Here is a 256491-nt window from a genome sequence, read left to right on the forward strand (position 1 = left end):
TTGCTAATAACAGTTTAAAAATCGGGTTCAAGGATGTAAAACATTTAGTTCAAACATCGCTTTATGATGTAGAAAGCGGCTGCAGTTTGCTCAAAAGCAAAATATGTCAATAAAAATTTAGCCACAAATTTACGGAAAACCTAAACTTCCGGTTACCAAAAACTTTGGATTAGTTGTAAAAACAAATAACTGTCACAGGAACTATTGGTTACTTTGAGCGTAGGTTGATAATAAGAATTAACATCTCAATTTTTGAAATGGCCATCATATGAAAACATAATATATATCCCTCATGAAAGATGGCTTTCGTCTTTAAAGCAATAATAAAGAAAGACAGATTCCATGCGTGGTGTTTACATTTACGCTGGTGTCCACTAATCAATTGTTATATTTCTGACAGTGACTTGCAACACCAAATTATCGGCTCTTAATTATTCCATATCGAGAGTTATTTGTCCTCCCAACTGTCCAACGGTCGGTTCATCAACTTTATGTGGAAGTTCACATTATTCCAAAGGTCCAATATGTCTCGCTGCAATGCATGATTTGTGGATAGATGGTAAGATAATTATATGATCCACAACAAGGCGCCTACAGTTTTGAAGAGAAATTCCTAAACAACCTCTTTTTGAAGTATAGCTTATGTGCGTCTACTTAAAAAAAAGAAATTTGCGGGCGTCTTTCGTAAAATTTGTACATTTGCGTGAGCTAAGAGTTTTTTCAACATGCGCAACATTGGCAACTCGGTAACAATCTTTCCTGTTGGAAACAATGTTTAGTGCAAGCGCGATTCGGTTTTCTGGTCGACTTTAACGAAAGGTTTTCACTTGGATTTTGAATAAAAATGACAGTGGAGTTTATTTAGCTGTTAAAACAGACAAAAATATTTCACAAAAAGGAAAGTAGAAAAAATCACGACATACAGCTTGATCCAAGTCATAATGTACACGAGAATTCCTTAATTTAATTTACCCTACCCTGAAGAAAAAGTAATAACAATTAAAATATTTTGAATCATTTGGTTATAGCAAGTGGGGGACCAGTCGATATTTACCGCGGATTTGGTCAAATGAGTTATGTTGGTGAATCAAGAAACGGAGTGACAAGCATATCTTGCCCAGCAGCAAATTACACTTATACATTTTCTGGTAAGTGTTTCAGTGCAGAAAGAAATGGTGAAATATATTAAGTAATTTAATACTGTAATATTGCATGCAATAGCATGATAGGCAGGATCACCCCACTGCGCAGATCCTTGCTTGGCGATCACAGCTAACGTATCGCGATCATGAGGTTTTCGGGTTTGGCAGCCCAGGCTGCCTTACATGGGCTGCCAAGCCCAAAACTCTCATAATTTAATGCTAATAATATGTTAAGTGATTTGTTCGACGAATGGAAATAGTGAGAATGATGTCACCCAAGTCGATTGTCCACCTGGTTGTCGTGGCAATACCTACTCATGCGGAACAGGCATATATGCCGTCAATAGTTCGGTTTGTGCTGCAGCAGTACAAGAAGGAATTATACAAGGTAATATAGTTTGTTGTGTCCTTGTCATGCAAAACTTTTATATTATCTTTGTTAATATCCTAGAAAAAGTCGGGGGTTTGGTAACTTTCTACAAATATTTAAGTGGAGTCAACTTTGAAAGCAATCAAACGTCTTGCAAGGGACCTAAGTTCACGTTTAGATCCGGTAAAATCATACAATTAACGTAATTTATTAATTGTCAAATAACACAAATGAAATATTAGATATCAACGACTGCTTTCCCAATCCGTGTCAAAACAATGCTACCTGTGTTGATCTTTTAAATGGATATCGATGTGTTTGTGATCTGTGGTATGGAGGTAGTAACTGTGAAAAAGGTGCGTTTGTTTAGTTTGCAGAAACTTTAGTACAATGTATTTAATATTTGGTGAATTTACAGATTGCAGTCTTGGTGTAAGAAACCGTACGATAATACCAGATAGTTCGATGACAGCTAGCTCATACTTTGATTTTGGATTAAATACAATTTATGCATCTTGGTTTGGAAGACTTGATGAGCCCTTTATACCGGGAGTATCTATTGGAGGATGGGCTTCAAATCAAAGTAATCAACTTAATTTTCTGATGAAACTGAATTGATATAAAAACTCTTTGTACAGCCAATGTTGGTGAATACATTGAAGTCGCACTGCAGAATCCCACAAAAATCACAGGTGTAATAACACAGGGAAGAGCCTACGACAATCATCAACAATGGGTTCAGACCTACAAGATATTATACCTGCCACCTAATTCGTCGGTTTGGAAATACGTAGCGAACTGCAATAACCCCAGTGATGTAGGTTTGCAATTTTGCATTAGGTTGAAAAAATATGCACATAAAAAAACGTAGATTCCCGCACTGTAGAGTTAAAATGTAAATCCTGAATGTGGACAAAAATATTTGTCGAATCAATGCGATATTGTCTAAATTAATATAACAGATGATTAACATGGTTCGAGGGCTAACAAACTCATTAGTACCAAATTACGAACAAGCACAACACTATATTCGCAATTCTTAGAATTGTCTTCAATAACAAATGATATTTATCAGGTTTTTATTGGGAATACAGACAGAACAACAAGAGTTACAAGAAGATTTCTTCAACCAGTGATTGCCATCAAGCTGCGACTTTATCCACAAACTTACAACAACCATATGACTATTCGTCATGAGTATCTTGTTTGTTAACACGTTTTAAATAACAGGGGAAAATAATGCAAGACAGAAAAGTAGAAAGTTTTCATGCATGCCGAATTATCTTCACAAAGAATCTATATCCGGAATAAATAAAAATATCTGTTCAGTTTGTGCGCAATTTTAAACTTCTCGACCATATCCGGTTAAAATGTGTTCACGTTATTTGGCACAGTTGCACGTGTTGGAACGTTGTTTGCAAAATTACTGCTAAAGTAAGCTTAACATCGCCAAAATGTAATAAATTATTGTACATTTCTCAATGAGTTTTGTTCAGTGGATGTTCTGGTTAAATTCGGTCGTACCTGTGAAAATGAAGTCTGGAGAGTTGCAACTTTGTTTCGTCAATCAACAATTAAATTAAACTAACTAAATGAACAGTTACTTTATGAACCCAAGAGAATGTTTACATTTTTCGATGAAATCTTCAACGATTTTCCTATTCACATGTAGTTGTAAGTGTTTTTGCCGTACATGCTGGTGGCAAAAGTGGTTCGAAGACGTTGGTGCCAGTATAAATGGTTTAATTTCAAACCGCAAAAAATTATTTGGGAAGAAATTTGCATTTCATATCACTATTAAACAACAGCATTCAACTGAACGGTTACGTCGTGTTCTACGCCGGGATCCCCACCCAACATAAATTTATATGTTTAGATGTCTAAATAAACGCAACCGCAATAAGTATTTGGGCAAAATCCATGCAAAAACCAGCCAATACTAACTTTGACGTTCAGCGAATAAGCGCATAAAACTAACCATTGTTTCCAAACATGAAGCATTGTTATCAATCATGTTGCATTGTACGAAACAAGTGCCTTTTCTGGTTCAATCGCACCTTAAAAGTGACATAGCAGCCTACAACATGCAAGGTTTTTAATTGTTTTGTCGTTATTTCAATGTATTCTAAACTTATGTAAGTACAATTATCCTGTAATCGAAATAAGCCTGGTGTAACGTAATTTTGAGCTACTTATCAATACTTAGGTTGCATGGCCAGTTTGTCATTGCAACCGTTTGTGTTGTCAAGTGATTTATTGGTTAGTTTGAAAGTGTTTGGTTTGGTCGCTTAAGAGACGTTAAGGGTCGTCCTTAAGTAGGCGTCCTTTCTTTGATCTTCGCTGACTAATTACTTTTCTTGATCTCCGATGACTAATTACTTTTCTTGATCTCCGATGATTGATTAGTTTTTTTGATCTCCGCTTACTGTTAGTTTGTATTGTTCTCTGTTGTATATAATGAGTGTAGCTAGCTGTGTACAGGTAGAAGTAGTAGTAGTCCTTTGGCTTCGTGATTCGGTTCTGTTCAACTCTGTCTTACAACTTTACGATTTGTAGAAGACTTCCACATTCAGTGATGATTTTCTAGGGCCTTTTCGTTGTAAAGGAAATGAACTGTTTTGTACCTCAACAGTTATTTGCCTCAGATTAAGTTAATTCGTTACACACACGTTAACAAAATGGCGGCAAAGCAGCAAACAAGGTAGTGCACGTATTGGACGAAACCCAACTTTCGACCGGGTTGTGTAGGTTGTAACTGCATACTACAAGCGGAACTAATTTATTCCGAGGAGGAAGTCAATAATTCGAAAATTTTAGAAGAATTCGACGAAAATTCTTTTGAATGAGCTAAGTGTACCAAAATCGTAAGCTATAAGCGTTGTTATTCAAAGTGTGCGTATTAAATCTTAAAACCATTTACATGCATTTCTTCGAAGGCAGACCTCAGTAAATGTTGAAGATCTGTGATAAGCTTTTGCAGTTCCTGCAAACTTTGCACCCCCTCAAGAATGTATTCACCAAACTATTGACATTTTTTAAAGCTCCATTGTATATTTACAATTTATGTGTTCTTATTAGGTTTTGGAACCGCGACAGGACAACAAAAGTTACAAATAGATTTTATCAACCCGTAATTGCATGACTCTTCAGCTCACAATAACGTACAATCACGTGTTGGAGAAGGCACAGAAGTCGCACTATAACAGTTGTTTTCTACGTAGTATGATAATGTCTAACCAGTTCTTGCACGTGGTATAAACAGCTCGTCTACATTATTCTGCTGTAAAGTTCATGTGCCCAGTTGTCCTTTTCATCGCCCGTAACTATACGCTGACAACTTCCTGGATAATCTGAAAAGATGAATCAATTCTTGGAAATATCTCAATAATTTGTTGTTGTTGTTGTGATAGTAAGGGGTCTTTTATAGGCACTATGGTGTCAGCGGAAATTATACTTTGAAAGATGATAGTTTACCACAGCTCGCATGGTCTATATATACCACGTGGCATCGCGCATTTAGTTCATTGTTTATGCATGCTACGATTGAAAACAGCAGGTTTTTATTACTTAAATTTTATTACTGACGTCAAAAGTTTTGACGTGCAACGCTAAACTATCGGCTCTTAATTATTCCATATCGAGAGTTATTTGTCCTCCCAACTGTCCAACGGTCGGTTCATCAACTTTATGTGGAAGTTCACATTATTCCGTAGGTCCAATATGTCTCGCTGCAATGCATGATTTGTGGATAGATGGTAAGATAATTACATGATCCACAACAAGGAGCCTACAGTTTTGAAGAGAAATTTCAAAACAACCTAATTTTGAAATATGACTTCTGTGCGTCTACTTTGTGAAAGAGAATTTTAGAGGCGACTGTCGTAAAATTTGCACATTTGTGTGTGCTAACGTTTTTTTCAACATGCGCAATTTTGGCAACGTGTTCATCAACTAAACTAATTGACTTTCCACTCAAGAAAACCAAGAAAATAAACAAGAAAAAATACATTTCATCCTTACATTGACGGTAAATGACACTTGTTTCGTAATAATGCAACATGTTTGGTAACAATCTTTCCTGTTGGAAACAATGTCTAGTGCAAGCGCGATGCGGTTTTCAGGTCCGCTATTTGTTCGTAAATGAACTAATGGAGCATGGGTTCCAATTTAAGGTAATTAACTTAATTTTTTAATAAAACTGAATTGATATAAAAACTCTTTGTACAGCCAATGTTGGTGAATACATTGAAGTCGCACTGCAGAATCCCACAAAAATCACAGGTGTAATAACACAGGGAAGATCCAATGGCAATCATCAACAATGGGTTAAGACCTACAAGATATCATACCTGCCACCTAATTCGTCGGTTTGGAAATACGTAGCGAACTGTAATAACCCCAATGATGTAGGTTTGCAGTTTGGCATTAGGTTGAAAAAACTTTTCATTGCATACATAAAAATAATTGTTGATTCGAAAGCAAGCAACTTGTAACTAAGTTCACGAAGTTAATTTTTGATTTGTCTGCAATAATTCAATGCATTTATCAGGTTTTTATTGGGAATACAGACAGGACAACGAATGTTACTAATCGATTTCTCCAACCGGTGATTGCCATCAAGCTGCGACTTTATCCGCAAACTTACAAAAAGCATATGGCTCTTCGTCTTGAGTATCTTGTTTGTTAATCTGGACTACTGAATTTCACATTTAGGACACAACGTGGAAATGTAATGCAAGATAGATCACAACACAATCTAAATTAATACAAGTATTTGGAACGTTTTTGGCTCAAATTAAGTGTATTTACAATGTGTAATATTCCATGTTTATTTGAAATCTTCAAAAATGTAACAAATTATTTGTACAAACAAAACTTCATCGCAACTTTTAGGTGATTTTTTTTCCTCAACAAGATTGATATTCAATATGGTCTAGACATTTGGAGTATTTATCGTGTTTATACAAACATTTTATATTGTATGTGTGCATTAAACTTAAAAGTAAAACCGTGATATTTAGTCATTGTAACATGCGACACGAGCCGGAACGTAAAGAAATTTGTGCCATCCTGGTAGAATAAGCGTATAACTAAACTGCAACAATTACCTAACTATAATTTTAGTTGAATTCAAGTATCCCGCGTTACAAATCCAATCCACGTTTTGTGAGAGAGAATAAACGTTGGTTGGTGGACAGCAGCCGGTCGCACTGGAAGGTGATGGTAGCGACAAGTCGCATCAGACGTTAGATGGTCATCGGACCTAGCTGACCAAAGCAAACCATTTGAAACGAAAATGCTAAATTTGTTCAAAAACAGTTTCCTTTATTCCATTTCGGTACATTTAAAGTGTCCAAAGGACTATGCAAAAACGATGAAGATGGTCGAAATCGGCTGGTGAAAACGCGGTTTTTGAACCATCGCATCGCTAGTGGTGGCAGTTGTTAAGCGCCCTAGGTCTGCAACGATAAATGGATTCTACGGCAGTAAATTTCTGATTTAAGCGTTGAGTTGTTAAAAAAAACTATAATTTTAGTTGAATTCAAGTATCCCGCGTTACAAATCCAATCCACGTATTGTGAGAGAGAATAAACGTTGGTTGGTGGACAGCAGCCGGTCGCACTGGAAGGTGATGGGTAGCGACAACTCGCATCAGATGTTAGATGGTCATCCGGCCCAGCTGACCAAAGCAAACCAATTTTAAACAAAAATGCTAAATTGGTTCAAAAAACGCAGAAGTAATACCATGATTTCGCTGCGATGTCTGATTACGGTGGTGAATATCCTCTACGAATGTAAAGGCCGCCTGTCAAGTTGTGCGCTTGCGCACCAGCGTACCTTGGCCACAATATAGCCCGTGAAACCACTGAGCTCCTGTAGGTCAGTTGGTAGAGCGTTGGGCCTGGTTAGCCCAGAGTCGTTATTTCAAATCTCCCCGGGAGCTTGAATTTCAGATCTCGCTCCGACTTGTCGGGAAAAGTGGCTGATACAGCTAGGCTGCATTGCCTTGGCTTCGAAGCTTGTGAACCTTGGTTTAAAAAACGTTTCGTTTAGTCCAATTCGGTACACTTGAAGTGTTCAAAGGACTGTGCAAAAACGATGAAGATGGTCGAGATCGGCTGGTGAAGACGCGCTTTTTGATCCATCGCATCGCTACTGGTGACAGTTGTTAAGCGCCCTTATGTCTACAACGATAAACGGATTCTACGGCAGTAAATTTCAGATTTATTAAAAAAAACGAATTGAATTTGAGAAAAAAAACAAGAAAAAAATCCAATGCGACACACGAAATAAGTAAAAAAAGGAAATGCAACTTCGATGAGATGTAAAGAAAAGGCTAATACTTAGACCCAATAAAATCAACAACATTATTTTTAAAGGATTGGCGCGAAATTGACCTGCTGAAACGTTTTATTTCTTCCCAAAATATTGGCCCCTGTTATTTAATCACCTCAAGGACAAAGGCGATGTCAACGCGGTAATGTAAAGCATTGTTTACCTGAGTGTTTATTGAAAAGTGATGGACTTGCGTTACTTTTTCCTTGATTGTTAATCTACGGGGATCTGGTAGTGGCACGATTTCAGGTAGAGGTGATCCGGGAGTTTCATCCATCATCAATCCACGTTTATATTACGAATATAGTGTTGATGGTTGTTCGTTATTTGTTGCTAATGAGTTTGTTTGCTCTCGAACCATGTTAATCAACAGTTTATCTAATTTAAGCAATATCGCATTGCCTCGGCTACCATTTTTGCCCACTGTCACGATTTTCATTTTAACTCTACAGTGCGCAATTATACGTTTTTTGCGTGCATATTTTTTCAACCTACTGCAAAACTGCAAAACTGCAAACCTACATCATTGGGGTTATTGTAGTTGACAACGTATTTCCAAACCGACGCATTAGGTGGTAGATATGATATCTTGTTGGTCTTAAAATTTCGACGTACATGTTTGTGAAATGTGTGAGTGTCCTGCTTTTGCGGCCGATCTTTCACTTCAATCCTATTTCATTTTGAAACACGGGCGAGACGCTTCACGCCCCCGAGACTTCCTGGTTGAAGGGACAATGATATTCCTCAGAAAGTTTACTAATTTAACCAATGCTTTGCAAATCGTCTATTCTGCACCGGTGGCTGTTTAGACCCAACTGGGCGCTGACCTGGCGCGGGTCTTGTATTTCTATACCAAGCAAGGTGTATTTTCCTTTTCCAATGCTGACTGGAAATCAGTCCATCCGATCGGCGTCGACGTTGATCCGCGGCGTCGCACAGCATTGTGAATCAAATCCTCAATGTTGCTTCCTTTGACAACTTCCCCTTTAATCGAAAGCTTTCCTGTCGATTTGAAATCAATTTCTGGACTTTCCTTGATAATATCGATGACTCGCTTTGCTTTGTACTTCTTCGGCATATATTCAATTACACGACTTTAAACAACATTTTTTTTGTTTCCTTAACTTATCCAGGTACAGTTTTTCCTCGGGCTTCTTCGATAACCATACATTTAAGTGGTTTATTCACAAGGGTATCGTTATAAAGTTAAAGTTTTACTTTATCTTACATCGTCCCAGGCTCGTTTATGATGTCCTTCATTTTCTTGTCCAATGCGGTTAATTCATTTTCAACTGGCGTCGTTTGTGAAGGTTTGTTTCCCTTTCAAAGGAAACTTTTTACACACTTTCCATTTTACTTCCCATCAGATAGAAGACTAGTGACGGCGGGTATTATGCTACCAATCAACGGAGCTAACAACGCTCCTCCACGTTGGATAATCTGACGTTTTCTTTTTGCAGGAGTTGACTTTTTTCCAATTTCACGGATGCCGTTTTTGTATCTACAAAGAACATTGTATGCACACTCGCAAATGCCCGAAAGGATTAATTCACGATCAGCGACTTTTATAATCGCGCAAGCTTGGGTTTTGCTTTATCCAGTGTCGTAAGAACTGGGGCTTGGTCATGTAGTCGCCTTGACATGCTACAGAGATTTTGGTGAGTACACAATCTGGGTTTCACCGCGAAAAGCATTGGTTCTTAAACGAAATTTTTCTGCTGTGCTCTGCTTGAAGTCAAAAAGCAAATAATCGTGAGGACGAGAGGTCGCGTCACTATATGATTCCTGGACGGCACGCGTCCGAATTAGTTGTTTCATTTTGTGTTTCATCCCGTAGGCATGCTTCTTCCCAATTCGGACCGCACACATCTTTTCCTTTACCACTAATTCCGGCAACGAATTGCCCACCTTTGATTTTGAGAAGAAACTCACATCCTGGAGCAGGTTTGGCGTGTTCTTCCCAAACAACGTCGTTCAGTTCCCAGTTAAAGAGGCAACATCCACAATAACAACATTTCACATTATCGTGAATACCAATAAAGTAAAATCCAGCTTCGGCTAAATCCGCCGGTGTTGATCGGGTATGATAAGGCCAAAATCCATATTTAAACGAATCGATACGTTTTCTCCCTTCAGCCATATTTCCATTTGTAGGGTCCAAACAGACAAAAAGTGGTACTATGACAGACTTGCATTACCAGCTAAGTTGGTCGGTTTTTCTCGGCGGTCTTTGACAACCTCAAAATTCAATTATCCTTATTTTTTGCCATGAGTTTTCAAACATCGTGACCTGATGCAGTAGATTTGTCTCTGTGGGGTTTAAAAAAGTTCATGCATCATGTTAACGATCATAAATGATGTAAGCCCGCCAATGAAGTTTCCAGAATTACACCCGGATCATTTATATTTACAGCGGAAAACAGAAACCAATAACAAGAACAGGTTCGCGAACTGGTGTGAACCGGCTAAATCCCACCACTACCTGTAAGCGACCATTAGTCCTTGTATTCAATCAAAAACATAATGAACAACAACTGCTGTGAGAACTTTTGAGGGAGATCACAAAAATGAGGCTTTATTTGAATACAGTGATAGTTTTGCCCTTATCTTTCATAGCTCAGTTAGCAGTATAACATAAGACATAATGTAATATCTTGATACAACATCAATATAACGACAATGATCTCAAAAAGGTACATTTTCTACTCGAGATAAACAGAAAGCGTATTAACTGGATTTTAAACGATTAAAGCACTGTGCTCTTCGGCTTCTCGCAAAGGCCGAAGAAAAACAAAGCACTCGGTGAGAGACTCTAGACCAATAGAAATCATACGACAAAGTTTACAAATGGGGAGCGGTAATACAACATAAAAAGAAAATTATACACAGAGTTTCAGAAACAACCAACGTCGCTTCACTATGAACGTGTTGGAACTCTGCGATTTAAATGATATTTAGTATTGTTACTTGGTACACGAGTCGCCGCTATTATGATATTGTAGCAATTTTAAACAAGTGTCTACGTCATGGTAAGGAATCATTGTGTTGTTTTTCACAGTATTATGATCACGTAATTGACTTCCTGGCAACCTCCGGGTTTAATTTACGTCGGACAATAATTCCGCTGAAATAAACTCATGTTACGTAACGTCCTGTATGAGAGCAGGAATTTATCATCAATATATTGCGCAATGAATTTAAACGCACTGGAAGCTTTCTATTGCTTGTATCTTGGTTTCAGATACGTGAAGGACCGTTTGTGTGGAGTAAGTTACTTGAAAGGTCTCTGCAATTGTTTTAATTTGGTGGTAATTTTCCCACGTTTAGTTGAAACAGAATCGTTTTTTTGTAGATTTAATGGACTACTAAACAAGTGTGTTCCATAATTTACCATTTGTGTAAACACAGTTTGTGCTCAACTGTGTTGGTGTGTAAGGCCTTTAGGCAACAAAATCACACAGCTCAGCAACTTGTTTAGATTTACACACATTTTACACCAATATGCATTTATCATTTTTGGTGTTTATTTTTTGCATGAAGAATTTATCCGCCCTAACTGGTAAGTGCATTTCATTTATTTTACAAAAGGATTCGGTGTAAGTAAAGAAATATTGTAGTCCTAGGTCACATTTATGGCCACGAATTAATAATTAAAAAAATTCATGAATAAAAAAAAGTTTTTAGTTTTAAAAATCGCGACCTGATGCAGTAATCTACTGCAGTGTGCGTAGTACGAAGTACGTAAAAGCAAATTTAGCCACAGATATACGAAAAACCCAAACCTGGGTCTTACAATGGCAATGAATACATAGTGGTGAAATATTTGATACCACAACAAGAAACAACTTGTAATGTAAAGGAAGTATTAAGACCTAGGTTAAAAGAAAACATGACAGGCGACACAAGGTTCATTGCTGCTTAAGAAGAGCATTGTTTTAAAGCATAAAATTAATTAGTGCAAAGCAATTTTTTGAATTTAATACGTCAGTCCACAGAGGCTTAACATATTTTTTCATTTCCACAATCTGTAAAATATTGTATAGGTAAATGATCTGTAGAAAAACAATTTTGGTTACCATGTGAATTCTGAAAACAATGCCAGGTAGTGTTAAGTTAAACAAATGTTGGTCGCGAGCATGCTTTACCATATTGATTAATCATTTATGTTATCATATGACCACATGTAATTATTGTGGGTAGATAATAAGCACACCATTTTCTCTTATGTTTACCTGATCAACAAAATATAGATCCTTCACCAAAATTTGGCGGATATTTGCCATAAACCACGTTTTTTTCGACAAAAGTAACAGGTGGAACTTATACTGACTGCAGCTTATTGTTATAATTAAGCTGATGCCGTTGTATTATGACTTATTGTAAACATTTTTTAGCTAATTTCGTTCTGACAGCGACTTGCAACACCAAACTATCGGCTCTTAATTATTCCATATCGAGAGTTATTTGTCCTCCCAACTGTCCAACGGTCGGTTCATCAACTTTATGTGGAAGTTCACATTATTCCAAAGGTCCAATATGTCTCGCTGCAATGCATGATTTGTGGATAGATGGTAAGATAATTACATAATGCGTACCAAGGCTTCCCAAATCCTTTTCTTCCGCGCCTATCGTTTTGACGAGAAATTTCTGAACAACCTTATTTTGAAATATTGCTTGTGTGCCTCTACTTTATAAAAATAATTTTAAGGAAATGTTACTGTCGTAAAATTTGCACAATTGCGTGCTCCCTTATTTGGAAACAATGTCCAGTGCAAGCGCGATGTGGTTTTTAGGTTAAGTTTAAAGAAAGTTTCCCTCGGACAACCTCCGTGGATGCGCCTATGGGTCGACCCATAATAAACAACAAACAAGCAAAATAAGGAATTGCCCTACAACAGCAAACTGTTCTGCGACCCCACAATTAGATTTGTTGACCTCAAATAGAAAAAATCACGACACACAGCTTGATCCAAATCATGATTTATACGAGAAATTCTTAATTTATTTGACCATGAACAAAATTAATTGCAATATTTTGAATCATTTTGTTATGCAGCAAGTGGAGGACCAGTCGATATTTACCGCGGATTTGGTCAAATGAGTTATGTTGGTGAATCAAGAAACGGAGTAACAAGCATATCTTGCCCAGCAGCAAATTATACTTATACATTTTCCAGTAAGTGATTCAGTGCAGAAAGAAATGGTGAAATCCATCAAATAATTTAATGCTAATAATATTTTAAGTGATTTGTTCGACAACTGGAAATAGTGAGAATGATGTCACCCAAGTCGATTGTCCACCTGGTTGTCGTGGCAATACCTACTCATGCGGAACAGGTATATATACCGTCAATAGTTCGGTTTGTGCTGCAGCAGTACAAGAAGGAATTATACAAGGTAATATAGTTTGTTGTGTTCTTAACATGTTCAAATTTTATGTTATGATTATTAATATCTTAGAAAAAGACGGGGGTTTGGTAACTTTCTACAAATATTTGAGTGGAGTCAACTTTGAAAGCAATCAAACGTCTTGCAAGGGATCTAAGTTCACATTTAGATCAGGTAAATCATAAAATTAACGTAATTTATTAATTGTCAAACAACACAAATGAAATATTAGATGTCAACGACTGCTTTCCCAATCCTTGTCAAAACAATGCTGCCTGTGTTGATCTTTTAAATGGATATCGATGTGTTTGTGATCTGTGGTATGGAGGTAGTAACTGTGAAAAAGGTGCGTTTGTTTAATTTAAAGAAACTTTAGATCAAGATATTTAATATTTGATGAATTTACAGATTGCAGTCTTGGAGTAAGAAACCGTACGATAATACCAGATAGTTCGATGACAGCAAGCTCATACTTTGATTTTGGATTAAATACATATCATGCATCGTGGTTTGGAAGACTTGATGAGGCCCATGTTCATGGATTAACTTTTGGAGGATGGGCTCCAAATCAAAGTAATCAACTTAATTTTCTGATGAAACTGAATTGATATAAAAACTCTTTGTACAGCCAATGTTGGTGAATACATTGAAGTCGCACTGCAGAATCCCACAAAAATCACAGGTGTAATAACACAGGGAAGAGCCAATGGCAATCATCAACAATGGGTTAAGACCTACAAGATAGCATATCTACCACCTAATTCGTCGGCTTGGAAATACGTAGCGAACTGTAATAACCCCAGTGATGTAGGTTTGCTGTTTTGCGTTAGTTTGAAAAAATATGCATGCAAAAAAACGTAGATTCCGGCACGTAGCGTTAAAATGCACCAAATTACGAACAACCACAACACTAAATTCGCAATTCTTAGAATTCCTTAATAATAAATAATATTAATTAGGTTTTTATTGGGAATACTGACAGAACAACAAGAGTTACAAGAAGATTTCCTCAACCAGTGATTGCCATCAAGCTGCGACTTTATCCACAAACATACAACAACCAAATGACTCTCCGTCATGAGTATCTTGTTTGTTAACACGTTTCAAATAACAGGGGAATCAATGCAAGACAGAAAAGTAGAAAGTTTTCATGCATGCCGAAATATCTCCACAAAGAATCTATATCCGGAATAATTAAAAATATCTGTGTAATTTGTGCGCAATTTAAACTTCTCGACCATATCCGGTTAAACTGTGTTCACGTTATTTGGCACAGTTGCACGTGTTTGAACGTTGTTTGCAAAATTACTGCCAACGTCAGCTTGACATCGCTAAAAATGTAAATAAATTATTGTACATTTCTCAATGAGTTTTGTTCAGTGGATGTTCTGGTTAAATTCGGTCGTACGCGTGAAAATGAAGTCTGGAGAGTTGCAACTTGGTGTCGACAATCAACAATTAAATAAAACTAAAGAATAGATGTTTAGATTTTTAATGAAATCTTAACGTTTGTGCATATTACGTGAATATAACTAAGAGTCAGGTTTATTTGTGATAATACTAGTCACGAAGAATTCTAATAATCTAGTAAAAAACATGCGAACCGTAAAAGTATGTTGAGTTGTGTCGAAAATCAACAATTAAATAAAACAAACGACCAGAACAGTTTTCTTATTACGTGGATTGGTGATGGATGAAACTCCCGGATCACCTCTACCTGAAATCGTGCCACTGCCAGATCCCCGTAGATCAACAATCAAGAAAAAAGTAACGCAAGTCCATCACTTCTCAATAAACACCTTAGTTAAGCACTGCTTTACATTACCGCGTTGACATCGCCTTCGTCCATTAGGGTGATTAAATACAAGGGGAAAATATTTTGGGAAAATATATAAAACCTTTCAGCAGGTCACTTTCGCGCCATTCCTTTAAAAATAATGTTGTTGATTTTATTAGATCCAAGTATTAGCCGTTTCTTAACATCTCATCGATTTTTGCGTTTCCTTTTTTTTTTACTTATTTCATGTGTCTCATTTAAGGATTTTTTTTCTTGTTTTTATTCTCGATTTCATTTCGTTTTTTTCTTTTGATAAACTCAACGCCTAAATCAGAAATTTATTGCCGTAGAATCCGTTTATCGATGCAGGCTTAGGGCGCTTAACAACTGCCACCACTAGCGATGCGATGTTTCAAAAAGCGCGTTTTTACCAGCCGATCTCGACCATCTTCATCGTTTTTACACAGTCCTTTGGACACTTTAAGTGTACCGAATAGGACTAAAGGAAACGTTTTATGAACCAATTTAGCATTTTCGTTTCAAATGGTTGGCTTTGGTCAGCTGGGCCGGATGACCAACTAACGTCTGATGCGACTTGTCGCTACCATCACCTTCCAGTGCGACCGGCTGCTGTCCACCAACCGACGTTTATTCTCTCTCACAAAACGTGGATTTGTAACGAGGGATACTTGAATTCAAGTAAAATTTTGGTTATGTAAATGTTGCAGTTTAATTATTCGTTTCCACCACCCTGCAAATATTATAAAAGAGATGAAAGTGTGGTATGTTACAATGACTTTTGAAAGCGCGAATAACTGTGAGATGAGATGGACCGATCAAATAATACAATATCACTGTTATACATTGAGTTTATTGCACACATATAATATTGAATTTTGTATGAACACGATAAATACTTTCACTTTTAAAAATTTACAATGAAGCTTGTTTCAAAACTTATGTATATGGCAAAACGTGAGGCGAATTTCACTTGCACTCAAAATTATTCAGATATTTTTATTTATTTGTATTGTATTGTGGAAATAACTAAGCATTAATGAAAAGTTTCTATGCATTCTATCTTGCATTATTTTTCCACGTTGTGTCTTAAATATGAAATTCAGTATAGTCTAGATTAACAAACAAGATACTCAAGACGAACAGCCATATAGTTATTGTAAGTTTGTGGATAAAGTCGCAGCTTGATGGCAATCACCGGTTGGAGAAATCGATTAGTAACCTTCGTTGTCCTGTCTATATTCCCAATAAAAACCTGGTAAATGCATTAAAACCCTGATAAATGCATTGAATTATTGCAGACAAATCTCAAATCAACTTTGTGAAGATAGTTACAAGTTATTTGCTTTCGAATCAATATTTTTTCAAAATTCTGCATTATTTTTGTTGATGTGAGAAACATTTTCGCCCACTTTTATGTATCCAATGGACGTTTTTGCGTGCATATTTTTTCAACATATTACAAAACTGCAAACCTACATCATTGGGGTTATTACAGTTCGCTACGTATTTCCAAACCGACGAATTAGGTGGCAGGTATGATATCTTGTAAGTCTTAACCCATTGTTGATGATTGTCATAATAGGCTCTTCCCTGTGTTATTACACCTGTGATTTTTGTGGGATTCTGCAGTGCGATTTCAATGTATTCACCAACACTTTCTGCAGATAGAGTTTTTGTATCAATTCAGTTTTATCAAAAAATTAAGTTAATTACGTTGAATTGGAACCCATCCTCCAATAGTTAATCCATGAACATAGAGCTGATCAAGTCTTCCAAACCAAGGTGCATAATATGTGTTGATTTCGTCACTATAGTATGAGCTAGCTGTCATCGCACTATCTGGTATTATCGTACGGTTTCTTACTCCAAGACTGCAATCTACAATTTTGCAAAATAAACGTCTAGCATTAAACACAGCTTTCCTAAACAACGTAGTCGTACCTTTTTCACAGCTACTGCCTCCATACCAGAGATCACAAACACATCGATATCCAACCAAAAGATCAACACAGGTAGCATTGTTTTGACAAGGATTTGAATTCAAACAATAGTTCATACCTAATATTCAAGTTGTGATTTTACAACTGGTTGAAATTCATTAATATTCAAATTTACCTGATCTAAACGTGAACTTAGATCCATTGCAAGATGTTCGATGGATTTTTTTTCCTAAGTTGGTTCTATGTGAATATTTGTAGAAAGTTACCAAACCCCCGACTTTTTCTAAGATATTATTATTGATGATATAAAGTTTTAGCTTTTGAAAGACGCACCAATATGCAAAACCTTGTATAATTCCTTCTTGCACTGCTGCAGCACAAATCGAACTATTGACGGTATATATGCCTGTTCCGCATGAGTAGGTATTGCCACGACAACCAGGTGGACAATCGACTTGGGTGACATCATTCTCACTATTTCCAGTTGTCGAACAAGTAACTTGAAATATTATTAGCGTTAAATTATTTGATAGGTTTCACCATTTCTTTCAGCACTGAAACACTTACCAGAAAATGTGTAAGTGTAATTTGCTGCTGGGCAAGATATGCTTTTTACTCCGTTTCTTGATTCACCAACATAACTCATTTGACCAAATCCGCGGTAAATATCGACTGGTCCTCCACTTGCTACATAACGTAATGATTTAAAACAATATTTTATTGGGTAGAGGTCATAGTCGTAGCAATGCAATATTTTATTGGGTAGGGGTCATAGTCGTAGCAATGCAATATTTGTTACGGACATCAATTGTTTGGTAGGTTTCATCCCAATCATTAATTTTAAAATAGAGACGCAAAGAAAGTTATTTTCTCGAAAGAGGATTTTTTGACAAATTTATTTTGCATTGAAAAATATCATTGCACAAATAGATCTGGAAACCCTTGTTGTGCATCAAGTGATTATCTTACCATCTATCCACAAATCATGCATTGCAGCGAGACATATTGGACCTTTGGAATAATGTGAACTTCCACATAAAGTTGATGAACCGACCGTTGGACAGTTGGGAGGACAAATAACTCTCGATATGGAATAATTAAGAGCCGATAGTTTGGTGTTGCAAGTCACTGTCAGAAATATAACAATTGATTAGTGGACACCAGCGTAAATGTAAACACCACACCAGGTATCTGCATGTATTGAGGCCAGCTTAGGAACTAATTTGCGTTGATAGTATGTTTGTGACTAAATTTTTATTTGCATATTTTGCCTGTAGCCGCTATCATACATTGTAAAGCGATGTTTACAACTAATAATTTTTGGTTGTTTGAACCAGAATGTTTTATTATTGATACCAACTTTTTGCAATTAATTTGACCGGCTGATTCATTATCCCGTAACTTTTAGCTAATCCCTTAGTTTAATCGATCGATAAATACTAAATTAAATGCACTTACCTGTTAGAGCGGATATATTCTTCATCCAAAGAATTAAGACCAAAAATTTCAAATGCATGTCGGTATAAAATGTCTATATATATTCAATTAAAAACATATGGTGCGTGATTTTGTGTCTTATAATGTGTTTAAAAATACGAGATGATGACTAGCGGTGTTGTGGATGTTGTCAACCATTCGCCTAAGTGATAACATTTGTTTGTTTATCATCTCGTTCAAGTTAACTATCACTTGTTACGTCTTTTAAGGGTTTTGGTTTATAATTGTTGAAACATTGTTGCTTTTTAAATCCACGAGACCATTGTCGTTGCATTGATGTTATATATTAAAATATTATTTATTTCCTAAGTTATACTGCTGACTGAGCTATGAAATGGTAAAACACTGTATTCAAAATAAGCCTCACTTTTGTGACCTGCCTCATAAATTCCTAAACTTGTTGACATTTCCTGATTTGTTGCGCATTACAGTTGCCTTTGATTCTATTTCTAATTGAACTGAATTCTCTGTTTTAGTATAAAAGCTATTACATCAGTAATAAGTTTCTTTTTCCAATCAAGCCACAGTTCTATCCTAAAACTATATCTACACCATACAGTTATAGCTACCCACAAATTATCAGTTAAACTTTAGATGCTGTGTGGTAAACCAAAACCATCAACAATAAACTTCCGCTGACTCTGTATAGTTCCTAAAAGACATCCTAACATAACTATGAAATGACAAATGATAACTTACAGGGTTTTAAAGGAAGTCTAACACAGCAACACGCTTTGCTTCATGAGTTAGTTACAGGACATTAAAGACTTCGGCGCATACGCTTTACCACTGCGTGATGCACCTTTTGGTTGTTATAGGTTTTATCCGTTTTCACTTGTAAATATGACTGATCCGTGTTTTGAACACTTCATTCTCGGGTTTAGGGTGGTACAACACCAATGTGTTGACAAAAATGACTTGGTGTACTAAAAGACACAGCTAACATAATAGCGGCGGAAATATTGTGGGCACGTCTCATACAACACCGTAAAGAACCGTATCGTCAGAGCCTCAAAGTTTATGTTTGCCATTTAACTCCACGAATACACTGATGACGTCTGCATTCAATCATCTCGAGCTTTTCTCAAGTCAGTCAGTTTATTTCCGCGAATTGAAATACAATAAATTAATGTACATATTTTGTGTACAGCGGGTGATGCTGACTATAGGACACAAAAATCCTTTATCAACCGCCAGCACCACTGGTTTCTAGGAAGCAGATATTACGCTAGTTTCAAGAAGAAAAAAACACAATAATTTCAAAATGAGGAACAGAAAAAAAGCACAAGAAATAAATGCTAAAGTAATTTAGAAAAATCAAACAAAGCTGCAATAATTGCATTGGCGAATCGTTGTGAAAACTCATATACTTGATCGTATGCATGACAAATCAATTCCTTAAAACAGCTTTTAATTTAGAAACCTTTTGATAAATTATCAGAATCACCAAACAGTGTCAGAATCACCAAAAAGTCCTATTGGTAAAGTATTAGAATCAAGTGCCAACATGGAGACACAAGACAGGCAACGTTAACTTCAATCCTTTTCACACAAGCAGTTTAGCTGGCACTGAACAGTTCACATGGGAAGCAGGATTTGCTTGACACACACGTGCATTGAACTTTTTGCGCCACTCAGCGGTTGCCTTTGTGGTGATGACATAGCTATGTACCAGCTTGGTAATTATGAATAACTGCCCGGCGAAGTATAAGTTTAAGTAAACGCAATTAATAACACGAAAAACACGCACATGTATTTCTGGCATGATTGAAAAACAACACAAAATGATGCACATAAGGAAATACAAGCACAAGAATGCAGAAAGTCATACCTGTGGTAATTTTAAAGATTTCAAGTCAATCATGCCAGAAATCTATGTGCGTCTTTTTCGGGTCATTTATTGTGTTTTCTTGACCTATACGCATAAAAGTTCCTTGCATACAATTGCTTGCAAAATGAATACATATTGAAATAGAAACAAACAATCATTACACTCTGCAGTAAAAAACGCAGCTTGAGAAGAAAATTCTGACCCACGTATTCTTTGCTTGTAATTGCTTCGGAAACTATCTGTAATATACAGATTAGTGAAATTCTTTTGTGAGATTTATAAAGGTGAAATGCAAGAGTTTGAAACGTGAGAATATTTATAGCAAACTGTAATACTTACCATGTTCCGTTTAACAGATTCAACAGATTTTAAACATTTAAACCTCCCGTGGTCGCCATGTATTTTATAATATTTTAATTTATTTGTTGTACACAGTGCATTCATTTGTTTTTTCCCCTTGCTTTTATAATTACCGCAGGCAACTCGCTGTTCGGCTTCTAATCTCAACAATTGCGCTTCTTCTACTCACCCACTCTTTAATTATTGTTACTTCACTGTACAATTTTGCCGGCTCGTCTGCATTTTACACTGAAAATGATTGTGATACAAGAATTAAAACGTCTGTAGCATGAAATTCTCGACTATTGAATTGTCTATTTCTTTCCCAAGCACCAGACTAAAACACGTGACTTGAGAGGTCCAATCGAATGACGAGATTTTCTGGGGTCAGGAGATGGAGTGGGAATGGAAAGTCCTGAAGGTTTCTTCGCCATAGTTTGTGTTGCCGAACAACATACTTAGAAAAACCACATTTGTTTATTGGCAGCGATTCTTTGCTGCCACTTGTCACGCATTAGTGACGTATATCAGGATCCTATTTGACAACGGCGACTGTATGAAAGTCCAACAGCGGCCACTCCTCGCACTTGCAATCGATGTAATCCAAATGTCTGCCAAAAAAAAATATGAGCTCAAACTTCACATCTGGTTTGTCTTCAGCCCAAGTAATACAACTGTGTCAATTAACATCCTGGCAGCCCGTGCTGGTAACAATATCGTTACGGGGCAGCAAACATTCCCCTTTTCTCTGACCAATCATTTCTCCATTCTATCAAACAATATTACAATCACCGCGTTTTGGAATTCCCTATTATTCCGCAACTTTCCATCATAGAATCTGTAAGCTCTTCAACATTCGTACTAGAAAAAACCTCCCACACGCAACAACACCTTCTCCCCACTATCAATACATTTTCGACTTTCATAACTCGAAAACTAAAACCTCTTCACCACCCAATTATTGATGAATCCACTACTCCCCATAATTTCAAAATTCCTTATCCCACTTTCCCGAACTATCTCAAAATTTTTGTTACGAATTTTCTTTCCTTCACGTCACCTTTCACTTTTGTTAGTTATTGTATGTATTTCATTGTTTTCACCTTTCTTGCTGGCACCTTGTAATTTCACTGTTTACTTTCGTTGTTACCACTTATTTATTATATTGTTTTGCGCACGTATATCGCTTTTAAGTCTCTCACTTCACTTTCACCACACTATTTTATTACTTTCGTCTCCCCTCTCCTATTATTTTACGCTCCGCTTATGCCCCGGATGTGCCGCGTGTCGAGAAGGCGCATCCTGATTGGTTGGTGATTGTGGTGTAGCGAAGGATTTCCCTAAATCTAGCGAGTCTTCTTCTGGGCGTCGTGTAGTGAGCATCTCTTTTACGGTGTTGTGGATTATTGAGATCTTGGCCAGTGGCATTTTGTACTGTTTTTATTCGTTTTATAGTTGAACACGACGTCCAATAAGTTAAATCAGCCTGGGTTACTTTGGCTTTGTGGTGAGCCGTTATTGCAGGGTTCTGGGCAGTATCAGAATTAGGGAGGTAGTTTTGTGCAAAGTACCGAATTAGGTAGAAGGGTTAATTGGGGAATAACATCGCCACCCAAAAACATCTAACCGCTTAATTGCAAAGCTGCCGAAATAATTCCGTAACAACTTGGCGAGCACGCCAGGACCCTGTCACCACACCCGGCTTTTAATGTTTTAATGCAACATCCGCCTTTACGGCCAGGAGCTGACCTAGGACAGTATTTTAATGTATTTGAGTCATATTGTACGAGCGTCGAGGCCTCAGAAGAAATGAAACGACACCTGTTCCTGGCAAGCATTGACAACGACTTGAAATGGACAATACAAGAAAAAGACGCAAACTTGTTCGAGGTTTCCTACAAGGACCTCAAAGAACGCGCATTGCGCCAAAGGGCTACTGGTCAACAAGCAGACCGTCAACGCGCCGAGCTGATAAGGCGCGTACAATTACCTGGCGAATCAGCACGTGAATTTGTTTACGCCCTACAGACACTGGGCGATGGTGCCTACAGCAACTCCGCTGACGCGGCCCTTAAAAATGAGGTTCTGTACATTACCTTACTGCAATCATTCAGAGCCGCAGCTCAAGTCGTTGTCAACACACAAACACCGAGCTTAGTCCAAGTCGCTGCGGTAAACACAAAAGCATCAGAGATGGGATTAGTGCTAAAAAAGTTAGAAGACATGGAGAAACGTTCCAAGGAAAAGAACGCACAATTCGAGGACACCTTATCGAAGTTACAAGCTCAAGTGGATGCCATAAAGCGCGAACGACCACAATACAACAACGTGCGAGAACGGACTTGCTATGGTTGCGGTGGACTTGACCATATGCGGCGCGACTGCCCGCGCACGGGTATGCGCACAAGGGACGTCAACACGAGACGTCAAAACATACCACGTACACCTTCGTTTTCCAGATCGATTCGTCGCGCACCGGAGATAAAATGTCACTTCGACCAAAAACGTATAGCTCGAGATGCACCCAAATGTTTGGCGCCAAAGTCGGTGCAAAAACCCACTACACCCGCAGCGCCGGTGCGGTTTGTCAACTTACTGGTCGGCCGGACGAGAATGTGTGCATTGTTGGACACCGGCTCCAGTGTCTGCTTGATTAATACCCTAAGGTGGCATTCCTTAAGCGCCGAGCAGCACGACCAGGTAAACAGGTGCTCAAAGAAGAACTTAGTCGGGGCCGGCGGACAGCAATTGGCGGTAAAAGGCTGCGTCGAGCTTCCCCTCCGAGTGGGAGGATTGATGACTCACGCGAGTTTTTACATTGTAGACAATCTTACGCACGACCTTATTCTAGGATTAGATTTCCTCCAGTCAAACAAATGCCAGATCTGCTACGAAGCCAACGTGCTAACAGCAGGGGATGCAAGCGTGCCACTCTCGCATTCTCCGGTGCCGTTGCCACAACCTTCCGAGGTGTACGTCGTCGACGATGTCACCATCCCCGCGTTTACCGAGGTATGTGTAACAGCAAACTTTTGCCAAAAGCCGCACACCGGGGAAACCCCTTTTCTAACTGAGAAGATAGACGGGTTTGTGGAAAAATATGGGTTGTTGACGGCTACGAGTATAACGATGGCGCAGAGTAACACTGTTGGGGTCTATGTCGCGAATTTGGGGGACGAAGCGGTAGAAATACCAAGCGGGTCAAGGATCGCCCAGGCATCGCCTGTTTATGCCTTTGGCAATGTCGAATGTCCAATGTCTGGCGCATGTGTGGTAGTCGATGGATCGTCGGCGAAATGTAAACACCCGGATTGTTTTGGCGGCTGCGCAGAAATTTGTTCGGTGTCACCACACGAAACAGCGGATAACCGTGACCCGTTTAAGTGCATTATAGAGCAAGCTCAGATCGGAAACCACCTAACTGAAGAACAAAGAGGAGAGCTGTTTGCCCTTCTTCGCGCCAACCAGGACGCCTTCTCAACATCTGACGTTGACCTTGGACGCACGGACGTGGTGCGTCACGTGATCGACACAGGAAATAACGCTCCAGTGCGACAGCCACCCCGCCGCATGCCCCACCACAACAAGGCGAAAGTGGAAGAGATTTTGGCAGAAATGGACAAACAAGGACTGATTCGGCCGTCTAAATCGCCGTGGAGCAGTCCGATCGTGTTGGTTTGGAAGAAATCCGGTGAGACTCGTTTTTGTGTCGATTATCGCAAGCTAAACGAGCTAACTAAAAAGAACAGTTACCCGATCCCCCGGATAGACGACAGCCTTGACCAAATGTCGAACGCGGCGTATTTTTCTACGCTAGACCTGAAATCTGGCTATTGGCAGGTCGCTATGGATGCCTCTTCGCAAGAGAAAACTGCGTTTACCAGTCACGTCGGCCTGTTTGAATTTAAAGTAATGCCTATGGGTCTATGCAATTCGGCAGCGACCTTTCAACGCTTAATGCGCATGGTATTAAGCGGGATCGAATGGCGCGGTGCCTTAGCGTATCTGGATGACATTATTGTTTACTCCAATACTTTCGAGCAACACTTAAATCGACTAGCTGACGTCCTAGAGAGAGTTCAAACCGCGGGGCTGACGTTAAAGCCGTCTAAGTGTTCGCTTTTCAAAGAGGAGGTGGCTTTTTTAGGTCACGTGTTGTCGAAGGACGGAATACGATGCGACCCCAACAAAGTACAGTCGGTTTCCGAATGGCCAACACCGCGTAATGTGAAAGAGATCCGGCAGTTTTTAGGCCTAACATCTTACTATCGCAAATTTATTCGTGACTATGCGAAGATCGCAGGTCCCCTCCACAGGCAGACAGAAAAAGGAAAGCGGTTCCAGTGGGACGACCAATGCCAGGAGGCCTTCGTTCAGTTGAAACGGTACCTTACGACCCACTCCTATCCTTTGTTACCCTAACTTCAATAAATCATTCATACTTGACACGGACGCATCCGATACTGCCGTGGGATGCGTCCTTTCCCAGGAAGTTGACGGTAAGGAGTGTGTTGTGGCTTATGGCAGCCGTACCCTAAATAGGTCAGAGCGCAACTACTCGACCACGCGAAAAGAGCTGCTCGCCGTAATATTTGCGACCAAGCTTTACCGTTGCTATCTCCTTGGTCAAAAATTTATGTTACGTACTGACCATTCCTCGTTGAGGTGGCTGTGGAAGTCAAAAGAATTATACGGGCAATGCGCGCGCTGGGTCGAACATCTCTCCGCCTATGATTTTGATATACATCACAGGGAGGGAAGCAAACACCGTAACGCGGACGCACTTTCCCGTCTAGACTCCCTGGAGGATGATCCAGAATGTCCATACAAGATAGCGGATAAAGGCCGAGGGATTGAACAGGTTAACGCCGTGGACTTGAAAGCAACCATCGGATATGAACAGAACGAGCTGTTGGAGCGGCAGAGTAACGACCCGCAGCTAGCTGCCGTAAGAGAATGGGTCAAGAGAGGTATACGCCCGAAATTTAAAGCGGTCAAGCGAGAATCCGCCGCGATTCGCCACTACTGGTCCCGTTATAGTGGCTTGTTACTGAAGGCGGACATTCTTTGTTGCCGCGGAAACTCCTCTTGTGAGGATGATTTAAAAATCATTTTGCCGACAAGCCTGGTCTGGGAAGCGACGTCCAGCTTACATGATGATGTACATGGAGGGGGACATTTGGGCATTGCCAAAACGTTAGCAAAAGTTTCCGAGCGGTTTTATTGGCATAAATGGCGCGAATCTGTCGAGACGTTTTGTCGCAACTGTATAACGTGCCAAAACAACAAAAAACCAACGCAACATTTTCAAGCGCCGCTTATATCTTCGCATGAGGATAAACCCATGCAAAGGATTGAAGTAGATGTTATTGGGCCACTACCACTTACCCGTTCGGGTTACCAATTCATACTGGTAGCCTTTTCACGAAATACGTTAGAGCGTGGCCGATGCGACACCAAACCGCAAATAAGACCGCTAGCTTGCTTTACCGCAATTGGTTTACGGTGCACGGCGTCCCGGAAACGGTCCATTCCGATAGAGGGACACATTTTGAAAGTCACCTGTTTTCCGAGCTGTTGCGCCTGATGGGCTGTAAGAAAAGCCGTACTACGTCATATCACGCGCCCGGAAATGGCGGTGTCGAACGCAATAATAAGACCATAATAACAATGATAAGAAATTACATGCAGAAAGACGAACGACGATGGGACGAGGCGTTGCCAGGAGTAGTCGCGGCTTACAACGCAAGCGCCCATGAAGCAACGGGAGAAGCTCCGCACACCCTTCTGACCGGCCGACCGTTGCGCCTTCCGGCAGATTTATTGGGATCCCTCCGAGAAGATTCAAGACGATCTTACGGAGTGGAGATCGACCAGTTACGCGACGGCCTAGAGCTGACCGAAGAAATTGTCAGGGAAAGTCTTATGACACAGCGCAAGCGTATGGAAGACCGCTACAACTTGCGACAACGGGGAAAGCCATACTCGATGGGAGACTATGTGCTGTTAACGAACCCGGTCGTTCCCGTAGGTCGGTGCAAGAAATTGCAGTATCCCTACAAAGGTCCGTACCGAGTGGTCGAAGTACGCGGGCCTGTGAACTATGTCATTGAAGATGGGACTGGTAAACAACAGACTGTCCATTTCAATCGACTTAAACCGACCACAGATACATTCCCAATGCCCGCTGAGCAAACGGCGGAACCTCCGCAGGCGGAGGATCAACAACCTACGTTGGTGTATGTATTTAGGCCAAATACAACCCGAGTGGACAATGGAGAGGTATCGAGTTCACCGGATAATTCGGGCGGATGCAGAAGGTCTACACGGACCCGACGCCGGCCAGTTCGATTCTCGTCGGAGACACACGTGTAGACCAATGTCCAACAGGAGTAGGACAATTCTTGGGTTGGGGGGAGTTACGAATTTTCTTTCCTTCACGTCACCTTTCACTTTGGTTAGTTATTGTATGTATTTCATTGTTTTCACCTTTCTTGCTGGCACCTTGTAATTTCACTGTTTTCTTTTGTTGTTACCACTTATTTATTATATTGTTTTACCCACGTATATCGCTTTTAAGTCTCTCACTTCACTTTCACCACACTATTTTGTTACTTTCGTCTCCCCTCTCCTATTATTTTACGCTCCGCTTATGCCCCGGATGTGCCGCGTGTCGAGAAGGCGCATCCTGATTGGTTGGTGATTGTGGTGTAGCGAAGGATTTCCCTAAATCCAGCGAGTCTTCTTCTGGGCGTCGTGTAGTGAGCATCTCTTTTACGGTGTTGTGGATTATTGAGATCTTGGCCTGTGGCATTTTGTACTGTTTTTATTCGTTTTATAGTTGAACACGACGTCCAATAAGTTAAATCAGCCTGGGTTACTTTGGCTTTGTGGTGAGCCGTTATTGCAGGGTTCTGGGCAGTATCAGAATTATGGAGGCAGTTTTGTGCAAAGTACCGAATTAGGTAGAAGGGTTAATTGGGGGATAACATCGCCACCCAAAAACATCTAACCGCTTAATTGCAAAGCTGCCGAAATAATTCCGTAACATTTTTAATTACCGCCTTTATCCTAAAAAATCTCGCATTGAAATGTCAACAAACCTATCTTGCCCTAAATTAATAACTGCTACCTTTGAAACTTTTTCTCACCTCTTTCACAACTGTCGCTTCATGCAACCCCTTCTCAACCTCATTCGAAATATTTAGCTAACTCAAACTCTTCTCTATTTGATAAACCTTTACACATCGCCTTTCCACAGTTGCCTACCAACACAACACCATAAACAAAAACACTAGCAGCATTGATTAACACCTCACTTACACACACTATTTACAAAACACGAAACAGAAATAAACACCTTAACTACGACCCATCAACCACATTTCCCGGCGTATGGTTTTCTTCCTTAAAACCTCTGTACACTTTAAGTTAGCGATCCATCGGTAAAAACCTCGCCATAGCGCCCACCTGTGGACCTCACTGTAAGAGTCATTGGACCACGTTGTGTCGCCTTATATTTGATAAAAAGTGCCGGTTTAAAACTTATTTCTATGGGTTCAAATCGCGGTGTGGTAAAAAAAAGACTGTTTGTGTGGGCGCGTGATTGGCAGCATTGACCAGGCGCCCGAACTGAATACCAAGCAAAAAAAACTGATCGGGATTCGTGCCCGGGATATCCTGGGTTTAAATCCCGGTGTGGTGGAAAAAATTTTCTTTTCCTAGCAGAAATGTCGGCCTTGTTTTCGCTTTTGTGACGCATACGTCAGTCATTTTGATAGCAACTGTCCAATCTGATGGATTAATGCTTTTATTTACATAGATTATCAACATAAAGCATGGAAACGGTCGATGCGATATTACAACAACAACACGATACCGATATACAAGGGATGACGCGGGTGATTGGCAGCATTGACCAAGCGCCCGACCCGTGTACCAAGAAGAAAACCTGATCGGGATTCGTGACCAGGATATCCCGGGTTCAAATCCCGGTGTGGTAAAATGGTGATATGTTGTGGTTTATTTAGTATGTAATTTTATTATGACCACAGTTAAGCACCCAAGGCAATTTCTTTTAGCTGATCGTCGTACAGCATGTGGCATCCTCTAATGAAGGCCATCACTTTACTCTTTTCTACGGACCGGTTAAAAATGCCTCACGGACTCCAACCGGTTCGTGGCCCGGGGGTTCGAAACCCTGTATTTGAATATTGTAAAAACGTCAAACTTACAACAATCAATTCCATCTCCAGCGTAGTTTGCGTTGCAAGAACATTGAAAACTGCCGACGGTATTCATGCAAGTTGCATGTTGATGACAGTTGTGCATTACATTCGCGCATTCGTTTATATCTAAATATGATAATTACGATCAATTTCAGTGGATTGTCACATGCTGAGTGATATTTAGCTTCGAAGTAAACGCGGACATAAATTTCATTAAGAACAGCATCTTAAACAAGAGTAAACTTTCGTAAGGCCGAAAATTCAGAACTATCAATTATTTTACCACATAACAGAATATTTAATATGCGCCAGAATTACTGTGAGATGTAGCACAATTCAAGCGGAGTTTTCCTTCTTTTGTTGGTGATTAATTGGTTGCTCAGTACCAAAAACAGGTTTTTCCAGCTTTCAGGGCAATTTCTTACCTATTTTACAGTCTGACCCGATCAACCCGGGGTTGCAAGAACAATGTTGGTCATTAACTCCAGACATACATTCACCGTTGTTAGAACAAGTTCTCAAACAATCTTCATCTGAAATATTGGTTGGTGAGCAAGTGTTATTGTGTTGATCATTTATTTTCACTATCTGTTAGATGGCTTTTTGTTAACTTATGAGTGAACGAAAAGTATTGACTTGATGAACCACACGATTTGCTGGTTACACCACCCTTCTTCGAACCCAGAAATGGGCGGGTTCCGTTTCTTGAATAAAGCGTCACGAAACCCCCACTTCCTAAAATATTTACGGGTTGGTTCAAACCAGCCACAAAATGTTAACTACACCAACTTACGCGACAAGATACCAGCGTGAATGGCAGAGGCACAAACCGAGGAATTCTTGTTGTACAAATTTGTTTCACAGACGTAGTTGGACAAACAACCAGGTGGACAAAATACATCAGTTACAGAAAACTCACTGTTTCCTGTCGTGCTGCATTTTACTATTTTTACATAAATAGTAATTATTTATTCTAACCAAAACGCTACCCGGAGCAGAGCTTACTTTCAAATGTGTAAGACCATCTTGCAAACGAACAAGATTTGCTTCTCACTCCGTTCCTGTCCAATCCTTGATATTCATGTATTGGGTCACTTTTGTATACTTCAAAGTAGCCTCCATTGCCTAAAATATTTGTTTTGATATAAAGAAAGTCCGTAAAACCTATTAAATTACTTTTATGATGCTGGTATGTTAAATTATTATCAATGGAACTTACTATCCATCAGTCCTGCATGCATTGCAGCCAGACAAAGGGGACCAGTGGCATAATCATCACTTCCACACAAATCCGAATATTGTCTCAAGCAGTTGGGTGGGCAGATTACTTTCGAAATTGAGTGATTTAAATCTGATAACTTTGTGTCACACGTTGCTGCATCAAAGTAATAGATTTAATTCCTGTAAATTTATCCAATTTATATTTTTAGAAAAATAAATAAAAACACAGCTTACCTATCAACGAATTGCATTGCTTTGGATTTTGGACAAAGAACATCAGAATCGGAAAAACTTGGAAAAAACTTAAGTAATAATTTGACATAGTTTCTAAATATCTTAAAATTGACTGAATATATTGCTTAGAAAATGGATCCCTCCTCTATACGATTATTGCAAAGTAAATAAACATATGACCTCAAAAACTAATAATATGGTTTTTAGAATTTCATCCAACCAGTCATTTGGAATACAGAAAAGCCGCAAAGTGACCGAAGCTTAATATCCTAAATTTCAAGCTTGCTCCCACTGACTTATGTTTCCTTTGTGAAAATTTAGCTTTCAACTGGACGCTGTATTTACCATGAATGAGAATGCGAAACTAACAAGGCGCGTGCTTCAGTCCAACCTGTATTGCAAATTTTTTTTCTGTTTGGACACTGCAACATTGCTACGTGTAAGCAACACCTCACGTCATACAGCAGTTCCGTTGATTTTAACGCAAATATTTTGAATCCCATCTCTAATCCGGTTGTTGATATTAAAATCCGGTGTTGATATTAAAATCCGGTGTTGATATTTGAATTCAGTGGTGATATTTGGGTTCGTTCCGGAAAATCCCTATTAAATATGAATCTTAAATTAAGTGTAGTTGCCGCCAAGCAAGGGCTTTGACATGGTTAATACCCGATAAAAATATTTGGAACGCGAAATAGCAAAAATTCATTTATCACAATGCGCTAACTAAAAACCTGTTAATTGAAGGAAATTGTATTCGGGAAAGCTATATTGCAGCGCTCAAATTTTATGCCAGGGTCGTAACCCGTGTGCTTTTGTATCCTTCACAATGTGTTTCAACCTTTACTGAATTTTTGGGCACCGCAACATTGCAACGTGTCAGAGACGATTCACGTCACACAGCAGTTCCGTTGATTTTAACGTAAAATATTTTGCATCCCACTCGGCGACGCTAAATATACGGAAATTAAGATGTTAGAAATTAAAATAGGAAACAGTTGCGTTGTTTTCAACGAAAAATGTGTCCCCTCCCAGAACGATAACACAAGAAATGGACATTTCATCGAAAAAGGAGTGGTTTCTAATCAAAATAGAAACACAATTGACGTACAACCGATTCGATGCTGGACAACAAAACGTCATCACACCCACCAAACTGTTCACTTATGCCTGGATCGGGCACTCTTCACTAATTTCGAGATCGGGCACTCTTCATTAATGTGGGGATCGGGCACTATTCAATTATTTTGAAATCGGGCACTCTCCACTTATGTGGGATCGGTCACATCTTAAGATGTATGAAGAATGACTTAGAGTGGTTTAGTTGGTGAATGAGTTGGTCGAGTAAGGATGTATTACTTTAAACCCAAGTGAAAAGTTTTTTAATGAGCATTTGTCAGCAGATGGTATAAAAGAGTTGTGCTTGTGAAGGCTTTCGGTTTGTTCACTTGCTTTCTAAATTGGAACAGGGCACAGTAGTAATAGATAACAGTTGCAGTGGGGTTGAAGGTCTTTAGAGTGGTTTAAAGTTAGAAATTGTATTGTACAGTAAGAAAGTAATGTTTATTAAAGTTTGAAGCTAAAGATATTATAGTTTTAAGATTCAGGTGTGATCGAAACTGATTCTGTTGGAAATTTTTTTGCTTAAGGTTTTTGTTAAGAAATGCATAAACCACCTGGAAGAAAAAGGCCGTTTGGAAGTAACAAATATTTTTTGTACTTTCATTTTTTGCTTCTAATTGTGTTTTATTGTTGTTGTTAGTTTCGTAACGAGGTCGAGTCTACAAACGCATTTTAGAAATAATTGCCCGAAAATCGGTTCAACAAAAAAGTGAGTTTGCATGAATTTTTCTTACATTTCTGTAATCTAATTTATGTTTCTGAAGTAATACGACAAGCAATACATTGCACACCGACAATTATGATAACGGAGCAGAAGTACAGAAAAAGCCAAGTTTAATGGAATTGTTGATAAAAATTAAAATGTGTGCTTTTGACAGTTTGTCATGAGCAGAACAGTTTGTTGGTCCCGGAAGTGACTCAAATCATTTACAATTCATGACAATACAAAATTCAATCCCCAATATGAAACTAAAGCAAAGCAAATACCTCTCATACACTTAGGTATCGTAGGTAACGATAATGCTGTACAACCACCGTCATCACTAAGCTCACCAGTTTAAATGCATGGTTTTTTTATTTAGTGATAACGTTTGTGAGACATTACTCTTTAACAGGCGCCAAGCAGCACAAACAAATGCTTTGCTTTATCGGCGAAACATTTGTTTCGTCTCACCGGTGTTTTATAGCGCAGGTGTTGCAATGTGTCAATCACCCATTGGGCCGTGAAGCTTTACAGTGTATTAAAGCAATATCTTTCCAATTTCATCTTTAATGGGCAGAAAGTTTGCCTCTATCATCACTGTAGGAGTAAATCTTGTTCACTTCATGTCAACCCCACTATTATGATCACAAATTAAAAACAGTCAAAAGCAGAAAGCGAAAACTAAATAAATATTTGTGATAATTTTAGCAAGGTTTTGTGGTGAATGTTTAACTAACACCGTCATCAAATACACAAAGATAGGTTTATGTGCCTTCGCATAGAATTGAGCACTGTTGATATTGACCAAGTTCGTTTACGGATACAACGTGAATATAACCATAGGTTCAGTTTGCATTAATATGCGTTGACATCGCCTTCGTCCATAGTTTGATTATATACAAGGGGCCAATATTTTGGGAAGAAATAATACCTCTCATAAGTTCACTTCAGCTCCTTTACTTCAGAAAGAATGTTACAGATTTTATTGGGTTCAAGTATTAGCCTTTACCTCACATTTCATCGAGTTTGCGTTTCCATTTTTTACGTATTTCGTGAGTCGCATTTAAGGATTTTTTTCTTGTTTTTTTTCTCAATTTCATTTCTTTTTTTTATTTTCAAAACAAAATTCAACGCCTAAATTAGAAATTTACTGCCGTAGAATCCGTTTATCGTTGTAGACTTAAGGGCGAGATGGATCAAAGAGTTCGTTTTCATCAGCCGATCCCGACCACATTTGTATCTTTTTACACTTTAAGTGGACCCGACCGGCTGCTGTCCACCAACCGCCGTTTATTCTCTCACACAAAACGAGGATTGGATTTGTAACGAGGAATACTTGAATTCAAGTAAAATTTTGGTAAGGTAATTGTTGCAGTTTAATTATACGCTTCCACGATGGCACAAATTTATTTATGTTCGGGCTCAAATTACTTGTTGTATAAATTTCATTCTATTTGTGTAATCCCCGCTCCTTACCTGCTAATATTACAAAAGAGATGAAAGTGTGGTATGTTACAATGAATTAATTTTTTAAAAGCGCAAATAATTGTGAGATGTGTTGAACAAATAATGCAATATCACTGGAGTTGATTGCACACATATAATATTGAGTTTTTGTATGAACATGATAAATACTTTTATTTTAAAAATGTCTCTGCTGTAGCGGCCTCTCTCACTACGTTTGCCGTTCCCTTTCGCCCAATGTGTGTTATCCTATCTTGATGTACCTCGAATAAACACCTCGCTACAATACCATATAAAAATATATTTTTTGAAAAATGAATAAACTGTTTAGGATAAAAATTCACCTCAAATTTAGAATGAAGCTTGTTTCAAAACTTATGTTTCTGACAAAACGTGAGCAATATACAAATAATTCATAAATTTTTAAAAATAAACTTGAAAAAACTTGTTACATATTGCAAATACACTTAATTTAACCAAAAAACATCCGACGAATTTCACTTGCACACAAAACTATTCAGATATTTTTATTTATTTCGAATGTATGCGGCAATAACTAAGCATTGATGAAACATTTTCATTTTTTATATGTTGCATTACGTTTCGAGGGTTTTGTCTTAAATTTGAAATTCAGTTGTCTAGATTAACAAACAAGATACTCATGACAAACAGTCATATCGTTGTTGTAAGTTTGTGGATAAAGTCGCAGCTTGATGGCAATCACCGGTTGGAGAAATCGATTAGTAACCTTCGTTGTCCTGTCTGTATTCCCAATAAAAACCTGATAAATGCATTGAATTATTGCGGAGAAATCTCTAATAAACTTCGTGAAGTTAGTTACAAGTTGTTTGCTTTTGAATCAATGTTTTTAACATTTTGCATAATTTTGGTTGATAAGACCAACATTTTCGCCCACTTTTAAATTTTCAACCTAATGCAAAACTGCAAACCTACATCATTGGGGTTATTACAGTTCGCTACGTATTTCCAAACCGACGAATTAGGTGGCAGGTATGATATCTTGTAGGTCTTAACCCATTGTTGACGATTGTCATAGGCCCTTCCCTGTGTTATTACACCTGTGATTTTTGTGGGATTCTGCAGTGCGACTTCAATGTATTCACCAACGTTTTCTGCAGAGAGAGTTTTTGTATCAATTCAATTTTATTAGAAAATGAGTTTATTACGTTGAATTGGAACCCATCCGCCAATAGTTAATCCTTGAACAAAGATCTCATCAAGCCTTCCAAACCAAGGTGCATGATATGTATTGATTCCTTTACTAAAGTATGAGCTAGCTGTCATCGCACTATCTGGTATTATCGTGCGGTTTCTCACTCCAAGACTGCAATCTGCAATTTTGCAAAATAAACGTTTTGCATTAAACAAAGCTTTCCTAAACAACGTAGTCGTACCTTTTTCACAGTTACTACCTCCATACCACAGATCACAAACACATCGGGATTCACCCAAAAGATCAACACAGGTAGAATTGTTTTGACAAGGATTTGAATTCAAACAATAGTTCATATCTAATATTTTAGTTGTGATTTTGCAACTGGTTAATATTCAATATTTTTTTAATTTACCTGATCTAAACGTGAACCACGATCCATTGCAAGATGTTTGATGGATTTTTTTTACAATGTTGATTCTATGTGATGATTTGTACAAATTTACCAAACCCCCGACTTTTTCTAAGATATTATTATTGATGATATAATGTTTTAAGCTTTTGAAACACACATCAACTTGCAAAACCTTGTATAATTCCTTCTTGTACTGCTGCAGCACAAACCGAACTATTGACGGTATATATGCCTGTTCCACATGAGTAGGTATTGCCACGACAACCAGATGGACAATCGACTTGGGTGACATCATTCTCACTATTTCCATTCGTTAAACAAGTCACTTAAAATATTATTAGCGTTAAATTATTTGATGGATTTCACCATTTCTTTCAGCACTGAAACACCTACTGGAAAATGTATAAGTGTAATTTGCTGCTGGGCAAGATATGCTTGTCACTCCGTTTCTTGATTCACCAACATAACTCATTTGACCAATTCCGCGGTAAATATCGACTGGTCCTCCACTTGCTACACAACGTAATGATTTAAAACTGGGACTTGGGGCAATACATGGGACTCTATTGTGGGAAGCCAAGTGCAATTTTGGAGTCTCCAAACATATTGGCATTAGTCGCAGCATTGCAATATTTTATTGGGTAGAGGTCATCCCAGTTATTTTTATGGTAATAGAGAAAAACGTTATTTTCTTGAAATATTGTTGTTTGGAAATTTTTCTTCTTCACTGCAAAAATAGATCTGGAAACCTTTGTTGTGGATCATGTAATTATCTTACCATCTATCCACAAATCATGCATTGCAGCGAGACATATTGGACCTTTGGAATAACGTGAACTTCCACATAAAGTTGATGAACCGATCGTTGGACAGTTGGGAGGACAAATAACTCTCGATATGGAATAATTAAGAGCCGATAGTTTGGTGTTGCAATTCACTGTTAGAAATATAACAACTGATTTGTGGACACCAGCTTAAATGTAAACACCACACCAGTTATCTGCAGGTATACTAAGAAACTAATCTGCAAGGCCAACTAAGAAACTAATTTGCGTTGATAGTAGAAGGAGCTGACTCCAAATATCCCTCCCAATTTGAAATTGTTTCTGTGGGTTTACTATTAAGGGATGCCCGTTTTAAGAATAGTAATTTTTGTGTCTTATTGCCTCCCCACGTTGTTAATAAACTCTTTTATGTCCCTTGAGCTACCGATGAAGTCTCTTTTTGCATAGTTATTTGTCATCAATATTTTAAACAATAATGCATTATTGTTAGTTATATAACCAATCATCTAACAACATAAGCAATTAAAGATTAAGGTATAACTAGAAGATATATCGCTACTGGAATTTCTTTTTGTTGGATAAAGTATTTCGCTTACTTATGTTCATGACACCGATAAATTGTATTTTTCCATTTGTTAAGGACTAAATTTTTCTTTGCATATTTTGCCTTTTATGCACACAGTAGGCCTTTTCTTTGTTAAAAACCAATGTTTGAAACTTTTGGTTGTTAGAACCCGAATATTTTATTATTGATACCAACTCTTTTCAAATAAGTTTGACCGGCTATTTAATTATCCCGTAACTTACCAGTTAAAGCAGATATATTCTTCATCCACAGAACGAAGGCCCAAAATTTCAAATGCATGTCGGTATAAAATGTCTGTATGAAATAAAAAGAGTATGGTGCGTTATTTTGTTTTATAATATGAAAATATGAGGTGATGCAGGGAAGCACTCAAGATAGGTATGACTAGCGGTGTTTGTTTATAATCTCGTTCAAGTTAACTATCCCTTGTTACGTCTTTTAAGGGTTTTCATTTACATTTGTTGAAACATTGTTGCTTTTTAAATCCACGAGACCATTGTCGTCATATTGATGTTGTATTAAAATATTAATTTTATTACTATGTTCTACTGCTTACTGGGCTACGAAAGATTATAGTAAAACTATCACTAAATTCAAAAGAAGCCTTACTTTTATGACCTGCCTCATAAATTCTTAAACTTTTTGAGATTTCCTGCGTTGTTGTGCACTACAGTTGCTGTTGATTATATTTCTAATTGAACTGCATTCTGTGTTTTAGTATAAAAGCTATTACATTAGTTAGCCACAGTACTATCCTAAAAGTGTATCTACACCATGCAGTTATAGCTACCCACAAATTATCAGTTAAACTTTAGATACTGTGTGGTAAACCAAAACCATCAACAACAACTTCCGCTGACTCTGTATAGTTCCTAAAAGACATCCTTACATAACTATTAAAGGACTAATGATAACTTACAGGGTATTAAAGGAAGTCTAACAGAGTAACACGCTTTGCTTTTTGGTGTAATTAAAGGATATTACAGAATTTATTTACAGGATTCGATCTGTTATCTGTTGTTGCAGAGCATTATTGTTCTACTTTCAAATAACAATTTATACTCCCATTATCGGTTTGTATTGATTTTACCACTATCGTTTATTGCTCAGTGGGTTGCAAAACAAAGAACAAAAATAACATGAAATTATGACATAAATTTATACAACGAATCATAACGACAATGTTGTCATAGATTCCAAAAGTTCAAATACATAAACGAGTGAAATTCAAAACACTAAAATCTTGGATCAGTATTTCGATTATCGCACTTTGATTTAATGTAGCGTTTTTACAAAGCGTCACAACAAACCGGTTTAAACTTTTGGTTTTTTTATCTTGATTCGTCATGAAAGTTAGTAAATTCAAATGTTTAGCAACACACAAGGACGAGGAAAAAGCTAACCCGTCGCTCTCACATATGAACACGATCGTTCGATTAATCGTCGCACGTCATATCCTGTATGAGAGCAGGAATAGAGGTCCATCAACAATACCGACTACTCTCTGCTTTTGTTTCATTGTGAGCTTCTGCTGTGTTTGGATGTAGTTGCTTTTGCTCGACGAGCATGAGGGGTTGTAAACAGCATTTTACATGAGATTTGTTTAATAGCTTTTAAGTGGTTGTTGATTTTACTAAATTCATGATATTTAACAATAGTTGTGGAGCACTGTTTTGAAAGATACTTGAATAAAACTCCTGTGAAGACAAAAATTGTTTGAAATACGTAAAAGCTTGGAGTAAGGAGTCAGATCTGAAGGAAAGTAAACCCAGCAACCAAACAGTCGTGAGTTTAATCATACCTGGTATTGTTTTGTGGATTGTTTTACCATGGTAATCAAATAATTGATCTTAAGAATGAAATTGTAAAGATTTCATACACTGAAGTTTTCGTCAACTGTAACATTAGAAATTAAAGGATTGGAATTTCACTGACGTTTGTTGATCCCGGATGTGTCTCAAATCCCTTACAATCCATGATAATAACAAAATTCAATTCACAACATGAAACTAAAGCAAAGCAAATACTTCTCATAGGTAACTGTAATGCTATGTACAACCACCGTCATCACTAAGCTCACCAGTTTAAATGCCTGGTTTGTTTATATAATGATAACGTTTGTGACATTACTCGTTAACAGGCACCAAGCAGCACAGTCAACCTGTAGCACAAACATTTCCTATGCTTAATTGGAGAAACATTTGTTTCGTCTCACAGGTGTTTTATAGCGCAGGTGTTGCAATTTGTCAATTACCCATTGGACCGTGAAGCTTTACAGTGTATTAAAGCAATATATTTACAATTTCATCTTTAATTGGCAGGAAATTCGCCTTTATAACCACTAAAGGAGTAAATCTCGTTCACTTCTGGCTACCATGTCAACCCCACTATTATGATCACAAATACAAACCAATCCAAAGCAGAAAGCGAAAACTAAATAAATATTTGTGATGTAATTTTGTTAAGGTTGTGTGGTGAATGTTTCACTAACACCGTCACCAAATACACAAAAATAGGTTTATATGCCCACGCATGGAATTGAGCACTGTTGGTATTGGCCAAGTTCGTTTGTGGATACAACGTCAGATAACGGATATATGTGTTAACAATAGGTTCAGTTTGCATTAATAACGTTCACATTGTTTGGGAAATCTACATCAAGCGTAACTTTTTAGATTTTCAAACTTATTCTAGTTTATACGACAAAAACTTATATAAGTTTAACTTACTTACTTTATTTAGGGCAACTTAAATGATGATTTTCTGATTATTTTTTATGACACAGGGATACAGGTGCAAAAACACAACGATATCATAAATTTTGTTTAAATTTTTTTGACTTTATTTACAAGATAGTGAAATTCTTCAACCATTTGGTACTTCACGGGGCGAAGTCAGAACAGCATCAGCTCAATGAAATGGCGCAACTTGTACGACAAACTTTCAGCTTAATTTACTAATACAAATGTTTATTTATCATAAATTTGATACTGAAGGGAAAGATTTTCAACGACCCTGTTCATGGAACTATGGTGTTTCAACCCAAACTGGTTGAAGTTATTGATACTCCACAATTTCAACGTTTGAGGAACATCAAACAACTTGGTACAGTTTATCATGTTTATCCAGGAGCATCGCACAATAGATTTGAACACAGCTTGGGGTTCGTTATGTTTGTTTTTTTATTGAATCACAAATGTTCACAGTTTGAGCTTGCTTTGTAAAATGCTTCAAAAGATGCTGATAAAAAAATATTCAGGGCCTACAATTGTCGTAAATTAGTCTGATTGTTTCGAAGCCCTTTCCGTCCTAGGTGATATAGTTGCTGTTTTGAATTGTAGGCAGGTAAGTTTATTCGAATGCTTCAGGCCAATACGGAACAAGACTTGTTAGTACTTTAGCATTAACCCCTAAAACTTTTGAAAAAAGTAATTTAAAATGCACAAATCAAAGAGATTTCGTTCATTTCAGGACCGCACATCTCGCAGGTAAGTTTATTCGAATGCTTCAGGCCAATCAGACAGATTTGTTGATCACAAATGATGACGTTTTGTGTGTGGAGATGGCAGGACTTTGTCACGACCTTGGCAAGTAGACAAAAGTTCAATAATTTATGCTGGTGGGCTGTTTTTCAGGAAAAATAGAAATAATGTCTTAAAATACACCGAGGTAACGCACAAAAGTCTGAACCACAAGAACAAATTTTGCAGGACACGGTCCATACTCCCACATGTACGACCAATTGTTTCTACCTACAATAAATGCAGATAGAGCCATAAAAGCATCAACAGATAGATGGCAGGTAACACTTAATGTGAATATGCTTTGAAATTAAAACAAAATCAGCCAAGGCATGTTTTAATATTTACATTAATAAACTTTGTTTGCAATGATCGTTTACAATCTTCTGTGTCCCATTTTTTCCCAAAGCACGAGCAAGGTTCTTGTGATATGTTTGAATATCTACTGAAAGAAAACGATATAAAACTTTCTGACGATGCCCAAAAGCACAAAGACTTGGTAAAGAAAATAAAGGACATGATCAAGCCCCCGGAGGTGAATAGAATATTGAACCATTGCTTATTTTACGTTGAAAACAACTCATTTCCTTTTTAGGACCTGACTAATATCCCCAAAGGAGAAAGATATTTGTATGAGGTAAATATTTCGTCATGGACGAGTAAGCTGTACTATATATTTTTTGGCCACAAATTGGGTTTAATAGAAAACACAGATATTTTCTTTACATGTAAATATTGTAACTGCAAATATTGTCATTATTTATTTAGTTCATCTCCAACGAACGAAACAAAGTGGATGTCGATAAATGGGATTACTTTGCTCGCGACTGCCACCATCTGGGCATTCGTAACTGCTTCGATCATGAAAGATTTATGAAATTGTGCAGGGTTATTCCATTAGAAGATGAAGATGAAATCACAACCATCTGCGCACAGAAAAAGGTTGTTTGACTATAGAAATAGACAAAGACATTCTATTCAAAATATTACAATGTTTTTTTTGTTAAAGGAATGCAAGAATCTGTACGAGATGTTTCACGTTAGAGCAGCTTTACACAAGCGAGCATACCAGCATCGTGTCAGTGTGGCTGTAAACCTGATGTAAGTCTAATCTTCTTTTGTTTCAAATATTAATGCCAAATATAATTTACACACAATGGAAATACCAAAATACTTTTAACTCTCGGTTGGAATATTTTATTTATGCTTCTTTGCTTATCAACCATTCAAGTGGATTTTTCGGCAACAAAATATTCAAACTAGGTTATGTGACGTCATGATTAAGGCAAACGACCACGTAAAAATTGGCAAATCTGCATCAAAAATGTCAGACGTGATGAAAAATATGGAGGATTTCACCGACTTCGACGATAACGTAAAGTTTAACAAAGTGCAAATTATTTGACGCAAACCGATAATGCGAATATAACGTTATACATTGCTTTTTGAGCGTATAACAATAATGTTTGCTACAACAGATAACAGATCGAATCCTGCACACTCCCGAAGCTCCCGAATGTTGTAAAGAAATTCTTATGAGAATAAAACAACGAAGGTTTTATCATTGCATTGGTTCATATTTGTTCTCTATTGATGCATGCAAGAAACTAAAGGAACAATATGCAGACTTTCCCAAGGTATGTTAAAAGCTTTTTCCTTTATGTTTTTGCAATAGTATCAGTTGTAAGTGGTAAAATACTTTCTTAGTTCGTCACCTTTTATCAATGTTATGTAGTGTTTAAAGGTTTATATCCTTCTTTTAAAATTTAACCGCAATGTTTGAAACTTTACGTACTGAATGATACTATAACACACCTTCAAACAGTGTAGGCTGTGTAGTACAGCCTGTGATCATAGACTTTCTGATAATTAATATTCAGACCAACATTACTAAACTTGCATTTTGTACATTTTTGTAATTACCACGAGAAAGGCGTTGGCTGTTTAAAAATATTGGTAAATAGACAGCATTGGAAGAAATATTCAACCTTATGTCCGGAAAACCCAAGGAAAGTAAAGCGGCGGATGTAGTTGGTGTGAACGTGAGTTTCTCAAAATATTCACATTGCCAGATTCTAATTTACACAATTTTTCGAAGTTGGCAAAGTTTGATTATGGAATGAAGCAGGAAAATCCTTGCGAACAGTTTTATTTTTATGACAAAAATAAACCAAATGTGGCCGTAAAAGTGGAGAAAAACGATGTTTCTGAGATGCTCCCACGCGTATTTGGAGTAAGTATCACCTTGCGTTTCTCGGTTCAAAATACTGTTTATGCATTTTACCGTGAGGAAATTAACTAACTCTCGGCACACTACATGATAACCACGAGTAAATTATTTAGAAAAACAATTCAGTTCGAACATTAAAATAAATGAATTATCCAGTTATCATCCCCAAGACAAATATTTCCAGACATTTTATGATATAACATTCACAGAAAATATGGCGCATAACTGCGTTGAAAAATAGTATGAACTTAACGTTACCGGTTTGTCACCAATAACAAATCATACCGCTTTTATGTGAAATATAAGGATGACCAGTCGTACAAATTACAGTGTATGTCCAATTTGGAAAGACATGCTTTTTAACCTTTTTTATCTCTCTGGTAATCTGCGGGGCTACTTAAAGCGCGTGGCCCGTTTCGATGAATACGAGAAACGGTCCTGAGAACAACGAGACTTTTTGTTTTGTCAGGAATATGAGATTCAGGTTTTCTGCAAAAAAGAGAACCAAGAAATTCGGAAGGATGCCGAAGAAGCTTTTGGGAAATGGATGGAGAAAATCAAACAACTCATTCCAGGACAGTCTGTTGGCCAGGAGTAGCTTAAATGGCCTCTTTAAAAATCTGGGATTATATCTATTGTCCTCTCATCCTGTATATACATTTAAAGTCAATCTTATGATTCTTGTGGATTATATTCGAATAGTTTGATTCGCAACATTTATATAAACATGTCGGTATTATTATTATTGTGACTGATTTGACAAATAATGCTTTAAAAATACACATGGCTATTAACCATAAATTATGTTATTTTTTTTCGTTTGCTAAATGTCTGCTGATAGTCTAAATGACAAGATGCTTTGTAAGATACAGATAAAACCAAAGAGATAACGAAAACGATTAATCACATGCGTTACATCGAAAATAACGAAGCGTAGTACTGCATCAAACCGTGCGTAATTGAATTGAAACACAATTTTAGGGAATAAAAACAAAAAAAATAACATTTATGATGTCATCAACGAAACATCACCAAATTTATAAAATACCATGTGTAGAAATTTCTTGGTAGTCGCAGGTCAAGTTAAAAATGTTATATTTGAAAAATGAATCCGCCACTAATTCCCAATGTATATATCGATGTAAAGTTGTTCTTAGGCCAAGAGGATGGGAATTATCTGCTTCCTCAAACTACGTCGTATTTACCAGGCATGCTCCCCAATGTGTTATGAATTAGAATTCAAATATTTAACAAATATTAACAAACACCTTGTGTAGTTAGTGACAATACCACATTTCATTTAATCGCCAAATTTCAACACGTTTGTAGTGAAACGATAAATTTTGTTGTATTGCCGAATAATATTGGAGACTAGACAGAAGTTGGGACAACAGAATTCGCCAAAATTTTCGGGACAATTTTGTGGAATAATGAATCACAAACTTGTCATCCTATTTGACTTTTTCTGTTGTCCCAACTTCTGTCTACTCTTTAGGTTAAATTCATTTGCTGGAGAGTTGCTTTTAGCTGTGCTCTGCTGGGCATTTTTACTATAAAGGCAACAAAAAATGTTGATCATAATAAATGAATCAAAAAAAGTACACGCATTTCCAATTAAATGTAGGCCTCTGCCCTTCAGTATACAATAGCAATAAACTTACTGTTGGAGAGCTCCTTTGATGGTTAAGTATTCTGGGAACCCTTTAAAAAATTCTAACTCTCCATACTGTCTGCTACGATCATTTTTTTTGTATTTGAGCAACAGTAGTTCATCTTCATGAGTCACAAACTCCAGCAATTGTTTTTGGCAAGACCAGATGGATTGTTGGAAAGCGGCAGACTCAATCAGGAAAAAAACAACCATAAAAATAAATTTAAATATTTATCTTTTGGTGCACTTGTACCCGATACCAGCGTTTCCATGTGACACTGCAAACGTAGTGTGATGGCGATTTCGTTTTGTGAGTACTGGATAAAACCCATGCAAACTTGGGCTTTATATATATATTAAATATATCGCATTCTCTATCGCATTCCTTTTAAGCATTTTATCCCTTATTTAGTAGTGGATATTAAACATTATTTTGTTTGTACCAAGACAAAGATCCCAGCCCTTCGTAAACATTTTTTGTTCGCGACTTTGTTTTAGGAATCGACAGTCAGCAATATTATTATTTTAACTAGGTCAAGTACCAATTTATAACAGGCGATAACGAAGTAAATTATAGTAAGAATGAAATTTTGTTCGCTCCAATTTCAAAATTACATGTTATGATACCACATAGTGACCAAATCATCTGTATAATTTAACATGTTATACGTAAAAAACAAAAAACACGACTTAGACATGAACAACGCTTCAACCCAAACAAATTCCTCCTAATTTGTCATCATAGGACGTATCGTACAAAGCAAAAGACGTTTTTTGAATAAGTAAGCATCACACATGAGTTACTATAGCTATACAGCAATTTATTTCGAGTCTATCAATCAGCAGTGAATATTCAGTTTTCAAGTTTTCGTCTTAGTTTTCTGATTTATGATCTGTGGTGACAGATTGATTGAGGCCACTGAGCAAAGCCAGCCCAGCCCTTGTAAGGGCTGCTTTTGTTTTGAGAGGAGAGGTGAGCTGCCAGTGGCCAGCCCGTGCGTTATTTGCGGAGACGCACAAAAACCAGTTATGTTGAACTACGCTCAAGCAGTAGTTTCCCGGCCTGTTGTCTCGGCCGGAAATGTGCAAGTGGTTGAGCCCTTTGCAACCGTCCCCAATCTCGACGTTGAAGCCCGCTTAACCCTGGGCTTAAGAAGCCAGAGCTGTACAAACTTTCAAAACAGCAAAAAGTCTGTATTCGGGCTTTGGAGGGCGTTGTCCCTTACCCGAATGGAAAGGTGCTCTTTAACTGCTCTTCCGCTGACAAAGCCAAAGAGCTCGCTGCCGCAATTAGAGCTAGTGGCAAGGCAGTCTACGCCAACGCCCACTGCGACGACGAAATACGGGTGTTTTTGTCGAAGGTGCACCCACGTATTAAAATGTCGGCATTGTTAGAATACATGTCGAAGTTCGCCCCAGTCAAAAAGGGGTAAAAAGTCTATGACGACGAAAGCGTCTATTGTGGCAAGCGCGTCATCATTATGAAGAGCTCTGTGTTGGCCCAAAACCATATACCTGAGCGCCTGCGTCTGGGCAAGAAAGTTATCGAAGTAACTTACGAAGTACAGCCCAAGAAGTGTGATTTCTGTCACGAAATGGGCCATGTTAAACGCGAGTGCCCAAGTTTCGCAAAACATGCAGAAGAGCGAAAAGCGGCTGCAGCTGCAGCCGAAGACGCAGATGCGCAAAACAAGCAAGGAGAAGATAAGAGCAGCTGTTGCCACTGAAGATGTGCCGCCAACCGCGACAGCTGACGTCACGGGAAGCGGCGCGAAGTCTACAGAGGCGCTCACACCCTCTAGCGCCGCAACGCGTAATTTGGGGTTTAACAAGAAGACACCAGAGGCGGTACGTCGCAGTATCCTGCAGCCCGTGTTGGCTGACACCGCTACAACACAAATGGTTTCCAGTGACGCTCCCGTCCCAGTGACGCAACCAATGGCGTCATCAACCCCTAAACCAATGAAGCGGGACGACGAAGGGTTCAACACAGTGAGATCCCGCAAACGCAAGAACAGTGCAACACCTTCGCCCAAGAAGAAGACGTCATGCTGCCACACAGCATATGCAGGCGAGCACATTAAATGTTTATGCAACACAGCACATTTAAAATGACGCTGTGGAAATTGGGCTGCGGAAGAAGCCTACCTTAGCCCGTCTCGTTGTACCAATAAACGGTGCCAACACCTACTTATTAGCTGCACTTGCGGTGTATGTTATAACCTTTTGCCCGGGGAGAAGGTTGTGTGCAGTTGCAAAGCCACAATTCCCGACGATTTTAATGCAACGTTTTTGTAAAACCACCATTATCACCCACCACCTGCTTGTTTATTTTTTACATATACAATGGCGTCGTACTTGCTAATAGGTACTCTTAATGTTAACGGCCTTGGCCAGGCACCCAAGAGGAGGGCCTTGTTTCAATACCTTTCCTCTTTGAACTTTGACCTTTACTGCTTACAAGAAACTCACTCTACTCCCCAAACCGAATCCCTCTGGAAGTCTGAATGGACTTCCGGCCCCATCCTCTTAAACTCGGCACCTCTGAAGGGCTATGCCCGAGGAGGTGTCGCAGTTCTTCTAAACTCTTCCACACTTCAAATTCTCAATTCCGTTTCTGATTCTGCCGGTAGCATTATTGCTGCCGACATCTCAACCCTAACCCACACCTTTCACCTGGTAAATATTTACGCCCCCTCCGGCAAGAAAAACCATAGCAATAACTTCTTCGATTCCCTGTACCCGTACTTAGCCTCCACCCACCCTTTAATTCTTGCCGGTGATTTTAATTGTGTCCTAAACCCAGGCCTTGATAAATACCCTCCCGTCCAAACACGAAGACCTAGCCCCCCTTTAGTTAAATTATTATCCACCTTTGACCTTAAAGATTCCTTCCGTACCCTCCATCCATCCCTTTGCCAATATTCTCGACGCGCCTCCGGCACCCAATCCCGCATAGATAGAATTTACATTGCCCCCCCATTGATCCCTAAACAACATCTCTTCACTCCTTGCCCCTTCTCTGACCACGACCTCGTCACTTTAACCCTTAACCTTATTTCTTCTCCCCCAAGAGACAAAGGCTCCTGGAAAAATAATACCGCCACGTTTACTGACCCCCTTTTCCAACAAGATTTATCACTAAATTATCCCCTCTGGCAAACTCTGGCTCCCTTTCACCCCAACCCCATGGAATACTGGCTTACCCTCAAATATAAATTCAAGACCCTGCTACAATCCCACTCCAAACGCCTTGTCCAACAGTACCGCCACGAATCCTAACACCTCCAGCAACAATTTGAAAACTCCAGAAAAATAGTCAACGACAATCCCACCCCACAAAACCTAGCTAATTTCCAGTCCCTTAAGAAGTCCCTTAACAACACTTACCTCTCCAAATCCCGCTCTTCCCTCATCAAATCTCTCTCCTCCGACCCCCATTATAAAAATATAGCCGACAAATCCCTTTACACACAACTCCTCCCTACACGCAAACAGCCCCCAATTCTTGAATTACAGGACCCCCATGGACTCCCCCTCTCAACTCGCAAGGAACTTCTATCCCACACCAGAAAATATTTTGCCTCCCTCTGTTCCGATCAACATTTACCTCCTCCGCACCCTAATAACGAATTTCTTAAGTATCCTTTAAAAACCATCCCCGACCAACTCCGCGACACACTTTCAAACCCAATAACCCAACAAGAAGTCAAAAACACTTTCTCCCTCATCCCCTCCGGCAGAACCCCCGGTCCCGACGGTCTCAGCATCGAGTTCTACTCGCTCTGCTGGGAACTCGTCCGGGCCGACCTGACCCAAGCACTTAAATACTCCTACCTTAATGCATATGCCCCCCTGGAATTTAACATTGGACACCTCACCCTTATCCACAAAAAGAACGACCCGACCCTCTTAAACAACTACCGGCCAATTTCCCTCCTCAAAACAGACCTCAAAATACTACATAAGATCCTCAACCTCCGCATCAAACCCTTCATCGCCTCAATTCTTTCCCCCAATCAATTCGCTACACCCGGTAATTCAACATCTGACGCCACTTCCCTCCTTCGCGATCTTTACCATCACGCCTCTTCAATAAATTCGGACACTTTCTTTATTTCTCTTGATTTCCAAAAAGCTTTCGACTCCATTTCCTTCCCATGGCTTCTTCTACAACTCAATCTTAGATACTTTCCCCCTCTCTTTTCTAACTACCTCTTGCTCTTCATTCTTCCGCCAATTCCCGGGCCTACGTCAATGGTTTTGCTACGAAGGAGTTTCCGGTCAGGAGAGGCGTCAGACAAGGTGATCCCCTTAGTCTGACCCTCTTCCTGATCGCTTTAGACCCACTTCTCGTTGCCATCCAAAACACCCACGCTATCATGTCTACCCCTGTGCCATGCCGAAATACACCCAAGGCAATTGCTTACGCCGATGACGTCACCCTAGTGGTGGCGCATCTTTTCCACAACTGCCCCACAATTCAACCCCTTTTGAACCTTGTTAAAAAAAAACCTCAACTCCTTGCTCAAAACCACCATTCCTTACTTTGACACCCCTTCACATCTGAACTTCCCGAAACTACCCCAACACGATACCCCCTACGCGTCGACCCTATCCGCATTACTGAACACCTCACTAACCCACATAATTTGGAAGACAAGAAACCGCATCAAACACGACCCCCGCCCTTTGAACAACATCCCCAATCACCTCATCCGATCATTTAAATCCTCTATTGCTTTAAGACTCGCTATACAACGTCACAGGGAAAACCCCTCTCTCGAAGGCGTCCTGGCCGACGTCAAGAATTATATAACCCAATTTTACAACTAGTATTCCCTTTATGAGTGTGTGTATGTGACCCCTTTTTTTGTATTTATTTATACACTCTATTTGCGTTTTTATTTGTAATCGTAAATCCCGCTTTTTTCACACTTTTTCCTTGCTCTCCTCCATTTCCCTCTTTTCCTATTTGTGCAGTACTTGTCGTCCGCAAATTTTTTTTCTTTTGTACCTATATTTTTCGTCTCTTCTTTTCCTCCATTTTAGTGTGATATTCGTGGTAGCCTTGTGCTCATCCGAATAAAAATAAATAAAAAAAAAAAAGCAAAAGACGTTTTTTTTGTTGCAATTCGTCGTACAGGGTGGTTTTGGGTTCGCTTGGTAAGCAGATAAAACAAATTAAATTAATCTTTTTTTTTATTGCTGTCGTCACCACATGAATTATTTGTTATTTTTTCCACGTACGTAAGTCAACAATATTATTCTAATCTAAACAGACACTTGTCGTTAAAACATTCAAAAAGATTGTGAAAGTTTGAGGTATGCTAATGACGCAACCAATAAGGCTATTTAAATGTGGTTGATGTACTATTTAATGTTTTGTGTGTAATAAAAACTCACCCGTGTTAAGATTTTCGGTGCAAAACCGACTATGATCTGCTTTATTATGATTGTACATAACTAATAAAATAATCCAATAATGATTACTAATCAGTGAGTTGCAGACTGTGTTTCGACCTTTGAGGTCTCATCAGTACAGCGGTGTTAAACTGACTAAATAGACGAAATCTGACTCCACAACTAACGTACTGTTAAGGCCGTATCTCTCAATTAAATCCTAAAAAATATTTTTGGAGGTGATCTGCATTTATGCATGTGGCGGCGGTTCTCTTGCTTGCTACAGACACAGTTGCTGGGGGTTTGTCACTTATGAAAATGGACTACTGTTGCTCAATGAAAAAAATGATTGCAGCTGCATTAAGATAGTGTACAGTTAGTTTGTAAAGGTTTCGCGGAAAACTTAAAATATCTATGCAGCTCTCCAACAACTAAGATTGTTGCCATAGTGATTTAGAGAAAGATTGAAGTCCTCACAGAATAGAAAATTAATGAAATTTTTGTGATTCAGTTTTTCACAAAACAAACCTACACTTTTGCTGCTTTTTCGGCCGAAATAATGTCCAAAGGGTGATATAAATGCTTTGTAGTACAAATACCCCGCAGGGTGCAGCTGAAACCAACTCTCCAGAAAATGAATTTGACTTAAATACGTAGATAGAGGGCTGCATTAAAGTGCAAATGACACGGCCATGGCAACTTTACGTAGAACTAAAGGTAAATCTACAACAAACATATACCCAAAGTTTTTCGGTTCTACGTCAACTAAAAAATGTAGAAAACTGGACGAAAAGTAGCGGCGACCAAACATCGTAAACCTTTTGCGCTGTGGAGAAAATGACATCACACAAGGCGCTCACGTCGAAAAAAATGCATTGTTTACATAGAAGAAGGCGCATTATATTGCAGATTTCGGATAGTTTCAAACATAGGAGAACCCACAGATTACGTTACCTCAAAGGTCAGGACAAGATCGGTCACGGTTGAACGAACGTGTAGATCGGTCACGGTTGAATGAACGTGTATAACAATACTGTTTTGTCGTAAGTTAGATGGCAAGAAAGCACGCAAAATTAGTATAAACACTTGTTTATGATTGTTTTTGGTATTAGTAAAGGAATATGTCGCACTGTTGTGTTCCGGGATGTTCCTACAGCAGAAACAAAAAAGAGAAAAGATCACTTTTCGTGATAAAGAACCCAAAATTCGCCAGAAATCCTGAAGAAAAATTGGAGACAAAATAAAAGAATTATTATGCAAAGAATCGTAAGTCTAATTTAGATACAAGCTTTAAAGACATAACAAGTAATAGTTATATTTGTATAAGAGCTGCCATATGTAAACATCATTTTAAAGAGGAATGCATTGTTACTCAACCCACAAGAAAAACATTGGTGTTTGGTGCAATACCAACCGAAAGTATTTGCTATTTGTAGACATGCAGCACGAAAATATACTTCATACATTCCTTGGGTTTACCAGGCTACTAGTATTGACTAAAAATAAAAACCAGGAGCAGAATAAGAAGGAACCTTTAATTAGACATTCATTGCCAGACAGTGTCAAAAATGGAAAAATTAAAAATATTATTCAATCTTTAAAAAAAGCTCCAAAAACGACTTGCAGGTGAGTTAATAATGGAAAGATTAACTAGACCAAGTATCTGTAAGTACATATATTGTGAATATTGCAGATATTTAGATCAGTTTACTTCAAGACTTGTTGATGATATAGTTAAATAGTATATCTAATAAAATATTTTAATATACATACTAGTGTGGTAGTGTAGTAATACCTTGCCATATTAGAAAAATGGATGGATGCTTAGTGTTGGAACTTTATTAAAAATCCACCAACAACAGCCCATGCATAGGGCAAAACAGTTGTATTAGAAATTAAACACGAAAAAATGGAAACACCACGTATGGTAGGTCCAATCCATGGAATGCAGTGTGCGAAGAGCCACTTGAAACAAAGTAAAATGAACTGCTGTAAATGTAGCCTACAACTTTTGTGATCAATGGTTTTGAGTTTATTTTTGATAAAAGTGTGGACGCCTGTCTGCAGCTCTCAATGAGTCTACACCGTGTAATATTGAAACGATTCCAGGCAGTAGAAGATATGAATGTAAATTGGACACAACATAAAGAAATAAAAACAAAGTTATTTTTGTGTCACATGCTTGAGGGAAGTACGTAAACTAGGCTTGTTTGTTTGATCGAGGCAAATATTTATGAAGCAAAATTACGAGAAAGCAACTTTATGAAAAGATACATAATGTAATTTAGAACCTCTTTACCATGTGTCATATCAGTATCTGACTTATCACAAATAGTTTCCAAAAAATGTTGGTAATACACATCTATTTCCAGATTCTTATAAATATTCATAAAATTAACTGACGTAACATCCTTTGAAATTTCTCTGTTATGCAAAATAAACACATGGACGATTAGATCTAAAAAATTAGAAGATGGATAAAATAGAGCCTTTTTATCTTCTCCATGGCCTTGACAAATTCTCCACTTGGTTGATCAGAGCAGAGTGTTGATATTATGGAATCAGCTTTAAACTTGGCAGCTGCTTTGTGCAATAAGTAGCCAGCTATATATTCCAAAATTTATGTAATTTCCAAACAAAAAATTGAGCTGCAACGAAGGCAAATAAGAAAGATAAATCCAACTATTTTACCGGTATTTCTAATTGGTTTAGGTCAGTTATTTTATGCAAGCTTCGCCAAAATATCCATAATATCTGTTTTTCATGTTATTGTAAATATTTACCTTTTTCACGTATGTCCCCTGCATAAATTGAAGCAGGGGTAAACGATGGCCTCTTTTGAAGAGAGTTTATACTTTCAAAATTGTATCAAAAGTTTTTATAAGAAGCTGGGCAGCCTGACGTTTTGGAAGCTGAAACGTGGTGTCACAGGTTGCTGAGAGAGCAGGATAATTAATATACAAATTTTCCGGATTATAATCTTTTTTGAAATCTTTGATCAGTTGTTTTGACAAAAGCACTTTTTTTTCGCCATTTTTATTGCTTCCTTTGCATACTTGACACACATCGTCGTCAGTTACTATTGCATTAGGCTTTAAATTACTTTGTTGACCATCATGGACCATCACGAAGTCCTGTATTTCAACTAAAATTGCTTCTACTTCGTTCATAGAAGCTTCATCCAATTCTTCCCACATATTTGTCAGATGCAATAAGCTCAAATCCAACAATAACAGCAAAAGTTTAACAAACTGACTGAGAATAAAGTAGATGACAACTGTGAGCGGGAACACGACGGACGGAAAGTTACACGTTCATCGAACCGTGACGCATCTGCGCCAAAACAATTATTATCTATGGCGAGTGCAGTCCAGTATTAAGTTGTTTATGGGAAGACCAAAGGATATGGTAGATACTAAAGAACCACCCCACAGCTAGGTCGGCAATTGTGATCATAGAAATCGTGCAAATATGTGGCACATCGGTTTCGGTAAAGAGTAAACAAACACCGGAGTAAACAAAAAGGATATAGTAGCAACGACATTACTCTGTACTTCGACAAGACAGGGATGGTGCGTTTCTTTGCTCAGTGACATTACATGACGTCATTTTGGGTGTGATGTCATAACTTTAACCTCACCTTTGTGTTGACTTTAATTTGATGATTCTGCAGCGAAACTTTGTGATTAAACGTCATTTTTGTGTTATTTTGTGCAATTTGATTACTTTGCGTATAAGTGCACAACTGTTAGATTTTGCGTTAATCACTTCGCTCCCTTCGCCAAATGGGTTAATCTCGCACATATGTGCTAATCGGGTTTTATAATTTCTCATCGACATTCTTTAATAATCCGTCCATATTCGCATTTTTCTCATTTTCGATAATAATATAAATACCGTCACACGGCCTTAAAGTGCATATGACACGGCCATGACAACTTTAAGTAAAACTAAAGGTACATCTACAACAAACATATATCCAAAGTTTTACGGTTCTACGTCAACTAAAAAATGTAGAAAACTGCACGAAAAGTAACGGCGACCAAAAATCCTAAACCTTTTGCGCTGAGGAGAAAAGGACATCACATAAGGCGCTTGCTTCGAAAAAATGCATTGTTTACATAGGAGAAGGCGCCTGTTTTTTGCAGATATCGAATAGTTTCAAACATAGGAGAATCCACAGATTACGTTACCTTAAAGGTCAGGACAGGGTTTTGCATCACACAAAAATTTGGCATTGTGACGTCACGAATCGAAGGCTTATTTGTCCCTAATTAACGGAAGACCATAGGGTATAGCAGAAACGACATAACTGTGAGTGGACAAAACGACAATGCTAAACTAATGGTTTGTCTCTGTCGTGTTTTCAAAAGTTCATGTATCACGTTAGCGATCATAAATGCTGTAACAACAAGAACATCCTGTCCCAGTAACTGTTTTATTATTACACAACTAAATAAGACATAATAGGTCGAACAGCGGCCATCTGTCTTCAGCTTAAATTAACATCAAAATCAGTTAATTGCACTTGTTCACTTTTTGTCCCCTGTTTAATGCAATATTATGCTTAAATCAGTTTTACAATGTTTTCCATTCCTACGCATAAGGCTTGCTGCCAGCACTCGCGCTCGACCGAAGCACCTTCTATGACGTCACGCAACAATATCTCGCTTTCGCACGATTTCGTTCGCAGCGGCAAAAGTGCGACTTTGATCAGCTGTATCTCAGAAACCAGTCGTCGTATCAAGCTACATTTTTCGCCAGAAATGTTCTAAAGTTATGAACATTTCTTAGTTTGATTATTAACATGTTTGATTTTTACGTGTCATATGCACTTTAAGCTAATAGGGAAACCGGAGAGGAAGCGAGAAAACGGGCTAAGCGAGACAAAAAGCAATTGAAGTATAGCTCTCGTCGCTGCATTTAACGTTGTTTGTTTTGAACCAAGGTATGTTCGTTTAGCGCTTTATGTTTTAATTAAAAAGTCGCAAAGGTAGTTTCTTTGGTAGATGTTCGTTATAGACTTAGGAGTCAGATAAACACGGAGTGTTTCGTTCTGCAAACCACGGTCCCTGCAATTCCAACATTTCTAGTTTGAACTACATTGCGAAAAATACGTTAGTGGTTGATTGTGGCGAATTAAATAAATCATTTATGACGCGAACTAGAAGGCAACACTACTGCCAGGCAAAAAGTAGTACAATGACAGAATAACAGTGTTGTGTTGCATAATCAGCTAATTTGGTCGGCCTTTCTCGGCGGTCTTTGCCAGCATCAGAATTCAATTAACCTACTTCTATCTTTTGCTGTGAGTGGACAAAACAACAATGCTAAACTGACGGTTTGTCTCTGTCGTGTTTTCACAAGTTCAAGTATCATGTTAGCCATCATAAATGCTGTAACAACAACAACACCCTGTCCCAGTAACTGTTTTATTATTACACAACTAAATAAGACATAATAGGTCGAAACAGCGGCCATCTGTCTGCAGCTCAAATTAACATCAAAATCCGTTTGTTGCACTTGTTCACTTGTTCACTTGTTCACTTGTTCACTTGTTCACTTGTTCACTTGTTCACTTGTTCACTTGTTCACTTGTTCACTTGTTCACTTGTTCACTTGTTCACTTGTTGTCCCCTGTTTAATGCAAAACTATACCAAACCAGTTTTGCAATGTTTTCCATTCCTACGCATTAAGGCTTGCTGCCAGCATTCGCACGACCAAAGCGCCTTCTATGACGTCACGTAACAATAGTCTCGCTTTCTCACGATTTCGTTCACAGCGATAATAATGCGACTTTGATCAGCTGTATCTCAGAAACCAGTCGCCATATCAAGCTACTTTTTTCGCAAAAAATGTTTTAAAGTTATGAACATCTCTTAGTTTAATTATTAACATGTTTTATTTTCCGTGTAACATGCACTTGAAGATAGTGTACAGTTAGTTTGTAAACGCTTCGCGTAAAACTTTACTTTTGAAACAGCCATCCAACAACTAAGATTGTTGCCATGTTGAAGTAAAGAAACCCTGGAAATGTCTATAAACCCTCAAAATACGTAATGCATTCCATTGTTACACATAATTCTACATAATGTATTTTCCAGCGAGGAAATTTTCGTCCATATCAGTACAGAGACGCGGTCTTCTAAAACTTTGTACACTTGTGTTTTGTACACCATGTATATTTATTTATTACAGATCGACATCATCCATTAATTGATTTGGAGAAAGCGTTTCTTGACATTCGCATTCATCCAAAAAATCTATTGTATGCATGAATAAAAACTAGTTCAAAGGCAACAGTGACAATTAGATTATATCTTAATATATATAAAGTTTATATGTGCAGTTTTATGTACAGTAACAGTTGATTATTAATCACTTCTCATGATTAAGGGTGCCAGAAATTCATTCTTCCATCTGCCAAATGCTTCTTTAACAACACTCAGCCATTCACGACCCTCCACTTTCGAGAAAATCCTGATCTCGAATTCCTGCAAAAAGTACAGCATTATTTTATGTGGAGGAGAAATATATTTACGTGTAAAGGTTTCAACGCAATGGCAGCAGTGAAATAAACATAGCATTGAATCGTTTCACAACTATATCAGAATTCTCTTAACCTGAAACACTTGTGGAAGCATCTCAGAAATATCTTCTCTACTAACTCTGATGGCTGCATCTGGATTTTCCTTTTTGTAAAAGTAAAAGAAATCGCAAGGATTGTCTTTCTTCATCCCATAATCATACGCAGCCACCTAAATATAATCAGTAAAATAATTTCATATAAAACATTAAATTTTCACATAACATACGTTTACAACAATTGTGTCATCTGCTGTGCTATCGTCAGGGACTTTAGACATGAGATGAAATATTTCCTCTGCAATTGCCTATCAGATCAAATACAAAGTATCGTTACTTTAGCCGTGATACATGGTAATTCTTGACCATTGTGTTCTCAGCAAGAAATATGATGCAAAGAATTTTTTTCTCACCAAGTTCAAGTTCACGCCGTGTTTGTTTTTGAGTAGTTCGTATTTTTCAGGCGACAATATTTTTGAACCAGCAAGTTTATAGAACTTGTGTCGTTTTACTCGTCTCAAGATTCCCTTAGACTTTTCCAATTCACTGGGAGTAGATTGCATAATTCGATCAATTATCTGATAAATAAAAACACTTGGGAAATGTAATTCTAATTCATGCTAAATAATAAATATTACGTTATCGTCCAAGTCTATGAAATCCTCCATGCATCGTACGGAGTCAGACATTTTTGAATCTCCAACTTGAATGTAGTCGTTTGCTGCAACCATGGCGTCACACAACCTACAATTGTTGATTTTAGTTTTATATGTATTTTAGCATTCATTTCTAAACATTGAATCTCAGCTAATTTTCATCATATGTTGGTTTTACATTAATTCAGCAGCCTTGGTAACATGGTGTTGATATGCTCTCTTGTGCAAACTCGCTCTTAGGTGGAACATTTCGTACAAGTTCTTGCATTCCTAAAATGTTTAAGAGTATTTTCAACCAAATGGAATCGTCATGTATCATTCACCACCTTTATATGAGCCGAAATAGTTGTCACTCCGTCATCCAGTTTGTTTACTCGGCACAGTTTCATAAATCTTTCATGGTCGAAGCTGTTACGAATGCCCAGATGGTGGCAGTCGCGAGCAAAGTAATCCCATTTATCGACATCCACTTTGTTTCGAGGGTTTGAGATCAACTAAATAAAAGCTCAATGATTAAAATAGATTTTTCCTGCTTCTTACATTGCGTTATATGTTTGTACATTATAATAACAAATTTTTGATATTAGTCCGACTGTAAAATGTTTTTTGCCCAGTACTCACCTCATACTTAAACCTTTCTTCCGGTCTAATTCCTCTCAGGTTCTGTAAATCGAAAAAAGTTTGATAACCCATGATGTAAACTTCCACGGCATTACAGCCGAGATGGATCAGCCAATTTTTATCCCAACAAGCCAGAGCGAGATCCGGAATATCAAGCTTCCGGTCGACAATTAATAAATTTCAAATTATAATAAATTGGGAGTGCTTTTTTTCAACCTATGCCACTTTAAAACCAATACTTTCCTGACTGTTGCAGTAAAAGAATGGATTATCGATTCCTGAACTAAAGTAAACATAAATTCGTTTCAAATGATTAGACAGGTGATTGGGATCTCATCAGTGAGTTTACAACTATCAGAGAACAAACTAACTCGTTACAATTATATTTGTTACATTTTCTTCAGTCGGATTGATCATATTTTTAATTTTTTCCTCCAGTTCTTTATGTCTGTCATCGTCAAGTGATAACGTAATCTTGTTTTCATTCAACAAATGTGAAAACATGTCACACGATCCTTGTTCATGCTAAGAAACATGAAATACATTATATGCCTTGTTTTTTTTTGTTACCGCAAAAGCCCAACACCACGGATTGCATGTATTTAGTTTGTGGCGAGGAATCCCTTTCAATGTCAAGGTTTGTAATGGTTGTATTTGTTAAAGGAACATGTATTTAGTGAAAACTAAATAACTTATCATAATATCATTTCTCGTCTCGTGAATTCATTGGCAAAATATTATGACATCGGTACAAACATATTAACTTTTCGCTGTTCCCCTCAATTATTATTGCTTGGGTAACTCTTTTGAGCGCCCTTAATAGGTATATGTGAATCTATAGTGGTCGGTGTTTCTTTTTTATTTTTAATATAAAGATGACGAAACATCGCCTTTAAATAAGATTACGCTGGTGACTGTTTATTCGCACGTTATAATACAAACTGAATACAAGACCTGCTTAACAACGTCGATTACCTTCCAATCACTAATTCCAACTGCAGGTAGAAACATTTGATCAAACATGTGAGAAAACGGTCCATGACCTGTAAAATGTTGGTCTATGGTAAAATATTGTCTTCCTATTAAAGTTTCCGTCATTGTATATATTGTATGACGCCGGAATTTGAACGTTCAGAGTTATGGTTGCATAAAATGTGCTGCAACAGCTTATACTGGTGTACATGCGCACAGAAACACCTGACATAGGAAACTTATTCTCGAGACTGAACAGATTCGTATGTTTGATGGCAATCATTAATTTCTGCATTTGTCAATATCTTTATGTAAAAGTTTGACTTCACCTAAGTTAGTTGTGCCAGGGTACGACAAACATGTGGATAACTATTATCTCCAGTGCAGACCTACATTGGGTTTACAACTAAAGTTATATTGATCACAATGTTACAATAACATTTATTTTCTACTTGCCAAGGTCGTGACAAAGTCCCGCCATTTCCACACACAAAACGTCATCATCAGTGATTAAATCTGGCTGATTGGCCTGAAGCATTCGAATAAACTTACCTGCGAGATGTGCGGTCCTGAAATGAACGCAATCTTTTTGATTTGAGCATTTTAAATTACTTTTTTCAAAAGTTTTGTTAACTCACTAACAAAATGACTACTTAAAAAGCTGCTATTTTTCACAATATGCGAAAAATAATTAGGCTATATTTAAGTGATAACAACGTAATTTCCTGGCGCACCATTCTATTGTAAATATGCGAATGCTTGATTTGCGAGCTTTTCAAGTATATTTGCGAGATATGCATATGCAAACCTTGCCTGTCCCCAAAGGAACATGTTTATTTTTCCTGCTGTAACGCTTAAGATTGGAAATCGATTCGGTAGAGAACATGCCCAGAATCATCATAATCGTGTTTAGATCTTAATAGTTCTATGATATTTCTTAACTTTTTCCGTAATATTAAGGATTGTAGTGTTAATGAAACGATTGCACCATTAAGCATACGTCTGGACCTACATGTTGTAAAAAATTAATTATTCAACAAAACGAACCCCAAACTATGTTCAAATCTATTGTGAGATGCTCCTGGATAAACATGATAACATGCACCAAGTTGTTTGATGTTTCTCAAACGTTGAAATTGTGGAGTATCAATAACTTCAACCAGTTTGGGTTGAAACACCATAGTTCCATGAACAGGATCGTTGAAAATCTTTCCCTTCAGCATCAAATTTATAATAATTAAACTTTTGTATTGGTAAATTAAGCTAAAAAAATTGTCATACAAGTTGCGCCATTTCTTTTAGCTGATGCTGTTATGACTTCGTCCCGTGAAGCACCAAAGAATTTCACTATTTTGTAAATAAACTAAAATAATAAAAAATTCAACAAAATTAATAATAGCGTTACGTTTTTGCACCTGTATCCCCGTAAAATAAAAATGAACAGAAAATCACCATATGAGGTGCCCTAAATAAAGTAAGAAGTTAAAGTTATATAACTTTTTGTCGTATAACCTAGAATAAGGTTGAAATCCTTTAAAGTTACGCTTTATGCAGATTTCCCAAACAATGTGAACGTTGTTAATGCAAGCCTAGCCTATTGCTAACACACATGCTTTACCTCACATTCTATCCATAAACGAAAATGGATCAATACCATAATTTAAATCCATGCGAGGGCATATAAACCTATTTTCGTGTATTTGATGACGGTCTTAGTTAAACACTCACCACACAACCTTCACAAAATTACATCACAAATATTTATTTAGTTTTAGCTTTCTGCATTTGACTGTGATCATAATAGTGGGGTTGACATGAAGTGAACGAGTTTAACTCCTACAGTGATTATAAAGGCGAACTTCCTGCCAATTGAAGATGAAATTGTAAAGATATTGTTTTAATATACCGTAAAGCTTCACGGTCCAATGGGTGATTGACACATTGCAACACCTGCACTTTAACACACCTGTGAGACGAAACAAATGTTTCGCCAATTAAGCAAAGCAAATGTTTGTGCTACAGGTTGACTGTGCTGCTTGGTGTCTGTTAAAAAGTAATTAACCTCGTTAACAATCACCAAGCAGCACAGCCAACCTGTAGCACAAACATTTGCTTTGCTTTATTGGCAAAACATTTGTTTGGCGAAACATTTGTTTCGCCTCACCGGTGTTCCATGGAACAGGAGTTGTGTCAATTACACGTTGGACGGTGAAGGTTTACTGCAGGCTCCATCCAACCCACGATTCTTGGCCTTTTTCGTTGTGCCATTTGTTTATTTTATAGACCTATTATTCAAAAACTCATGCCAAGCTCTATTCCATTTTTCTAGATTTGGTGTAAATAATTGATTGTTACGTCATAATTAAATGATCTTATGTCACAATTGTCACACAGTGATTTTTTCACAATAGCACAACTGCAAAATGAAACCTAAATAATGTGGAAGGAACAACGTTTTTAATAACCAGTATTTGATTTTGGTAAAAAATTTTGTGGCCACAAAAACTTTCTTCATATAAAAATGACCTGCAGCACTGATAAGGTTGGACATGTCTGCAGTGCAGGTAAGCAAATATTTTTCCCTGAAACGAAATTTCATTTTCAAATTGACAGCAGGAAGTTCGACTTTATAATTAGGGCAGGAGTAAATTTCGTTCTTTCTAGCTTTACCGTGTCAACGCCATGATAACAAACACAAATCAGTGCAAAACAGAAAGCAAAAACTGAGCAAATATTTGTGGTGTTACCTTGATAAGAAAGGTTGCGTGATGAATGTTTAACTAACAACGTCATCAAATACACAAAAATTGGTTGATATGCCCTCGCATAGAATTGAGCACTGTTGATATTTAAGTTCGTTTATGGATACTTGAGCTAAAGGATATAGATGTTAACAGTATGTTTGCATTAATAACGTTAAAGTTTGTTCGGTAAATAAAGAAAATCTACACCGTAACTTTTTAACTTTTCAACCTCGTTCTAGTTTTGCACCTTAAACGCAATTTAACATGAACATAAATAAAAAGTTATACAGTTCAAAAAAATGGGTTTCACTACGAAGGTTACATAAACTGTTTGTCTCACTGCGCATTTCAGAATCTGATACTCGATCTATGTTAGGCACGTAATGAATACTCCATACGTCACCAAATTTAATCATCAACTCACTTCAAGGCATTTGGCAGTCCTAAAACTCGCATTTGATTGAAACTTTAATTTGAGGACAAAGGCCTTTATTGTAACATCATTAGAAGTTCTTTTTTATTTTTCTCATTTACCGCATTATATTTTTTCGTGTATGATTTTAAGTCCTATTACAACATTCGGATGATGCCCACCAAATGTTGTTCGGATTTTTTGTACAGTGCTGCAAGAATGCAATCTTATGTCACAACAAATCAAAAAAAAGAAACTTTTTTTTTATTTTATCAAGTTTTTGTTTCTTGTTAACACCAAAAACATAAACTTTATTTGCGTTTAATGGAAAAAAATATGATTCTTGAACTCATTTCCGTTATTAGTATCAGTGTCCTAACTGGAAATTTACACTGCGGCAAATAATCCACTAATTACGTAAATCTATTCGAATTTAAATCACCAGTGTTGTATTCTAGTGACCTGCATCCTAACTGAAAAGTTCAACAAATATATTACTTTAGATTGTGTCGCTTGGAATGTTGCACATCAAACTCTTTTGGAGCGTTGTTCTACATTGATGACTTTTAAATGATAAACAATGGTACGTCTGTAAACATTTCTAAAGTTTCAAAATTCTGTGATTGGGACATTGATTACTCCAAGCCAGTGTTTCTCAAACTTTCATTCTGTACCGCCCCCCAAACACCTTAGTCATTTAACAACGCCCAACAGAACAGACAAAAACACAACGAATTTATTTGTTGCTTGTCAATTAATGCGATGGGTGAGGTTAGAGCAATGACACCAATTTCTCAACATCAGGTTTCATGTCGGACAAAAACAATCGTAAGTCTACTCAATTGTCGATATCAAGACGATTTCTTTTTCCATCTGAAAGAGTGGTAAAAATGCGCTGAACGCACGTTCCACCAAGTAAGAGCTAAGATAATTACAGAAAAGTGCTCGCGAACCACCCTGAATGCGGTCGAATACCGCTAGTGGTAAACGTACCACCGGTTTGGAAACACTGACTTACGCTATAAGAGAAAATTTGCTATGCCACCAAGCGCCCCCCAATCGCCCATTCAGTCTCCAGCGCCCCCTGTCCAAATGCAAACGCCCAAAGGGGGCGCTGGCGCCCACTTTGGGAACCACTGCTCTAAGCGGATGTTCTTTTTGCAACAAAATGAATTTCATATTCCTGAACAAAAGAAAATCAACCTTTTTGACAATATTATTAAAAACAATCAATATTTTTCCAAGAGTATTGCTTGGCCATAGTGTTTCCACCTTGTTTTCTCCGTAAGGTTGCAGCACCCAGTTTAATGCCCAACCTATGACGGTGATTGTATAGTCACCACAAAGTGGAAGTCTTTGCTTGGCCGTTTGGTCAGCAAAGTTGTCTGATGAGAGTCACACCAGCTGCACTGATGAGACCTTATAGGTTGAAACAGTGGTCATATGTATGTAGCTTACACAATTCATATTATTGGCTCCACTTTGCTCATCAAAATTTTTTAAAAATTCAAAAAATCTTCGTCACGTTCGAAACATTCATGAAAATAAAATTTTAATATTTATGTTTTGGTGTACTTGGATGTACGCGATACAATCGTTTCCATGTGACACTGCAAACGTAGTGTGATGGAGATTTCGTTTTGTGAGTACTGGATGAAACCGATACTAACTTGGGCTTTGCAGTATTTCAGAAACAAGGTTTATAACTGGTTCTCTGTGTGTACTTTCTATATTGCATTCCTTAATTAACAAAGCACTTTATCCCCTTTATTTGGCAGTGGATGTTTATTATTTTGTTTGTACCAAGGCAAAGATCTCAGCCCTGTGTAAACATTTATTTTATGCGACTTTTAGGAACCAGACCATTTGCAATACGATTATTTTAAATAGCTCAGTACTAAATCGCTTAATTCCGATCATGCAATTTTTTATGTAGGAAGCTAGAGCCCGTTGCACGACTCTGGCACATTCCCATAACGCGCCCTTACCTACACAAACTTGGCGCTTGTTAGGTATGGGTGAGTCTACAGATAGAGATATAATGCACTGAAACCTTTCATCCAATTTCAACCTTTATTTGCATTCCAGCAAAACAGCACATGTTTTTTTATCTACACCCGAATTAGAAAAAAACCACAAGGCAATAATAACTATCACAAAGCAGATCTACAGCTTGTCGGAAATGAGACGAGGGTGGTGATGTCAGTAGTTACGAGGTTGTGGCGTCTCATGGGTTGTCCCACATAGCTTTGTTATATTTACACAATGTAGATTAGATGTACTGTTGGGAGTGCTCAATCAAGGAAGAAGTTGAAAGTCTTATTTAGTGAGGTTAGTGCTGCTTTCTTCTGAAAGAGCAACCTGTCAACAAAATAATATATTAACCTTATTATATTGTCTAACAAAAAAAAAATTCCCAAAAGAATAAAAAAATGGAAGCTGGTGTGTAGCACAGTTTAACAATCATTGTTTTAGATTTAAACCATCGGTGTGGGTTTGGCAATGCTTTTTATACAAAAGAATACATTGTACATGGGCAATGCTTTTTATACAAAAGAATACATTGCACATGATTTAACCATGTGTAAAATGCCACAATCAACTTTGCACACTTGGTCAGTTGAAACTTTGTTTGGAGCTGTATTAATCTTACATGGCCAAACAATGCTCTAGTTTTGCCCAAGCTATTAATAAAAACACTCAAACTCAATGAATCTGAACAACAAATCACAATACTTTGTTCCTCTTTTTTTGGACCATGTTACGAAGCATTTCTTGCTAAGAGGAAATAACACCTATGTGTGAGTGAATGTCTTGCCAGGCATAACTTATGCCGCATAAGCATAGCGATAATAATCAGTATTCGATAAATAACGATAATAGTCAGTATCAGATCTTGGTAAGTAAAAACCATTCAGGGCTTTAATTTAGAAGATTTTTAACAACTTTAAAATAAATTTTCAAAACTATTTGAGCTGGAGATTTTGAAGTTTGCTAGGTTTTCTGGCATAATGCAGCTCCAAATATTCTTGAAATATATCTTAACAATGGGTTTATTTGTAAGTGTATACAAAGAAACAGCAGCACCTTGACCATTAAATGGTGTAAAACAAAGTTCTTTGTATTCAATGCAATGACAACATTTTTAAGTATGACAACTCATAACCACTTGGCAAAAAGGAGCAGTTTCCTTTTAATATGCGTGCAAATCCAAATAATATATGTACTCAATTTATATGTGCGAATATGTATGCAGGCTGACCAAGTCATTGTGTAACACCATGCTTTACATATAAATATATTTGGGTTTGTGCAAATATCTCTTTGTATATATAGCAACAACGAATTGTTGCAGAGAATATTGACATTCACGAAAAGCTAATAAGCTATTATAGGTGCCAAAATCATTGCAAAACACAAAATTCTAAAAAGGTTTAAACTCGAAAAACTTTGGCAACCCATTTAAACTATTTCAAATCTTTGATCACTTCAATGAAAGAAAAAAAAATCATAATGCAAGAAAACCTGAACATTGTGCAACAATTTCTGACATTTACTTTTATTTTGCAACTGATAAGATTGCCTGCAATGATTCCACTTCTATTTAACAAAAACGCATGGTGAAGAGCCAGACATGACAACCACTCTTTTCAAACAAACTAACCTTCTGTAAGCCTTGCCCTTCCTCCGGTTGGTTGGCACAGAACAGTAGAACATCCAACACACAAAACAACAGTTTGTGCGTGACTAAAGACGGTTGTGATCTTATAGCAACCTGGAAAATAATATTAAGGTAATCAAAACAAAAAACATAGCCTATTCATCATCAAAACTTATTTGTTACCTGGACACTTTACATCCATGAAGTAGGAGTTTGGTGATTGAACCAATCTCTTTTTCTTGTGTTTCCTTCGTTCCTCCTCAGGGGAGGGGTGCAACAAATCTTTTGCCAACTAAACACAAACATGATGCCTTTCACAAAATTCAGGAAAAAAGTTAAACGGATTGTTATCACATCAATCCTATGAAGCATTTTACAAAGCATAAAATTACGAACTATTTTTATTTGTACAAACTAACGCCTTTTGCTACAAGAGGTTTAAATAGCATTCAACACATTGTCAACTTAAACCTTCAAAAGCAGCTTATAAGTAGATTTTATGAAATACAAATCTACAACAAAATCATCCCGAATAAATTTAAAACAAATGCTGGCAATAAAATAACAGTAAAAATCATGGAACAAAAAGTTTAATAGAGAACTCACCGGCATGGCTTCACTCGTCAACAGCAAACTTGGAAAAGGCTGAGTAAGGCCACTTCGCAAAGAAATACATGCGCTGGGTGTCCCGGATGTTAAATTGCAATAATTTGATGTAATGTATGAATACATAAAAAAAACTTTTTGCCAATTTATTCTTAACGAAACTTAAACACTTAACTTTTTTTTTTCTTATAAAGTGGGTGTTTACAATGGCAACATAAGCCCCGTTTATGTATGGAATGAGTTAAATGCAGATTGCTGAGTCATAAATGTTGTGTGGCGGGCAAAACGCATTGTGTGAGAGCTGAGAGATCGTTTGCGTTTCATCACGAAATAAGTTCGGAAGTTAAAAAAGTTGTTCAACAAACGTAAAACAATTTAAAAAACTGTAACGTGACCGGCTGTCTTGTCAGTTTCCAATAAAATTCGTTTGATTGTCTTGGTTGGGGCAAGTCTTGACTAAATGCAAGAAAATGCCGCGACGACCACATCAAAAGGATAGCGATAATGATGAAACTTCTGCAAGTTTCACAAAGCGAAGAAAGACCTCAGAAACCACTGAGGAAATTGAAAAACGTCTGGAGTCGTTGATTTGTCGAGTAGGAGAGAAAAGTTCATCGTCTTTGGAAAGCAATCTTGAAGGACTTGCTGCTGTCTTGGAGGCAGATTTGCCAAACTTTAAGCCACAAATTCTGCAAATTTTATTGTGCTGTTCATACCAGTTGCCTGAAAAATGTTCCATTTACACAACGCTTGTTGGTTTGTTAAATGTTCGCAATTACAACTGTGGCGGAGAGTTTGTGGAAATGCTTCTGCTGAAGCTAAAAAGGCTCTTATCAATTAATGAGTTCAAAAGTGCACGTTTTTTGATTCAGTTCATTGGTGATTTGCTCAACTGCAATGTGATTGGCCCATCTTCCATTATGTCTTTGTTAGATGGCTTTGTTGATGTGACAAAACAAGAGGGTATTCCACAAAGTAGAAAGGACTGGTATGTGTATGTAGTCATGGCAACACTTCCTTGGTGTGGTGCCCTCCTCACTGAAAAAAAGGTTGATGAAATGGACACCTTGTTCACAAAAATACAAAGATACATAGGTACCCGACAAAAGCCACATCATGAGTTTTTGCGAGTGTGGGCAAGTGATGAGCCTCATCCACAGGAGGAGCATTTGGATTGTCTGTTTGCACAGGTCTGCAAGCTCCGGGAAGACAACTGGGTGGAAGACATCATCCCAAGACCTTACAAGGCATTTGAGCCAGTCCTTGAAAATGCTCTTCAGCACACTTTTCAAGAATTCATTATTCCGCCACACATAGAAGGCACTTCAACTTACCCTGTGCCAAAAGTGATCTTTTGCATTTTTGACTATACTGACTGCCCAGAAGGTCCTCTTTTACCTGGCAACCATGCTATTGAGAGGTGGTTGATTGAGGAAAGTATGAGAAACATAATTGATACTAACAAACTTGACAAAAAGGAATGTGCCACACGCTTACTAAATCTTCCCGGAAAGGAAAAAATACCATTGAATCACATGATAATTGAGTGTCTTCTGGGAGATATGTTTAGGCTGCCAGTTCCACCACTAACACAAATATTTTACACATCAATATTTATTGAGTTGTGTAAATTGCAACCTAGTATGATTCCTCAAGTCCTTGCTGTTGCTTGTGACATGCTTTTTGAACGATTAGATACTATGAACATCACTTGCATCGACCGTTTTGTCAATTGGTTCTCCCACCATCTGAGCAACTTTCAATTCAGATGGACTTGGGATGAGTGGGGAGAATGTTTGAATGAAGACCTAGCTGCCCCAAAGCCTAAATTTGTTCGTGAGGTTCTTGAGAAATGCATGCGCCTCTCATATCATGGCCGTGCTTGTGAGATTGTTCCACTAGATTTTGAAGCTCTTATGCCAAAAAACCCTCAGATATGTTTTAAATATGAAGTTTCTCTTGGTGGCAATGCTACTGAGGAAGATCACAAGCTAATCACATTGTCACAGAAGATCATAGCTGCCATTAAAAACAAAAGTCAGGAAGATGAGCTAATTGTAATGCTGGAAGAAATGTTTCCCCAGCAGCAAGGAGTTGAGCAAGTTTATGATCCAAAACGACTTGAGCTTTTTTTGCAATCACTTTTGTTCATGGCTCAAAAATCATTTAGCCATTCTTTTAGTGCTCTGTATAAATTTCATAAAGTTCTTAAGTGGTCTGCTAGTGGGGAAGAGGGAAAAGTGGATGTGTTGAGAATTACCAAAGATATTTGGAGGAACCACCCCCAGATGCTAATTGTGCTTGTAGATAAAATGCTCCGAATGGAGATTGTGGATTGCTCATCAGTTGCCAAGTGGCTCTTCTCCCCTGACATGGCTTCTGACTTTACCCGCATGTATGCTTGGGAAATCATGCACATGACAATTCGAAAGATGAACAAGCATGTGGCAAGGCTAGATGCAAGTCTTGCTGACATGCAGGAACGAGCAATTGTGGATGAAAAGAAAATGGATGATGATGATGAAACTGATATGAGGAGATCCTATTCTGTTTTTGCCCCCAATGAAGAAGACATTCAGAAAATGAAAGATCAAGTAGAAACGGCCTGTGCTGAACAAAAGAAGCTTTTTCTTATCATTTTCCAGAGGTTTATAATGATATTATCTGATCACCTTACAAGGTCTGCTAGCCTGCATAAGAGTTACAACACTACTTGGTACAAAAACACCATCCAAAGGTTGAAGGAAGTCTTTCTACTGCACAAGGACATGGTAAAAAAATACATGTCGACCATGGAAAACTTACTCTTTACTGTTGACCTGGATCCTCATATTTTAACTGTTTTTAAACAGTTTGCCAGCATTGCTAAATAAAAACACTTGTTGTCTATGGATTTCCAAATTTATTTGGTATTCAAATATTGTACAAAGTTTATCATTGAAATTGAACTCATTTCGTGTATATTTAGTTTTGTTTGGACTGCATTGCATGTATTGCTGTTAGTCACTGAATTGTCATTTCATTTTGCCTTTAGTTCAAATGTCAATAAGTGATTAAATGTTGTTTGACTTTAAATGAAACTTACATTTGCAGTTGTAGGTTTGCTTATTTCTAGGACAACCTGTGTGATCTGTATCAACAATAAAATTAATTTGTTATACAGCATTTTCTCTGACATGTTAAAAAGTTGTATGGTTTTTGTGGGAAGTAGACTCCATTCACAATTCTCCAAAAACTGCCGGATACCTGAGAGAAACGTGAATATTATGACTTGTCTTGATTCCTCAACAAACATAGTATGGGTTGATTTAGAGGTAAAGAATTTTACAAGTTGGTTTCTTTCTGCCCTCCATAGGTCCATAAACCATCGATATAGTGCCAAAGAGGGGAAGGCTGGAAAAGCATCTGATTTAATTTATGATAAATTTTGTAGGAGGTTTATGATATTTTAAAAACAAATCATATTTGTAAAATAAGTAAATGATAGCACAGCTAAAAAATGTGTGGAAATGAGGATCTTGTTTCAATTATTTTTCTTATTTTCGGACTTAAATATCACCTTCGATTAGTATCAATCAATAAACAAGACACGCTTTTGTTAATTTTGTGGCATAAAACTTTTTACTGTTATTTAGATGACGGGCTTGGACATTGAAAATGATCACATACTTGAAATGGCATGTCTAATAACTGATGCAGATTTAAACATAATAGCAGAGGTTGGTAGCAATAGACTGTATGAAAAACTACTTGGAAATGTTGTTAAATAGAGAAGAGGGCATGTGTTTAACAAACACTTTTATATTTTTTTCCTTGTACGTTGCAATAGAGTCGAGACTTGGTCATTCATCAGTCAAGATCTGTAATGGAAAACATGAATGACTGGTGTAAAGAGCAACATGGAAAGGTAATTGCCCAATTGGTTGTCAAAATCCTCAAACTTGATAAAATGTACTAATGGTTTCAGACCGGGTTAACTAATGCTGTTCTGCAAAGCAAGACTTCAATTGGTGATGCAGAAAAGGAAATGCTTGAATTTGTTCAAAAGGTATATGGCCGAGGTCAGCTACCTTCAGAATGCAAAGAGTCTGTAACAATCTTTATGTGTTGAAGTAACCCATACTTAGAGCAACAAAACCTAAATTGACAGGGACTAATTTAGACTTTCGAATCACAAGAAACAAAATAATTGGTATATGCTATACATTTTCAGTAAACTTGCAAAACTTTTTGAAACAGCCTTGGTTTTGATTTTTTCATGTACAAAGTTAGATATATTGGTTGAACATTCTCCAGGAAGTACTCTACCACTTTTGATATTTTTCTTCGGTTATTGTTTGTAGTATTGTCCAGTTGCAAACACCAATCCCTTGGCAGGAAACTCAATCCATGTTGACAAAATGTTTCTTAAAAAGTACATGCCCAGTTTTGTGAACCACCTGCATTACAGAATTATTGATGTTAGCACAATTAAAGAACTAAGCAAGTAAGCAGAACAGTAGCCCACAAATAATTTTGACATTTTTCATGTAAGATTTGTAAACAGAATAAACTCTGCAAGTTTGGCTAAAATGTTCTTGTATGAGGTTTAATTGATCAAATGTTATTTAAAGTATTTTTTTCCAGGCGATGGTTTCCACAAGTACTGCCACCATTAAAATGTGGAAATCATAGAGCCATGAGTGATATTCATGAAAGTATCAAGGAATTGATGTTTTACCGAAAAACTATTTTTAAATCCCCAGAAACCATCAGCAAAATATAAAAAAAAATTGCAAAGCCTTTAATGCGTTATACATTTGTATGAACAAAAAGTCTCAACAGTACAACTTTTTTTAGCAGCATCGCAATTTCGACTTTTATACTCGTATTATTACTCTCCTATCTGTTTGTAGTGCTACAAATTGGCATATCAAGTTCATGCTACTATCATATTGTCAAATTCACTGTGCAAAGGTATTTAAGGCTCAATATTATGTTGGTTATTATTGTATATTTGTCAGGAAACTTGCTTGAACCTTCTAAATTATATTAAAGACCCACTAAGCTGCCTGGTCGTATCACCTCTATTTCACTGGTGCCAGTTGCAAACCACATTGTGTTTTTACATACTCATTTATTGCTGCAATTTCAGTCCTACTAATGTCAACAAACTGCCGTTACCTGATAAATCTTTTCAATATTCTGTGCCTCATTTATTTTTGCATACAACCACTAAACTTCAGTAGTTTGCTGTATTGTGCGTACCGTATGAAAAAGCAGAAAGTGCATGATCTTCACATAATACTGAAATTCATTATGCAAATGAAACGGAGGGAAAAGTATGAATTTAAACTGAGGTTATGTAACTGCACCAGTCGGAAACATGCAACTGTTGTTACAAACACTCAACAGTGGATGTTTGAAAAGAAAAACAAAACACTCCCAACTTATTTATAACAAAAGTGCTGAATTGCCTGAACAGGATTTGCAATCCTGGTGGAATTTGATATTTTTTCAAATTTACTACAAAACAACTTGCTCTTCACCTCAAAGATTTGACCAAACCAATTGCCCCTAAAAATGCCAAAAATCAACAAAGCTTGGTCTGCACAAGCTTACAAAATGACAGTGACAACCTTAGCATTGAACTTCAAGTTCCAAACACAATAAGTTCAACATGAAAGGGTGTGATGAAAAAAATAAAAAATCCTCAAAAAGGCCCAGCCATTTAACTATAGGTGATACTAATGAGTTTTGCAACCAAAGCAGATATTGGTCATGCAAATTGCGTTGTAATATCAGTGGCAGTTTGCAAACAGGAAACATTCAACTTATCAAGCTTTTAAACTGCCACATTTACCAAAAACATACCTTTAATGTGCAAAATTATCTATGTAGGTTTTTAAGTTATTCCAGGGCAATTTCTTTCGAAGGAAAACTGGCCATAATCAGCAGTGCAATTATGCTACAACATGATGAAAGTGAATAAAAATACAACAGTATGACAAAAGAACACAAAAAACTACAGAAGAACAATCTCTCCACCAGGCTTTCTTCTTGTTTCGCAGCCTTGCTTGTATCCACAACCTCTTGTAAACAGTGAGATTGTGTATTTGATCAACTTGCTCCATCAACTTCAACAGATGTTCTTTCTTCTATGGGTGACCGACACAGTGGACAACTGTCAAGAATTTCAGCACAGTTGCTACAAATTCCCCTGAAGACCAAACCAATAAATGATTTAATATATTTTTAAAAAATCATACTTCACACAACACCAGGTTTCATGATTTTAGATTTCAGATAAATTTCCAAGTTAATTTATATGTTTCCACTTTTGACCATACTTCAAAGAATTGGGCACCACAAACGCTAGTTGTTTTTTAGATAGAAAATGTGCCAGCTACATTTAATCATGGGGCAATGATGATCTGTTTTGTCGGAAAAACATGAAGAGAATTATGCAATATCCTCTAAGAAGTTCTGAGCTCCAAGCACTTGGTCAGTGTTGAACAAAATACAACAAATCATTTACCCGTGGCCGCAGGGTTGCAAAATTATGTCAGCTTGAAGGTCACAACACAAATCACAGGAGTTTTCTTTCACACTAGACTGTCGGATCATTTGCAACTTTTTGTGCCTGCAACAAACCAAGAACTGTTACAATGGGCAAGTGCTTTACTTATTCAATGACAAGTTTTTTACCAACTAATAATTATGAAAAAAAGAAACTACAACTTATTACAGGAAAAGGTTGATTGCAGAAAGTGATCAATTATTAGACAAGGAAATTATTGATAAAACTTTCTTCTGTAACAAAGTATCCTGTGAAATCCCCTCATTAGTAAATATATTTTTGTAACAGGCTATCAAATTATCAACATTTGCATCTTGCAAGTAAACCCACCCTTGTTGATTACAAACCCCACAAATAAACTTTTTTTTAATATTGTGAAGAGTTAAACACGATACAAGTAAAAACATGACTTGCTTTGGTAATACAAGTTTTTCCTCATCTGTAAGCGTGGCATGGTCATTGAAATTAGAAAAACTTCGTTCAGAAGGGGGGTATTTGAAAGGACGGGCACCAAAGTTGAACTCGCACTGCTGATGAGACATGAAGCTGGCAGCAGCAAAGAACCCACTCCTAAAAAAAAGATCAAACATTACAACTAATTCCCAATCATTATTCTCATTGTTATTCACAGTCTCATATGCCAAGACTGACTGATTTTAGCCTGAAAAAGGAAATACGCGTTTCTTTGATTGGGTTATTCACAATGTACACAAATATAGTGGTATTTTCAGAAGACATGTATATTCTGTATTATTCGAACATCTTTGTTGTGGCAAATTGTCGGTGCTGTAATAGTTTATTAAACAAAACTTTAGACTAGGATATTGCCAAAAATGCTGTATGGTACAGACAATCATCATTGCCATTTGCAACAGGGAGAACATGACAAAAAAATATTCATTTCATGGAATGGGTTGTGCAACATTCTGATCAACCGCCGATAGGATGCATTTCTCCAAAATAACCTGAGCAAGTCATTTTCAGATATTATGTCCAAAAATTTTCAGACAAAAAGTTCATTCAATGACAGACAACTGACACAGAAAAGTCCAGGTTCAACCTACTTTGCACAATTAAAAAGAGCTTTTTCTGGTGGCAAAGCATCGCCATTGAGGTAGAATATAACTTCAGAATTTTCCATATCAAGGAGCAACCCAAGGGTGTCCCCCTCCTTCCACGCCGGGTGCCGATGCCGATGACTCTGAGCTTGATACCAGTACAACTGTCTGCAGCCATCATATGCACAACTAAACTCATCATCCCCAATTCCATATCCATCCTTAAGTAACAACTTTATTTAGTTTGTACGCAGAAAATTGTGTGTGCCAAGGGATTAGTAAGTGATATTCTAAAATATGTTACATTGGATATTAAAATTGATCACAACAATGGGCATAATTTATAACATTTTGTTTTGCAAATATTTAATAAACATAAAGATGGCCAACAATTGTAACCAAATTCACCAATAAACCAATCACGAATTTGAACTTTTTTTTAACCATGGATGGGCAAACAGTTTGACTCACAGACCAGAAATGAACAAACATTTGTTAGGTAGGCCAATATGTACAAGTACAAGCGAACAAAGAATGTTCAAAACATAATAATATTTCAAAATTGCATCCATAAGCAAAAAATTTATATTTACAAAAACTTCACAAAACTGCAGAATGAACAGTTTTGTTTTGTGTCACTAACTCATTCAAACCCCCAAGCAGGCCAATTAAAGGATCCAACGGACCAAAATTGGCCCGTGGACCAGAGATTAACCATGTCTGTAAACCAATCCAGTTGTAGCAGTTACACTTATTCAAAAAAAACATGTCTAAAGCATGAGGAATACTTACATGGTTAAAAAACTTGCTTCGCTTGGTTGCCCAACCAATCTGCATCACGCCAGGTGTTATGATTGTAACCTCATAATACCAAACACCTGAATCAACTGAAAAGGTGCAACGAACAGATTCAAATGAGGCTGCGTCTGAGCGTGCCTGAACAAAATATGTTGTTTATCGATTGTGATAAAACCTATATATAAAACAGTTTGTTTATTCTGTACAAAACATTTGAAAAAATGCAGTTAAAATCAAAATATGTAATATGTAGGTATTTATATAAACGTTTCAACAAATTATGACGTGAGTTGTGCACAAAGTACTACAAACCTATTACTTGATCTTAACACAAAAAAGTGGCAGTTCGACACTTGTTATTGCAACAACGTCCAGCTGAGTTTATTAAATTGGCAAAATTTATTATATAACAGTTCCCATAACTGACAAGCTACAAAAACACACAGATTCATTTAATATTCAAACCAAATAGTGACTGGGACAAACAACACTTACCAAGAGGAACGTTAATTACATAGATATTGATCAGATGTCTAACAAAATGTTACAAAAATTCAGCTATTTGTAACGCATTTACTTTTTGATATGTTATTGCCCATAGTTCTCTATACCATAAACATGCTTAACCAATGTTGTTCCATTTGACATTATGTAAATATTTGTCACATAATAATGGGTAAATTAGTAGATTTATTTATAAATATAAAAATTTATAATCCCAATTGAAGAAACTTACTTCCAAACCATCAGGTGATATTTTAAGATATTCACTGACATCATTGCAGTTTAACATGGCATTTATGTTGTCCAGAGACACTTTTTCATATGTGAAAACTCGACCAGGAACCACAACTGCACAAATAAACAACATGGTGACAAAAATACTATATTCAATTCTTAAAACTATATTGACAACAATAATATTTCTGTCTGAAATACAAACTTGACAAACTTACAGATGTTGTCAAGGAGCCATTGAGCAGAGAATCCAACTTGTCTTTTCTTGAAATCATTAGAGTGACACCATTTTTCAAGAATAGTCAGCTTTTCCACAAAGTTTGTCTTTGAAATTTTTTGCTTGTTTTCACCTGTGAAATATAATTACAATCCTTATTTGCTGGAAACACAGGTTACCAAATTGTACAACAAAAGAATTGGTATCAAAAACAGTTATTACATTTTTGAAACAACTGCAAAGAAACAAACTTACCAGTTTGCGCAAATTTTTCTAGTGCTATGAGGGAGTAAAGTATATCAACAACAGGAACTTGCGTCCCATTAATTGTTTTACTGAGACCGCCAACAAAATATTCCAACACATTCTCAGTCAGCATTGCAAGACTCAGCGGTCCTGCAAGGCTTTCTGCAAGGTGGCCAAGAACTGCACAAATATTTCTGCAAAAAAAACAATAAAATGCTTTGGAAAAAAAATTATGTTATTTCAAAATATACTGGTCGGGACACCATTGTTTCTGCCTGTACCTAGTGCCTGTCACATTTATTTTACATCAGACACTTAACACAGCCGGAATTAATTCAGTTTATGTTTATATAAACTGAAAAACATATCTTTTTAAAATAATTAAATTTAGAAACCTAGGTATGGTAAATGACATATTACAATACAACAACTTTTCATTCAGTTATAAACACAATAACAAAGGAAGACATGGTGTTATTGTCATCACATGATGAAAGTTGATTCTTAGGTTACACCCAAATGTGACATTCAACACTGTGCATTTGGGTTCTAGACCCAGCACAACAACACAGCCAAACTAATAGTGCCCATGACAATCATATTACAGTTAATTAACAAAACACAAAATTCTAGACAAATTGTACCATACTTTAATAAACTGTTTGAGCATTAAATATTTTCTTCACCAAAAACATGTACAGGCAATGCAACGAAAACTTTGTCTTAAATAAATTTATTGCCATAGCACAACAAGAAATGTATCAAATTAATTATTAAATCAAAGCACAAAATTGGTAATTGCTGAACACTAGCTTTGCACAAAGATGTAATGGTACCTGTGTCTGGCAGACTTGTTTTGACTTTTGCTTTGAAAAATATCCTCTTCCACTTTGGACTGCGACAAGCTCAGACTTGAAATAAATTTCATGACAGCTTGCTGCACAGAAATGCATAATTTAATTTCTAACGATTATAGCAGAAATGCCCGACTGTGTTTGCAACTGTTAAATTTATTTTTTGTCAAACAACATTTGCTAAATATATGCAAAAACTTTGCAACTGCAACTTTCCAACATTTGCTAACATGTACACATAAACATGAGAACATAAGGTTGATTTACTTTTAACTGGGGTATTTAGATATTTCAGGAAATCTATCTATACCTTTGTAGGTAAAGGGCAATGATCAATAAATAAAGTGATAGCTGAAGGGCCAAGAACATCCTCAAGTGGAATAGCTCTCACAAGTGAAGATAGAACCATGTTCCATCCAGTTTCTAGGCAAATTAAACAATTTACAACAGTGTGTTTTTTAAGTTTTTTTATGTACATATGAAACTTTTAACTTTACTAGGTAATGGGTAATGCGTGTTTTTCCAAACAGCAACACAAACTCACCTCCATTTGCCCAACATCTAAACATTCTCATTCGAAGAATTAAAGTTGTATCACTAAACAGAAAATATTAAAGACAAATGTCCAACCCAAACAGATGTTAACCACCATTTAAATTTAGAAACACTAACATGTCAAAGTTTTGAACCGTATGGGCCAGCCTCTTTATTCTCAGAATTATGAATTAAATGTTTATAAAACTATTATTTTACTGAATACAATTTTCTTACTTTTCTGCCGACTTCTGTAGTATGTGAAGAGTTTCGAGTACATGTTTATCCAACTCATCTTCAGTAAGTTTGCAAAATGACCAAGTAGGCTGATCACCATTCTGATTTCGAGAATTGCGTTGCCTTGGCCTCCACCAACCTAGAGAACAAATGGCACACATGTGTTACACAGGGATTCCTAAATTGGGGTCCAAAACGACTGCATAGGGGTTTAAGACAATATGGCAGAAAAATCAAACTGATTTATGGTAAATAATAAGCTAAGTGTTATATAAAATTTCTGCAGTGACTCCTAAGCTTTTCGCAATCTTAAATGGATGTTGCGCTATTTTAATTGTTGTCTTATTCTGCATGTTTATGCTTCTAATCAAACCTAATTATTCATGTTTACAAGAACAATTATGAAGTTTCCATGTATGAAACATGTTTTTTTTAACCTGTGTTTTTGCTTTTACAACTATTTTACACAAATTAAACTAAATTTTAAGGCTTTTATTGTTAGGTATATACCTGTTGATTGAGTAGAAGTATTTGCTGTGGCTCCAGAGTTTGTGTTGTTATTCATTATCAAAACATAAGGCATGTCATCTTGGTCTTCGGGTGTTCTATGGTCTGATATGTTCTGAACACTTCTCTTCGGCTTTTTGTAACAATTTCCCATAACGCTTTTTTGTAACAATTCCCCCGTTATATACCAAATAGGCTATCTACTTTTAGTATAAGTTATCATTTAATAAATTCAAGCTGAAAATGTCGTCAACAACAAAGTATTAACTGTCTGATGATATTATAGTAAACAGGCAGTACATGAACTTCAAGGAACTTACAGTTGAAGACAAGGAACACACAACATGCATCCCATACAATCACTAACCACCTCCGACAAGACTTCAACTTCATTGAACAAAAGGCGAAATGAACCCATTATCATGACGTAAGGGTCGGTATCTCGGTAATCAATCAACCATATCTTTCGCATATTGCATTAAATTGTGTTCATTTTATGTCACTTCTTGAAGTAAAAAGGTTCAAGAAATGTAAAAAAATGTAAAAACTCCTAATTTGGGATTAAATCTCAATGTCCGAAACTAAATATTCCCCTTCAGCATCAAGTTGGGATTCAAGTTAAATTGAAATAAGCGGTCTTCTGTTTTTTTTCACTTAGATTAGAATTAGTTCATGGAAAATTGAAGTTTGGATGTTTTACGTCGTTATTAAAGATATTGAAGTTGCAGTTGGTACCATATCGACAATAAGTGTGTTTTGTTATGCTTCTTGAATTAAGCTTTGCTAAAACAGTCAGCACTTTTCTCCATAATTTCAAAACAAAATAGACTGCTGCCAACACTATAATTTACCTACCCACATTTTTGCATTTAAATGCGTTGAAAAGCCGGTTCAAAAATATGTCTTTAATAAAAGTCAAGTATCAAGAAGGCAATAATTACTTTACCCTTCAAGCGGAGCCAGGAAAAAATACCAAATTAGTTGTGACGAAAACTGACACCAATAAATTTTAACAAAATAAAATTGAGAAATGAATAATTTATAAAGAAAATTTTTCCAAACCTGTGAAAATGCAATAAATATTATAACGAGCAAAATTTTAAAAAATACTAACAAGAAATTTCAAACAATGCACATACAAAAATCAAACAAAAACAAAGGCAAAGAACTAACTGCATTTGTAAAAGGTAGGTAAAACAATAAAGTGTAGTCAAAATACAAGATCATAATTCATTTTTTGTAGGTTTTGGTGCATCTCCTGTGGATTTTGAATCCTGTTTGGCGGACTGTGGCATCGCATCTCTTGCATACTCCTTCCCGCCACCTAGCGATTGAACCTCTTTGCCGCTTACCGCCTTCATCATTTCGTCAGCCATGTTACTCTCGTTTTGTGGTTTGTCTTTTGTTTCAGACTGATCTTGTTCTTCATCATCAGGTACACGAAATGAAACTTTGGGACAGCCTTTAACATTTAAGCAAACCAGCTTCTGCAATGAAAAATAAATAGTTTTAAGACATTTTGGTAATTTCTTGGTTTAGACAAACAAAGACATAATTTAACAACTACTACTATCCATTTAGTAGTGAACCCACATACATATTTAATCAATATCCGCATGCTATACCGGACGAGTCGATCGTTTAGCTGCAAAACATCCACGTTTGTTAAACAATGTTCGTTGCAAATTAGAGGACGTCGCAAAATTAACAATCTGTAATTAAACGAACCTCGCGCTAAACAGAAAAATATGCATTTCGGAACCTTTGCTACATTATATAAAGTACTGTAACGCAAGTATGCCTGGCAATTTTACACAAAATTTTGACTTACTTGTAAGCTTGCTGTTTTGATGATATTGAATCCCCTCTCGCCTCCGAATGTACTTGGTTTCCACCACCCTGGCGACGCGATCGGATTCCCGTACAATCCTGAAGTAAAAACGGAAAAAACACGTACATTTTTCCATGAGTTATTTTTTAAATTAAAACAAAGCGTAAATATTCGCACATACGAAGTTACCTTCTCAGTGAATATTAAATATGTTTACTGAAAAGTAAATTATTCCAACAGATAGGAACACCTTATTTGGGTGAAAACAATCATATTGCAATTCTCTTATAAATATGTATGTGTGTTACATGCAAACTTCGTTTATTATGAATCGTTTTTTATAAAAGATGTTGTTACCCTTAAGTGAATATGGAGCTCCAGTCTCTGCCATTGTTTCACCAAACATGGCATGATTTTTCCTTTTTTGTAAATAAACCCCAACGGCAAATTCTAGAGCATCGATGTCACCGTACATTTCTTCCAATTCCTTTGAAATTTCTTTTTCACCTGCAAGGAAAGTGATGCCGATAAACCATTGTTTTGTGGTGAGGTTTAGTTGTCAGTTTATTGATTGCATACAAAACGACCACATGAGTTTACAATGCTGCCGATTCCCTGTTTGTTGCAATGTGCGCGAGCGCTGTTTTGTGCTGTTCAAGGATATATTCGATTTTGTGCGCCAAGCAACAGCACACGTCGCCACACACCGCTACGATAATGTACGGGAACTTTGTGGAAGATACTGGAATGTCGGGCACAATAATGAATTGCGCAAATAACGATAAAAAAAAGTTGATGTTCAGCAAAGCGTAAGGGGGCATTTCTTCTTATAACTACTAGTACTTTTTTCATTTGCTGTCAATTCTTCTACGTTTATTTTGACCAGAAATTTGATTCTAATAAACTGGTTTGTAGCTATAAATATTCAAGTAGCGCAAACACTGCGTGTGCCCAAAGGCGCTCCTATGTAAACGGTCCTATAAGAGTGGAATACGTGGCATTCAATTTAGTGTGAAACATTTAAAGAGAAACGGCATACTACTGTTTCTATTCTGGTTTCATTTGACCTTCCAACACCAAACACGTCAATAACAGCCGAAAAAAGATTTGTTCAGACAAACAATTGATCACTAAGGGCGTTTATCCAAAGGTGAATTGTTTCCAGTTCAAAACATTATCGCCCATTTCGCTTGGGTTCGCAAAGTCAACACAAAATACGTCAAGCAAAGAATTTGTTTCAAAACACACCCGGTGTTGCGAACGTCATCCAGACCCGACAAATTTCTAGGCGTCGAAACATTGTCGAAACGCAAAGTTATCCCTCTGCACCTGTTCATTATATGATAACGGGACAGTGTGTACACACATTTAGCTATGTACGTATGACAAATGGTTTCCGCAAAACTGATTTTAAAACTTATTAATTAGCCTTCAAAACGTTACATAATAATTTAGCATCCAAACAACACCATACGATATCCATTCGAAACACTCGCCCCCAAAAAATATATGACCCTGCCTGTCGCTAAAATCACTTTTTTGCGGCAAAGGCATTCGTGTCGTATTAATGTGTGCAGAGATGTTGTTTATAATGTCACAAAAACTGCGACAAGTTTGCAGAATAGAATTTCTTCAAATTTTCTATGTGCTTTATACGCGCATTATTCAGTTTCATCATCATTTATTCAGTCAAATGGGTATTGTGCTATTTTTGTCATAAAATATGAACAAGCACGCTTATAGGAACATACCTGTTAACTCTGCAAAACTCTTGACACGTGACATGCCAAACTTGATTCTGTACTGATTAAACGACTGAATTCGAAGCTTTCTTCCATTTTTAATGTTTTGAATGAGAACTGCAATCGTGTCTCTACCTTGGTTTTTGCCGCCTTGCACCTTAACAACAACTTTGCAGTTCAGACAACAGAGACACACATAGCAAATTTTAAAACTTACCAATCCAGCAGTTTGTTTCGCAAAGTTACTCATTAAAGTTTCCATCCCTTTTTCAACAAACACGGAGTGATTATAGAATAAACTTCTGACACCAATATCCTCGCCATCAATACGAAAGTAGTCAGGTACCAGCGAATGCCATTTGTAGAGTAAGTGAAACTCGGTGTGTACTTGGTTGTGATAGGAAAATACCATGCCGTGAAGAAGGTCAGGTTCAAAGAGAAGTTTGAAGTTAAAACCGCTCATGTGCTGTACATATTCTTCGACTACGATTTTAATGGTTTCGCCTGCATGGAGTTGGTAACATAGATGGGTGTTATTTTATGCTGTTACGTCTATTACGTTTCTACCTATGGTTTCAAAGTTAATTGCGATAAACAGGACTAAAACTGCGCAACTGTTTACATTCACGTCTATTCACCCATAGCAACCATGGACCGTCACACAGTTTGGTTACCTGTTAAAATAAGTCGAGCGGTTTGAAACATTCTCTCATCATCCCAGGTTGGATGCATTTCCATTAATTCATCACAAATCCGGTTATGTTCCCTGTAAACAGTGAATAGTTAAGAGAATAGAAATCAGTTTTACACAGCTGATTGCTGTTTAACGCAAAACAGAAAAAATCGGCCACAAAATCATGACAATCTCAAGAACATATGTTTTCCATAAACCGACCAATCGACGGAAAGTTGTTGCAAAGCACGCAGCAAGTCTTTTTTACTATAATTAGGTCAGGAAACCGAAATCTGAGCTTCGTACAACTAACAAGTGGTTAAAAGGCGCTCTGAAGGACCTGGACACAAGACCAAAATATATTTGTTCGCTGCATGAATGCTTTGAACCTGGTGGTAAAATTTGTGGTATTTTCCAAAGCGTCACATTTTGTGGCCATCAGTTAATTTTACCCCATAGAAGAACCCTGAGCAAACGACAAAACAGCTGCTTACCTCAAAAACAGAGTTGAGAATATCAGAAAGGTTGGAGACACCAAAAATCCTGAATGTCCAAAAGCAAACCGATATTCTGGGGAAACTTTTTCGGATCCAAACATTGAAACATTTGCATCCTTCATTAGAGGGGGGAACATCTCACCCCTGATGATACTGTATTTCATTTTTCCATCTTTCAGTAATCTTAACTCACGCTGTCGTTCATCGGTATCCCCGTATATATGGCTGAGATCGATCTGAAATAAAAACACATGAACAAATTTTTATCGTTTTGTCTGTTACAATTTCGCCAAAAATAGCACCTATTATGGTGGGTATTTATAATGTTATATAACTGTGCTGGCATACTTTGACATTATATAACTGTGCTGGCATAGAAACTTTTTCGACTTAGTTTGATCCTTACATAAACGTGATATTTTTTTTTTTTTTAACCGAACTGGAAAACGCTGTTGACGCAGTTCGTGGTCTTAGCAAGTGCTGGTTGTGAAAGTTTAGGAGATGGGAGCGCATTGCACTCAGGTCACGATCACTTCGGGCCAGACAACTTTACACGAACCCACGCAGCATGGGCGCAAAATTCGGTTGTGTTTCATAATTCAACAGCCACAACACCACAAATTATGTACTATTTTGGCAAGAAAGCCTTTAAAGGGCGAATTAATACGTAAATTTTCTTGAACTGAATTAAACCAGTAGACAGTTAACCGCACTGTTTCGACCTATCATGATACCTGCAGGTCCCATCAGTGATATTTCGAAACAGTCCGCAGCTCACTGACCCTTTGGTCATTACTTGTACATTAATCTAACCATTGCACTGAGGCTTTCGTTTGACCAGATTTGTGTTAAAAACGTTTGTAAGTTGAAAATGAGGGAAGCAAAATGTTTTTTTGGGGATGGCTATTGTTCTTAACCAAAAGAATTGTACAAAAGTTAATTGAAGTTGACAACATATGGGTGAATGAAATGGTCACAGATTTGAAAATAGGGTGAAAACGTTAAGAAGCATTGATTTGGATCAAGGCAGACGATAATAAATAAGTGTTCTAAAATCCGCAATTACCCCATGTTCCCCCGTCTGATGGGGAACCCCCTCTGGGCTCTTGGTCTTGAAGAACTGGTGAGTGAAATGTTGAGCGAACAAAGGAAAGATGACGCTTGTATGTTCTGGACATGGGATGAACTTCCGCCTCACAAACAGCTTTCTGGCCATCGTTTGAGCGTCCGGTAATACTTTCGGGCCTATGAACGAGGTTTTACAATGTTTAAATCGTATTCAAAACAAGTTATTACGTAACAATGAAAATGTTTTGTCCTTTTTGTTAATTTTGTTTTAGAACGGAAGATGTTTGTGAAAGGGAAACATGTTTTCCTAAAATAAAAACGTTTTGACACAAGGTTTTTGATATTTTGAAATTGAAGTTAATATTTAGGCACAATTAAAAAGGTGGGGTTTCTGTATTGCTACACAATTAAGAGCAATATAAATGAAAAAAATTAACGTTGCCACCCCAACCAACCAAACAACAAATGTATTGTGAATGATGTTATTTATCTACCTTTAACCCCCATAGGTGTGGGGCAGTTTTCTGGAATAGGTGGTAACGTCCTCGCATAGACACTTTTGTTAGTGTATGTGTTCCATGTAGGGTAACTGTCCGTTCCTATGTAGGGAGATGGCTCAGCAATGGGGCCAATTTTTACTGCAAAAGTTCGAGTAGTAAATCACTTTTAGGTACAAGAAGTGCAAAGTTTACGAATCCTAACAGTGTGCAAAATACGGCTATGAGGAAATAGGGTTCAGTCACTGCCCCGGCAGTTATGTGATGTGGTTTCCTTTCGTCTACAGCGTAATACGATAGTTTGCATCGAAGCTTGCGTGTTCTTGTCAGACAAGTTTTAGCCCGTATAAATGGTCAGTACTACTATATTTGTGCTAAGCGGAGGACAATTACAGGTTATGATTACGTGTCATAGGCAGTTCATATAATTGTAATTGATTATACCAGAAATTCGTTTATAATTTTACGCATCACAAAACACTTTTTTACAAAACAACAAGTTACCGATGAGGCCGTTGGGGTACAAAGAGATTAATTTTTACGCGAATCTATAGCTCCACTCCCGAAAATAGATTCGCATTGTAACGAATCAATCAATTAGGCGTATACATATATATAGTTTATAATGTCCAGATCAACAATGTTCATCTGGTAACCTGATTTTAAATTATTTTCTTTTGGCATTTTGCCAGTTTGTATGAAAATAAATACCGATTGTGGTTTTATTAGTTGCCTTTAAATTTATCATCCATATTGTTACGCATGTACTTACAGATTAAAACAGTTTTCATCAGAAACCTTCGCACCGGCATGAGGCTGTTTATAATGTCCCATAACCATTGATAATGGGTTAATAAGTAGGAAATGGATTCCTTGGAGGGCTTCAGGGATCTCTTTATCCGCGTCGAGATGAAGGCTGCATAAACGTTTTTCAAAAATTCTTGTGATTTAGGAAAGGGAAACAAGTGTCTTTTTTTGTGAATAACATTTGTTATTTTTTTACCCTTTTACAACGCTTGTAAATAGTTGCATGCACTCAATCATCTTGGTCTAAATATCATTGCTACATAAATTGAACCAACACCATCACTCACGGGTCTGGCACTGATCGCCGTAATAACCTGTCCCGGTACAATCGCATTCATAGTTGTTTCCCGAGGACAAACAAACTCCCACATTTTGACAGGGAAACGAACAGCATGGATCGTCTGTGGAAAAGAATGTTGTTTTGCAACTTTTGTCAAGACACGTTTGAAAAACATGATGCAACTAGTTTTGACGACGTGACACACGCACATGTTTTCATTAGTTTGTACACGATTGAATGTATCACCAATACTTACAACTATCTGCCAATGACTTGGAAACTAGAGCAGCGGAAATCACAACAATAAGTGTAGCATGAATCAGCATTGTTAGGTGGTCATAAACACTCTGCAGCGCTATAAATTCTTTAAACTAAATGAAAAAACTGAAAACAAAATGAACTGGAACTTGGGCCAAAGCCGAATACGTGTAGTTCAGCATCAGGAACAATGTCATTAAACCGGTTTAACCATAATAAATGTCACACCTAATGTGCATACATCAATCGGTTTATACATTGCACGTTATTTCACCGTGAGTATCAACCAGTCTCCGTCGGTCAGGCCATATCTTATAAAAATAGAAACAGAGGAAGTCACAAAAAAACGCACGTGCCCGCCTACTGTCATTCCACCAATACATATTGTAAATACGAAGCCCTCGAGGCATTCACTGCAGTTGTTTATCATGCCAACCGATAGTTGATTAATGAAACAAACCCCACTTCAGTGGGTTTCACTTCCTGCATAAACTTTTACTTCTGATCTAATTCAACTTACTTAGAGGGAACATTTATATCCAGCAACTGCTGCTATGGGTCTGTCAAAATAATACATACTACATTTCATGTTTCGAGCTGCTGTTTAAACAAGGACAATATCCTGTGTGCTTGCTTGTTGCCGGTGGTGCGTCCGTTCTGTTCAACCAATACATTAAATGTCAACAGTGCCCAGTGATACTGTTTTGTTTGTGCCAATTGGTTGAGACAGGACATTGCTAATGCCTAAAACCTCATTTCTGAAGATTATAATCCCCGAACCGCTTTGCCCGGTAAAACGTGTGGCCAGTCAACCCTAAATTGACAGAAAAAGGGTATAATAAAACCTTTGATTTGTTTGCTATTCTTTATAACTGTACCCGATTTCCGAGTATAGCTGCCGTTTTACATTGTGATCTGCGAGTTTATCACAAATTTTACTACCACCTGCACTACTTAGCAAACGGCAACCGAGCAACGTTCGCTTGTTGTTTTCCGTTTTTATCGTACCTCTGTTTGCGTTTAGGCCCTTTTTTCTACGTCGTCACGGTCCACTAAACGTTGCTGTATTACGTTAATACGACGCGTTTCACGTTTTCGTGTCGTCACTGAAATACTTCAGGCTTGAGAAGCACAACATTTTATCACCGCCTTTCAACAAAGTTGCCTTACAAACTTTCAATAAAACTTTTTTATGCTATGAATGAATCCAAAAACAACAACACATAGGATATGTTATAAATTGGTAACTGTTTTCCTAATATGAGAGCAGTATACGTTACCTATGTGCAGGTCTATATGAGTCCATTGTTAAGTAGGAAGCTGGGAAACCTGAGTACCAAAGCAGCAAGTCGTCATTTGCTCTATTCAGTTATATTGACGAACAATGAACCCCGACTGCTACAACTAGATGTTTTAATCCTTTTATTTTATTAATATTTCACGTACGTATAACCATGGTGTGGACTTGCCAACGGTTTACTAAGATCGTTGTGAACAAACATATATGTTTTGATGCCATTTTCATAGCACTGGTATGAGTTTATCCGCGCTAACTGAATTCTTGGCAAACCTAATTACTAACGTTTGTTCTTCTCAAATATTATGTTGCTGTTTAAGTCGCTTGAAACTTTTTTTCGAACAAATCCGATCAATGCTGATATTATGTAAATCTGGTTCCAAATCGCTTGAAGTCAACTGAGGTCCTTGTACGACAGACAGAAGTACCGTGGTTACCCAGAAGCAATTTTTAGTAAGCGGTATACTTTGCGTTTTCGTGGCAACATTTCACGATTTCCAAGAACTATCAATCAAGCATTCGACCCGAAACATGTTTTTGTTTATAACACGGAATCTAAAACGTTATTTTAAATAGTAAGGTTCACAGTTTTTGAATATTGAATACGTTTTACACATCACGTGGTCAGAGACCCGCCTACTCGGTCACCGCTACATGCCCGTTTTTACGTCCTTATATGCACGAAACATTCCTACAGCAAACGTTAGTTTTGCATTTCGTGTTGTCACAATCACACCGAACGTCATAATAGCCCAGGTTTGTCGCTTTGTGCCATCAAAACCTTTTTATGCACCTAAAAACAATACCATACCCTTTGGAAATATTCGGAACATGCCATAGCATCAGGCATTAAACAAAGCCGGAATCAGGGTTTGATAAATGAATTACTGCCGTGCATGGCATCACCATGGTGATTCGCAGAACATATTAATCTAGGTCAGCCGATTCAACAAGCCGAGGCAAAACGTTTTTTGATAATCACTACACAAAAAAGCAATTCAACAATTCAATTTTTATGTAAAGCTTTGTCACATTACTTAACCCAGCTTGGGCATATGCACCTGTTGGTTTGTAGCTTGGACCACCCACAGTCACACAAACGTAACGCACCTGATCGCACTTAACGCAATCGTGCACTTGTAATTGTGGTGTGTTTGTTTGTATTTACGAAATCAAATTATCCTAAATTCGTTTACGAACGAAGAACAACAACCAAATCATTGAAACATAAGGGACAAGGCAGAAATACAAAGAAACAAATACACCTTGTTTCTTTAAATTTATTCGTAGTGATGTATTTTTGTTTTTCTGCGTTGCCCCTTACGTTTGTTTTTCGTACATTATTCAATGTTTTTCAAGAACCATGAATACTTACAACTAACCATCTATACATTTATCTAAAGATGTGAAGCAAAACCATCTTGAAGGCACACAGCTTTCCACTTATTCAATTGTTTAATTTGCATGCCATTATTGGCTTGCCGCAACCACCACAACGCCACAAACCTTTCTTCGGTTGAACAAGTCCCAGCCAATTCTTTGCTTGCGGTTAACAGAAAATGCGTGTTTCAGCATTTTCCAAATTGTCACGGCTTGTTTTGTCACGAAATCGATAAGGGTTCAATCTCCTAGTTGAGTCCAACGTTCGCAATTGTTTCTATATTTCAACCTGTGTTTTTGTGGATCCTTATTGGGTCAGATGACAGCCGTTTCTCCCTTCTGATAGGAGGTGGTTATACCTCACCTGCAAAGAATTTTGTGCTTGATGGTTTTAGTTCGTACGATTTTAAGACTTGCGCAACGTCCTTTGACGGGGAATAAGGACAAACAACTCATGCGTGTAATTCAAGGTAACATTTACGCTGCATAATTCCATCATGTGACCAACAAACACCAAGCAAGTGACCTGGAAATGTCTAATGGTTTGAGATACTTCTGTGTTTTAATATATCTTTTACGATTTTGAACATGAGGTTGGAATTAGTGTGTATTAATATTAATTTCTATTTGATGTTACTTTGTAATTTATGTACCTTTGTTGTTAGGCTAGGTTTGGAAATTTGTGATGCACAGTAAACATCAAATCAATGTCATGCTTCTTGTTACCATAGCGTAAACTTCACTTCGCATTCCTTTTCGACTTAAAACCAAAAATGCACCATGTTCCGAAGGTAATATAAAAACAATAAACACTTTGTCAGGTTATTATTAATTGTAGATCAACAATTAATTGATTACAAAACAACGTAACGATGACTTTACTTCATAAACGCACCAGCAAAGGAGTCAAGTAGTTATTTTTCTTATTCTGAAACTTATTTGACGAAAGAATGAAAATGATGACAGATAGAAATGTCATAAGCAAACAACAGATGGTAAACTGCACGGAGGCGGAAAGTCTGAAGTACGTTAAGCTTCGCCGAAGGCATCAAATATCAGTTCTGTACCGGAAAACTGGTTCATTGACTGTTTTGTGTAAATTTACCTAAACGATCAGACTGTCAAATTAGGATTTCAACTTACATGCTGTCAATTCAGACTCAAGTCAATGCATATATTTAGTATTTTTTGATTATGCATGATAATTAGCGAGAGTATACCATTCATATGTACAAGGAATTAAACTTATAACAACACATAAAGTTCGAAAACCTTCATTACAAAAGTATAAGTCGTAAGTCCTGCACACAAACACAATCCACGCTAAACAAAAAAAAATAAAACGACACTGCAGCCAATTATTACAATGGTTCATAACATTTCTAATTGAACAACAGAATGCATTCACTTTTATTTTGTACTGTTTTTAAACTGCATGTACAATACCAGTCACCTAACACAAAATACATGATCATAATTCAGTTTTGGTTTTTACGGGTGCATTCCCTGTTGGTTTTGATTCCTGTTTGGCGGACTGTGGCATCACGTCGTTTGTAAACTCTTTTCCGCCACCTACCGATTGATAATCTTTCCCGCTTACCGCCTTCATAATTTCATCAGCCATGTTACTCTCGTTTTGTGGTTTGTCTTTTGTTTCAGACTGATCTTGCTCTTCACCATCAGGTACACGAAATGAAACTTTGGGACAGCCTTTAACATTTAAGCAAACCAACTTCTGTAAAGAAAAATAATGTTTACATATTTTGTTCATTTCGTTGGTTGCTTAAAAAAAAGGTTAAGGCAAAAGGGTATCGCCAAAAGCTCGTGTTTTTTAAAAAAATAACTATTTTTAAGCAGTGCTAAACTAGAAAACCTCACTTGAAATTTTTATGTCAATGCTGATTTATGTAGGGTAGATGTTTAGAAACATACCCGGCATTGTAGGCTGAGGCCAGTAATAAATCGTAACAAGCACGGTTATATTAAAACGACCAAACCTCAGAAACAAACATGTGGCAAACAGAACCGACATGTGCCGCTATCGCTGGTAAGGTTCGACACCAAAAAAACGTGTGCCAGGTTAAACTGAAGAAACTTGTTAAAGCCAGAGCTGTATTTTTGATTGGGGCTTTTGCTATATTGCACAATTGATAGAATTTCAAACACAAAATTTTGACTTACTTGTAAGCTTGCTGTTTTGATAATATTGAATCCCCTCTCGCCTCCGAATGTACTTGGTTTCCACCACGCTGGCGACCCGATCGGATTCCCGTACAAACCTGAAGTAAATCAATGAAGAAACATGAACATTTTATTCAAAGCGAAAAACTCAGCTTTTTTAAAGTTACTTTCACAAGAAAAATATCATTATTGGAAAGCAAATTGGTCAACCACAACAATCACAACCTGTGTTTTTGTGTAAGTAGGCCACACTCTGTTTAGATTTAAACGGAAATGATATCTTGTACATCTTCTCTTAAAAATATGCGCGCGCAATACTCGCACGTGTGCGCGCTTCATTGTAGCCTATATGCAAGTTGTTACCTCTAAGGGAATATGGAGGTCCAGCTTCTGCTATAGTTTCTCCAAACATGCCATGAGATAACCGTTTCTGTAAATAAAGTCCAACAACATATTCTACAGCATCAATATCACCAGCATGCATTTCTTTCTTCGTCATCTGCAAATAAGACGAAACGCAATCGTTTTTGAGCTAAAACTATTGTGTCAACGTCAAGCCATCTGGACAGTAAAAAAGATGTGCGTATTGAGTTTTGGTATTTGGGCAATTTGATTTTTCACATGGTAAGGTTGGCCAGAATAAAAAATTATTCAAGTTCAAAAAGTTACAACATTTCGCTTGGATTCGAAAAGTAAACACGAAAGCCACGACACATTCTCATGGCAAAGAACTTGTTTCAAAACATATCCGGTGTTTCGCACGTGACCCCAGACCCTTTGAATAAAAATTTTGGAAGTTATTTCATTGTTGAAGCGTTGTGTTATCACCGTGCAAAGGCCTGGTTATTGTATGGAATTTTTTAGTAGCGTTAAGAGTAAAGTTATTTTTCGAAATTACGACATTTTGTCAGGCAACAAATTATGTCACCACTTGTATTTTATGTTGTTTCCTTGCGTGGAGTGGTGTTGTATAGTTTATATTGCTACGAAAGCATCTTTGATACAATGCATTTTTCTAATTTTTTATATATGGTCACCATTAGTACGCCATTGGTGCTTGGAGTGGGAGATCGGTCTAGTTAATTAAAACACTAAACACTTTTTATAATGACATGCTCAAGCGATAAACCTTCAGCTCGTTTCATTCTCAAACCACATTCGATTTACACACGCTAAAATAGAGGGTTCCACAAATATGGGAGGACATATATCCTTCCATTAGTTCATTCTCTCTGCCATTATTTTAAAGATAATTCCACGTAAATTTCTCGTCGCAACATTAACATCGACACTCAGCTTAATTGAATTCCCCTTGTTTTAGCCATTGTACGTTTGCATTTGTTTTTTTTCGATTTGCTGTAGCTTGCATGATTTGTTGCTGTTTTTTCTTTTTTATTTTCATATTTATATGCACCAAACCAACAATTTATTGTCGTCGGATTTGTCATTGTGTCAGAATTTGCAGTGTTGCTCTCTCCGTGTACTACATCAACACGTTTGATTTATCGTCAACAAGTTCTACGATACGATACGATACCATCACTTTTGTACGTTCCTCAGGACAACTAAGTTTGCCAATTATAGGTTCAAAGGACGTTCTTTAAACAAAATCTGCGTTTGCATTTTGGTGGACTTTCCTTTGGCCAGCGCGGCAGGGTGGTCAACCAACGTTAGAACAGCTTCACTTGGCGCCTGAATATCCATTATGGTTTTATCGGTGCCAATACTAATATAAATAACACGTTTGTTGTTGTACGTAGCACCTTTACGTCCGATAAGTTGATTTGATTTGTCACAAATCACGCTTATAGGAACATACCTGTTAACTCTGCAAAACTCTTGACACGTGACATGCCAAACTTGATCCTGTACTGATTAAATGACTGAATTCGAAGCTTTCTTCCATCTTTGATGCTTTGAATTAGAACTGCAATCGTGTCTCTGCCTTGGTTTTTGCCGCCTTGCACCTTAACAACAATTTTGCAGTTCAGACAACAGAGTCACACATAGCAATTTTTAAAAACTTACCAATCCAGCAGTTTGTTTCGCGAAGTTACTCATTAAAGTTTCCATCCCTTTTTCAACAAACATGGAGTGATTCAAGTACAAACTTCTAAGACCGATATCCTCGCCGTCAATACGAAAGTAGTCAGGTACCAGGGAATGCCATTTGTAGAGTAAGTGGTACTCGGAATGTACTTGGTTATGATAGGAAAATGTCATGCCATGAAGAATGTCAGGTGCATAGAGGAGCTTGAATTTATAGCCGCTCATGTGCTGGAGGTAATCTTCAATGGTGATTTTAATGGTAACGCCTAAAAGGTTTGCGGCATAGATGTAGTTATATTTGCGTAAGAACAAATTGCTTTTTTCTTGTAATAAGGCTACAGATTTGTGAATTGGAGGTTGATTACCAGTGCTCATTTAAGACTCTTCTTTTTTATAATAAACTTTAAGCTTCAAGCTGTCTGTTGCTAAAAACCTTAGGTCGCTAGGCCAATTACAACGGGAGATATAATTTTAGGGAATATTCCCCCTTTTTGGGCAGAGCTTAGGTCAACACAGTTGTTTAGTTTGCCGGGATGTTTGGCCGGGTCAAAGGAAATTGCTTTGTGTGCCTAATAGTTAACAGCAATAATAAGTTGCATTCACGTTTACTCACCCATAGCAACCATGGACCGTCACACAGTTTAGTTACCTGTTAAAATAAGTCGAGCGGTTTGAAACACTCTCTCATCATCCCAGGTTGGATGCATTTCCTTTAATTCATCACAAATCCGGTTATGTTCCCTAAATACAGTGAATAGTTAAGAATAAACAAATCAGTTTTATTGGAATCTTGGTATGTTGAAATTGCAACCAAATCTAAGTATGTTGAAATTGCAACCTTAAAAAATTCCACCATAAAACATGGCAGTCTACAAACCACATGTTTTTCGTGAACCGGAAGATAGACAGGAAGTTGCTTCATCATGCGTGCAGTTAGTTTTTTATGTTATTATTTTGTAAGACCTGAACCCAAAACATGTTTCAAAGAAACAACATCACCAGTTTAAATGCGTATCAAGATGTTTTGCTGTTTTGCACAGTGTTGAATCTAAATAATGCAGGGACGCAACTTTCGATCTAACATAGTTTTTTGCCCATGAATTCAGCATTTATTCCTTGCTAATCTAAAGCAACGATTTAACAACCACTTTTAATCGATGTATGTATTGGAGACAGCATTTATTTTACAACAATACCAGGTAAAGTAAAAACAGCTATTCACTAAAGGAATGTTCTGAACTTTGTTAAATGGGAGCTATGTTAACAAAAACAGCTGCTTACCTCAAAAACAGAGTTGAGAATATCAGAAAAGTTGGAGACACCAAAAATCCTGAATGTCCAAAAGCAAACCGATATTCTGGGGAAACTTTTTCGGATCCAAACATTGAAACATTTGCATCCTTCATTAGAGGGGGGAACATCTCACCCCTGATGATACTGTATTTCATTTTTCCATCTTTCAGTAATCTTAACTCACGCTCTCGTTCATCGGTATCCCCGTATATATGGCTGAGGTCGATCTGAAATATATATATAAATGTCCGTAGTTATAATTAAACTTTAAAATGCTTTTACATGTTTACATGTTGATAGCTGGTATTGCACGTTTTATATTAATGCCTTGTCAAAATTGTCAAAAATATTTAGCTTATGTTGTACCTTTTTCATTTTTCATAGTTTGTTAAACAGATCTGGTCAAATATTCATAATATGAGTGTTAGAACGAAAACCTTCAAAGGGTGAATTTTTAAGCAGATTTTCTTTTCCGATAGCTTTATTGTAAATTTGCCAAGTAAACAAATGGCCGTGCAGGAAACGAACTAATAATGATCAATGAGCTGAACACAGTTGTGCACACGATTCCGACTTAACAGGTCTCACCAATGCAGCTTGTGACTGTCGACGGTTTTGCCGGCTACAAAATTCCCAAGCAGTTGCTTGGCCATGGTGTATCCTACTGTGGTTCGTCACCGGTAATTCTTACCTGGTTTCGTACCTCACGGATCAACGTCAACCTCGACAAGACGTTACAAGTTGCAGTGATGAGACCTGATAGGTTGAAACAGTTTGCACAACAACTCACCTCTGTTGACATCTTACAAACCACGTCTATTTTTGTATAAAGCCCTATTTGTTCTCGTTTATTTCGATGAACAGTTGCTTAAAAGGAAAAAAAACAAATTCTGAATCGACAATTTTGAAAATCCATGCTTGTACTATTGCTATGTATGAATAGATGTTTTATTTCAAACAGACATATTCAATGAATCAAAATTAGTTTTTATAAAATCAACAATTACCGCGTGTCCCCCCAACTGATGGGGAACCCCCTCTGGGCTTTTGGTATTAAAGAACTGGTGAGTGAAATGTTGAGCGTACAAAGGAAAGATGACGCTTGTATGTTCTGGACATGGGATGAACTTCCGCCTCACAAACAGCTTTCTGGCCATCGTTTGAGCGTCTGGTAATACTTTTGGACCTGCGATGATATTGTCAAGTTTAGCTGTGATAAACAGCAGTATAACACCACTAACCAACATTTACAATGAAACGGCCAATGCTAAAATTGCTGGTGTTATCAACGTGTTTTAAACAAGCGAAAATATAGAAACAATTACAAGATTTGTCAGTACATGTTGGTAGAAATGAATACTTTGTCACATAACTAAGCACATCATATATGCGAAAAGATCCATACTAATCATTAAAAACACACTGACTTGTAAGGTCTCGGTAGAACTATCGGATAGCCAAGCAGTCGTTTTGCAATAGTGCGATAGTTCCACAAAGTGGATATCTGTGTGCCTTCTAGTGTGAAAGTTAACGCAGTGCCACAGTCAACAGGTGCGACCTCACTGGACGAACCAGTGTGTAAACCCTGTATACGAAAGATCTTCTCGAAATGTAATTTTAGGGTCGCGGAACAAATTGGCTTTTGTAGGAGCGATTCCGTATTTCACGCTATTGTTAACTACGGGTCGCACCGAAAAAAATTGCAAAATATGTTTAACTGCAGTTTTTGTCACAAATTGAACAAAAAAGTTGGAGAATGTCTGCCCTATGTCACCTTTAACTCCCATAGGTGTGGGGCAGTTTTCTGGGACAGGTGGTAACGTCCTCGCATAGACACTTTTGTTGGTGTATGTGTTCCATGTAGGGTAACTGTCCGTTCCAATGTAAGGAGATGGCTCAGGAAGGAAACTGAGTTTTGCTGCAAATGCAGATTCAAATAAGGTAATACTATTTAAAGGAAGCGAATGCTAAATTACCGCAGTTAAAGTTTTACTCTGACAAATATCGAGTAAGGTTTTCGTATTATTTAATTGTTTTTGTTGAAAGATGCGCAATACAATCAGAAAGCGAACATGTTTTTTTATGAGCTGAGGATAGCCATAAACTGTATTGGCTATAATTAACAATAACAACCCAGTATACCTACATGATTCACTCTACATAACAAATTCTGAAACTTTATTGATTATGCCAGTTTGCATTAAAATAAAATATATTTTTTGTTTCCGAGAATATGCAAGTTTAACTTTACTTTATTATACGCATACAATGTTACGCATGTACTTACAGAGTAAAACAGTTTTCATCAGAAACCTTCGCACCGGCATGAGACTGTTTACAATGTCCCAAAACCATTGATAATGTGTTTTAAAGTAGAAAATGGATTCCTTGGAGGGCTTCAGGGAGTTTATAACCCGTGTGGAGATGAAAGCTGCATAAAAGATTATCAAAAACTTCTTGCGAATTACAATAGTTTAAAAAAAAACGAGTTTACTTCTGGGAAACATGTAGTTATTTTGTGAGTAACTCTCGTTGTGTTTATTTTGTAGTTATATATTTATCTGTTAAACCTATTAACAATGCTGGTGTATAGTTGCACACACACAAATCATCTTGATCTAAAACTAATTTCTACATAAATTGAACCACGTACGGGTCTGGCACTGATCGCCGTAATAACCTGTCCCGGTACAATCGCATTCATAGTTGTTTCCCGAGGACAAACAAACTCCCACATTTTGACAGGGAAACGAACAGCATGGATCGTCTGTGGAAAAGAATGTTGTTTTGCAACTTTTGTCAAGACACGTTTGAAAAAAATGATGCAACTAGTTTTGACGACGTGACACACGCACATGTTTTCATTAGTTTGTACACGATTGAATGTATCACCAATACTTACAACTCTCTGCTATTGAATTGGAAACTAGAGCAGCGGAAAACACAACAATAAGTGTAGCATGTTGAATCAGCATTGTTAGGTGGTCAAAAAATTAAGCTATAACAACTTCTAAAAGTAGAAAATGAAAATAAATACAACAGAAAAGTATCACCAAAAATTACAACAGCGTTCAATTTGTTCCATTTTGGGAGTTTAATTCCAGATTTGGATAAAATATTTATTTCATATTATGCTTCTACATAAATTTATTATTATACATAAAGTTATCTATTATACTCTGGGTTCACCGTGCTTTTTTGAGAATTGTTTTACTGGGCAGTGCCTTAGAAAACACAAATCTGCTCTTATGCATGAAACATGTTCAATTCGACACAGGTGCGTTGATTTCTTATTTTAAGTTCCTTATTTTTGATTAAATGCTGATTATTAGTTACAGCAGGACATTTTCAGTGGAATGCCAGTGTGACTACAAAAAATTACAGCCCCCCCAAAATAAATAAATAAATAAACACGTCATCATCCTGACGTAATTACTAATATCCTCCAAAGTCTCCAAACATATTACATATTGTATAAACGAAGCCCTCTACCCAGTCATTCACTGTAGTTTTAGTTCCTGACATCTGGATGTGATCTGTCACGTTTGTCTACCGATCACTACCTGTTGCTTGGCCTGTGGAAACCACCTACAGCTACAGTAAACTGACATTTGTCATTTTTCAGGACCTAAATCACATTTTGCCAGATTACAACCCAGAACCTTGGTCAGTGACAAGTTAACTCTAAATAGCGAAAACAGGGACACCAAAGCCTAACAGTGCCAATTGTTTACAGTTGTGTGTTATCAACACTCTCAAAGGTCCAATATACACGCAGTAATACTGTACATAAGATCAACAACTTCTTGTCGCTTGTTTTCCCGCTGATCTCAACATATGTTGCCGCCATTTGCTGCGCCGCCACGATCCACCGACCCAAGCTTTATTACGTTGATGTATTACACGTACGATGTGGCGTTACTGATTCTTCATGCTCTGACGTGCAAATAAATCCTCATGGATATAATTGATAAAAATACGACCACGGCTTTTAATAAAGTCACCCACTATGTGTTTCCGATCTATCTGGGAAGTATTGCATGGACGCTCAGTAAAAACTACAATACACAGAGCTAAACGTACACAAAAAGAGAAAGAAATGACTTGAAAGTGTTAGCCGCGTGTCCTGTATACGAATCACACTAAACGAATGAAAAACAAATTTCATATCATTTTGTGCAACAGAATACATACTGTAATCATTTAAATCACTACTGCTACAACATATAAGAATAATTTTGATGAAAACGTCGCAACTAAATCACAATTCTGTTTTCGGATTCGTGCTGGAATGTGGTGGGTTTGTTTCAACTCTTCTTATATCTTCGTGGACGTCATCCAACTTATCCGTCACCTTCACCCCTGCGTCAAGAGCTATGAGAATTCGAGATGTGTTGTCACCTTTGGTTACCCCGGGATTTGGATTATAAAGTACACCGTCCGGCACTTTGAAGGAACCCAGAGGGCAGTCAATCAGGTTGCGACAAATCAGGTTCTGTTAATGAGATACAATTGAAATGTGAATTGAGTGATAAAGACACTTGAGGGTTTGTAAGAATGTAAATTTGTTTTTATATTCCCGTTTCTCTACTATTCCACTTCCGAAATTCACAAATATGATCAAGTTTACCTTTAATGTTGTGGTTTTAATTATGCGGAATCCCCTTTCTCCACCAAAGGTGCTTGGTTTCCACCACGAGGGTGAACCTATAGGGTTGGCCAGCAAACCTGAAAAAATCATTCTTAAACTTTAGTAAACAAATACCTTTTTGCGACCTATATGCCAAACATGAGCGTGAAGTCGGGTCTTAACAATATTATTTATGATGGGAAATCCTGTATGAATAACGCATTTGACATAAGATCGCAGGTGAGTTCTAATTGTTGTGTTTTCCTAACCTGACTTTAATTGAAACTTATGGGAAAACCATTATGCAAAGCAGCAGTGACATCAAAAAATGACTTTAAACCACACACTCCTGTGCGCTACTCTACCGCCGACAGCGGATTTATTTTGAAACAAAACATTCGCACGGTGTCGCTGTTTACATACGACTCACCTTTCAGTGAGTATGGAGCTCCAATTTCTGTGACAGTTTCTCCAAATAGTTGCTTCTCTCTTCTTTTCTCTAACATAAAACCAACGAATGTTTCGAGCGCATCAATATCTCCATACATCTCCTCCAAACTTTCCGCGACATCTTTGTCACCTGTAAAGCATTAGGGTATGTTAAAAGATGTGATGATGTTTTCCAACAAACGCTCATGTGGGAAGCAATCGGTGCGCATTCAAGTTACGTGAAGCATTTTATCAAGCAACAGTAGTAGCTTCAATTACAACGAACATCTTCAAAATCTTAACAAAACTAAACTGTTAGCTGCAATAAAATTAATATTATACAATAAAGTTTTAGATGAAAAATACTTGAAGCGTATGATCCCAAGAAAAATGCCAAAGCTCTAAATTGCTCAACTAACATAACGCAGTCCTTTCGGACATAGCTCTAATTAGAAAAATTAATCGTTTTTAACCAGAGAAATGTTTAGTACCTGCAAACTCCAAAAACGAGGTGAACGGTTTTAATCCCAGTTTCTTCCGGTAGTGATTGAACGGCTGAAGACGAACTTTCCGACTCTGCTCCAATGCCTGTATCGCAACGTGAAGAGTTCCACTGCCCTGTCCAGCCAGAATCTGGTGGTAAATTACTTGTTAAGTTTATAGAAAACTACTGTACGCTAGCAAACCATAAAAAAATTCGGCCCAATGAATTTCTGTCAGGCCATCAAACGGTTATAAAAACATGGATGAAACGTGTACATATAACACGCAACTCACCGGTTAAGCGTTTCCGGGTGTTTAGGATTTAATTTAAAAAACGTTTTTTTTTCGAAAGTAGACTTAATGAAATCAAGAGGCTTGCACTTTTTTATTTCTATCTGTCATTTTTAACAATGAAAATTTCGCAAAACGCAAACGTCGACCATAACGTGATTTCCATTTACCTTTCCAGCAAATTGCTGGGTGGAACTTTCAATAACGGCGGTGAGCCCGCCATCGACAAACGGCTTCGGGTTAAATAGTAAGTTCCTAAGCTTGTAAGCTTTATCTCCAACTTCTACGTAGTCGGGAAAAAGGGCGTGCCAATGGTAAAGGAATTTAAATTCCATGTGTATCTGATTCATGTAAGAAATACGGGAATCATGCAGCAATTCAGGATCATATAGAAGCTTGAAATTGAACCCGCTCAGGTGTTGCACGTAATCTTCAATAACTATTTTGATTGTTTCGCCTAAAAACATAAAACTAGTTTATTTCTCTTGTGATATGGGAAAAATCATCAATCTGTCATTAAAAAAATTTTTTTACCATATTAAAAGTTTCAACATTTTTTTTAAAAACATAATTAGAAACCGGCACCTATCAATATCAGTCTAGCTGTTTGAAACAACCTTTCATCCTCCCAAGTCGGATTTTCCTTCAAAAGAATTTCGCAAACGCGGTTGTGTTCCCTGACAACAAACAACACATTCCATCTTCCAACCGTTACACGCAAGAAACCAACCGCATTCCAAATTTCATTTTTCACCCAAACTTAATATCATTGTTTATATAACAACATACTTTCGGGACAGTATGCAAACGTTGTCTCATATATACCTGAGCCAAACAGTGGCAAACACCAAAAAAGAAGGCATGGCGGCAAAATTAGGATGGCCGATGGCAAACCGATAACTTGGGTCAATATGTTCGTCCCCTTTCATTGTGACGTTGGCTTGCGTCACAAGCGGAGGCCAAACTTCCCCGTTGATGACGCTGTACTTGAGTTTTCCGTTTTTGTGCATTCGAAGTTCATGTTGCCTCTGCAGATTACCTCCGTACACTTGCGACATATCAACCTACAAGTGAAATGGGTTCGTTAAGTGTTTTGTACTGACGGTAAACTTTCAGCGCTAAACAACTTTTAAAGGTCAGAGATTTAAAAAAAAGAGGTTCTAAAATTTACGTTAGTACTAAAAAAACAAGTATATGGGCTCAATATACCCCATGCCATTGATTTTAGATACGGTTATAGATTTTACCAAACTAAGTTTCATTGCAGACTCACGACATCGTCAGAAGGGATAAGGAATGTATAGGACACATCTAGACAAACTGTTACAAATGATACGAGGTACAAATTATACAGAAACTTTTTTGTGACAACTGCGTTGCGACTTCCTTGTACATTGCCTACATTTAAGTACTTTTTAAGTTTTTTATTATTTACCAAATGAAAACTATTGTTTTGATTACATTAAATTGGTGTATACAGACAGAAACAGACAATCAAATGTTGCACAAATTGAAAGAAACCTATCTAATGTCTTTAGATTAGATCGGGGATTTTCTGTTAGCGTTAATAAATGTATTCTTGGCAGTGGTTGTTTATCATGAGTGAATTAAACCTACTTTACACAACAACAACTTACTGAGTGGTCTCCCAGCTGATATGGCATTTCGTTCTGCCAATCTGATTTAAAGAACTGATGAGTAAAATGTTGAGCGAAATACGGAAATAAGAGACTTGTTCGTTCCTCGCAAGGTACAAACTTCTTGCGAGCGAATAGTTTTTTCACGAGCATTTCAGCATCTGGAAGTTTCTTTGGTCCTAAATAAAGGTTGTTGTTATAAAATAACTTTTTAAAATCAATATGAGTGTTTCTGTTTGATACATAAGGTTTACAGAAACAAATCAAATAAGTAAAATAAGCAAAATAAAACGTACATAAAATTTGTTTGGCGGTTTGCAAAGGTAGCGACAGCACAACTTGTTCCGAATTCGTACCTTTTACACCCATTGGTGTTGGGCAACCACTTGGAACAGGGGGTAGAGTTCTCACATACATTGTGTTGTTAATATATCCCTGCCATGATGGATAGTCGTCGAATCCGCGATAAGGAGAGGGGTCTGGAACCACTCCTATTCGAACTAAACACACATTTCAAGCATTGTAAAATGTTGTACAACGCAAGTATATTTTTTTAGTCACAAACGACATTTCTAATTGTTGCAAATTATTATTAATGACGCTGGAGATTCTATATTTCTCAAAGTATATTTTTCCAATTCAACATATTCGTGCAAATGGTTTGTGACGAAATTGACTGCCCGATGCTTTTCGCCAACAACAAACAGTTTTCTTTTCCACCAAACGACAATTGCCCCATTATGTGGTATCGGGATTACATTTAAAGCCGTGAGTGAGCAGACAAATCAGATGATCACTTCACAATGCAACACGAACGTAGTTACCCTGTGCGACACAACTCAAGCAATATGATCGTTCCATGTGTAACACAACTGTGATGAAATCATCATCTTCTACTGCAACAATAAACGGGAAACTAGGGTCACATACTTTTCAGCACAGTTTTCATGAACCATTTCCGTAAGGACGAAATATTGTTGACAACCGACCAAAACCACGGGAAGTTGATGGTTAACTGGTGCAGAGTTGATTTGGTTGGTTTAATCCGATTCTTTATTCTTGTTGAAAAGTAAGCTAAAGACAAATATTTATTAGTAGTTCAACCAAGATTAATATTATGGAACTGGGCCAATAAACAAACCGAGAAAAAAATACTTTCTGATGCAGTGGTGTCAAACACACGACCGATGAATTAAATCAAACCAAGTCCCGTTTTGCTGTCGCAATCCGTTAGTTTGTGCATTCATTAACATTGCCAATTTGATTTTGATTTTTAGTGACTGTTAATAACAGGTTAAAAAGTGAAGCTTATTGTGATGTCATAACGTGAGATTATGATTTAAGGTCGTGGTGCTAAACAAATATGATGGCAATGTAAATATTGATTGTTTCACTTTTTGCAAAATTGACTGCTACGCACAAAATCTAGGCAGGTAGGCGCACAGCAATCCATGATTTTAAAACCCGTTAAATGCAATTTGTTTTTGTTTTTTTATGAATTATCGTACAAAAACCGGCATTACAGTTGACAGCAACTTACGGGATTGGCAATTTACTCCATGATATCCAGTTCCCGTACAATCACATTCGTAATGTTCGTCAAATTTCCACGAACAAACCCCCAAGTTTTCGCACGGGTATGAACAGCAAGGATTATCTGAAAAGATTGTTTGTGTTTACGACTTGCTTAGAAGCTGTAGAGGAATCTAGCCCTCGGTTAGGCATTGTTTTATTATCTGCGACAGCAAATTACTTTGGTTTGCATATATCATGAAGCAACAAGGCTCAGATTGAAGTCAGCAGATTTATTTGTAAAAAAATTGTTTGTGTTTACATTTAAATACAAAGGAGGTATTTTTTATATTTCTTGGGTACAAAGGACTTAGATAATTTTTGTCTGTTTATGTCTGACTAATAAGCAAAGCTTGCTTTCCCTACCGAGGCATTGTTTTAAGTTCTACTTACATGGCTTAGTGGATCGCGAAGGTTGCACACAAACAATAAAAATGACAAACACGAGAACTTTAGTCAAGTGCATTCTTCAATAGAGCCGACGTCTGGGGAAGTCCCTCGTAAACCGAAATTCAGTCAACTGGAAAAATTCTACACAAACTGAGCACAGGAAAAGTACAAGTTATAAATCACGGAAGCTTTCCTCGAACATATTTAGCGTAACACTTGCAATGAACGATGATTGCTGAAACATCTGCGTTTGCTCCAAAAAACACAACTCAAAGTTCGACACGAAATCACGACGGACTGCGTGATGTCCTTGAAAATATCTCTACCTTTCTTTAAATGCAATTAAAATAAATGAGTTGGGTGACATAGTTCCTGAGTTGTGATACACATGTACTGGCAATCTATACGCAAGGTATTAAGTGCATGCATATAATGATATTTACTTTTATGAACTAAACGCATAAACATCATTATTAAACCCTCACCCTTATAAATAGGTAAATAACATGTTTGGCAAAATAACAACGTAAAACCCTCGCAAATTTCATCAAAACTTTATCTCACTGTTGAAGTTTCAAACCCTGGCCAACTTTTATGCGTTCTTGTCGGAGAATGCGTGCGCTTATATACAGACGCAGCCGAGCTCTTTTTCCCACCGACAAGGCTTAACAGCCCACAAGGTTTTCATGTGGTCGATGTACGAGTGTGTCGCACATTAGGCAAAGTTTAAGTGCAGAAGTGCAGAAGTATGGTTGACGCAACGTCATTTCCCACAAAAATTTAAAGTAACAATTAGTGGAAATCCTTTCGTATTTTAGTTTCGTTTAGGAGACACTACCACATTTATGAATCATTCGCTGAATTCAAATCAGATAAATAGCATTTACACGGTTGTTTATTACAGTAATGTGTCATGTATACAAACATACTAACATTTACACAATAAAATTTAAAAGCATCTCTTGATAGACAAGGTATCTCTCGTAAGTGTCCAGAAACCATTTTTTGACCTATATAGAACTCCTTCTTCCTACTTTACTCAAGCATAACAACAAACTAAAACCTTAACTGCAAACGATGACCTTGCAATCATATTAACATGGACAAAACATACACCATTATTTTTGGTCAATCCTAAGGAATGAACGACATCAACGAGGAGACAATGGTTGTTCTGTCCGTTTTGTTCGTGCCTTCAACAAAACGTGACTGTGAAAGTAGGAACAAGTTCATCGCTGTTTGTCTGACCTTAACCTTTGAAGTGCGCCCCAAATAAACAGATCACCATCGAATTGCCAACTATTTGTTTCGAAGTTAACTTTTCCATTACGAGTAAAGGACGGCCTCACTTTCAGCACATTAACGTAGCTTTTTAAGGTCTATGTGGGTTGTTTTTCCGCATTTACTTTATGTTTGCGCATCATTCCGTTAAGTGCTGACGTTACGCCCTATTTAGCCCACGCCCCATCGTTCACCACCTCCTCATTTCTACTGTTTCTCCTCGAGTCACATGATCTCTTGCAAATCGTCTTAGCTTTCCTAAAATGACTTCTTTGCTGTATGTATTTCGATCCATATTAAACCAAAACCTGGAAAAGACGATCCTGCGATCACTACTTTCATAGTAGTAACACATAAACAAGACTAAATTGGAAAATATCTTTTGCATAATTAGGTTTGTCAACATTTAATTCAAATATAATCTCAAATATAAATAAGGAACTGTCGATAGCCAGTAGGTTTTTTAGCGTAAATAACTTTTCTGAAATAATTTTTCCGAAATTCTAATTGCAAAATATCCACAAGTTTCTTATTTTTGTTGTAAACAACTCTGCATAAATACTTTTAAACTTTTGAAACAATTTGCTTGGTCATCATTCAAACAATGACAGTCAAATACTATTTTTAACGTTTATTATTCAACTGAAAGTACACCTTCAAAAAAACCCTCGAACCAAGTAAAGTTATCCCTATTTGCAGCTGGATGCGTAACAACAAGGTAAATGTAATCCCACACGTTTACACCATTGTTACGTCGGTCTGCGTAACAGTGCCATTAACTGTTTTCTAAAGGTTTCTAGTCTATAAACTGCTTCACTTCCTTTGCGTAAGAATTGCGTACAAATTCCTGCGTTTAAAGTGGTAAAGCGTATGGGTTAGGTTGCTGCAACTCTGTCTTCTGCACCTGCGTTGCGTAGTTGTCTTACACAATCATATGACAGATCAATTTAACGAGCTCTATCGGATTTGAAGTGCCTAATTTATTTTCTCATTTTGTTGATATTCCTTTTTAACAAAGTTTTTTGCCAAATATGAAGCGCAAAAGCACTTCAACCGCAACAATGGAACTTGTGATTGGTTGCCAAAGAGTTGCCCGCTGTATTTCCCATAACCCGAAGTCTGAATTATGCAGAAAGTCAAATTACGGTGGAAATGATCCGTTCTAAATCCGGCCCGATTTTACCAAACTTGCGCCCAGGTCTTTCCAGTTGTAGCGCTCAAATTTGTCTGAGATAAAAATATTTGGCAGGTAATAGTTTGCAGTCCGGCACACCTCTAGCATCGCCTCACGACACACTCGTGTGCCATGGCACGTCGCGCCGGTAGGATAAATTGAATGGTTTTAAAGAAAAAAAGGCGCGTGGCCATACAGCCATCGTCCGGAAGGGGGATAGGGGCGTTTTGGAAAATGAAAACTAACACATATTAATAAGGGGGTAGAATGCGAGACACAAAAATCACAGAAAAAATTATGTTGCCCCCCCTGAATCGTTTTCTGCACACCCCCATTCACACAACCTACGAGGTTTGAATTCTGTTTGAAAGTTGGCCTTGCTAACAGATGCCTGTCACAACAAATCTTAACCACGAAATCATTGTTTAATAGAAAGCTTTTAAAGCGCTTTCTTTAACCTCATTTTCACGCTTTGCACCTTGGGGTCACCGCCTTTAATTCCCCCCCCTGCAACTCGGTAATACGATTTATCTGGCAATGGTCACTTTGGCACGTAAATCAACCATGCTTATATTAGACGTTGAAACGACGTTAAATGTGGTTTTAAAACGTGACGAAGAGCTTGGATTGAAAGTTTTTCTGTAAAGCGCTGGCGTCAGATTGACAGACAGCCTAAAGAAAAAAGGGACACTGCTGGAGGGAAAAACATTTGCATCAAATAATGATGTTGCTTCCCACACTTTCGAAGTTGGTATATTGCCAAAAAAAAGTAAGTTTAATTCAGAAAAAAACCTGGTAGTTTGCACAATGTGGAACCCATGTTGATAAAATTGCGTTAGCAAATATTGTAGTCATCGCTGGCGACTGACAATTAACAATGCACCGAAAATTCGGTTTGCTAAATTTATTCGGCCCAAACTATTGTTTTACAGTAAATAGTACATATTCATTTGATACTTTTTCTGCTTCGAAATTATAGTTTAAGCGATACAAACTAAATTTTAATTTCCCAACTCAGGATACGTTCATGATAATTGGGCATTCGCTAGAGAGAGAGAGAAAGGAAAAATAAATATTTTGTACAGTTTACAAATTGCAATTGGAATGAAATGCCCATCGTTTGTATCATTTTATATTTACAAAAAATAATATTTATATAAATATAAATACATCTAGAAGCAGAGTATATATATCACTCAGAGATAGGCGTGTTATTGTTTGAAATTCAAAAGTGACAGAAAAATCTCATGGCGTAATACAGCTGAAACATTGAAAGCGCTTTTGTTCGGCGCTCCAACCATTTCGTCTTACCAAAGGCCTAATTTTAATGGGATAAGGTTGGAAATATTCTTCTAGTGAAGACGAAAAGAAGATTATTGTACAGAAATAGCATATTTCAAGAACAAAATATATATGCTGGCAAGAATATTAGGTATATCTGGAGTATTATGCGCAAGCTATATCCTATAACTCGCTACATCAAATTACACGTTGTGGTAGCAACAATCACAAATAAAATGCCGGCATTGATGTTCAGCCGGGCAAAAAAATTTTTCACGTTTATGATGGTTGACCCAATACCAGGTCGAACGTATTGTTTGAGGGTTGACCCAATACCAAGTCGAACGTATTGTTTGAGGGTTGACTCAATACCAAGTCGAACGTATTGTTTGAGGGTTGACCCAATACCAAGTCGAACGTATTGTTTGAGGGTTGACCCAATACCAAGTCGAACGTATTGTTTGATTGTTGACCCAATACCAAGTCGAACGTATTGTTTGATATGTGTTGCAATATGCCCTTTTAAAGGAACGTAAACAACGCAAACCTTTATATATGAATACATAGATAATTATTGTTCCTCCTTCTGTAGTGTGCAGTACAAAATAGACTATGCGTTTTTTTAATTGTGTTTCTTCAAAATTCCCAATAATTAGTAACAATTTAGCCTTACGGCAAATGATCTTTTTTCCTGATTTCGTTAAAATGACAAACAATTAATCACGAGTTAGTCGATGGGTCAAAACCATTATTTCATGCAAAATAAAATCACAAATTTCACATTTTCATGTTCTTTCGGAAAATGTCATTTTACCAATTTAATATAAATTATAGAGAGCAGCGCAAAATTTTTCATTTTTTTATTCTTTATTACTATTTTTGTTTTGTGACCTAATTTCGTCACAACAACCACAGTTTCTTGTTGTTTTAATCACACCGAATTGATAAGTGATCTAACTACACTTTGCCTGCGCCCATGTCATTGATCAATGTCACCCACACTTCTCTCAAACAAATCGTTTCCCGATAATCTGATCTTTGTTCAAATATTTACCTCAATTAATCAATGTAGAAGTCGTAACATTATCTGCGAATTTTGCCCCTAAAGAATGCCCAAAGCTGATTTATCATCAATCGCGTTCTCGAGCTATCCTGGTCGCCTTTGCGGCGTTTAAGGAATGTTTGTTCAGCAAATTCTGAAGCGTGAAGGGGCAGTGAGGGCGACCACCATTAAAACCTCGAGTGCGAGGCGCGTTCGAATCCATCAGCAGTCAAGTGTGTGTTATGAAGGCGGCAATACTTACCTTACGATATGAGCAATTGAAAGGTGTATGGTTCACATTAATGGTGTTAATGGTGTCCCCATACATTTCTCCTTACTTTGGCTGTTAGAGCATTTTCATAACGCACTGAAACTTTTTGCTTTGTTTCATTTTAACCTTTGAAACACTTAGGCCATACAACTGCGCTTGTGATGAATTAGAGAACATGAAAGCGATGTTGTTACGTTTTAAAGTGTTTTCACTGAAATATGCATTTGTTTTTTGAAATAAATTTTCACATCGAAGTCTTTTCTTGATGTGCAAAACCATAATGTTGCCCAATTTTGCTGACGTGTAGCTGGGAGCGCCACCAATCGGCCAAATCCGTGAAAAAATGTCTTTTATTTCTCACCTCAACGACACCAAGCGGCTAAAGTGTTTGGTAAAATTACAAGATATAATTTGTAGTCTGGATTTTAGTTGATTGATTTTTAACAATTTTGAAATATAGAGTTGTTGATGGTACAGTTGTTCTTAACTAGTGAGAAAGGTGGGTAATTGTAGGTGGGTAATTAGTCGGCACCGAAATATACAAAAGTAGTTGGAAAAGAAATATTATGTTGTGTGTTCACTGTGTGGCGTACCCTTATTGACAATATAGACCATGCCAAGCGATCGAAAAAGTTAAATGAAGTATAACGAATTTACGTATGTTTTGAACAGCAGAATCAAAACAAAACTAATGTAAAATAAGTCAATGTTTCGGCAGCAGTCTTGCTTGGCCTTTAATTTAAACAGCATGTTAATTCAAAACATGGGCTTACGTTTTGTCGTTGAGTGCCAGATGAATATCCCACCCACCTCACCTGACCCCGTATTTTATAAATAAGGGCGCATGACTTCAGTAGAAAAAACAAAGTTCATTGAGTTTGGGACAAAGTTTTTGCAACGTTAAATACCAAGTGGAAAGCGACGAAAATGTCAGTCATCCCGCAGAAGCGGAAAACCGGACGTTCAGAAGAAAACCTAATCATGCAAACAAGACACGATCACTTGTAAAAGGATGTTTGCCAGTTTTTCCAAAATCACGCAGCACAAAGCATTTCGTAACCTAATATTTCATGCATCCCATTTAAACCGAAATGCCTGTACTTTTTAGGCGGTAATTTGCATGAGAAACAATACGCTGTTTCGGCATAACTCATTTGTGTGATGCAATAAGATTCAATTTCAAACGCGGCAGGATCACGGAAGTTTCATTATCCGCCTGCCGTGCAGCAACACAACGCACGTAGCGTGTATTATGCGGTGAAGTCGACATGTTCGTGACAACCGATGTAGTGCAACCCTTGTACAGCATGACAAACAAATGCGCACACTGTAAGTTCAATAAGAGGCAAACGTCTTTCGTCAAGTTGTTATCTGGAACAATCCAAACGCAATGGCGTCACTGTAAGAACGTTCTCGAATGGTTTTACCCCGGGTGCAGAAAAGCGTATCTATAGATGAATTTGCCCCATGCAACGGTAAACAAGAGGTATTGTATTTTTATAGCTGTAAGTTGGTTCTTAAAATTTTCTTCGCCTATAACAATGATTCCCAACTTTTTTGTGGTTGCGACTTTGAGGTAAAACAATTTCGACGCGTACCACCTATAGTTAAGTGTTACAAATAACCTAGGAGATGAAGTAATAAACATTTTTGGATCACTTATGCGGTTTTTAAATTTGAACTATCCGCAAATTACGGAAAGGTGCTCGCGTACCACCTGGAATGCCGTCGCGTACCACTAGTTGAAAAACACTGGCCTAAAACGTGTGATACAAAAATCTATTCTACACTCAACACAGGGACTGGTGTGAGGGTAAACTGCCCTAGGGATGGAAAAATTGCGAAAGAGGTCAAGAAGGCGCAAAGAAGGCGTACATTTTCTTTTTTACAATATGCATTTGTAAACGAAAATTAATGCAATTATGTATACACAGGGGATGGCTATGAACTTTGTTGTAACTTTGGTTTCTCTGTAACAATTTGAAACTGCGCCAGGCCATTATTTTGTGCACGGCGATTCAAAAATAGTCAGAAACCAAGTTGATCAACTTGAAACACGAATTTCGGTTTCTCGATAAAAACAAGATGGTAATAGCTATAATGAGGATAACGTTTAAGATATATTTGTTGAAAAGTTTCCATTTTAGGTTTCCTCCATTCCTTCTGCCAACTAAAAATTTATTTTGTACAAATGACGTTTTAAGTTCACTTATTCTAGTCATGAGCAAATATAGATGAGGAAACACGTGTGAAAGGAAATTGCGACACAACTCGGGAAATGAGTTTAATTTTTGATTCGTGTGCAGCACACTATAAGCACCTAAATGCGTAAACTTGTTTATATGTAAATAACGCAAAAATATATAAACAAACGAACAAGAACGCGATACATTATTTTGCACAAAGTTGTCACATTCTTTACAAATATTTGTGACGCAGAATAGATCGGTAGTTATTGTTACGTTGCAATGTAAACCGTACTTGTATGTTGTAAGCATGTGAGAAGAGGTCGTTATCTTTGCACGCGACCGAACCTTCGTGATAGATTTTGAATTCTGCATACTGACATGCGTGATAGCTTTGAATTTAAGTAGCAATAGAGGATCGTGACATCTAGTAACGCAACTACGAGCTAAAATTACGCAATCGTCAACCGTGCAAGAAAACATCTTGAAAGTGTTTAATGCACTAATTCCCAAGCTTTTTGTGGTTGCGACTTGGAGGTAAAACAATTTCGCCACCTATTTGAGTGTTACAAAGTAACCTAGTGGAGATGAAGAAATAAACATTATGAGATCACCTCACCATCTTTTAAATTCGAACTATATCCGCAAAGTACAGAAAGGTGCTCGCGTACCACCTGGAATGTCGTCGCATACCACTAGTGGCACGCACATCATCGGTTGGAAAGAACTGGTGTAATGCAATATTTAAATATCTTTTCATTCGGAATATGCGAAAGTTAACAAGAAAAGAGGAAATATTATTTGCATTTGATTGAAAAATTTTGACAGTTCAACTCCACAACATTTTTCCTTTAATATTCAATTGTTCAAGAAATTAGTTTGCCAGGAAGCCATAGGAAAGATGACGACACAGGATCATGCTCCAACCATCTCACCGAAATTCCCGGTAACAATTGCGTCACGTGATTAATATCGGTCACGCTAACGTACCATGTTTTAAAGGTACCTTCTGGAGCACATAGGAGTTAAACCTACTCTGTAGCTTGTGGCGAGAAGGAAGGGTCTGAAAATGTTCTCAATTACATTGACTTTGTTACTTTTATGTTTCTTCGCACTTTTGTTCATTGTTTTCAAAAGACGAAGGTAAGCAACGCAATTACAAAGAAATGTGAAATATTTTTTGAAACTATAATTTTGGTAGCATTTAATAATTTAGCTTTAGATGAGTGACCTGGCAGGTAAAAACAATGGGACTCCAGACAGCGTTTTTGTTTCTATCTATGAGGTCCCATCGGTGCAGCGTGTGCAGCATCGCGACACTGTCTGCATCTCGCTTACCGATATTAGCCCATTACGTCTACATAACTTATGGTGGTTGTTTCAATTTTGACATAATGCCTATACTCACAGATGTTTTTGTAAATACCTGTTCGGAGTAAATACTAACCAAAACGCTTCTGTTCTTAATTAACATATATAAGTGTTATTCATTTAAGTGGAGCATTGGTAGCAGTTTTGGAACAAAAAACATTTCAAATTTAATTCTTCGTTACTGTTTATATCTGATTTTACGGCGAAGTTGAATTTTAGACGAAAAGGGGAACCTCCGCTAGTCCAACACTCCATTCCGTTCGTTGGTGCCGCTTTTGATTTTGGAAAAGACCCAATGGGATATTTACGCCAAATACAAAGTCGACACGGCGATGTTTTCACGATAAAATTGGCGGGATGGTAAGATTTGTCACTAGTTCAGAGCAAAACCATTTGTTGCAATACTTTAAAACTGTTATTGTAGAGTCAGATATTGCACGTTAATGTCTGAAGGGATTCGTGGGATGCCAGTGGGTAACTACGGGCATACAAAGATAACTGTACTTATGGGCGACCAGCAGGCAGTTGCCTAAAAAATGCAAAAGTACACAGTGAATTCGTTACCTGAAAACACCAAAAAAATGTCCCGTTACCTTGATATTCATTACCCCCTAACCCAAAACCTGCATCCACTGTGCTTGGCCCCTCCCCCCACCCCGAAAGCTTTTACGACCTGAATGTGCTACAAGACAACTAGGACAAACGCCCGATTTAGAAATCCGTTTCTCTCCAAATTAGTTTGTAGGACTAAGAACTATGAGTTTCCAATCAACCTTTTTTATTCAGGAATACAACGTATTTCATGAATCCACTGGACGTTCCGATAATTGCAAAATCTCCCACGTTGGACATCAAAGAGATCCTCCGTGATTTTGTGTCTCGGATGGTGGGGGATCCTCATCAGTTTCACACAATTTCTAAACCCAAAATGTCCGAACGTGTCCTACAATACGTGACGCCTTGGAGAAAAAGTGTTCCTCGGCATCGAAACGATGCGATTCCACACTTGATGGTGAACAACCTGAGAGGAACCGAACCACTTTCTGAGCTTTGCCGTTCGGCCCGAACTGCTGTACCGCGTGCACTCTATCACGCCCTGGGAGACACAGTTGGTAAAGGATACAAACAACATGTAAGAAGGTTTTCGTTCATGTAGTTAGTAATAACTGTATCATTCCATAGAAATTGTTAAAGTGAGTTTGTTAGAGCTATACGGATTTAACGCAAATGCATAACGTAGTGATGTTTGGAAATCCAATCAGAAGTAATTTTAGGTAAAAACATATAGCAGGTATACGGATTAAGTATGCGGTGAATTGATCAAACCTACGTCAAATTGCAATGTGGCAGTTTTGTACAGTAAGCATATTATTGAAAGTCGCCAAATTGTTTTCATTAAAGTTTCAACTCCACGAGCTTTGTAAACGTCTCATCTTTGACGTCACTTTCAACATCCTCTTCGGATCTCTCCCGGAGGAGGGAAATCAGTGCAGGATGGAAACGGAGGAAATGTTCCAGCAATTTTGCTCCTATCACAAAGACTCCGCTCTTCTTGTAGATCGCGTTCCGATCCATTTTCTTCCTGAAACAAAGAGAGCTCGCAAGAGGTTGTTTAAGAGCTTGGAAAATCTTGATTGGTCGAAGAGGAGCAACGTCTCGTGGTTGATATCCGATATTGTCGGAGTCAATCCGAAGTTAGGTTGGTCACAATGTTTGGTTTGTGAAAACAATCTTCGTAACGGCCGCCTTGCAATTTTTTTCGACGTCTCGCGATCTAAGTTAAAGAATTAAAATTTACGAGTGCAAAAATCACCTTTTTGTTGCTTGTGACAGAATTAAGGAGCATAGCTTATTATGCAACAAAGAAATCATACATAAATGTGGAATCAGAAAATGTTGATAAATTCGCACGCTTGACAACATTTCAAAACACATTAGGCTCTTTACAGTCCCCCAAAAATCGCCATTAGCAAGTGTCGTCGATAACAGTGAACCAGAGTTGCGTTAGAATGTGCTGCATGGCAAAAACAAAATGTGATTTTAAGTTTTCGCGTGAGAATCATAAATTCATTGTAATATGCGAAAACGTTTATTTATTCGTGCTTTGGCACGATGTATAAATTGTTTGTTGCATGACCAGCACGATTTTATGTTTCGTTTCGCAATTTGTCGGTGATTCAAGTCAATGTAATTTTATGAGCGTCATGTTTGGGGAAAAATTATCAAGATCACAGCATAACAGAAAGAAAATAGCGGAATTTTGTTACACGTTTTGGACAGGGTGATTTTGATGACAACACGTTTAAGCAACTATTCTGCGACTTGCAACGGTGCGTGAATTGTCAGCGTGGTTGACGCTCCATGCAAAAGTGTTTACGCAGCAGAATTACATCACAATTTTCGACCTAATGCCCTATTATGTAACAGGCGTTAAATTGTTCTTTAGAGAAACAATATTTCTAAATGCTTTTTAGGCCAAATTAGCAGGATGTTCGTGTGAACATTGCAACGATAATAACATATAATCATTTTGAAATATATTTTCTAACTTCGAGAGAAACGAAAGGTTTTTACCGTCCCATGGTTAATTTTTTATTTATCAAGTAAAGTTTGTTTGGAGAATATTTGATTGTGAATTTACACAAAACAAATCATGCTTTATTTCCCACAGAGTTTCTCCACGAGCGTGTACGTCATCTCCTCATCATCTTGTGGTCGGCACAAGCTAACACAATTCCAGCTCTATTCTGGTGCATATTCCACATTCTCACCAACCCGGAGGCGAAGGTCGCGATTAAAGAGGAATTTGCTTCAGTTCTCCAGTCCGCATTGCACGAAACTGACGACAACAACAACGACAACCTCACAACTGACAAAAATGGGGAATTCCCACCCATGCGACTGATACGGAGTTTGAACAAGTCAACCATTGACAAGCTATTTACACTAGGTACACAACATGCCACCTTTTTTTGCGTCAGGCATGAATTAGTCAACTACATTACATGTCAATCATAGGAGTCTATTCTCACAAACAAACAGGGGTGACAACGCATGTATTGTCACCCCTGGATTTCATTTAAAACTGAAAAGTATTGCCAGAAAAAAACATACATTATACTATATGTTAAGCTGGTTTCAAACGACCTGTATTATCACCGTTAAAATCATGCCAAACACAAGAGTCTCGTGGATTGTTACGTAGCGCAGCGGTTGTTGTAGCATAATGGTAAGAATCGGCATTGTTGCGTAATAACTTGTATGTTACTTTAATTCATAATTACTAAATCTGCAATGGGCGATACGACTGACAAAATGTTTTTCGCGTGTTTCTAAAACCTGGAAAAGTCCCCCCTAATATTTTACAAAACGTTAAAAAATCGACGCCCATGATGTCAATATTGACTGTATTACCTGGCTATATAACATATCCCTATATCATGCACACCTCAAAATCCGCGCACAGTTAAAATCCGCATTACAGATCACAGCAGAAGACAAGAATGTGGAACCTAAAACATAAATTTTGAACTTTTTAATTAAGTGGGTCAAACAAGAGCAAATAGATTTGACGCTACAAGAACAACTGGAAATTTGCAGTGCATTGTTTTTTCGTAAACGCGCACAGCAAATGAGTGAGAGAATGATGTTAGCCTATATCAGAACACTACTCGTCACCTAAAAAGTGGATTCTACTTTCGGGCAATTTTGCAACCAAATCATTAGCGGCTAATCCTAAGGCAAAGTTTCAAGGAAATGTTAGGCATCTGCTTTCCGGCAGCAGTGTGCCCGATTCCTTCCGTGAAACGGTTTCACGTCGCTATATGTAAATTAGCTGCACGTAAGTTGCTTGAACAAACAGGAATGACCCTTTGTCAGACAACAATTAGTTAACAAAACACTTTTCAATAACCATGTCACCACCATTTGCCTGCACAACTACCTTTGTGTCATCTCAATTACAAATTAAAACAAGTAATAATAAAATAACAAACAATATTACGTCATAGATTCGTGCGTGAAGGAAACTATGCGCATATGCGGGACCAGTATGAATTTACGTCGCGCAACTGATGACGCAATTATCAAAACTGCATCAGGAAAGAAGTACCTAATTAGAAAAGGAGATTACACTGCATATTACGCATCATGCACACATATGGACCCTGAAATCTTTCCAAATCCCACAGTAAGTTAAATTGTATTCCTTTTTTTTTCAAACTGTACTAAATACCAACCGTTGTCAAACAGGAATATGTTTACGATCGCTTTGTGGCACGATCATCAGATGACGTCACAAGCTCGATGAGCGATTCTTCAGCGTGCAGTGGAATAGAACGACACCAAAAGCTGCGTCCATTCTGTCGCTTCTACAAGAAAGGAAAAAGAGTCAGTGCATCCACAGCAATTCTGACATTTGGTTTTGGAAAAACGAGGTGCCCTGGTCGCCATATTGCCATCATAGAAATCAAACTTATAATTCTTTCCCTTTTGACGTATTTCGACATTCGATTGTCGAGCGACAAAAATGAAAATTCAATTAAAGAACCAGGGTTTGACTTACGTCACGTGGGTTTCGGAGTTATGCCGCCGGAGAAAGATATTGACGTCACAATTGCGGTTAGATGAAATCGCTGACCGGAATTTATGGTTAAGATTTCTTTTCTATTTTCGTTGTGATTGTGGACCAACGCGGCGGGGATAACTATTTTGTATTTGCCAACATTAGATGGCCAGCAGCCAATGTGTCGATGAAATTATTTGGCAAACGACCAGCAAATTTGCAGTAAAAACAGTGACTATTTTTGCGTTGGATTTTTTATTCTTTTTTTACTGTGATGCGTTGTTTCGAACAGTTTCTGTTTGTGCCATAAAAATGTAACAAAAAGACATTTCAATCTTGAGTATTAAACGAAATATCCTAGACAGAAAAATACCTTTTGTTAGACAAGTTGTTACCGTGGACGTTTTTTTGCACTCAACTTTCGGAAGCTGTACAGATAATAAATATGGCGATTTTTTATTGCCTTACTATTTTTTGAAGTAGGTTATGACCTTGTTTTAGCTAAAATGTGCCCTTTTTCTGCAAGCAATCTTTTTTTTTGAGACCTAACGAATTTTCTTTATTTTTCGAGCTAATCTACATCATAATCAACTGTGAAACGCATATAAATTTTAAAATAGTTTGCAATTGCCATATCCATTGGATAAGAGATTTAGGGATGATGAAAATCGAATTAGTAAAAAAACACTAATTTTTGTGACCCTGAAGCTCAATAAGACCAAGAAATAATTATTTTACCGTCGCCAAGGCCAAAATATAACAGCAACACGAAGTCGAAAATCTCTCCAATTCATGATTTTGACCTAAAATAAAGGACATAAAACATTGTCTTTGCAAACAATCCCTCCACGAAAAAAAACAAACCTTCAATTTTACCAAGTGTCCAAAATCGGAGAATACAAAAAAATGTATTGCAGAACAAACTCCATTTTTCACAAACTTAAATTAGGGGTGAGAGACTGAGAGTTCTAACGATTTTAAAGCAGGATATATAATGCTCTTTCTTGGAGTTTAAAATATGCAGAAGTATTCACAAAATCATAACTTTCTTGCATGCTTTTCCAAAATTAAGCAGTTTTATTTTCGTCAAAGTAACATTTCGATTTGCCACAGTTTCATAATTTTAGCCAATCTCATATGACAAAATTAAATATTTGTAACACAGAAAACAAATGAAACCATGACCAAAAGTGGGCGTTCGATATCTTTTAGTTACTGTTCGGTCAGATGGAGCCCAAATTTAAACTTCACCTTTTCTAACCCTCTAGCTCGTTCACGCACAAGTAGACAAAGGCATTTATTCCCGAAAGAAGTACAACCACACAAATCCAACTTAACAGCAAACTGTATATGATTGACAGCATGAGAAATGTTGTCCAAATTGTCGATATCGAACCCATTGCAACAAGGAAGCAGCTTCGGCTATACGATAATTTTTGTGAATGATCAGTGCTGCATGGCTTCACCTTCACCTGCAGACTCGTGTGATGTATGGCGTTGTGGATAAGATGGAGCTTGCTGCTGCGGCTGCTGTGGTGGTGGCGGTTGTTGGAAGGGAACTCCCCCAGGAGCTGACATGTTTGATGTGGGTGGCATTTGTTGTTGGGGTATTGAAGTGGGGGCTTGTTGTTGCTGGTAAGGTTGGTTGGGGTAGTAACCGGGGTGTGATTGGGGTGGTGCCCCATACATAGGTGCGCCCCTTGAACTCGGAGGCATCTGTTGCTGCTGTTGCCCTCCTGTGAGTATTTATAACATGTAAGTTTAACAAGTCAATAATATTATGAAGAAACCTATAGACAAAGTTAAGGTTTATACCGACCTTGGGGATAGGATGGGTACTGCTGATGCACATCAGGGTGGTACTGCTGGTTGGGTGGTCCAGTGGTGGGTGGTATCTGATGTGGAGTGTTGTATCCATACTGTGGAGTAGTCCCATGCATTGGGGGTGCAGAGGTTGGGGGCATGTGAGGTTGTGATGCTTGTGCTGGTGGAACCTGGTTTGGGGCCATTGGCTGTGACTGTGGCGGTCCCGGTTGTTGGGTTATCATTGGCTGAGTTCCTTGCGGCATCTGTTGAGCCTGGGATGGTGGTGGGACTTGCTGGGCAGCTCTGAGTGGCTGTGATGTGATTGGCTGTTGTGGAATTTGTGATGAGGTCGGTGGCACTTGTCCCTGTTGTTGCTGTTGTTGTTGTTGCACAAGAGATGGCGGCACCTGAGGCTGTGGTGGTGGTGGTGGAACTTGCCCTTGTGTTGGAGGGGGTGGAATTTGTGCTACAGATGGCACCTGAGGATGTGGTGGCATTGGTCCTTGTTGTGGCATCTGTGTTTGAATTGGCGTTTGTCTCTGTGGCATTGACATTTGCAGTGGCATTGACACTTGCAGTTGCGCATGTGGAGCTGTTGGATTCTGGGGTGGAGTCGGATGTGGAACTGATGGAACCTCTTCAGCGACAGGAGCGACAACTTTGGGATGGGTTGATGGGACCGGGGCTGGTTGAGCGTGGGGTGCACTTTGGGGAAGTCCCTGGCCATGTGGCTGCATCTGTGATAACCCACCCCAAAGTTGTAAACATAAATCAGTGGAAACAATGACATATTTGCAAAGAGACATAACACACAAGCTAATACTTTACAGTAAGTGTCACTTTTCACATCTTAATTAAATTCAATAGACAACTTCAGTTTATGTAAATAAAAGTAAAATCAGCTTTGTTGCTACGATAGCTCACAGTTTATCATCCTTACATGATGTGGTGGATGTTGTGATTGTGGAGCAGGACTTTGTACCTCACGATTTTGTACCATAACCTTAAACAAAGTATAATATTTAATAACACCTTCTCTCATTAAACAGCAAACTTTGCCTTTTGGAGTAATTTTTTAATTTATTTTGTGATTATTTGTTAGTTTCCAAAACATGATAATTTTAACCTTTCAGAAAATGAAACGAAACTAACCAAAAAATACAAAACTACAAAAAAGTCATCAAACCTGTTGTACTACTCTGCCGTGGGGAGGGGCTCCCATAATATTACCACTAGGGGAAACACCTGGAGTAGGTACACTTGGGTGAGGGGACCCCATCATAGGTTGGTGGGTGGGCATGGAATGCTTAGACTGAATATTATGAAAACAATTTGTCACAGGAAAAGTTTATACATTTTCTTTTAATGGAACTACATATTTAGGGAAGTTCATTACTTGGATGTTCACAACAACAAAAAATACGAGTTTATGGCACAGTTTCAGTTTTAAATCTTTTTTTTCTTATTTATACACAAATTTTAAATCTTAAAGAAACTTTGACAATAATTGTCTCTACAAACTAGCAAATATTAAAAGGTTATGTAAAAATTAGAAAAAGATGATTTAAAACTTAACCTGTGCCATAAACTCATAGGTTTTTTGTATTCAAATAACAAATATTCGCATTTTTACATTTGTAAATTGGTTACCAACCCCAACTGATAATCAAAATTTCAAGGTAACATACCTGATAAACTTGTCTTGCTCTGGCCTCTGCATATCTGATTTGTTCATGAAGAAAAGCTTGTCGTTCTTGCAACAGTTGTTGTCTCTTGTATTCCAATTGCTCCTTTTCTCTTTCCATTATCGTTTCAAGCTCCTCAAAATGTCTGACAAATTAAAATTTTTGATTTTTTTAAATTTTTGTCAGTAATGAAAAAGTATGGTCATATGTGCAATACATTCAAAACTGACTAAAAAACACTTAATTTACTTTCCGAATACATTTTCTAACCTTGCTGCTTTTAGTAAAAACTCCTGCCTATCAGCTAGAAGCCTCCTTTTTTCTCTTTCTGTTGTTTGAAATCCATACTCAACTATTCCATCTAACTCTTCTAAATGTCTGTTATTAAAATGAAAACCTGATCCTGCTTCTAAAACCAACACAGGCTCTAACTGATCTATCCAGTTACCATAACTCACTCAAAAAAACTAATTTAGTCACCACTAAACTTAAATAATGCATAGCCAAGAATACAATTTTCACTGCCATACCATTTATTGATACATTTGACCAATTTACCCAAAAAGTACCATGCTCTGTATGTACAGTGTGCTGTACACTATATACTATACATTATACAATTTAACATCTTATGAAAACCAACAAAAACAAACCTCAGTTTGATTTCAAGTTTCTTCATTTGAGTCTCAACAAGCAAAGCCACAAGACTTTTAATTTTGCGTTCCTCGATTTGCGAGAGGTATTTTGCTTTAACAGCAGCAGCAGAAAGTGCAGCAGCAGCAGCCGTTGCAAGATTTCCTTCAGGGATTTCTCTATCCAGTGGTTTGCTCTTTGTAGGAGTCTGGTTGTAAAATAAATTAAATCATGCATTTTTGAACAGGTATGGACAACCACCACAATGGCTTTGCCGCAGGTATTATATACACCAATAATAGTTCAAACACTTCGTTGGTTGATCTGTTTATGATGCTGGTAGTAAAAGTTAACCAGATTTGCTTGTATGAAATTCCTGCTTACTTGGTTAACAAGTAACCACATATTACCATCACCACTCATGAGTGCTTCTACTGTTAATTATAGGAAATAGTGCAATGCTGTTGGTTAACATCTTACATTCCATGCATAAGCACAAAACGATAACCAAGCATTAATCTACCTGTTCTGATTGGGTTTCCTCCTTGGTAGAATCTTCCTCAGACGTTTGTTCTTTTTTAGTATCCTCCTTTTCATTATCTTCGGTCTTCTCCTCACCAGTGTCCATCTTCTCCTCATCCTCTTGTTTTTCTTCTTCTTCTTTTTCCTCCTTCTCAGGACCTGTCGGACCTGTCCCAGCAATCCCACATTTATCCAAGCCATACTCAGGGTCAACATTTCCTTGTTTTGCTTGTTCCATAACCTGGCCATAAAACATGTTGCTCAAAGCCAATTATGAAAGGAACCTTGTATGGGCTGTTCACAATTTTCTTAACAAATTTCACGTTATGTTGCAAGTTTACAATATCTGATGTTGTACTAAAGTGAAGTCAAAAATCATCAGGGAGCTTACTTGGTTAACATGAGCATTAACAAGGTTTTGAGGGACTTCATCCTTTATTTGTGAAAACTCCTCCACTGCAGCTTTTGCAGCAGCTGCTGCCACACGAGGGCTCACAACAGATGCAAGGAAAGCAACAGTTGTCATGATTGGATTTCCTGTCTTCGAAAATGGAATAGGTTGCTCCAATACTACAGGAGGCTTCTCTTCTGAGCTCTCAGAATTTGCAACAGCAGCCAAAGTACCTACAAAAAATTATATCATCAATATGTTTTAGAAAAATTTAATATTTTGGCTTCAGTCAAATATAGTTTGAATTGTTTTTTACTCCATATTTAAATGTTTGTCAGGAAAGGGATATACAGTAATTGTGTTTGAACCTTCAATGTAGGGGTCTTCAATCGGCAGACGCAGAAATTGCAGGATGCATTCATCCTGTGTTCGACTTCCGACATGTTCAGAAACCTTATTCCAATCATCCTGTCATAAACATTCAACTTCTTATGCAAGAATTCTAACTTGTATGGAAAAAATATATATCTTAACACATAGATAAATACGTTCATCAAACTAGAAATTTGAAGGAAGACATTTACTAGCATTATTCTTATCAGCTTTTAAATTCATAAATATGTTGCCATTTTAAATAGACACTAACCACAAACAGGAATTTTTTTTGTACCTTGTACATTTCTAGTCCCTCAAGAAGCAGCAAAATCTCTTGATCTGTCCATGGTTTTGCAACAGCTGCTGCAGCCACTGTTTTTGCTTTCCCCATAGCAGCTTTATGCTGCGAGGCATAAACATCTGTCCTCAGACCAAAGTTGTTGCCAATCCCACTATCCAATCCAGTTGGTTTTTCATCCTTCACCTTTTCCTGCATTATTTTCACACAATAAATATTTCTTTTAATGGGACTGTACAAACATGCTAAAATGTATTGGGCAAACGGAACAGACATGACAAATATACGTTGAAATATTGGTTAAACTCACCTTATCAAATTTAGCGAGGGCTTGTGTTAGGTTTTGGGGTTTTGCTGGGGCAATTGGTTGGAGACCTGATGGAGTGTCAGCAATAATGTGGAAATGGGATGTTGGGGGAGGCCCCATTATTGATGGTTTTGAATCTGGGTCCACTTGATAGTTGAGGAGCCCCCACTGCTCCAGAAAGGCATGAACTCTGTAAAGAGTTTTAAAATTCCATTATTAACTAAAAACAGTAAAATTACTGATTGCTGTTGATTCCAACACAATTCCATTTACCTGTACACACTTTTGAAAGCTTAATATATAAATTTTAACAATTCAAAAGAAACTATAATACCCTGTTAATGTCACTGACAGTAACTCACCTTATTATTGCACACACATCCCCAGCTAAATTTCTTCGGCAGCCAGTCGCGCTTAGATATTCCATAGGGTTAAGTCGATAAGTGTCAATCATAAAATTGCGATATGCCAAATATATCTCTGGTGTCTTGGATCGATTTTTACCATTGAAGAATTCAGGCAGGGCTCTGAAAAAATTTATACATGCAAAGAGTTTTAATTTACAATTGTTTAAGAACAAAATTTTTGTTGAAAACAAGTTGGTTCAAATAATGATAGTGAATTTTTATCGCTTAGACTATGCATTCTCAGATTTACCGAAACTCCAACTAGTGTGCATTTATATGTGGAACATTGGAAGTTGGTAATCCAACGTTACCCAACCTCGAAAAGGTGACCATGAGAATTTTTGCAGTATCATTATTACAAAACCTTTATATATATAATTGATTTTTATTTAAGGTAGGAAATGGGCAAAAAAATAAACAATTGGTTTTCTTGTTTTTCATTCATCAATAATTGCTAATAACTAATTAGGCCATAAATTACTTATTGCCCTCAGTTACAAAAGTAAACTAAATCAATGCTTTCACACCAATAAAACACAACCAACCAGCAGATCAAATTTAGGTTGCAAAAAACTTGCCACAAATATAAGTTATGCTGGCAGTTGAATATCTGGTTATGAAACAAATCAGTCCAAATGCCTAGAAACATCATAGGGCAAAATCTGAGCTTATTACATAAAACTTTTTACATTTACAAATTCAGTGAAAAAAAAATATTGTTGACATACACACCCAATAAAATGTGTAACAACATTCTCACCTTCTTTCAATGGCATGTATTGCATTATAATCAAACCAAGCCGAATAACTTGGGATAATGATGTGATGAGTTTGTTCTGTAGCAATCTCCTCCGCTGGATTACCTATGTTTAAGTACATAAAATTATTACAACTATTAGTTTGTAGTTCACCCATAGGGTTGGTAAATTTGTACAAGTTATAGCTGGCTTTCAGAACTAAACATAAATCAGAGCATGAATTTTGTGACATGATATCAAAAAGCAGATAAGAAGTACCAGTCAAAAAACTTGACTAACACAAATATCACTTGCTTCACATACATGTCAAAAAAAGACTGCCATCAGTCCAAATGCCTACAGTTTGCATCACAAAGCCAGAATCAGTACATCAAATACAAGACCAAAGTTTGTTTTTTGACTGACAGAAAGTTAAAGTCTACTACATAGTAACACAGTATATATATATATATATACGTATATACTATACGTATATATGTTTTCAACAAATACTTTTTATGCAAAATGCAATGAAAATTTCTCTTTTTTGTGTGATGATTTGATTAGGAAGCACAGTACATATATAATTTTAACAGTAAACTCTTACAAATTACCAGGTAAATGATCTATACATAAATAAACAAGCATGACCAACATACTTTGTGAATGGCTATCAGTAGACATTTCAACATCATTTGTATCATGGTCATCTGTGTCACCAATCTCTTGTAAACTTCCACCTTTAATTGGCTGGGTTTCTATGTCCTTCTTTGAATACATCTGGCAAACAGTAAAACGTGCAAAGAAAATTACAAATATATAATATGTTAATACATCAGGCCACATAAACATGCAGATTTGCAGTTGAAACACAAAAATGGTTGAGGTTCACAGCAACAAATTTATTTATACAGTGTAGTTTCAAAGTTTAGGAGAACTTTATCCATAGTAACAGGCAAAACAGTTTTAGAAGTTGTTTCAAGTTACATGTTTAGGAACAGCAATTTCTTCCACCACAGGCACAGTAGCTGGCTCATCCATGTGTTTTGTTACATCCTCCTCCTCTTCCTTCTTCTTCTTCATAGTTGCTGGGGTCCCTGGTCGACCTGGTTAGAAATACATTGTTGTTTACAAAATTGTTGTTAGGTACCTAAATAAAAACAAGATCTGTTGAAACATTAGTAATTATAAAAAGGACTTGCAAATATTAACTTTCAGAAACAAATACTATAACAATAGCCTCTCATTATCCTTTATGGCAAGAATTTAAAAAAATAAATTATACTTTGCCCTCAGTAACAAAACAAACAAAATCAATGCTTTCACACCAATGATACACAACAAACCAGCAGATCAAATTTAGGTTGCAAAAAACTTGCCACAAAAATATGTCATGCTGGCAGTTGAATATCTGGTTATGAAGCAATTCAGTCCAAATGCCTAGAAACATCATGGGGCAAAATGAACAGATGGTAAATGTTTAACCATGCTAGTAAAATTCGATAAGAGAATGGATAGGCTATATCAATGGTGTTTTTTTTCAAACACTGTTATCTGTGCAGTCCAGAATTCGATAAACATTAATTAAGTTTTGGTCTAAAACTTAAATTACAAAGTTGTACACAACTCAACAATAGAGAACAAAACACTAAAACCTTTTTTGTTTTTCTTTTTTGGTTCAGGTGATGGTGATTTTTGTTTTGATCTTTTTTTGGTGAGTGATTTTCTTCGATCACTGTCTGAACTCAGAGGACTGTCAGCCTTTCCAGACTTGTTAATGAAGCCTGAAAGCACAGGATTTAATTAAACTAGCAAGAAAAGTAAATGCATTGTTAGTAAATACTATGTTGGCAAAAACATAATTGTTTAATATTTAAGTAGATAAACCATGTTTATATGTGGTGCACACTGCACACATCATTCAGGTGTTTATTAAACTTACTCATTGTCAAAACTTAATGCAGATTTAAATCCATAGCATGGCACATGCCATTATTATTGTTACTATTCACCTGCTGCCCCTGAAAATATTAACTATTGTATAATCAACGACTATTTACGCATAATACATGCTGCACTTTTTAAGACCTTTTAAATAAGACCTGTTTTTGCTTTCTTATTCAATAAAACCACTACTTCAAATATACAACAACATTATAACATCATCTTAGCACAACTTTAAAAAAAAATCTTTATGTTTTTGTCTCCTGGTTTAATTGTTTGGCGCAAAACAATAAGTACAGGTTTCCATTTTTCGCGAGAAACTGGTCTGGGGTTGATCATTTCTGAACGAACACCACGATTTTGACAGCCCGAGGAAATAACGCACGCACACACGCATAAACCACGTGACCAGTTTATTTCATTACAACGCGCCGACCCGCTCGAGCCTCTGTTCAGTCATGCATGGAATATTCGTCTACCTTCTTCTTTTGACTTGCGTCGGCGCGCAAAATATGCTTGACTGATTTTCTTTGTATGAATGTCATGTTGCAACAGTTCGTCTAAATCTGCCATTTCTCTGACAAAATGCAAACGTATTGCCTGCAAGTTATTTGGTACAGGGTTACATTTGTATTCGTCACGTTTCACAATATTTAGTGCTTTCCGTGCCACATGTGCAAGACACAGTGCGCGCAAACAAGGCACATGGTCAGACGAATACCCAGGCCATCTAAATAACTTCATGGTGCACGTTAGATCAACACTTCGCTTTTTTGACTTCGACAATTAGATTGCGAAATTGTGGCTTAATCTTGATGAGCGCATTGCCTGTCTTTTTTCAGGTAACTTGTCACAATTTAACATAGGGACAGTAATGTTACACAAATTTCTTGTCGTAATAATTCAAACTTAGCTACACTTCTTGTTATTGGTGTTTGAAAATTTGTTTACATATATACCTCTATGGGCCATTTAAAACTGCACAGTAAACAACTGGTTGTGAAACCCTGTGTTTTGCTGCACAGCCAAACAATGTTCGTTGTTTTAAACAAAACAAAAATTCCTATCATCAATAACTTACAACATATTTCAACACAAATCAGCAAAAAAAAACAGATTAAATTAAATATCTGTAACTGAAATTGTTTGACCTTACTCAAGAACCTAGATACAGACACTGTTAACATTTGACTCTGCTGGAAGTACCTTACACTTGTGTATAAGCTGCAGACAGATGGCCACTGTTTTGGCTCCACATTGCGTACCTTACACTATCTAGCTGACTTTTTGCATTGACTATATTTTCAAAATCAATTTTGCTTTCAGACATAATATATTAAAAATACATTATGGTGTTTTAATTTGTGTTAAACATACCTCTTCTCTTGGATTCAGTTGGATGAATCAATTGTCCAATGCTTGTCACCTACAAAAATAACTTTAAATGCAGACATAACTAAAACAAACATAAAAAGTTTTTTGAACATTTGTGAATCATGAGTTAAATTTGGAGAAATTGACCAAACGTACTGTTACAACTGCCTAACCTGATAGTCCAACTCATTCATCCACTCATTGTAGGTATCTAAATCAAGAACCCATTTTGCATGCACATGATACAATCTGTGTTCTTTTTTGATCTCGTAAATATGATCAGTTGGAGCTTCAGCCACTAAAGAATATTAAAGAAAGTTGAATAGAACAACAAATAAAACTGCATTTGCTCCGCACATAATATTCTTACCATAAATTATTCACCGCAACCCCTCAAAATACACTACTTTACAACAACCCAATAGGAAATTCCTACCATACCAATATTTAGAAAACAATAATCAGTTCATATTCATTTTAAAACTTTAAACTTTGAAACAAAATATATTTAGGATGAAACATATTCGGTGCTATAAATTTAACAAACACAACCACTAAATCACAACACTAGGTTATAATCAGAACTCAGGATAACTGTGCAAAGGTTGAACAAATATGCACAGCCAATAAAACCAACAACAAAAATCAGCACCCTACAGCAGGGAATTCCCCCTCACCTGGAATCCATGTGTCATAGCTATCGGGGAAGCCCCAGTAATGCACCAGACAGAACTTGTCTCGCTTCTGCACAGGTGTTATGTACTCGTCTTCAGTATTGAAAGAATGTGGTATGGGATGAACTACATGACTCGCTGCTTCAGTATTTGTTGTGATTGTGCCTTGGTGGTCACGCACAATGTCCATTATACGTGTTGCCAACTTGTCAATAATTTCTACAAAGAATAATAAATTATACTGTAAAGAAGTAGCCAAAGAAATTGTTTACAACGTTTGTTTCTATAGAATTACCACTCTCAATTGCAGTGAGTATGTCATAAATAATGACAAGTAAACCAATGTATATACAGTTATTTTACAAAATTATAATAAGTAAACTAATATATTATGTTTATTGAACAAAGCTTTGCAACAACACCAGTCAAAAAAATGAAGCATAATTTGGTTGTTTATAAATAAGCATTTAAGTACCAGTGGAAATATATACAGTTGGCCTAATTAAAACTCTGTTCTGTATCAAAGTCTTTTCAATCATCATGAAAATCTCCACATTTCTGTCCATTCGCGATGGGTTTTGAAAATCAAATCTACGGAGTCCTTGTTCAGTTTTGTATTTGAGTAGAGCACCAAGTATATGACACAAGCCTCCACCTAAAGACATTTTTGTATAATTACACCCTATTTATTGGACTAGACAAGACATATATATTAGAATTATGTTGCAAGACAAAAACACATGTCATATTCTAACTTCAATAGTTGTTAATGATGTTTACCGGGTAAAAAATCATTACAGCACTTAATAGGGATCTTTGTTAAAGCAGGGGACTTTTGGTTTTTTCCAAACGCATCTTCTTGAAACTGCAGCAGCTGATAACAAAGATTAGCGAGGTACTTGTTGGTGGGCACATCAACCTAGTACAATACAAGAAATTATGTGATTTTTATCAGAAAAGGGAATTTAAAATACATCTTTAGCAAAAGTCAGCAACAAGAATATACCTGTGGATACTTCTTGGTGTTTTTGGTCAACCAACTCCGCACTGGTTCAAACTGTTGAATGGTTTCTTGTGATTCATAATATTTAGCATTTGGCGAACCATCTTTCTTTTTTAGGGCAGTCATTTTTATCCTAAAGTTGAGCAAGCATTTCTAGCACCTAATAGATAAATATATTACAAACAATCACAAATGTAACTTTTAAAACTGCCCACTTTACCAGTTATAGAGTTTTTCCTTTTTTACATTTTAGCAAAACATGTCCAACCTGTGTCACCAAGATGCTATTTTAAAAAATTTAGCCCCTGAGCAGCGTTTAGAGCTGTTATGTTACATCAATCTTACGAAACTTGCTTATCTTTGTGTATTGTCGTAAAATACAATGCAAATGTATTTTTGCCAGGGGGATTATGTTGATTTTATGCCAACATACATGGAAAATGATACTATAGCTAATCATATACGAAAAAACAGCATTGGGACTTCACTCTACTAAAAAATCGTACAAAACTCGGCCACCATATGTTTCAAGTTACCGCGCTCTTAGCTTGCAGGCAAGAAAGTTTGCTGTTTTTCTGCAAAGTCAAACTGCTTGGCCAGTTTAACAAAAATCCCAAGCGCCATGGTAGAAAACAAAAAAAAACATAAGTCGTTACGTTGAAAACATTTTATCGATTGCCAGTTTTTTTGCAATCAAAGTGGAATAATTTTAAAATAAGAAATACACTGAACAAATATTTATATTTCTTGGTAATATACATAAAATGACATAATAATATTCTGTACTGTAAATGTTTTCGCATGAGCGAATACGAAAAGTAGCCCTTGCACCACAGCATTTTAAATATCTATCATCTGCCTAATTTAAAGCACACTGCTTTACGATGACATAGAAAGTGGTCGTTGGATTAAAATCATCTATTGCAATTATCAAGGTTTCTCGTAATTGTATGGGGTTCTATAGCGACATTTTTGTGTTTCAAAACTGCCACCGTCTGCCAAGTAAACAAACACAGGGTGACCAAAACGCTGACTTGTGGGCCGCAACGTAATTCCTGCTGCACGCACATAACATCACACACAGATATTCCTAATTACATTTTGCATTTCTTACATATTTTGCATATCTTACATAATTTTAGTTGTGTTTTTAGTAAAGTTTAAGATTGCTCGTTGGCATATATTGTTTAGGCAGCCTTGCAATGACCTGCTTACTTTTGCAGTTAATTCGGCAAATATGTTTCTAAGCTTACGTCCCGCCAGCTTGCGCCGAAACAGTTTCTTGTGGCCCCTGATCCAATGATAAAAAATAAGGAAAACCGAGAACAAATCGAAACCACAATCACATTTCTTAAAAGTATAGTTTATGTTATCTAAGAATTACTTTTCTCTTACATATAAGCACCGACCTTTGAATTGAACACGAAATGGTGTAATTGGCCTTGCAGGTGTATTTCGGCCGACGTATTCTACGGTAAACATAAGTATTTCCGCAAATCTACTGATTACTCTCTTTGGATTTGCTAAAGCTTTTATCATTTTGTTATTACAATTGGATATAGATATATATATATGCAGATAATTGATTGATTGCAACCGTTAGTGGATTTCGTTAATGGATAGCTTGTTTACAAACAAGTGCAGGGTTGAAACGTGCGGGCATTGTGAAAGGGTCTTGCGTTGGCTGTGCTTTGAATTTTGAAGTGGACAAAACGGTGGTCGTTATGGCATCACAATGACTATGTTGAATACTCTTATGACATAACAAGTTGGACGCCGCTCAATCAATTACAAGAAAGATTAAACTTTTGTTTGCGCAACAAAGTCAATAACGCTCTTTTGCTGGCGTTACAAGACAATGTGGAGTGCTTATGCTCATGACACAAACATTCCGTCCAGGGGTTAGGCATATGTGTAAAGCGCAGGTAAATAGCTCAATAACGCATTTGCACTTTGTCCAGAACAATGTTGAGCAGAGTATAGTTACTGGTATCCATTGTCAAAGGTTACTGTGACGTTAGCATTGCCAAGTTAGGGCAAATATAGGGCGTTAAGAATTCAACGTTACAATGGCGGTTTGGCGAATCACAAAAGATCCGCTTGAGTAAATCCAAAAGGCAGTATAACTTGGTGTTTTCGAGCATGGATTAATGTTTAGGCTGTAAGGGTTCTAATCCAAACAAGGCGAGAAAAGTTGTGTGTGACGAAAATGCAGCTTTTGTTTGTCATTGAAGTTGTCACATGTTATGTATTACATCAACTTGCTAAACTAGAATCATAGATAAATGATAGGACAGAACAGACACGCCATATCTTAAAACACACATACGTTAAAGCCTTTTTAGACTGTGTGAAGTAATTTTTAATTTGCTAGCAGTTTAACAACAGGTGCTTACACTTTGTTTACATTACACTTGAAAGCACCTAATTGAACCCCTGTGTTTAGATGAGAAAATGTGTGACAGCTCTACGGTGTATAGATAAAACCAAACCTGTTTTTGCACGATGAAACGCGTATTTTGGTATATCTCTTAATAGCATCACGGTTTCAAGACTAAACCGAAGTACAGAATGTTCATTCATTGTACCTTGCAGCGGTAATTTAATTTGCTTTAAGTTTTAAGCAAAGTTGCAGTCATAAGTAACAAATGAGTTAACAAATGAAGTTGAACTAGTGATGTGATGCGAAACTTTTCCATTTCATCAAGCAAAGTTGTATGTAGAGTTTCGATGTCTTGTGTTTAGGCGTTGTTTAAACAGAGTGAGTCAACATAATACGTTGGTCTGCTTCTTGAAGCATGTCCAAACAAGTTTAATACTTGTTAACGCCTAAAACGCACTCACAATTTTTGACAATTGCACAGTGATTTATTTTCTGTCAAGGTTTTAGCACTGTGATGTCCAATTTTTGTAATCACTTCAAAGCAAAGCGATGGACAAAGAAGAACTAGAGAAACTTTTTGACACCTGTGACGTCACAGGGACAGGACATTTGGACAAAAATGAATTCGCGAGACTGTGCCAAGAGTTAAACCTCAAAGATGACGAACTTCAAGCCCTTTTTCGCTCAGTGGACATCAACAAAGATGGCATCATACAAAAATCAGAGTTCGTCGAAAAATTTTACGTCGTTGCTGATCTTTTTTTCAACGCCATTGAAAGTTGTGAAGGAAACATCAAGAGCAAGCACTGTGAAAATTACGTCACAAATAGCCACTGTGACGCAATAGATCATTTAAACAATGACCTTCATTTGCAGCACTGTGAAAGCGAACGCGACAGCGAAAACGACAGCTACTTCAATGACAGCACGAAGATTGATGACTTGTCATTAAATGGCAGTCGCGATGTTTTAACACCGCTGCCCAAAATTACCAAACAAAGCATCAATGTACCCACAAACGAGTCGTTGTTTTTGGTCAGTCCTCCTTCCGGGGATCCACCTCCAAAACGAACTTCTACCCCAAGGGCTTTGGGGGGTCGTGTTTCAAGATCTGGAAGGTTTAATAATGCAAGAGGCGGCAGATCATGGAATTCCTTTGCTGAGAGTCTGGGAAATATTTTATTCTCTCTACCAAGGTGGGTAATTTTGTTCGAAGATAGAATGAATAAACGGATGCCCGGTCTGCAAACGACTGGTCACGCCTATTGTATCAATGTGTGCCTGTCCCAGGCGCTTGCATTTACAATCTAATGGTTGATGCAAAACTCTATGTACTGTGCAAGGTTTTTTGTTATATGCACGCGAAAGTTTATGTTTTACGCCAGTTTTCAATTCGTAATCAAACAGCAGCTAATGTCAGTCAAAAAATGTGGCTTGCATTCCAAAAATCTAAATGAAAAAACGTAAAAACAGCTACTGTGTCAATGCAGCAATTATACTGCGATCTAGCAATAGTGAGATCACAAAATCGTGCAAGCGAATGGTGACGTAACATTAGTAACGTACCAACACATGTGCGGGGCTGTGTTAGACAAGGCACGAAACGAGTGTGTTGTCCAAACTTGAAATCATGTTCATCCGTACAGGAAAAATGAATATAAATTATAGTGTTTGATAAGCTATGCACCCAATAATGATATATTTTAAGTGAGCTATTAAGTCTATCTTCACCTGCATGGCGGTTTGGCGGGCAAGATGTTTGTATAATTACCAAAGCTGCACTGACGGGAAAAATTAGCTTAAAAGTGTCATATGTTTTAATTATTTGCCAGAAACACCCATAATTTGAATTGCAAATAATGACGGTATGGCTTAAAAACTAAAAACGACAGACAATGGCGTCGCAACGTAACCTCTGTACATGGTTTTATAAATTTGTACGACTTTGTATTTGGGGTCGATGCCTCCTGGCACAGGGATGTGACATAAATAAAAACATTCCTGAGGAATAAGCTTGTCTGTCACATTGTTGAAACTAAGACAGTAAAAAATCAGTACATATTTCAGTAAACAAGGAAGCGGACACGCCTGTTTATACGTAATAGAGACCGTTTGCATTAACTAAGTTACCGACAATGTAAGTTTCCAATGTTGCTACGAAATATGATGTTAGAGAACGTGCAAAGAGAATCAATTTTTCTTGCTATACGTAACCACCTTGTTCAGTACCAAGGTGGGTGCCACACAGCCTACAATTTAACCAGTACATTAGGTGTTTTATAACGGAAAAGTAAACTTGTTTAAACCTTCTCAATGTTCGCTTTGTAGAAGCTCAATTTGACGGAATCAATGTTATGAAATTATCAGAAGTTTTAAATTGCAGTCAGCTGTTTTGTTAGCAATTAAGGAACCAGCATACAGTGTGAATCATTTTTTATTTTTATTATGCGTCGAAAAACTCTCTATATGGGTCTGCAATTTACGGCCCGCGGGCCAAATGCGGTCCGCGAACTCATATTTTGTGGCCCGCGGAAGGCCGCTTCTTTCGTAGAGTGCTGCCAGGGCCACAAACTTAAAAAAGATAATAAATCTATTTTTCCAGAAGTAGCGACGAATTTTTGTCAAGTTTGCTGGTGTATATCAATGTACATCATTTATAAACTTCGCATCAATGTGTCTCATACACTGGGTTCAATTATCTTTGACATGACATGTAGTTTATTTTTACAATTTTGCTTCCTGTTAAGTTATTGCGTGAGAATGAATAAAACAGCGGTAAACAACCCGCATTCCGAACAATCTCTCGACATTTTGTAGTGCCTCTCGTAATAACAAGTTTGTCTTGACTTCCTAAAATCCCACAACATCTCAACTTCAAATTTATTGTTTGTTGATACGAATCGTGGCTCGTTGTCAATGGCCCTTTTGTGACGTATATGGTCCACAAAAGCCAAACCCGGATACAGGTTTAAACCGGATTTCGTTTTGAAGTTACTGTATTGCAATTTTAATGTTGTTCCAGTTTTTATTCAGTCCAAAATAACGAAATGCCTACACAAATATATCCTTATTTAATTATTCAAAGTGTGATTTAGGTTGAAGAAAACGCCTATTTATTGCATCGAGTACCAGCAACCTAATTTACTTAAAATTTGAATTTTCTCAAGTTGGCGTCTGGTTTTGTTTTGTCCAGCGCAATTTTTAAAAAAACTATGTTTTTGCGACACGGGTGTTCCAATTTTGTAACCTTCTTAGAGACAAGTTTTATTGGATGTGACTATTTGCAGCTGGCTCCACACCAAAGTTTGACGAGGCTCAACAAACAAGCAGCTGTGTTGGAAGCACAAACTTTCTCGCTGCGGTATTGAGGGGCGCTGATGCGTAGCGAAGGGCGTTCCTTTTTTCTCCGCCATGTTTGATTTCTGAGTAGACTGTTGGGATTTGGGAAATGATTTAGCGACAAATAACCGTGTCCCAATGGAATGAGTCAGTTTAGTTGATAAGAAACTGACAAACACACTTTGACTAGTTAGCCTAATGGATGAGGAATATTAATTAGGGTAAAAAAATGATGAGAGTTTGTGTGAACAAAATCTTCTAATACCTTTAATGGCTAACAAAGACTTACTAAGTAACAGATATAATTTCTGAAATAAATCCTGAGTTGTTTGTTTTAAGTGGATAAGTATATTTCATCAATATCGCTTGTTCGAAATGGAAAATAATTTAGCTTTGTATGTAGACTGTAGACTGCTATATAAATATATTGAAATATGGTATTTGTAGATTTTCTTTCTTTTGCATACAAGTTTAGTTCCAAGTCGAGATATATAATTCTGAAAGAGAAGTATTATTGGTAGCTTATATCTGAAGTAAATTTTTGTAACTCAAGAATTATTTTTTGATGATCTTGTGGTAAATGTAGAAAATTGTATTTGATGAAATGCAAAACCATGTACAAGAATACTGTATAACTCAGTTTTTCCAAAGATTATGCTTTTATAAATTACAAGCCAGGCCCCCACATGTACAAAAATCCTTCAACCCAATTTCTCAGATTTTCAGTGTTTGTAGAAATAAGACCAATTGATGAGTATGTAGGAAGTCATTGAGGGTATTGCTTCCTGAATTTAAATGTCTGCTTTTATTCCAAGGTTCTGTAGGGCAATAGTAGCAATAAACACTCATAATGGTTCGACAAAGCAAGGAAGAAAAATATGAAGCAACATCATCTGGTCCATGTGATCTTGCTTGTCTTCGTGGGTTGCTGATTGGATTTAATTTCATATTTATCCTCGGTGGCTGTGGGGCACTTGCAATTGGAATCTGGACAGTGGTCATGAAGATGCAATATGTTGCAATTTTGGGTTCCATGTATTACAACATCATTGTCTACCTTCTTATTGGTGCTGGGGTCCTTGTTTTTATAACAGGAATTCTGGGGTGTGTTGGTGCAATACAGAAAAACAACACTATGTTAACATGTTATTTTGTTCTGTTGGTTGTGATATTTCTCTCTGAGTGCATTGCTGGAGTTCTGGCTTTTATTTATCATGAATCACTTCATGACGAATTAGCCAATGGACTTAGATCTAATTTAAACAAGAATTACAACCAAACTGGAAAGCTTTCTCTTAGCCAAGCTGTTGATGAGATGCAACAAGACTTCCAATGCTGTGGAGTGGAATCATATCTTGACTGGGAAGATAGTGCATTTGTAAAGCAAGGCAAAGATGGGTTAAAAACCCCGGAGTCATGTTGCAAGACTGTCACTCCTTTGTGCAGTAAGCGAGATCATCCATCCAATATATACAGAGTGCTTGGTTCTGATAGCATGGGTTGTCTCATTAAACTTGAGAAGTACTTACAAGAACATTTGTTTATCCTGGCAGTTACAGGAATTGCAGTTGCCTGTCTTGAAATTCTAGTGATGATATTTGCCTGTTGTTTACGGAATGCCATCAAACAGGAGGAAGGAGAACCATATTAGAATGAAATATGTTGCACATGTTTTTTCTACACAAATTGTATGTTCTAACATCGCTTCAGAAGTCCTGCATGTTATTTTCTATGAAGAGAATGTTGTTTGTCAAGGAAAGATTATTCATAATAGTTTTGCAAAAGGTCCTCACAGTACTTCCATGATTGTTTGCTCAATGCATATTATACAATAAGTGTTTATACATTGACATGAAACCTTGGCTTGCCTATTTTGTTTGAGTAACACACCACCGGTGTCCGGTGCAAATTTAAAGTTTTTTTATCATGCTGACAGCAGCTCTTATCATATTAATATCTGAATGAATTGTTGGGAGTTTAACTTTTTTATGTATGTATTTCTGTAATCATTGCTTTTTATTTTCTGCCTTTTTATTGCATCAAGTATCTGTTTTGTTACTGTTCATTCAATTTGATGCGAATGTCAATTGAACATTTGAACGTTATTAGTCAATATCAGTACTTGATTTGATAGTACAACACATAAAATAATCATTCTGGTATGTGCTAAGCACAGTAAGCGCTTGTTTTTGACATTTCAACATAGCTTTGAGTTTCATGTGCGATTACTAATAGCATGACTTATCGCCCCAGGCTATTTGCTCAACACTTATGTGCATTTTTCGGCCAAGGATTGTTTAATAAAGCTTGCTCATGTTTTTCGTTGTCTTTTGTCTCACAACAGCCCATGTCTGGACAAAATCATGATTATACCATTGCCACTTGAAAGAAAACACCAGAAATGTAATTTTGAGTGTAAATTTCTGCTTAATTACAATATAAACCGGTTGGACAAAAAAATCTGTAACCTTTAAGTTAAAAGTTAATGGATAGATGAGCATAAACAATAAGCAATTTGTTATTGGTCGGACTTGCCCTGAACAAGAAAAGATGATGTAAACATAAGTTTTGGAAATGCGAACTAAGAGTTCGTAAAATAAACATGATGTTGGTGCTAATATAACATCTTCATCCAATTAATAAGGTGTGATTGGCTGATCTAATCACATATAAATAAATACTCGTGTTTTCCGACAGTAACTTCACAGCCGTATATCGTCTTATTTCAGTTATGACAGCATCAGTTCGCTTTACAAGCACTTGAGTGAGCAAGGTGATCCTCGAGTGGTGAACAGCTATGAGGTTATGCTGCAGCAATTGCTCAAGGACATCGAAAATATGCAAGTTTCGATCACCGAGTTAGAGGCCTCTTTGCAAAGGTACGTATCCTCTCTTTGTAAGGCTAAATAGTTAAAAAGTGTTTGTAAAATTCATGATTTGGTATTTTGTACCACCTTAAACACTAAGAACGAAATAAGTTTCATCACTGCCAAAAATGCGTAATTTAATCTAAAACCGACATCTGACCTAGATTACGTATTAGTATATCGCGTGTGGGCGTTTGTGTCAAGACCTCTTGAGGAATGTTTGTCTTCAATAAGCGTAGAGGACGAATTGTTATGTAAGAACTAAATTAAGACTGAATATAAGTATCAATATGGGAATGATTAACCAGTCGGTTCTCTCCTACTGTGACATCATAAGGCGCTATAGTCGCGTTTCGAAACTCATGGGAGAAGAAAGAGCTTTGTTTGCAGAGTTCAACTTGCTTGCACGGATAGACTTCACTACTTAATGTCGGCGAAAAATAGGCCTGTTCAGGTTAAATTGATACACAAAAGTATTTAGGCGTAGTTTAGTGGCGTAAATACCAGTAACACTAAAAAAATACATTTATTTGGTTTGAGAGTTGAGACCAGTCAGAAAAATCAAACAGTACAGCACATAAAAGTATATATGTATAAGAAAGTCTAGCTACTTTCCCTTTCCAAGGTTGCAAAGATTTGGTTATTATAGTGGTTTAACGACATCATAGGCAGCAACAAATAAACTTTGTCGGATCGCACCATGCCATAAAACTTTTGTCTTCTGCAATTGTAAGGCATTTTCAAAAATATTAACATTGTTGAGAATTCCTGCATATGTTGACGTTTTAAGTCTAGCATGACGAGCGGGTTTTTCAGTTGAGACCAAGAGTATATGGATCACTAGCCACGCATTGTAAAGCTTAACGTTTACCTACAGGGAAGCGCAATCGTCACCACCCAACAGTGAGGGCAGTGGACCGTGGAAGGATCTAAAACTCAATATTTTAAACTTGTTTTGCCAGAAAATGAGTGTTAGGTTGACTGTGAGGTGGTTTGGTTTAAATTCACTTAAACTACAGAAAAATAGGGGTTGGAACAGCTAAGACAAATTTGATCAACATAGAGATACACAATCAACCAAGCATTAAATAAACCTAGTAAAAGCTTATTCTTGGAGTTGCAGATATGAAGTCTGATGTTGTGCAAGCAATGCAAAATCTTGTTTTTACCGTTTTTCGCTGGAGAACTTTGTTTGGTATCATGCTTTCCTTTTTTTGTTTTCATTTTTTTGTGTTTGTCTGTTTCACATTGTTTCATTGAACCAATAACGTCGTATAGCTTACAACAAACTGAACATTTTACAAGGATTTAGAACAAAAGTTTTGCTATTGCTAGTGGATAACACGTGTAATAATTTTCAACATCAGAACGCCCGAGGGTCTTCTACAATTTAAATTGGCGCGTTTTCGCTATAAGTTGACACACCGCGTTTGACACAAATTGCCAGATATTGTAATGATTTTACAAGGACAAAAGTTTGTTGTAGAAAGTAGACAGATGGCAAAAATATATTCATTGTTACGTCAAGAATGGATTTAATCTATATGTTCAAATACGACGAGTGTTTCTAGTTTAATTGTGATGGAGGTTAAACACAATTAAAAGACAGAACAAACACTCTTCTATAAGCTTCAGGTGCCTATATTTACAAATAAAAGATGTGTGTAAGTTTGCGTAGTTTTGGAATTTCCTTTCTACCAGCATATGTTCATGTATCGGGGTATCAACCTTTAGAGATGTATTTACGCTCCAATTTATCTATTCTACCGTGATTGCCAGGGTAACAGAAAAGAGTAGCGAACAGCTCTCAATTTTGGAGGAGGAGATGGATGCGCAAATTAACCTCAAAGAGAAGAAAGCACGAGAGGAGGAAAGAGAGAAAGCTGATGAGGAAGCAAAAAAGTTGAGGACGGAATATGAAGATAGGATTTCACGTCTTCAGCAAGCTGTCCACAAACTTAAACAAGTGAAAATTCGGGAGTTTAAATTTTATTGCTGAATGTTTTTGTTGAAATTTTTTCAAATTTATGTCCAACTTGTTTGCAGGTTGATGAGCGTTTGTCGAAGGTCAGCCCGCTCGAAAACGAAGTGGATAACCTGAGAGACAAACTTCGCGAAGTGACGGCGGTGAGTTCCACAAAAAAAACTTCTTAAAGACTTGGTAACATAAATGATTGGTAAATTAACGTCATTTTGCGTGTAAAAATTTTTTAACAAAACAATAATATGCCTTAAAAACTGATAACCATTGCAAAAATCCCATTATGTAAATAGTTTTAGTTTGGGGGTAAGATTTCGCTTATGATTTTAATCACGCAGGAAAATACAAGCTTGTCGCTTCGTTTAAGTGAGGCCGAAACGCAAGGTGTGTTACTTAAAACGCAAGTTGCGGATTTGCAAGTAAAACTTCAAGAGAAAAGAATCATTGTGGACAGGTAAGAAAAATGGAACAATTTTATATATCTGCGAAGGTAATGTCCTAAGATGTTAGTATTAATCCAACAAAACAAAAAACGAAAGTTTACATAACTTTGCAACCTGTCAGCAAACTGTTTCTCTGTCACCCTACTTTGTAACCTTTCTTTTACCTAAACAGAATAATTAAAATTGCGGTGTTATTCCAGAGAAAGCGACGTCGTACGTCAAGTGTGGACAGAGAGGGAGGGTTTAGCGCAACAAGTTCAATCCCTCACGTAAGTTCGCACTGTGTTTGACAAGGGGGTGCTCCCGGATTATGACGACATAAAGGCAAACTGTGACGTTGCAATGTAGGTCGAACAACCGAAAACTGCGAGACTCCAACGACGACCTTAGAGAGGCTGCATACAAACGACTCAGCTCTATTCCCTATCAAAGGTCTCCCTCTGCTTCGTTCAATGGTGAATTTTTGTCACCATATTCATCCACTGTACCTTCAAGGTATGCATGGTTTGCTACTACTAGAAAGTTTAGTTGTTTAATTTATAACAACTGCATTCCAAGAAAAGCGACTTGAACTAAACTCCAATGAACTTATACCAATGCGAAAACTACTTACAGCTTTGTCAACAAACTCTTTTTTCACTTTTCTTTTTCAGACTGGACTATAATCTACAAAGCGGGAGGTCATCCCGGGCATCGTGCGAATCAGAATTATTAGCTTTCTGCGACCCCAAACTAAGTTCCATAGTGTCGGAAGATGACGTCAGTCATGATGACGACACAGAAGCCGATTATTCTTTCAAATCATCGGTGGATGGAACTCAAACCCTTGTAACCAATGGTTTCGAAAGGGACAGTGGAGTTGGAACAATTAGAGATGAGCACGACAGTGATACGGAAGTCGACGGATTGCGAGCTTACAGATCGCGTTTCCCAATTAGTCGGACGTCTGTAGGGTCATTGACCCACTTTACGCCTCCTCGTCGAAGTTCTTTGAGAAGATCAAGCGCTTTACAAAACACGCGGCGTGATGTAGGATACGGTGACGCGACGGACGAAGATAATGACGTAGAGGACGTCCCTTCGATTGAAAAGAAGAAAAGATATAATAATAGGAGAACCTCGGATGGGAAAAACCCCAGACGAAGGGTGAGGTCGTAAATGATTTTTAAACATTTTTAACAAATCTTGTCGTTGCAGATTACTCCAACACAACCTGTGGTGGTCGGGGAACTTTACAAGATAATATTGTGTGGCGACATGGGAGTCGGAAAGTCCAGTTTTATTTTCAGAACTTGCAAAGGCGAATTTAACCGACACCCCAGATCAACTTTAGGTATAACATACCTTCATTACATAAGGGTACTTTGGAATATCTGTTTAAAGACGTATTACATGAAGTTTAGTACTAAAACTGGTTTTAACAACTGTGCGGAAAATAAGTATGAACAAACGTGCAAACTTTTAGGCGTAGATTTTCAATCGAAAACTTTGCTGCTCGATTCCCAACAAGTTGTGACTTTACAATTGTGGGATACCGCTGGCCAGGAAAGATTTCGAAGCATCGCGGCGTCATATTTCCGCCGAGCCGATGGTGTTATTTTAGTCTATGATGTCACAAATCAGTCAACGTTTCTAAACGTTAAAGAATGGATGGAAACCATTTCCGTGAGATTTTTTTTTGTGTGTATACAACATATAACTCTATGGGAAGATTCCTTTTTTCTATGTAGCGAACATTTTACGAAAATATGAGTATATTGCTAGGGTTTAAAGATTGACCCTTGTGGGCGTTTAACCACAAAAACAACACGTGACTTATAATAAATATAAATGTTATGACACATGGAAATATTCGCGGTAACATTATCATACTTGTTAGAATTCTGCACCTGAGGAAACGCCCGTGATGATTTGCGGCAATAAAGTGGATCTAAGGGATAGTGAGATTGGGATTATGCGTGAAGCTGTTTATCAAAAGGAAGGAGCACAACTTGCTGCTGTAAGTTCATGCAGAATTATATCACAAGATTTGGTATCACCCTTTGTATTTAACATCAAAAACTGTTTCTTTAATTTCAATTTCTGGCTTACTTTGTGCAGTGTCACCGTTTTCGATGAAGTTTATAGTGTCAGCTAAGTGCACGGATAATAAGGCATTTTCTCATATTCAAAAGAGATTTTATAGTTTCTTATCTTTTTTGAGTTTTTCACCGTTAACCATTTACTATAACTGTTCCAGGACTACGGAGTTTTGTTCATGGAATGTAGCGCCGCAAGCGGTTTAAACGTCCTTAATGCTGTAACACTTTTGGCACGCCATCTAGCGACAAAGAAGCGCAACCAAGTAAACAGCGGATCAATTAAAGACCTTACAAATATACCAGAAAAAGAATCCAAGTGCTGTGCGAGGAACTGAAACAGCACAAGAAAATAAATAGTTGTTCAATTTTCCAACTTGTGTTAAACCGACTGTTAGAATCCTTTTTTGTGAAGTTTTACTTTTTAACGATTTCCTGCATTTCTTGTAGGTCAACGTTTTTGCACAAGCAGTTTAAGAATCATATATCCTACAACTATATCCTCAAAAAATAGTTAAGTTTTCTAACTTTTGTCTTCCACCTACTTTTGCAGAAATGTCGTAAAGCTAAGATTACAATCGTTATATTGTAAGCATTGCCGTCCGCTTTTTCAGAGTTTAGATTTTTTTATATTTTTGTATACACCTGTAACCATAGCTGACGAGTTAGCACAAACCAAACGTTTGTTGTTTTTGCACCATTAGCGGCTTATGTTTCTTTAGAACATAAATGTATGGCTCTGGTAGCGTAAATAAATCCGATTTGTAGCTAAATATGTTAGTTGCAGTATTATGGTGTGTGTTATGCGTGTAAAACTGGAATGGTAAAAGCTTTGTGGTGGGTTGTAGTAACTTTTATTGCTATTTTTAGAAAACTGCCTTCTTATGCGATATGAATATGATTGCTTAATTCGTATACTTGAGGTTTTTAGTCTTGTTTCCAATGTTGTTTAGTCATTCCTCTTCCATACAATTTCGTCTTTCGACTTGGAATATATGTAATAATTCGACTAAATAGATTAAAAATCTTAATTGCGTGATTCACCCGAACCACCTTTGAAACTCAATAATATTTTCTTTCTTCCCACTGTGTAAAATCACCAATGTTTATGTGTGCAATATGGCGTTAAGATTTTGGCGCTAAAGTTCCACCAATTTTGCGAATTATTTCAAGGGTTGATTCGCTAATAACGTTACGATATATAAAATACCGTTTCATATTCTCTGAAACAACCCTTTTAGCTTTCTACAATACAGATTTAAACAAGAGATGTGTGTCTTTGAAAGGCTGTATAATGGTATCGGTTACTTAGAAACAACTAGCCTTATGTAATGCAGTGATTCGGAATTTGCATATAAGCAGCAAACATAGTTTCAATGAGGACTTTCATACACATTTAGCAAAGTCCAACATACGGAAACAAACAAGCATGTTGTAAAACGAAGCATTTCCTTTTTGTAACGTGGATCATTTTATCTTTTAGCGCAGGGAATACATCCATTGCCCGAGAACAGCTTTTTCATTGTTCAAAAATTTGTGGTGAGTTGAAACAAATTTGTCTCTAAAAGTGGTTAGAGGGTAACCACTTTTGTTGGCTGTTATACCGTTTTGGCTCTATGAGTATAATCGGGCCCAAATGTCACCAATGGAATAAGGATAATGAAACCAACCAAATTGTCTGAGAAGTAAACTTGCGGGTATTCTGTAAAATATATGACGTAATCAATCCAAGTAGAATCTATTGGTTCTCAAACTGTGGTACGCGTTCCACTAGTGATGGTACGCGAGAGCTTTTTAAGTGGCCCGCGAAGAGTTCGGCGGTTTTTTGTTGCATTTCGTCTACTCGATACAATTTGCCGCACTTTGCAGTGGCCAAAACCGGTGCAAATATATGATGTCGGTTTTCCTTATTGTGCATTTGTGACGCAATAGTATCAACGTGAAATTGTTGCCCTGTTGAAGTAATTCTTGAAGTTGAAGTAATTCTGTAGTTGAAGTAATTCTGTAGTTGAAGTACTTTACAAAGTAGTTTTTTTCGGTCCCTGAAAAATGCGAAAAAGGGTTTTGAGCAAATGCAGCACTGCTTGGTAAAAAACCTACCCACTCCTATAGGTTGCGATTCAGTATTCCAAAATTTCTTTTGACATACTAGCTTTCTCATGAAACATTTTCTAACATGGCCGTTAACCTACGTTAACTTAAATGTTCATTGAATTTCGCATAGCTGAATAATGGCTGAAATGTTATGAATATTGCGTTGTGAATATTTGCAGTTTCAGAATTGATCCTACTTTTTTCTATGCAATACGGGCTGTTGTGATTGGTCAAACTGTAGCGTTCGCAGAACAATTTGTACCAATCAAGCTCCTGCACAACGCTTGCAAATCAACGAGGGAATCGCTGCGGTAAGCAAAGTAAACCGTACGGATAGTGCAAATGTTTGTTATTATAGTAAACTGCAAATAGGAGAACTGTTTTAACCCATTACGTCTCTTCAGGGCAGCTTGGTTACTGACTCTTTTTGGACATTTTGCAGTCATATTAATCGTTTAAAATAAGTAATTTAAATTTGTTTTGATGTCGCTAATTATTTTTCATTAAAAATTCAAAAGGTTTCCACGTTAGGTGGAATGCAGATCCCACGAAAGTTGTAACACTGTAGCTGTTGGTAAAGCCAGGCTTCAAGTATAAGCAGATGGTTCATAAAATTAAGGTCGAAAACTTAAACCGCGGATAGAAACAATGTTGGGAATGTTTCGGCAAGTCAGTTGTGTAAACATAGAGTTACGTTTTGTAATATTTGTGGGCGCTGGATATGATTTAATTTTCTTTCGCGTACAACTATATTGTTAATTAGTTGCTGTTGTGCCAGGGACGATTGTTGATGGCAGCGTATGGTGGAGGCGTATGTTGAATCTTCGGCAAATACCGTCTAAGTCTGCGATTCAATTCGAACATACTGATTGTACAGGGAAAATTGTTTGCTTTTTGTATTTTGCTGTAGCACATTGTTCACAAATAACTTTATGCGAAAGGGTTCCCTGTCTTTATGCAGGAATATTACTCTTTGCAGCATCTTTGGTATACTTTACAAGCATGTCAGAACTTTTTATCACCATTTAATATTCTTTACTTGAGTTTTCTAACGAAATATTTGCAAACTTTCTTGTACAAATTTGACCATGTAAACGGGTTAAATGTTGTTACGATGCTGTTCAAACTGTGATTGTTTTTATTGTACTTTTTCATAGCACTTCAGCTCCGTGGAATTCTATAAAGTAGGACATGACGGGACCAAAAACAGTGTACCAAAAGTATAGCTGTGTGTATTTTATGACGAACTCGATCGAAGTACATGATAATACTCCGTTGGGACAATATTCTTTCTTATACCTGTTTACTATTAAAATTTCCCAAGCCGGCATTTGATTCACGTCATGTAGCAGTCATTCGATCCCTGCAAAAAGGAGGAAGAGCTACCAATCTCCCTTCTGGTTCGCCAGGATATCCCATCTGTTTTTATGACATATTGCTGTCGGGATTTGCGGTTTGCTACAAGAGCATACGATAAAATTTTACAGGCGTGTATGCAGGTACAAACAAGACGAAATAATTATAATGTATTATATGTTGTTGTAGATTGACAATGTCACCGAAACTTTAACAATTAAGCTTGCAGTGAGTTAAGTGAAATAATCATGATTAATACGGAAGCGATGGCTTTGGGAACCACCGACCTCATCGTTTTTGCAAGTATGTGAAAAAAAGTCATCAGCACAAGACTTTCAATTTTCAACATGTTTGTATTTTTAGTTTTGCTCGCCGTGTCTTTGTCAATTGGACTGTTCCACGCATTCAGGGATCGAAACAATACGAACACAGATAACTATTACTTTGGTGGTCGCAGAATGTCCTATGTAAGTAATTTAAACGCTCGGCCTATAGAGCCAATAAGTGATTTGCATTGTTGGAAGTGTGGCGGAAACACTTTTTGTAAGGTGTTTTATGAAACAAAAGCGTTTTTTGTAGCGCATTTTTTACGTATTGAAATATCTGGTAATTGCGTCACCACACAAGAAGTTTTTAATGGATCAATTATAACGTCATTGGTACATTATATTCCTGAACTGCATAGGGTGATTCCTGTAGTCATTTTTCACATTTCTCAAGACATTAGTATATTTTAGATCAGATCAGTAAACACAACAAACCTCCATATTTTCAGATTCCTGTGGGATTATCAATTTCGGTCACTTTTATATCAGCCATCACAGTGATTGGTTTTCCCACCGAGGCTTATGGATATGGAAGTATACTGACATGGTATGCGTTCCCTGCTGCAGCTGGTAACTTTATTGCATGTGTCTATTATATTCCATTGGTTCATAAACTTCGACTGGACTCCATATATAAGGTAAGACAGTATTAAATTTAAAGGTATAGCAACTGTTTAAAATGTAATTTCCATGCATTTTGTGCACGCTTTGTCATATCATCCTATAATGCGTATAAGTTTAGTTGAACAAACCTGCAGATGAAAATGCTGTGAAATAAATATTATTTCCTATGGCAGTTCGCAAAAATTTTAAAACTTTCTTTGAAGTTCAGGACGTTGTATAAGCTTCATTAATTCTCTCTTCCTTATCTCTTCTTCAGTATTTAGAAATGAGATTTAACAGAAAGATGAGACTGCTTGCTTCTTCCATTTCAATCTTTTCATTAGTAAGAAACATTTTTTGTGGTAAATGTCATAATTAACTAAACGCATTGCTGTATTTTGTGTGGGCAGATCTTTTACTACAGCGTAGCCATCTATATACCTTCTCTCGCCTTAAGTGCGGTTACTCCAATTGGATTAAAATGGACAATATTTTTGACCAGCATAGTCTGCATTGTTTATACAACCTTGGTAAGTTTTTGTTTGTACGATTTTTTGTCGTGTTTGTAGCTTTTCCTTCTCAGGGAGGAATGAAGGCTGTTGTTTGGACCGACACCATCCAATATTTTGTTATGTTTGCTGGTGCATTGATGGCGTTCGTTAAATCTACAATAGATGTTGGTGGGTTTGGTCGGGTGTGGGAAGCTCTGGAAAGGGGAAACAGGCAAACTGCAACAAAGTAAACCTTTTGCCATAGTGTTGGATGTGTTGTATTTCGTATTTAACATTCTAATCACTCCGTGAACTTTGGACACGTCGAAGATACTTTATTTTGGAAAGGCGACTCACGTGAAAGTTTCGATTCATAAGTATTCAAATAACATATGTTCTTTCCACCCGCAATGTTTCATCCGCAAAAAGACCCTTGTTGTAATACTAGGACTGTTAATCAACTGAGTTGTTCCGAAGCAATCCACTAAGTCAGTGATTCCCAACATGTTTGTGGTTGCGTACCACTTGGAGGTAAAACAATTTTGCGAACCACCTAGTTGAGTGTTACAAAGTAACCTAGGGAATGAAGTAGCAAGCATTTTAGATCACTTACGATTTTTAGAATGCGAACTATATTCGCAAATTACGGAAATGTGCACGCGTACACTGTGTTGCGGACGATACGCTCCCCAGCACGAAATAATTATTTCCCGCACCCACAGTGATATTGTTGTCGACGTCTTGTGACGAAATAAGCACCTACTATTTCGTTTAAGCGGGTGTAATGTTGAGGCTGCTGTAATGAGTCTTTATGTGCTTTTAATATTCTATTTGAATAGGTGTGGTCGGAAAATCTTTTAAAATCACGACTTAGGAAATGATTTCGAAATTGCCGGAATAAACGTGCATATTAAAACTTGACCGACCATATGTTACCAGTTAAAGAACTGTAAGGTGGTATTGAGAAAGGGCTCGAATTCTACACACTGAATGCCGTCGCGTACCACCGGTTGGAAAACAATGCACTAAGCGGAACATACCAGCTCCAAGTGCGTTGCCTTAAAATCTTCTGGCACTAAGAGCGTGTCCTTTTCCGAAGGAACTTGCCCGTTCCGAGTTGCCCACACGGGTTAAAACTCAAAACTAGCAGATTTCATCGACTTGTTTGCCTCTAGACCCCGTTTATTATACCTATGTACGTAATTTACTGCATTCATTTTATTTTACATTTGCAGCTTTAGATTTGATCCTACTTTTCCCTATACAATATGGGCGATTGTGATTGGTCAAACAGTGTCCTTCTGTAGAATAACCTGCATCAATCAAGCATCTACACAACGCTACTTGTCTTGCAAGTCTGTAAGGGAATCTCAAATGTAAGTGGTGATGGAGCAAATTCTTATATTCTTTTACATGACACGAAATGCTTGAGAATATAATGTCAGCTAGGTTATTAGAAACAAACTTACTCGAAAACTTTAATTCATCTGCATACACATCATCAGTTATCTCAAATTCATAAAAATATAAGAAAAATGCATAAAAAAATATAAGAAAAATGCATAAAAAAAAGCTATAAGCTACGTGAATAAATAAATCAAATAAATAAAACAGATAGAAGCACAGCGTCCCCAACTGCTGTGTCAAGCAACTAGGCCACTTGGAAATAATAAAAAGCTGATTTGGCTGGGAGAGCAACGGTCAAAAGTTGTAAACCAGTTTTGCTGTAGCGTTATGTAAGGGAGTCGCATCAGAAAAAAGGGTTTGTTTGCATAGGAAAAGCGCCTAATATTAAAGATACCGAATGGTTGCAAAAAATAGAAGAACCCCCCAAATTACGTTACCACAAAGGCCAGGGCAAGCTGTGACATCACAAAAAAATAGGTCACTGTGACGTCACAAACCAAAGTTACAAAACTATTTTATCTCTGTATATTGGCAAACCAAGAGGTACAGCAGCAACATTACTTCGGGATCGTGCGTTTCTTCGCTTAGTGATGTCATATTGACCTGATTTTTGGTGTCATGTTATAACTTTAACCTCACCTTTGTGGTGACGTAATCTAATGTTCCTACTATTTCTAGTTACAAATAATAATCGATTCTTCTAGCATTTCTAATAAATACCTGACATCAATCTGAAGAATTTTCATTGTAACAGCTTAATTCCTACATTATACTGTTTACGTTGGTTTTAAGGCAATGTATAATTGAGGGCCGGTTTGTCACAAACTTGTTCCTCTTCTATTCCACAATTATTTCGTGAAAAATGGTTTCCACATTTGAACGGCAACTTGCGCTTGAAATGCAAACACGTTCCAAAACAAATTGTATTAAAGCGGTGTATTTCTTAAAATATTAAGCGGTCATTGGATATCGCTTTTGTCACAAAGCTGCAACTAAATAAGAAAAAAAAAAATTAAACTAAATCTTTTTAGAGCCGTGTTTATATCAACCATTCCAACTTGTGGGTTTTATCTCTTGGCTACTTTGACCGGTTGCGTCATGTATGCTTACTTTGAAGGATGTGATCCGGTAAAAGCAGGTTTAGTTGACAAACCCGATCAACTAATGCCTTATATGGTCATGTTGGTTTTCCAAAATTATCCAGGGTTGGCGGGATTGTTTGTTTCCGCTGCATTCAGTGGTGCAATGAGGTTGGTGCTGTATTTCAAACTTGACCAGGCTACGTAACAAAATAGTTGACCTTTAAATACAAAATTTGACAAAACTAATCAAGGCACCGGTTTTTGTCTCAATATGAATTAATTTTCACCGGAATAAGAAAGACCACAATCTCAGGTGATTTCTGAAAAAAAAGGCCACGACACCTTTCTCTTCAGAGGTGCTGATACTTTTATAAGTCATCTATATGCTATCAAATAAAGACAACTTAGTGGATTACTACAGCCTGTCAGTTTAAACAGCTAGATGTAACTTCAAATCTGCCTTGTAAAACCTTATGTCTGAAATGAGTTTCCTGATCTGTCCAATCTATTTTAAACTAAATAACCACTTATCTTGTTACTTTTGTTTTAATTGCGCAGCACTGTTTCATCCGGAATAAACTCCTGTGGTTCTTTGATAATGGAAGACTTTATATTACCCAACATTCCACGCACGACCGAAGTGTCCCAAATAAAAATCAGCAAAATAACAGGTGTCAACAAATAATCTCCAGCAGTCATGCAGTTACACAATTTTCGCACATGCGCCTCGTACAATAATTTAACTAACTGATAGGTTCACAATACTCTTGTTTGTTTTGCAGTTCTAACCTACGGGATTTTGGTCATGGGATTCACGTTTAGCATGGAATATATTGATACAACCGTGTTTCAGCTTGGTTTTGTTGTTTTTGGTTGCCTGGGCGGCCCAATTTTTGCCGTCTTTACCCTTGGAATATATTTTCCTTGGTGCACAACTTTGGTGAATAGTAAATCTCTTTAGTTACTAATAAGTAACACAAACAAATGTAAAAACTACAGTGATGACAACATCAACGTACAATTATTTGTATTAGGGAGCGTTTATTGGACAAGCTGTGAGTACGATCTTTATGGCTTGGGTTGCTCTGAGTGCTTCATTTTACGGAAGACCGCCTGAAAAATATTCTTTTATTCCCACCTCAACGGACATGTGCAGTTTTTCGAATTATAATCAAACATTTTACGAAAACAAAACAGAATACGAATTAACAACAAAAGTTTCAACCTTGAGCACACAAGCTGAAGAAAGGTAAGAAGTTATTCCGATTATACAAAGACACTGACAATTACTATTTCGTTATTCACTATAACCATTTGCAAAATGTCAATATACCAACAATGTTCAGCAATAGTCTGATAGAAATCATAAGTAGGCTATTTGCTCGTGTAATTAGGGTGTTTGGGTAATACTAAGCAAACACATTTTTAGGACTTTCCTCCAGGAGACACTATTTGCTGTGACTTTCCTTTATTATTCACTCATTGCAACTGTTGTAGCAATTGTTGTGGCCATGGTTGTATCCTTCATTACAGGTAACTATGTAATGCCGATCTTTATAAACATAAACAAACCACTTTGTTTTTGAACTAAAAGCTCCAAACAAAGCCGAAGAAATGAATCCCAGACTTTTTGTTCCACTCGTCAGCAACAAGCATTTTCCGCTGAGTTTGCGAAAGTTTTTTCGCTTTGGGGTACCTGAGGAGTCCGCTGATATTAAGATTATAGCCAACGAATTGGAAGACCTCTTCGCTGTGAATGCAATCAGCCATAGAAATGCGCATTTTCAATCAGAGATAAACTCACCCTGCCAACTTTAACTTTGTTTTAGCAAGAAGTCAGTGAATTCCATGTAGATTAATATAAATTGAAAAGCATATAATTTTTTTGATAATACTTTCGTCTATTGGTGTTAATAACACAAGAAACAAGTGTTCAGAATACAAAGAAGATTTATTCTTGAATTAAACGCTACTGCATGGTCTCAAAAAATAAACAAATTGGAATAATATTTGTTAAGACTTGGGGAGATATGACGACGCAAAAACACACGATTCAATCGCAATTTCATTGTGACGCAAATACAATAAGCAGAAATAATGTGACAATTATACTTTTCTCGATTAAACCTGATCTATCATTAGACTTGCAAGGCCTCCTATACAATAAAACGCTCGTTTGCGATTTTCGGGTAATTTACAAGTGTGCCAGTGTCGCGTTTTTGTCGCCAAACGCAAAGCAGTTAATAAACAGTGGCAAAATTATAAGTGCTTTCGAATAAGAACAGAAACTTTCGAAAAGGCAAAATATGTTTTACAATGACTAACTTACTTTTGTACAAGACTTAACATTAAAACCTTTCCTTTGGGGATTCAACATCATTTATACTCAAGTTTGGTTTTAATAAGAAAGGAAAAATTCTTCTCCAAACGCAAAAGGAGCATTCGCATCCATGAAGTCCAAAAAAGTTAAACAAAATTTTTTTAAGTTACCGTTTTTTTGAGTTGTGCTTCTAGGTTTTCTAAACCCAAAATAAATGAACTTAAGTAACAAACACAAATAAAAATGTTGCTCGTTGGCAAAAAGCGAAGCAAAAAAATACGAAAAATATGCATTTGTGGACGCGTTATGGGAAAAATTTAAAAACATCACAAGAACAGAACTCGTTTTGAAACAGAAACTCCCTGATCATTTTTGGTGCAAGACTTATGTTGTTATTCAGGGTGAACTCTCGTTTTTGTGATCCACAAAATAGCGGTGAAGCCAAGTCACAGCGCCCCCGTGTGATAGAAAACACCGCAACAATTTTGCCACCAGAGCCCAACAGAGAGCAATTAGGAATGATCGATTCAGTGCTTATCTGAAAAGTGATAAAATGTTTTACAATCATACACATATCGACATAAAGAACATTAGATAATTTTCTAGACAAACAATACAAATAAATACCAGATCAGTTATATAGGCTATATTGTTTGTCTTGAAGATTTATAAAGCCCGAAGTTATGCCCCTAAGGTATAATTGTGGCTAAGACAGCACGGATCCAAAGCACCAGGTCAAAAAACCTTCCGCCGGGGATGAATATATGCGCTCTTAAATTGATCATTTTATTCAGTTTATACCAACCTTTGGTCTCCTTCACGCTTTTTGACTTCCCCAAAGAAGCTGCGCGATTTCTTACAAACGAATCTGATCCCGATGACGTATCCAGGAATTCTACAACGTTTAATTTGTGAGATTTATTGCGGTTGCAGATCGTAATTTAATTGTTTCAAAAAATTACGCCGCACTAATTTTTAAGTCATGGTATTTTATACGTGTCTGCATCTACTAGCGACTACGTAACACATTCTCAACAAATAAAAAATTCTTGATATAGAAGACTTATTGCTGCAGTACAAGAGAAAGGCATGTTGACCAACCATACCTCATGCAAATATAAATATCAATAATTAAAATTAAAATGCGAAGCATTTACCTGACTTTGGCCTTGCCTTGGCGTCTTTTAAATGACCTGCGTCGCATCAGCAAAGACAACAATCAATTATTACATCACAAACAAATTACCACGTCACATGCAGATGACATGCCAAAGCAGAATTACCTGATCAAAGCAGAATTACCTGCGGTAAGCAAACTAAACAGTACGGATGGTGCAAATGTTTATTATTATAGTAAACTGCATGTAGGAGAACTGTTTTAACCCATTACGTCTCTTCAGGGCAGCTTGGTTACTGACTCTTTTTTAACATTTTGCAGTCATTTTAATCGTTTAAAATAAGTAATTTAAATTTGTTTTGATGTCGCTAATTATTTTTCATTGAGAATTCAAAAGCTTCCACGTAAGGTTGAATGCAGATCGCATGAAAGTTGTAACATTGTGGCTGTGGATAAAGCCAGGCTTAAAGTATTAGCAGATGGTTCATAATGGTAGAAAACTTACTGCGTGGGTAGAAACAATGTTAGGATTGTTTCGGTATGTTAGTTGTGTAAATAGAGAGTTATGTTCTGTTATATTTGCCGGTGCTGGATATGGTTTTATTTTTATTTCGCGTACAATTATATTGTCAATTAGTTACTGTTGTGCCTGGGACAAATGATGCACTTCAGGCGATAGATGGCAGCGTATGATGAATCTTCGGCAAATAACGCCTCAGTCTGAGATTCAATTTTTATGAATATTTTGATCGTTTATAGAAAAATTTTCTGTTTAATGCCAACTTTCGGTCTCCTTTAAAGTTTCAAATTTCCTCAAAAACTGGATGTCTTTTCACAATTTTTAACATACACTTTTTATGTGTAAATATTTTTTTTTTGCGTGCCGAACATTTGGGAAAAATTGTCGAGCGTGTCGAATAGTAAAAATGTCGTATCTGGTAACTAACGCATGGCTAATTTCGATTACAGATATTTGCATAAATTTGGAATACACGTTAAAATAACCACAAAACAATTAAAAACCTTGCATGTTGTAGGTAGGCTGCTATGTCTCTTTTTAAGGTCCGATTGAACGAAAAATGGTACTTGTTCAGTAACAATGCCACGTGTTCGGTAACAATGCTCTATGTATGGAAACAATAGTTAGTTTTAGGCTTAACGCGCTTATTCACTAAACGTTAAAGCAAGTGTTGGTTGGTTGGTTTTTGCATGGATTTTGTCCAAAAATTTATTGCGGTTGCGTTTTTTTAGCAATCTAAACAGTCAAATTTATTTTGGGTGGGGATCCCAACCGACACTGCCATAAGTTTTCAACACTACGTAACCGTTCAGTTAAAAGCTGTTGTTTGATAGTGACTCGAATTACAAATTTCTTCCCAAAAAGTTGTTTGCGTTTTGAAATTAAACGACTTATACTAGCACAGGCAAAAAAAATTGACACTACATGTTAAAAGGAGAATCCTTGCCGTCCAATCTTTGAAAAAATAAACTTAGTAAGATCGATGTGAATGTTGCAAGATTGGCGATACGTTAGGCTAAATTGAGTAACTATAGTAATTCAATTTACGGACTTTGGTTGATAACAATAGCGTTGACCTGTTCGTGGTACTATATACTGGTAACTTAAAATGTATTCACGCCGCCTGTGTCGAACAGTGGCGTCGCGTGTCGACCAGCGTCGTCGCGTGTGAGTGGCGAAAAGGCATAAATCGACACCCTGGCTGCTTTAAAGTGACTTCGGAAGTGCTTTTTGTATTTTGCTCTAACACATTGTTCACAAATAACTTTATGCGAAAGGGTTCCTGTATTTATGCAGGAATAATACCCTTTACAGCATCTTTGGTATACTTTACAAGCATGTCTGACTAAACTTTTTATCACCATTCAACATTCCAAATGAGTAAACCGTGAATATTTTATGACGAACTCGATCGAAGTACATGATGATTTTCCGTTGTGACAATATTCTTTCTTATACCTGTTTACTATCAAAATTTCCCAAGCCGGCATTTTATTTACGTCATATAGCAGTCATTCGATGCCTGCAAAAAAGAGAAAAGAGCAACCAGGAAATAACGCAATTGTAACAATGGGATCAATCACCCTTCGGTTTCGCTAGGATATCCCATCTGTTTTATGACATATTGCTGTCGGGATTTACGGTTTGCTACAAAAGCGTAAAATTTTACAGGCGTATATGCAGCTACAAACAAGACGAAATAAATATAATGTATATGTTGTTGTAGATTGACATTGTCACCGAAACTTTAACAATTAAGCTTGCAGTAAGTTAAGTGAAGTAATAATCATGTTTAATACGGAAGCGATGGTTTTGGGAACGACCGACCTCATCGTTTTTGCAAGTATGTGAAAAAAGTCATCAGCACAAGACTTTCAATTTTCAACATGTTTGTATTTTTAGTTTTGCTCGCCGTGTCTTTGGCAATTGGACTGTTCCACGCATTCAGGGATCGAAACAAAACGAACACAGATAACTATTACTTCGGTGGTCGCAGAATGTCCTATGTAAGTAATTTAAACGCTCGGCCTATAGAGCCAATAAGTGATTTGCATTGTTGGAAGTGTGGCGGAGACACTTTTTCTAAGGTGTTTTATGAAACGAAAGCGTTTGTAGCGCATTTATATACGTATTGAAATATCTGGTAATTTCACAAGAAGTTTTTAATGGATCAATTATAACGTCATTGGTACATTATATTCCTGAACTGCATAGGGTGATTCCTGTAGTCATTTTTCACATTTCTCAAGACATTAGTATATTTTAGTTCAGATCAGTAAACACAACAAACCTCCATATTTTCAGATTCCTGTGGGATTATCAATTTCGGTCACTTTTATATCAGCCATCACAGTGATTGGTTTTCCCACCGAGGCTTATGGATATGGGAGTATATTGATATGGTATGCGTTCCCTGCTGCAGCTGGTAACTTTATTGCATGTGTTTATTATATTCCATTGGTTCATAAACTTCGACTGGACTCCATATATAAGGTAAGGCAGTATTACAGGTATAACAATGTTCAAAATGCAATTTCCATGCATTTTGTGCACGCTTTGTCATATCATCCTATAATGCGTATAAGTTTAGTTGAACAACAAAACCTGCAGATGATAATGCTGTGAAATAAATATTATTTTCTATGGCAGTTCGCAAATATTTTAAAACCTACTTTGAAGTTCAAGACGGTGTATAACCTTCATTAATTCTCTCTTCCTTATCTCTTCTTCAGTATTTAGAAATGAGATTTAACAGAAAGATGAGACTGCTTGCTTCTTGCATTTCAATCTTTTCATTAGTAAGAAACATTTTTTGTGGTAAATGTCATAATTAACTAAACGCATTGCTGTATTTTGTATGGGCAGATCTTTTACTACAGCGTAGCCATCTATATACCTTCTCTCGCCTTTAGTGCGGTTACTCCAATTGGATTAAAATGGACAATATTTTTGACCAGCATAGTCTGCATTGTTTATACAACCTTGGTAAGTTTTTGTTTGTGCGACTTTTTTGGGGGTTTGTAGCTTTTTCCTTCTCAGGGAGGAATGAAGGCTGTTGTTTGGACGGACACCATCCAATATTTTGTTATGTTTGCTGGTGCATTAATGGCGCTCGTTAAATCTACAATAGATGTTGGTGGGTTTGGTCGGGTGTGGGAAGCTCTGGAAAGGGGAAACAGGCAAACTGCAACAAAGTAAGCCTTTTGCCATAGTGTTGGATGTGTTGTATTTGGTATTTAACATTCTAATCACTCCGTGAACTTTGGACACGTCGAAGATACTTTATTTTGGAAAGGCGACTCACGCATTTTAGATCACTTACGATTTTTAGAATGCGAACTATATTCGCAAATTACGGAAATGTGCACGCGTACACTGTGCTGCGGACGATACGCTCCCCAGCACGAAATAATTATTTCCCGCCACCACAGTGATATTGTTGTCAACGTCTTGTGACGTAATAACCACCTACATTCTCATTGTTCTGCCTGTGTAATGTTGAGGCTGCTGTAATGAGTCTTGATGTGCTTTTAATATTCTATTTGAATAGGTGTGGTCAGAAAATCTTTTAAAATCACAACTTAGGAAATGATTTCGAAATTGTTGCCCACACGGGTTAAAAAACTCAAAACTAGCAGCTTTCATCGACTTGTTTGACTCTTCGATTATTAAACCTATGTATGTAATTTACTACATTCATTTTATTTTACACTTGCAGCTTTAGATTTGATCCTACTTTTCCCTATACAATATGGGCGATTGTGATTGGTCAAACAGTGTCCTTCTGTAGAATAACCTGCATCAATCAAGCATCTACACAACGCTACTTGTCTTGCAAGTCTGTAAGGGAATCGCAAATGTAAGTGGTGATGGAGCAAATTCTTATATTCTTTTACATGACACGAAATGCTTGAGAATATAATGTCAGCTAGGTTATTAGAAATAAACTTACTCATAACGTCCCCAACTGCTGTGTCAAGCAACTAGGCAAAAATAAAAAGCTGATTTGGCTGGGAGTTTAAAGATTAGTAGACACGTGACTTAAAGTGTATGCGACACAGTCATAGTAACTTCGCGTAAAATTAAAGGTAAATCCACAACAAACAAATTTCTAAAGTTTTTCGGTTCAACGACAACTTAATAAAATAGAAAATTGTAGTAAAAGTAACAACGGTCAAAAGTTGTAAACCAGTTTTGCTGTAGCGTTATGCAAGGAAGTCGCATCAGAAAAAGGCTTTGTTTGCATAGGAAAAGTGCCTTATATTGAAAATACCGAATAGTTGCAAAAAATTGAAGAACCCCCTAAATTACGTTGCCACAAGGGCCAGGGCAAGCTATGACATCACAAACAAAACGGTCACTGTGACGTCACAAACCAAATTTACAAACCATTTTATCTCTGTATATTGGCAAACCAAGAGGTACGGCAGCAACATTACTCCGGGATCGTGCGTTTCTTCGTTTAGTGATGTCATATTGACGTGATTTTTTGTGTAATGTCATAGCTTTAACATCACCTTTATGGTGACGCAATCTAATGTTCCTACTATTTCTAATCATAATTGATACTGCGAAAAATACCTTAGTGGTGTGATTGTGGCGAATACTTATTGGCGCTAAATAAACCAAAAGGAGTTAGATAGACGGAGTTTATTTGACGTTAGTGAATATTCCACTGCAGTTTGTATAGTTTTTTGGAACAGCATTCAATTTCAGTTTTATTTATATGCTTTGTTAATTCAAGTATAGCTTTTAGTGGTTTATAATGCAATAAACTGATGCTTGTATAGGCGGAATCGATTCTTCTAGCATTTCTAATAAACTACCTGACATCAATCTGAAGAAATTTTATTGTAACAGCTTAATTCCTACCTTATACTGGTTTCGTTGGTTTCAAGGCAATGTGTGAATGAGGGCCACTTTGTCACAAACTTGTTCCTGTTCTATTCCACAATTATTTCGTGTAAAATGATTTCCACATTTTAAAGGCAACTTGCGCTTGAAATTCAAACACGTTCCAAAACAAATTATATTGAAGCGGTGCATTTCTTGAAAACATTTACTTTAAGCGGTCATTGCGTATCGCTTTTGTCACAAAGCTGCAACCAAAAAAGCCACAAATTTAACTAAACAAAATCTTTTTAGAGCCGTGTTTATATCAACCATTCCAACTTGTGGTTTTTATCTCTTGTCTGCTTTGACCGGTTGCGTCATGTATGCTTACTTTGAAGGATGTGATCCGGTAAAAGCAGGTTTAGTTGACAAACCCGATCAACTAATGCCTTATATGGTCATGTTGGTTTTCCAAAATTATCCAGGGTTGGCGGGATTGTTTGTGTCTGCTGCATTTAGTGGTGTAATGAGGTTGGTGCTGTATTTCAAACTTGACTACGTAACAAAATGGTTGACCTTTAAATACAAAATTTAACAAAACTAATCAAGGCACCGGTTTTTGTCACAATATGAATTAATGTACGCCGAATAAGAAAGACCACAATCTCAGGTGATTTCTGAAAAAAAAGGCCACGACACCTTTCTCTTTAGAGGTGCTGATACTTTTAAAAGTCATCTATATGCTATCAAATAACAAATAAAGGCAACTTAGTGGATTACTACAGCCTGTCAGTTTAAACAGCTAGATGTAACTTCAAATCTGCCTTGTGAAACCTTATGTGTAAAATGAGTTTCCTGGTCTGTCCAATATATTTTTAACTAAATAACAACTTATCTTGTTACTTTTGTATTAATTGCGCAGCACTGTTTCATCCGGAATAAACTCCTGTGGTTCTTTGATAATGGAAGACTTTATATTACCCAACATTCCACGCACCACCGAAGTGTCCCAAACAAAAATCAGCAAAATAACAGGTGTCAACAAATAATCTCCAGCAGTCATGCAGTTACACAATTTTAGCACATATGCGCCTCGTATAATATTTAACATAAATGATAGGTTCACAATACTCTTGTTTGTTTTGCAGTTCTAACCTTCGGGATTTTCGTCATGGGATTCACGTTTAGCATGGAATATATTGATACAACCGTGTTTCAGCTTGGTTTTGTTGTTTTTGGTTGCCTGGGCGGCCCAATTTTTGCCGTCTTTACCCTTGGAATATATTTTCCTTGGTGCACAACTTTGGTGAATAGTAAATCTCTTTCGTAACTAATAAGTAACGCAAATAAATATAAAAACTACAGTGATGACAACATCAACGTACAATTATTTGTATTAGGGAGCGTTTATTGGACAAGCTGTGAGTACGATCTTTATGGCTTGGGTTGCTCTGAGTGCTTCATTTTACGGAAGACCGCCTGAAAAATATTCTTTTATTCCCACCTCAACGGACATGTGCAGTTTTTCGAATTATAATCAAACATTTTACGAAAACAAAACAGAATACGAATTAACAACAAAAGTTTCAACCTTAAGCACACAAGCTGAAGAAAGGTAAGAAGTGGTTTAAATTATTCCGATTAAAAAAGTGATTCATAGTTTCCTAAACACTGTTTGACACTGAAAATTACTATTTCGTTATTCACTAAAACCATTTGCAAAATGTCAATACACCAACAATGTTCAGCAGTAGTCTGATAGAAATCATAAGTGGGCTATTTGCTCGTGGGTGTTTTGGTAATACTAAGCAAACACATTTTTAGGACTTTCCTCCAGGAGACACTATTTGCTGTGACTTTTAATTATTATTCACTCATTGCAATTGTTGTAGCAATTTTTGTGGCCATGGTTGTATCCTTCATTACAGGTAACTATGTAATGCCGATCTTTATAAACATAAACAAACCACTTTGTTTTTGAACTAAAAGGTCCAAGCAAAGCCGAAGAAATGAATCCCAGACTCTTCGTTCCACTCGTCAGCAACAAGTATTTTCCGCTGAGTTGGCGAAAGTTTTTTCGCTTTGGGGTACCTGAGGAGTCCGCTAATATTAAGATTATAGCCAACGAATTGGAAGACCTCTTCCCTGTGAATGCAATCAGCCACAGAAATGCGCATTTTTAATCAGAGATAAACTCACCCTGCCAACTTTAACTTTGTTTTAGCAAGAAGTCAGTGAATTCCATGTAGATTAATATAAATTGAAAAGCATATAATTTTTTTTTGAAAATTCTTTCGTCTATTGGTGTTAATAACACAAGAAACAAGTGTTCAGAATACAAAGAAGATTTATTCTTGAATTAAACGCTACTGCATGGTCTCAAAAAATAAACAAATTGGAATAATATTTGTTAAGACTTGGGGAGATATGACGACGCAAAAACACACGATTCAATCGCAATTTCATTGTGACGCAAATACAATAAGCAGAAATAATGTGACAATTATACTTTTCTCGATTAAACCTGATCTATCATTAGACTTGCAAGGCCTCCTATACAATAAAACGCTCGTTTGCGATTTTCGGGTAATTTACAAGTGTGCCAGTGTCGCGTTTTTGTCGCCAAACGCAAAGCAGTTAATAAACAGTGGCAAAATTATAAGTGCTTTCGAATAAGAACAGAAACTTTCGAAAAGGCAAAATATGTTTTACAATGACTAACTTACTTTTGTACAAGACTTAACATTAAAACCTTTCCTTTGGGGATTCAACATCATTTATACTCAAGTTTGGTTTTAATAAGAAAGGAAAAATTCTTCTCCAAACGCAAAAGGAGCATTCGCATCCATGAAGTCCAAAAAAGTTAAACAAAATTTTTTTAAGTTACCGTTTTTTTGAGTTGTGCTTCTAGGTTTTCTAAACCCAAAATAAATGAACTTAAGTAACAAACACAAATAAAAATGTTGCTCGTTGGCAAAAAGCGAAGCAAAAAAATACGAAAAATATGCATTTGTGGACGCGTTATGGGAAAAATTTAAAAACATCACAAGAACAGAACTCGTTTTGAAACAGAAACTCCCTGATCATTTTTGGTGCAAGACTTATGTTGTTATTCAGGGTGAACTCTCGTTTTTGTGATCCACAAAATAGCGGTGAAGCCAAGTCACAGCGCCCCCGTGTGATAGAAAACACCGCAACAATTTTGCCACCAGAGCCCAACAGAGAGCAATTAGGAATGATCGATTCAGTGCTTATCTGAAAAGTGATAAAATGTTTTACAATCATACACATATCGACATAAAGAACATTAGATAATTTTCTAGACAAACAATACAAATAAATACCAGATCAGTTATATAGGCTATATTGTTTGTCTTGAAGATTTATAAAGCCCGAAGTTATGCCCCTAAGGTATAATTGTGGCTAAGACAGCACGGATCCAAAGCACCAGGTCAAAAAACCTTCCGCCGGGGATGAATATATGCGCTCTTAAATTGATCATTTTATTCAGTTTATACCAACCTTTGGTCTCCTTCACGCTTTTTGACTTCCCCAAAGAAGCTGCGCGATTTCTTACAAACGAATCTGATCCCGATGACGTATCCAGGAATTCTACAACGTTTAATTTGTGAGATTTATTGCGGTTGCAGATCGTAATTTAATTGTTTCAAAAAATTACGCCGCACTAATTTTTAAGTCATGGTATTTTATACGTGTCTGCATCTACTAGCGACTACGTAACACATTCTCAACAAATAAAAAATTCTTGATATAGAAGACTTATTGCTGCAGTACAAGAGAAAGGCATGTTGACCAACCATACCTCATGCAAATATAAATATCAATAATTAAAATTAAAATGCGAAGCATTTACCTGACTTTGGCCTTGCCTTGGCGTCTTTTAAATGACCTGCGTCGCATCAGCAAAGACAACAATCAATTATTACATCACAAACAAATTACCACGTCACATGCAGATGACATGCCAAAGCAGAATTACCTGATCAAAGCAGAATTACCTGCGGTAAGCAAACTAAACAGTACGGATGGTGCAAATGTTTATTATTATAGTAAACTGCATGTAGGAGAACTGTTTTAACCCATTACGTCTCTTCAGGGCAGCTTGGTTACTGACTCTTTTTTAACATTTTGCAGTCATTTTAATCGTTTAAAATAAGTAATTTAAATTTGTTTTGATGTCGCTAATTATTTTTCATTGAGAATTCAAAAGCTTCCACGTAAGGTTGAATGCAGATCGCATGAAAGTTGTAACATTGTGGCTGTGGATAAAGCCAGGTTTAAAGTATTAGCAGATGGTTCATAATGGTAGAAAACTTACTGCGTGGGTAGAAACAATGTTAGGATTGTTTCGGTATGTTAGTTGTGTAAATAGAGAGTTATGTTCTGTTATATTTGCCGGTGCTGGATATGGTTTTATTTTTATTTCGCGTACAATTATATTGTCAATTAGTTACTGTTGTGCCTGGGACAAATGATGCACTTCAGGCGATAGATGGCAGCGTATGATGAATCTTCGGCAAATAACGCCTCAGTCTGAGATTCAATTTTTATGAATATTTTGATCGAAAATAGAAAAATTTTCTGTTTAATGCCAACTTTCGGTCTCCTTTAAAGTTTCAAATTTCCTCAAAAACTGGGTGTCTTTTCACAATTTTTAACATACACTTTTTATGTGTAAATATTTTTTTTTTTGCGTGCCGAACATTTGGGAAAAATTGTCGAGCGTGTCGAATAGTAACAATGTCGTATCTGGTAACTAACGCATGGCTAATTTCGATTACAGATATTTGCATAAATTTGGAATACACGTTAAAATAACCACAAAACAATTAAAAACCTTGCATGTTGTAGGCTGCTATGTCTCTTTTTAAGGTCCGATTGAACGAAAAATGGTACTTGTTCAGTAACAATGCCACGTGTTCGATAACAATGCTCTATGTATGGAAACAATAGTTAGTTTTAGGCTTAACGCGCTTATTCACTAAACGTTAAAGCAAGTGTTGGTTGGTTGGTTTTTGCATGGATTTTGTCCAAAAATTTATTGCGGTTGCGTTTTTTTAGCAATCTAAACAGTCAAATTTATTTTGGGTGGGGATCCCAACCGACACTGCCATAAGTTTTCAACACTACGTAACCGTTTAGTTAAAAGCTGTTGTTTGATAGTGACTCGAATTACAAATTTCTTCCCAAAAAGTTGTTTGCGTTTTGAAATTAAACGACTTATACTAGCACAGGCAAAAAAAACTACATGTTAAAAGGAGAATCCTTGCCGTCCAATCTTTGAAAAAATAAACTTAGTAAGATCGATGTGAATGTTGCAAGATTGGCGATACGTTAGGCTAAATTGAGTAACTATAGTAATTCAATTTACGGACTTTGGTTGATAACAATAGCGTTGACCTGTTCGTGGTACTATATACTGGTAACTTAAAATGTATTCACGCCGCCCGTGTCGAACAGTGGCGTCGCGTGTCGAACAGCGTCGTCGCGTGTGAGTGGCGAAAAGGCATAAATCGACACCCTGGCTGCTTTAAAGTGACTTCGGAAGTGCTTTTTGTATTTTGCTCTAACACATTGTTCACAAATAACTTTATGCGAAAGGATTCCTGTATTTATGCAGGAATAATACCCTTTACAGCATCTTTGGTATACTTTACAAGCATGTCTGACTAAACTTTTTATCACCATTCAACATTCCAAATGAGTAAACCGTGAGTATTTTATGACGAACTCGATCGAAGTACATGATGATTTTCCGTTGTGACAATATTCTTTATTATACCTGTTTACTATTAAAATTTCCCAAGCCGGCATTTTATTTACGTCATATAGCAGTCATTCGATCCGTGCAAAAAAGAGAAAAGAGCAACCTGGAAATAACGCAATTGTAACAATGGGATCAATCACCCTTCGGTTTCGCTAGGATATCCCATCTGTTTTATGACATATTGCTGTCGGGATTTACGGTTTGCTACAAAAGCGTAAAATTTTACAGGCGTATATGCAGCCACAAACAAGACGAAATAAATATAATGTATATGTTGTTGTAGATTGACATTGTCACCGAAACTTTAACAATTAAGCTTGCAGTAAGTTAAGTGAAGTAATAATCATGTTTAATACGGAAGCGATGGTTTTGGGAACGACCGACCTCATCGTTTTTGCAAGTATGTGAAAAAAGTCATCAGCACCAGACTTTCAATTTTCAACATGTTTGTATTTTTAGTTTTGCTCGCCGTGTCTTTGGCAATTGGACTGTTCCACGCATTCAGGGATCGAAACAAAACGAACCCAGATAACTATTACTTCGGTGGTCGCAGAATGTCCTATGTAAGTAATTTAAACGCTCGAATCTTTTTCAGGCCTATAGAGCCAATAAGTGATTTGCATTGTTGGAAGTGTGGCGGAAACACTTTTTCTAAGGTGTTTTATGAAACGAAAGCGTTTTTTGTAGCGCATTTATATACGTATTGAAATATCTGGTAATTGCGTCACCACACAAGAAGTTTTTAATGGATCAATTATAACGTCATTGGTACATTATATTCCTGAACTGCATAGGCTGATTCCTGTAGTAATTTTTCACATTTCTCAAGACATTAGTATATTTTAGTTCAGATCAGTAAACACAACAAACCTTCATATTTTCAGATTCCTGTGGGATTATCAATTTCGGTCACTTTTATATCAGCCATCACAGTGATTGGTTTTCCCACCGAGGCTTATGGATATGGGAGTATATTGATATGGTATGCGTTCCCTGCTGCAGCTGGTAACTTTATTGCATGTGTTTATTATATTCCATTGGTTCATAAACTTCGACTGGACTCCATATATAAGGTAAGGCAGTATTACAGGTATAACAATGTTCAAAATGTAATTTCCATGCATTTTGTGCACGCTTTGTCATATCATCCTATAATGCGTAAGTTTAGTTGAACAACAAAACCTGCTGATGATAATGCTGTGAAATAAATATTATTTTCTATGGCAGTTCGCAAAAATTTTAAAACCTACTTTGAAGTTCAAGACGGTGTATAACCTTCATTAATTCTCTCTTCCTTATCTCTTCTTCAGTATTTAGAAATGAGATTTAACAGAAAGATGAGACTGCTTGCTTCTTGCATTTCAATCTTTTCATTAGTAAGAAACATTTTTTGTGGTAAATGTCATAATTAACTAAACGCATTGCTGTATTTTGTGTGGGCAGATCTTTTACTACAGCGTAGCCATCTATATACCTTCTCTCGCCTTTAGTGCGGTTACTCCAATTGGATTAAAATGGACAATATTTTTGACCAGCATAGTCTGCATTGTTTATACAACCTTGGTAAGTTTTTGTTTGTGCGACTTTTTTGGGGGTTTGTAGCTTTTTCCTTCTCAGGGAGGAATGAAGGCTGTTGTTTGGACTGACACCATCCAATATTTTGTTATGTTTGCTGGTGCATTAATGGCGCTCGTTAAATCTACAATAGATGTTGGTGGGTTTGGTCGGGTGTGGGAAGCTCTGGAAAGGGGAAACAGGCAAACTGCAACAAAGTAAGCCTTTTGCCATAGTGTTGGATGTGTTGTATTTGGTATTTAACATTCTAATCACTCCGTGAACTTTGGACACGTCGAAGATACTTTATTTTGGAAAGGCGACTCACGCATTTTAGATCACTTACGGCTTTCATCGACTTGTTTGCCTCTTCGATTATTAAACCTATGTATGTAATTTACTACATTCATTTTATTTTACACTTGCAGCTTTAGATTTGATCCTACTTTTCCCTATACAATATGGGCGATTGTGATTGGTCAAACAGTGTCCTTCTGTAGAATAACCTGCATCAATCAAGCATCTACACAACGCTACTTGTCTTGCAAGTCTGTAAGGGAATCGCAAATGTAAGTGGTGATGGAGCAAATTCTTATATTCTTTTACATGACACGAAATGCTTGAGAATATAATGTCAGCTAGGTTATTAGAAATAAACTTACTCATAACGTCCCCAACTGCTGTGTCAAGCAACTAGGCAAAAATAAAAAGCTGATTTGGCTGGGAGTTTAAAGATTAGTAGACACGTGACTTAAGTGTATGTGACACAGTCATAGTAACTTCGCGTAAAATTAAAGGTAAATCCACAACAAACAAATTTCTAAAGTTTTTCGGTTCAACGACAACTTAATAAAATAGAAAATTGTAGTAAAAGTAACAACGGTCAAAAGTTGTAAACCAGTTTTGCTGTAGCGTTATGCAAGGAAGTCGCATCAGAAAAAGGCTTTGTTTGCATAGGAAAAGTGCCTTATATTGAAAATACCGAATAGTTGCAAAAAATAGAAGAACCCCCTAAATTACGTTGCCACAAGGGCCAGGGCAAGCTGTGACATCACAAACAAAAAGGTCACTGTGACGTCACAAACCAAATTTACAAACCATTTTATCTCTGTATATTGGCAAACCAAGAGGTACGGCAGCAACATTACTCCGGGATCGTGCGTTTCTTCGTTTAGTGATGTCATATTGACGTGATTTTTTGTGTAATGTCATAGCTTTAACATCACCTTTATGGTGACGCAATCTAATGTTCCTACTATTTCTAATCATAATTGATACTGCGAAAAATACCTTAGTGGTGTGATTGTGGCGAATACTTATTGGCGCTAAATAAACCAAAAGGAGTTAGATAGACGGAGTTTATTTGACGTTAGTGAAGATTCCACTGCAGTTTGTATAGTTTTTTGGAACAGCATTCAATTTCAGTTTTATTTATATGCTTTGTTAATTCAAGTATAGCTTTTAGTGGTTTATAATGCAATAAACTGATGCCTATGAAGGCGGAATCGATTCTTCTAGCATTTCTAATAAACTACCTGACATCAATCTGAAGAATTTTTATTGTAACAGCTTAATTCCTACCTTATACTGGTTACGTTGGTTTTAAGGCAATGTGTGATTGAGGGCCACTTTGTCACAAACTTGTTCCTGTTCTATTCCACAATTATTTCGTGTAAAATGATTTCCACATTTTAAAGGCAACTTGCGCTTGAAATTCAAACACGTTCCAAAACAAATTATATTGAAGCGGTGCATTTCTTGAAAACATTTACTTTAAGCGGTCATTGCGTATCGCTTTTGTCACAAAGCTGCAACCAAAAAAGCCACAAATTTAACTAAACAAAATCTTTTTAGAGCCGTGTTTATATCAACCATTCCAACTTGTGGTTTTTATCTCTTGTCTGCTTTGACCGGTTGCGTCATGTATGCTTACTTTGAAGGATGTGATCCGGTAAAAGCAGGTTTAGTTGACAAACCCGATCAACTAATGCCTTATATGGTCATGTTGGTTTTCCAAAATTATCCAGGGTTGGCGGGATTGTTTGTGTCTGCTGCATTTAGTGGTGTAATGAGGTTGGTGCTGTATTTCAAACTTGACTACGTAACAAAATGGTTGACCTTTAAATACAAAATTTAACAAAACTAATCAAGGCACCGGTTTTTGTCACAATATGAATTAATGTACGCCGAATAAGAAAGACCACAATCTCAGGTGATTTCTGAAAAAAAAGGCCACGACACCTTTCTCTTTAGAGGTGCTGATACTTTTAAAAGTCATCTATATGCTATCAAATAACAAATAAAGGCAACTTAGTGGATTACTACAGCCTGTCAGTTTAAACAGCTAGATGTAACTTCAAATCTGCCTTGTGAAACCTTATGTGTAAAATGAGTTTCCTGGTCTGTCCAATATATTTTTAACTAAATAACAACTTATCTTGTTACTTTTGTATTAATTGCGCAGCACTGTTTCATCCGGAATAAACTCCTGTGGTTCTTTGATAATGGAAGACTTTATATTACCCAACATTCCACGCACCACCGAAGTGTCCCAAACAAAAATCAGCAAAATAACAGGTGTCAACAAATAATCTCCAGCAGTCATGCAGTTACACAATTTTAGCACATATGCGCCTCGTATAATATTTAACATAAATGATAGGTTCACAATACTCTTGTTTGTTTTGCAGTTCTAACCTTCGGGATTTTCGTCATGGGATTCACGTTTAGCATGGAATATATTGATACAACCGTGTTTCAGCTTGGTTTTGTTGTTTTTGGTTGCCTGGGCGGCCCAATTTTTGCCGTCTTTACCCTTGGAATATATTTTCCTTGGTGCACAACTTTGGTGAATAGTAAATCTCTTTCGTAACTAATAAGTAACGCAAATAAATGTAAAAACTACAGTGATGACAACATCAACGTACAATTATTTGTATTAGGGAGCGTTTATTGGACAAGCTGTGAGTACGATCTTTATGGCTTGGGTTGCTCTGAGTGCTTCATTTTACGGAAGACCGCCTGAAAAATATTCTTTTATTCCCACCTCAACGGACATGTGCAGTTTTTCGAATTATAATCAAACATTTTACGAAAACAAAACAGAATACGAATTAACAACAAAAGTTTCAACCTTAAGCACACAAGCTGAAGAAAGGTAAGAAGAGGTTTACATTATTCCGATTAAAAAAGTGATTCATAGTTTCCTAAACACTGTTCTACAAAGACACTGAAAATTACTATTTCGTTATTCACTAAAACCATTTGCAAAATGTCAATACACCAACAATGTTCAGCAGTAGTCTGATAGAAATCATAAGTGGGCTATTTGCTCGTGGGTGTTTTGGTAATACTAAGCAAACACATTTTTAGGACTTTCCTCCAGGAGACACTATTTGCTGTGACTTTTAATTATTATTCACTCATTGCAATTGTTGTAGCAATTTTTGTGGCCATGGTTGTATCCTTCATTACAGGTAACTATGTAATGCCGATCTTTATAAACATAAACAAACCACTTTGTTTTTGAACTAAAAGGTCCAAGCAAAGCCGAAGAAATGAATCCCAGACTCTTCGTTCCACTCGTCAGCAACAAGTATTTTCCGCTGAGTTGGCGAAAGTTTTTTCGCTTTGGGGTACCTGAGGAGTCCGCTAATATTAAGATTATAGCCAACGAATTGGAAGACCTCTTCCCTGTGAATGCAATCAGCCACAGAAATGCGCATTTTTAATCAGAGATAAACTCACCCTGCCAACTTTAACTTTGTTTTAGCAAGAAGTCAGTGAATTCCATGTAGATTAATATAAATTGAAAAGCATATAATTTTTTTTGAAAATTCTTTCGTCTATTGGCGTTGATAACACAAGAAACAAGTGTTCAGAATACAAAGAAGATTTATTCTTGAATTAAACGCTACTGCATGGTCTCAAAAAATAAACAAATTGGAATAATATTTGTTAAGACTTGGGGAGATATGACGACGCAAAAACACACGATTCAATCGCAATTTCATTGTGACGCAAATACAATAAGCAGAAATAATGTGACAATTATACTTTTCTCGATTAAACCTGATCTATCATTAGACTTGCAAGGCCTCGTATACAATAAAACGATGGTTTGCGATTTTCGGGTAATTTACAAGTGTGCCAGTGTCGCGTTTTTGTCGCCAAACGCAAAGCAGCTAATAAACAGTGGCAAAATTATAAGTGCTTTCGAATAAGAACAGAAACTTTCGAAAAGGCAAAATATGTTTTACAATGACTAACTTACTTTTGTACAAGACTTAACATTAAAACCTTTCCTTTGGGGATTCAACATCATTTATACTCAAGTTTGGTTTTAATAAGAAAGGAAAAATTCTTCTCCAAACGCAAAAGGAGCATTCGCATCCATGAAGTCCAAAAAAGTTAAACAATTTTTTTTTAAGTTACCGTTTTTTTGAGTTGTGCTTCTAGGTTTTCTAAACCCAAAATAAATGAACTTAAGTAACAAACACAAATAAAAATGTTGCTCGATGGCAAAAAGCGAAGCAAAAAAATACGAAAAATATGCATTTGTGGACGCGTTATGGGAAAAATTTAAAAACATTACAAGAACAGAACTCGTTTTAAAACAGAAACTCCCTGATCATTTTTGGTGCAAGATTTATGTTGTTATTCAGGGTGAACTCTCGTTTTTGTGATCCACAAAATAGCGGTGAAGCCAAGTCACAGCGCCCCCATGTGATAGAAAACACCGCAACAATTTTGCCACCAGAGCCCAACAGAGAGCAATTAGGAATGATCGATTCAGTGCTTATCTGAAAAGTGATAAAATGTTTTACAATCATACACATATCGACCTAAAGAACAATTAGATAATTTTCTAGACAAACAATACAAATAAATACCAGATCAGTTATATAGGCTATATTGTTTGTCTTGAAGATTTATAAAGCCCGAAGTTATGCTCCTAAGGTATAATTGTGACTAAGACAGCACGGATCCAAAGCACCAGGTCAAAAAACCTTCCGCCGCGGATGAATATATGCGCTCTTAAATTGATCATTTTATTCAGTTTATACCAACCTTTGGTCTCCTTCACGCTTTTTGACTTCCCCAAAGAAGCTGCGCGATTTCTTACAAACGAATCTGATCCCGATGACGTATCCAGGAATTCTACAACGTTTAATTTGTGAGATTTATTGCGGTTGCAGATCGTAATTTAATTGTTTCAAAAAATTACGCCGCACTAATTTTTAAGTCATGGTATTTTATACGTGTCTGCATCTACTAGCGACTACGTAACACATTCTCAACAAATAAAAAAAATCTTGGTATAGAATAGCAGTACAAGTGAAAGGCATGTTGACCAACCATACCTCATGCAAATATAAATATCAATAATTAAAATTAAAATGCGAAGCATTTACCTGACTTTGGCCTTGTCTTGGCGTCTTTTAAATGACCTGCGTCGCATCAGCAAAGACAACAATCAATTATTACATCACAAACAAATTACCACGTCACATGCAGATGACATGCCAAAGCAGAATTACCTGATTTCAAAAATGCGGGTTTCGGCTTCGATGGTAAAGGCGGGGGCTTTCCCTTTCCAGAAACCGAGGGTTTGAGAGCGGCCGAAGGTGTTGGAGGTTTTAACGCAACTGAGGAAATATGCAGGACAATGTTAGGTTGCAGTCAGAAGGTTAAATTTACAAAAAAAAATATTATTTTTTTGAATGTTAAAATAAGGTAAAAAACTCATGAAAATTAATTGGGATAAAACGTCATGCATGTCCTGCAGGTAAAGGTGTTGACAATTCTTACCTTTTTTCTCTGGTTCTGGTTTTTCCGTGGGTTTACCTACACAAGAATTAACAACATAAATCAAGAGTGTAATATCACCAGCTTAAGGAGGCCGAAGTTAATTGAAAATTATTTTATCATACCCCCTTCCCCAGATTTATGCTCTGGTCCATACATTAATATTGCAGCGAAACTACCGTCACTTTCTACTGATAATAAAAGTAGCATCACCTTTATAAGATAAAAAATGTAAATAGTGCTTTCGAAATTAACTTTGTTTGGTAGCTATTCACACATCCTAACTACCATGGCCTGATTAGTAAGGTTTTTCCAGAAGTTAAATGGGTAAAAAAAGATCTGGCTCAATGTATTTCGCATGCATTTATCGCAGAACACGATTTGTAAACCTTTACCTTTATTATCTTTACTATGGTGAAGTGAAACACCAAACAATTTCTTGGGTGTCGTCTTCTCGTTGACTGATGGTAAGTTATTGTTGTTGTTACTATTTTCATTCAGGGAATGTTTTGGGGAAGTTTTACGAAGCATTTCAGGTCCAATGGGAAAATCTCCTCCGTTCTGAGATTCTTTTGACTTGGTTGGAGATTTGGGCTCTTCCGAGTCAACCTGAATAACAAAATTATTTGTAAAGTTACAATTCCATGTTTTATCAATGGAAACATGTTTTACTGAAAAGCAGTTTGGGCCAGCATCACTCTTAACAACACAACATGTATCTTAACTCTGTACAACCCAAACATAGTGAACTCAAATAGATGGGAATTATCAACATTACTAAAGATAGACCATCTAAATTTTTCAACGAAAACCAACAATCCTAGCAGAACAAGTACACAAGTGGTAGCAGAAATACGACAACAAACAACAGCACATCGAAATATGAAGAAATTTAAAACAGATTTTCTTACTTTTTTGTTAAGTTTTCGTTGCTTCATTTCTGCAAACAGGTTGTTTCCAAATCCCATTCCTGGCATTATCATAGCTCCTTTCGGTCGCCTTGAAGGGACTGGTTTTTGGTCATCTGTTTGTGTTGGTGATTTAGGAGCACTTTCCTGAAAAAGCAAATTTACATTTTTTTTTCTGTTAACATTCCATATATTTTTCTTCAGCTCCTTGCACTTGTCAACAATAATTGAAACGAGAATCCAATGTTTACGCGATTTACTTCTTTCAAGCTTTAAAATAATATTTTTGAATTTATTTAACTCGTAAAGTATTCAACCTCTGATTGGTGATCTTCGTCATCCTGAGGCGGCGGAGGAAAATCTGAGGACTTGGTTTTACTGATTGGTTTCTTCTTCAACATTCCAGGGGTGACCATGGGCATTCCCCCCATGGGAACTCCCATTGGTATCTTTTTGGTTTCTAAATAAGAATTTGGGATCAGTTTCTGTGCGGTTAACAACATATTTCATTTATGACACTGGGAACATTCTCACTTTCAAAATACAACTCACTGATATCATCTTGTTTTTCCTTTTCTTTTAACTTTTCCTCCTCAGCTTGTGTTGGTGTAGCAGAAAAATCAGTGTTGCTTAAGCTTGACAAACACAAATATAGTATTTTGTTTTTTATGTATATGTACCTCCAAAACATTTTGTTTTGTTTGCAAAGACAAAAATTTTGATTTTGCAATACCAAACAGTAAAACTATGAAGTCACATGTACATCACAAGTAGCTTGTATTTGTTTGCAGGTTTTGGAAAAAATCATCACAAGCATTACATTTTCCTAAAAATATTTAATAACTTACTCGCTGTTGTAAAAACCATCAACAGATTCTGGGTTGACTGCAGGTTTTTTGGATGGTGGTTTGCGACCACGTCGATTTGGTCCTCTAACACGGTTCTGAAAAAACTCACTATATTGATGCAAGCCTATTTGTTGACATTAAACAAACCCCATAAACATAAACAGCATAAAGCAGTCAATGCAAAAGCCATAAATAAATACTTAACAAAACATTCTGTTAAGTGTATAGCATTGGATTTGCTACACTACTCTTACTTAAACAATATATTTAACATTCTCACCTTAGTTACATGGTCAAGTTTTGGATGAGAATCTGTGTCAGGAAGGTCATCAAGCCCCAAAACTGGTGGTGGAAGCTCTGCAACTCCATCAACTTCATCTGAAGAGAAATATGCTTGAAAATTTCTATTTTATTAATATTTAATCTACTTCTGACCAAACATATTACTAGTTCTATTAACCTTCTATCAACGGTTTTGGTTCGGATTCTTTATTATCATGAGCGGAGACCTCAGCTTTTTCTGACACATCCTCAGGAGTTTCCTCATCTTTTTTGGTTTCTTCTTCCTTGGTTTTCTCAACCATACTTCCCTCTTTCTTTTCTTCCAACTTCTTTTCTGCTTCTTTCTTCTTTTCAGCTTTTTTCTTTTTCTTTTCTTCCTTTTCCTTTTTCTTTGGAGTTTTTTCTTCTTCTACAACTTCTTCTTTAGGTTTTTCATCCTTTTCAACTTCTGCTGCTTTTATTTCCTCCATTTTCTTTTGTTTCTTTCGCTCTTTTACTTTATCATTGGAGTAAGGATCATAAACTGCTCCAAAGTCTGTGATCTTCTTAACATCCTCCTCTTCTGTTTGTGGTTTTGTGCCAGGAATTGGGGGGAGATCCCCAAGTTGGTGGCCCTTCTTGTCATTTTCATCTGTACAAGAGACGAATAAAGTTTAAAACGAACATAAATTGGATAGATTACAAGTGTTTGTAATAAATATTAACTGTAAACTGGTTTATTATAACTTATGTCACAATTTACAGTTCAACGATTAAGTTAAACAGCGTATAAAATACAATATTTACATTGATAAGCTACCTGCATCTAAAAATAGCATAAAGGGAAATTTGTGTGACACAAACATCAACCTAAATCGAATTGGTAAGTTAACCAATTTACTACCTGGCTCAATTAACGCTTGTAAGTCCAAGTCTGTACTTTCCACAACAACTGTACCACTACATGCGTTGCCCATTTGCGTATTTTGCTTTAAACTTCCGTATTTTCCTTTTAATCAGGCATTTAGGCAGCCGAATGAAAACTCTCTTTTCGGCGCCAATAAAAATAAATGGTAGGCTACTCTCACAAACGTTCAGCTACATGTCTAAATTTGGGCGTGTACAAATAAAGCCAGACAAGCTCCCCTGTAACGCCACGGAGACTATTGTTTGATTTAGCTCACATTTGTATTGTGACGCAGACACGCGAAAAAAACAATCGTTAAATTCGAAGACGCAGCTTTGAGGAAAACAGCAAAGTCCAATACTCTTTACAATTTGTTTCTTACCTGTTGCAGCATCAAACATTGTGATCTCACAGTTCTAAGCAATATAACGACAGTCTGAAATCAGCTGCTAAGGAGCGCATTTGGATGCGTGTAGCATGACGTATTGATGGATTCTACATAACGCGTACGAACAGCTGAAGGTCACGTGATGATAGACTACTTCGCGGGAAAACAACTGAATCTTTAGCGTACGAAATGTGAATGTTACGATTTATAAACAATTAGTATGAAAAACAATTGATAAGGTTGCCCGTATTTTAGCAGTAAGAACGATGCTATTAATAACACCGCAAGATATACCCCTCAAATCATACTTTCAAATTTTGTAGTTGCCTTCTAATTTAAAGTAATGCACAAAAGCACTAATAAACTTTAATTTAAGATAAAAAAATTCCACAGAAAGTATGCCCTCACACCCCACGTAAATAACCTTTTCTCATGACAATTACTAATGCGACAATACTATGCCAATATGCAGCAAATAAATACACAAGCTTGTTTACATAACAAAGATGAGCGACATAAAGTGTAAGGAAGTAAGTTATGTACTGAGCTAACGGTAACCTCAACTACTACATCCTTCGTCAAAACTCTCGTAAATTTGCAATCAACTTTGACATGCTCCCTTACTGACATACAACGAGTCACATAGATCTCCAGCTGTTTCACTACGATATAACGCATCAGGCAATGGGAAGTTTTCAATTTTGACTTACCATAACTCTCTGTTTTCACGGGTCTTTGTCGTCTCTTGGCTACGCTTTGCGCACGCTCTCTGCGCATGTCGGGCAGTAGATCGCCTTCCTTAGCATTACTATCAACGTCAGTCACCACATCCACACCAGGAGAATCGGGCGGTTTTTCCACAGTAGATTCTTCATCGATTTGTGATACACGTTGTGACGTAGCACCGAACTTTTGCTGGTCCTTGTATTTCGTCAGTTGGGTTGTCTGCGTATAAAACACACTTAAGTAAAACCACAAGATGTTTGGTTTCTCTTCTCTTGATATTAGTACAAATCCTACAGTAGTCTCTGGAAACTATAGATATTAGCCCAGTACCTGATAATTGAGCAAAACATCTCATAAATAACTTAAATATTTTTTTGGTGTAAATCGGACGAGAAAGTTTTTTTAACTAACCGATGATTGGGTCAATAACAAACCAATCAGTTTTTCCTGATTAGCTTCGAGGTTTGACAAGCGCTCATTGATTCTAGACACCAGTTTTAACAGTTCCTCAATTTCGTTACGACACGATGACGTCACAAACGGTTTGTGTGATGTAACACTTGACTCGCCGCGCTTTTGCCTGATCTGACGGTTGCTTCTTGATAAGCCTTTAGTAGAACTCTTTTTCGTGCTCATTTTAGCGATAACAGAACAGAATATGAGACGCAAGCTGTTACAAGCGGGCAAATAGGGCATTGATGTTAAGTAAATGGCCGGTAAGATTTGCATTTAAACAGGATGTTTTTTCAAAATTCATTGACGAGGCATTTAGGCCTGGGAAGTTACGTAGATCCATTCATACGCTGTTAGTAAGTGTTGAACGTCTCTAGACGTTAACTTAAACACACGGAAGAATCCAATAACCACAGTAGTTTGTAAGGTTACCTTCTGTTTAGAAGCCGGGGCTGGTACTAACCCCGTATACTGGTAGAAGAGATATTGTAAACGGGAAACAAGCAGACCCATGTCTACTTGGTCGCAATATTACTTCACTCACTTTATACTTTTCACTTTCATTGATGTAAAATAATAGAAATCTGTTAAAAATACAATTGATTTCTGTGTCTGAAAACAAAACAATCATCAAGAATTGTTAGAAGCATTTTGTATGTTCCTATATACTATACGCTTTCTGCGACATTTTATGATCATTAACTGCACTTGACTAGCTGTCAAAACTGTGCAGCTGAGCAACTTACTATACGCTATTGTAGCGATGACACCAACCCAAGCCATAAGCGTGGAAGTAACAACGTTGAAAATCAAAACAAAGCTTCACTTGCAGCGAGTCTAATGGGGAGACAAGCAAATTCCGCTTCCGTGTCTGTTCTGCTGACAAAAGTGCCCTGCAGTCTGCACTACTCTGCGTCCTTTTAACCGTTACGTGCATTCAAACTAATGACCGATAAACTAATGCATATTGTGTTTTAAATATTACAACTTAGTTAAGAAAAAGTCGGCAAAAATACAAGTCCACAAAATAGCTTTCGCGTCATGATGTTTAAACATATGTTTGAGTCAGAGAGCCCTTTTTACTATGTCCCAAGACAAAGCATAAATAACCCTCTCTGGTGTAAAACTATATTTAAAACGAAAACTGATATGAGTATAAGTTTCATAGTTCAAAATACAAAATCTGTTGACATTGCACGACACGATGCGATGAATAATTCTTGGCTAAAACCAAGCGTGCATTTTGCCACTGTAACAAGTGTACCCAAATAAAAGCAATTGTGCAATTAAATTTTTCTCAAACTTTCAATAATTTATGACCCTCGTCAGCTTCTGATATCTGATCAATAAACCTACACATCTATGTAGCAACATACAAACTACACTTTCTTTACTTCCAACTTTTTACAAAACAATTAATCAACACATGACATCACTAGCCCCGCGCCAGGATTGCATAATCATACACTAGTGTAAAGTCAACTGTACATTATAACCTGATGTTGGTTTGCAATTATCACACCCCTCCTTTGACAGGAAGCATTGTATTGTAACACAAGCGTCACTATCGCAACAGTGACGTCACAAACGAGGTTATATCCGGCTGTCACTATCTGCAAGCTCAGCGTATTATATTGCTATTGTTTGGTTCACAATGATTTCATAATCTTAAGTTAAAACAATAATGTGAAAGTTGTTTAATTCACGGCCGATTAGCAATATTTTGTTACTGGTTTGGGGCATTTGAAACCATATATTTACTGTATAATATTCTATGGTTGCTATTGCTAATTTTTCCAAAACTGACAAAATTTGGAGTTATCGGGTCGCACATATGGGTTTATATTTAAACAAAATGAAACTTACCAACTGCAAATTACACTGAGATAGAGCTGCAAGGAGACTGTCGGTCACTTTGTCTGATATCAAAGTTGCGATGGAGAGATTAAGTTCGCTGCGGATAAAAAGTGGAAGATTTTGTTTGAAAGTGGGGATGCACCAGGCACCATGGGGGAAGTCCCATCCAGGAAAAAAATCCGAGCACAGATTTACTTTTAAGGAATTGTTATGCGTCGTCGTTACGTTTTCTTTAAACTATTCACTCTACTATCAGGCAAATATTTTCTTTGGTCTTGTAACGTTCTTCCAATACGCAATTAACAGTAAATTGCAGTTTCACGAAATCGAAAAAAAAACCGCACACTCACCTAACTTGGTTCGCAATCTCAGTTCCCGACGATTGGATGACGTGATCCCGGACGCAGTTAGGTGGAAGAACTTGTTTCTCGGCAACCGATTCACTCAACTCGTTTTTAATTTCCTATGCAAGGTGACACAAGTGTAAATAAAGCAAGAATTAAACTACGATCTAATTAAAAACGGCTCACACGAAACTTTAAATTAGGAAACAGTTTTTGTGAAAACAACTTAAAAATAAACATGCAATTTTTTCCAATTGCCTTTATAACAAAACTAAACCAAATGGAAGCAGAAAAATCTAATTTTTAAGTAAAATTAAACAAGGTGTATTATTAAATTACATTTAATTTATATCAAGTTATTGTTACCACACTGCTTAGGATCAGCTAAATATTCTATTTTGTTTACCACGGAGGCAAAACTGCCCAAACCTGTATAGAAAGTCGACAAAAACTTACTTCGTATATTTGGGGACACTGGGATTCTGCATTCTTTGTCATTGCTTCCACAGTGCTCTAAAACACAACATACCATTGTGACGGAACAATTAAAACCTGCTGGCAAGATAAAACGTTTCAAGACCCACTTTAACGTGTTCTTGCACCATTTTATCCATGTTGGTGGCCATTTCCGATATTTTGCATTGAAGCTGGCTGCTAGGGCCAGATGACTTCTCCATTCCTAGTCCATATATATCTGATAGAAGCTACACACAAAGATAAGGCATAAATTGACAACTAAATACATCCGAATGTTTTCTACGCATTTATTACGAAATAAAATTTAAAGTTCACAGTTTGTTTTATACAAAATAATCGCCCACACAATTATTTTGAAGTCTAAACATCAAAAATAATACGTTGCATTTTGATGCACAAATGGAACCAAACTACCTATTTACTCGTATATTTCACACAAACAGCAAATAATGAAATGCGGTAAATATTTTTAAACAATACAGCAACTTACTTCAGGGTTTATTTCAAATATCGCCAAACTGTAAACAAACTAAGCTACAAATACATAACCCACATTCCAAACATACACAGCAACTGCTGAACACACGCTGAGGTTTCACCCAGTGGTTCAACCCACATAAAGCTTGATTATTTCCGCAATTATTGTGAGACAAGTAAACTTTATTGTGACGTCGCATTTGAAAACGCGACATTCCAAACCGCACAGAAAGTTCGCAATCTGGCAGTAGTTATTTGTATTGCGTCCATCGCTACTCGGCAACAATTTAACTATTATATTATGTTGTCATACAAGGTAAGTAACATTGCAAACTTACTTCTTTGGAGTTTTTAGCGTCCCTGACCAGTTTCTTGCCGGAAATGACGCAATTTGCATTTTCCGAGTCGGCATCAATAATCTCCAACGCGTTAATGACGTCATCAACTTTTTCTGTAATTCAAACACCGTGTCGTCATACTGAACAGGCAGAACCAAAAGCAAAACCACACAAGCCTTACCTGCCACTTTATCTAGTACTTGCTGGGCAGTTGAAGTAACTACTTTCTGGAGTCTGAACTGTTGGTCGTTGCTAGCTCTGTTCGTGTTTGTATTGCGTACAAGTAGGTCCTGTATATGAGCGAGCGAGTTTTGTGTTCGCTCAGGATTTTGCTTCATGGCTCCCATACAGTCGTTCACGGGGTAGGGCATATAACGCAAGGTGAAGTTTCTGTGACGTAATAGTTTTCAAGGTTGGGCTTCAAAAATATTTTTTTTCACATAATCACTATACCAACTTACCTTACATTAACTCGTTCAAAACCTTATTTTGCAATACACTTGCCATATATGCTACTTAATTTTGCTGAAAAACTATTTTTATACTAAACCCCATCTTTCTGTACTCTTTGTACCCCTAATGGCCACACAAAAGTATAATTTGTTGACATCACAAACACTCACTTCTCCATTGCAACAGCAAGCTCATGATAGCCAGCTGCAGTAAGATTATTTCTGTCCAACTTTAAAACTCGAAGTTTCGAGTTAATTTGTAGAGACTTGGCAAGAACACGAGCACCAGTATCTCCCATCTGATTTCCACTGTAAACGAATGAAACATTTGAAACTTGCATTAACATGTTGTTGAACGTTACCTTATATCAAGTGTTGTGAGTGATGTATTGCTTCCAAGGCAACCAAGCAAAACATGAGTAAAATCCCTTAACTTAGAGTCTGCTAGGGAAAGTGACTCAAGCACCTGAATAAAATTATGTGTATGTAAATTAATGACTATGTTGGTTGCAGTATTGTAGCAGTTAGTCACATATGTTGACTGTTATGAGAAGTGATTTTTTAACCTCATACCGAGTTTTCTTCTTGTACGAGCTCCACAATACTGTCCATCACCGGCCTCATGTTACGTTGCTTGATGCCAGAAAAATTGTGGCCAACTTTTAGCTCACGGATTGACTTGTTTTGCTAAAACATAAAAATAATTGTTGAAACTACACCCCTTGTTATAAATTGCACTGCACAAAATATGATTTTTTTTACCAACGCAATGCGTCAATGTGTGTGCAACTTAAAACTGGTATTTTCAGCACAGAACAAACCTGTAGCCATCCAAAGAGATTTAGAAGCTCATTGTCCAAAGAATTGTCAGAAATATCTAAACCGACAAGATTTTGAACAGTTCCTTGAGCAGTTTGCAGCATTTGACAACCAGAAGCTTTTAACTGTAGATAAAAACACAGGTCTACAGTCTGTACATATTCCAGAAAAACAAAAATTATCAGTCAAGCTTAAATATCTAATACAAGTTCTTAAATTTTAAATTTTGTCCACAAGTGGTTCAAACTTCAAAGCTACAATAGAAGAGTTTAATGAACACACAGCTAATACTTACCTCACAACTTGCCATGTTAAGTGAAACTTCCAAACCCTTTGTTGTGTTGTTCACCAAACCATCCATGATACACCTGCCACATAATATTATTCAGCACTTGAAGAATTTCAAAAAAGACGTCACAAGAAAATACAATCAATACAAGATAAAAAAAAACTAGTTTTTCAACCAAGGATCACAGTAAAAAAGTCCTAAAGGTGGGTCAGATTCTCTTAGAATTAATGAGCAAGTCACGCAAAATAGACTAATTACAACTAAATTTGTTTTATTCTAGTTTTATTCTAGTTTTATTCTGGTGTTTTACTTCACAGCTTCTTGTGGAAACTTTATGTTGGAGAAATTGATCGATTTGAGTGCCTTGGTGTTTTGGAAGAACTGAAAAAAAATTTATAGTATAAATATTATTTCAGTGATTTTTTTCCAATAAAAGGGTGTATGAAATAGTTAGAAGTTACCAAGCTTGCATGTACTTACTTCCTGGAATGACGAAGGCAGTGAAGTGTCTTTCTGTTTCCTGGATGTAATAAGGAAGTAATAACAAAAAAAACAGTTACAGATGAATGTCATCACAAAAATATTCATATAAAAATAAAACAAACAAAATTATGTTGTCTCTGGCCACATGCATGGGGTCGACCAGATGACAAAAGTTATTAGAAGAAATCAATTATTTCTGCATGTTAAAGCAATATTTCACAAAATAGTTTGGATTAAGTGTTTGTTAAAGTAACAAAAAGAAACATATGGATTTCATGAAGGGGATAACAAATTTTCATCATCCAACTACAAAATCAATTAAAAGTGCAAAGAAATTGAAAACAAACTTCATAAAAAGCACAAAACATTAGTTGCCATGACAACCTAAATATCCTATGTGATGAATGGATGCCAAGCAAATCTAAAAGCTAGCACATGCCACTAAACCTTATTTTAGAATACTCCTCTTCCATAAAGTGGGGGTAACGCTGGCCCACTGTTGTCCTGGCAACAGACATGGCATAAGATTGCCCGGTGAGAAAAGTAATAGATGAATTGCAAATTGGCACACACCATAAATTGCACGTTTGATAAATCATGATGACGAGACAGATTATTTGGATGAATTAATCAAGTTAAAAAACAATATATATACAACTAATTTGAAAAACCTTACTTTCCAAGGAAGTGGTTCTTAGACAGGTCAGTATGTTGTAACTGAAGTAGACAACCTCGAGACAATGCACTGATGTACTACAAACAATAAAATAAAGAGAAAAATGAGTATTTGATATTTAGTGAGCCATAACTTATGTCTCTACAGTCAAAAGTGATAAGACAAAACCTCTAAAATTGACATTTCAATTAAAATTATCATTTTTATAATGTATGTTTCAGATGAAACATGGTCAAAAACAGATAAAGTTTGCACAAAAATAATTGAAACCATTTCCCACCATTTCAACAGAACTGTCAGTTGCAGAAAGATCAAGATCAATAATGTGATTTTCTGTTGCCAAAAAATTGTACAGACCCTGTAACGAACACACACCAGGTAACATAAAAAAAAACAAATATGGCATATTGATAAATATAGCAATGTTTTACTTCGGACTCATCCACTTTCAGACAGTTTCCAGACAGGTTCAGGTGAGTGAGACTTCCCATAATATTTGTACTTGACCGGAGAGCCTGACACAAACCATTCACACCCTTGGCTGTAAGTCCTGTGCAAATGAAAACATGTTATTTTCACTTTTACGTGAACAAAAAATAAAATACAAGTCGGTTAAACAATAAAATGAAAATACTGAATTTGTTTGGGTTTCCATAACAGTAAAAAATGATATACATTTGCTAAATATGGGGTGACATTTACAGAACTTTCCAAGCACATACCTGTTCTGGATACATTAAGTTTGGTAAGATGCGCATGTTTTATAACTGGAAGTGCACCACTTAAATGGATGAGACCCTTGTCTTCAAGGGGATTACTGGAAAGATCAAGATTTTCTATTCGACTTTCCTTGTTCTCCACCATGTTTGATGCAAGTTTTTGGGCAAACTCCCTGTATTTTATTTAACAGCATTATTAACATTGTAATATTGCTGCAAAATAATTGTACTCAAGATGTGCATTTAGCAAATTTTCAGCATGTCATAATTCTGTATGTACATAAAAAAGAACATAGCATACCCCTTCAGACCAACACCTTCCAGTACGAGGGTCTTCATGTTTTGTGAATTTCTCGCAGCTTTTAAAACAAAATCAAGTACTTCCCCATGCTATAACAAAATACAAGATAAATAAATCTAAATTAAACATTGTCCACTAATGACAAGATTTATGTCTCATTATTCAAGAACAAGACAAACCAATTTACTAATTATTCACAGTTTTTTGTCCTGTATTTTTTCAGACAATATGGGTTTTTAAATACATTTTTGGAATTCACATCGTTGTGTTGTTTAACATAAGGTTGGTTGAAATTTAAGTTTTAACCAGCTTTTGACCAAAAAGAACGCCTAACACATAAAAAACATGAGTTCACAAAAGTAGTAGATATCCTCACCAGTTTTGTACTTCGCACAATGAGGCCTTCAAACCATTTGTTGTAATTCAAAACTGACACAATTGGAATAATATCCCTGGCAACAAAATAAACCGGAATGCCAGTTAGCGGAAAAACAATGCAACAGAGTAGCAAATATATGTTCTCCAAACAGTTAATCACACCCATAAAATCTATTATGAAAGCTACAAAACATCTCCGCCATTTTATTGTCACTACAAAAACTGAAACAACCAGGATGTACATAAATAGCAAAGTGTTTGCATAGTATATATTATCAACGGGCACTTAAGCATTTATGGTTAGCCAAGCGAGGAGTTGGACTTGTTTGTTTATCTGGTATACAGGGCTGCCATTGATGTGAAACCAAAAATAAAGATGACTAAAAAGGAATGCAATTTACCTTCATTGATGCTACATTTTACAGATATTTGAACAGTGAACTGTTTAGCCATGATATGTCAATGACAAAAAAAATGTTGCTAAAAAATAGTAAGGTCTGCACTTAAAACTGTTTGAGTCAAAACATGTTGAAAATAAGGACGCTTGTGTCTTAAACAGGCCAAAAATGCCTGAAAATAAGGTTGTCCAGTCACCAAAAAAACTTTTTAAAATAAGGATAGTATGGCAACCCTGTATACAGAGGTTACCTACCTAGAATCAGAAAGATCAAAATCTTTTAAATTAAGTTCTCTGCAGTTCTGTGACAGGTAAATCGTGTCCACATCCTGTTGAAAAACAAACTATTATTAATAATAAAACAGGACAACATAGGTATGTTAGGCTGCGTGGAAATACTGCAAAGCAACACATTTAGCCTAAGGGCAATAAAATTTAGTTATCTCCAAACAATACATTTCAATCAAAATCACAGAATAACTGAAGCAGATCATGACATCTTGATGAATTCGTAGTTTAGTCTGAAATATTACATTCCAACTTCATAAAACCCACCTTATTCATCACCAAGTGCAGCTTAATAACTTGTTACTTAAGCCATAAATATTACATACAACAATAAGAGGATAATACTAGAGGGATTGCTATACAGCCACACCAAAACAAATCAACTTTGTTCGAAGTTATTAGGTGTTAGAAAAACAGGACAGGTACAACACAAGAGACATCTGCACTATTTACTTTCACTATGAAATTGTTTTGTGTGTACCAAGACAATAACACTGTTTAACATTACTAAACACAAACATTCCATTGGAGAAAATCTATATACACATCTTAGTTCTGGGAACAAAACAATATTATAACATTTTTGTTATTTACCCATTCGACTTCTTCACGAACAGGACAAGACAGGAAGTCACAAACACATCGGTACATCTCCGAAAAATTACCACAAGGTCCAGGTTCAACTTGGTCTGCTTGATTCAACATTTGTTGAATAACCTTCTGTCTGTGTAATGGTTCCAAGGAAGCCTTTAATATCCTCCTGTTAAAACATTTAAAATTATACATTTATATTTTGACTGACATACATAAATAAATTGTCAACTCAAAGAATCTACAATCACAAAACTTACGATAGAGGCACACTGGAAAATATTGTACGAAGGGATAATGCAACACGACCAATGATGTGGTCAGCATCATCTGTCCCAATCATTTGCATGAAAAATATTCGAGAGCTGTGTGTGGACATCACCAGCTGCAACATCACCATGTTTATTTCAATTTTTGTTGCATATTTTTTGAAAATAATAATACTACTTCTACTTACTTTTTTGTACGTTTACTAATATAAAGAAAAATTTCTGTACTTACCCGATCTGGTGACGGACTGTCCATTGACTTGATTTCAAGGAAGTGTAAATCTGCTTCAAGCTATATGAAATAGAAATAATTGTTTAAATCAGTTTTATAAAATTTTGTAATATTAACAATGTTCTTTCAATCATATTTTATTTTGATAAAAGTTGGCAGCTAATAATTGGAATTGATGAATGAAACAAAAAATGTGTTTATTAGCATCGTTTGTTTGTCTCCAAAAAAAATAGTCGACATCTGTAATAATTAATTAAATTATTCTTTTACTAGTATTATGTTTTTTCAACAGCCAACAAAAAGACAGAATGTGGTCAATGAATTATTAATTAGTACTAACCTTAAAAGGTGCTTTGACACCGAGTATTTGGCAACGATATGGTGTTAACACCTATAAATCAAACATAAAAAAATGCATTATATAACAGATATCACAAAATCAAAAATATTGGTTTATATTTATTAATCCAGGACAAGTCTTTTCAAACGAATATAAAGCATCCTTAACAATTTTGTTTTTGTATTTCAGTGCTATGAAAAACAATCCCTTAATTGAAAGAACAGATTCAATTTCTGCACCAGTAAAGCATAGACTCTAACAGGAAAGACACGCAAATACAGGAAGTTATCATGCATTCGCAATTTTCTACAGTGCATATTTTTCCATTCAGCAATTTATTTTTGTCATTTACAACTTCATTTCGGAAATACAGAAAACCACTTTTGAAAAAGCGTTCTTATTGCCCTATAGTAGGTGACTAAAATGACCATTGACCAGACACCTTTAACGGCTAATGGTGCCAAATGTAACATACTATTTCTCGCTTACCAAAACTTTGGCATCTGCTTTATCTCCTTGAGGACGTTCTAATTTAACCATTTTCTTAAGAGTCACGAGACTTTTCCGTCCGATGACATCTCGGATGCCCTCTGCATAACAAAAGAATGAGATTTGTAAAAAATCTCACGAATCCGTAAAGATGCACTTTCAGCTTATTCTCTGCAACATTGATACAGAGAGCTTGCAACAAATGCTACCTGCGATGTCATAGGGAATGTTGCTTGTGAGAGAGGATTTTTTTAACTTCACCATGATCACAGGTTAGTTTCCAGTACGCAGTACCTGACTATCTACTCATACTGGACAAGTCAAAATTTGCAAAATAAATGGGTCCAACTTATTTTATTTACAATTACGTTACTCACTTCTCCATGACACAAGCACCTGATAAATATTTTACATAAATTTGCAACAAAGTGCCACAATTTCAAGAACTTTATTGTTTATCATTATATCAACATATGAAAAGCAGTTGGATATTTTCAGTACCATCAACTGCAAATTACTGTTTTTGAATATGAGAAAACAATTTCCCACGCATCTGCAACAAGTTGAAAACGGCACACAAACATTCGCACCAACACAATGGGGAAATTTGTGATCCAACAAACTTTCCATAACAGTGATCCAAGCAAATGACGTCTCGGTTGAATGCAAACGTCGCTCATGTGCAATCGAGAGGAACTAGCGGGAAGACGCAAAATAATTACGCTCACGAGACCACACGCGTCATAGTTTAGTAACGGGATAGTTCAATGTTCCTCTCTCTTTTTGGTTCATGAGTTCACATATGCCAAGGCCTGGTTTTCGTTGACATTCAACGGATTTTGGAATTGAAATCTGCGTAACATTCCGACGCAATCAGTTACACATCACCCAAAAAAGTTCATCGCCGAGACAACTGATTTGGTCAAAGTTTTTTTTCACATTGAAGTAATTGTATGGGTATGCTTTAGCGACGCGACATGCTATCGACAAAATAACGGTGGTCCTACATGATTCAGTTTAAGTAACTTAGTAACTTAACTTAAAACCATTTATTTTTGTGAAAAAAATAAAACTAATTACTTTGAAAGTAGCACTATTTCAAAAAAGTGCTTCCCAACCAGTGGAAGCTGAAAATTGTAGAGAACCGCTGGCCTAAAAAAAGAAATGCAACAACCACAGCTACTTTTCAACCAGAAAAAGAGGCGCCCGATAAGGGACTTGAACCCTTGACCGTTGGATTAAAAGTCCAACGCTCTACCGACTGAGCTAACCGGGCTCACGACTGTGCGCTTTTGTTTCGCTGTTATGATGACAAGCTGAATTAACCACGTGCTGGGTTGGACAACAAAATCGATTTTATTTTGTTCGGGGACACTCCATAAGTGTGCGCTGTGGCTGGCCATTCTTGTCCACACATGTCCTAATGAATTTATGACACAAACAAAATTCAATTCCTAATTTCAGGATTGAAAAAGAGTTTTTTTTACATGACTGCTGCCACCGTTTTAAACCGAAAACAAGGACGACTGAAAATGAACGATTTTTTTCATTGATGACCATTTTTCGTTTGGATGCGAAAATGGCAAACAAATTTTGTTGTAAAAAAAACAAAAAAGGTCTGCGATTAATTAACGTTGTTAGACATAAAAACATTTTGCAAATAAAGGACGCCTTGTCGCCAAAACAGGCAAATCTAGAAATCACTCGTATTTTCTAAAATATGGACCTTAATAATAAGAACACACTTTAAATATGGGCAACGAACGGTGTGGTAACCCAGTTTACATCAACTGATAGGGTTTGTATTATGGTGCATCCTGTATACAAAATTGTGCCGCGCACAACCAACCCTAAAGCGCTGTATCCGAATCAACAACACAAGAAGACACTTTCCATCACAAACATAAATTGTTTGCAAAACTGCAAGTTTCAAGCAGTGTGTTACAACAAAGCGTCAATGACAAAATTGCACAACAAGTTAGACTACCAACCTTTAAAATTCCGAAAAATGCTGCGTTCCATAACTTGATATGATTGATGTAAAAACGCTTTCTCTGCACGTTATCCTAACAATTAACTGCTTCCTGGTTCTAGCTATAGATCTAACACTATAACGCTTCTCCCGAGAAACTACGTTGATCTAAGTCCAACCGACTCTAACGCTTGGAGTCATGTGATAGGCCTCCAAGCATTATGTACAATTCCAAAACACATCCGTATAAGTCTATTCTCGATAGAAGACAGGGACCTTAATTAAAAGTGGAACAAACACTAAGTTTTAGTCTAGATGAAGTGGGACAGTTTTGACGCTTGATGTCCAAATGTTAACTTCAGGTGATTCATGTTGTGCCATTGTGCTCCAATAAAATATTTAGGCGTAGTAGCCAGTATGCTTCCGAATTAGGCATATAGTTGATCAGATAGCGATGTATACAGGACCAAACAAGTACATATAGCCTTTTAACTGATCAAGACAAATTAGCAGACGAAAAGCAGTCACAACAAATCACTTTGTTTGCGACAATGACTACGTAGTAAAGACATATATAAGATAGCATAAGTTTGGATTTCTATTTTAGTTTTGTGTTAAATGTAGCCTTATATCACTTAGTTCACCTTCCTGTTTGATTGTTGAAGAACCTTCCAGAAGTCCTCCAATCATACTGATAGTGTCATCAAAAGGTGATGGATTTGGAATGACTTCGTTCATACGAAGGTTTCCATTTCTTGGAGAGCGGTCTACATAAAAGAAATTAAGTTTTCAAAAGTTTGTGGGTTTGTAAACCGACTTGACGCCAGTTTGGTTTGGTTGCTACACTATATTGCTTCGTAGGCCTGGAGATCTAAAAAACATTCAAGATTTGATTAAATTTTTAACAAAATCAAAAATTTGAAACACAAAGGTCACGTCCACACCTATGCATTGCCATGGTATACAACCGAGCAAACATCTACAGGCTATAACATTATTCTTATTACGGCGTTTATTAATGCTGTGTCAAAGGAAAACCTGTGGCTAATACAACACCTAGCCCGGCAAGAAAATATTATTTATGCTTACTCATACTGATGGTGTCGTCGCTTGCTTTCTTCGACTTTTTCGGTGATCTAAAACTGAACTTGATCGACGTTCTCGGTGAAGGACTGGGCTCTGATAGATTTTGTATTGACTCTCCTTTGCCCAAGCTGTGTATTTTAATTCCTCTCTGCAAAATAAAAACAAATCACTTTTCACCTAACGCTTAGAAGTGACTTGCAGAGGAAGTCAGACATCGGAACATCCCACGTTAACTGTACAGCGTATTTGAAGTTACTGTCTATACAACTACAACAATTACATCACAGGCCTGTGGCGGGTCCCTCTAATAAACGTAAATTAACAATCAGCATGGTATTTGTGTGTGGCTTAAAATGAAATCCGGTATTGACTGCTAAACTATGTACCATATATTTTATCAAATCGATTGGTTAGTTACATACACATACAGAGGCAAAAAAGAGACGAAACAAACGCAGCAAATTTCTTGTGAATGTTACTAAAGTTTGATTTTTTTTTCTCATATCATGTCCAAAACCATGTGTGTTTGTTTGCGATAGAGCAAAACTTAACCACTGGAGTTGGCAAAACAATTCATTTACCCTTAACGTTCCACTGAGACTGGTAGTTTCGACCTGGTCGGTAGCAGCAAGTTTTATTCCTTTCTTGAGAGTGCCACTGAGACTAATCCCTTCCCTGACATTGCCGTTGCCCTGCGAACTGCACAAACAGAAGGTAAGCTCAAAGTACGTTACGTCCCATACATGATAACATGAAAGAGTGCAGCGCTATGAGAAATTAGCTGGACGTTATACCGCGTTAGGCAAAGCATGTTACTTCCGTTGTATAGCTTACTGCATAATGTCCTTTATGAGTGTTAGGTTAGGGGTAGGTTATATGCATACAAGCTAGTTTATTGTATTTAGTGTTGTTCTGTTTTTTTTCCAACTGTGTTATACTAACGTAACAAAACGATTGTCCGCCACAATAGCAGAACGTATTTGTTCACCAACATGAATTTTTACCGTTTATACTTAAATATATGATGCGTTGGCAGTTCGCCTTCTACGATTAGATGGAGAAAGCTAAGTTAATCTAAAGTTTATAATATGGAGAGGTATCGAGTGTCAAATTCTGTACAAATAAATCCAGAGTGATTTACATTCTAAGTAGTTGTTTTATGTTTAACGTACGAGCTATAACCCATAAAAAGCAAGGATGCTGTTACACAACGCGCACATCAAAACAAACGGTACACAGAGTTTAAAAACAAACCGAAGTGAATCACAGGACCGAACCGGTTGTGACGTCACAAGTAAGTGTTCCATAGTACTTGGTGATAATAGCAGGTGGTTGTTTCAACACATTCGGGAATATTAACGCAAAATACAATGTAAGTGCAATATAGAAAAATATATATTATCTTTCAATAAGTTCGCAATACTTTAGGTCTGGCAGTAACCCTTTATTAACGCAATCAAAGGAAATTATAATGTTTGGCAAGACGAAATATTACTTACATTCTTTTCGAATTCCGGGGAGATGGAAATTCGTCCACATCAATGGTTCCGTATTCGCCCGAATATTCTCTTCCTCCTTCACTCATGATTTTAATGCAGTAACAATGATCACAAAGTATGTAGTTTATGCATAGTGCTTGGAATAATAAAACACGAAATGTTATTGCACATTAAAATAATACCATGACAAAAATTATTGCTTGATTTACAGCACATATTCACGGTACTCGCGACTATTGTATTTTCAGACATATAACTGATGGTTTTTAAACGACGAAGTGTTGCGTGATGTGAATATGATAATAAAATTGGCCTTCTAACCTTCCTTTGTTTAACTTCCACGTTTTCACGAATACAAAGCTCAGCAAACTATTGTTAGTCAGATTTGAGGCGCCTACGTTATCGTGTGATTTCCGGTTAATTGGCAACACAATTGCGACACCATACTGCTGCGCCAAGTCATATACCAACACAACTTGGCTCCAACAGGCAGTAATTGCACTGAAAACTGCACTGAAATAGCAATGTCGATAATATTCCGGGATTTCGCCGGAACGATCAAAATCAGCTCTAACATGCTTCATCTTTCTAATTCACAGACAATTAAGTAACGTATATAGTTACGCCTCCTTATCTAAACTAAATCACCTGTTCATTGTCCAAGTCATATCTGCCCCTTGGAAGATCTCAAATGAGCTTTAAACCCATAAGAGGTCAGGAAGAATATTTTGCTGACCGGGGTGAATACGAAGTCAGCTTTTAAAGGCCGACAAATCGTGTTAGTCAAGTCACCGCAGCCCTGCTTGGACGCCTTTTCCAGGCGCGTCATTGACTACAGTTGCTGTCACACTGCAACATTATATAGTCTTGTGAAAGACACTGGCATACACGAGACCTTACGACTCTTTTTACAGCTCTCTATAAATCACTACCAATTAAACTCTGCTTCAGATTTATATGATATAGTCATAAAATAAAATTAAATCATTCATGTGTGCGTATCGCGGCGAGTAGTACTACATCTTTTTGAAAAAGATGCTAATTCTACACAACTTTGACACCATTGCCAAGTTAGCGGTTAATTATCCAGAACACACCTGACAAATACAGACTCGATGGTAGACAAATATAAAATTATATTGTTTTAAATTACAATTATCATCATCTGCCATTGCGCGGACGAACATATCATCCACCGCTCCGCGCATTAGTTTTGATGTAGTAGCACAGCCGGAAGCAGTCGCAGCAGGTATGTACTATTCAGTTGTGACATCACACAGCCTTTCTTTGTTCTGTGCACTGTTGTATCATAACACCGCCTCCACAGCCGTTTTGTTAAGTTTGGGCTTGCTTTCGTTGGATATTAAATACGCATAGCAGTGAAGCACGGTACACATGGTGTTGCCGATGATATTGACGGGATGTCTTTAAGTCCGTAAAGAAGTCCACATATATTTTACAAAACACAAAAAACAATTACAAAGGAAACAATTATTTGTAGTATAGCTATGATCTACACTTAAAACAGAGCACGCAAGTACTCTTGTTAAAATACTTGTGTGAAAAAGTCATCTATGCCGGAAAAGTCTATGGGAAAGGAGATCCCAATCGCACATTTATAAAATACGGTACCGTACACTCACTTCCGCTTGCGCCAATTGTTTTGAAATTCGTCATGAACAGCACAGTTGTCCATGATCAGACATTTTCCGCAGAACATTTTGGCTACTCCAGGGATTATTACAACATTCACATGAACAATAAATCTCACAAAGAAGCTTACACCGTTTGTCACGAGAATGAACCGACTTGGAGCAACCCTTTTGCTGCCCAAACAATTGTTTTGTGGAATCAATTGAAATAGTTTGTTAAAATAAAATTTATAGGTGTACACTATACCAACACTTTTCCATAAAACGGTTAGAAAAAACGTTTTGCATGTATGTGCATCAATATGAAGCCAAGGAATCAATTACAGGGGCGTACCTCAGTGGTCATGGTAACAATGTCAAACAAGTTTTGGGGGCATGCGCAGCGGTGCGAATCGTTGTATTGAATACGTCTTTAAATTAGGGGGTAAAGTGAGTTATAGGATGATTCGGTGCGATGTAAGCGATATGACCGTTTCAGATTTTTCTTGGAATGGAAACACACATTTTTGTAATCATTGTTATAGGTAGGACTTTCTACGTCTATTTGGTAAATGTTTGAGTAGTATGTACAATAGTCAAAAAGAGTATGTAAGCGGCAGTGGAAATCTTGGTATATACAAGAAAAGTTTAAATGTAACCAGTTTTATTGTCGCTAAGGTACGCATGTGCAAATACTCGTCATACACCACAAGGACAACAGAATCTGGTGTACAAATTAAAAAGTTACGTTGAAGAAACAAACGAAGTTAATATGCGCAATAAAAGCGCATCATTGAAATAGGAAATGAATCCATCATTGTAATTCTAAATCGGCGAAGTTTTAATAAAATAAAGCACTTTTGGTCGGTCAAAATAACAAACGATGGAAAAAGTTGTCTGTTCTGCACAACAGCTTGTGTGCGACGCAACAATGGAACTCCGACGATCGCTTGTGACGTCATCGACAATGATGCCATCCGCGTAACTTGGCACTTTGATCCAGAGTTTAAGTATTACGTTGTAAGTTGGTATGCAATCGAGGATTATGAAATGGTGAATCCAACAGCATCTACAAGCTTTCGCGCTTACGTCAACTATGATTACGAAAGCGAAATTTACAGGTAAATGACGTACTGTTTTCTATGGTAAATACAAAAACACCTGAACACAGAGAGGCCGGAATGTACGATCCACACATAAGTCTGTGTAACATATAAGTCTGTGTAACATAGAAATCTGTGCAAATGTTAACCGACAGGTGTGAACAAGGCAACTGCCTCTATTTTTTTATTGTAGATTAAATTGAAATACAAGACTAAATTATACCGATGACAATCGCACAGATTTTTTAGTTATACACATACTTATATGTGGGTCGAAGATGTCGAACAATGTGCCCCGTTGTTTTAGTATTTTTTATTTACTATTTGTGCTTATGTTGTAATACTGATGTTGTTCTACTCAGCAATTTTATTCATGAAGGTTTTTAACCGGCTTAACTCTGCTTAAGGTACAGCTACGATAGAACCTACGAGGAAGTTATGGAGGATATCGCTGCCTCAATAAACCTTTTGTCGTTTGATTATGACATCATAACGTCCGCAAATCACCATGAAATCCTTGCACCGACTAACCGTAACGCTACCTTCGACATATCGGTCAGAGGGTTCATAAACGAAACAAGAAAAAATCCTCATCAAAATTTACGTGTTAGTTGTGATGTGAAATTCATATATAAGCCAGGTACGTCATTACAAACAAATGTAACGGATATTGTTACAAGAGTTTTGTTGAGCACAGATGACGTCACCAGTCCGTTTCCTCCAACAACATTGCCATCGTTGGCTGCTTGGTCGTGGTTCGTAATTATTCCTGGATCGTTGTTGGGTGTGGTTGTTCTCTCGCTTATTGGCTTGCTGGTTTGTATTACATTTTTGTGAACTTAAATTTGAACATACATTTAAATGAAAACAGTTTTCGCAAGAAACTTTGTGAAAGAACATTTGGAAACGTAAAAACAAAAATAAATACTTGGGAACTATTTTCGAAGATTTATCGGTTTATTATTCGTCACCAAATGCTCAAAAAATCTCCTGTGGGTTTGTTGGCACATTCTTCTAAATGGTCAAGTCAGTCACGTGACGAACACGCCGACGGTTCTTACCCATATCGCCACTGGGTGCCCAACAGCAAGGAATGCTGGTCACCGCCGTTGCTAGGTTACGACGATTATATAAGCACTGGAAGTGAAATGATTGATAGTATGCATTATAGAAGGTATGGCAAAGGATATTGCTGAGGATTTAAAGTATTTGTTTGTGATATTGTACTTCTGCTTAACAGACACTCGCTGACGACTGTGACGGAGGAATCCACGCACAACGTGTCGGTTGAACGCGATGACGTCATTGTCCCTCGGTCCAAACGAATAACTTCATCGAGGCAGAATAAAACAAGGCCGTCCACGAGAGGGCGACAGACTCCCAGGAGTGCCTCCTCCAGATTGAGGTTTATAAATTCCAGGTCGAACTTAAATTTTATTTACTGCATGTTTTGAAATGTTTGATTTCAGTAAATTCTATGTTTATTAGCAACAAACTCAGAGGTGTATAATTGCGTTACTTTTAAATCAATATGTTTTGGTTTTAGATCAAGCAAACGTTCTGATTTTCCTCCGACTACAACAGCTTCATCCATGTCATTATGGTGGTCAGAGGACGAAACATTAAACGAAGAAATGAAAGAAGAAAAAACACCATGGCCAAATTTTGGGGTAAATTCGTTCATATTCAGTTGTTTTTATTGCAGACAATTCAGGGGCTTATTTTCTGTAGTTAATTGAGGAGAAAAATAATTAATCTTGGTCTACAAATTTGTAGCGATATTTATAAGTAGTGTGGTTTCGTCTTCAGCATTTTATTTTTGTTTGCAGAGACAACGTAAATACCGCCCAGAAATGCAACTAGAAAGCAAAGGCAACATACCTCAAGAAACTGATTTGGAAGAGGCTAGTAAGCAAAGAAGCGGAACGCCTGCAGTTATGTCACTGGCGAGGGTTAGAACAATTTTTTAATGTACAAATTATATTTAAAGGTACTTCCTATTCAACATAAGTTTGTGACTTTTTTGTACCACAGAAATCTTACTCAACCGCTGGTGGAACGCCGACAAGAAAGTTGAGAGCGACAAAGTCGACATTAAACGTACTTCCATTCTGACACAGAATCTGCAAAACTTGTTTTGTTATTATTCAGTTTTTGTATGACGTAATTCAAGTGAACTTAGATGGTGAACCAGCGTAAAAAAACATTTAAGAAATTAAAAGATTTGCTGCTTTTTTGCAGGAACATTTGAAACCGCTTTCGGACATGGGACAGGCACTTTGCATTCACTTTAATCTTGTCACAAGTTAAAATATTACTATATTCCCAACGGACCAATTTTACTTGGAAAATCCAAAACAACAAAGTAAAATATAAAAGACATTTTAAGATCATATGTTATGGCTTGCCAGGTAATTCTGATCTCGTCATGACTTTTTCTCAAACAATTTTAATGTAGCATTGAAAGTTGAGACAACAAAGACAAACTGTTTGAAGGCACAAAAACGTAAGGATGTGGAAAAACTGAGCATTTATCCAGGGATGTCATTATTTAAGAACTTTGATGAAAATGTGCGAAAACGCAAATCTAAAAAATAAATCAGTGTAATTTGGAGTGTCAGAAACCGCATGAAAAAAGAAACGTAACAAATCAGATGAACCACAAATATGATAAAGAAGGGTATGAGACAAGAAATCGCTACGGACAGATCATTACAAATACAATGAAGTTCAGACTAACACGTGGATCACAAGTTAAGTCTTATATGGCAAGTGCATACTTATGAAAAGAAAGAAGCGAAAACGTGAGTAAAGAAAAATTTAAAAAGAAAAGACAACAAGTTTGCACAAACACTCGATTTCTTATCGGACTTTTCCGTTCCAAACTAAGGTATAAAATGTTACCAAGTTTCAAAATAAGAAGGCTGAACGCAAACACAACAAAACTTTACCAAAGTCTGTTCAAATAGTCTGTCCGTTCTTCAATAGCCTTCTGTATACCATAGCGAAGTAAAACGCGAAGTCATCTTTGTTTTTTAAACAAGCACTTCCTTGTCGTCACCTTTTGTATAAACATCTTCATCCGAAAAAAGATTTTCCTCCTCAAGCAAAGTAGTTTGCTGCTGGCTAGGGGGGGTATTGGAGTCATCCATCTCGTAATATGCTGATGATCCACCATGTGATGCATTTTCTAATGATCCGTACCCGTCTCGTTTTTGCCTTTTCCTCCAGAAGCAGGATGCCATTCCAACAACCAATATGAAAGCCAGGAGGATTGCCAAGATAGATCCTTCGTAAAAACAGACGCTGTTAAGAACAACCATATGCATCCCATGGGATGGAGCAAGACTACTTTTTTGATATAAAAAACTGAGGGCCAACTTACCCACGCTTACTGACGAACTTTTGATGACAATATTAAAGGTCACATGTCCGATACGGGGATTCCCCTTCTTATCGGTTCCCTCCATCGTGCAAGTATATCTTCCCATGTCGTCACGGTTCACCGACTTTATTTCGTAGAATATGTTTCCTAATAATAGAAGCAAGTTAATCACCACTGGTGAAAAGCCTTTTGAAGCGATTCTTGTCAGTTCATTATGCAATGAAGTTACCGTTTACCTTTCTTTGTCGCCAAAACTTGCTTCATTCCGTTGCGCAAAGTAAGAAGGGGAACTGGCATTCCTGTGGCGGAACAAGTAATGTTGGATGCGTTTCCAACAACAACGTCAATATCAACTGATCCGTTAAATGGCAGATGTTGGTCAAAGTCGCATTGTATGCAAACTAAGTCATGTTTGCTTTTACTGAGTAGAGATGTTTTGTGGTTGTTAGGACCTTTGCATTGAGGATAGTTTCGGCTAAAAAAAGTAAAATTCCTATTAACATTAACTGTTTCCTGGGCTTCCCTTTAACAGAATTCCATTTATTGTAAAATTTTCTGGTGTCTTTATGATACCATAAAAGCTAAAGCCACTGTAATAAGGTTTCTCAAAATAATAACAGAATATGAGTTATGTAGTGCAGTTTAAGGGCAAAAAAAAGTGAAAGCAAACTTATCTCAAGTTTTAATCCGATAAAAACAGACTTAAGATTTTGAATATGTACTTACCGTGATGAGTGTGTTTTAAACCAGAGACGTTTCGTGACGTTGTGGACAAACTGCCACATGCGGCAGTCGCACGACCAATCGTTTGAGTCAAGTTCGATCTCTGTGGCTTTATCTTGAACTATATTTGCAATCCATTGCCTGTGTGCATGAGTCAGAGTTACAGCAAGAATATGTACATAAACTTTTGTTGTCTTTATTCTTTATTGCTATAAACCCAAGTGTGCATATCTCCTACAAAGTGGATTAGTTTCCAACCTTTTTCAGGTTTCAGTAAACTGCTTGTATGCTAAATATGGCAAGTTTTTAATATTAAATTGAAAAAATAAGCGATAGATATGATATCACTAATTTTAACCTTTTCTGTGGTATTTTTTAGGCTAATTGCTCCTCAAGCATTCTTTTTTAATTTGCTGACAATAATGTTTAGCTTTGCGGTTTTGACACGCAGATATATGTCAAAACCTAAAACCTTTTTTTATCTGTTATTCCCACATGTGTGGGAATGTGGGCCGTGCCTAAAGGTTGTGCAATACCAGGACAACCCGTGGGCAGGTCGAAGCAAGCTCCAGCACCGTGCCCCCTGTCCAAAAATCAGGTTAATACCAAGACATGCAGGCGAATCGCTTGCGTCCCAGGTATTAAACTGAGAAGAACAGAGTTCTGGTGTACTGGTACCAACCCGGATGTTAAGCGGGTAGACCATTCGCCGTGCCGAAAGGGCTGGTTGGCAACCGTGGCCTCCGGTCGCCATCGCAAGCGCCAGCAACCAGGTGGGGGTTGGATAGGCGAGTTCGCCCGTCAGGGTGACAGACAAGTTATGTCTGGTTCGATGAAAACTGCGCCGGACCGGGGTCAAATGACTGCGGTCGGGCGAGGGCATTAGGGCCCCTCTGGGTATATAGGCGGAAAATCCACGAGTTGACCAATTCTGCTAGGAGTTAACTTTAAATATTCTTGCAATGTACGCTTTTACGAGGCATCCAAGATATCGTTGCAAATGACACGCAAAAGTAAAAAAAAATTACCAATAAGCTGTTTCAAGGTGGTTGTCCTCCAAATACAAATGCATCAATTTTCGAGAACTTTGAAAAGCCGCGGGATGAACTGCTGTCAACTGGTTGCTGTTCAATCGAATCTGACTTAAGTTTTGTAAGTTTGCGAATACAGATTTGTCAATGTACGTGATCTTGTTATTGTCGCAATAAAATTGCTCAATTTCCGGGTTGTGATTAAACAATTGTGATGGTAAAGAAGTTAAGTTGTTATTTGAAAGATGCACAGTTTTTAGTTTGGGGTTCTTGGAAAAAATTTTGCCCGGTAGGGAAGTTAGCGAGTTGTTATTCAAAAACACCCATTCCATCTTCGTAAGTTTCGAAAACGAATGTGAATCCAAGGACATCAATTTGTTACTTTCAAAGTGATAATCTTTAAAGACGATGGGAAATCGTAAAGCTGAAGGTTGCTTGTACGTCATATTGCAGTACACGTTGCGGCCGTTGTCGCAGAGGCAGTCATGACATTGCACCAGACTGTGTGCCATTGCAGGACAGCACCAATACAGGAGAGACACAAGTAACAAAACTTTCATATTTCTATTACAGAACAGTTACTGAAAAGATAACTTTTAAGTGAATTTTAGTATTGATAGAGGTACATCTCACAAAAACAAAAAGTAATATTTGTTGTTTGAGGTATTCATACCTAGTTAACACTTTGCGGTTTAAAAAAACACCATAGGTTGTAAGCGCTACAGGCAACTGCGCATTTCCTGTTACTAACTACTGGGTATTATTTGTCCACAAACTTTCACAAGTTACTAACGAGTACGTATTGCATTTGGACGGTTAATAAGTAGGTCAGCGCTTCAACGACAATAGTTCCGCAACAATAGGCACCCCGCAATAAAACGAAAAAGTTTCTAAATAAAACAATTAGTGGACATTTGCTTGTTCCACTTCGTTAAAACAAAGGAACGACATTTGAATCTTTGTTTGCCAAATGTGCTTGCGACTTTATAGAACAGACCGTACTAACAAACAAAGATGAGAATATATTTTGTTTTTAACAAAACAACTAACATACAATCCAAACTGGGATACTATGTCTAGTTTGGAGCATTTTCTCAATGCATCTCCAATATAAAACCAGCTAGCATTTATGTTTTGGTACAGCGTCCACAACTGCAGGAACGCAAACACAGGTTAAAGAACAAAGTAGATACACAGAACTATATTTCATGGTCCTCCTGACAAGTCTAAATTACACAACGCTATTTGACACGTTTACCGTAACAAATAAGTTTGCTGTTTAACATTGTTACTGTGATGTTTAGTAAAGAAGCACGACATCATACTTTGGAATGGCGGGCACGGACTGACATGTTGTCATAGATAGATTAATATCGCTAACAAGCCATGCCATTACAAATCAAAACTTTTTAAACCTTCCATTACAACAAAACTTTTTCGTGCGAAGTAAAACAGTTTACTCGCCTAAATGCTAGCAGGAATTTGCCACTGTAACATCACAAACCACTTTTCAGCAATCAAGCAACAACATTTCAGCATCTTGTGATGCGTCGAGACAGAACTGTCTTCAAACAATTGCCTCAAGGTAACGGAAGGCAAGCGTCTGGATCTTCTTAGTTTGGTTTACCGAATGACGTCATGTCACACTTGACCAGCAATGCGGAACGGATCGGTTGAAAGATTTCGCTGTTTCAGCTCGGCCAAACTTGCTCTACCTTGACCTCGAATATTCTTGAATAACGTTGGAATACTAACGCTATAATTTCGTGTAGTATTTTAGTTCAAATATATAACCAAAAATAACAGGTGGTTGCGCTGGTCATTAAAAATCATTAAAATTCGCACAGATTTCCATTTTCCACAGAAAAATATGTGAATCAAGTTTGGCGAAAACTTTGTAACCCGGTGTCGTAGTATTTTCCTCACACTAGGTTTGTGCTAGTTCTGTTAAACTCCAGTTTGTCGACAGGTCGTTTTACAAGGTAAGGTCTTTACACATACACCTGGCTGACAGTTCGGAGTGTTGTTTTATGTATTTCGCAAGGCGAAATATATACACATATATTTTAGAAATCAGACGACCTAGCGAGACAAACGACTTGTGGTTTTATACAAAGTCTGTTGAAAAAGTCTGTTACCAAGTCTTTTTCGACGTTAAAGTAAGCAGGAAAGTCTGACATCACTCTTTGTTCACATCCATGATATTTTGAAGTTACTATGTCTACTGCAACGCATTAGAATCATAAAAAATGAAAATTATATTCTGAAGTAGGACTACACACAGTAAAAACGCTTGACACCGTTTCATACATTTTAATTTTTACACATGAACAGTCTGATCTGCATCCGGTTCGCCATCACATTATTTGCCTGAGGCTTTTGGAAGCACTTAAATAAAACACTAGTAATCTGGACCTCCATTACTTTCATTCGTAAGGATGGCAATCACGACAACCAATCATTGCATCTTGTAAACTGCCTCTATCTAAACAAAAGTTTGTAGAAATGCCTAATTTTTATTACATGTTTCAGCACAAAATGCGAAGAAACATAAAGGAAAACTTTTATCAGATGCCGTTTCTAAAAGTTTCTGTTAAATGTTTACTTTTTAAAAATGAATTTTGTTCAGTGGACTGGAAAAGCAAAAATTGTTTGATTCTGTCGCATGCGGGAGGTTTTTTTCCGCCTTATTTTTGAAAAACTACAATAGGTACACTGTTTTAAAACTACAGTTGTTTAATGTCAGCTGCTATTAAATAAGTAACAAATGATAATTCTATGCATTGTTCGTATTACACGCACGTTTTCTTAAAATAAATAAATAAAAACTGTAAATTCTCTGTATTTCACCAATGGCCAATAAATTTCTGCTAATGAGGCTATTCAGCTTTCCACTGTTGTTTACCTATGGCGACTTTGTACGTTGCATTAAGGCCGTTGTAGGTGATGAAACAAGAGTCAGTATTTTGGGATATTTTTAAGCGTTTTGGACCTGGTCGTGTAAAATCAAAGCAAATCGATGAGGACATAGATCGGATATTTCTGTTACTTGTTATTAAAGTTTTTCGTGACGTGTTATTCCATATAAATAAATGTCCACGTTGATTTGTTCCACTCATTATAAGATAACCTTAACATAGCATTCTGTTTGGCTATTAAACATTTTTGCCATACCGATAAAATACACGCTTGAATCGGTGTTAACAAACTGCCGGATCCAAATTATCTGGTCGGATTTGATTGATAACTATTTGGATCCGGCCGGGCCGGATAATTTAGAACTGGGAACATCACTAGTTGTAACTCTTGCACTTTTCGCGGCAGCGTGGATATCATCCGCTTACGGGTGAACAAATGAAAAATTAATTTAGGAACGCTTTAAAAATTTGTTCAACCTCTGAAGTTTTGTCTTCTTGCTAAGTATCCCCGACCACGTGACTGCGCGATTTGGCTCATCTAAGAATACCATGTTGGCTACAACCAACAGAATATGTAATTTAGGTAATTGCGGCAAACTTAACACATAATCAAATTTAAAATCTTAATTTCATTGTTAAATTGGCGTGGTCGATTTAAATTTTTTAAACATGACCGGATTCGAAACTTCCCGCTGTTGTGTAATGAAGACGTCAAACTACAGTAAAGGTGATGCAATAAAATACTCAATTGTGACATGAATACCCAATCCTTGAAAGTGTATATGACACACCATGACAACTTTGCGTAAAACTGAGGGTACATCTACAACAAACATATTTCCGAAGTTTTTCGGTTCTACTTCAACTAAAAAATGTGAAAAACTGCACAAAAAGTAAAAATACATTGGTGGTTGATTGTGGCGAATTAAAAAAATCAATTATGACGCGGACTCGTAGGCAACGCCACTGTCGGACATTAACCTACTTCTAACTTTGGCTGTGAACGGACAAAACGACAATGCTAAATTGAGGGTTTACGCATGTTGCAAGCACTCGCACGACCGCATCTTTGACGTCACGCAACAATATTCTAGCTTTCGCACGATTTCGTTCGCAGCGGTAAAACTGCGACTTTGATCAGCTGTATCTTAGAAACCAGTTGCCGTATCAAGCTACTCCAAAATTGTTTTCAAGTTATGAACATCACTTACTTTAATTATTAATATGTTTTAATTTTCCGTGTCACATGCACTATCCTCGGTCTCCCTCTACTAAGGCATGAATATTGATGAATATGAATATTTTTTCTTTAGGCACCTTCATATGTATCTTAACAAGTTGATAACTTACTATTGCTTGACTATCTAATTTAATCCAAATTATGTTTTTATTGTGTGGAAACTCTGCGATAGTTAATCGTGTCCAATATCATTAACACCATAACATTGTAACTTGCAGTTTGTGAAGCAACGTTTGAAAATATCTGGTGCAACAGGTTTTAACAGTAATTCTTTTGTAACATTTGTTTGTAATCTAATAAAATACCGCAAAATACCAACAGATAATAAAAAACAGACTCTATGTCACATAGAATAAGGTATGCTTAATTTTTTACCACTAAGTTCCAAAAAATACAAGAATATGTCTTTGTTTTAATGGAATCTATAACGAATTGAAAAGCAAACGGTTTGAAAAAGCAATGAATTCTACTGCCATATGTAGCTTTAGCTAAAATATAGATTGTGTCCACGTTGTATTTGAAACTTCTTAATAAACCGCATTTCATGCACGACATTTTCAAATCAGTAAATCTAATTTAATTGCATTTCATTTGACCAGATTGTTCCAAAACTGTCCTCAGTTGTTTAGAAAAGTCATCTTCAATATTATCGTCATCCCAGTTCTCCTCCCAAAAAACTTCAGGCTCTTTTTCTGTGTCTTCCCACTCTTCTGCTGGGAATTCCTCAAATTCATCATCTTCTTCCAAAGAACCAAGATCCGATGTTTTCTTTTCTTCTTTTTCTTGTGTTTTCTTTTTGTCAGTCATTGTGTAAAAGGCCTTCAGATAATCAAACAACAACTTAAGTTTACCACTTTCAAACATCCCAAAGCAAATATTCAGTACTCTTTTGCAACAAAAAGGTCTAACAAACAGCACAGTGTTGGTTAGCATAAACTGTGCTTTATAATTATTTTTTGGTCCTGAACCCTTAAGGGGGTTTAATGTTCAATCCTTTTGGAAACGACTATATAACAGTTCTCGATTTAGAATTAATAGCACTCTGATGCCGTTAAATAGCCTACCATTGTGGTGTATTTAATTTGTATCTACACAATAACAACTACAAGCTCCCTTATAAAAGCTGGAAATGGTATGGAAATAATAACATTATAAACCTTACCTTTACTTTTTGGCAGTTTGCAACAAACACTTGTCACTTCTTTTGGTTTCGATGCAGAGAAGTACTAAACAGTGAATGAACCGCCTGCTTTAATTTGTGTCGCGTATTGTGCCGCGTGTCGCATTGCGTTAAGTGTCGCGTGTCGTTTAACACAAAAACACAATAGAAAAGTTGTTCCTTACCACTTATCTCTTTTAACATATGCTATAAACATAAAGATCATTGTTCTAACCTTCAAGGTAAACACTGAAGCCACCTCACAGCTGATATCTAGGGGTTTTCCCGGTTCATAAGTAGCGTGTTTAACTTTTCCACGAAGACTAAATTTTATTTTCTAATATTTCGTTTATTTGGGCAAAATTGTTGTTATGTGCTAAGTGCAGAATTGTATTTGCTTTAGGACACTGTATTTTAGGACTTTAGGACGTTTATACAATTGTCAAAGTATATAGTGAACGAAACAAAACGTTTTTGCTTAAGATGCTAGGCTGGTTTTAAAATACATTTGTGTAATGCCTTGCTAACTATTTTAGTTCACAAAGAATCGTATATCCAACAAATATGTATGGAAAGTTAGTTTAACCTTGCCACACATGAACGGGGAAAATTCCCATCGAATGTCCCTGAGAAGGTTATTGTTACCTCCATGAAGCAGTGTTGCACTCATTATTATGAAACACCATATGACAATGCACAAAATTTGCATTTATAAAAGAGAATTCGTGTGGTGGTTCAAAAATATTCAGTACGATGCAGCTAAGCTACCAAACTGTAGTAAAATGTTATAGAAGTAAAAGATCTCGACGCATTTGGTAAATTCGGCCTCACAATAATGTTTCCAACAACCATGAAAATCATGACACCTACAAAGATTGCCCACGTTATTATAGTCCCATATGTAACGTAATGTTCAAATTTAAGCTAAAATGAAATGTCATCGTGAACAATGGCAAAAGTACATTGTGTAACTTTTTGAAATTCGTACCTCTTTTAAAGTACGCAAACTGTCGACTTTGATCGTTTTATTGATAAAATCGTCAAAAGTGAAACCTAATCAATCTATAGCCTAACTAGTAAAATTTGACGCTGTCATTGGTCTTAAACAGGGACCGATATTTCATACAACATTGCAGTCTATTTGTTCATGCGCTTTTGAACAAAAAGACCCAAATAAGCAATGCGAAAATTCCCGACCACGATGACTTAACAATTAAATTGCAATTATTCAAAACGAACCGCATCGAAATTCAAGTTCCTCACACAAAAATGCGTCAGTACCCACACGAATTATGCGATTGCCCAACAAAGATAAATGCCAAAACGTCTGCGCTTTTAATTAGCTTATCATCTGCTTGGTTGGGAATTTTGCTGCATCAACGAATAAACGTGCACCTCTGCACGGTTTGCCGAGCAACGGACGAGTTGATTCTGCAAAACTTGTAATTGCAGCAAAATAATTGTTATAACACAGACGATATGGTTGTTATAAGATGTTATTGCGGGCATTACAATATTTTCTACACCGTGTTATGAGTGCTGAAAGTATAAAAAATCTTACCTGATCAAAAGTACACAAATAAATACAAATACACAAATAACATTGTGCTTTCGTATACTGGGTGAGATTATATAAACAATGGGATTACTTTACTAAATTTAAGTTTGTTAGAACTATTTGGGACGCACCAGTCGTTGAGTTCTTACAGTGCGTCAAAAATAACAGTGTGTTTTCGTATACTAGCCAAAGCTTTTACCGGCGTTCCGGTGTACTTTACCCACTCTTTATGACAAAAACATTCTTTTTTAGCTGTAGATAAGCTTATAGGACTTATATAACTTTTAGCGAAATTGCATTTGCCGGATCACCTTCAACACAACGCAAAATTAGAGTAATTATCGATGCACTTACTGTTTATCATGTCACATTGTTGTAAGTTTTGTGTACTAACGCGTGGTTTACATTTGTCTAACCTAAAATAATCTCATTTTGTGCAATGTCATTCTAGTTCATTCTTTGTGTATTTTTCATTACCGCAGAACCGAAGGCAAGTGTACGGGATTGGCCAAAACAGCCCATGGCGATGGAGACTTGAATTCTGTTGATTTTCCACGCATACTGGATTTAGCTGCATTCCACTTTAATCTGTCTCGACATGCAAACCACATGATCGAACGTAAAATCCCCGCGCTTTATTTAAAGTCTCATTATGCAAAGTGGTAATAGTGTATATAAACCAGCATGCTCATAGCTATAGGATTGTACATTGTCACAGAAAGCTAAAGCTGCTCTCTGCAATGTAACGGAAGTTAGGATGTAATAAAAATATTGTTGATGGCGTGATGTAAATGGTGGTTATTCTACAATATGATCTAATCTAACAAAAAAGTTACACTATGCTATAATATATCTAAAAAACTGGAAAATTACGACTAAAAAAATGCGACGAAACAATTTTTGTTCATGTATTTTTACAGTAACAAGTTGCAGATTGCTGTTACCTCAGAAAACCTGCCCTTCAAAATGTTACGTGAGTTGGTGATGCTGATCTTGGTCGCAGAGGCTTTTGGGTACCCATACAGTAAGTTTTTCGCAGTATATGTTGTGTGATTTTTATTCTTTTTGCATGTTTATTATATATCACCTTGTTATTGCAAAGACAACACGTTGTTGAGGTTTTTAATTGTTTAAATTACCTTTTAGAATGCCAGTACGGAAAGACTTATTACAAGTGCAAACCGTGCAAGGAAAATTGCAAAGACGTTTACTCGACAAAATACTGCAAATGTTATCCTGGTTGTGCATGTCCGCGTGGAACTTACTGGGACGATCGATCAAACCGATGTGTTTGGCCAAAATATTGCCCGAAACGTAAGTTAAAATGGCCTTTTCTGTGTTTTTTACTTGGTAAAAAATTATTAAAATCATAAATGTTTTAAACAGCTTGCACCTATGGAAAAGTTTATCACAAATGTTTGCCATGCCAACAAACTTGCAAACATTATGGCGATAAGAAGAGTTGTTACCAAGGTTACGGAAAACAAAACTGTCCAAGCGGTTGTGCTTGTCCGGTTGGCCAATACTGGAGCGACTACTACAACAAATGTGTTTATGGAGCCAAATGTCCACCAAGTAAAACCAAGTTTCACGTATTGATAAATATTATGAAAATGTCTGAATAGTTTTGCGAAAATGGTAGAAAATATTAAAATAATGATTTAACGTTTCATAAAAAAAATGGTCAAATAATCTAATGAAATGGTTCCAAACCTTTTTTACTTGCGGACCAGTAAAATCTGAAACAACAACAACGCGGTAACATCAAACAATTTAAACCAAAATGTAATGAACTGAACAGAGTAGGATAATCCCCAAAAAAACTTATAAAGCAGAATTTTGCGCTTCGCACCAAAGGAAATTAATTTAATATGTAAAGAATTTCTGCATACAATTTTAAAAATATTAGGGACCGGTAAAAAAAATTGCGCCCATCGGCGAAAATATATTTCGATAAATTATTCCCACTATTAATTGTTTGAACATTTTAAACTTATTAATTGAACATTTCAAACTTATTAATTGAACATTATAAACTTATTAATTGAACATTTTAAACTTATTAATTGAACATTTTAAACTTATCCTACAATTATTCTTTTTTCAGAATGCACCTATGGAAAAGTATTTCACAAATGTTTGCCATGCCAACACACTTGCAAACATTATGGCGATAAGAAGAGTTGTGGCCAAGGTTACGGAAAACAAAACTGTCCAAGCGGTTGTGCTTGTCCGGTTGGCCAATACTGGAGCGACTACTACAACAAATGTGTTTATGGAGCCAAATGTCCACCAAGTAAAACCAAGTTTCACGTATTGATAAATATTATGAAAATGTCTGAATAGTTTTGCGAAAATGGTAGAAAATATTAAAATAATGATTTAACGTTTCATAAAAAAAAATGGTCAAATAATCTAATGGAATGGTTCCAAACCTTTTTTACTTGCGGACCAGTAAAATCTAAAACAACAACAGGGCGGTAACATCAAAAAATTTAAACCAAAATGTAATGAACTGAACAGAGTAGGATAATCCCCAAAAAAACTTATAAAGCAGAATTTTGCGCTTCGCACCAAAGGAAATTAATTTAATATGTAAAGAATTTCTGCATACAATTTTAAAAATATTAGGGACCGGTAAAAAAAATTGCGCCCATCGGCGAAAATATATTTCGATAAATTATTCCCACTATTAATTGTTTGAACATTTTAAACTTATTAATTGAACATTTTCAACTTATCCTACAATTATTCTTTTTTCAGAATGCACCTATGGAAAAGTATTTCACGAATGTTTGCCATGCCAACACACTTGCAAACATTATGGCGATAAGAAGAGTTGTGGCCAAGGTTACGGAAAACAAAACTGTCCAAGCGGTTGTGCTTGTCCGGTTGGCCAATACTGGAGCGACTACTACAACAAATGTGTTTATGGAGCCAAATGCGCTCCAAGTTAGTATACGTGTAGTTTCGCTCATAATAATCATTGTACATATAAATAATCATTACCATCATGAAGCGCCGTTTCCAATATAGTTTGTAACGATTTTAATACGTGCTTGTCAAAACGTTTCGGAATGTATTTTTAGAATGCCCGCACAACCAAGTTTACAAGTGCGCATACTGCGTTCCACATTGCCCAAGAAACATCTTCGGCATATTCAGCTATAGTAACCAGTGCAGGCCGTATACCGGATATCCTAGGAGCTGTCCATCAAGATGTACCTGTCCGACTGGCCTGTACTTACGCAAGGACGGCTACTGTGTGAACAGATACCAATGTTCGTATACATATGGAAGCAACGTTCCACACTGGACTGGGTAGAAAGGAAACTGGTATGTTGTGATAATTTGCTGGGGGTATTTGCGTTTAGTTAGCTGAAAAAGTTCGCATATTTGCGACCGAAACGTTACTTTAAAGTTTAATGAAAGTTTATAACAAAAACTCGTACTTTGGGATTATTGTTAAATAAAAATAAATCAACATATTTCATTTTTTAGAACAAGAAAGACCCCCTGGACGACGGACTACGGACGACGGACAACGATTTGATTTGTTTTTATGTTTATTCAATCTTGTGTCGTCTATATTGCTGTACAAATAAATAGACACAGCTCAAGTCTTGACCAAAATTTTTTGTAAAGGGGATTGCACTATGGTGGGAGTTATATGCGTTATATGATATGCAAGATGGCGGGAACTTCCACGATTATAATTTTACTGCATGTCCATAATAACTTTGTTTTACACACAATAAGATAAAACCCTGTGACCAGGATTACCATTCACATATATGGCAACCCTGCGCATAAATCAATTCGCCAGGTCTGATTTCTGGATTGATAAACACAATTTTCCTGTTAATTAGTTACATGAAACAACAAATCTAAGTACAATAAAAACTTTAATTGCACAATTTTGTGATCATTTGTTTGAATAAATTATGGATGAAGAGAAAAAAAGTTGATGAAGCCTTGTTGAACAACGGGCGAAACGTCGGAATCAAGTTACGTTTTTTATATGTGCCAGAAGAACAGATTATTAAGTTAAAAAAAGTCATATCTGTTACGCGAATTTGCAAAACTTAATTATACAACAAATTCAAACTACGTGTACACGCACTGTTTCGACCTGTAAGGTCTCATCAGTGCAGCTGTTGCAGTGGCACTGTGCTAGCTTTTACACTAGCAGGCACACTAGTCTCCACTTAGTGGTACCTTTCGGTCAACGTCGATCTGCAGTACCCTATACTGAGTACCGAACAACAGATACGACGAACCACTGTGGAGCGCACTATGGTCAAACGGATCTACTTGGTAACCGATAGTGCAAAAGGCAAATACACCAATGTAATATATGTGCAAAAAAGGCCATATTATTGCAAAGCAGCTTTGCAAATTCAAACTAATTGTGGAATAATAGGTGTACAGGCTTCTCAGCGCAGACATTATTATCTTAAAATCTGAAAAATCAAGGTCTCGGTGAGGTTTGAACACTCGGCCATGGGCATCACCAGGTCAAGTGCTTCACCGACTGAGCTGTGAGAGCTTTTAGTGGCACTGCGGCGAATGTTGTGGTCAAAATACAATGGATGCACTGGTTTGTCAAGCAAACTTTACATATACATAGGAGGTTTCTACCACTATAATCAAACAACGCAGCAATGTTTTATAAAATTGCATGATTGGCATGGAACTTTGCTGATATGTCAATTTATGTTAAAAAAATAAACTTGTACAAATTTTGACTTATACATCAGTTAAAAAACTAACAAGAAATAGGTCTTCCTATTTAACTATTGTTCAAAATATTTTTGCGTTAAATTTGATGCATTGAGTAACAGTGTACCCAATACATCAACACCTCTGTACTAAGCAGAAAACATTGCTGTCTTATGCAACAAACACGCGAAAGATGCACCTAAAATACCACTTGCTTGTAATGTTGAAGATCCTCTACCTTTAGTTGTGCGCTTGCTCACCAAAGTATCCTGGCCACAATATACCCCGTGAAACCGCTGAGCTCCCGTTACTCAGTTGGCAAAGTGTTGGGCCTGGTTGCGATAGCTGTGATCGCCAAGTAAGGACCTGATGCACTGTAGGGCGATCTGGCCTGTTACGCTGTTCCATGAAACATTTCTGCGTTGGTTGGTCTTCAAAATGTCGGTCGCTTGTTTTTGTTAAATTGTGGATAATGTAATCGTGGTTGTATACTCATGCAGATAGACCTAGTATTTAATTATTTTTGCCTGGGTTTAATCCTTACCCCAAGCAATAGTTAAAGGTGACAATAGTAACATTTTAATAGTAAACATTTTTTAACGCATCACGTGATTAAGACTCCGGCCATGATAAGTCCTGATCTGAGCAATATTAACAAAAGAAGTTTAAATTCTGGTTGTCCCAATGCTCCATCGGTTGTGAACTTATTTACGTTCCGTTGTTGGATCTTTTAGCGGTGGTTATCATCCAACTTCATTACGAAGTGTTATCAGTGGTGTACATTGCTAGATGAGTTAGATAGCCTTCCCGTGCCAGACAAAGCACGCTTGTTATAAATGAAAATCAATTCCTCTTTCAAACCACATTTATGTTTGCCACAGCAGCGTTGTTTCAGCAAAACAACCAGGGTGTTTTTTATGATCTTTTTAGGTGAAATGTGCTCCAATGAATGCTTTTATTTTTGAGTGTTTTTTTCCATCAATTTATCAGTAATCCAGTAGTAAAATAACATACGTTCTTTATGTATGGCTGTGATAAATCAATATTAACTATGAAATGTATTTAATTTTTGAAAGTTGACTTCAAATATTGAAATATTGGGATCTAACCAAAACTGCAAATGCAGGCCTAGCAATCACTGTAACTTTCGTAATTACACTAAAAACAGCAGTGGCTTTTTACTATAGGATCAGCCTGGATTATTAACAAGAAAATATAATTTGCCCCAAGGGCATCTTCAGTTCCTAGCAGTAAACACACAAAATGATTTTAAAAACGTCTGAAAAAAATCAACAGTAAACAAAAGGGCTAAAGATAAAAACAACAACTTCCGACCTCTTGCAATGCTACTGTGCCAAGGAAAAACACTGGGTTACCAGCCTTGCATGAAAAGGTAAGAGAATTGCGCACTCGGTGGAGAAACAGCATCAGACGCATAAGTAATACGCCAATAAGACGAACGGCGTAGAACCACCTGAAAAACACACATGAAAAACATACAACCATTAAAACGATTAAAAGCAATTAAAAAATATCTTAAAAAGCATCAAAGCACCCTAGGCAATATCATTCTTTGTATGTTAATGGTGGCACCTGTAAGGTGAAGCCACTTTGTCTTGCACATGTCTAAATCCCGAAAATGTGGTTGTTCAACAAAAATTACATAGAAACAATCCGCAATATTCGGTTGGTTTACAAATGTGGACTTGTGCTGGGTTGCGTAGTGCTTTAGCACAGCTACGTTGTCATCCTCTTTGTCAATGGAAAACCTCCTCCACTTTGCTCTGTGGTCACGCCATCTGACGGCGAAACTATTTTTAGTTAGGCCCATGTATTTATTTCCACACAGAGTGCACACGGCTACGTATATGCCATAATTCTGGCAAGTCACACCAGCTGCACTGATGAGACCTTTCAGGTCAGTGGCCATCTGTCTACAGCATATACACAATTCATATTATTGGCTCCACTTTGCTTATCTTAGAATACATTTACGTTGCAATCTGTTTAGGCTGTCGCGGAAATCCTCGTCGCGTTCATTTGTCCTGGGAAGTCTGATTGACTCACCCTTTACGATCGCCCTGTAAACCAACAATGGGTGGTATGAGGTACCGTCGAGGAACTTCCGGTGTGCTGCTGTTGCTTTCGTGAAGTCTTTTATAACAAACCCGAATGGATGGTCTGTGCTTGTAACATGCTCAAACTCAAATTCTTCTCCAGCATCCGCAGTACAAATGGTGGAGAATGCTGCGGTTGACAACTTTTCCACCTGCTATCCAAATTATATCGTCTATATACCTTTTAAACAATTCTGACTGTTTTAACGACTTTGCCAGGGGTTTTATTGCATAGTGTATGGCAATATTGGCTACGGATACTGAGTGGTTATCTCCAGTAATTATTCCTTCAACTTGCGTATAAAACATTCCTCCATGCACTGTGATGATGGTTTCCCTGGTATAGCTAATGAGGTCTACTAACTGCCTTCTGCCTTTGTCATTGAAACGTGATTGCTCATGTAATGCTTCCTTGAGGGCGTCTTTGATCAGAGTTCGAGGTAAATTCGGATAAAGTGCAACAACATCTGCAGCTGTTATGTACAGTCTTGACTTTAGTTGTTGTGCTCTGTGGTTTTTTCTTACTTTTCCACTCAAGTACCTCTTGCACGTAATGGCACTGTCTCTGCAGTGTTCATTCACTAGGGATTTATAATAATTGACTGCGATGGGTTGAAGTATATATTTCAGCATTGCTGTGACGCCAAACGTATCGGTATTCCCCGCTGCTTGTACGAGTCGAACCGGAATATCAAATATCGTGGCAGACTTAATCTGTGCCTTGGTCAGCTTTTGTGTTTTAAACAAAATGTTAGCGTACGCCGCATCTGTGTTCGTAAAAAACTTTGCACTTGGGCCGCATACATGGTGGTAGTTGTTCCACTTTGTTCCACTTCCACTTTAATGCCTGCAACATGTGAAAGAAGTTCTTCTGATAAAACCGCATTAGCGTGGAGTTGCTTAAGGTACTGATCACATTTAATGTGGATCGTCGTGCAGTGCTTGCTGAAAGCCATTTTCCCCATATTTAATTTGTTAAATGTAGCTAACTGAGCTTCCATAACAGTGTTGTAAAATTTATAATCAATTACAATAATTTTTCCGTCTTTGCCAGACCAAATGACTATGCCCTTATTTCTAACCAACATTTGCAGTTGTTGTAAACTACGGCGTAGGGAAACAGAGAGGTTGTTTTTGATTTGTATGCGTCCTTAGCGTGTTGGTCCGAATTGCGAAGCTTCGAGCTTACGAGCTCTGTGTAGACGATTGTTTCTTCGTCAAGCTGGTCTTTGGTGGGTCGTGAGTATTTAGGTATTTTCAGTTTGTCTGGAAATTTTTTAAGGCTCTGATAACTTATCTTGGAATACATTAGCCTATTCCACGTTTCTGGTGTGTCTTTGTAGATTTAGCCATTCTAAATCCTTGGTCTTGTTGCTCCATCCTGGTGTTGGTACAAATTTTAAGCCACGCGATAGGAGAATTTCGCGTTGATGTCTAACGGATAGCTGGGTTTGTCCAGTATGTTATTTTCAGCGTCATTGTAAGCTGAATTGGACTTATTCAGTATATCTGCCGTGTTCAATATATCTGCCCAAAACGTTGTCAGACTGGGTATAACGAAGACATTGTAGTGGATAGAAGATGATACCAACCCAACTATTCGTACTGCCCACAAACAGAACGATCCATGTGTGTGGGCAACGTGGTTTCCTAAAAGGAACGCTTAATCATAGTGGAATGATTGCCTACAAAAGACCACCGACACTGTCTTGCATATTAAAAAAATTACTAGCGAATTGCACTTTTTCAAGATCAAACTACTGTTCGAGGTAGTTCTGGCCCTTGTGGGCATTGCAGTTTATGTGGGTGCCACGGAAAAGGGAAAGACATGGTTTCAGCAATGTCCTGTATCTCCCTCCAGACCAGCACAAGCAAACCTCCAACAAATGTTGACTTGCCAGAATTATGACATATACGTAGCCGTGTGCACGCTGTGCGGAAATAAATCGTGGGTCAAACTAAAAACAGTTTCGCCGTCAGATGGCGTGGCCACAGAGCAAAGTGGAGGAGCTTTTCCATTGACAAAGGAGATGACAACGCAGCTCTGCTAAAGCACGCAACCCAGAACAAGTCCACATTTGTAAACCAACCGAATATTGCGGATTGTTTTATGTAATTTTTGTTGAACAACCACATTTTCGGGATAAAGACATGTGCGAGACAAAGTGGCTTCATCTTACAGGTGCCACTATTAACATACAGAAAATGATATATTGCCTAGGGTGCGTTAATGCTTTTAAGGATCTTTTTATTTGCTTTTAATCGTTTTAATGGTTCTATGTTTTTCGTGTGTGTTTTTCAGGTGGTTTTACGTCGTTCGTCTTATCGGGTCGTTCCTTATCTCTACCCGCGTCTGATGCGGTTTCTCCAGCGTGTGCGCAATTATCTTATCCTTTCATGCAAGGCTGGTAACTCAGTGTTTTACCTTGGCACAGTAGCATTGCAAGAGGTCGAAGTTGTTATTTTTTATCACTGGCTCTTTCGTTACAGTTGTTGTTTTTTAGACGTTTTCAAATCATTTATTATGTTTACTGCAAGGAACTGAAGATGCCTATGGGGCGAAATATATATTCCTGATCATAAGCCAGGCTGATCCTATAGTAAAAAGCCACTGCTTGTTGTAATTTTTGAAAAAGTTGGTATTTCTACAATCCATTGCATAAGAGATAATTTTATTCTGAAGTCTCTTGTTACGGACGATCACTCTCCACAGAAGAAATAATTATTTTCCGCCACCAAAGCCAAAACTTTGCCACCAAAGTAATTAAATTGCAATTATTTAAAACGAACCGCATCGAAATTCAAGTTCCTCGCACTAAAATGCGTCAGTACCCACACGAATTATGCGATTGCCCAACAAAGATAAATGCCAAAGCGTCTGCGCCTTTAATTAGCTTATCATCTGCTTGGTTGGGAATTTTGCTGCATCAACGAATAAACGTGCACCTCTGCACGGTTTGCCGAGCAACGGACGAGTTGATTCTGCAAAACTTGTAATTGCAGCAAAATAATTGTTATAACACCGACGATATTGTTGTTATAAGATGTTATTGCGGGCATTACAATATTTTCTCCACCGTGTTATGAGTGCTGAAAGTATAAAAAATCTTACCTGATCAAAAGTACACAAATAAATACAAATACACAAATAACATTGTGCTTTCGTATACTGGGTGAGATTATATAAACAATGGGATTACTTTACTAAATTTAAGTTTGTTAGAACTATTTGGGACGCACCAGTCGTTGAGTTCTTACAGTGCGTCAAAAATAACAGTGTGTTTTCGTATACTTGGCGAGCCAAAGCTTTTACCGGCGTTCCGGTGTACTTTACCCACTCTTTATGACAAAAACATTCTTTTTTAGCTGTAGATAAGCTTATAGGACTTATATAACTTTTAGCGAAATTGCATTTGTCGGATCACCTTCAACACAACGCAAAATTAGAGTAATTATCGATGCACTTACTGTTTATCATGTTATATTGTTGTAAGTTTTGTGTACTAACGCGTGGTTTACATTTGTCTAACCTAAAATAATCTCATTTTGTGCAATGTCATTCTAGTTCATTCTTTGTGTATTTTTCATTACCGCAGAATCTGAGGCAAGTGTACGGGATTCGGCAAAACAGCCCATGGCGATGGAGACTTGAATTCTGTTGATTTTCCAAGCATACTGGATTTAGCTGCATTCCACTTTAATCTGTCTCGACATGCAAACCACATGATCGAACGTAAAATCCCCGCGCTTTATTTAAAGTCTCATTATGCAAAGTGGTAATAGTGTATATAAACCAGCATGCTCATAGCTATAGGATTGTACATTGTCACAGAAAGCTAAAGCTGCTCTCTGCAATGTAACGGAAGTTAGGATGTAATAAAAATATTGTTGATGACGTGATGTAAATGGTGGTTATTCTACAATATGATCTAATCTAACAAAAAAGTTACACTATGCTATAATATATCTAAAAAACTGGAAAATTACGACTCAAAAAATGCGACGAAACAATTTTTGTTCATGTATTTTTACAGTAACAAGTTGCAGATTGCTGTTACCTCAGAAAACCTGCACTTCAAAATGTTACGTGAGTTGGTGATGCTGATTTTGGTCGCAGAGGCTTTTGGGTACTACAGTAAGTTTTTCGCAGTATATGTTGTGTGATTTTTATTCTTTTTTCATGTATTTTATACATCACCTTGTTGCAAAGACAGCACGTTGTTAAGGTTTTTAATTGTTTAAATGACCTTTTAGAATGCCAGTACGGAAAGACTTATTACAAGTGCAAACCGTGCAAGGAAAATTGCAAAGACGTTTACTCGACAAAATACTGCAAATGTTATCCTGGTTGTGCTTGTCCGGTTGGCCAATACTGGAGCGACTACTACAATAAATGTGTTTATGGAGCCAAATGTCCACCAAGTAAAACCAAGTTTCACGTTTTGATAAATATTATGAAAATGTCTGGACAGTTTTGCGAAAATGGTCGAAAATATTAAAATAATGAATTGACGTTTCATATTTTGAAAATGTTCAAACAATCTAATGGAATGGTTCCAAACCTTTTTTTACGTGAAAGCCAGTGAAATCTAAACCAACAACAGGCCTGCTGACATCACAAAATCTAAACCAAAATGTAATGAACAGAACAGACCATAGGATAACTACAAATAATTTTTAAATGGCAGAAGTTTGCGCTTCGCACCGGAGGAAATTAATCAAATAGAAAGAATTTCTGTATATATTTTTATATATATTAGGAACCAGTAAAAAAAGTTAACGCCCACTGGCGAAAATTTATTTTGATAAATTATTTCAACCAACATTTTTAACTTATTCTACAATTTTTTCTGGTTTCAGAATGCACCTATGGAAAAGTTTATCACAAATGTTTGCCATGCCAACACACTTGCAAACATTATGTCGATAAGAAGAGTTGTTATCCACGTTACGGACATAACTGTCCAAGCGGTTGTGCTTGTCCGGTTGGCCAATACTGGAGCGACTACTACAATAAATGTGTTTATGGATACAAATGTCCACCAAGTTAGTATACGTGTAGTTTCTCTCGTGATAATCATTGTACATATAAATAATCATTACCATCATGAAGTGCCGTTTCCAATATAGTTTGTAACGATTTTAATACGTGCTTGTTAAAACGTTTCCGAATGTATTTTTAGAATGCCCGTACAACCAAGTTTACAAGTGCGCATACTGCGTTCCACATTGCCCAAGATACATATTCAGCTATAGTAACCAGTGCAGGCCGTATACCGGATATCCTCAAAGCTGTCCATCAAAATGTACCTGTCCGACTGGCCTATACTTACGCAAGGACGGCTACTGTGTGAAGAGATACCAATGTTCGTATACATATGGAAGCAACGTTCCACACTGGACTGGGTAGAAAGGAAACTGGTATGTTGTGATAGTTTGCTGGGGATATTTCCGTTTAGTTTCCTGAAAAAGTTCGCATATTTGCGATCGGATCGTTAGATTAAAGTTTAATTAAGTTGAAAAACAAAAACTCGTACTTTGGGATTATTGTTAAATAAAAATAAACAAAAGTATTTTATATTTTAGAACAAGAAAGAGCCCCTGGACGACGGAAGACGGACGACGATTTGATTTGTTTTTATGTTTATTCAATCTTGTGTCGTTAATATTGCTGTACAAATAAATAGACACAGCTCAAGTCTTGACCAATATTTCAGTAAGGGGATTGTACTCATTTTTTTTTGTAAAATCCATTGCATAAGAGGTAATTTTATTCTGAAGTTTCTTGTTACGGGCAATTAAAAAAATGCCAAGCATTTATCGTTTTATGTTTAACATTTATGTAATGCACTGTGACAAACAAAACCGCACAACTAAAAACCTTCGCACTCGTCTGTTCCAAGTGGACTGAAAGCGAAGCGCATTCAATACACTCCTTGGGATGAATTAAACGCCCCGTCTCTTGCGCAAAAAAAAACGCGAGGAGCGATGGAGCGAAGCGTGTTTAAATTCTCTTCAGTGATTACCACGTTTTTAAAATCACTTAAGGTTGCAATTTTGAAACTGTTTTTTATGGGTGTCTGATCAGGATTGTAAATGAAAGGTTGTGTTACAGTCCTACCGACCTCATTCCACCAGTTTGAGAACTGCAAGGTAGAATTAGCATTGTGTTAGTATTCTACATTCCTCTTTGCATGTTTTTGATTTTTGCGTATTTTTTCGTAATGTTTTTCGTTTTCATGAATTTGTAGTGCAACTTCGCACAGTTATATCTGAAGAAGTTCGGCTGAATAACAAAACATTTAGGACAACAAACAGGTCCCACACCGCAAAGTTCGAGGTCATGTGTTTTTGCGTGCGAACGATGTATTTTGACGAATTTCATGCATGTTGAGTCAGTGCATTCCACTTCAGTTTGTCTCTCGCCAGACGTAAAAAGTATTACAAACAGTTTATCAACAAGCTTTTATTTATGATGGCACTTGCAGTTATAAAGCGACGCAGTAAATTTCAAAAACGTTTATTTGCATTACAGGTTGCAAACTTCTGAGGCAACAAAAAAAATACTTATGTTGTGTGTGTTGGTGATGCTAATCTTGGTCGCTGGAGCTTTCGGATCGAACGGTAAGAACTCTTTTATTTTTATTTTGTAGCTGTAGGTTATGCAGTTGGTTATTCAAAAATGACTTTGAGATTAATAAACTGATGCAAGATTTTTCAATCGTTCTTTTACACACATTTTAAAATGACGTCTATTTTTTTCTGTGACAGAGTGCAACCATGGGAAAGTTTACTACCGTTGTTTGCCATGTGAACAAAGTTGCCAAGATTTTGTATACGGAAAAATCTGTCCGAGACAATGTAACGATGGTTGTGCTTGTCCAGGTGGAACTTATTGGTCTAACGTCCGCCAGAGATGTATTTCTGCAAACGAATGCCATTCAGGTAAAGCTTTTGATATTAGGTGATAGGGAACTTGGTTGCAGTTTCCAGAAAAGTTTAGCTGATTGGCGACCAGTTAAAATTTAATAAATTGTTTCATGTCAGAAATACTCAGATAAGCTCTAGCTAATCGGTCTGGGAAACTTTTTTCCATTCCATTGTAATTACGCGTTAGCAAATCTGACAGATTTTAACCTTGGAATAAATCTTTCCATGTTTACGATTTCAGAATAAGAATAGAAAACGATCCTGGGCGACGGAAAACGGACAACGACTTGATTTGTTGGATGTTTTATTCACAATTGGTGTCGCCTATATATCAATAACCAAATAAAAAGGACGCGACTGAAGTCTTTTAGTGGTTATTCAGTTTAAATATTAGAGGATTATATGGGATATGGTGCGTTATAACATCGCAGGTGGCGGGAGTGTAAATAATAACTCTGATTTGCGAACTGTTGGATTCCCTTTGCCCACAGTAACATGGAACACATATAAACAAGTAGACATTCAGCTTTACAATTTTCCATCCCAAAATGGGACCTTCATGTTATTTTTATAAACGATTTATAGGAAACAAAGAGCATGTTTCAAAAAAAGTTTTCAACGAGCTGGTTTCAAAAAGAATCTGATTTCTGATTATCTACTCTCTTTGACATGTTAGTTTGATTAGTAACTGCGACTTGTCGCATAACTCCGCAAAAATAAAAGTAAGAAAGTCGTCTTCGCTCCATTTCTTTTGGCTGTGTGTTTGAGGAATCTACACACAAAAACATAAATAAATATTGTATGGACATAACCCACATTATGCAATGGTACAGGAAATAATTACGGTTTATTGAGCTTCGGTCTGGATCTATCCGCCGTAGGATCGCAGCCAGTCTACGTTAGGAAGCCAATGAATTCCGCACCATCTTGTCTCGAACGGTATCCGCCCGCCGATCGCCATCACTCATTTATTAATGAATTCCCCTTTGCAATAAAGTTTGGTGACCCCTTTATTGTAGTTCCGGGGTTTCAAATCAAATTTCCAGAGTTCCAAAAAATCAAGTACTTTGATGTGATGCGTAAAAACCGCACGATACAATAACTCTGTTTTACACACAATAACATAAAACCCTATAACCAGGATTACCATCAGCCTATAACCACGTTGTTTACTAGTGACGAATTATACATGAGAAATTGTCATTTATTCCATCGATTTTTACTTTAAGTAATCATTCACTTACGTCCTAATGATGGCTTTTTTAGGACAAAGTCGATTGCGTACAACGTGCGTACCCGAACGTCTGTCACATTTATACATCTACCTCATTAACAATATTCATTTAAATCTTTGCAATTCGAAAATGTAAGCACAGTTCTTTATTCTTTACCCTGGTCTTGACAATCTCTTGGAAAATCTTAAATAATATATGGCAACCCTACGCATAAGTCAATTCGCTAGGTTTGATTTTTTCTGTTCATCATTTGTTTGAATAACTTCTAGGTGAAGAGAAAAAAAATTATATCTGTTACGCGAATTTGCAATATTGCATATATTAATTATATAACAAATTCAAACTAATTGTCGAATAATAGGTTTAAAGGCTTCGCAGCCCAGGCATTATTATCTTAAAATCTGAAAAATTAAGGTGCCGGTGAGGTTTGAACTCATGACCCTGTGCTTTACCAGCAGGGTCAACTCTCTATCGACATAGCTATAAGTGCTAAGTAACTTTGCGGCGAATATTGTGGTCAAGATACACTGGTTTGCCAAGTAACCTTTACATATGCGTAAGAGATCTCCACCACTATAATCAAACAATGCAGCAATGTTTTAAGCAATTGCATGATCGGCATGGAACGTTGCTGATTTGTCAATTAATGTTAGAAAAATAAACTTATGATAATTTTTACTTAAACATGCGCTATAAAACTAACATAGAAATAGATAAGCAAAGAGGAGCCAATAATATGAACTGTGTAAGGTGAAGACAGATGGCCACTGATTCGACCTAAAAGGTCTCATCACACCAGCTGCACTGATGAGACCTCTGCAGCTTACACAATAGAAATAGATCTTTGTATTTAACTGTTGTTTTAGCAGAGTTTTGAGCTCCCGTAGCCCAGTTGGTAGATCGTTGCTGTGATCCAGTGGTGGAATTCAAATTTTTTGTCAGCCGGTTCTATCACAAAAGTCATATTTTTCAGCGGGTTCTGTTACAAAATGTCATATTGACAGTAACCAGTAATGCTTACCGGTTTGCTGATCTCTTGCTGAAAAGTTCGTAAGACGGTTCTATAGAACCGGTGCGAACCGGCTGAATCCCATCACTGCTGTGATCGCCAAGTAAGGACCTGCACTGTAGGGCGATCTTGCTGTCATGCGGTTTAATGAAACATTTCCGCGCTGTTTGATTTTTAAAATACCAGTCGTTTTTTTGTTGCACTCTATGGATAATGTAACACTGCTTATATGCTCATGTAGATAGATGTGGTATTTAATTGTTTTAGCCTGGGTTAATCCTTATCCCAAACACCAATCGAAGGTGGCAATGCTCAAACAAGTTGTAAACATTATTTAACGCATCACGTGATTAGCATTCCAGCCAAGGTAACCCTGATCAGAGCACCTAATAGTTAATATTAAAGTTTAGATTCAAATTGTTCCAATGCTTCATCGGTTGTGAACTTATTTACGTTCCGTTGTTGGATCTTTGGGCGTTGGTTATCATCTAACTTCATTGCGAAGTGGTGTCAGTGGTGTACGTTGCTAGATGAGTTATGATAGCCTTCCTTATCGGGATAATCGAGAACAGTATGCATTTATCTTTACAATTTACCACCCAAAAATTAGACCTTTGTGTTATTTTTATAAACGATTTATCCGAAACAACAAGCTTTTTTAAAAAAAAAATTTCCACGAGCTGGTTCTAAAAGAATCTGATTTAAAATGTTGTTGTTGTTTCATCTATTCCATATGACATGTGAGTTTTATTAGTAACTGCGACTTATCGCATTACACCGCAAAAATAAAAATAAAAGTGAGAAAGTCTTTTTCGTCTTCGTTCCATTTCTCTGGCATGTGTGAGAAACCTACAAACAAAAGTAAAAAATGAATGGACATAACCCAAATAAGGCAATGGTACAGGAAATAATTTCGGTTTATTGAGCTTCGGTTTAGATCTATCAGTAGAACTTGGAAACTACAATTGTTTATCGGTTTTATCTTCCTTGCCAGGGATATTACAATTTAAAATAGACTGATCTTTAGGCATAAGATAATTTTGTCGTTTCGTTTGCCATACAGTCAGATTTTACCAATGTCTTCCTTTCATAGTTTCATTCCTTCGCGTTGGTTGTGGGGTTTTACGTTTATGACGTTGGTTCAGTGTCTCGCATTTTATTACGGAAAGACAGCAAAAGTGTTCAAAATAAGGTTCACAGGCTTCTACCAACTGAGCTGCATCGTTGGGCCTGGTTAGCCCAGGTTCGTGAGTTCAAACCTCACCGGGAGCTTGATTTTTCAGATCTCGCTCCGACTTGTCGGAAAAAGTGGCTGATCCAGCTTGGCTGCAATGCCTTGGCTGCGAAGCCTGTGAACCTTATAATCAGAATATGATCGCCAAATATAAAGGGCCTGCGCAGTGGGGCGATCCCGCCTTGCCATGCGTGGCATTACTTCTGTGTTCAAAATAATCCATTAATTTTTATGTTGGCATAATGAGCAACGGAGATTCGCCAAGTCAATCCACAGTTGTAAAATGATGGCAGAAAATTGTTTGAGCAAGATGCAATCTATTTGATTTTTTGAAAATTTTTGAATAGAGAATAAAAATTACATTTTCAACTGTTTCCATGTGCTACCACGAAAAGTTCAACAAACTTTAACAAACGAGAAATGGTTGCATCTGTTTATCGAGCTTATATGTGAAATGAAAACTTGCCTTACCACAAAAGTATAGGATTTTCAACCCTATTCACTTCCGGAATCTTCTGGCTGAGATCCGGTGTTACCAAAACCCCATGGACTTCCGGAATCTTCTTGTTGAGATCCGGTGTCACCAAAACCCCAAGGACTTCCGGAATCTTCTTGTTGAGATCCGGTGTTACCAAAACCCCATGGACTTGCGGAATCTTCTGGTTGAGATCCGTTGTTACCAAAACCCCATGGACTTCCGGAATCTTCTGGTTGAGATCCGGTGTTACCAAAACCCCATGGACTTCCGGAATCTTCTGGTTGAGATCCGTTGTTACCAAAACCCCATGGACTTTCGGAATCTTCTGGTTGAGATCCGTTGTTACCAAAACCCCATGGACTTCCGGAATCTTCTTGTTGAGATCCGGTGTTACCAAAACCCCATGGACTTCCGGAATCTTCTTGTTGAGATCCGGTGTTACCAAAACCCCATGGACTTCCGGAATCTTCTTGTTGAGATCCGGTGTTACCAAAACCCCATGGACTTCCGGAATCTTCTTGTTGAGATCCGGTGTTACCAAAACCCCATGGACTTGCGGAATCTTCTGGTTGAGATCCGTTGTTACCAAAACCCCATGGACTTCCGGAATCTTCTGGTTGAGATCCGGTGTTACCAAAACCCCATGGACTTCCGGAATCTTCTGGTTGAGATCCGTTGTTACCAAAACCCCATGGACTTTCGGAATCTTCTGGTTGAGATCCGTTGTTACCAAAACCCCATGGACTTCCGGAATCTTCTGGTTGAGATCCGTTGTTACCAAAACCCCATGGACTTCCGGAATCTTCTTGTTGAGATCCGGTGTTACCAAAACCCCATGGACTTCCGGAATCTTCTTGTTGAGATCCGGTGTTACCAAAACCCCATGGACTTCCGGAATCTTCTTGTTGAGATCCGGTGTTACCAAAACCCCATGGACTTCCGGAATCTTCTTGTTGAGATCCGGTGTTACCAAAACCCCATGGACTTGCGGAATCTTCTGGTTGAGATCCGTTGTTACCAAAACCCCATGGACTTCCGGAATCTTCTGGTTGAGATCCGGTGTTACCAAAACCCCATGGACTTCCGGAATCTTCTGGTTGAGATCCGTTGTTACCAAAACCCCATGGACTTTCGGAATCTTCTGGTTGAGATCCGTTGTTACCAAAACCCCATGGACTTTCGGAATCTTCTGGTTGAGATCCGTTGTTACCAAAACCCCATGGACTTCCGGAATCTTCTTGTTGAGATCCGGTGTTACCAAAACCCCATGGACTTCCGGAATCTTCTTGTTGAGATCCGGTGTTACCAAAACCCCATGGACTTCCGGAATCTTCTTGTTGAGATCCGGTGTTACCAAAACCCCATGGACTTCCGGAATCTTCTTGTTGAGATCCGGTGTTACCAAAACCCCATGGACTTGCGGAATCTTCTGGTTGAGATCCGTTGTTACCAAAACCCCATGGACTTCCGGAATCTTCTGGTTGAGATCCGGTGTTACCAAAACCCCATGGACTTCCGGAATCTTCTGGTTGAGATCCGTTGTTACCAAAACCCCATGGACTTTCGGAATCTTCTGGTTGAGATCCGTTGTTACCAAAACCCCATGGACTTCCGGAATCTTCTGGTTGAGATCCGTTGTTACCAAAACCCCATGGACTTCCGGAATCTTCTGGTTGAGATCCGTTGTTACCAAAACCCCATGGACTTTCGGAATCTTTTTGTTGAGATCCGGTGTTACCAAAACCCCATGGACTTCCGGAGTTTTCTTGTTGAGATCCGTTGTTACCAAAACCCCATGGAATTTCTGACGCATTGTGTTGGGTTAAAGGGTATGCTGAGTTTTCAAGGTTCAGCATATTAGCCCCAGAAAATCCGGGCAGACAAAACTGTTTTTTTACACATTTCCCATCTTTCCTCATAAAAGTGCCCGCCTTGCAAGTGCATTTACCAAGACAGGGGAAATCGTTGGGAATATTTTTCAGACAAACCGGGAACAGTACGTATGAAAGATAGAACTTGGGACACTTGGGGATGCAGCGAGCGCATTCCGTAGGGATCTGATTCTTTGGGCACACTTTAAAAAATGAACAGAATTTGTCACTTACAAAAATTCACTCCATAAACGTTATGTTATGTTCTGAGCAAAAGTTCCATTAACACAGACAAAAATTAGAAAAATAGGGTTGGGATTTGTTAACAAAGGCGATATATTGACATTGAAAATAAATGAATTTATTCGCCACAAAATTAAAACATAAATTTTCGACTTACTGCTAATCGGGCAATCGTTTTCAGGCACGCATTTTATTGTACTACCCCAAACTATTACAAAACTTACAATCTCAGATAGAAATGAGCAAATTTCTCCTAGTTGGTCAGGAATTATGAAAAACTTAATAAACTGTCCAATGGGCAAAGAGTGTTTACATTAACTTTATGAACTAACTTATTTATAATTACATTAAAAGTACAGAAACCGAATACAACAGGGAAGAAAATATCGGGAGGCTGTTACGTCACGGTGTCCAATGTGGTTGAACTTGTGACAGAATTTTTATGTATACTCGAATACGTTGTTGTACGTAACATTGTTTATTTTTAAACTAATTGTGATCGAAGTAGTTCATTTTCGGCAAAACGTGAGTATAGACATGACTGTAATTATGTATGTAGGATCTCCATTGCAATTGTGAAATCAAACGATACAGGCAACATTTAGTGATTTCCAACAAAGTATTGCCTAATTTATGTAGCATATGACGCATTACGGCAAATATTTTTGACTGTAAAAAGGTAAGTTGAAAAAATGAAATCAGTCCCAGAGGGGTCTTCTAAACCAGATATCCAACAGCAAGATTTGTTGTTGTGTAGAGGAAGGTTGAGGCCAGCTTTAAATTGTAAAATGTGGCCTAATTTTATTTGCCAAAATAATATCCAACCAGGAAAAAATACCCCCCAGTGAAGCGACATAAGCCAATTGTCCCGCAAATAAGTTTCACACGAATATGTACAGAAGAGGTGGGCATAAAAACACATTTTGCAAACTCCACTTGAATATTTTTGCATCTGTGCTCATTCAATTCAAGGTTCGACACCCCCCGTTATTGTTGCCTTATCATGTGATCTGATGCATTATGAAAGAGGCATTTTCGTTTGGACGCAACTTACAACAAGGAAATTTTGTTACGCGGTTTACTTTGCCCACGTAAGGGATGTAACTTTAACAACTAAACTCTACAAAGTTTTTCACACACAGATGACCCGGCAACTGATCTATCCGTGTAATAAAATTCTTTGCGATCTTACTGAAAGATCTGCATCGTCCACCCCACCAACAGAAAAAATTTTTCAAGTCAAAATAGTTTCCACCAGAAATGTTTTCGAGTAAAAAACGGTTTACGGCAATTTAGCACTGACATGCTTTTTTGATGGACAAAACTTCACGTTAGTGAAGCAACCAAGCAACGACACTCCGTTTCGATTTATTTCCAAGTGTGTTGTACGGGTGCACCTCATTTGTTTGCACATAAATATAAAGAGTTTTAATAGTCCGGCAGTTCAAATTATTCATTATGTCGAGTTTTTCGCCGATCCACACATTTCCACTGAACTCTCTTCACAACCGACTTGATTCAAAACATGTTCCAAGAACTTCTTGCGATATTTTCATTCTCAGGTAACCATGATAAAATTCGTTTTGCAGTGAACTGAAAAATAATGTAACAAGTTAATAATTGCAAAATTTATGTAACGTAAAGCACTTAATATACCCATGAGAATAACTAGAAAAAGGAGCAATTGTTGCGCAACTTTTATAAGACTTTTTTTTAATTTTTTTTTAATTCGGGCGCCCTGTCGAAAGTTTGAATACATATTTGTACCCAGCAGGCGCACCAGCAGTTTAAGTTATTATGTTTAGTAGAAATTCAAGCGCTTGCGGCAAAATTCCGAAGACCGCCAAGTGTTTTGTTCCTCTGTGTTGAAACACTGCCATAATGAGAATGCTTCGAACTGAGCCCATTTCTATTTGTCGCCAAAATTATTTTCTGCTCGCTTTAAATTTCGTTTGGATCGCGCTTAGAATAAAAAATAATGAAATTCTTTCAAAGCGAAATACATGCTTTTGCACCTTAGACATCGTTTTGCATAATATGGTCTAGTTGTTTTTTTTTGCTGAAACGTGATAAAATAAACAAACATCTAAAAATATTCCAGGTTCTTTTGAAATGAATGCCGTTCGCGGTGAGTTAAAAAAATAAACTGATGATCATGTTGCATGAACTACTAACCTAACAAGAAATAGGTCGTAATCTCTTTTCAGCAGATTTTGCGTTAAAGGCCAATATTGTACTCAAGACCCAACACCTCTGTACTGCACAGAAATCATTGCTGTCTTGTGCAGCAAAACATGCGGAAGATGCACTTGATATACACCAACAGCAATGATTTACACGCAGCGGACATAAGTGTTGTTAACGCCATTCACGACATACACGTGAATGGCGTCAACATCCGCTGCACTTGCAATGTAATATAAGTAAAGAATGGATTGTAGCGCAATGAAAAGGACGCAAGAAAATAATAATTCTGGCGACTTTCTTGCTGTTTCAAGAAATGTTTTTGCCGAGACCTGCAGGCGCGCCACCTGATATGTTTATTTTATACGCGCAAATTCGGCAAGTCACAAATCTACGATGTGCGTTTTTTTTCAATAATCTTCACGGATCTCGACCACTGCTATTGGCTACGACCTAAGAAAAGATTGATTTTGCCCCAGGCGCACGGTTTAGCTTATCGTCTTGAATTCTATGTAAACTTTCCGTGAGCTTTCAAAAAAATGTGTATGATCGCCAACTATGTGCACACAGAGTAGTGATGTTCCCAGCTCTAAATTATCTGACCCGGCAAATCCGGTTATAGTTATCAATCAAATCCGGCCGGATAATTTGGATCCGGCAGTTTGTTAACACCGATTCGTGTATTATCGGTTTGGTAAAAATATTTGATTGCCAAACAGAATGCTATGTTTTTTTTTATGGTTTTAAACACAAGCATTGGTCGATAATTTTACCTCAACTAATTGACATTTTAGCTACAATTGAAGCACATACCCACAACCACACATATTGTACTACCCCAAACTATTACAAAACTTACAATCTCGTATAGAAATGTGCAAATTTCTCCTAGTTGGTCAGGAATTATGAAAACTTAAGAAACTGTCCAATGGGCAAAGAGTGTTTACATTAACTTTATGAACTAACTTATTTATAATTACATTAAAAGTACAGAAACCGAATACAACAGGGAAGAAAATATCGGGAGGCTGTTACGTCACGGTGTCCAATGTGGTTGAACTTGTGACAGAATTTTTATGTATACTCGAATACGTTGTTGTACGTAACATTGTTTATTTTTAAACTAATTGTGATCGAAGTAGTTCGTTTTCGGCAAAACGTGAGTATAGACATGACTGTAATTATGTATGTAGGATCTCCATTGCAATTGTGAAATCAAACGATACAGGCAACATTTAGTGATTTCCAACAAAGTATTGCCTAATTTATGTAGCATATGACGCATTACGGCAAATATTTTTGACTGTAAAAAGGTAAGTTGAAAAAATGAAATCAGTCCCAGAGGGGTCTTCTAAACCAGATATCCAACAGCAAGATTTGTTGTTGTGTAGAGGAAGGTTGAGGCCAGCTTTAAATTGTAAAATGTGGCCTAATTTTATTTGCCAAAATAATATCCAACCAGGAAAAAATACCCCCCAGTGAAGCGACATAAGCCAATTGTCCCGCAAATAAGTTTCACACGAATATGTACAGAAGAGGTGGGCATAAAAACACATTTTGCAAACTCCACTTGAATATTTTTGCATCTGTGCTCATTCAATTCAAGGTTCGACACCCCCCGTTATTGTTGCCTTATCATGTGATCTGATGCATTATGAAAGAGGCATTTTCGTTTGGACGCAACTTACAACAAGGAAATTTTGTTACGCGGTTTACTTTGCCCACGTAAGGGATGTAACTTTAACAACTAAACTCTACAAAGTTTTTCACACACAGATGACCCGGCAACTGATCTATCCGTGTAATAAAATTCTTTGCGATCTTACTGAAAGATCTGCATCGTCCACCCCACCAACAGAAAAAATTTTTCAAGTCAAAATAGTTTCCACCAGAAATGTTTTCGAGTAAAGCGGTTTACGGCAATTTAGCACTGACATGCTTTTTTGATGGACAAAACTTCACGTTAGTGAAGCAACCAAGCAACGACACTCCGTTTCGATTTATTTCCAAGTGTGTTGTACGGGTGCACCTCATTTGTTTGCACATAAATATAAAGAGTTTTAATAGTCCGGCAGTTCAAATTATTCATTATGTCGAGTTTTTCGCCGATCCACACATTTCCACTGAACTCTCTTCACAACCGACTTGATTCAAAACATGTTCCAAGAACTTCTTGCGATATTTTCATTCTCAGGTAACCATGATAAAATTCGTTTTGCAGTGAACTGAAAAATAATGTAACAAGTTAATAATTGCAAAATTTATGTAACGTAAAGCACGTTTTAGATTGTAGTGCAAATCAAAACTAAAACCATTTTATAATAAATAATTTTTAGCTGAAACACAAATGAAGCAAATATCCTACCAATAAAATCTGACACTGGGTCGTTTCCGTCGTCATTACGAAGCGATGACGTAATGTTGTCGTTTTCAATTATTGGTAAAAACATATGAACAAAATCAGATGTGTAGGGTGGGCAGATTATATCAACCACCTAAAATCATAACATGTAAATTTATAGTTTAATTTTAAAAGAAAATATTCTCGATTTCAACAATCTACACTCCTGACAAAAATTTACTTCCCCATCATCCAACAAACCCACCTCCATCACAAAATGACGGATGAGAGAAACGTCAGTGTCTTGTTTATCAGCGCACTCTCGAATGTAAGACACAACAGGAAGAACACAACCTCTACTCATTAAATGTACCTACAAAAAAATCAAAGCACCCACTTAATTTTTGTCAGTGATAAATATTACACTCTTATTAATTGGTTGTAAAACATTTTTCCAAAAAGTGAGGCAACTTTTAAAACTTTAAATTTATAATATTTTGAACACTGACAGCACAATTAATGCTTATTTTCCAAAGTATAGCGCTAGGCAAACATATTACCATACGATCCAACACAGTTTTTTTCAGTTCCAGCTGTACCAAGGTGTCAAGTTCAGGAAAAGGTTGTTCAAACAATTTAATAAGTAGTCTAAGGGCATCAAGATGTACAAGTTGATGACAGGACACTATCTAATGGTTGACAAAAATACTGTTGAAAATGTATGTTAAAGTATACAACATCAACATTACACATAAATATAAAAAAAGTTTTTGAAGAGTGCATTACAGCATAAACTGCCTTGCCAAGTTTTTAAGTTACCTCATCAAGGAGCGTTAAATGTAAAGGTGTGTGGTCCATCTGTTTCTCAAAGTAGGTAGAATCAGAAACAGTTTGTTCAATCCAACGCAAAACACCAGTTGCAACAACAGGGTACCTGTGGCAATGAGAACATAGTTACAAATGTGATGATATTTTGCACTGTTTTAGTGAAACTAAAAAAAATGTAATCAGAATCTTGTCTAGATACCTTATGCAATGATATAATGTTCCTATTTCCGCAAGGAGCTCCATCTGACCCTGACCTCCACACACTAGGTGGTGCACTTTGTCAATTGCTTGTGATGTTTGGATAAGCTCATCACGAAGAATGGAACGTCGGTCACCCTAAAAGTTGATTTGTTGATAAAACTGATTTTAAATATTATTTAACCAGTTTGTTTTCAACTAACCTTGTGCCATTTCTCATTAACACTGGCTGCATATGCAAGAAGGTAAATGTATTTGTGTTTGTGATCAGGATTAATCTTCGGCCCCTTGCTTGTAAATAGTGAATCCACAAAGAGTTCAAGAAAAAGCGGATTCTGATAAGAAAATTAATTGTTGGTTTATATTTCATACATCATGATAACATGCGTTTTATTTGTAGTTTGTGCTTGCAGAACAATAAAAGGGTTTTACCAAAAATATGAGTCAATTAAAAAACTATTTTAGGGTGATGTAATGTAACATGAAGCAGTTACTTCCAACCATTCAGTTATGATGAACCAAAAAAAATGTTGTTTTAGCAGGCCCATTATTTTTTTGACTTGCCAAAACTTGTCAAAATAGTTCTTTAAAGTCAAAATTTGTTTTATTTTTTAGGTCAAAAAATAATGGTCATAGTTATAAGGAATATTTGTAAACCAACCCTTAGTAATGACACTGGTGGAGGATCATCAGACGAGAAAAGTTTATGAAGAGCTGTTACATCCCCAGGGTTTAATTGACTTTTGGACAGCATGGCCATGATTGCCTGTCTTGCTCGTGGGTGTGATGAGGCCCCTCCTAATGCCAGGGTTATGTGGGTGACATCATGACCCCTGAAGAAAACAAACAAAGTTTACATTTGAAATTAAACTTTATCATGTATACAAATACATTTCAGTGGATGTTGACCTAATATGAGTGTGCAAAAAAGTTCATGTAAACTAGAAAACACAGTTACAAGGCCTTAAAACACCTTTAAAGCTCATGTGTTACAGATTTGGAAATTGTTAAGTTATGCACTGGAATAAAGTTTATTTTTCTTACTAGTAAAATAGGTATGCATGACAAGGTAGTAAGTACAATGGTGTATTATGTTCCACCACACTTACACAATCAATATAACTATGGCATAACAACCAATAATCTGGGCGCCAAATCAATTCTTGAAATAATATTGACTTTAAAATGTTTAACAAAAAAACAAGGTTTGTTTTCCTGCCTGTTTTTATGGCGTGGAGTAACTCCTATTGTCATAAGAAATTCAGATTTGAAAACAATTCTTACTTTTGTCTGGCATATTTCTGAACTTCTTGTGAAATTCTCCTTACAACAGAACCACCTCGCTTTTCTTGAGCAAGAACAGCCATCACAACTTGTGTGTAGAGATAAGTATGCTCAGCATGACACACCATTTTCTGTTGTGACAAATCCAATTTGTAGAGGATAGTGTACTTTTTATTTAAGTTAAAGTAATGATTTGGTAGAATACTGTGTATATATAGAAACAGCATAATTCCATAATACAACTTAATTGATATAAAATAATAATTTACTGCAAATTCTGGAATATGGCGGTTCAAAGCCTCTTCTCCTCCGTCCTTCAATATTGTGGCTAAACAAGTTCGTAGAACACGAGAAAATACTTCTATTTGTGTACAAGCTGTTGAAACATTGGTGATCTCTGCTTGATAACCAGCATCTGATATCAACTAAAATTAGAAATACAATAAAGATAAAATTTGAACACTGATCACATTTGAATCAAACATAAACAAATTTTTAAATAACCCTTGTTCACAACCAAAAAATCAATATAGAGAAATAAATCAATTTCGCAACTTGAAAAATACGATGCCTGACTGGGTAACGTGACTAACAATTGGAAAGCACAATACAAGTAAAAACTTCATCCTAACAAAATAACAGACAAGTTCCATAGGTTAAATCACAGAAGGTCACACCTTTATTGTGAAGTTTAGCATGAGGCAGTCTGGGTATTCCTCAGCTAGTTTATAAAACAATTGTCTCCATTTTTGATGAGCTATCATGCTTTCAAGCCATGAAGGAGTCTGAAAATAGCATTGGAAAATAACATACATTACATGTTTGACTCCACTTTGTTCTTGTATCATTGCCTCAAAAAATCACCGACTGAAATGAGCAGTTTGTATTTACAACTAAATATCACCATGAGTGTAAACAATTGTTGCAGCTTTTAAAAAATTTCATCATGATTGGTAATTAATTAAAAACATTTTATAAATAAATTTTAGTAGCTACAATGCAAGTCGAAATAATTCAGTGGTTATTTTAAAAATATTTTTAAATATGTTTACATACAATTATGAAAAAGCTGTTTATGCTTTGATGATTTGAAAAAAACTTGAAGTTGCTTTGATAAATATTTTTTATAAAACCTCGAATATAAATGGGCTGCATACAAACCTCTCCCTCCTCGGTAAAAATTGTATCAGCTTTTTTAGGATCAAAGTGTTTTAATAACAAATCTTTCAAATGATCCTCAACCAAATCCTGAACTTCAGTTGGTGCAAGGCCTGTAAGATATGGACAAATATTTAGAATTTGACTAAAACATGAAGAGTATTATCACAATATAAACATATTCCATTTACAAAAAGGCAATATAGACATATACCATACACAAAAGTTTCAATATAGCACTGCATGATCAAATGTGACTTCTAATTATGAACATGGTTTGAGGATTGTCCATTGTAAAAACACAAAAGATGTTTGAAAATCAATAAGCCAGTGGTTGCCAAAATGCTCACTCCCTGGTGCCTTGGTGTGTTGCTTTAAATCAGAACATGCATGAAACTATAGTAAAGGCTCTGGCAGGCAATGCTATTTCCAGCAGCAATATGCACAGAAACTTATCTTAAATTTTTTTCAACCTAAATGTAATTTACCAATCGTACAAATTAAGAAACGCAACAAATGACATTTATGCTTTTCAATTAACAAACAAAACAAAGTAGTCTTGTGTTTCACTTTTCATTAAATAAATAAAAAAATCTTCCTCATACATTAAACATTTGGGAAAGTTCTGTATACAACCTAAGAAAACCTTACCACACATGATGAGCCACTCAGCCAACAAGTTTACAGTTTGTGCCACTGCTGTGTAATTATCCGATAACAACTCCACAACTCTTTCAGGCATTCCACCAGCTTGAAAATACCTAAACAAACACAGAAATAACAAGCTAAAAGAGGATAATTTGGGAAAATCATATGTGATTTTTAACTGAGCCCACACATTAAATATTTCATATAAAACACATAACATACTTTTTTAGGCAGGTAAAAATTGATGATTCCATAATAAAATCCCTTCCTTCCATTTGGGAAATGCAGTTCCGCTTCACTGCCTCTGAATCATCCTCAACATCAACTGTTGCATCCATCTGTTTACATGTATAAAAATATGATAAGATAGTTTAAAAATCAAATGAAAAATCACTAGAATCTATTTGAATAGGAAACTGATAATGTCCTTTTTAGGGCGAAAGAGTTTTTTTTTTCAGTTTAAGCTCAGCAAATTAATTTTAAATCATTCGTATTTTAACACCAGATGCCAGGATGTCAAAAGCCAATAACAAACTTTCAAGTGTTTAACAGAAAACCAGTTTTAACCCAATATGTGGGAATATGAACACTTACCGCTTGCATGTCTGGCTCATCACCCCAAGAACCATCGCTGTCATCCATTTTTAACAAAAAAAACTTCACTTATTAATCAGCCTAATTGTCTGAAATCTAACATGCAAAAAATTATAAATCATGCTTGTAACAAATTGTTGGTGGCACTTAATACATCAACAATACACACATATTTCAGCAACTTACCACACAGCTTGTTGGGGGTATAAGAGAGTATGGAAAAAGCTTTTACAAAAAAAACAACAAACAGTGAGGATTTTAAAAGTACCATCTCATGCGATGCAGATAAATACACACAAACGTTTTTGTGCTACAGAAATACTTGATTTATACATTGTGTTCAAACAAAAAAACTTGATCATTGAATCACACTTGGCATGCATATTATTAAACACAAAATAGAGCCAAATTCTTACATTGAAATATTAATATGCTACAATGTCCGGCTTTAGAGTTTTGTAAAATAGAAAAATTGTGTGAAACATAATAAACAGAATTGAAAGCACATCACATGTGTAAACCCTCACTTTAGCAGATGCCAATATAAAAATTTTACAATCTATAATACTGTGCTGTGTAAAAATTAAATGAAGGTATGCAAGTGAATGAATATTAAAAATTAAAATATATTGACTAGATATCAACTGCTACCTTGGTACCACCATTGGTCTGCATTCATTTCTACATTGAGGTGTAAATTTTTCAGTACATAATAACAAGTTGCTTCATTTACGTGGCATAAATCAGACTTAATATCACAATCATGCTGTAAGATCTAATTCCCACAAAATCATAGCATAAAGATTTTGCCACTTATTGGCATGGCTTTACTAAACATTTATCACAAAAATACATTTATGGCTGAAATATTATAAATGCGCTAAAACAATAAACACAGGCAAACATTTGAAGTGAATAAATTGCAAAATAAGTATGTTTGCTGAAATTCAAAACATAACACTGAAGTTAATGGAAACAGAATTCATCACAATCTTAGGGTATGTTGACTGTTTGTTGCAGGAGCTGGACACAAAACTGTCAAAATATACGATGTTAGCATTGATGGAACATCATCGCTGTCAGCCTTAATAGCATTTAAAAGTCTGTTTAACGCTTGCAAGTTACCAACTGATAAGTCACCTCTGTTACAAGGGATGGAGGTGGTAAGGTAATGGCCATCAGCACTTGACATAGAATCAGCAGTAGCACTGCGCTTAAGTCGACTAAACTTAGTGGCTGATGATGCTATACTTAATTTATTGTTGTTGCGGAACTGTTCTTGCTTGTATTGCACTTCTAACACATTGGATATCAATGAGTTTCGGACTTCATTTGCAAATTGAAGTTCGTCACGATAATTTAACTGCAGCAAAAGTTCACTTGACAAGGACTTTACCTCCGATTCCAGCTGTTCACTAATTGAATTAAGTTCCGTAATACTAAGGAATTTCAACTCCATTGCTCTGCCACTTTCTTCTTGGCTTGATGGAGAACCAACTGACTGTCTATGAACCTCAGCATCAAATGGAACCTCTTCATTTTCAGAATATGTTTCACTGATTATGATACCAGTCTGTTCTTGTACTTCTAGATCAGCAGCAATGTCCGCATCATCAGCTTTCATCATAATTTGTTCCAACTCTTGAATAACTTCATCAGCAGTCTGCATAACTGTTTCATCAGTGTCAACAGAATGGGTGAAGAAAATGGGATCACTTTGGTCACTGTAAACATTATATTCAACCATTTTGTGCAAATCCATTTGTTCTAACAAGTCAGGGTCTTCAACTTCTTTATCCAGACCTTCACTTTTATTGAGGGGCAACTTTTTGAATGCCAATTCTAGAGCTGGAATATGAAGTTTACGTATATGTGATGCTTTCCAATTTAAAGGTTGAACTAAGCCATAGTTATCAGTTAGTCTTTTCCAAATAGAGTTTTCAAGCAGTATGTTATCTTCAAGACATGTTACTTGTTCATTGTCAGTTAATCCTCCAGTGCAAGTTATACGAAAACATGAGGAAAGCGTTTCCTCGAATGAATGAACCAAATCCTCCATGCTGTGGTAAGCTGCATTTTCAAATAAAGAATTGTCATTTAATTTTTCAGTTTCCTCATAAGTTTTACTTTCATCGTGTTTAAAGGTTTCTGTTTGATCGAATTTTTGGTTGGTTGAAAAACTAGAAAAGTTCTCCCATTCTTCATCTAGTTGAGCGATTGGAGCATCCATACCGGAAACCTCGCCAGATACAAAAACACGTATTTACATCTGACAGTTTTTTAACATTTTAACCAGCTATATTACTAATAGCAAGTGCCTGAAACTGCCTTTTTGCTGCTAACTTCAGTAAACTTTGTGTGTGTGCGTCAGTGCATGAACGATTGATTACTGCGTCATGGTCCACTAACCATTAAAATCAATTGAAATCACATTTAACATTTTGCTTTTAAAAGCTCCTATGCTTGCAAAAATATTCTTCAACTATCTTAAACTTACAGCCGCCAGATAGCAGTGACAGGGTGGTTTTTGTTTATATCTACTTTGCCGAATCGAACAGATCGGCTCAGTGATAAAACAAACCCTTTGTGATGCAACAACGGTACTGCGATTCCTTTGTAGTTTTTGTTTGCAATACGATTACGAATCAACATTCGAAATTGACGATGAAGTACGTCTTGCATATTCTAAGTCTTTGGTCAGTTTTACTTATAGTCAACAGCTGCACTTTAAATGTGGGTTTGTTTGGACACTTCAAAGGCAAAGAAACGAAGACCTTCAGAAAAGCTCTCAAATGGATAGACAATAAAACTTACTTTCCTGGAGGCTGGAAGCTCAATGTTAAGTAAGTGTACAAGTTAAAAAGTAAATTCGAGTTATTACATTTTCTAAACTGTCTTTAAATATCTTTAACCCAAAACAAAAACAATAGCTCAATTGCAAAAATGCCACTAATTGAAAAAGTGGATAGCGCAGACGTTACACTTCGTCACAAGTCCTAAATGTTAGATTTTAGGTCGGTACAGCGGTATAATATAACTGACGAGTCAAATTGAAAAAAAAACTGGGCAACTGAAAACAAATCGAATGCTAGCATGTTCTTTTAAAAATAAATACATGGGACTTTTATATTTTCCTTTTATAAAAGACATTGCTTTTACTGAGCACATATCTTACACTCAACAATAGGTACGTTATTCTGTCTGTATTGTATACAGTGTGGCGTGATAAAAATATAATGCGCCATTTAAAAAAAAATTTTGCGGCAGTAGCTTAACCCTGCGGCAAGCTATTTTTTAATCGGTGCTCAATAGAAAAAAGGTCGAGAACTGTGTTAGGTGTGTTTTTTACCTGAACACTACCGCGTTTAAGAGCACTTTCAACATTGTGCAAAAATTAGATTAAAAAATTTGACTGTCATGCTACAGAGTTATTTCGATCAATGCAACGTCCAGGGAAACGTTGGAATACGCAGAAAACCAAATGGTTTGGAAACTTGAAAAAATTATTCTTCAAAATGAGTTATCGCTTGTTGTTGGACCAAATACAGCTACGTATTTTGAAATGGTAAATATGTCAAATCAGGCACGCCATTTAAAATTTTAAACGTTTTACAAATATGCTCAGGTTCACCCCCCTGTTACTTCTGCCAAGGCCTTCCAAGTCTTTCCAAAGCCGTTGCCTTCGATATATGACGATGACTCGAGATTTCCCAACCTTATACACATAAAACCTGTGAGTTCGTGGAGAGCTGAGGTAAGATGGTTGGAAAAAAAATTTTGGTCTTTTCAATCTTATTTATTTTGTTTTTTTGGTTTTGTTGTTGTTGTTTTTCACGGAAACTTCTGACAAAACCGCTGCTGATGCTGTAGAATATGATGTCATTGTTTTAGAGTATTTGGAACTTGACACAGTACTACGATCATAAAAATTTGACGATATTAGTCGGTAGTGATGTGGATGGTTTAAACACCGTAGAACACATCCGGCAATGCGATGAAGAAAATAAGATGAAAATCAGGGCTATTTTCATTCAGGTTAAGTTGTTCTTGTATAGATATATATTGTTTGTCAACCAATGCAAAATTTGTGCACAATGAATAAAAATTGATAAGTGTTCTCTTTTGATGTAACGAAATAATTCTTTTTTTAGAAAGGCGATTCACTGAAAACAGTTCTCCGCAAAACTGCTAAGCGGAAGCCTCACGCAATTTTAATATCTGCAAAACCTGACCTTGCTTATTCTCTGATTACTGAGGCTTACATTTTAAACATGACAGTTGGTAGAGGTTGGATGTGGATGGTAGATGACGATATAAGCAACCGTAAAGTAGAAAAGATAAGAACACAAAACGGCTCAGCGGTGTACTTTGATGGTATTTGATCTTGTGCTGGTGTGGCTTTCGAAATGTACAAATTTTACACGTGGAGAAAGGAGAAGTTTTTTCACAAAATAATTTAATTTTTAGTTCTGATCATATAAAAACCACAACACTTTGAACTAGGTTTTGTTTTGATTGAATTGTAACCCGTATTGATTTCACGCAATTTCAGGGCTTATTGGATTTCAGCAACGAAACAATGTCGGCAGTCTCTTTCAGCAAAACTTGAATTATTATCTTGAATCCAAATTCAATAACTCTGATCTTTACCAAATCAAGATGTACTTGGCACCCATCGCAGCACTTTCGGCTACCCTAAACGCGTCATGTAACATGCAGGTATTTTTCTACTGTAAATAGCTGACCATAAAAGTCAAATGGTTAAATAAAAATATTTAGCTTTTGAAAGAAATGGATAATACCATCTAGATTATAAGCAAAGCTACGAAATTTATTGCAGAATCCACAGCACCAGGTTCTATCAAATCTTCACAAGTTTACAGCCGTCCAACCTTCATTGGATACATTTGATGTGGTTTGTTCCAAACAAGCTGATTGGACAAACATCGGTGCCTTGGACACCTTAACAGGTCTAACTATGGACAGAAAAGCTGTATTGGAAACTGTCAACTCCTTACACACATTCTTCCTCCGCATTACAACCATAGTTGAGACTCCATTTGTGTTTCCATCACCTTCCAACTCTTCTATTCTTCGTGGTTACTGTGTCGACCTACTCGAAGAATGGAGCAAATCAATCGGATTTACGTACAGTCTGAGACTGGTTGCAGACGGTCAATACGGAGGAATCAACAGCGAAAATGGGTCTTGGAATGGAATGATAGGAGAGGTGGAACGCGGTGAAGTGGATGTAGCTATAGGTTCCATCACAATTACCGAGGCTAGATCTCAAGTTGGCGTCTTTCTTCCAGCTTTCTTGGATCTAAAGTTGAAATTTCTTATACAGCGTTATTTGACAGCGGAATCGGATTACGAATACAGTGCGTTCGCTTTCCTGTACACATTCGACACAAGCGTATACCACGCTACACTTATAAGCGTCGTTCTGGTCTCGGTTTTTCTTGTCTTTCTCTCAAAAGTCAGTCCATATGGAATTCGAGGACGATTTTTTCACACTTCTAAATCAGAGCATCGTGTGCCGAGACGGATGAAGTTGACGAAGAGTGAACGAAAACTTAAAGAGGAAAGGTCAGACGCCAACCGAGGAATGGGACTCAACAACGCCCTTTACTTTGTCTGGGCCGCCCTGTTTTGGCAAACACCTGAACGCGTGCCGAGGTCAATATCAGCAAGGGTAATTAGTGTCACATGGTACTTGGTAGCAGTTATTTTAGTGGCAAACTTCACAGCCAATTTAGTAGGCGTAGTTCTACGTCACGACCCAAAGCTGTACACCATAAACTCGATAGAGGACCTTTTACTTCAAGATCAAGTTGGCTTCGGAACCGTTGAGAATAGTGCAGTGGAAACACAGCTCGAAACATCTAGGTCCAAGATGGGTGGACAATTATTTAGTTGGTTAGAAAATCATCCAGACCAAATACACCACGTGGTCCAAAATGTTAGTGCAGGTACAAACGATTTTGATATATTCGTTTGAGTTATAATTATTTTTTATAAAGCTTTTAAACATGTTTTTTAAATATACCTAAAATTAAAATAAACACTTCGGTTATGCAAAACGCTCCACTTTTAGGTTTACAGCTGGTTGAAAAAGGAATCTTTGCTCTGCTTTGGGATTCCATTTCACTGGACTATATAAGTGCTGTGCAATCAAACTGCAGTTTGAAAACGGTCGATGTAGGCTTCGGAGCGATCAAGTATGCCTTCTTTATCAATAAGGATTCGCCACATTACAATGTTCTGGCAAAACACCTACAGCAGCTACAAGAACGTGGATTTCTTGATCAGCTTTGGCAGAAATATTTCCAAGGTTTAGAGGGGTGCAATTACTTGGGCATAAGCGTGGAAAACTCTTTCCGCCCATTGACATTTAGCGATCTCGCCGGAGTTTTTTATTTCGTGTTTATAGCCATGGGCGTGGGAATTATTGTGCTAACGCTCGAGTGGTTGGTTGTTTGCTTCTATGACGTCAAAGCTAGTGATCCCATTGCGCCACAAAGTATTTGGGAAGCTTTTCGCCGTCGACGCCAACGTCTCTATATGGATATAAAGCAAAATTGGAACCCTTTCGGTGGCTGCCTTGACAAATTTTCAAAACTTGAATTGCCATCACTAGATGCAGCCGAAGATCTTGTGAGCAAGCGAGTAAATACCTCGAGAAGATTCGCCGAACGTAAATCGACAAATTTGCGACGATCAAAATCTTTGGATAGATGGTGAAAAGGATTTGGGTGTGGAGCCTGACACGTTGAGATGTAATAGTATCACTACACTAAGTTTTATTAAAATTTTTACGTTGCTGGAGTTAAGTTTCCATCAGATATTAGTATTAGTTTATTTATTGAAACCAGTATGCTGACATAAAACCAGTTTTAAACGTTGTCCGCAACACTTTACATTTGAAACCAAATAATGAAGCACTGTTATTGCGTATTTAGTAAATGTTGAACAATACAAATGGAGATCGTCACAGACACAATATACGTCTTGCTGGTTTCATTACAGTACAGAGTTAACATTAACAAATTTGCAAATACTACAGTATTAAATTTTTAAAATGGTGGTTACCAAAATCTACTCGCTGATATGCTTTACAAATCACCAAATTTGCTGAATAATTAAATACAAATTTCTTGGCTTGAAGGAAAGGAAGAATGAAAACAATACAGAAAAAGAAATGTTTTTGCACATAATTCGATAAAATTTCATATCAGCACCTCACAACTCATCCTCTGATGTTCCGGATAAAGTAAACTTGATTTCGTCCTCGGAACTTATGTGTTCATGGTAGTATTCGTCCGTGGCGTCAGAATCGTCTTTTTCCTGCTATAAAACGGATTCCACCATTAAAGAGTAACAGGTTTTGCACGAACATGTCAAAATATTACGGTTGGTTGAACAGCATTCGAAACGTCGGTGAATAAAAGTATACGTTTCATTGTTCCAGGAGATTAGATTAGTTGAATTTTTTAAAACAATTAGATGTTAACAGACACAAAAACTACTGCACAAAAATTTGCAGTTAAGTTAAAAATTTTCATGAAACAGAATATTTGTACTCACTGAGTCGTGCACACTACAGGCGTCACCGACTTCCAGATCCTCGTCGTATATACTGACATCGTCACACACGCTTACGTCATCGGATACTGAATTGCTTTTTCCATGAGATACATTATCATCAGTATTGTACTCTGTCAGTTCAAGATCTTCTTGTCGGGTATGACTTAGATTTGTGACGTCATTCGATGTTTCTGCAAGTTCTCGCTGTAACGAGTTCGTTGCTGACGTCTCCTCTATACGGTTTTCACCATGGGAAGAAACAGAACTTCTTTCCTCAATGTCGGAGGTTGTTGGGGGATTAATGTAGGAAAGCGAATGTAAACCCACAGGAAGTTCATCTGAAAGTAATATTAGAAGTTGCACTGAAGGATAGCTAGTTCAGAATAATTAAACTGAAATCAATGTAAATGCCCAAATTCAGCAAAAAAGGAATAAAAAATCACGAACTAAACTTTGCGAATACATTAGACTTTACTATACCAAGACTATACATGATGATTGAGTTGTGTCTTTATACAATGGAGAATAAGATGAAACAATTAACAATATTTACATTTTTGTCATCCAATTCAACAAAAATTGCTTAGTTTACATAGAGCGCGTTTTTGTCGTTCATTCCTTAGCAGATTGCTCAATTATGTGTGAGGCTACATGGGGCTTCGCAAATAATTTTAAGTGATATTCCATAGAGAAATCTCCTCAAAAAAGGTAAGAGGGTCCACAGAATTAACTAATTTGGGCGCCAAGTGATCCGCGGCTGGTTTTTTCATTTCAATAACAAGTGTCCGAAATGGAAGTAAAAATTTTGACTTTTTGATTTTTTTTCGGACATTTACCACGTATAGCATTCACAACAAGCAGTAATTTGCGCGATGGAACAGCCAACTTTTGTTCGCAGAGCACACGACTTTCAAGGTGCGTATATGCACGTGCGTTTGTCCAAGTTTGACGAAAAACGCAGGAACAAACCGCATTGTTAAGAAATGATGCGGCTGTATCCAGGCCAGTATTACGGGACAATGTACATCCCTTTGCGTATCAACGGCTATGGAGACCTCAAAAACAAAGGGCGGACTCAGCGGACCCAAACGAGTTGAGTAACTCTGACCTGGATAAAGTGATCTACATTTGTTTTTTGAAAATCATTGCAAACGAACCTTCAGATGATGCACTTGATTCATCATCACATATCCTTGCTGCTCTTTTTCTGTTGTTAGTTGTAACTAAAGGTGATTCACTGAAAGGTGATTGTATTGATGTCTGCACAAATGTTAGCAAAACAAATTTTGATCAAATTAATAAATCAAACATTTTTACTAAACAAGCAAGATTGAAAACTTACCATAACTTTTGTTGTGATTGGAGTGGATTTTGCAAAGATTTTTTTCCAATCTTCCTCAGCTGCTTCCGGTTCCTCATCTGACAAGTTTTCAGCAACAAACGAGTCTTCGATCTATGAAAGTTACAAATGAAATATGACAACCAAGCAACAACAACAACAAAAATAGTAAACATGTTTATTAACAGATATTAAAAATATCTTCTTAAAGAGTGCCAAAGCAGGACAATTCAGTTATAGAAAAGAGACTAATAGGCACATAATAAAAACAAACAATGTGTGATTACGAAAGTATACAGTGGTTGCTAGACCTGCATCAGCAGTTATGGTTAGATCCCAATTTTTCAATGTTTGAAAACAAAAAAAGCAATAAACCACAAATAAACATAAGCTTACTATAGTTGGGTTATTTTCTTCACTATTGTTATTGTCTGTGGAAAAGATTGGAATCTCATTTTGCATAGAAGTGGGCGTGCTCGGGGCAAGCACTTCAGTTTCTTTAGCATGTTTAGGGACCTTAGCCTGAAAACAGATTATTCTGAAAAATAGATTCAATACAAGTAGTTTGCTTCTATATTACACAGCAGCTTATATCATGCTAAAGTTTCATTTAAATTGTGTCTATTTATGACAAGATAAAAAAGCACATTTTAAATTCAAACTAATGATGCACGAAACTTAGCATTTTTTATCAGGTCAAAACTTCACATTATTTCTGCTAAATAGACGGAGTGTTAAAATGTTTGTATTCTACACTTTTTACTGAAGGCAAAATAGTAATAAAAAACGGATTTTCAGTTGATAAATCAACTTTGTTATTTCTATTTTGTGAAACGACCCATACCGACACTTTAATAAAATTCTTGTATGGGGGATTTGAAACTGGGGAATCACCCAATATTATCACATCATCATCTTCATTATCAACATCCTTATCTGGTTCAGATTTGATAAATTTCTGCAAAATAAATACAAAATAATTATTCCCAAATAATTTGGAATATCAAGTGTATGTTTCTTATATCATACATTAAGCATTGGTGAAGTAACCTTTGACGTTGTTGCCTTTTCCTTGATCTAAAAGTAAAAGACTGAGTTTATAAACCCCTAAAAAATTTATCAATACACAGAGAAACAACATTTTCTGTTTCCAGATTCCATTTGTCAAAGACTGTATCTTTCATTTCTTTCTTAATTGTGGGAAGGTCATCCTCATCTATCTGCAGAAATCGATTTTGCAATATTTATACTGTGGATGATCAGTATGGTTACTTTGTTAGGCAAGAATTTGGTTAACTTGTGCTCGTCTGCACATCCAACTAATTATATGTTGATTAGCAGCAAAAGGTTTTGTTGCAAAACAACTAAAGTTACTCAAGTATATCAGGTAAACCTTTGAAGCTTGCGCAAATTAAAGTTGCAAAACAGGAAAGAGACGATACCTTGGGTTTAAAGTCAAGTCCTCCAAACCTATCACTTAGTCCTTCGATGGGGTACACAGCTGTTAAACAAAACACATATAAGTAACACAAATTTTAGCAAAAAATGTATGAAACAATTATACGTTGTTGAAAATATGTGTTAAAAAAGTGAGACATTCTCAACAAATCTCAAAAATATTGAGAAAAGTGCACTGAATACATTGAAACTGTTAACAATGATACATCAATATTTCTAGTTAGATCAACACTCAGTAATTTCATACGCTCATTTTCATCATTTTTTGGAGACGATTCTTTCTTTTCTTCGTTAAATGCTCCCCAACGAAGTTCAGGTTCCAGCTGTCCATTTAATTGATCAGCCTCAATCATCAGTTGCTTTTGTGCTGCCTCAACCTAAAAAGATATAAAGTTGCTTGGTAAAATGTTAATGCATTACTCCTTTACCAGTGACTCAGCAAATAATAGCAAACCTTATTTTCAAACAATTCTTGTGACATTTCGTTGTCATAATCGAAGTCATCAGGCTTGCATGAAAACATCAAGTCATGGTCACTGATTCCAAACATTGCTGCAACAATATAAATGTCATCAGCAAACTTTGATCAAATCTCGATACATTAATTACTTAACTTCTCCATTTGGGTTAAAATACAGGTTGTGAAAGTTTTATTTTACCATAAACAAAATTATTAGCACACGACTGAAATCACTACCCAAGGTTTGTAGATAGTCAAGATGAACTTGTATTTTCTCATCAACATTCCTTTGGTGACCGTGCAAGGCGTGAAGCTGTAACTGTGTGTTGCTTGATTTCACGTCATCCAGAATAAACAACTCCTTTAGCTCTTGGCTGGTAAAATACCTAACCATACACTGGTCATTTAGTTATATACATACACTTCCCAGGAAATTGCATGATTTAGCAATATTGTGATATTGTAAGCATACAAAAATTAGGGACTAAGTAACATACACCAAGTCAACTGATCGTCAGAGTTCCCCAACCATGGAGTACTGATGGCCTGCACCTCATCTGGGTAACTAACCTTGGTGTTTTTTTTATAACCAGTCATTTGCAACTCACCCAACCCAACCCAACCCAACTTTTAGTTGTTTTTTTTTTGGTTAGCTCTACATTAAGAAACAAGAAATAAAACAAAGCTATAATACCTGTATGGATCTTTGCTTCCTTGAACACTCTGTTGGATTACTGAGTTTTTGAAAATTTGTCTTCTATATATTTTTTCCTCAACGGAGCCACATGTTATCAATCGATAAACTGCAACACTCCTGTGATTATTTTCAAGTTACTAAATTTCTGACTTTTAATTTGTTATAAACAGTGGCAGCACATAGCAAGTATTTGTCACTGTGTCAATGTCATAACACATGTATTACAAACTTACTTTTTTTGGCCAATTCTGTATATTCGATCAATAGCTTGATCATCTGTAGCAGGATTCCATGCTGGATCATAAATCACAACACGATCAGCTGCAGTGAGGGTTAATCCCACTCCACCAACCTAAACCACATAGAAATAAATTTAACTGCTTGTAATTTCCCAATCTGTGCAAGTAAAACATAGGAACATAACTGACAGAAAATGATTGTAGTACAACAATCAAAATGTCTATCTCATAAAATTCTCGTCTATTGCATTGGCTATGTTGTTTGTATTCAAGTAAAACATTTATTTAGTTCCCCAACATTTTTGGCATTGTGTTATATGATATCAAACAATCATACTTTTTTCAAAGGTTAAATGAACACATTGGTAAAAGTGATAAATGTTTTGACAAATTTCTCATTTCACAGAGACCTGAGTAGTTAGAAGAAATATATGATAACTTGAATCTTCCTGAAACTTTTTTACTCTGATCTGACGTTCAGCCATCTTTGTTACACGACCGTCGAGTCGCATAATCTGCAAACATTTACCTGGTAAAAATGGACCAAGCAAGATATAACACAGCATATCAATAAAAGTTAAGATCAGTTACAAGGCATACATATTGGGGGGTTATTCTGTAGTTGACAACATAGGAAAAATATCATACCTTAAAATGATGATTGATGAGGATTCGTTGAATGATGTTGAGCATTTTTCTTGACATTGAGAAAACCAATGTTCGATGTCCTTCTTCTCTCAGGCGAATCAACAGTTCTATGAGAAACTGCAATTTTCCTAAAAACCAACATGATATCTAGTTTGGTAGAATTTCGGATATCTTCCTGTAGAAGTTAGATATTTCAGATTATATCAAACCTGATTCTTCCATTAGGGTTTTATCAGAAATGTTGTCTATTCGATTTGCAGCACAATCTTCGATAGCACTTGAATTCAGATCATGCTGAATCCTAAAAAAAGCTTTTTTGACAATTTGTTGTTGATACTGCCCTTCCACCAAAGAAATTTTTGTTTATTGTTATATATGATAAATTTTTACTACAATTGTTCATTGATTTGCCTCAACATACGATTTATTGTTTGGTTGTAGCCCAAGTTCTATACAAGCTTTGGTTGACAAAAGTCGAGGATGGTCGCAGATCTTTTTCAGTATAGTGAGATGCACAAGTGGAGATCTGTGACTTGTGAGAAGTTCCTTAACACTGTCCAACTCAAGAAAGTCTTTATAAATATCTTGCTGCACTTGTGACAAGTACACCTGAAATATAGTAAGTTATGAATGTGTTGTCCCAATGGATGGAAAATTTTCAATTGATGAGTTGACATTTTTCCTCTATAATATTTCCTCAGTAGCAATTCAAAATAAGTTAATTTTTAGATGATTAAAGCATTAAATTCTACATATTTCATTCATATGAAATAATCTGAATTTTGTAGAATTTTGAATGATTGTCCTAAAAATATAGAGGTTCCTAGACAAACTAATTAAAACTCTACTCACCCAAACAACAAAATCATTTTTAGTTGAAAGTTTAGGAAAAACTGGTTGCTTTGAAACAGTTGAACTATCCTGGGCACCATCCACCATTTTCTGTTTTAGGTTTTCATCAGGGCACAAATTCTCTTTGTCTATTGCTGATAAACTCGCCTGCAAGTAATCGACAAAAAAATTCGATGTAACTTCACAGATATTAAAGAAGTAGTTACCTTTGTTCTTCTTAGAATGTAAGGCTCAGTGAGTTTTCTTAAGCTGTCTGCCATGGAATTTCCCAGCTGAATTTCGGCAGCACATGTATCCTTCACAGAAATTTTCAAAATAACATGTAAACATTAACACAGACAATACTCTACCCTTTGTCTTGCTCGTTCTATTGGTTGTTCATAGTTTGACTTGAAAGTTTTCTGGGTTCCAAGCAAAGACCCTTGAGTTATCCAATCCATAAGTGCCCATAGATCCCGAATCTTGTTTTGAACAGGTGTACCTAAAACAAGTAATTTTCATACTTTGCCTTGATATAAGCATGGTAATACCAGCAAAACATATTTTAATAAAAAAAAACTGTTGTAAACAACATAAAAAAATCCATCCAACAATTAAATCCACAGTTGTGAATGGTAACACTTATAGTAAATGTTGGCATTTTGCAACATTTATTAACTTGCTTTTCTTATCTGAAGTGCAAACAGCTTGACACAATTAGGATATTAAACTTGCAATTTATACACTCAATGATAAAGCTCCAATTCATAGAGGAGTGGTTTTAATTGGTCCAACCCTCCAACAATTACCATGCAATACCTGTCAAAATCATTCTGTTTCTTGCTGGGATAGAATGTAACCTCTTTGTTGTTTTTGAAGGGTTTTTGATTCTATGACCCTCATCCAAAATAATATAATCCCAAACAAATTCTGTACCATGTAAAGTTTCACCTAATGCTTGCCACTGAGTAACAATCAGTCCATACGTTGTTATACAAACACTTCTTTTTCTCATGCACTGTTGAAGAACCTAGAACAACATATGTTGAAGGCTACAACTGGACAAAGTAAAAGTGGATTTGTTTCTTTAAACCAAGTCATTTGACTCTAACACTGAATGACAAAAAGTCTAGAACCATAACTTTTAATTGGTTTAAAGGCTACTTACAGCTTTTCTTTTGTTTGAGGCACCATGAAAACATTCAATCTTTATTCCTGGTGCCCACTTTTCAAACTCCGCCACCCAGTTCGGGATTACAGACAATGGAATCACAAGCAAAATATTCTTGGCCTTTTTCATATCGAACATGGCTGAGATAAATGCTATCACTTGTATGGTTTTACCCAACCTGAGAAAAAACGTTTTTTTTAGTGGAAATATAAGCAATATTGATGCAACTGCCAAAAATTTAATGATATATTTGGTGTACTTTTAAACAAATATATACTGGTAATGTAGTAAGTGGTAATTATTGCACTTCAACCACTTAAGATTGAAAAAATCCAACTAAGATTAGACTTTATGTGAAAATCTTGTAGTTAATGTTGGGCTTTCTAAATTCCATCAAATTCTATATTTTTAGGATAAGTACTTACCCCATGTCATCTGCCAAAATTCCACCTTTTTTTCCTTTTCTGAACAAATCATACATCCACTTGATTCCATTGATCTGGAAACAAATATGAGAATCATGAATGTGTTAGTTGTGACACACAGACAGTAATCACCTGGTGAGGATACAATCTTTCAACCAGTTTCTTGTAAATAACCAAACCATTGTCAAGTTCCACAAATCCGTAATCTTCATCACTACCTTCTTCATCTTCAGCAATTACTTGCTTTAAATAAGTCACAATAATTGCAATAACACATAGCAAGTTTTACTGCTTACAGAGCTTTGTGATACTTAAATATATTTGGGGCAAACATAACAAAGGTGCAGGTTTGCTGTCTGTATGCTGTGTTTCATTTGGTAATGCCATACCGTATTTACTCTATTGCAAGCCACCTTCGAATTTTAGTCGACGATGTTAAAAAATTAATATAAGACGTCCTCAAATGTAAGCTGCACGTAAATGGTAAGGCAAACTTAGGTGCCCTACAACAATATTTGTCAACAAACCTGTCATTTAAAATTTTTGGGTACGCTGATAACTGTGTTTGATAAAACGTACTGGTATGGCAGAATAAGTTAAAGGTGAATTTTCTTAAACCTCAGAGCCGCAGACAAAATATCCGCTTGGCATTAAACAATGTAAGCCGCCCTCGATTGTAAGCATCACAAACGGTAGGTGAAAAAACTTTATTAAGCCACAGCTTAAAATCGAGTACATGTGGTACTCAATTGGTCTCGTTTACAAAATGCATATGTGGGAGTTTAACAAACTAAAAGGCATAAAATACTTACCAAATGCTGCTCAATATTTTATTTGTTTTAAACAGTGTTATCATAAAAACAATGTATAAACTTATTATAAAATTTTAACAAAAAAGATAACATACCTCAATTCTTTTTATTCTGCTCAAGATTTTTTCAGTTGGACAGAGCTGGTAAGCTTTTTTAAAGTTCCGCAGTGATTTGTATAACTCTCCTTCACTGGCATATGTTTTTGCATCCTGGACCAGTTTCTTTACCTCCCTTTGTGTTGTGTCTGGCACGTTTTCTCTGCAAACCATTAAATGTTTTCTTTAGTTTCATTGTGATAACTGTTTGTTTAATTAGGCTACCCAAATTAAGCCTTAAAAACCATGTGACAAAGGTATATACCAGATTGAAAAATATGCAACTTTTCCGAAAATTTACTGATAATCTTCGCAACAAAAAGGAGCTCATGCATGAACATACGAAAAAACTTGCCATAGTGCACGCAATTACTAATCGACGTAAAAAAAACCTCCATGCAACTGATGCAAGCAACAAACTTTCCAATCTGGGGTAGGCTATATTACAATATTAATATTGTTTTGGCATAGTTCACCTTCACCTGTTTGCCAATACACCCGCCATGGTATTTGATTCTCCAAGCAAATGGATTACAACATTTTAACTTCAAATCTAAAAAAACAAAATTTTTGAAGTTTAAAAACTTTTGAAGTTGGCCTACAACCAGGCATGGGTAAAAGTTCGTTGCAAAAACAACCAAAGTACGTTTTTTAATGCATATAAACAGTAACAAACTTCAAATTAGAAAATTAACAAAAGAATACAATGTGCGCCTGAGGTCATCGCAGAAGCACCATGTCTTGTTTTCAACCGAAGCACAATAATAAAGCATACACTTAAACTTTTTCAGTGGTGGTGTAGAAGATACGTAACTTAAATTAAACTTTGGAAGCTGCATATTGAAATAATTCCTTACTAAATGTTAACATTTTTATTTCAAGTGCAAAACAATCACAACTTTGTAAATTCGCGCCAATGGTATTTTCACAAGTTTTCATGTATTGCGTATTGTTGAAAATATCGCCACGCCATTTATGTACGATCTATTAAATACTTACTGCAAGAAACAACATTCTCTTTGATATCGATAACTAGTTTTTAAGCAGGAAAGAGTCCCCAACCGCCTTTTTGATATTTTGAATCAGTGGTTCTCAACTACGGATTAGACCGCAAAGCATTTTTATGGATTCCAGCAAGATTCGCACTAATGATAAATTACTTTGCGACCTTTGGTTGTTAAACTTAGTTACAATGGCTGAATAACCTAAACGCCAGTGCGATCCGGCGACTGACCTGGCGACATGAGCCCTGGCCCCACCTTTTGTGGTATTCTGTGTCACAACAACTATTTGTTTGTCCTTTTCCCGTATGTTTCGAATGCCTACTAACCTTACTGTTGATATAATTCAAACCAATGTGATCATATGTATAACCTACCTGGTAGACCAAGATATAGTGTTGTTCCTACCTACAAATCATTTTAATGAAACTATGCTTGCATACAGTGTTTTGTATACTTCCTTAAATTTGGCCAATAAATAAACATACCCTTTACACTAAATTTCCGACTATAGCTTCAAAGATAGGTTAGGGGTCGATATAACAAAAAACATTTAGAACCACTGTCTAATTTTAACGACTATCAATGTTGGGGGTCTACCAAGGGGAAGTGTTAGTGCGAGTATATAAACAAGGATTACAAGAAATGAGAAAACTAAACTTGCAATAAATCAGAGACTTTGGACACACAGGGACCATACAATCAGGGCATTACCACAGTAAACAATGACGCAAGAGAGGTATAATTTATTGTTACGTCCAAAACAGACTTTAAGTGATTTGATTTAAGAAGTTAGGATTCTCTTTAAACCTGTGATCTGATACAAAAAAGTGTGTGAAAATAAGTTTGAAGGAACATCAGGAGGATGATTCGTATTAGGATTGTAACGGTGATAAGATTTTATCAGGTCAGTCAAATTAACCAGGACTGACTTTTTTAACAAACATAATTTAATATTTTCACAACAAAGCAGTGCAAAGATGAAAAATATTGCATTGAAAAAAAGAATTCACAATCGTTTTAAACCCCTCTTTTTCTCCTTTTTTTTCTTCTCTAGCAATTTTTCAGCGGCATGTTTTTTAACAGCAGGGCCCCCAGTTGCACCCTCCATGTGTCTGTGGAGCCCGCTAGTGGATGGTTTATCGTCTTGTTTGCTTGGTTTGGCATTGGAGGGAAATGCATGAATTTCCGTCATGAGTTTTGCTCTTGCTTCATAGTCTTCATATTGCTCCAAAAGAAGTCTCCCTGCTTCTTCGTTTAATGCCGACTCAGGGTTTGGGTGGATCAGAAGACATTTGATTGTCTTGCAATTAAAAACAAATTAATTAAAGAAGCTGAACAGTCTTTACTTTTCTCATATTAGCACAATTAAAAAGAATGATTATTCATTTCTTTGAAACTTTCATGTGTCTTACTTCTCAGGTGTCTTTTTAATAGTGCCAATACCAGTTTAAATGCAAGTAAAGTTATTCATGTCAGTTGTTGTGCAAACATTTCAAGACAACTGTAAATGTTGAAGTTTATTTGTTGGATTAAAACAAAAGACATAGCAGCTACTTTATTTTTTTGTGCAACTCGTTAAATGGAATCAAGGTCACTTACTAAAAGAACATTTCTTATTCCCATTTTCGAATTCCAATCTTGCTTTAAAGTATTGACACAAATTTCACCCCCAGAACTAACATTGGGATGGAATATTTTTGTGAGAAAATATCCCTTCGGGGGTGAAGATGGAAATTCTTTTGTAAGGCAAATTTTCATTTTGAAGATTCCACCAGCAAATGGTGTTCCCTCTAATGAAAAAAAACAAAAAATTGCTGTCACAATTTCAAAAATTCAAGAAAGGACATGAATATATTTCTGTTGCAGTCACAATACTTGCGCAGGAAGGTATCTGTTAAACTGCGGAACCACCTGCTACGAATTATGTGTAGCAACAGTCTGTCTAAAACAGTTATAGAACCAAGGCTGACACAGTGTATTTAAAAAATATAAATAAATGGATTTGCAGGACAATTTAAATCAAGAAATCAATTTTTTTGGAATTCTTAAGGCATTTATGTCGAGCACATTTAACACAGGGGTGAGTAATACACTTTCAGTTTACTGCATCTGGATGCAGGCTCTTTACTGTATGCCCTGACGGGCGCAATTGTGCTATGGTGCAAAATAAGCAGAAATCTGAATGATGTTGTGGAAAAATACTCATGGCCTGCTCATACCCCACAGAGAATAACATTGTTCATCTAGGATGAGGTTCCAGACTACTGGTTTGACACAACAGTTTTCCCAAAACTATATTTTTTCCAACTCATAATATTTTTTCCACTATTCTTCCAAGCATTATCTAATTTGAAAAAACAGTAGCTGGAAAAGTTCATTTAATACATACGGGGTCCTTCCAATGTTGCATGAATTTCTGAAACATCATCCTCGTTCATTGTAATCTGGATTCCTTCGACTGGCTCATTTTTCAGTGATGCAAATTCCTTGTAGACTTGTCTGACAATGTGTGGAGACAAGTTTTCTTGATTTCCATGCTAAAACAAGAAATTATTTTTGTACATTGAAGTAATATATAAATAGTTTTTTGTGTCATTAGTTATATAGACATGAAGCAATTAAAACGATTGTATATTATAAAACACATTTATAGCCAACTTACAATGTTTACATTTATTCAGAACATGGTCAAAACAAGAAGTTAACAAAAAAATTACAAATTATGTGAACAGTTATGTTTACAACATGTGAATCAAGAAAAGTAAATCAGAATTACAAATAAAATTTAAAATATACCTAATACACAAACACATACCATTGACATATTCTTTGTGACTGACGTTTAGACAATTAGTTGTTTAAAGTAGCCAGCACTACACAAAGTTACTATTTACTTTCAATAACTGCACTCTCCAGTCTACATTACTTCTGTAAAACAATAAATTTTGCAACACCATTCCTAGTTTCACGCAAATAACGGAACAAAAAAAAAGCTTCATCACGTTTAAACTCGAAATAAATCAATTAAGTGTAAGCATGCCGGTTCCAAACGTTTTCATAGATCCTAAAAATACAAAACTGGACACCTACGACAAATAGATCGTTGGGCTAAATTAATCATCGAAGTACGTTAGTTATGACATCACAATCACGTCAAGTAACTACAACTAGACTGTAGGTCACTCAACCGTGACACTCACTTTTGAACAGGTCACGTGGTAGATGTGTTCAGCCAATGGGACAAATATTTCTCACACCATAGTATGCTATGGAACAACTATAAATACATTTTTTAGCGGAGTCATTCCCAAGCATTTGTTAAGGAAACATAAAAAATCTTTCATTAAATGACATCGATGGAACCAAATAACGTATCCTTTTCACAAAAATATCAAATAAAACATCGCAAATAAAAAAGGAGCTATTTACGAAAAAGTTTGCATCCCGTGACAACAGGATTTCTGGAAGAAATGCAAAAAAAGCATTTTCCATTATCCATGTTAGAACTGCATTCATTTATCATTTATATATTTTTCTTCTCATTAGTGTGGGGTCCTTGCAATATTCTGATTTTGGAGGGGTGTAAATTGTTGAGTTTCTTAATAAAGGAATAAGAAGAAAAATGCTTGGATAAAAATATAAACTCAATCAGAAATACGTGATTGTTACTGATCAGTGCAACCTTTTCCAGCCGCATCACAATTATAAACTAAAAAATATCGGCGGCATATCACACTTTTTGACAAAAGGAAACTAAAATTATAGGGCACTATAGGATATACGTACTGCACTTATCTATTTTGTTTAGACATATGCCTTGATAAAGCACAATCATTGCACATTGGAGGCAGAATAAATCAAAATGCGACGCCATGGCGGTCCACCGTGAGAGTGGCAGCAATTTTTTTGCTGCATAAATAAACAATATAGGGCATATAGGGGGATTTACTCTAAATTAAATATAACCAACATTTTGAAAAAGAACAAAAGGGACTTTAAAAACCCAGTCACAGTTCTTCCGTCGTGAGTCGTTGCACAATCATTCTGGCGTTTTATTTCCTTTTCAGGAGTCTCCATTGTGCACTCACGGAAAAACGATATAGCCTATATGCGCAGCATATTTTGAAAAATATGTGGTTTATTGAAAGCTGCAGACAAGATGTACACAGTGTTTTGACCTGTAAAGTCTCATCGGTGCAGCTGTTGACTGTAGCACCGCTTTTACACTAGCAGGCACACAGATTTCCACTTTGGGGTACCTTTCGATCGACGTCAATCCGTTTGGTACCAAACTAGAGACCAAAACAACAGAGACGAACAACCGTGGAGCGCACCAGCATGGCCAAACAACTGCCTGGAATCTGATAGTGACATCGGCTTGGGTTAAAACCAAATTCATATATGTGCAAAAAAAGCCGTAATAATCATTGAGAGCATGCAAACAGGTTGTATACATTGTTTCGACCTGTAGGATTTCACAAGTGCAACTGTTGACTGTGGCACTGTGCTAGCTTTTACACACATATAGGTCCGCGTAAAGTCAGTTTCTTGCTGTAGCAGGCACACATATTTCCATTTTGTGGTACGTGTACATTGTTGTTGCAATATTACTTTGCAGCATTGTTTTTTTTTGGCTCGCATCGCTTGCTGCAACACGCGGTTACAAATTCAATGACTACCAGCTGTTGAGGAACCAGACAGTGGCATCACCGACCTATTCCAGGAAAAAAAATTGAAAAATTGATAAGCGTTGGTGATTTTACATACGACAAAGTTGTTTGTGTCTCATTTGTGTTGCAACTTGCAGAAAAATTAGAGTTTTTTTTTAAGTTGTTTTGATTTTTGTCTGCCTCTACCATGTTACACATTCTCGCCATGATCCCATTTTCCGTTATTAACATAAAGGAAATCATTCTGAGCCAAAAATAGTAAGAAGTTCTTCAAACAAACCTAGATTTAAAACCGTTCTGTTTTTGACCGCTATTGTTGTTGTGTTTGGATATGCAGCTTATATTTTTCTCTACGACATCGTCCCAAACCGCTCCATTCGTCCAAATTGTTTTTCGATTAGAATCGATGCAAAGGTTATTGTGATTCTGATGGTCAAGTGATAGATTCAATATTCCATCATATTAAAACCGTTCGGTTTGTCAAATGTTTCCGACCGAAATCGTTGGTTTCCGCACAGTTGTTCAGTTTCGGCTGGTGATTTCGTGATAATGACTAAATCTATGCTGGGCATTTGCTTTACTGTGAATAATATGCATTTTGTGACAACCTTCTGGGAGAGGAAGACCCTCGGAACGCGACGATGCAACAAAAGAGCATAGTAAACAACGCTTTTCCGAAACGGTAAAGAAAACCTTATCGTATTTCGTTTCAACAATATGCACCTTATAATCAATGTGCCTATTTACAAGGATAACTTTTTTCGAGTCTACGGTTGTTAAAACAATGATTACCATGTGGCCAGGAAGCAAAGACAACAATCACCATCGTCTCTTATACTTAAAACATTAACCGCCTAGCGAAGTGGCCGAGCATATATTACATATATATTACTACAGCTTGGCATGGCTGTCAAACTTATATGAACCAGACTTTTGTTGTAGTTTTACTACCTTCGTCCCCTTATTTGCATGAACGCAGGTGTTTAACACATTGAGTTGGGTTGGGTTATAGGTTCACTGAAATCGCAATCAAACTGGAGTAATGCGGCTTTTTCTGACAAGTCCGAACGAGATACGCGGTTGTTTTTGTATGGGGAAATCACATGGCATTGTTGGTAGAACACAGCATTTGTGATTAAAAATTTTAAAGAAACAATAATAGTGTTAGTGGGACCTCATTTGCTATTCATGACCCCCTAGGCCAAGTGATTTCCAACCTTTTTGTGGTTGCGTACCACTTGGGAGGTGAAACAATTTCGATGCCTACCACCTAGTTGAGTATTACGAAATAACCTATAGGGGATGAAGTAACAAACATTTTGTGACCACTTACGATTTTTTAAATTTAACCTATATCTGCAAATTACGGAAAGGTGCTTTCGTACCACCTGAAATGCTGTCGCGTACCACCGGTTAGGAAACGGACTTGGGGCCTGGTGCGCCGCAGCTGCTGTGCACAAATTAGGTTTACTGGCATCGCAGCCAGGCATTGCAGCTAAGCCTGATCAAAAAATTTTTTTCTCGGCATGACGAAGCGACAAAAAAAGTTCCCGGTGAGGTTCTATCTTGACGACCTTAGGCATA

The 256491-nt window shown here is 36.8% G+C and overlaps 32 protein-coding genes, 1 long non-coding RNA gene, 3 other non-coding genes and 1 pseudogene across 43 annotated transcripts in view; 17 read left to right on the plus strand and 20 right to left on the minus strand.

The window, feature by feature from the left end:
• LOC145906532 (EGF-like repeat and discoidin I-like domain-containing protein 3) overlaps positions 1-2979 on the plus strand; it is a 3281-nt gene extending 302 nt beyond the window's left edge. Inside the window, exons 2-9 of the mRNA XM_082993963.1 lie at positions 401-559; positions 1029-1148; positions 1378-1530; positions 1594-1695; positions 1755-1868; positions 1931-2095; positions 2151-2329; positions 2588-2979. Of these exons, the coding sequence (XP_082850089.1) occupies positions 401-559; positions 1029-1148; positions 1378-1530; positions 1594-1695; positions 1755-1868; positions 1931-2095; positions 2151-2329; positions 2588-2725 (1130 nt within the window). The 3' untranslated portion in view covers positions 2726-2979. The remainder of the gene's footprint in view (positions 1-400; positions 560-1028; positions 1149-1377; positions 1531-1593; positions 1696-1754; positions 1869-1930; positions 2096-2150; positions 2330-2587) is intronic.
• Positions 2980-11943: 8964 nt separating this feature from the next.
• Positions 11944-14427, plus strand: LOC145907075 (EGF-like repeat and discoidin I-like domain-containing protein 3). The gene is made up of 9 exons (XM_082994510.1): positions 11944-11950; positions 12243-12419; positions 12905-13024; positions 13093-13245; positions 13309-13410; positions 13469-13582; positions 13645-13809; positions 13865-14043; positions 14196-14427. The coding sequence occupies exons 1-9, from the start codon at positions 11944-11946 to the stop codon at positions 14331-14333; spliced, it is 1155 nt and encodes a 384-aa protein (XP_082850636.1). The 3' UTR covers positions 14334-14427.
• A 1721-nt stretch (positions 14428-16148) lies between these two features.
• Positions 16149-18547, minus strand: LOC145906634 (discoidin, CUB and LCCL domain-containing protein 1-like). Its single transcript, XM_082994087.1, has 9 exons — positions 18433-18547; positions 17944-18102; positions 17542-17661; positions 17321-17473; positions 17150-17257; positions 16976-17092; positions 16748-16912; positions 16511-16692; positions 16149-16286 (listed from the first exon to the last, which is right to left on the minus strand). The coding sequence occupies exons 1-9, from the start codon at positions 18488-18490 to the stop codon at positions 16149-16151; spliced, it is 1200 nt and encodes a 399-aa protein (XP_082850213.1). The 5' UTR covers positions 18491-18547.
• A 604-nt stretch (positions 18548-19151) lies between these two features.
• Positions 19152-25842, plus strand: LOC145907076 (uncharacterized; annotated as a pseudogene).
• Positions 25843-26227: 385 nt separating this feature from the next.
• On the plus strand, positions 26228-27016 carry LOC145907077 (uncharacterized). Its single transcript, XM_082994511.1, has 2 exons — positions 26228-26622; positions 26788-27016. Exons 1-2 carry the CDS (start codon positions 26228-26230, stop codon positions 27014-27016), a joined length of 624 nt encoding a protein of 207 aa, XP_082850637.1.
• An 816-nt stretch (positions 27017-27832) lies between these two features.
• On the minus strand, positions 27833-30412 carry LOC145907078 (cysteine-rich secretory protein LCCL domain-containing 1-like). The gene is made up of 8 exons (XM_082994513.1): positions 30325-30412; positions 30089-30244; positions 29875-29994; positions 29659-29812; positions 29470-29600; positions 29295-29402; positions 28876-28995; positions 27833-27906 (listed from the first exon to the last, which is right to left on the minus strand). Exons 1-8 carry the CDS (start codon positions 30410-30412, stop codon positions 27833-27835), a joined length of 951 nt encoding a protein of 316 aa, XP_082850639.1.
• Positions 30413-31644: 1232 nt separating this feature from the next.
• Positions 31645-36852, minus strand: LOC145907079 (uncharacterized). The gene is made up of 9 exons (XM_082994514.1): positions 36795-36852; positions 35981-36175; positions 35596-35715; positions 35375-35527; positions 35203-35310; positions 35029-35145; positions 34801-34965; positions 34568-34746; positions 31645-31779 (listed from the first exon to the last, which is right to left on the minus strand). The coding sequence occupies exons 1-9, from the start codon at positions 36850-36852 to the stop codon at positions 31645-31647; spliced, it is 1230 nt and encodes a 409-aa protein (XP_082850640.1).
• Positions 36853-38187: 1335 nt separating this feature from the next.
• Positions 38188-43114, plus strand: LOC145906067 (deoxynucleoside triphosphate triphosphohydrolase SAMHD1-like). 3 transcript variants are annotated; one of them, XM_082993447.1, is made up of 14 exons: positions 38188-38358; positions 39426-39503; positions 39570-39736; positions 40045-40160; positions 40284-40375; positions 40504-40629; positions 40690-40731; positions 40863-41036; positions 41104-41195; positions 41358-41469; positions 41573-41731; positions 42059-42136; positions 42193-42327; positions 42794-43114. In XM_082993447.1, the coding sequence occupies exons 2-14, from the start codon at positions 39492-39494 to the stop codon at positions 42920-42922; spliced, it is 1434 nt and encodes a 477-aa protein (XP_082849573.1). In that variant the 5' UTR covers positions 38188-38358; positions 39426-39491; the 3' UTR covers positions 42923-43114. The 3 variants fall into 3 exon arrangements, with proteins under 3 accessions (XP_082849573.1, XP_082849574.1, XP_082849572.1); XM_082993448.1 differs by lacking the exon at positions 38188-38358 and adding an exon at positions 39014-39366; XM_082993446.1 differs by lacking the exon at positions 38188-38358 and having other exon boundaries at positions 39014-39503.
• Positions 43115-55753: 12639 nt separating this feature from the next.
• On the minus strand, positions 55754-59631 carry LOC145907080 (deoxynucleoside triphosphate triphosphohydrolase SAMHD1-like). Its single transcript, XM_082994515.1, has 13 exons — positions 59495-59631; positions 59261-59427; positions 58670-58782; positions 58217-58284; positions 57635-57766; positions 57242-57283; positions 56947-57114; positions 56799-56890; positions 56603-56708; positions 56378-56542; positions 56195-56272; positions 56003-56137; positions 55754-55873 (listed from the first exon to the last, which is right to left on the minus strand). Exons 1-13 carry the CDS (start codon positions 59504-59506, stop codon positions 55754-55756), a joined length of 1398 nt encoding a protein of 465 aa, XP_082850641.1. The 5' UTR covers positions 59507-59631.
• A 3792-nt stretch (positions 59632-63423) lies between these two features.
• On the minus strand, positions 63424-65683 carry LOC145906664 (small ribosomal subunit protein eS27). Its single transcript, XM_082994112.1, has 4 exons — positions 65637-65683; positions 65214-65322; positions 65034-65144; positions 63424-63730 (listed from the first exon to the last, which is right to left on the minus strand). The coding sequence occupies exons 1-4, from the start codon at positions 65640-65642 to the stop codon at positions 63702-63704; spliced, it is 255 nt and encodes an 84-aa protein (XP_082850238.1). The 5' UTR covers positions 65643-65683; the 3' UTR covers positions 63424-63701.
• Positions 65684-65926: 243 nt separating this feature from the next.
• LOC145906661 (nuclear cap-binding protein subunit 1-like) lies at positions 65927-68728 on the plus strand. Its single transcript, XM_082994108.1, has one exon. The coding sequence runs from the start codon at positions 66107-66109 to the stop codon at positions 68507-68509; it is 2403 nt and encodes an 800-aa protein (XP_082850234.1). The 5' UTR covers positions 65927-66106; the 3' UTR covers positions 68510-68728.
• On the plus strand, positions 68711-70805 carry LOC145906663 (putative oligoribonuclease). Its single transcript, XM_082994110.1, has 6 exons — positions 68711-68950; positions 69272-69355; positions 69466-69543; positions 69604-69684; positions 69980-70122; positions 70263-70805. The coding sequence occupies exons 1-6, from the start codon at positions 68711-68713 to the stop codon at positions 70399-70401; spliced, it is 765 nt and encodes a 254-aa protein (XP_082850236.1). The 3' UTR covers positions 70402-70805.
• A 64-nt stretch (positions 70806-70869) lies between these two features.
• Positions 70870-77749, minus strand: LOC145906662 (RING finger and SPRY domain-containing protein 1-like). The gene is made up of 13 exons (XM_082994109.1): positions 77388-77749; positions 76878-77016; positions 76651-76703; positions 76417-76529; positions 76089-76189; positions 75262-75446; positions 75008-75139; positions 74788-74903; positions 74046-74189; positions 73260-73474; positions 72610-72765; positions 72154-72258; positions 70870-71835 (listed from the first exon to the last, which is right to left on the minus strand). The coding sequence occupies exons 1-13, from the start codon at positions 77536-77538 to the stop codon at positions 71736-71738; spliced, it is 1710 nt and encodes a 569-aa protein (XP_082850235.1). The 5' UTR covers positions 77539-77749; the 3' UTR covers positions 70870-71735.
• On the plus strand, positions 72039-72109 carry LOC145907510 (small nucleolar RNA SNORD61). The gene has a single exon (XR_014402895.1). It is a non-coding gene; the product is annotated as a small nucleolar RNA SNORD61 (small nucleolar RNA).
• Positions 77750-78269: 520 nt separating the features above from the next.
• On the minus strand, positions 78270-85994 carry LOC145905351 (prostaglandin G/H synthase 2-like). Its single transcript, XM_082992526.1, has 12 exons — positions 85036-85994; positions 84787-84900; positions 84465-84608; positions 83690-83833; positions 83194-83372; positions 82125-82363; positions 81632-81723; positions 81175-81461; positions 80967-81114; positions 79573-79722; positions 79216-79313; positions 78270-78871 (listed from the first exon to the last, which is right to left on the minus strand). Exons 1-12 carry the CDS (start codon positions 85103-85105, stop codon positions 78608-78610), a joined length of 1929 nt encoding a protein of 642 aa, XP_082848652.1. The 5' UTR covers positions 85106-85994; the 3' UTR covers positions 78270-78607.
• A 3191-nt stretch (positions 85995-89185) lies between these two features.
• Positions 89186-96223, minus strand: LOC145907081 (prostaglandin G/H synthase 2-like). The gene is given in 12 exon segments (XM_082994516.1): positions 89186-89449; positions 89896-89993; positions 90259-90385; positions 91659-91862; positions 91924-92210; positions 92594-92685; positions 93226-93464; positions 94245-94423; positions 95012-95155; positions 95525-95668; positions 95891-96004; positions 96140-96223. Coding segments are annotated over 12 exon segments (1965 nt in total). The 5' UTR covers positions 96213-96223.
• Positions 96224-97214: 991 nt separating this feature from the next.
• LOC145905727 (prostaglandin G/H synthase 2-like) lies at positions 97215-102815 on the minus strand. Its single transcript, XM_082993001.1, has 12 exons — positions 102673-102815; positions 102248-102364; positions 101638-101781; positions 101064-101207; positions 100708-100886; positions 99896-100134; positions 99656-99747; positions 99241-99527; positions 98788-98929; positions 98298-98447; positions 97868-97965; positions 97215-97732 (listed from the first exon to the last, which is right to left on the minus strand). Exons 1-12 carry the CDS (start codon positions 102743-102745, stop codon positions 97499-97501), a joined length of 1899 nt encoding a protein of 632 aa, XP_082849127.1. The 5' UTR covers positions 102746-102815; the 3' UTR covers positions 97215-97498.
• Positions 102816-110950: 8135 nt separating this feature from the next.
• Positions 110951-116154, plus strand: LOC145906308 (cytochrome P450 7A1-like). Its single transcript, XM_082993723.1, has 7 exons — positions 110951-111047; positions 111495-111635; positions 112062-112407; positions 112677-112974; positions 113947-114225; positions 115286-115464; positions 115527-116154. Exons 1-7 carry the CDS (start codon positions 110974-110976, stop codon positions 115902-115904), a joined length of 1695 nt encoding a protein of 564 aa, XP_082849849.1. The 5' UTR covers positions 110951-110973; the 3' UTR covers positions 115905-116154.
• Positions 116155-117123: 969 nt separating this feature from the next.
• LOC145906849 (SWI/SNF complex subunit SMARCC2-like) lies at positions 117124-128151 on the minus strand. Of its 2 annotated transcripts, none has more exons than XM_082994325.1 (22): positions 127999-128151; positions 127773-127911; positions 127468-127647; positions 126996-127211; positions 126492-126616; positions 126322-126370; positions 124656-124784; positions 123988-124106; positions 123660-123780; positions 123024-123126; positions 122219-122383; positions 121860-122046; positions 121547-121741; positions 121245-121344; positions 120877-121109; positions 120487-120726; positions 119984-120171; positions 119334-119475; positions 118832-118957; positions 118586-118648; positions 117659-118382; positions 117124-117572 (listed from the first exon to the last, which is right to left on the minus strand). In XM_082994325.1, the coding sequence occupies exons 1-22, from the start codon at positions 128119-128121 to the stop codon at positions 117286-117288; spliced, it is 3954 nt and encodes a 1317-aa protein (XP_082850451.1). In that variant the 5' UTR covers positions 128122-128151; the 3' UTR covers positions 117124-117285. The 2 variants fall into 2 exon arrangements, with proteins under 2 accessions (XP_082850451.1, XP_082850450.1); XM_082994324.1 differs by having other exon boundaries at positions 117124-117575.
• Positions 128152-130863: 2712 nt separating this feature from the next.
• LOC145905524 (ras and EF-hand domain-containing protein-like) lies at positions 130864-142337 on the plus strand. The gene is made up of 12 exons (XM_082992752.1): positions 130864-131574; positions 136447-136596; positions 138364-138550; positions 138631-138711; positions 138904-139019; positions 139209-139277; positions 139357-139503; positions 139662-140154; positions 140206-140341; positions 140474-140673; positions 140888-141007; positions 141248-142337. The coding sequence occupies exons 1-12, from the start codon at positions 130928-130930 to the stop codon at positions 141422-141424; spliced, it is 2523 nt and encodes an 840-aa protein (XP_082848878.1). The 5' UTR covers positions 130864-130927; the 3' UTR covers positions 141425-142337.
• On the plus strand, positions 134512-136035 carry LOC145905525 (CD151 antigen-like). The gene has a single exon (XM_082992753.1). It carries the CDS (start codon positions 134568-134570, stop codon positions 135366-135368), a length of 801 nt encoding a protein of 266 aa, XP_082848879.1. The 5' UTR covers positions 134512-134567; the 3' UTR covers positions 135369-136035.
• A 2386-nt stretch (positions 142338-144723) lies between the features above and the next one.
• Positions 144724-150263, plus strand: LOC145907082 (sodium-coupled monocarboxylate transporter 1-like). Its single transcript, XM_082994517.1, has 13 exons — positions 144724-144839; positions 144900-145003; positions 145312-145500; positions 145743-145808; positions 145876-145995; positions 146049-146203; positions 147192-147332; positions 148395-148613; positions 149004-149116; positions 149228-149385; positions 149480-149694; positions 149875-149978; positions 150040-150263. The coding sequence occupies exons 1-13, from the start codon at positions 144785-144787 to the stop codon at positions 150261-150263; spliced, it is 1863 nt and encodes a 620-aa protein (XP_082850643.1). The 5' UTR covers positions 144724-144784.
• Positions 150264-150698: 435 nt separating this feature from the next.
• On the minus strand, positions 150699-151961 carry LOC145906638 (uncharacterized). Its single transcript, XR_014402843.1, has 3 exons — positions 151923-151961; positions 151571-151660; positions 150699-151303 (listed from the first exon to the last, which is right to left on the minus strand). It is a non-coding gene; the product is annotated as an uncharacterized LOC145906638 (long non-coding RNA).
• Positions 151962-154105: 2144 nt separating this feature from the next.
• On the plus strand, positions 154106-159418 carry LOC145907083 (sodium-coupled monocarboxylate transporter 2-like). Its single transcript, XM_082994518.1, has 13 exons — positions 154106-154245; positions 154305-154408; positions 154707-154895; positions 155135-155200; positions 155268-155387; positions 155442-155596; positions 156121-156261; positions 157548-157766; positions 158158-158270; positions 158384-158541; positions 158636-158850; positions 159060-159163; positions 159225-159418. The coding sequence occupies exons 1-13, from the start codon at positions 154191-154193 to the stop codon at positions 159416-159418; spliced, it is 1833 nt and encodes a 610-aa protein (XP_082850644.1). The 5' UTR covers positions 154106-154190.
• A 467-nt stretch (positions 159419-159885) lies between these two features.
• LOC145905567 (F-actin-uncapping protein LRRC16A-like) lies at positions 159886-189804 on the minus strand. Of its 4 annotated transcripts, none has more exons than XM_082992803.1 (43): positions 189650-189804; positions 188732-188849; positions 188154-188298; positions 187709-187831; positions 185093-185193; positions 184604-184654; positions 184264-184323; positions 184023-184147; positions 183766-183931; positions 183139-183212; positions 182485-182560; positions 182109-182197; positions 181811-181980; positions 181520-181638; positions 181369-181446; positions 181089-181165; positions 180860-180916; positions 180410-180449; positions 180240-180310; positions 179936-180008; positions 179643-179765; positions 179395-179508; positions 179184-179287; positions 178993-179130; positions 178551-178759; positions 178370-178482; positions 177662-177781; positions 177534-177590; positions 177084-177196; positions 176743-176830; positions 174408-174642; positions 172602-173054; positions 172422-172519; positions 172142-172236; positions 171846-171928; positions 171611-171753; positions 171297-171440; positions 170781-170994; positions 170389-170424; positions 170118-170225; positions 161110-161145; positions 160758-160847; positions 159886-160490 (listed from the first exon to the last, which is right to left on the minus strand). In XM_082992803.1, the coding sequence occupies exons 1-43, from the start codon at positions 189733-189735 to the stop codon at positions 160480-160482; spliced, it is 4824 nt and encodes a 1607-aa protein (XP_082848929.1). In that variant the 5' UTR covers positions 189736-189804; the 3' UTR covers positions 159886-160479. The 4 variants fall into 4 exon arrangements, with proteins under 4 accessions (XP_082848929.1, XP_082848928.1, XP_082848930.1 ...); XM_082992802.1 differs by lacking the exons at positions 159886-160490; positions 160758-160847; positions 161110-161145 and adding exons at positions 168460-169379; positions 169648-169737; positions 169992-170027; XM_082992804.1 differs by lacking the exons at positions 159886-160490; positions 160758-160847; positions 161110-161145; positions 180860-180916 and adding exons at positions 168460-169379; positions 169648-169737; positions 169992-170027.
• On the plus strand, positions 163320-168308 carry LOC145906306 (sodium-coupled monocarboxylate transporter 2-like). The gene is made up of 13 exons (XM_082993721.1): positions 163320-163423; positions 163483-163586; positions 163908-164096; positions 164334-164399; positions 164467-164586; positions 164641-164795; positions 165006-165146; positions 166432-166650; positions 167042-167154; positions 167268-167425; positions 167520-167734; positions 167950-168053; positions 168115-168308. Exons 1-13 carry the CDS (start codon positions 163369-163371, stop codon positions 168306-168308), a joined length of 1833 nt encoding a protein of 610 aa, XP_082849847.1. The 5' UTR covers positions 163320-163368.
• Positions 186296-186368, minus strand: Trnak-uuu (transfer RNA lysine (anticodon UUU)). Its single transcript has one exon. It is a non-coding gene; the product is annotated as a tRNA-Lys (tRNA).
• A 1946-nt stretch (positions 189805-191750) lies between the features above and the next one.
• On the plus strand, positions 191751-194737 carry LOC145905663 (uncharacterized). Of its 2 annotated transcripts, XM_082992919.1 has the most exons (10): positions 191751-191825; positions 192194-192401; positions 192791-193023; positions 193081-193199; positions 193331-193557; positions 193624-193803; positions 193930-194053; positions 194213-194335; positions 194418-194483; positions 194625-194737. In XM_082992919.1, the coding sequence occupies exons 1-10, from the start codon at positions 191792-191794 to the stop codon at positions 194691-194693; spliced, it is 1383 nt and encodes a 460-aa protein (XP_082849045.1). In that variant the 5' UTR covers positions 191751-191791; the 3' UTR covers positions 194694-194737. The 2 variants fall into 2 exon arrangements, with proteins under 2 accessions (XP_082849045.1, XP_082849044.1); XM_082992918.1 differs by having other exon boundaries at positions 192791-193199.
• A 77-nt stretch (positions 194738-194814) lies between these two features.
• Positions 194815-198112, minus strand: LOC145905664 (uncharacterized). The gene is made up of 5 exons (XM_082992920.1): positions 197520-198112; positions 196495-196632; positions 196005-196243; positions 195769-195915; positions 194815-195672 (listed from the first exon to the last, which is right to left on the minus strand). The coding sequence occupies exons 1-5, from the start codon at positions 198080-198082 to the stop codon at positions 195419-195421; spliced, it is 1341 nt and encodes a 446-aa protein (XP_082849046.1). The 5' UTR covers positions 198083-198112; the 3' UTR covers positions 194815-195418.
• LOC145907505 (U2 spliceosomal RNA) lies at positions 196994-197184 on the minus strand. The gene has a single exon (XR_014402890.1). It is a non-coding gene; the product is annotated as a U2 spliceosomal RNA (small nuclear RNA).
• Positions 198113-201885: 3773 nt separating the features above from the next.
• Positions 201886-202947, minus strand: LOC145906189 (26S proteasome complex subunit SEM1-like). Its single transcript, XM_082993608.1, has 2 exons — positions 202843-202947; positions 201886-202499 (listed from the first exon to the last, which is right to left on the minus strand). Exon 2 carries the CDS (start codon positions 202485-202487, stop codon positions 202257-202259), a length of 231 nt encoding a protein of 76 aa, XP_082849734.1. The 5' UTR covers positions 202488-202499; positions 202843-202947; the 3' UTR covers positions 201886-202256.
• Positions 202948-205321: 2374 nt separating this feature from the next.
• LOC145906642 (otogelin-like protein) lies at positions 205322-208016 on the plus strand. The gene is made up of 7 exons (XM_082994094.1): positions 205322-205421; positions 205544-205711; positions 205784-205972; positions 206505-206693; positions 207161-207349; positions 207487-207733; positions 207899-208016. Exons 1-6 carry the CDS (start codon positions 205364-205366, stop codon positions 207720-207722), a joined length of 1029 nt encoding a protein of 342 aa, XP_082850220.1. The 5' UTR covers positions 205322-205363; the 3' UTR covers positions 207723-207733; positions 207899-208016.
• Positions 208017-227916: 19900 nt separating this feature from the next.
• Positions 227917-233569, minus strand: LOC145906728 (negative elongation factor D-like). Its single transcript, XM_082994182.1, has 15 exons — positions 233472-233569; positions 233100-233215; positions 232881-232990; positions 232233-232342; positions 231749-231856; positions 231341-231496; positions 231072-231202; positions 230449-230620; positions 229991-230122; positions 229789-229925; positions 229581-229695; positions 229322-229450; positions 229027-229134; positions 228786-228915; positions 227917-228645 (listed from the first exon to the last, which is right to left on the minus strand). Exons 1-15 carry the CDS (start codon positions 233517-233519, stop codon positions 228611-228613), a joined length of 1737 nt encoding a protein of 578 aa, XP_082850308.1. The 5' UTR covers positions 233520-233569; the 3' UTR covers positions 227917-228610.
• Positions 233570-233572: 3 nt separating this feature from the next.
• LOC145906729 (fasciculation and elongation protein zeta-2-like) lies at positions 233573-235827 on the minus strand. The gene has a single exon (XM_082994183.1). It carries the CDS (start codon positions 235699-235701, stop codon positions 234457-234459), a length of 1245 nt encoding a protein of 414 aa, XP_082850309.1. The 5' UTR covers positions 235702-235827; the 3' UTR covers positions 233573-234456.
• Positions 235828-236135: 308 nt separating this feature from the next.
• LOC145907085 (glutamate receptor ionotropic, NMDA 1-like) lies at positions 236136-240215 on the plus strand. The gene is made up of 8 exons (XM_082994520.1): positions 236136-236314; positions 236898-237036; positions 237097-237225; positions 237363-237506; positions 237623-237845; positions 238024-238190; positions 238312-239443; positions 239569-240215. The coding sequence occupies exons 1-8, from the start codon at positions 236136-236138 to the stop codon at positions 240213-240215; spliced, it is 2760 nt and encodes a 919-aa protein (XP_082850646.1).
• Positions 240216-240435: 220 nt separating this feature from the next.
• Positions 240436-249788, minus strand: LOC145905696 (DNA excision repair protein ERCC-6-like). The gene is made up of 27 exons (XM_082992962.1): positions 249716-249788; positions 249234-249396; positions 248459-248569; positions 248327-248400; positions 247899-248079; positions 247550-247760; positions 247102-247232; positions 246958-247047; positions 246752-246898; positions 246321-246508; positions 246109-246200; positions 245900-246027; positions 245662-245766; positions 245246-245364; positions 245010-245129; positions 244553-244701; positions 244310-244407; positions 244103-244232; positions 243840-243898; positions 243537-243617; positions 243427-243474; positions 243242-243355; positions 242794-242919; positions 242401-242511; positions 242216-242318; positions 241059-241396; positions 240436-240821 (listed from the first exon to the last, which is right to left on the minus strand). Exons 1-27 carry the CDS (start codon positions 249736-249738, stop codon positions 240714-240716), a joined length of 3348 nt encoding a protein of 1115 aa, XP_082849088.1. The 5' UTR covers positions 249739-249788; the 3' UTR covers positions 240436-240713.
• Positions 249789-250966: 1178 nt separating this feature from the next.
• LOC145906076 (ubiquitin-conjugating enzyme E2 S-like) lies at positions 250967-253167 on the minus strand. The gene is made up of 4 exons (XM_082993458.1): positions 253053-253167; positions 252627-252774; positions 251837-252027; positions 250967-251537 (listed from the first exon to the last, which is right to left on the minus strand). The coding sequence occupies exons 1-4, from the start codon at positions 253059-253061 to the stop codon at positions 251244-251246; spliced, it is 642 nt and encodes a 213-aa protein (XP_082849584.1). The 5' UTR covers positions 253062-253167; the 3' UTR covers positions 250967-251243.
• Between the last annotated feature and the right edge of the window lie 3324 nt (positions 253168-256491).

Source organism: Ascidia mentula, chromosome 6 (genome assembly GCF_947561715.1).
Source record: "Ascidia mentula chromosome 6, kaAscMent1.1, whole genome shotgun sequence".
NCBI lineage: Eukaryota > Metazoa > Chordata > Ascidiacea > Phlebobranchia > Ascidiidae > Ascidia > Ascidia mentula.

What these genes read in the sequence shown, in the direction of transcription:
- LOC145906067 (XM_082993447.1), top strand. An exon ending in AGATTTGAACACAGCTTGGG is followed by an intron (nt 39,737 to 40,044) that starts GTTCGTTATGTT and finishes CGTTCATTTCAG; the next exon opens with GACCGCACATCTCGCAGGTA. An exon ending in GAGAAAGATATTTGTATGAG is followed by an intron (nt 40,732 to 40,862) that starts GTAAATATTTCG and finishes TTATTTATTTAG; the next exon opens with TTCATCTCCAACGAACGAAA.
- LOC145907080 (XM_082994515.1), bottom strand. An exon ending in AGATTTGAACATAGTTTGGG is followed by an intron (nt 58,783 to 59,260) that starts GTTCGTTTTGTT and finishes CGTTCATTTCAG; the next exon opens with GACCGCACATCTCGCAGGTA. An exon ending in ACCAAGGCTGCTGAATTAAT is followed by an intron (nt 56,709 to 56,798) that starts GTAAAACCAACA and finishes CAACAATTGTAG; the next exon opens with GTTGTGTGACGCCATGGTTG.
- LOC145905567 (XM_082992803.1), bottom strand. Translation starts at nt 189,735, where the DNA reads ATGAGTGAAGGAGGAAGAGAATATTCGGGCGAATACGGAACCATTGAT. An exon ending in GGAAAAACAAGATGATATCA is followed by an intron (nt 171,754 to 171,845) that starts GTGAGTTGTATT and finishes ATTCTTATTTAG; the next exon opens with AAACCAAAAAGATACCAATG. An exon ending in ACCAGAACCAGAGAAAAAAG is followed by an intron (nt 170,226 to 170,388) that starts GTAAGAATTGTC and finishes ATATTTCCTCAG; the next exon opens with TTGCGTTAAAACCTCCAACA.
- LOC145906189 (XM_082993608.1), bottom strand. Translation starts at nt 202,487, where the DNA reads ATGACTGACAAAAAGAAAACACAAGAAAAAGAAGAAAAGAAAACATCG.
- LOC145906634 (XM_082994087.1), bottom strand. Translation starts at nt 18,490, where the DNA reads ATGCATTTGAAATTTTTGGTCTTAATTCTTTGGATGAAGAATATATCC. An exon ending in GCATGATTTGTGGATAGATG is followed by an intron (nt 17,662 to 17,943) that starts GTAAGATAATCA and finishes TACGTTATGTAG; the next exon opens with CAAGTGGAGGACCAGTCGAT. An exon ending in TTACACTTACACATTTTCTG is followed by an intron (nt 17,474 to 17,541) that starts GTAAGTGTTTCA and finishes TAATATTTCAAG; the next exon opens with TTACTTGTTCGACAACTGGA.
- LOC145907083 (XM_082994518.1), top strand. Translation starts at nt 154,191, where the DNA reads ATGTTTAATACGGAAGCGATGGTTTTGGGAACGACCGACCTCATCGTT. An exon ending in TTCCTTGGTGCACAACTTTG is followed by an intron (nt 158,542 to 158,635) that starts GTGAATAGTAAA and finishes TATTTGTATTAG; the next exon opens with GGAGCGTTTATTGGACAAGC. An exon ending in GGTTGTATCCTTCATTACAG is followed by an intron (nt 159,164 to 159,224) that starts GTAACTATGTAA and finishes TTGAACTAAAAG; the next exon opens with GTCCAAGCAAAGCCGAAGAA.
- LOC145906728 (XM_082994182.1), bottom strand. Translation starts at nt 233,519, where the DNA reads ATGGATGACAGCGATGGTTCTTGGGGTGATGAGCCAGACATGCAAGCG. An exon ending in ATTTTTACCTGCCTAAAAAA is followed by an intron (nt 232,991 to 233,099) that starts GTATGTTATGTG and finishes GTGTTTGTTTAG; the next exon opens with GTATTTTCAAGCTGGTGGAA. An exon ending in TCCGTCATTTTGTGATGGAG is followed by an intron (nt 228,916 to 229,026) that starts GTGGGTTTGTTG and finishes TTATGATTTTAG; the next exon opens with GTGGTTGATATAATCTGCCC.
- LOC145906663 (XM_082994110.1), top strand. Translation starts at nt 68,711, where the DNA reads ATGAAACTTACATTTGCAGTTGTAGGTTTGCTTATTTCTAGGACAACC. An exon ending in TAGTATGGGTTGATTTAGAG is followed by an intron (nt 68,951 to 69,271) that starts GTAAAGAATTTT and finishes ACTGTTATTTAG; the next exon opens with ATGACGGGCTTGGACATTGA. An exon ending in TGCTTGAATTTGTTCAAAAG is followed by an intron (nt 69,685 to 69,979) that starts GTATATGGCCGA and finishes TATTGTTTGTAG; the next exon opens with TATTGTCCAGTTGCAAACAC.
- LOC145907077 (XM_082994511.1), top strand. Translation starts at nt 26,228, where the DNA reads ATGGGCTGTAAGAAAAGCCGTACTACGTCATATCACGCGCCCGGAAAT. An exon ending in TTGCGACAACGGGGAAAGCC is followed by an intron (nt 26,623 to 26,787) that starts ATACTCGATGGG and finishes GACTGTCCATTT; the next exon opens with CAATCGACTTAAACCGACCA.
- LOC145905696 (XM_082992962.1), bottom strand. Translation starts at nt 249,738, where the DNA reads ATGGCGGGTGTATTGGCAAACAG. An exon ending in AAACAGAATGATTTTGACAG is followed by an intron (nt 247,233 to 247,549) that starts GTATTGCATGGT and finishes TACTTGTTTTAG; the next exon opens with GTACACCTGTTCAAAACAAG. An exon ending in TCATCAATCATCATTTTAAG is followed by an intron (nt 245,767 to 245,899) that starts GTATGATATTTT and finishes AAATGTTTGCAG; the next exon opens with ATTATGCGACTCGACGGTCG.
- LOC145906076 (XM_082993458.1), bottom strand. An exon ending in TGCAACATTGGAAGGACCCC is followed by an intron (nt 252,028 to 252,626) that starts GTATGTATTAAA and finishes TTTTTTCATTAG; the next exon opens with AGGGAACACCATTTGCTGGT. An exon ending in GAATAAGAAATGTTCTTTTA is followed by an intron (nt 251,538 to 251,836) that starts GTAAGTGACCTT and finishes TTTAATTGCAAG; the next exon opens with ACAATCAAATGTCTTCTGAT.
- LOC145906306 (XM_082993721.1), top strand. Translation starts at nt 163,369, where the DNA reads ATGTTTAATACGGAAGCGATGGTTTTGGGAACGACCGACCTCATCGTT. An exon ending in GTGGTCGCAGAATGTCCTAT is followed by an intron (nt 163,587 to 163,907) that starts GTAAGTAATTTA and finishes TCATATTTTCAG; the next exon opens with ATTCCTGTGGGATTATCAAT. An exon ending in GCATTTAGTGGTGTAATGAG is followed by an intron (nt 166,651 to 167,041) that starts GTTGGTGCTGTA and finishes TTAATTGCGCAG; the next exon opens with CACTGTTTCATCCGGAATAA.
- LOC145905727 (XM_082993001.1), bottom strand. Translation starts at nt 102,745, where the DNA reads ATGCACTTGACTAAAGTTCTCGTGTTTGTCATTTTTATTGTTTGTGTG. An exon ending in ATCAGCTGGGAGACCACTCA is followed by an intron (nt 100,135 to 100,707) that starts GTAAGTTGTTGT and finishes TTTCACTTGTAG; the next exon opens with GTTGATATGTCGCAAGTGTA. An exon ending in CCCAGCAATTTGCTGGAAAG is followed by an intron (nt 98,930 to 99,240) that starts GTAAATGGAAAT and finishes ATTTACCACCAG; the next exon opens with ATTCTGGCTGGACAGGGCAG.
- LOC145906661 (XM_082994108.1), top strand. Translation starts at nt 66,107, where the DNA reads ATGCCGCGACGACCACATCAAAAGGATAGCGATAATGATGAAACTTCT.
- LOC145906308 (XM_082993723.1), top strand. Translation starts at nt 110,974, where the DNA reads ATGTTCTCAATTACATTGACTTTGTTACTTTTATGTTTCTTCGCACTT. An exon ending in ACGATAAAATTGGCGGGATG is followed by an intron (nt 111,636 to 112,061) that starts GTAAGATTTGTC and finishes TTTTTTATTCAG; the next exon opens with GAATACAACGTATTTCATGA. An exon ending in CGGAGTCAATCCGAAGTTAG is followed by an intron (nt 112,975 to 113,946) that starts GTTGGTCACAAT and finishes TATTTCCCACAG; the next exon opens with AGTTTCTCCACGAGCGTGTA.
- LOC145907075 (XM_082994510.1), top strand. An exon ending in GCATGATTTGTGGATAGATG is followed by an intron (nt 12,420 to 12,904) that starts GTAAGATAATTA and finishes TTTGTTATGCAG; the next exon opens with CAAGTGGAGGACCAGTCGAT. An exon ending in ACAAGAAGGAATTATACAAG is followed by an intron (nt 13,246 to 13,308) that starts GTAATATAGTTT and finishes TTAATATCTTAG; the next exon opens with AAAAAGACGGGGGTTTGGTA.
- LOC145906642 (XM_082994094.1), top strand. Translation starts at nt 205,364, where the DNA reads ATGTTACGTGAGTTGGTGATGCTGATCTTGGTCGCAGAGGCTTTTGGG. An exon ending in GGCTTTTGGGTACCCATACA is followed by an intron (nt 205,422 to 205,543) that starts GTAAGTTTTTCG and finishes ATTACCTTTTAG; the next exon opens with AATGCCAGTACGGAAAGACT. An exon ending in TGGAGCCAAATGTCCACCAA is followed by an intron (nt 206,694 to 207,160) that starts GTAAAACCAAGT and finishes TTCTTTTTTCAG; the next exon opens with AATGCACCTATGGAAAAGTA.
- LOC145907078 (XM_082994513.1), bottom strand. Translation starts at nt 30,412, where the DNA reads ATGTCAAATTATTACTTAAGTTTTTTCCAAGTTTTTCCGATTCTGATG. An exon ending in GCAATGCAATTCGTTGATAG is followed by an intron (nt 30,245 to 30,324) that starts GTAAGCTGTGTT and finishes ACTTTGATGCAG; the next exon opens with CAACGTGTGACACAAAGTTA. An exon ending in ATGGTCTTACACATTTGAAA is followed by an intron (nt 29,813 to 29,874) that starts GTAAGCTCTGCT and finishes ATGTAAAAATAG; the next exon opens with TAAAATGCAGCACGACAGGA.
- LOC145906849 (XM_082994324.1), bottom strand. Translation starts at nt 128,121, where the DNA reads ATGACTGCCCTAAAAAAGAAAGATGGTTCGCCAAATGCTAAATATTAT. An exon ending in AGGAAACCCAATCAGAACAG is followed by an intron (nt 120,172 to 120,486) that starts GTAGATTAATGC and finishes TTTTACAACCAG; the next exon opens with ACTCCTACAAAGAGCAAACC. An exon ending in CACAACATCCACCACATCAT is followed by an intron (nt 118,383 to 118,585) that starts GTAAGGATGATA and finishes GGGTTATCACAG; the next exon opens with ATGCAGCCACATGGCCAGGG.
- LOC145905525 (XM_082992753.1), top strand. Translation starts at nt 134,568, where the DNA reads ATGGTTCGACAAAGCAAGGAAGAAAAATATGAAGCAACATCATCTGGT.
- LOC145907082 (XM_082994517.1), top strand. Translation starts at nt 144,785, where the DNA reads ATGATTAATACGGAAGCGATGGCTTTGGGAACCACCGACCTCATCGTT. An exon ending in AACAGGCAAACTGCAACAAA is followed by an intron (nt 146,204 to 147,191) that starts GTAAACCTTTTG and finishes TTACATTTGCAG; the next exon opens with CTTTAGATTTGATCCTACTT. An exon ending in TTCCTTGGTGCACAACTTTG is followed by an intron (nt 149,386 to 149,479) that starts GTGAATAGTAAA and finishes TATTTGTATTAG; the next exon opens with GGAGCGTTTATTGGACAAGC.
- LOC145907079 (XM_082994514.1), bottom strand. Translation starts at nt 36,852, where the DNA reads ATGCATTTGAAATTTTGGGCCTTCGTTCTGTGGATGAAGAATATATCT. An exon ending in ACAAGAAGGAATTATACAAG is followed by an intron (nt 35,311 to 35,374) that starts GTTTTGCAAGTT and finishes ATAATATCTTAG; the next exon opens with AAAAAGTCGGGGGTTTGGTA. An exon ending in CGGATGGGTTCCAATTCAAC is followed by an intron (nt 34,747 to 34,800) that starts GTAATAAACTCA and finishes CTCTCTCTGCAG; the next exon opens with AAAACGTTGGTGAATACATT.
- LOC145905351 (XM_082992526.1), bottom strand. Translation starts at nt 85,105, where the DNA reads ATGCTGATTCATGCTACACTTATTGTTGTGATTTCCGCTGCTCTAGTT. An exon ending in CACACCTATGGGGGTTAAAG is followed by an intron (nt 83,373 to 83,689) that starts GTAGATAAATAA and finishes CCTCGTTCATAG; the next exon opens with GCCCGAAAGTATTACCGGAC. An exon ending in CGAAACAAACTGCTGGATTG is followed by an intron (nt 81,115 to 81,174) that starts GTAAGTTTTAAA and finishes GTTGTTGTTAAG; the next exon opens with GTGCAAGGCGGCAAAAACCA.
- LOC145905664 (XM_082992920.1), bottom strand. Translation starts at nt 198,082, where the DNA reads ATGAAAGTTTTGTTACTTGTGTCTCTCCTGTATTGGTGCTGTCCTGCA. An exon ending in CACCTTGAAACAGCTTATTG is followed by an intron (nt 196,633 to 197,519) that starts GTAATTTTTTTT and finishes TCATGCACACAG; the next exon opens with GCAATGGATTGCAAATATAG. An exon ending in AGTTTTGGCGACAAAGAAAG is followed by an intron (nt 195,916 to 196,004) that starts GTAAACGGTAAC and finishes TTCTATTATTAG; the next exon opens with GAAACATATTCTACGAAATA.
- LOC145905663 (XM_082992918.1), top strand. Translation starts at nt 191,792, where the DNA reads ATGGAAACACACATTTTTGTAATCATTGTTATAG. An exon ending in TTTTGTAATCATTGTTATAG is followed by an intron (nt 191,826 to 192,193) that starts GTAGGACTTTCT and finishes TCTGCACAACAG; the next exon opens with CTTGTGTGCGACGCAACAAT. An exon ending in GATAGTATGCATTATAGAAG is followed by an intron (nt 193,558 to 193,623) that starts GTATGGCAAAGG and finishes TCTGCTTAACAG; the next exon opens with ACACTCGCTGACGACTGTGA.
- LOC145906664 (XM_082994112.1), bottom strand. An exon ending in CATGGATGTAAAGTGTCCAG is followed by an intron (nt 65,145 to 65,213) that starts GTAACAAATAAG and finishes ATTATTTTCCAG; the next exon opens with GTTGCTATAAGATCACAACC. An exon ending in AAGGGCAAGGCTTACAGAAG is followed by an intron (nt 63,731 to 65,033) that starts GTTAGTTTGTTT and finishes TTTTGTTGACAG; the next exon opens with GTTGCTCTTTCAGAAGAAAG.
- LOC145905524 (XM_082992752.1), top strand. Translation starts at nt 130,928, where the DNA reads ATGGACAAAGAAGAACTAGAGAAACTTTTTGACACCTGTGACGTCACA. An exon ending in TTAGAGGCCTCTTTGCAAAG is followed by an intron (nt 136,597 to 138,363) that starts GTACGTATCCTC and finishes CGTGATTGCCAG; the next exon opens with GGTAACAGAAAAGAGTAGCG. An exon ending in CAACAAGTTCAATCCCTCAC is followed by an intron (nt 139,278 to 139,356) that starts GTAAGTTCGCAC and finishes GTTGCAATGTAG; the next exon opens with GTCGAACAACCGAAAACTGC.
- LOC145906662 (XM_082994109.1), bottom strand. Translation starts at nt 77,538, where the DNA reads ATGGGAAATTGTTACAAAAAGCCGAAGAGAAGTGTTCAGAACATATCA. An exon ending in CTACAGAAGTCGGCAGAAAA is followed by an intron (nt 76,704 to 76,877) that starts GTAAGAAAATTG and finishes TTTTCTGTTTAG; the next exon opens with TGATACAACTTTAATTCTTC. An exon ending in TATCACCTGATGGTTTGGAA is followed by an intron (nt 74,190 to 74,787) that starts GTAAGTTTCTTC and finishes TATTTTGTTCAG; the next exon opens with GCACGCTCAGACGCAGCCTC.
- LOC145906729 (XM_082994183.1), bottom strand. Translation starts at nt 235,701, where the DNA reads ATGGATGCTCCAATCGCTCAACTAGATGAAGAATGGGAGAACTTTTCT.
- LOC145907085 (XM_082994520.1), top strand. Translation starts at nt 236,136, where the DNA reads ATGAAGTACGTCTTGCATATTCTAAGTCTTTGGTCAGTTTTACTTATA. An exon ending in CTCAGCGGTGTACTTTGATG is followed by an intron (nt 237,846 to 238,023) that starts GTATTTGATCTT and finishes ACGCAATTTCAG; the next exon opens with GGCTTATTGGATTTCAGCAA. An exon ending in ACGCGTCATGTAACATGCAG is followed by an intron (nt 238,191 to 238,311) that starts GTATTTTTCTAC and finishes AATTTATTGCAG; the next exon opens with AATCCACAGCACCAGGTTCT.